This window comes from Triticum urartu, chromosome 5, assembly GCF_003073215.2.
Source record: "Triticum urartu cultivar G1812 chromosome 5, Tu2.1, whole genome shotgun sequence".
Taxonomy (NCBI): domain Eukaryota; kingdom Viridiplantae; phylum Streptophyta; class Magnoliopsida; order Poales; family Poaceae; genus Triticum; species Triticum urartu.
This window is the reverse complement of record NC_053026.1, coordinates 339,607,266-339,895,623: the sequence shown is the minus strand read 5'-3', so window position 1 is coordinate 339,895,623 and position 288,358 is coordinate 339,607,266. Positions and strand designations below refer to the sequence as shown.

General features: G+C 47.0%; 1 protein-coding gene across 1 annotated transcript; it reads left to right on the top strand.

The window, feature by feature from the left end:
* Positions 1–5,876: 5,876 nt before the first annotated feature.
* On the top strand, positions 5,877–6,553 carry LOC125555976 (CASP-like protein 1U2). Its single transcript, XM_048718779.1, has one exon. It carries the CDS (start codon positions 5,909–5,911, stop codon positions 6,416–6,418), a length of 510 nt encoding a protein of 169 aa, XP_048574736.1. The 5' UTR covers positions 5,877–5,908; the 3' UTR covers positions 6,419–6,553.
* The last annotated feature ends 281,805 nt before the right edge of the window (positions 6,554–288,358 follow it).

The following is a 288,358-nucleotide window of genomic DNA, read 5'->3' as shown; positions in this document are numbered from 1 at the left end:
CAAAATAGCATCAATATAATTAAAAAACGAATGAACAAGCACTCAGTAAGCAAGAATGATAACAAGGATGAAACATGCACCTCTACAGATCAGTTGAAAATTTAAAATCGCAGGAGAAAGGATTTAACGGCAGCCCAAATTTTAAGTGAAATTGTAGCCTAAGTCAGCGCGATCTACCGCAATCTCCTGTGATTTTGTACTGCATGAAAATCGCGAGCGATTGCGGCCAAATCGCAGGCAATTTAAAATTGCTCTCATGATTAATATAATATCATGCACTTGGAACTTGCAAACACTTAAAAACAAAGGAGAATCAAATCATGGTGTGGAACGATTTCTTTTGGTAGCGCAACAACAATTTTCACATAGCAGCAGCATTCGCACAGTACGTTGACCAGTTCTATGCTGGGTTGCTGGCACATCGTGGCTTCCAAAATGGACCCTACTTATGGCGACATACCATCGGAATATGAAAGTAGGGATCCATGTGCTTACTTTGCTTTCCATGTAGCTTCAAAATAATGTATTGCTTGTCGTAGATTTTTACTCGTTCTCATTGCGATTCTACTGGCAATTCCACGAGGCAAATCTATGCCTTCTTCTTTCATAGCAGTGAACTCTGAACCTGGACCTCAAAGAGAAGATAATTTCTCATCAAATTGTCCAGCACTGTAATGAGAAGAGAATGATCCATAAAGTAATAAAAAAACGAATCTGAATGTACCTCATAAAATGAAGGTGGCACCATGACTAATTATTTTTCAGCAAGTGACTTATCTCAGATCAATTCAAATAAACTGACAAAATTAACAGCAGCAAGCTGCCTTGGCATGCAGAAATAGAGAAGCATGTTGTTGGATCAACAATAAAACTACCTATGACAGCTAAATGGGTTACAGTAAAACGCACTGCTTGGCAGTTGTGGCCTGGTAGTATTATAGGAGTCCATCAGGAGGCCCCTAGAGACAAAGCATGTAAAGAACACCCAAGGATGCTTACTGCCCGTAAAGCACACAAAATCAGAGAAAACTAACTATGAAGACTGCGAGGAACTTAAGAATAAAATTCTCGCATAAAAATAAATTTGCTACTTTCTAAATACTATTGGAATCTTAGAATCAACATGCTGCTAAGAAAGAGCAGAATAGTACACAGAGAGACAGGGGACAAAAACAATAACTAAAACAGGGGATCAACATGATACTACTTGATCAGTATCAAACCAAGATGCGTAACCATGGTGCCTGGTGCTGAAATCAGATATACATACTAAATGTTCTGATATGCCAAAATAAATGCATTAGAATCTTTTTAATTATCCCAACTATTTTTCAGAGGTTGCTCTGCCGTTGCTAATTATGATGTTGTGCTATACTGCTACTTCATATAGAGGGAGATCAGGGAGGTGTTCTGATATGCCAAGATAAATGCATTAGAATCTTTTTAATTATCCCAACTATTTTTCAGAGGTTTCTCTGCCGTTGCTAATTACGATGTTGTGCTATAATGCTACTTCATATAGAGGGAGATCAGGGAGGAGAGCAGCAGCCTGCTGCTGCGATTTTGTTCAATTTGCTGCTTGATTACTACTACACATCTATACAGAGAACACACAGAACACACATAACAGAAGACTGCTGCTTGCTGCTTTCAAGGGGATACATACATCTGTTGTAGCCGTCGAGGGCGACATTGGACGGCTCGACAGATGTTTTGTTCCTCCGGCGAAATCGACGGCGACATTGTACGTTTCACGGAATTTTCGTCGGGATTTGATGGAGATTATGGTCCAAAGAGGCAACCCGATGGAGATTCCGGTCGAGAACCCTTCCTTCTTATAGCAGGCAAGTAAAATCCGGGCACCTCAGGTACTGCTTAACACAGTTGTGGTGAGTTGCAGATGCCATCAAGGAACGATAAATTCCAGTGCTAAATTCTGGCGCCAGGCCCATAGATGTATCACATTAATTCGTGGGTGTCAACTGATTCATAATCCCCCCATCATAGTATGAATTTGCTCTAATGCAAGCTTGACAAAAGATGCAAGATTAAGACATTGCAATGCAAGGTAAAGACGTCTCGGTCAATTCATAAGTTGGCCTCACCCCAAGCATCTGCTTCGACCAGGGAGACAGCTGATGTTGCACCATGGCCATGCTCTAAAACAGCCATGGAAAGATATAGAGGAATTTGCACCGTGGCCATGCTCTCGTCCCTTCTTCATCTTCAGGCCAGCGTCACCGTCTCGTTTCCTGTCCATCAGGCCGCCCCCCACAAGCTTCTTTTATCTCTCCTTTGTCACCTTCCCGACAGAAGCTAACCCACAGCCAGGTTCATCAGTGGGATTAGATGTGTGTATGACGACTCTGTCCAGCGCACACGTCGGCTCTGTCCATCGGAGTGTCGACACCATAGACCACCTCTAGCGAGCGACTTGTTTGCCTGTGACGCCTGACCTCTGCGCCAACACTCCCCCTTGGTCTCTCCGTCGATCAGATCTCTCGCCGCGGGAGCCAAGCGGATGGGTCCGACGGCGGGCCGAGTGCGCCGGGAAGGAGTGGCTGGTGGTGAAGCCGGTGGGGTTGAGGAAACCATTGTCGATGTGGAAGCAGCGGGGAGGAGTCCTGACGGCGCCATGGTAGCAGGGACGGGGGATCCATCACCGCAGCGTCGAGAGTTGCCGGCGGTGGAAGGCCGTCGTTGGGTCGCTGGTGGTGGAAGGCCGCGGGTGTGGGGGCGCTTGGGTGGGGGTAGGCGCGCCGACAGGGTAGGTGGTGGAGGAGAACGACGACGGTAGGCGGTGGCGGAGCGCGGCGGAGGGGGCCGGTCCGGCGGAGGGCGGCGACGGGGGGCGGCTGTGTGTGGCGACCGGGTCGGGCCGGCGGCGTGCGGCGAGGCGGGGTGGGAGGTGGCGGAGCGCTGGAGTGGGGAGATGGGATTGGGAGGCTCGGTCGTGCGGGCGGATGTGTTTTTTTCTTTTCTCTCGCCCGTAACTGTTCCGATTTGACTTATTAGGAGGACTGCGGGTTGAATATACAAAACAACAGGGTCGTTTTTGCAAAAAGGCCGGCGACGTACAACTTGAAGCAATAGCTGGTTTATTAGTATGTAGGAGTATATAGGTAGAGATTTCTCTATCGTGTCAACATAGAAAGTCTGAACGTGTTTTCTATGTATCTTCTTTTTTTTCTTTCTTTTTTCTTTTTTAGTATTTCGTGTGTGTGTGCGTGTGCGTGCGTGCGTGCGTGCGTGCGTGCGTGCGTGCGTGCGTGTGTGTGTGTGTGTGTGTGTGTGTGACTTTTTGTGTGCACGCACTCATGTGTGTGGGTGCGCGCATGTGCGTGTTGGGGGAGATGACAACATCGATATAAGATGCAACTTATTTTTGATGTGTTGAGAGACTATTAATCTCCAACATTGGTGTTTTGTTATTTGAACATGGAGTATAAGATGAATGTATACATGTAAATTATTTTTACTTAGTGTGCAAATTATCTTCGAGATGTTAGGTGAGCACCGATGCGACTAGTTAATTCTTTCTCAGAGAACTTCCTTTTTTATTCCGTTTTAGCTTTTGTTTCATTTCCTTTCTATTATTAACAAGTGCAATACCAATGCCAATCTTAAATGATTTTTTTGGAAAATTCTAATAATACATGCTTATTCTTGAATATTATAAAAGAGGTATTTCTATGTAAATGGTTTGCAAATTTACCATTATTTATCTTTGTTTGTTTCATTTTCTTTCTTTTTATAAAGGGTAATACCAATGCAACCAACTTATTTTTTCTTAGAAAACTTCATTATTTTGGGTTTCTTAAAGGGTAATACTAATGCCACTAATTCATTTCTTCTCAGGAACTTTATGCTTTTGCAAAAAATTCACTATTATATGTTTATCCTTGCATATTATAAAAGACACAATTTCTGTACAAATTGTGTAGAAATTTATCATTATTTGTTTAAATTTTTAATTACCTTTCTTCTTTGAGGGTAATAATAATGACACTAATTCATTTCAACTTGGACCTTTTTTGCGAAAATTCCACAATTACATGTTTACTCTTGCACATCATTCAAAAACACAAATTTTCTATAAATTCTGTGCAAATCGTGTCATTATTTATTTGAGGCTTTTATGCGACTTGTTCATTTTTGCTTAGAAAACTTTATTATTTTGATTTTGTTTGAGCTTTTATTCCATTTTCTTTCTTCTTTAAAGGTTATACCAATGTCACTAATTCATTCCTTCTTAGGTAACTTTTTTTTGCAAAAAATACACTATGATATGCTTATTCTTGCATATTATATAAAGAATAGTGAATTTAGTTCAAAATAATTCATTATTTGATTTAGTTTTTTTCCATTTTGTCTCTCCTTTACCATTAATACCAATGACACCAATTTATTTCATATTGGAAAAACTTCTTTTTGCAAAAATTCCACTATTACATGCTTATTCTTGGATAATGTAAAAAAGATGCAATTTCATTGTAAACTGTATGCAAATTTTGTCATTATTTGTTTTAGTTTTTCATTTTCCTTTCTTCTTAAACGGTAATACCAATGTAACCAATTCATTCTTCCTTAGAAAACTTATTTATTAAATTATTTATTTTTTATTTCATTTTCTTTTAGCCTTAAGGATAGTAGCAATGCCACAAATTCATTACTTCTTAGGAAATTTGTCTTTGCAAAAAAGTCCACTATTATATACTTATTTTTGCATATTATAAAAAACACAAATTCTAAGTAAATAATGTTTAATTTTATTACTATTTTGTTTCTTGTTGAAGGGTAATACTAGTGCCAATAATTTATTCTTTCTTAGAAAACTTCAATATTTTTATTTTGTTTATTTCTCTTTCTTCTTTATCGGTAATACCAATGCCAGGAATTCATTCCTTCTTTAGAGAACTTAATTTTTTAAAGAATTTCTCTATTATATCCTTATTCTTGCATATTGTAAACAATCATAATTTTTGTGTAAATTATGTGCAAATTTTGTCATAATTTTTTATTTTTTTCATTTCTTTCTTCTTAAAGGGTAATACCAATCCCGCTAATTCATTCTTACTTAGGAAACTTCATTGGTTTAAACTTCACTTGATAACCTTGGAGGTTGGAGAAGGCCTCTGCAATATCATTTGGATGGTTGCTTGCAAGGCGGCTCTTTATTGACAATTGTTAAGTTATACTTCGACATTCCTTCCAAGTACTTCTTTGAGGGTGGTAGCTTACAAGAAGTTGAAGGTAATCTCTACATACCAACCAAGTGCCAAGGCCTACTAGTAGGTTTCAGTAGACACAATAATGCACACACACTAGGGTCTCTTTATTTTTCTTGTGACGAAACTAACAAATACGGGGGCAAATGACGAAATATTTTTTTATAGGGCCCAAAAACACTATTTCTCTCAACTTCTGCCAGCCAAAACAGAGTTTCTTCACAAAAAATCCATGAACGGTGATCAGACCGAGACCGACACGCAGTAGAGTGCAAAAAGAAGGACCGACCTGCAGCTTGACTTGTCTCAGGCGTGCTATCTGACCAGCCCGACGCAGTTTCTTCGAACTGTCCGATCTCTTCCTTTTTGTTTGCTCTTGCAGATTTGTCTCCAGTCCCATGCACGCGCGTCCGTCCGTCCGAAAGATAAACAAGTGGCCGACGTGAAAGCAAGCAAAAAAGAAATGGAAGCAAATGGTGGATGCCAACAGGGACATGCACATTGCACGTCAACAGAGCATACTGCGAAGTTTAGCGAAGACCCAGGTCAATGCCGACGTGGACGCGCACGTCAACAGAGCGTGACGTGTCCGTGTGGAAGGATAGCATGCATAAATAGTTTCACCAAGCTATTGTAGACAGCATCGTAGCTAGGCAGCAGCAAAAATCGATCCATCGAACATGTCTGGGTGGTGGGAGAGGGACGAGCCCAACGGCTCCAAGGCGGTGAGCCTGCTGCTCCGCCTCTCCGCGCTCATCCTGGCGCTCGCGTCCGCGGTCATGATGGCCACGGCCGACAACTGCACCGTCGCCGGCGCGACGCCCACGGCCGTCAACTACCGGGACTACGGCGCCTTCGTGTACCTGGTGTGGGCCAACGTGGCCGCGGCGGTGCTGGAGGCCGCGGCCGTCTACCTGCAGCTCAGCGGCGCCGGCGACGACGACGGTGACGACAGGGGCAGCCAGGTCCCCGGGGTCGTGCTGGTCGTCGTCGACGTGCTGGCGCAGGCGCTGCTCTACTCGTCGACGGGCGCCGCGTACGGTTGTGGGAAGGTCGGCGTCGACGTCTGCGTGGCGTTCGGCCAGCAGGTGGGGCGGTCCAAGCTGCTGTCCTTTGGCGCCAGCATCTCCCTCGGCCTCGCCGCCGTCGTCAAGGACGTCTCGCTGCCGTTCAATGTCTGGCCCGGCTAGCTCGTCGGACTGAGATGCCAAAGACGGGCAGAGCACCGTGTACCGTGTGTTGGTGTGCGCGTGCATGGTACGTACAGAGGGAGTATATTGTAAGCATCGTCTACTTTTTTTCACTATTAAACAATTTTTTTACCACTGGGCTCAGCAATATCGCTGGCTACCAAGTCTAATACAAAAACTGGCATATCCTCCCCCCAAACAAGTGAGGATTCAGCTCCACCATACCCATGTCTCGCTAAAGCGTGAGCGACAGTGTTACAAGTGCGTTTAGTTTACAGTGCATAAAATCATGACTGTCGAAGGCCATTATGCATAAACTCTCGCTATAGCCTCCCTGATCAGGACACCAATAGCTGAAAAATCTGCATCCCCTTTCTTAAGTGCATGGACAAGTGTTTGGGAATCAGATTCCACTAACACCTGATGCACACCAATGTCTGAAGAACCTTCAATTGCTGCTAGACATGCCAAAGCTTCTGCATGAAGCGCATTCTTCACGTACTTTAGCTTTCCCGCCCCAGCAGCAATGGCGTTGCCCGTTTCAGTTCGCACCACAAAACCATAAGCTCCATTGATCACCTTGTTGCTCGTGAAACACCGCATCAAAATTTATCTTGAAGAAAATTCATATGGGCGCTTCCAGAACTGAACCGGCACACCAGCCGCGGAGTGCGATTCAATTACACCAGCATCCTGTACTGGTTGGCTATTGATCACGCGAACGCGACTTATTCCCCGAGGGTTTTCTTTCTTTTCGTAGAAGAAAAAGGGCCATCTAGCCGCTGCAAGGGTACCGTGCCGTCCTTTTTCGGTGGCTTCCCTCCGTTGATGACCTCTTGATGGCCGGCGATGAGGGGTCGGGGTTTCGGATCATTTGTGTGCGGACCTGTGTAGCTCTATATAGGTTTAGGGTGCTGGTAGTTTAGGTTTTGATAGTTTGGAGTCCACGATGACGACGGGGCATAGTAAATTAGTAGTAGTGACGTATATGATGTGATTCCAGATTACTGTAAAATTGGTTGTCGTGGTGGAAGCTTTGTATACCAAAGTGTGATGGTGGTTTACATTTTCGTGACCTACACTCTTTCAACTTGGTGCTGCTTGCAAAACAGTGTTGGAGATTGATTATAAATCCGGAGTCAATCTATGCTCGTATTCTGAAGGCGGAATATTACCCCAATACAGATTTGTTGCATGCTGGGCCAAAAGTTGGGTCTTCATTTACATGGCAGAGCCTGGTAGCAGGCTTGACTACATTTAAAAGAGGGCATATTTGGCGAATCGGGTCGGGAGAGAATGTGAGCATATGGAATGATCCATGGATTCCCTCCAGCCCGGACAGGAGAGTAATAACTCCTCGAGGACATATCTTAATCTCAAGGGTGGTAGAGCTAATTGATCCAGTTACCTCACAGTGGGATGAACAATTGATACAGGATATTTTTTATCATGTGGACGCAACTAGAATTCTGCAAATATCACTCCATTTCCAAGCCTTTGATGATTTCATTGCATGGCATCTGACAAAGCACGGGAGATTCACGGTTAAGAGTGCATATCATGAACAATGGTCGCATAAGTATAGAGGTCAATATCTTACAAATTCATTGTCAACTAGTAACATGCAAGCAGCGATTTGGAAGAAGCTATGGGAGCTTCAAGTGCCACGGTAAATTCAAATCTTCTGTTGGCGGGCATTGAGAGGAATCATCCCGTTGAAATCCATTCTCGCTAATAGACATATACCTGTCGATGGTGCATGCCCAGTGTGTCACAGGGGCGCTAAAGATTTGCATCATGTGCTGTTCCAATGCGACTTAGCAAAGAGCCTATGGGTCAGGCTGGGTCTATCAGGGCGTATTGACTTTGCTGTACAAGTAGACAGATCGGGGTCGGCAATTCTGGAATTTCTATTGCTGGAGTCAGACCAACCTTTGCTAATGATGCCAAACTTGAAGGAAAAGGAGGTGATTGCAACCGGATGCTGGTATCTCTCGTGGCTGCGTCGACGACACACTCATCATGATTTTGTTCCTCCTAACTTCAGGTGGCACATCTCTATTCTGGCAATAGTGAAAAACTATACAAATTCTGTGATGCAGAAAAGGACACTGGTGGAGCATAGGTGGAAGAGACCGGAGCCAAGGTTCATAAAACATAATGTTGATGCTTCATTCCATGCGGATGAGGGGGCAGGCTCTGTTGCAGGTGTGCTACGAGATGATAGAGGAAATTTCATTGCAGGGTTTTGTAAATTTATACCATTGGCAGCAGATGTTGTGACTATTGAAGCAATGGCATTGCGAGATGGATTATTTCTGGCGAACTCATTGGGTTTCAACGGAGTAGAAGCGGAGTCGGACTCGTTGAACGTCATCAATTGTTGTCGAGGACAAGATCAATGGTGGGATGCAGCTGCAACGGTCTTCGCCGAGTGCATAGATTTGTCTACGTCGATAGGAAATGTCATCTTCTCTCATTGTTTTCGTGAAGCAAATTCTGTTGCTCATGAGCTAGCAAAGTTTAGTTTTTGTAATAAATGTGATGACAGCTGGAATAACGAACCTCCTGAGTTCTTAGTTAGCCAACTGGTGAACGATGTAACTATTGTTTGAGTCTAATAAAGCTAGCCATGATGACCTCCCCCCCCCCCCCAAAAAAAAGATAGTTATTGCAATATAAATATCTAAAATGTTTACATTTATATCATGAATTTTTAGGGTAATATAAATATCTAAAAATGGTGGGTTTTGAGTAAGCTTTATCATCATTTTTAGTATTTATGGCGCAACAACCAATACAGAAACAAAATCTACACATTATAGTACTTCCTCCGTTTTAAAATAAGTGTCTTGGTTTTAGTTCACACGACACTTGTTGTTGATCTACTATGTTTCAAGTTTATACGTGGTGTTGTTTGAGATTAAAAATAGGGAGAGAAACGTTTACTAAGTGAAGACTAAGATTGTGTATTCCAGAAAAAGACTGAGAATGGAAGTGTCACACTAACTGCGCTCTCGATTCCTGTAGTTACATATCTATACCCCTATATAGTATGCGAATAACTTTGAAGGATGGTTGTCGAATAAAGCCAATCCGACGGTGCAGAGATGGCAAATCCGAGCACTACTGGCAGTTGGATATCATATACATTCTACCAGATTTTGCCACATGTACAATCTAGAAGACTCCATGGTTGAATTTAAGCAGAATGCACAAACCTCAAAACACAAGCACTTCTCCTTTGTTCAAGAATCTTCTGTATCATAATTGCCCAATTTTTTTCTAGATGAATCGTCATTATTATTATTTTACTTTATGCTTTACAACGCACAATTTCATGAATCTTAAAATAGATTAGCTTTTATATAAAAACTAATTGATTTTGAATGAGATGAACTATAATAATTAAACGAATATCAACATCATGCATATATGACTCAAAGCTTACATGCTATAATGTGGTACTTATTCATAATTTGGTTGCCAAATTTCATGTGTGCAATGCACGTGTACCTTACTAGTATTTTTATAATCAAATCTTAAATCCACAAATTTCAGACAAATCTAATTGTTCAAAAAGCTCAGAATCTTTGAACTGAGAATAGATATACTAAAACATGAACTGTACTAGCAAACCAGTCAACAAAAGTTGTGACGACACTTCAATATCTTCGCCAGAGCTATGTGAGCATGATTGGTTTGATGCCAAAAATTGGCATGCTAACTTTTAGCAAATGCCAAATATTGGCTAGTGCTTGGTTGGTTACCAATTTTACCTGCCAACCTCACAAGGAGTTGCCAATTTTTGGCAACTTTTAATATTGCCAATTGTTGGCTTATCAAGTATTGGCAATGGCAAATTTTGGCATCAAACCAATTAGCCTCTATGAGCATGATTGGTTTGATGCCAAAAATTGGCATGCCAATATTTAGCAAATGCCAAATATTGGCTAGTGCTTGGTTGGTTACCAATTTTTGGCAACTTTTAATATTGCCAATTGTTGGCTTATCAAGTATTGGCAATGCCAAATTTTGGCATCAAACCAATTAGCCTCTATATCACCCATTGCGAGGCAGAATTCCATCTCGCCTATGGCGGGTGCTCTACTGGGCCAGCCCTTTACTGCAGCACCAATTTTTCGGTTCCACTGTTTTGCACGTTTTCTTTGGTTTCCTTGCATTTTTTTGTTTCACTTTGTTTTCCATCGGTTCTCTTCCTTTTGTTTCCTTTTCCTTTTCATTTTTCCTCCGTTTTCTTTGTTTCTCCGCTTCTTCTTTCTTTATTTGGTTTTCACCAGATTTCTTTGGTTTCTCTTCTTTTTTTCGACACATGTCTACATTTTTCGCATGCATTGTATATTTTTCGTATACATCGGAAATACATTTTTATACATGCTTAACAATTTTAAAATATACTCTTTGATGTCTACGTTTTTCATACAAACTGTATATTTTTTGTATACTTCTGAAATATTTATATATACCTTAAAAAATTTAGATACGTGGTTAACATTGTTTCAAATAATATTTTCTGAAAATTCAGTATGTGTTAAACATTTTTGAAATACGCGTCGATTTTTTTACATTGGATAATTTTTTAAAGAAAAATCAAAAACATTTTGTTTGAAATGCATGAACATTTTTCTAAATGTTGCATGCATTTCTTTAATGGTATGACTTTTCTTTTAGAATTAAACGAACATTTTTTACATTGTATGACATTTTGAAAAACATTCAAATCATGAATTGTTTTTTGAAATCTCACATACATTTTTTGAATGGTATAAACATTTTTATGAAAGTTGAGCGAATAGTTTCTTAAAGTGCATTTACATTTTTTTAATGTGCAATGAATATTTTTTTAAAAAATTAACATTTTTATAATATAAGTATTTTTTTTATTTAAAATAAAATTTAAAAAACACACATGCGACTTCAGCATGGCCGGACTCGTGGTTAGTGAGCCGGCCTACTGCCGGTTCCCTTAAGCGACGTGGTCTACTGTCTCATATGAAGTGACACATAGACGCGCCCCAATATCTTTGCCAACAAGACAAATTGCCAGTCTTGGCAAGGCAGAAACACGAGCAAATTGTAGGCATATGGCCCAAGGAGTGGCATGAGGGTTGGGAAGCGCAAACGTTATTCCCTGCGTAACGCGACGAGGGTGAGCACTCGCAGGGTGGGAGGGGCCCACACTGGTGAAAATCAGTGGGGCGAGAGAGTTTGTTAGGCAGGTTAAGTAACTCTTCGTACCAGCTTTCGTATGTGTAGGATTATTGAATTTTGTGCCCCCCCCCCCCCCCATTTGTGGTTTTTTCCTTGTGTTTCTTTTTGCTGGGTTACGTTCTGCTTTTTCTTTTTGAGAAAAGCTTCTCTTCACCCGGCTGATTACAGCCTGTACGTCAACCGCTTGGGCTGCTTGACGCGTGTCCACATATCTTCGTTGCTCAACCTTATCCCCCCAGGCCTTCATCTCCAAGAAATCTCTCTCGGGAGCAAGCGCCACATACCTCTCTCCCTTCACTCCCTCCCTCGCAACTCCCATATAGCGCCGCCGGAGGACGCAGCCTATAGCCTCTGGCCGAGCTCCCATGGCGCTCCACCGCCGGCCCCTTTTTCCTTCCCTCCTCTCTCTCCTTACCCCTTTCTTTCTCTCCAAAAACAAGCTTCCATGGCATTCTCTCCTCGGGTGCTTTTCTGCAACAAGATCTATGTTGCAAAATATTTCTGCAACAAGTGCTATGTTGCGAAAATTTGTAAAAAAAGTTCTGCAACAAGACCTCTGTTGAAAAAAGAATTACAACAAGATCTCTGTTACAAAACTTTTCTATAATGACCACTGATTGCAAGGTTTTTTGTTTGTTTCTGCAACAAGCTTCTTGTTGCAGAGGGAGCGAGCGCAACACTACGTTTGTTGGAAAGGGGCCAACAACGAAGTATTTATTTTTTCTGCAACAGAGGTCTTGTTTCTGAAACATAGGCTTTGTTTCAAAGAAAAATGGTTCAGCGAGAGCGCAACATGGTTCGTGTTACAAAGCGCCGAGTGCAACACATGCCTTGTTGCAAAGATTGATGCACGCGCACGGAAAGAAGATCAGACGGTTGTCGAGCTCGGGATCCTACGGCTACCGAGGCGGCGGGTGTTTTCTAAACATCACCCGGACGACGCGTAGCAGGCCCCTTTCTTTTTTATTTTAAAATTCGTGTACATTTTAAAATCTTGTGGACAAAATTTGTGAACATCTTTTGATATTTGGGAGTCATTATTTATTTATTTTTATCTGGAACATTTCTAAATATTGAACATATTTAAAAAAATAAGATCCTTGAATGTTTTAAATTTTAGAATTTTCTTTTAGATTTTTGGGCTTCTTTTTAAATGTTAACATTTGTATGAATTTCATTAAAAATAAAAAAATAAAAAAGAAACAAACGGAAATAAGAATACATGCGCTTTGTGCCGCACTTGGGCTGCCTAAAGCGAGCACATGGAGGGTGTGCATGTTTGGTAGCTTCGCACCACCCTATGAGCAGATTAGGGGGTTTCCGGGCAAAGGGTCGGGCATGAAGGACGCTTAGTCTGCTAGTGCTTACGTATGTTTTGAGTTCTTCAAAAGCTAGCTTTAGAGTGGAGCCATTGTTCTGGTGAGGCATTGCACCATTCTTGAAGGATCTTTGCAGCTACATGTCCAATATGTCATTGACTTTCGTTGGATTTACTTTGAACCCTCTTTCACATCAAGGATGTAAAATTCCTCCATGAACTCCCAAGGCACACTTTGTTGATTTAAACTTCACTTGATACCCTTGGAGGTTGGAGAAGGTCTCTGCAATATCATTTGGATGGGTGCTTGCAAGGCGGTTCTTTATTGAAAATTGTCGAGTTATACTTTGACATTCCTTCCAAGTACTTATTTGCGGGTGGTACCTTACAAGAAATTGAAGGTACATAGCAACTAAGTGTCAAGGCCTACTAGTAGGTTTCAATAGACACAATAATGCACACACTAGGGTCTCTTTGATTAGAAAAATTATAGGATTTTTGGGGTGTTCGAATTCTTCCCCTAAGAATCCATTGCACTACATTTAATAGGAAATTTACTATCCACTCAACCTCTTGAAAATAATTCTTTATTTTTCTTGTGATGAAACTAACAAACCCGTTCTAATAAGCATGGCTTCCCAATCCCGTGTTTTACCTATTTATGCATTTTAAATCTTGAGAACCAAGAAGGACCTAAAGTCACTAATATATAACTACCATTTTGCAATCATTTGAGGACAATAGTATATATTGGCCTTAATATAAAAATTAATCACTTAATATGATGTAGAGTAGACCAGTAATCTGTACATCTCAACATTCATGTCCTGCATGGCACGTAAGAATTGCAATTTCACGGCGGCGAGCTCAAATTAGTTAACAATTGATAAGGAAGAGGCGGATGCGATGCAATATATGCAAGGAAAAAATGCTGGGGTATTGTGTCGGGGTTGAGGATTGTGTGCCATAGAGATACCCCTCACTTTCTTAGCCCCTCACAAACCTCCATCTGTGGTGACAATGAGAAAACTGTTGGGGAACGTAGTAATTTCAAAATATTCCTACGCACACGCAAGATTATGGTGATGCATAGCAACGAGAGGGGAGAGTCGTCCACCGTAGACCTCGTAGAAGAGTATGAAAACGCGTGTTGATGTAGTCGTACGTCTTCACGATCGACCGATCCTCCAGTACCGAACGTACGACACCTCCACGTTCAGCACACGTTCAGCTCGGACGTCCCGCCGACTCACGATCCAGTTAGGAGCTCGAGGAGAGTTTCGTCAGCACGATGAGCGTGGTGGTGACAATGTTGATGAAGCTACCGTCGGCAGGGCTTCGCTAGCACCGCTACAGTATGACCGAGGTGGATTATGGTTGGAGGGGGGGCACCGCACACGGCTGGAGAGATCAATGATCAACTTGTATCTAGAGTGCCCCCTGGCCCCGTTATAAAGGCAAGGGAGAGGCGGGCCGGCCAAGGAGAGAGAGCCAAGGGGGAGTCCTTACTCCCACCGGGAGTAGGACTCCTCCTTTCCTAGTAGGATTGAGAGGGGGAAGGAAGGGAGAGGAGGGAGAGGAAAGAGGGGGGCGGCCCCCCTTCCCTAAACCAATTCGTTTGGGCCTTGGGGGGCGTGCCCCACACTCCACTTGCTTCCCTCTATTTCCACTAAGGGCCCATGTAGGCCCATTAAAGCCCCCCCCCGGGGGGTTCCGGTAGACCCCGTTACTCCGGTATTTATCCGGTAACCCCCGGAACCCTTCCGGTGTCCGAATATAACCTTACAATATATCAATCTTTATGTATCGACCATTTAGAGACTCCTCGTCATGTGCTTGATCTCATTCGGGACTCCGAACTACCTTCGATACATCAAAACATATAAACTCATATTACCGATCGTCACAGAACTTTAAGCGGGCGGACCCTACGGGTTCCAGAACTATGTAGACATGACCGAGACACGTCTCCGGTCAATAACCAATAGCGGAACCTGGATGTTCATATTGGCTCCTATATATTCTATGAAGATCTTTATCGGTCAAACCGCATAAAAACACACGTTGTTCCCTTTGTCATCGGTATGTTACTTGCCCGAGATTCGATCGTTGGTATCTCAATACCTAGCTCAATCTTGTTACCGGCAAGTCTCTTTACTCGTTCCGTAATGCATCATCCTGCAACTAGCTCATTAGTCACATTGCTTGCAAGGCTTATAGTGATGTGCATTACCGAGAGGGCCCAGAGATACGTCTCTAACAATCGGAGTGACAAATTCTAATCTCGATCTATGCCAACCCAACAAGTACCATCAGAGACACCTGTAGAGCACCTTTATAATCACCCGATTATGTTGTGACATTTGATAGCACACAAAGTGTTCCTTGGTAATCGGGAGTTGCATAATCTCATAGTCATAGGAACATGTATAAGTCATGAAGAAAGCAATAGCAGTAAACTTAAATGATCAAGTGCTAAGCTAACGGAATGGGTCAAGTCAATCACATCATTCTCCTAATGATGTGATCCCGTTAATCAAATGACAACTCATGTCTATGGCTAGTAAACTCAACCATCTTTGATTAACGAGCTAGTCAAGTAGAGGCATACTAGTGACACAATGTTTGTCTATGTATTCACACATGTATTATGTTTCCGGTTAATACAATTTTAGCATGAATAATAAACATTTATCATGATATGAGGAAATAAATAATAACTTTATTATTGCCTCTAGGTAATATTTCCTTCAGTCTCCCACTTGCACTACAGTCAATAATCTAGATTACATAGTAATGATTCTAACACCCATGGAGTCTTGGTGTTGATCATGTTTTTCTCGTGGAAGAGGCTTAGTCAACGGGTCTGCAACATTCAGATCCATATATATCTTGCAAATCTCTATGTCTCCCACCTGGACTTGATCCTGGATGGAATTGAAGCATCTCTTGATGTGCTTGGTTCTCTTATGAAATATGGATTCCTTTGCCAAGGCAATTGCACCAGTATTGTCACAAAAGATTTTCATTGGTTCCGATGCACTAGGTATGACACCTAGATCGGATATGAACTCCTTCATCTAGACTCCTTCATTTGTTGCTTCTGAAGCAGCTATGTATTCTGCTTCACATGTAGATCCCGCCATGACGCTTTGTTTAGAACTGCACCAACTGACAGCTCCACCGTTCAATGTAAACACATATCTGGTTTGCGATTTAGAATCGTCTGGATCAGTGTCAAAGCTTGCATCGACGTAACCATTTACGACGAGCTCTGCTACCTCTTGAGCACTGCGTTGGTTTTCCCCGAAGAGGAAGGGATGATGCAGCAAAGTAGCGTAAGTATTTCCCTCAGTTTTTGAGAACCAAGGTATCAATCCAGTAGGAGGCTACGGCGAGTCCCTCCTACCTGCACAAAACAAATAAATCCTCGCAACCAACGCAAATAGGGGTTTTCAATCCCTATAAGGCCACTTACGAGAGTGAGATCTGATATATATGATAAATATAATTTTTTTGGTATTTTTGTGATAAAGATGCATAGTAAAATAAATGGCAAAGTAAAAGCAAAGCAATAATAAAATGATGGAGATTGATATGATGAGAAAGAGACCTGTGGGCCATAGGTTTCACTAGTGGCTTCTCTCAAGAGCATAAGTATTCTACGGTGGGTGAACAATTTACTATTGAGCAATTGACAGAATTGAGCATAGTTATGAGAATATCTAGGTATGATCATGTATATAGGCATCACGTCCGAGACAAGTAGACCGACTCCTGCCTGCATCTACTACTATTACTCCACTCATCGACCGCTATCCAGCATGCATCTAGAGTATTAAGTTAAAAACAGAGTAACGCCTTAAGCAAGATGACATGATGTAGAGGGATAGTTTCATGCAATATGATAAAAACCCCATCTTGTTATCCTCGATGGCAACAATACAATACGTGCCTTGCTTCCCCTTCTGTCACTGGGAAAGGACACCGCAAGATCGAACCCAAAGGTAAGAACTTCTCCCATGGCAAGAAAAACCAATCTAGTAGGCCAAACCAAACTGATAATTCGAAGAGACTTGCAAAGATAACCAATCATACATAAAAGAATTCAGAGAAGATTCAAATATTATTCATAGATAGACTTGATCATAAACCCACAATTCATCGGTCTCAACAAACACACCACAAAAAGAAGATTACATCAAATAGATCTCCACAAGAGAGGGGGCGAACATTGTATTGAGATCCAAAAAGAGAGAAGAAGCCATCTAGCTACTAACTATGGACCTGTAGGTCTGAAGTAAACTACTCACACTTCATCGGAGGGGCTTGGATGATGATGTAGAAGCCCTCCGTGATCGATGCCCCCTCCGGCGGAGCTCCGGAACAGGCCCCAAGATGGGATCTCGTGGATACAGAAAGTTGCGGTGGTGGAATTAGGTTTTTGGCTCCGTCCCCGATCGTTTGGGGGTATGTAGGTATATATAGGAGGAAGAAGTACGTCGGTGGAGCTTCGAGGGGCCCACGAGGCAAGGGGCGCGCCCTCCACCCTCGTGGCCACCTCGTGGCTTTCTTGACGGAGGGTCCAAGTCTACTGGATCTTATCTAATGAGAAAATCACGTTTCCGAAGGTTTCATTCCGTTTGGACTCCGTTTGATATTCTGTTTCTCCGAAACACTGAAATAGGCAAAAAACAGCAATTCTGGGCTGGGCCTCCGGTTAATAGGTTAGTCCCAAAAATAATATAAAAGTGGAAAGTAAAGCCCAATGTAGTCCAAAACAGTAGATAATATAGCATGGAGCAATCAAAAATTATAGATACGTTGGAGACGTATCACACACCATTTCGCTGTGGTGTTCCGGGTGGCATGAGTTGCGAAACTATTCCGCATTGTTTCAAATGTAGAAGAAACTCGTAACTCAAATATTCTCCCCCACGATCAGATCGTAGAAACTTTATTTTGTTGTTACGATGATTTTCCACTTCACTCTGAAATTCTTTGAACTTTTCAAATGTTTCAGACTTATGTTTTATTAAGTAGATATACCCATATCTGCTCAAATCATCTGTGAAGGTGAGAAAATAACGATACCCGCCGCGAGCCTCAATATTCATCGGACCACATACATCAGTATGTATGATCTCTAACAAATCTGTTGCTCACTCCATTGTTTTGGAGAACGGCGTTTTAGTCATCTTGTCCATGAGGCATGGTTCGCAAGTACCAAGTGATTCATAATCAAGTGATTCCAAAAGTCCATCAGTATGGAGTTTCTTCATGTGCTTTACACCAATATGACCCAAACGGCAGTGCCACAAATAAGTTGCACTATCATTATTAACTTTGCATCTTTTGGCTTCAATATTATGAATATGTGTATCACTACTGTCGAGATTTAATAAAAACAAACCACTCTTCGAGGGTGCATGACCATAAAAGATATTACTCATATAAATAGAACAACCATTATTCTCTGATTTAAATGAATAACCGTCTCGCATTAAACAAGATCCAGATATAATGTTCATGCTCAACGCTGGCACCAAATAATAATTATTCAGGTCTAAAACTAATCCCGAAGGTAGATGTAGAGGTAGCGTGTCGACCGCGGTCACATCAACTTTGGAACCATTTCCCACGCGCATTGTCACCTCGTCCTTAGCTAATCTTCGCTTAATCCATAGTCCCTGTTTCGAGTTGCAAATATTAGCAACAGAACCAGTATCAAATACCCAGGTGCTACTGCGAGCATTAGTAAGGTACACATCAATAACATGTATATCATATATACCTTTGTTCACCTTGCCATCCTTCTTATCCGACAAATACTTGGGGCAGTTCCGCTTCTAGTGACCAGTCTGTTTGCAGTAGAAGCACTCAGTCTCAGGCTTAGGTCCAGACTTAGGTTTTTTCTCCTGAGCAGCAACTTGTTTGCCGTTCTTCTTGAAGTTCCCCTTCTTCTTCCCTTGACCCTTTTTCTTGAAACTAGTGGTCTTATTGACCATAAACACTTGATGCTCCTTCTTGATTTATACCTCTGCATCCTTTAGCATTGCAAAGAGCTTGGGAATTGTCTTATCCATCCCTTACATATTATAGTTCATCAAGAAGATCTTGTAGCTTGGTGGAAGTGATTGAAGAATTCTATCAATGACACTATCATCCGGAAGATTAACTCCCAGTTGAATCAAGTGATTTCAGTACCCAGAAATTCTGAGTATATGTTCACTGACAGAACTATTCTCCTCCTTCTTGCAGCTGTAGAATATCTCTCAATCCGGGCATTTGTTTGAAATATTAACTTCAACTCCTGGAACATCTCATATGCTCCATGACGTTCAAAACGTCGTTAAAGTTCCGGTTCTAAGCCGTAAAGCATGGCACACTGAACTATCGAGTAGTCATCAACACGCGAGTGCCAGGCATTCACAATGTCTGCAGTTGCCGGCGCAGGTGGTACACCTAGCGGTGCTTCTAGGACGTAATTCTTCTATGCAGCAATGAGGATAATCCTCAAGTTACGGACCCAGTCCGTGTAATTGCTACCATCATCTTTCAACTTAGCTTTCTCTAGGAACGCATTAAAATTCAACGGAACTACAACACGGGCCATCTATCAACAACAACATAGACAAGCAAAATACTATCAGTGTAACACCCTCGATGCGACTATATCTCCCACGTGTCAAGGCACGACTTAGAGACATAATCGCATTGAAGGCATATGTCGCAAGTTAGGAAATCTTCACAACATCCCATGGAATAATAATAAAGGGGAGATAACATAGTTGGCTTACACTCGCCACGTCAATCAAGTACATAAATAACATTACATCATCCAAAGCACTCATGGCCCGACTACAGCGCCAAAATAAAAGAGAACCCAACATGCGACAACGGTCCCGTTCACCCCCAACTGGGCACCACTACTGATCATCGGGAAAGGAAACATAGTATTGTTGAGAGTCCTCGTCGAACTCCCACTTGAGCTCGTACTCGTCACCTGGAGCGAAATCACTTGGACCTGCATCTGGAGTTATAGTATCTGTGAGCCACAGGGACTCAACAATCTCGCACCCTCACGATCAAGACTATTTAAGCTTATAGGAAGGGTAAGGCAACATATATGTGGAGCTGCAGCAAGCGACTAGCATATGTGGTGGCTAACTTATACGCAAAAGAGAGCGAGAAGAGGAGGCAAAGCGCGAGCGAGAAACTAGAGGACAACCTGCGCAAACATTACTCCAACACCGTGTCCACTTCCCGGACTCCGCCGAGAAGAGGCCATCACGGTAACCCACTCAGTTGATTCATTTTAATTTAATTAAGGTTCAAGTTATCTACAACCGGACATTAAAAAATTCCCATCTGCCCATAACCGCGGGCACAGCTTTCGAAAGTTCAATCCCTGCAGGGGAGTCCCAACTTAGCCCATGACAAGCTCTCACGGTCAACGAAGGAATATACCTCCTCCCAAGACGTTCCGATCAGACTCGGTATCTCGGTAACTCAAGACACTTCGACAGGTTAAAACAAGACCAGCAACACCGCCCGAATGTGCCGACAAATCCCGATAGGAGCTACACATATCTCTTTCTCAGGGCACACTCAGATGAGCGCTCCATACAACTAAAATCAAACCTCGAGTTTCCCCGAGGGGGCGCTGCACAGGACTCTAGTTTGGACCAACACTCAGAGGAGCACTGGCCCGGGGGGGTTAAAATAAGATGACCCGCGGGCTTCGGAAACCCGAGGGAAAAAAGAGGCTAGGTGGAAAATGGTAAGACCAAGGTTGGGCATTGCTGGAAAAGCTTTAATCAAGGCGAACTATCAAGGGGTTCCCATTATAACCCAACCATGTAAGGAACACAAAATCCGGGAACATAACACCGATATGAGGGAAACTAGGGCGGCAAGAGTGGAACAAAACACTAGGCGAGAGGCCGAGCCTTCCACCCTTTACCCAGTATATAGATGCATTAAGACAACAAGATAATATAATGATATCCCAACAAGAAAATAAATGTTCCAATGAGGAACGGCCTCCAAACTTCACCTGCAACTAGCAACGCTATAAGAGAGGCTAAGCAAAGCGATAACATAGCCAATCAACGGTTTGCTAGGACAATGGTAGGTTAGAGGTTTGACATGGCAATTTGGGAGGCTTGCAAGAAAGTGGTAGGCATCGTAGCAATGGCATAGCAAAAGAGCGAGCAAACTAGCATAGCAAAGATAGTAGTGATTTCGAGGGTATGATCATCTTGCCTGCACAGCTGTCAGAGTTGACTGGATCCTCAAAAGCAAACTCAACGGGCTCCTCGTTAGCGAACTCGTCTCCCGGCTCTACCCAAACAAGACAAACAAGTAACAAGGATACAATCAACCACGTGCAAACTCAACCAACACGATGCAAAGATGATATGATATGCGGGATGCGATGCGGGATGCAAAAAAGCAAGATATGACAGGAAATGCATGAACCTGGCCTCAACATGGAATTCCAAGTGTGCCACTGGAAAGATGAGATGAAATCTCTTGAAAACGATATAAATAACGCCGGAATCGGAGTTACGGTTTGGAAATGGCAAGCGATTCAAAAATGACGCCGGTCTGCGATTTACAGCAAGTAGGCATCTAAATGCAATGGAATGAACATGCTACAGCACCCAAACATGACAACAAAATACATGGCAGGGATGCACACAAGATGCTTAACAAAAGTCTAGCACTGAGCTACGGCCAATTCATCCATTAACAGGTTCAAACAAGCATGGCAAAAACGCAAATGCAAAACAGATTTCAGACTTAGTGAAATTAACACTTGTCTGAAATTTCAGATCATATAGCCCTCTTCGGAGCAACAAAACAACATACTACAGGGCCTAAAAATGACAAAGAAAGACATGGCATGGAGCTACTCAACAAGCTTAACAAAAGTCCCTAAGTGACCTGGGGTCAAAAGGGATCACAAAATATACTAATAAGCACACGAACATAGCAAAAACATAATCAGTTTTCAGACTTAGTGAAAACTGAGACATGCTGAAATAAAACTCACGAAGGCATGTAAACGAGCTCGATGCACTCACCACGGTGCAATTCATGGCAAGGCAAGCATACATACATTAAGAAGGCACAAAATACAAGCTAGACATGGCAAGAACAATGGCATAGCATACACGGATCAACTACAATAACATCGGCAAAATCGCAAACAAGTTGACGATCTGCCCAGATTCACAACGAAGCAAAAGTAGAGCTCGATTGACTCAAGCTAGGGTGCTCCATAATTGCAAACAAAGGCACGGATGGATAGAGAACTACAAGGTTAACAAAACTCCCTTACTGATCATCCTCAAAAGAGGTACGGATCACTAGGAAACAACACGAACATATGGCATCATGAACTAAATAATCCCAGACTTAGTGAAAACTACTAAGTCCCTGAAAACAGATTTACCGGGTGCCTCACTTTGCAAGCTTGCACAAGTCACCACACACATCCTAAAAATGCATGGGTTGCACCTCTGGAAATATAACAAAATCCTTAACAAAACATATGAATGACTCATAGGCATAGCATGCACACAATAATCATGGCAAAAATGACAAAAGTCTAAGATGAACTAGCAGATCTGACAATTAACTCACGAAGCCTTCTTCTAACAGAATTTCGGGCATCAAGATGAGCTCAAATGAAAATGATGAAATGGAATGAAATGATGTACTGTCTGAGATGAACATTTTGATATACTCTATGTCCAAATCGGAGCTACGGATGCAAAGTTACGGGGCCTCGAACAGAAGCATATGGAGTAAAAAATCTAGGGACTTGGCAAAAAACTACCCAGATCTGGATCTAGGGTTTCGGATCACTGTAGCAACCGGGTCGGGGCGCGCCTCCCGAGGCGACTCCGGGAAGACGAGGACGGCGGCCGGCGGGGGCGACGTCCGGTGGCCGGGGCGGCGGCGCCGGGGGCCGCGGTGGCCGGAGCCGGGGCCGGCTGCGGGCCGGGCGACGCCGGCGAGCTCCGCGGCAGCTCGGGGCGGCGACGGCGGCTGCGGCGGCCCGGCGACGGCGGCCGTCGGGGCGGGCCGCGGCGGCGCGGCGCCGGAGTGGAGGGCGACGGCGGCGGGCAAAGGGCACGGGCGGCGAGGCGGCTTCGGGCCGGGGAGGGCCCGTGGCGGGCTTGCGGGCCTCGGGCGGCGGCGGTTCGCCGGGGTGCCACATGGCACGTGCTAAGAGGGCGGCGGGGCGGCGGACGTTGTCTGGCCTGGCGCGGACACGTCCGGCGGCGGCGGGATCTGTTTTTTTTCCTACGGTTTTGGAGAGGGAGAGAGATCCGAAAACGGGGGGGGCTATTTATAGGCATAAGTGGAGCTAGGAGAGTCCAAATGAGGTGCGGTTTTCGGCCACGCGATCGTGATCAAACGCTCGAGGACATGGAGCAGAGTTTGGTGGGTTTTGGGCCAAATTGGAGGGGTGTTGGGCTGCAACACACACGAGGCCTTTTCGGTCCCTCGGTTAACCGTTGGAGTACCAAACGAAGTCCAAATGGTACGAAACATGACAAGCGGTCTACCGGTAGTAAACCAAGGCCGCTTGGCAAGCCTCGGTCCAATCCGGAAATGTTTAATCCCCACACATGAAAGAAAGCTAGAAATGACCGCCGGAGGAGAACGAAGCGTCGGAATGCAAAACGGACAACGGAGAAAATGCTCGAATGCATGAGACGAACACGTATGCAAATGCAATGCACATGATAACATGATGTGAGATGCATGACAACGACAACAACACACGGAGACAAAGACCCGAACCCGAGAAAATAAATATAACTTAACGCCGAAAACGGCAAGAGTTGGAGTACAAATTGGGAAAGTTACATCCGGGGTGTTACTCTATCCCCGAAAATATCCAGGGGAGCCACGAAACCACTTTTCCAACGCCGCAACCTTCTGTACCCGTGAGATCCCATCTTGGGGCCTTTTCCGGTGATCTACCGGAGGGGGAATCAATCACGGAGGGCTTCTACATCAACACCATAGCCTCTCCGGTGATGTGTGAGTAGTTTACCGCAGACCTTCGGGTCCATAGTTATTAGCTAGATGGCTTCTTCTCTCTCTTTGGTTCTCAATACAAAGTTCTCCTCGATGTTCTTGGAGATCTATTCGATGTACTTTTTGCGGTGTTGTTGAGAGATCCGATGAATTGTGGGTTTATGATCAAGATTATCTATGAACAATATTTGATTCTTCTCTGAATTCTTATATGCATGATTTGTATCTTTGCAAGTCTCTTCGAATTATCAGTTTGGTTTGGCCTACTAGATTGATCTTTCTTGCAATGGGAGAAGTGCTTAGCTTTGGGTTCAATCTTGCGGTGCTCGATCCCAGTGACAGAAAGGGAAACGACGTATTGTATTGTTGCCATCGAGGATAAAAGATGGGGTTTATATCATATTGCTTGAGTTTATCCCTCTACATCATGTCATCTTGCCTAATGCGTTACTCTGTTCTTATGAACTTAATACTCTAGATGCATGCTGGATAGCGTGTCGATGTGTGGAGTAATAGTAGTAGATGCAGAATCGTTTTGGTCTATTTGACACGGACGTGATGCCTATTTCATGATCATGCCTAGATATCATCATAACTATGCTTTTCTATCAATTTGTCTTACGCAGTAATATGTCTATTTCCCACATTAATGATATGCTCATATCTTGAGGTAGAAGCCTCTAGTGAAACCTATGACTATTTGTGCACATTTTCGTTCGCTGTCTTACTGTTGATTATTATTATACCCACAAAGTAGTCTGACGATTATCACTGGTTATACTGACTAGGTTTTATGTAGTGGGTATATTTACGTGCTCTACATGCTATTCAGATTTATATATTCAAAATGGGAATTAGTACGTCTGACATTTATGATTGAAAATGTTTGTTTGTGAAGTGAATAATTATCTAGTTATGAGAGTAGGGAAATCCTCATGATGCGAAGGAGGATCTAGAAAGATGAGCATCATCTTTCAGAGAATCTGGTTGACTACTGTGCTTGAAAGGTTTCTGTGTTGTGATAGATGGATGGAAAGGGTGTGCTATGAAGAGGATGTTGTGCCATTGGCCTTCTGAAAGTAATGCGCAAAACTTGGAGGTAAAGATGCCTGCCGAGTCTGAAGAGATGATTTGAGGAGTGACTGGATCGTGACTACTCCAATGGGAGTATGTGTTAAGCAGTTCCGTGCCACACTCTAGACAGCTCTGGCGCGCGTGATCGAGTCTTTGATAGCTCACAAAGTGTTGTTTGAGTGCTGAGTTTATCGATTTGACTAACGTATATCCGCGATGACAAAGCACATCCTCGCATTCGAAACAGGTAGGGAGCCTCTGATCTTTGGAAACCTATCCCTGGTTGCCTTGTCAAGACAGGTTCCATCACTGCTTCACATTTCAAGGCCGAGGCCACAAAACATTTGAGTGCCCACTCGGCACACCATGATCGCCAACGACAACGGCACCTATGACTCGATGAGTGAGGAAGACATGGAAGCATTGAGCACGTGGCTATTGCACCGACGCGTGAATGAGTTAATATGACAAGTTTTATGGAAATGATTTGAGCCGGCTCTGTTGTCTCCAAGGTTTGACACTTCAACATGACAAGACGAAGACCAATGTTCACATTTCACACCTAAGGCGGGCATCAATGGACGTTCCGCGTAAGGTATCATGATGAGGAAGTGGCACAATTTGGAAGTGAAGAATATGTAAAGCTAATTGGTTAGGCTGAAGATCTTTGTTACAGTCAATGGCTTGGACTCTGGCCCCATTCATAGTGGAACACCATGCAAGTATCCTTAGATTGGAGCTACAAGCCTTGGAGTGTGATGTGGTTCCATGTTCGAAAAAAAAACCCCAAAAAAAAAAATTTTGCATTGTTGGACTACTTGGCAATTTGACGCGACGTATCCGCCAAATGGGTGACAATCACTATAAGCTTTAAGATGAAGGGAAAGGAGTACGTCTATGCCTATGTCGCCAACATCAAGTGATCGCTGACAAGCAAGCAACCTCATGGAGAGAATAGTGAGAGAGTGAGCCACCAAGAGAGTGAGCCACAAGCCAAAATTGAGTGCCTCCACGATGAGCGACAAGAAAAAACTTAGTGCTATTCTGCTACCAAAAGTGAGATGAGAGAAGTGTGTGAGAACCCATCAAGTGTTATGCACTATGTCCTATTGTGCAAGAGAACGGCAAGGACTAACACCTCTCACCATCTACCTTTAGTGTTGTCTATCTATTGTAGGAATTCAAGGACGTCTTTCCCGATGAGCTACCTCCAGGACTACTCTATCGAGGCATCGAACACCGAATCGACCTCATCCCCGACGCACCGTTACCGAACAAGGCCTACCACGTCAACCCCGAAGAAACCAAGGGAATACAAAGCAAGTACAACACCTCATTGACAATGGGCATGTACGTGAAAGCTTAAGTCCTTGTGCCATTCGGTTATTCTGTGCCTAAGAAAGATGGTAGTTTTCGCATGTGTTCCGATTGCCGACCCATAAATGCTATCACCGTTCGCTATAGGCATCCCATTCCACGCCTTGACGATATGCTAGATGAGCTTAGCGGAGCCACATTTTCTCTAAAATTGATCTTAAAAGTGGCTATTACCAAATTGCATTCAAGAAGGTGATGAATGGAAAACCGCTTTCAAAACCAAGTTTGGCTTGTATGAGTGGTTAGTTATTATGGGCTTATCCGAAGAAAGCACCGACACTTTCATGTGTGATGCATTACATTCTTCGCAAATACATTGGCATATTTGTTGTGGTCTACTTTTGATATACTTGTGTTTAGCAAATCTCTAAAGATCATGTCACTCATCTTAGGGCCGTTTTGCAAACTCTTAGAAATGAGCGTCTTTATGCTAATATGGAGAAATGCACATTTGGTGTTGACCAAGCTTGTTTTCTTGGGTTTTGTTGTTTCTTCTAAGGATGTTCATGTAGATGAAGCTAAAATCGATGCTATTAAAACTTGGCCACAACCAACTAACTTGCAACAAGTGCGTAGCTTCCTTGGCTTAGCCATATTTTATCGCCGCTTTGTGAAGGATTTTAGCACCATTGCATCACCTTTGCACGCATTGAGTAAGAAGAATACACCATTTGTTTGGGGACCATCCCAAGATACTGCATTTCACGAGCTTAAGAATTTTCTTACACATGCTTCATTGCATGCATTGCCCAATTTTGATAAAATTTTGAAGTGCATTGCGACGCTAGTCGTAATGTCATAGGAGGTGTGTTGATGCAAGAGAAGCACCGAATAGCATACTTTAGCGAGAAACTTTCTGGAGCGCAACTTAACTACCCCATCCATGACAAAGAATTATATGGTTTAGTGATAGTCTTGCATGTGTGGGAACATTATCTTCGCCCTCGTGAATTTGTCATCCATACAGATCATGAGACGCTTAAATACCTTAAAGTTCAAATGAAATTGAATACGCGACATGCCAAATTGAATGAGTTCATTGAGTCATTTCCTTATGTCATCAAGTACATCAAAGGTAAGGAAAATGTTGTGGCAGACACTCTTTCCCGCAAGTGCATGCTTGTAACTCAACTTGAATTGAATGTCATTGGATTTGAGCAAAACAAAGACTTGTATGCGCATGATACTACTTTTGCTATTCCTTATACCAAATGCTTCATGCATACATCTTGGGAGAGATATTATATCAAGGATGATTATCTAATGAGAGCTAACAAGCTTTGTATACCTGAGTCTTCTCTTCATTTGTTACTTTTGCAAGAGGCTCATGGAGGAGGACTTATGGGACACTTTGGACGCGACAAGACATTCGCAATGCTCTCCAAGAACTAATCTTGGCCCAACATGTTTCGTGACGTCTCCCACTACACCAACCGATGCTCTACATGTCGCAAAGCTAAGTCTAAAGCTCAATCCAGTGATCTCTATATGCCACTTCCTATTCCGCATCACCCATGGGAAGATATTAGTATAGACTTTGTGCTTGGTTTGCCTAGGACTAGAAATGGAAAAGATTCAGCATTTGTTGTTGTGGGCCATTTCTCTAAGATGGCACACTTTATTCCATGTAACAAGATAGACGATGCTTCACATGTTGCAAATCTCTTTTGTAGGGAAATCTTGCGTCTACATGGAGTGCCCAAGACTATTGTGTCGGACCGCGATGTCAAGTTCCTTAGCTACTTTTGGAAGACCCTATGTGCCAAGATCGGAATCAAGCCACTCTTCTCATCTGCATACCATCCACAAACCGACGGCCAAACGGAGGTCACGAACCGGAGGCTATCGACTCTCCTCCGTGTGTTGATCAAGAAGAACATCAAGGAGTGGGAGGAATGCTTACCTATTGCCGAGTACGCCTACAATCGATCAAGACATTCGACTACCGGTAAGTGTCCCTTCGAGGCCGTCTAAGGTTTCAATCCGTCGTCCCCATTTGACATTCTACCGCTACCTCTACAAGAGCGCATCAACATGGACGCGAGCGCATGAGCGAGCTATCTCAAGAAGGTGCATGACGATACAAGACAAGCACTCAAGCGCCAAGTACACCACCTCACGACCAAGCTCAACATCAACAAGCAACCCATGATATTCAACACTGGAGATCTTGTGTAGCTACACCTCGAGCCGATGGACCCTTCAATGTGATCACATGCTACAACAACAATGCATACAAGATCAACATACCTCACGACAAGTACAACATGAGCGATATCTTCAACGTCAAGGATCTCTCTCCCTACTATGGTGATGAGGTTTTCGATCCGAGGTCAGATCTTTACCAAGGTAAGGGGAGATGATGCGGAGCATCCTTCAGTCATCCCCATGGACCAACCTTCGCCCACTCAAGTGCCAAGTGGACCGATGACACGAGCACGTGCTAGAGCTATCGAGACCAAGGTGACATCTCTCCTTTGTGATATTCTATAGGACCCATGTGAGACATGGCTACTACCTAAAGCCGGAATGCTATGTGTGATTAGGTATGAAGACCACCCTCTAGGAGATGCTCTTGATGATGGACAAGTCCCCAAGTACATGGACAAAGGATCACGATGAGAGGAACCGGAGAAGGGCTATAGGCCCCGGACATCTGACCCCTAGAGATGTCAACCCCAACAGCAAGCTAGAAGCCAAGCTCCTAAAAGCCTAGGACATCCGATCCGACCTCGGAAATCTGGCTACAACCTATCTAGAGAGCAACTGGAACCGGTCAAAACCGGACCGGACATTGATACGTCTCCAACGTATCTATAATTTTTGATTGTTCCATGTTGTTATATTATCAATCTTGGATGTTTTATAATCATTTTATAGTCATTTTATATCATTTTTGGTACTAACCTATTGACATAGTGCCAAGTGCCAGTTGCTGTTTTTTCCATGTTTTTACGTCACAGAAAATCAATACCAAACGGAGTCCAAATGCCACGAAACTTTACAGAGATTTTTTATGGACCAGAAGGAACATAATGGGCCCTGGCTGCACCTGGGGGTGCTCCGACGAGAGCACAACCCACCAGGGCATGCCAAGAGGCCTAGGCGCGCCCTGGTGGGTTGTGCCCACCTCGGGTGCCCCCCGGACCGCCTCTTTGCTATATAAATACCCCAATATTCCCAAAACCCTAGGGGAGTCGACGAAATATTGATCCAGCCGCCGAAGAGTCCACAGCCACCAGATCTGTCAGGGATATACCCCGTGGTATGACCCGACTGGAGATATGACCCGGCTGGGACTTGGTATTTCATTGGTAAACCGCCCGAGGACTGATGACTCACTAATGACTCGGTCGAGCCTGGTGACCCATTGGTGAGCCGACAGATTGTAAGCCGGCGGACAGTTATAAGCCGACAGACAGTTATAACCCGATAGACGGTTATAACCTGGCAGACAGTTACAACCCGGCAGACAAAGTCGCCTGGGGTTAATAAGCCCGAGACGCTAAGAAGCCCAAGACGTTGAGAAGCCCATGGAGAGAAGCCCGTGATGAGAAGTCAGAATAGTTTAAGTCTTAATCCGACTAGGACTCTACATGTAACCTGCCCCTTCAACTTATATAAGGAGGGGCAGGGCGCCCCAAGAGGGTAAGGTTTTTCCTAGACATATCAATAGACAGGTCTCAATAGACAAGTCTTAGACAACATCAAAGTAGATGCTCTCAAGATAGAGGTAATGAAACCTCGCCCTTATAACCGAGATCGTCATCATCATCAATATGAATCAAGCATGATGTACGCTTTTACCTCCACCGCGAGGGGCCGAACCTGGGTAAAAACCTCGCGTCTCCTCTCCCGCTCAACCCCTCTCAAGCTACCACATAGATGCGTTGGCCTCGCAACTAAGTCCTCATACTAAGGACATCCGCCGTGACAAATCCACGACAGTTGGCGCCCATCGTGGGGCCTGTGCATGGTGGTGTTGAGTTCTTGGAGGGATCATTCACAGGGATCGAGAAGATGGTAAATTCCAGATGAAGAAAAACCGATTGGAAAGGATCTGCGTCAGCTTCGAGTTCATCGGTCCAGATTTTACAACCCGTGAGATTTAAGTCGGAGAAGTGTTAGGGTTACTGTCGATCTGTTGTCGCCATCATGCGATTTGTTCGGCCGTTTTCTATAACTACTGATTACAAAGAAAAAAAAGAGTGGAGGTCAACCCAAACACGACCCAGAAAGGATGGGGTCATGGGCGTGGACTCGGAGTCAACCGCCCCGGTTCATCTCCACCATGAGCCGCCCGTGCCTCACCGATTTTGCTCTTGCGTCGAGTCACCTCTGAGCGGCCGCCCTCGGGTACCTCCCCACGCTGGCGCCCCGTCTCTGCGGCCGGCCTCAGCTGCCGCTGTCGAGCCACCCCGGACTCCTCCGCCACCACGACCATCCTGCCGTCGCTCCTACGTGGCTGCCTTGCTCGGCCTCATGTTGTCACTCTGCCGAGAGCCACCGCACCAGGCTCCCGCATGCCATCGCGTTGTGCATCCGCCTGAGCCGCCTAATCCTTCCAAGGCACCTGCCTCAACTTGACGCCTTGCCGACGTATCTTCATTGTACAGCCACAATTCGCCGTTACCAAGTACATCGCATTGACATCACCGTGAGCCACCTTCGCTGTACGCCGCCTCCGAGTTGCTGCTTTGAGCCACTGCCCTCAACCACGCAGCTGATGAGCCGCCTCCAATGTTTTGGCTCCACCACTGTTAAACCGGCCGCTCTGCTGCAGCCTTGTCTCAACCACGTGTCTGCCCTGCATCTGAGTCGCCTGCCTACTGAGAGCCGCCATTGCCTCAGTCAGCCGCTGGCCTCCTTCGCCGACGTGGTTCTGTCGGCCACCCTCGCCCACCTTCGAGTGTTGTCTCGCTCCACGACGAGCCAGCCTCTGAGCCGCCCGGTCGCATCCGCCCTCGCTGCTAAACCACCGTCGTTTCAGGACCAAGGGCCGCTCTGGTGCATCCATGCCTTCTACTGCCACCTGTGCATGCTGGATCAGCCGCCTCTCGTGCCACATCACCTGTTTCAAGCCACCGCAGTCCTTCGTCAAGTCGCCAGCGTGCCTCTTCGTCAATTCCGGGTTGCTTTACTCATCCGCTGCGGTCCTCCGTTGAGTCGCCGGCACTGACCATCCGAGCCGCCGCGCCTCCACTACAAATCGCCACGACCACTGCCGTAGTTCATCTCGTCAGCATCACTTCCGATCTTCATTGACCTGCCACTGCATCAAGCCGCCACTGTCGGCTACTGCCGTCACCCCCGCGCGGCTGCCGTTGAGCCATCGCGGGCCCATCTCAACCGCTGTCACATAACTGGCCCTGAGCCGCCGAGTTCACCTTGAGTCACCGAGGCTGAATCGGCACAAACCGCCGAGGTCCACCATGGCATCCCCTCACCAGACTCCGCTGCCGCCACGGCCTTTATGAGCCGCCACTCACCTCTGCGTCACCGAGACTGCTCTCCTTGCTGGGGGCCTCAGCCGCCGCTGCATCAAGCCGCCACCGATGGCCCACTCGCCTCTGCTCTTTCGGCCGCGTCTGCTCCAAGTCGCTACTTCAACCTACGAGCTGCTCTGCCTACGAGTCGGCCTCACCCCTCCGCTGCTGCAATTCATCCATGGCCGGTGCGCTGTTTCTGCAGCAGCCCCGCTGGGTCACACTTCTGCCTCCGTGTGGTCCCTCTTCCAAGCTGCCTTGCTCCACCTCCGTCGGCCGCCTCATCACTGAGCCGACAACCGCTCGAGTCGCCTCGGTCTCCAGTTGAGCCATCTCTGATGTAGCTGCGCTTGCATCGCTGAGCCACCATAGTTGCGACCCACCTCCTTGCAAGTCGTCTTTGCCACTGGCCACGGTCGCGCCTCCACCGTCCGCCTCCGTCTTCATAGCCACATGCCCTGTCTCGTTTGACTTCCCGTTAAACTGCCTTTGTCGCGGCCTTACTGGTGAGTTGCCTAGATCGCCCCGCGAGCCCGCGGCCGGCTCAGCCCAGCCCCTCTCTAGTTGCTCCCGTGCACTCACCTGCCGGCTGTAAGAAATCAAGTGGCCAGGCACTGGACATACTACAAGAAGCATTAGTGCGAGATTTCCAGTATGGGTAAGCTGAAACATAACCCAGAGGATCCCTTCTGAGCCGCCCGATGTTGCGTTTTAAGCCGCCACCTCTGTCATCGTTGCCGCAACCCCACGGCTGATAATTCTTGATAAAACATATCAGGTGAAATCCATCCTGTCAAGTTTCTATTGATACATTTTTTTCTTCGAGAACAATTACTCTCGTTTGTGCAAATTCTTATGCAGAATTCATAATTGCAAAGGAGACCATCAAACTATGGCCCTTGCCTACATCAGATGGATCAATGGACAGGGTCATTTATAACCCGTCAAGATTCAACATATTTCTGCAATCCGCTGTTCAACTATATGCCGGTTCATATCACAGTCAAGTATGGAGAGTCTCAAGCCAACTCCTTGAGTAGTCTTAAGACTCAGGGGCTATGATGACATTACTCAGTAAATGTTGCCAGTTTGAGCAAATTCAACAAGCCCTGGTCATTGGAGGGAAGATAACCCGGTCCCGGAGGCTACTGCCATATTGATGAAAATTTAAAGGCCGTCAGAAAATTTCCGGCTTAAAATGAAGGGTTCCGGTTTAAAATCTGGCTCAAGAGAAATCTGTCTCTCACAAAGCTTTGAAGCTCTCAATATCTGGTTTAAAATTCCGGTTCAAAAAGAATCCATTTACCATAAGTTCGAGTTCTCAGGAAAAATTAAAGGTTGCCAAAGAGAACTTGCTGGCATGATGCGCGGTTCAAACACGGGTATCCTGCCTTATTGGCTTATCATATCATTGGTCACTTGGGGGCTTCCTACTCATTGAGCATAGCTATGACTACTCTCTTGATCCGGCTTGTACGCCATGATTACAAAATACTTGGGGGCTTCCTGCTCATTGAGCATAGCTGTGACTACCCTGTTGATCCGGCTTGAACACCGTTGTTATAACCTACTTGGAGGCTTGACGCCCGGATTAAAGGGACCAAAGAGAGTCTGCTGCACAACACAGCTCAAACATAGGTACCCGGCGAGCACATCTCAATATATATCCCTTGAAGGGCTCCCTGTTCACAAAACATAGCTTTAACAAACCCCTCTTGGTTTGAAACCCAAGGTGCATAGCACCAAACAATTTCAGTTGATCCTTCCTTATACGTCTGCCACTCCGCCCAGATAATCCTGGAATAACCTGCCGAACTCTTGACAATCAATCTTATTAAGACCTTGAACTTATCAAGGTTAAAATGGTGGTTGGTTATGTGAGGTCCGCTTACAAGGTTTGAAGATTCAGCTAGTGGCTGTGCAAGCCCATGAAAAGCACTTGGGTTTTAGGCCTGGCCGCCTATGAAAGCCTCATTTTCTGATTTTTATTTGATTTGAAGATTCTTTTTTGAGGTTTTCCTCTTGTGACATGAGGATACATGATTGGAAATTGATGACAGCTATCATGCCTTATGGTTCATATTGTGAACCTCTCTGGGGTATTATTTCACCCAACCTGGTTTTGGACATTAAGTCACCAGTGTATTTTGGATTGCACCATTGGAATCATGCGCTTATAAATCATTGGGTTGTTACCTTCACTGGGTATGGCAATGTAAGCCAACAATATAAATCAATCCTACAGGTATGTTTTCCTGGTTATATGAATATGCGAGGTTTGATAACCCGCCCTGGCTTTTAACTTTAAGTTGCCAGTATGTTTAGACTTAAATGGCCTTAATTCTAGTCTTTTCCATAATTTCATAAGACTATATTATGTTTGGCTTGTTACCCACCTTGGCTTTTGACGTTAAGTCGCCAAGGAATATGTTGTTTAAACTCTGTACAGGATTTGCAGAGCTATGACTTACATAAATGATTAAGTTCAAACCCATCATCAAAGATTGAAGTTGGTGTTCCAAAAGGGTTATCAATTATTGATTTTCACAAAGGCTATAAGCCGTCGGGTTACAAAAATCCCGGATTACAAGGATGTGCATTAAGTCACCATCGGCCAAGAGCCACTGAGTATTTAAACTCCGGATTTACTTATCAGCCGATAAGGTATTCAAATCTTTAAATAGCCAAAATCTTGAATATTGAATGATTGAGGTTTTCATACCGGATTATATTATTCAAATCTTGAATAGCCAACATGGTTGGATTTTTGTTATGGTTATCAATAACCAGTATTATGATTGAGGTTTTCAAAGTTGCTTCAGCGCAATGGCTATTATTTCTTTATCAATGGATATGGTTTATTCTGCAATGGAAGGAATAGTCCCGAGTCATTGCAGGCTTACGACCCGACACTTGGGGGCTACATTATTCAGATTGATATTACATCAAATACGCAAGTCCCATGTCACTGCCAGCATGCACCATGGAACTTGGGGGCTTATGCGAAGTCATTTTTAACTTGCTTTATTGAAGACTCGACCCATCAGATAAGTGATGAGCCGGCCCTTGGGGGCCACTAATTGCTCCTACCAAAAATTCAAAGTACACAAGCCTTAATCCATTATATTGAAGGGTCCATTGCTCAGTTGGTAGAGCACAAGGCTCTTAACCTTGTGAGTGGGTTCAAGTCCCATGATGGAGGCTTCATCATAATGTTATTTTTAATATATATAAAGTCCCTGCTCATTATTGAAGTTTTTATAAGCATAAGGCAATTAAAAGTCCCAGGTTGCTGCAAACATGACAACCCAACACTTGGGGGCTACATATGTGGAATATTCAGTTTTGACTAGTGATTGAGATGAACAACCTGGATTTCTTCAAGGTTGCAACATTTATATTGAAGCAAGTCTTAAGTTGTTACTACGCTCCCTTCTTAAGACTTGGGGGCTACAAGTGATATGCATATAAGGGAGGTACATTTTCAAGCTTGATGTTAGCAACAATTATGACCCAGTGCCATCAATACTTACAAACCGGCTCTTTTGGTAATCATAAATGGGCAAGATTTACATATTCAAGCTGGCTAAAAATCAGATGAGTATTTCAAAGGCCAGTATTTTTGTTAAGCATTGGGAGCTGAATCAAATGAATTATTCTTCACAATATTTTTTGTGAGAAGCTAATGTCAGCAAATTGATTATGAAGCTGGCCTATTGACCTGGATTTTCTAGAAGAAGGAAATGACAAGTACTTAAGGATGATCAGGTGCCGACTTACAAGAATATTTTAACCCGGAGCACAATCTATCAAATTTTTTCTTGTGTTTGTTTTACAGGATCAGTTTAATATGGATAAATCCAAATTAAACTGGGGGCTAATGTCGGGGATATACCCCGCGGTATGACCCAGCCGGAGATATGACCCGTTTGGGACTTGGTATTTCATTGGTAAACCGCCCGAGGACTGACGACTCACTGATGACCTGGCCGAGCCTGGTGACCCATTGGTGAGCCAGCAGATTGTAAGATGGTGGACAGTTATAACCTGGCAGACAGTTATAACCTGGCAGATAGAGACACCTGGGGTTAATAAGCCCGAGACGCTAAGAAGCCCAAGACATTAAGAAGCCCATGGAGAAAAGCCCGTGATGAGAAGTCAGAATAGTTTAAGTCTTAATCCGACTAGGACTCTACATGTAACCCGCCCCTTCAACTTATATAAGGAGGGGTGGGGCGCCCCAAGAGGGTAAGATTTTTCCTAGACGTATCAATAGACATGTCCCAGTAGACAACTCTTAGACAACATCAAAGTAGATGCTCTCGAGATAGAGGAAACGAAACCTTGCCCTTGTAACCATGATCGTCATCATCATCAATATGAATCAAGAAGGATGTAGGCTTTTACCTCCACCGTGAGTGGCAGAACCTAGGTAAAAACCTCGCGTCTCCCGTCCCACTCAACCCCTCTCAAGTTACCACATAGATGCGTTGGCCTCGCGACTAAGTCCTCATACTCAGGACATCTGCCGTGACAAATCCACGATAAGATCCAATCTGGACACCATCTCGTATGGGGTTCACCACCTCCATTGGTGCCTCTCTGATGATGTGTGAGTAGTTCTTTGTAGACCTTTGGGTCTGTAGTTGGTAGCTAGATGGCTTCCTCTCTCTCTCTCTCTCTTGATTCTCAATACAATGGCTTCTTGGAGATCCATATGATGTAACTCTTTTGCGGTGTGTTTGTTGGGATCCGATGAACTTTGAGTTTATGATCAGATCTATCTTTTTGTATCCATGAAAGTATTTGAGTTTCTTTGATCTCTTTTATGCTATAGCCTCGTATTTCTTCTTTGATATTTGGGTTTTGTTTGACCAACTTGATCTATTTATCTTGCAATGGGAAGAGGTGCTTTGTAGTGGGTTCGATCTTACGGTGCTTAATCCCAGTGGCAGAAGGGGAACCGACACGTATGTATCATTGCTACTAAGGATAAAATGATGGGGGTCTATCTCTACATAGATAGATCTTGTCTACATCATGTCACCGTTCTTATTGCATTACTCCGTTTCTCCATGAACTTAATACACTAGATGCATGCTGGAGAGCGGTCGATGTGTGGAGTGATACGTCTCCAACGCATCTATAATTTTTGATTGTTCCATGCTATTATATTATCTGTTTTGGATGTTAATGGGCTTTATTTTACACTTTTATATTATTTTTGGGACTAACCTACTAACCCAAGGCCTAGTGCAAATTGCTGTTTTTTGCCTATTTCAGTGTTTCATAGAAAAGGAATATCAAACGGAATCCAAACGGAATAAAACCTTTGGGAGAGTTAATTTTTGGGAAAAACGTGATCCTGGGGACTTGGAGTGGATGTCAAGCAACCAACGAGGAGGCCACGAGGCAGGGGACGCACCTACCCCCCTCGTGGGCCCCTCATGGCTCAACCGACCTACTTCTTCCTCCTATATATACTCATATACCCTGAAAACATCTAGGAGCACCGCAAAACCCTATTTCCTCTGTCGCAACCTTCTGGACCCAAGAGATCCCATCTTGGGGCCTTTTCCGGAGCTCCGCCGGAGGGGGCATCAATCACGGAGGGCCTCTACATCAACTCCATGGCCCCTCCGATGATGTGTGAGTAGTTTACTTCAGACCTTCGGGTCCATAGCTATTAGCTAGATGGCTTCTTCTCTCTCTTTGAATCCCAATACAAAGTTCTCCTCGGTCTTCTTGGAGATCTATTCGATGTAAGTCTTTTTGCAGTGTGTTTGTCGAGATCCGATGAATTGTGGGTTTATGATCTAGTCTATCTATTAACAATATTTGATTCTTCTCTGAAATCTTTTATGCATGATTGGTTATCTTTGCAAGTCTCTTCGAATTATCAGTTTGGTTTGGCCTACTAGATTGATCTTTCTTGCAATGGGAGAAGTGCTTAGCTTTGGGTTCAATCTTGCGGTACTCGATCCCAGTGGAAGAAAGGGAAATGACACATATTGTATTGTTGCCATCGAGGATAAAAAGATGAGGTTTATATCATATTGCTTGAATTTATCCCTCTACATCATGTCATCTTACCTAATGCGTTACTCTGTTCTTATGAACTTAATACTCTAGATGCATGCTGGATAGCGGTCGATGTGTGGAGTAATAGTAGTAGATGCAGGCAGGAGTCGGTCTACTTGTCACGGACGTGATTCCTATATACATGATCATGCCTAGATATTCTCATAATTATTCGCTTTTCTATCAATTGCTCAACAGTAATTTGTTCACCCATCATAATACTTATGCTATCTTGAGAGAAGCCACCAGTGAAACTATGGCCCCTGGGTCTATTCTCCTTTATATTAATCTATCGTCAACAAGCTATTTTCTATTACCGTTTATTTTGCAATCTTTATTTTCCAATCTATATCATAAAAATACCAACAATATTTATCTTATTATTATTATCTCTATCAGATCTCACTCTCGTAAGTGACCGTGAAGGGATTGACAACCCCTTTATCGCGTTGGTTGCGAGGTTCTTATTTGTTTGGTTAGGTATGAGGGACTTGCATGTAGTCTCCTATTGGATTGATACCTTGGTTCTCAAAAACTGAGGGAAATACTTACGCTACTTTGCTGCATCACCCTTTCCTCTTCTAGGGAAAACCAACGCAGTGCTCAAGAGGTAGCAAGAAATATTTCTGGCCCGTTGCCGGCGAGATCTACGCACAAGTCAAGACATACCAAGTACCCATCACAAACTCTTATCCGTCGCATTACATTATTTGCCATTTGCCTCTCCCCCACTTCACCCTTGATGTTTTATTCGCCCTCTTTTTCCATTCCCCTCTCTTTTTGTTTGCCTCTTTTCGCTTACTTCTTGTGTTGCCGCGTGTCGTTATGGCTAATTCTCCTATCGTTTAGTACTCCCGAGCATGAAGTTCTCAATTTTAAACAAAGGGAGGGAGAAAATTTAAAATATGCTTGGTATAGAATTTGCAATGCTCGGAATAGATCCTCTAGGAAGCTATCCACTTCCGTTCTTCTTTGCAATTTTTATGTAGGCATCACCCCTTGGAATAGATATATTCTTGATACCATTATCGGAGGGAATTTCTTGGGTAGCCATGCTTTTGATTCTTATAATGCTATGATAGATTTGTTTGGCCCACCACCTCTCTTGGTTAATGGAACTATTTTAACTTTGGAACATGTGATGCAAAGGCTTGAAATTATCGAAAATAAAGTTGCCTCTGTGGAGTTGATTGAAAATTTGGATAAAAAGATCCACCACCAAATCACTCAATATGGATCTAAGGTAGGAGCTACTCTGAATTTTTTTAAAGAAAAAGAACCTATAGTTAACGAAAGAATAGATCTAGATTCCACAAGAAATGGTAAACTTGAGGATATCATTACTAATTTAGGATCTGCCAAATTTATGTATGTTCCTAACAATAAGGGTGAAACTTCTAGTAAGGAAATTGCGGATCTCAAATCTATAAGTGTTTACCCCAACTTCTTTAATATCATTAAAGAACCTTTTGCTACAAATGAATTTCTTGATTTCTTTCCTAGGAGTTTGATAATTAATAAAAAAGGAGGAAACTCGCAATATTTATAAGTGTTCTATTGAAGAATTGCATACCAAAGATGATAATACCTAGATCTATCCTTGCTTTTATGCCTAGCTAGGGGCGTTAAACGATAGCGCTTGTTGGGAGGCAACCCAATTTTATTTTTGTTTCTTGCTTTTTGATTCTGTTTAGTAATAAATAATTCATCTAGACTCTGTTTAGATGTGGTTTTATGCTTTTAGTTAGTGTTTGTGCCAAGTAGAACCTTTGGGAAGACTTGGGGAAAGTCTTTGCGATCTTGCTGTAAAAAACAGAAACTTTAGCGCTCACGAGATTTGTTGCCATTTTTTACTGGAGAGTGCTGTTTAGTTAATTCCTTTTGCAGATGATTAATAGATAAACTCCTCACGTCCAGCAATGTATTTTAGCATTTTTGGGGTTCCAGAAGTATTCGAAACCTACAGATTACTACAGACTGTTTTGTTTTTGACAGATTCTGTTTCTCATGTGTTGTTTGCTTATTTTGATGAATCTATGGATAGTATTTGAGTGTATGAACCATAGAGAAATTGGAATACAGTAGGTTTAACACCAATATAAACAAATAATGAGTTAATTACAGTACCTTAAGTGGTGGTTTGTTTTCTTTTACTAATGGAGCTCATGAGATTTTCTGTTTAAGTTTTGTGTTGTGAAGTTTTCAAGTTTTGGGTAAAGATTTGATGGAACAAGGAGTGGCAAGAGCCTAAGCTTGGGGATGCCCAAGGCACCCCAAGGTAAAATTCAAGGACAACCAAAATCCTAAGCTTGGGGATGCCCCGGAAGGCATCCCCTCTTTCGTCTTCTTCTATCGGTAACTTTACTTGAGGCTATATTTTTATTCACCACATGATATGTGTTTTGCTTGGAGCGTCTTGTATGATTTGAGTCTTTGCTTTTTAGTTTACCACAATCATCCTTGCTGTACACACCTTTTGAGAGAGACACACATGAATTGAAATTTATTAGAATACTCTATGTGCTTCACTTATATCTTTTGAGCTAGATAATTTTGCTCTAGTGCTTTGCTTATATCTTTTAGATCACGGTGGTGCTTTTATTTTATAGAAATTATTGATCTCTCATGCTTCACTTATATTATTTTGGGAGCCCTTTAGAACAGCTCGGTAATTTTCTTTGGTTATGAAACTAGTCCTAATATGATAGGCATCCAAGATGGGTATAATCAAAACTTTCATAAAAAGTGCATTGAGTACTATGAGAAGTTTGATACTTGATAATTGTTTTGAGATATAAAGGTGGTAATATTAGAGTGTGCTAGTTGAGTAGTTGTGAATTTGAGAAATACTTGTGTTGAAGTTGGCAAGTCCCGTAGCATGCACGTATGGTGACCGTTGTGTAACAAGTTTGAAACATGAGGTGTTATTTGATTGTCTTCCTTATGAGTGGCAGTCGGGGACGAGCGATGGTCTTTTCCTACCAATCTATCCCCCTAGGAGCATGCGCGTAATGCTTGGTTTTTGATGACTTGTAGATTTTTGCAATAAGTATGTGAGTTCTCTATGACTAATGTTTAGTCCATGGATTATACGCACTCTCACCATTCCATCATTGCTAGCCTCTTCGGTACCGTGCATTGCCCTTTCTCACCTTGAGAGTTGGTGCAAACTTCGCCGGTGTATCCAAACCCCGTGATATCATACCCTCTATCACACATAAACCTCCTTATATCTTCCTCAAAACAGCCACCATAGCTACCTATTATGGCATTTCCATAGCCATTCCGAGATATATTGCCATGCAACTTTCCACCGTTCCATTCATCATGACACACATCATCATTGTCATATTGCCTTGCATGATCATGTAGTTGACATCGTATTTGTGGCAAAGCCACCGTTCATAATTTTTCATACATGTCACTCTTGATTCATCCTAGTACACCGCCGGAGGCATTCATATAGAGTCATACTTTGTTCTAGTATCGAGTTGTAATCATTGAGTTGTAAATAAATAGAAGTGTGATGATCATCATTAATAGAGAATTGTACCAAATAAAAAAATAAAAAATAAAGGCCAAAAAAAGAAGGCCCAAACAAAGAAAAAAAAGAAAGAAAAAAAGAAAAAGAAATAAAAAGGGGCAATGCTACTATCCTTTTTCCACACTTGTGCTTCAAAGTAGCACCATGATCTTTATGATAGAGAGTCTCTTGTTTTGTCACTGTCATATACTAGTGGGAATTTTTCATTATAGAACTTGGCTTGTATATTCCAACAATGGGCTTCCTCAAATGCCCTAGGTCTTCGTGAGCAAGCAAGTTGGATGCACACCCACTTAGCTTCTTTTGTTGAGCTTTCATACATTTATAGCTGTAGTCCATTGATTAGCCGCGTCGATGTGAGACTTTCTCCTTTTTTGTCTTCTCCACATAACCCCCATCATCATATTCTATTCCACCCATAGTGCTATATCCATGGCTCACGCTCATGTATTGCGTGAAAGTTGAAAAAAGTTTGAGATTACTAAAGTGTGAAACAATTGCTTGGCTTGTCATCAGGGTTGTGCATGATGAGAGCATTCTTGTGCGACGAAAATGGAGCATGACCAAACTATATGATTTTGTAGGGATGAACTTTCTTTTGCCATGTTATTTTGAGAAGACATAATTGCTTAGTTAGTATGCTTGAAGTATTATTATTTTTATGTCAATATTAAACTTTTGTATTGAATCTCTCGGATCTGAATATTCATGCCACAATAAAGAGAATTACATTGAGAATTATGCTAGGTAGCATTCCACATCAAAAATTCTGTTTTTATCATTAACCTACTCAAGGATCAGCAGGAATTAAGCTTGGGGATGCTTGATACGTCTCCGAAGTTTATATAATTTTTGATTGTTACATGCTATTATATTATCTGTTTTGGATGTTAATGGGCTTTATTTTACACTTTTATATTATTTTTGGGACTAACCTACTAACCCAAGGCCCAGTGCAAATTGATGTTTTTTGCCTATTTCAGTGTTTCGCAGAAAAGGAATATCAAACGGAATCCAAATGGAATAAAACCTTCGGGAGAGTTATTTTTGGAAGAAACATGATCCAGGGGACTTGGAGTGGACGTCAAGCAACCAACAAGGAGGCCACGAGGCAGGGTGACGCACCTACCCCCCTGGGCGAGCCCTCCCCCTCGTGGGCCCCTCGTGGCTCAACCGACCTACTTCTTCCTCCTATATATACTCATATTCCCTGAAAACATCCAGGAGCACAACGAAACCCTATTTCCACCGCCGCAACCTTGTGTACCCAACAGATCCCATCTTGGGGCCTTTTCCGGAGCTCCACCGGAGGGGGCATCGATCACGGAGGGCCTCTACATCAACTCCATGGCCCCTCCGATGATGTGTGAGCAGTTTACTTCAGACCTTCGGGTCCATAGCTATTAGCTAGATGGCTTCTCTCTCTTTGAATCTCAATACAAAATTCTCCTCGGTCTTCTTGGAGATCTATTCGAACTCTTTGCGATGTGTTTGTCGAGATCCAATGAATTGTGGGTTTATGATCAAGTCTATCTATGAACAATATTTGATTCTTCTCTGAAATCTTTTATGCATGATTGGTTATCTTTGCAAGTCTCTTCGAATTATCAGTTTGGTTTGGCCTACTAGATTGATCTGTCTTGCAATGTGAGAAGTGCTTAGCTTTGGGTTCAATCTTGCGGTGCTTGAGCCCAATGACAGAAAGGGAAACGACACATATTGTATTGTTGCCATTGAGGATAAAAAGATGGGGTTTATATCATATTGCTTGAGTTTATCCCTCTACATCATGTCATCTTACCTAATGCGTTACTCTGTTCTTATGAACTTAATACTCTAGATGCATGCTGGATAGCGGTCGATGTGTGGAGTAATAGTAGTAGATGCAGGAAGGAGTCGGTCTACTTGTCACGGACGTGATGCCTATATACATCATCATGCCTAGATATTCTCATAATTATTCGCTTTTATATCAATTGCTCGACAGTAATTTGTTCACCCACCGTAATACTTATGCTATCTTGAGAGAAGCCACTAGTGAAACCTATGGCCCCAGGGTCTATTCTCCTTTATATTAATCTACCGTCAACAAGCTATTTTCTATTACCGTTTATTTTGCAATCTTTATTTTCCAATCTATATCATAAAAATACCAAAAATATTTATCTTATTATTATTATCTCTATCAAATCTCACTCTCGTAAGTGACCATGAAGGGATTGACAACCCCTTTATCGCGTTGCTTGCGAGCTTCTTATTTGTTTGTGTATGTACGAGGGACTTGCATGTAGTGTCCTACTGGATTGATACCTCGTTCACAAAAATTGAGGGAAATACTTATGTTACTTTGTTGCATCACCCTTTCCTCTTCAAGGGAAAACCAACGCAGTGCTCAAGAGGTAGCATGGAGTAATAGTAGTAGATGAAGGCAGGAGTCGGTCTAACTAATCTTGGATCGTGATGCCTATGTAATTATTATTTCCTGGATATCGTCATGACTATTTGAAGTTCTATCAATTGCCCAACAGTAATTTGTTCACCCACCATTTGATATTTTTCTCGAGAGAAGCCACTAGTGAAACCTACGGCCCCCGCTCTCTTTCTCATATATTTGCCTTTGCGATCTACTTTTCCTTTGCATTTATTTTCAGATCTACTAAACCAAAAATTCTTTTCTGCACTTTATTTTATTTGTGATCTATTTATTCAATCTATTAGAACTTTCTCCGTCCACGCACCAATTTCTGGCACCGTTACCCGAAAGGGATTGAACAACCCCTTTAACACTCGGGTTGCGAGTATTTGTTATTTGTGTGCAGGGGGTTGTTTATGTTGTGTTGCTTGGTTCTCCTGCTGGTTCGATAACCTTGGTTTCATATCTGATGGAAATACCTACCGCCGTTGTGCTACATCATCCCATCCTCTTTGGGGAAATACCGATGTAGCTTCAAGCGACATTGAGGGAGTCCTGGATTAGGGGTCTCCGGACAGCCGGACTATATTCTTTGGCCAGACTGTTGGACTATGAAGATACAAGATTGAAGACTTCGTCCCATGTCCGAATGGGACTCTCCTTAGCGTGGAAGGCAAGCTAGGCAATACTGATATGTATATCTCCTCCTTTGTAACCGACCTTGTGTAACCCTAGCCCCCTCCGGTGTCTATATAAACTGGAGGGCTTTAGTCCGTAGGACAACATACAATCATACCATAGACTAGCTTCTAGGGTTTAGCCTCTCTGATCAAGAACAATCAAGCACGACGTAGGGTTTTACCTCCATCAAGAGGGCCCGAACCTGGGTAAAACATCGTGTCCCCTGCCTCCTGTTACCATCCGCCTTAGACGCACAGTTCGGGAACCCCTACCCGAGATCCGCCGGTTTTGACACCGTCATTGGTGCTTTCATTGAGAGTTCCAATGTGCCGTCGCCGTAAGGAAGGATGCCTCATCTTGTTGTTAAAAACAACATTACCGCCGGGGGAGCCCTGGCTGCCGGCCAAACTCTCCGGCTAGGCAGTTTCATCATGACCGCCCGTTCGGCTGCTGCACCGACGATGACTTCTCGGGTCATCGGAAACAGCCTCCACGTCGGCTCGGAATTCGCCAAGTAGATGGATCCAATGGAGCTCTCCTCCCTAACAAGTAGATGGATCCAATGGAGCTCTCCTCCCTAAACGAGCTCTTGGATCGCATCGCCGCCTTGGGAGTCCCTACGGACTATGATTGGATTGGGCTTAAACCCGATCAAAGGGAGATTAACTCTCCACCGGTCACCCATCATATTGTGGTGGTGGAGGAACAATGTGGCAATTCTTCCTCTATCTTGAGGACAAACTATGTCCGAATTCCTGAGCTCTCCGAGCCGGATACCCATTCACGGGAGGACATCACCCAAGCCCTGAACCTAGAGTGAGGCAGTGGGCCAGACTTATCGGGCAACATCCCGGAACCCGAACTTCCAAGATTGGGAAGTCCTCGGCCCCTGGGTCTCAGATCGGGTAAGGGTTCGGACTCAAATCCACCCACCCACCCAAACATAGACGATCTTTCCCACATCAGGCAAGAGCCCCAGGAAATAGTACATCATTATTGGGCCAGATTCCTCCTTGTGATGAACAAGGTTAAGGACTGTCGCGAGGAAGATGCAGTCTCATTTTTCTACAATAATTGCACGGACAAGGGAATCCCTAACGCCATAAGTCGCCGTGACATATCACGCTTCACCGACTTGGCGTCCATAGTACGAAGTACTGTGCGATTGAAAGTGCCTGGAAAACCGAAACGAAATTTTGGGATAATCCGGCTCCGAATATACACCCAGTCCGAAGTAAAAGGGTGCACTATCATAAGACACCCGAGTTAATTACAAAGAAGCAAAAACCCTCTACAGGGCACGGAACTGTATTAGAGGGATCTCTCAACGGACCCTGCAAAATTCATAGTACAACAGATACCATACCAACACACAGCCTTAGAGCATATTGGGTACTCTGGCAGGTGGCCAAAAGTGGTGAGGATCTTCTCATCCCAGATACCACAGAGCACCATCCCGGGGATAACAATACGGTATTAACAGTCTTTGAGACCTTCGCATCAAATAATAGGCGCAAGAGAACACTCCGCTGCCTTGCTGAAATCTGCCACGTGGCAGCAATAAATCCATGGAGTGACACGGCTATTACCTTCAATGCCAGTGACGAACCTAAATTCCGAACAGCCCGAGCACCAGCTGCACTGGTCCTTAGTCCAATCGTGGACGGCTTTAGACTCACCAAAGTACTCATGGACGGCGGCAGTGGATTAAACCTCATCTATGAGGAAACTCTTCAAAAAATGCAAATAGACTGGAACCGCATTGAGCGAAGCAGCACAACCTTCGGAGGAATCATCCCCAGTCGGGAAGCACGTTGTGCTGGGAAAATCACACTACATGTGGTATTCGGCAAGCAGGAGAACTATAGGTCCGAAGAAATTACATTCCAAGTGGCCCCGTTTAGTAGCGGATACCACGCCCTTTTAGGGCGGGAGGCGTTCACGATCTTCCAAGCAATACCCCATTACGGGTACATGAAGCTCAAAATGCCCGAGCCCAACGGAATCATCACTCTCGCTAGTGATCCGGACACAACACTCCGCGCCGAAAACAAAACAGCCGCATTGGCCCTCGAGGCATTATCCGAAGCCTTTGTGGCTGAGGAATTAACTGCGCTGCGCTCCATAATGGACAGGGACGACGTGATACTTGACAAGAGATCCAAGTCCACCTCTTTTAAACCAGCGGATGAAATAGTCAAATTCCAAGTCCACCCAATGGACCCTCAAAAACATCCTCCATCGGGGCATAGTTAAACCCCGCCGTGGACGCCGCACAACAAGAGTTCCTGTGCGAGAATTGGGACATATTCGCCTGGCATCCCTCAGATATGCCGGGAATCCCACGCAGGCTGGCCGAGCACAGCCTTAATATTCTGAAGGGATTCAAGCTGGTCAAGCAGACTCTTCGGCGTTTCTCTGAACCTAAGAGACAAGCTATGGGAGAGGAGCTAGCCAAGTTATTGGAGGCCGGATTCATTAGAGAAATAAAACACACGGACTGGCTAGCAAACCTGGTGATGGTACCGAAGAAGGACAAATCCTGGCGCCTATGTGTCGATTTCAAGGACATCAACAAGGCTTGCCCAAAGGATCCCTTCCCCCTCCCCCGCATCGATCAAATTATCGACGCTACCGCAGGACACGATTCATTGTGTTTCCTCGACACATACTCCGGCTACCACCAAATCAAGATGGCGGAGTCCGACCAAGCCGCAACGGCATTTATCACACCATACGACCCCTTCTGTTTCAACACAATGCCTTTTGGGCTCAAAAACGCCGGCGCAACATATCAGCGCATGATTCAGACATGTCTGGAGAAACAGATCGGCAAAATAGTAGAGGCATACATAGATGATGTGGTCGTCAAAACCAAACACGTCGACTCTCTAATAGACGACTTGAGGCTCACATTCGACAACCTCCGAACATACGACATCAAGCTCAATCCGGAAAAATGCGTTTTCGGTGTACCAGCCGGAAAGCTCCTAGGCCTCATTGTCTCCAATAGAGGAATTGAAGCAAATCCGGCCAAAATCTGAGCTCTGTCACAGTTTGCTATCCCAACGGACCTCAAACAAATCCAGAAATTAATCGGATGTGTGGTGGCTCTAAGCCGCTTTATCTCCCGCTTAGGAGAAAAGGCATTATCCCTTTATCGCCTTCTTCAGCGTACCGAACGATTCGAGTGGACGGACGCTGCCACAACTGGATTGGAAGAAATAAAAGCCATACTGGAAACCAACCCAATCCTGGCCGCGCCAAACATCGGCGAACCAACGCTGTTGTACATTGCGGCAACTCATCAGGTGGTAAGCGCAGTGCTCATCGTCGAACGAGAAACAGACGGACATAAATCCCCCCTTCAAAGGACGGTATATTATGTATCCACTATCCTCACTCCATGCAAATCACGGTACCCACATTATCAAAAGATAGCCTATGCGGTATTCATGGCATCCCGGAAGCTGCGACACTACTTTCAAGAGTGTTCAATTGCAGTAGCCTCGGAGGTGCCACTCAATGACATTATAAACAACCGCGATGGCATGGGCCGGATTGCCAAATGGGCCATTGAGCTCCTCCCGTTCGATATAACATACACACCCCGACGAGCCATTAAATCGCAAGTATTGGCCGACTTTGTCGCCGAATGGACGGAAGCCGAACTCCCTAAAGAGTACGGCGCATACTCCAATTGGATCATGCACTTCGACGGCTCCAAAATGCTGGCTAGTCTGGGGGCTGGCGTCGTCCTGACGTCCCCTACCGGAGATACAGTTCAATACATACTCCAGATATTGTATATAGACTCCAACAACGCAGCCGAATACAAAGCCCTATTACATGGTCTTCGGATGGCAGTTTCCATGGGCATTCAATGCCTAGAGGTGCGTGGGGATTCGAACCTCATAATATCCCAAATAAATGGAGATTTCGATGCCAAGGATCCGAAAATGGCGGCCTATTGCAACACCGTCCAAAAGATGTCAGCTCGGTTCGAGGGGCTCAAATTTCACCATGTGGCTCGGGAAAACAATCAGGTGGCGGATATCCTCACCCGCATCGGCACAAAACGCGATGCGGTCCCCCCCAACATCTTTTTGGAGAGGTTGTTTAAGCCATCCGTGGTATGGGAAGGGCATGCCGGTAACAATAGTCCAGACCCGGCCAAAATGCCCGATACCGCACACTCTGACATAATCGGAGGCTCTGCCACCGAAATAACACCTTCAGCCCACGTAATAATGACCATCATCGCCCCGTGGACAGAACCATTCCTGGCCTACCTAACTAGGCAGGAACTCCCCAAGGACCAAAATGAGGCACACTTCATAGTGCGGCAATCTAAAGCCTATAGGGTCCAGGAGGGAGAGCTTTATAAGAAAAGCACTACCGGAGTCCTTCAAAGGTGCATCTCCGAAGAGGAGGGGCGGAAGCTTTTGGCAGAAATTCACGCCGGACTCGGCGGCCACCATGCCACAGCCCGGGCCCTTGTAAGCAAGGCCTTCCGTACAGGTTTTTATTGGCCGATGGCCCGGGTAGATGCACAGGACTTGGTCCAACGCTGCGTCGGTTGCCAGCTTTTTGCAAACCAAAGCCACATGCCACCCACCGCCCTCCAAACAATCCCCATTACCTGGCCCTTCGCGGTCTGGGGGATTGACATGGTTGGACCCCTTAAAGGGGGAACCCACAAGAAAAAAAATACCTACTGGTCATGGTGGATAAATTCACCAAATGGATAGAAGCCAAACCTGTTAAAACGGCCGAATACGGACCGGTGATAGACTTCATATCCGGGGTTGTACACCATTATGGCGTCCCCCACAGCATCATCACTGACAATGGCACAAACTTCACGGCTGACGACATAAAACTCTGGTGTAGCAACATGGGCATCAAGCTTGATTATGCTTCTGTCTATCACCCACAAACTAATGGCCATGTTGAGCGAGCAAATGGTCTTATCATGAGCGGCATCAAACCCAGATTAGTGCGGTCCTTAATGGAATCTAACACGCACTGGGTAGAGGAGCTTGCCTCCGTACTCTGGGGGCCGCGGACCACGCCGAATCGTACTACCAGATACACACCCTTTTTTATGGTGTACGACGCAGAGGCGGTTCTACGCCTGCCGGAGAAGAAAAAGACCAAGCTCGAGCCCAAATGGGAAGGTCCCTTCATTATTGACCAAGTTCTGACCGGTGGAGCGTACCGTCTGCGGGATGCATCGAATAATCGACTTGAGCTGAACCCATGGAACGCAACCAGGCTTCGAAGATTCTATGCCTAGCGTCGGACTCTATGTTCGTCTCCTTCCTCTGTCCATTTTTGCACATACATTATCTGTTTTTTCTCTCTTTCTTTCTTTTATTCTTTCTCTAGGCCTTCAAGGGCCAACTTGTGCCTTGGTTGCACACTATTGACGCGCTAGCCGCGCTCATTATACCTGGGGGCTTCTTACACAGAAGCTTAATTATTTATCTAGGCTTCATGCCCCACACAGGCGTTATCCTTCCGCATGTAACTTTTCTTCGCCATTATATGCATCGATATGACTTAAGTTTTGGCCAAGCTGGGTTGCCTAGCTCTTGTATTTACGCCCTACGTTCCCGTTAATTCGGCTAGGGCATAAGGGGAGCACCTCTTCGATTGTTACTGCCGGGTCAGCCGGATGTGTACCTCAGACTGGGTGAAGCCGAAAGCTAGCGTTCTTAAGGGAATATTCGGTCGGTGAACAAAAGATGACTTTTTTATTTTTCCATATGTGCCCCCAGATGTTTTTGCCCGCGTCTCCTGTTGCAGTCCGGACATGCACTTTAGGGCATGCGTACCTAGGGAAAGGAACCCTTAACGGAACTATTCTCCCTGGAAGATGTTTCTAACTATCCATGTAATATAACATAACTAGTTGGGTACTTGTCTGTTCAAGCACTAATGACCCCTACGCCTGGTTTCCATGCATACCCCGGTTCTTATATAACTGAGCGGGTATTCGGATACACTCCGGACGATCGGGTCCCGAGGTTGAAGCGAAAAGGTCTTCCATGACAAATGATTTATAATCCGGCTAGAAGGCATTATACATGTCAATTTAATTACATAGTCATGTAGACTGACTAAATTCCTCTTCTATACCATCCAACAGGCTGTCTAGCCTACAATCCTGTTGGGAATACTTTGCGGCCAATTCTACTTGCCCATATACTAAGATAACGGAGATCTCTTTCCCATCGGGCCCCATAGGTCCGACCTCAGCCATGTGGTTTGGGTCAGCCTTGGTATACTGCTTCTTCACCATGGCCCAGGCTTCCCTGGCACCTTGACGGCAGGCCGATATCTTCCATAATCGGAAGCGCCACTGTGCTCCCTTGAGTTTCTCCGCAAGCTCTCCAATGCCCGCTGGCAGGGAGATGGATGGCCACAAGGCCTGGGCAATACTTTGCATCACCTGCCAAACTTGTTCGTGCAGTTGTGAGAGCTCGGGTAGAAGATCAACCGCAGACCCGGGCATCTCCTTCGCGGGACGACCCGTCAGCATACCTGCAGACATAACTCTGTCAGCCGGCTTCTTCGCCGTACTCTTTTAAATGGTTCGTTCAAGCACTTACTGAAAATGCCGCGTCGAAGCCGCTTATTCTCCTTCACGGAGTCCGCAAGCTGGGATCGAACATCTTTCAGTTCCACGCTCATCTTGGTATTGGCGTCTTGGAGCTTTTTTTCTCCAGCATGACCTTAGTCAGCACGCGCTCGCCAGCCTTTAGCTGTCGTATGACATGCTGGCCCGCCGGATTCTCTCCGGACTCATCTGCAATATCTATTGTTAGATCTGCAGCCATGCCGCATACTATATGGTACCCATCATTCTTTGAAACAAATGTTACCAGCTGGGGACTTTTCAGGTTCCTTCAATGCGGCAACGGCGGCCCGAAGTTGCGCTTTGCATTCCTCCAGCTCCTGTGACAGTTGAGTATTCTTCTCTATAAGAACCTGCACAATAAATGATCCTTAAATCAGTTGTGCCAACTGTTTCAAGTCTCAGGGGCTACTGATATATATATATATACTCATCAAATTTTCTTACCCGTACATCCTTTACATACTGGTCCGTGGCTCTGGCTACACCATTTTGAGCAGCACGAATGTATGCATCTCCTGAGTTGAATGCATCAAACGCCTCTCGGGAGAAACACGCGTCACAGAGTACGGTCCAGCGATGCCTGTGATTCATGGCGCTCTCCACTTCAGAATTCGTAGCGGATATCTTATCCGCATCCTCTGTAGAAGGAGCATCCGGTGTGTGCCTCGTGTTAGCTTCCGCCCTGTGTCCGGCCTGGAGCCCGACTGGTAGAGGCGTGATCGGCGACCTCTCCGGATATTGTCCGACGAGCATTCTTCCTTCTAGGAAACACGGGTGTTATTATGTTTTTAAAAGACGACAACCACAGAGTGAGGTGTTGCATCATACCTCTGCGCCGGCGTCTCCGTCCGGACCGCCTTGATGTCTACTACACAACCTTCTTCTTGTAGACGTTGTTGGGCTTCCAAGTGCAGAGGTTTGTAGGACAGTAGCAAATTTCCCTCAAGTGGATGACCTAAGGTTTATCAATCCGTAGGAGGCGTAGGATGAAGATGGTCTCTCTCAAGAAACCCTGCAACCAAATAACAAAGAGTCTCTTGTGTCCCCAACACACCCAATACAATGGTAAATTGTATAGGTGCACTAGTTCAGCGAAGAGATGGTGATACAAGTGGTATATGGATGGTAGATAAAGGTATTTGTAATCTGGAATAATAAAAACAGCAAGGTAGAAAGTGATAAAAGTGAGCATAAACGGTATTGCAATGATAGGAAATAGGGCCTAGGGTTCATACTTTCGCTAGTGTAAGTTCCCTCAACAATAATATCACAATTGGATCACATAACTATCCCTCAACATGCAACAAAAAGTCACTCCAAAGTCACTAATAGCGGAGAACGAACGAAGAGATTATGGTAGGGTACGAAACCACCTCAAAGTTATTCTTTCCAGTCAATCCGTTGGGCTATTCCTATAAGTGTCACAAAAAGCCCTAGAGTTCGTACTAGAATAACACCTTAAGACACAAATCAACCAAAACCCTAATGTCACCTAGATACTCCATTGTCACCTCAAGTATCCGTGGGTATCATTATACGATATGCATCACACAATCTCAGATTCATCTATTCAACCAACACAAAGGACCTCAAAGAGTGCCCCAAAGTTCTACCGGAGAATCGCGACGAAAACGTGTGCCAAGCCCTATGCATAGGTTCCCAAGGTCACGGAACCCGCAAGTTGATCACCAAAACATACATCAAGTGGATCATAGAATACCCCATTGTCACCATAGGTATCCCATGCAAGACATACATCAAGTGTTCTCAAATCTTTAAAGACTCAATCCGATAAGATAACTCCAAAGGGGAAACTCAATTCATTACAAGAGAGTAGAGGGGGAGAAGAAACATAAGATCCAACTATAATAGCAAAGCTCGCGATACATCAAGAACGTGCCAAATCAAGAACACGAGAGAGAGAGAGATCAAACACATAGCTACTGGTACATACCCTTAGCCCCGAGGGAGAACTACTCCCTCCTCGTCATGGAGAGCACCGGGATGATGAAGATGGCCACCAGAGAAGGATTCCCCCTCCGGCAGGGTGCCGGAACGGGTCTAGATTGGCTTTCGGTGGCTACGGAGGCTTCTGGCGGCGGAACTCCCGATCTAATCTCTGTTCTAGAAGTTTTAGGTTACGTAGGTATATATGGGTGCAGGAGGTACGTCGGTGGACCGAAGGGGGGGGGCCACGAGGCAGGGGGGCGCACCCCAGGGGGGTGGGCGCGCCCCTACCCTTGTGAGCTCCTCCTTCATCTTCTGACGTAGGGTCCAAGTCTATCCGGTAGGTTTCCTTCTGAGAATAACTTCTCCAGTTGATTTCATCCCGTTTCGACTCCGTTTGATATTCCTTTTCTTCGAAGCACTGAAATAGGCAAAAAACAGCAAATCTGGGCTGGGCCTCCACTTAATAGGTTAGTCCCGAAAGTAATATAAAAGTGGGTAATAAAGCCCAATATTGCCCAAAACAATAGATAATAAGCATGGAGCAATCAAAAATTATAGATACGTTGGAGACGTATTACGCCTTCCTTTTTAGCCTGTCCGGCTTTGAAACCCCTTGTTGGCGAGTCGCCGCGGGCTCGACATGGCATCCCGAGGGCCTTCCCTATAAAACACCGTTTGTATACGGTAGGTGAAGTGCATAAAAGGAAATCCTTTTCAAAGGTTGCGACTCCGGTCTCATTTACCTGCGAGGCTGGGAGTAGCCCAGGGTAGTCGGCTATAATGGCCACCAAGGCGTCATCACAGCTTAATTTATAGAATTGCCGGTCTATCAGCTCCACGAATATGTCCGGATCTTCTTCAAGTCCGGGACCGAGGGCCCGGTCAGGGTCCTCTGGTTGTGGAGATGGGCTGTTGACCTCCCTTATGGCTTTTCGCAGTTCCTGCCGCAAAATGGCAAGGTGAGTGCCTACGACAAAGAATGCAGGAAGAATGGGAGTAAGGAGATATAACTCACCCAGCTTGGAGGGTTGTACATGGAGAATCCATCCCGTGGCTTGATGCGGATGAACTCCTCTTCCTCTCCCTTGAACAACTCGGACAGAATTTTTGCTAAAGTAGCAGCATTGTTCAGACCCTTACGCCCGTAACGGGTGGCATCATCTTCCCCGTTAAAACACCACAGGGGGTGCCCTCGATATTGAAGTGGCTGCACTCCCTGCATTATGCATATTGACATAACCTCGATTACTGTCAATCCTGATTGGGCCAGCGCTTTAATCCGGTTCATCAGGTAAAGGACTTCTCCGTTATCTCCCCCCTGGGGGCTCCATGGGCGCCAGCTTCGGCGTTTCTTCAGAGGAGCATTGTTGAACTCAGGAAGACCCCGCCGAGCAGGGTCCGGAAGCGGGACGTCCTCCATATAAAACCATTCCGAAGGACAGTCCTCAGACGTCTTCTTCGGAGTACCGGACAGGTATCCGGTTTTGGCAATGTGCCATATTTCGGCTCGCCCACTTGATAAAGTGACCCCTCCTGTGTACGGGGGACGAGGCAAAATAACCTTTTCCACAGCTCGAAATGAGCCTCGCAGCCCATGAATAACTCGCAGAGGGCAACATAGCCGGCGATGTGTAATATGGAAGCAGGGGTGAAATTATGCAGTTGGAGGCCGTAAAACTCCAGGAGCCCGCGGAGGAACGGATGAATTGGAAATCCGAGTCCCCTTAATAAGTAAGGAACAAGGCATACCCGCTCCCTCGTAGAGGGGCTGGGGAAGCTCTCCGCTTGCTCCCCACTGTTGTAGGTGGCGAGCCCGGCTCAGACGGGAACCATATACGCTGGAGGAAGAAATCCCCTAGTCTGCAGTTCGACTAATCGACTGTGTGGGACAGAACACCTCTCCCAATCACCGGGCTTAGGGCTACGGGGGCGGGAGGAGGAGCTGCGGTTGTCGGCCATGATGGAGTGGATTTTTCCGAAGTGCGCTCCGATGGATTCTCGCTGGGGGAGGATGATATGGATTGGATCTAAGAATCCCCATCCCTTTAATAGACAATTTATTTATCTGGCTAGGGGGGCGAATGTAAAAACGCCCTAGCTCCTCGTATTCATTCGATGCATGGAAGATAGCCCTTATCAGGCACAGAAGCCAAGAGGTCCAACATTTATGGGGCCCGACACTGCTTAACAAACATTCGAAATTTGGAGAAGAACCCGCCTTGCAATGCCGAAGACAATACTGCACGCTGGACTCATCATCATTGAAGCCTGGTTCGGGGGCTACCGAGGGAGTCCTGGATTAGGGGGTCTCCGGACAGCCGGACTATATTCTTTGGCTGGACTGTTGGACTATGAAGATACAAGATTGAAGACTTCGTCCCGTGTCCGGATGGGACTCTCCTTGGCATGGAAGGCAAGCTAGGTGTCGGTGTCAAAACCGGCGGATCTCGGGTAGGGGGTCCTGAACTGTGCGTCTAAGGCGGATGGTAACAGGAGGCAGGGGACATGATGTTTTACCCAGGTTCGGGCCCTCTTGATGGAGGTAAAACCCTATGTCCTGCTTGATTAATATTGATGATATGGGTAGTACAAGAGTAGATCTACCACGAGATCAGAGAGGCTAAACCCTAGAAGCTAGCCTATGGTATGATTGTATGTTGTCCTACGGACTAAAACCCTCCGGTTTATATAGACACTGGAGAGGGTTAGGGTTACGCAAGGTCGGTTACAAAGGAGAAGATACACATATCCGTATTGCCTAGCTTGCCTTCCACGCCAAGTAGAGTCTCATCCGGACACGAGACGAAGTCTTCAATCTTGTATCTTCATAGTCCAACAGTCCGGCCAAAGGATATAGTCCGGCTGTCCGGAGAACCCCTAATCCAGGACTCCCTCAGTAGCCCCCGAACCAGGCTTCAATGACGATGAGTCTGGCGTGCAGTGTTGTATTCGACATTGCAAGGCGAGTTCTTCTCCGATCTTCAAGTGTTCGTAAGCAGTGTCCGGCTCCATAAATGTTGAACCTCTTGGCTTCTGTGCCCAATAAGGGCTATCTCCCATGCATCGAATGAATATGAGGCGCCAGGGCGTTTTTACATTCGCCCCCCTAGCCAGATAAATAAATTGTCTATTAAAGGGATGGGGATTCTTAGATCCGACCCATACCATCCTCCCCCAGCGAGAATCCATCAGAGCGCGTTTCGGAAAGATCCATTCCAGCATGGCCGACCTTCGCAGCTCCTCCTCCCGCCCCCGTAGCCCTAAGCCTGGTGATTGGGAGAGGTGTTCAGTCCCGCACAGTTGATTAGTCGAACTGCAGACTAAGGGATTTCTCCCTCCGGTGTATATGGTGCCCGTTCGAGCCGGGCTTGCCACCTACAATGGCGGGGAGCAAACGGAGAGCTTTCCCTGTCCCTCCATGGGGGAATGGGTCTGCCTTGTTCCATATCTACTGAGGGGACTCAGATTTCCAATTCATCCGTTCCTCCGCGGGCTCCTGGAGTTATACGGCCTCCAATTACACAATCTTACCCCTGCCTCCATTCTACACATCGCCGGCTATGTTGCTCTCTGCGAGTTGTTCCTGGGCTGCAAGGCTCACTTCGAGCTGTGGAAAAGGCTATTCTGCCTCGTCCCTCGCATACAGGGGAGATCACTTTATCAAGTGGGCAGAGCCGAAATATGGCGCATTGCCGATACCGGATACCCGTCCGGTACCCCGAAGGAGTCATCCGAAGACTGGCCTTCAGAATGGTTTTATATGGAGGACGTTCCCCTTCCGGACCCCGTTCGGCGGGGTCTTCCTGAGTTCGACAATGCTCCGCTGAAGAAGCACCGAAGTTGGCGCCCACGGAGCCCCCAGGCGGAAGACAACAGAGAAGTCCTCTATTTGATGAGCCGGATCAAAGCAATGGCTCAATCAGGATTGACAATGATGGAAGTTATGTCGATTTGCATAATGCGGGGAGTGCAACCACTTCAATACCGAGGTCACCCCTTGTGGTGTTATAACGGGGCGGATGACGCCACCTGCAGCGGGCGTAAGGGTCCGGACAATGCTACCGCTTTAGCGCAGATTCTGTCCAAATTGTTCAAGGGTGAGGAAGAGGAGTTCACCCGCATCAAGCCAGGAGACAGATTCTCCATGTACAATCCTCCAAGCTGGGTAAGTTATATCTCCCTGCTCCCATTTTTCCTGCACTCTTTGTCGTAAGTATTCACCTTGCCACTTTGTGGCAGGAACTGCGAAAAGTCATAAAGGAGGTCAGCAACCCTTCTCCAGAACTAGAGGACCCTGACCGGGCCCTCGACTCTGGACTTGAGGAAGATTCGGTTATATTTGTGGAGCTGATAAATCGGCAGTTCTATCAGTTAAGCTGCGATGATGCCATGGTGGCCATTATAGCTGACTATCCCGGACTGCTCCCTGCATCGCAAGTAAGGAAAACCAAAAATCCCAACTCCAAAACTAGGATCCCCTTTTAGGCACTTCACCAACCATACACACATGGCATCTTTTACACGGAAGGCATTCGGGACGCCCTGCCGAACCCGCAGCAACGCGCCAACAGGAGGCACCGAGGCCGGGTAGGCCAAAAAGGAAGGCGGTCAGGACGGAGACACCGGCACAAAGGTATAACAAACCCCGCTCCGTGGTTGTCGTCTTTCTCGAAATGTAATGACACCCGTGTTTCTTTAACAGAAAAAGCGCTCGCCGGAATATGTCCGGCGATGTTGCCAATCACGCTTCCACCAGTCGGGCGCCAGGACCGGACATGGAGGCAAAAGCCGATATGGGGCAAGCGCCGGATAATCCCCCTACAGAGGATGCTGATAGATTACCCACTACAAACTCAGAAGTGGAAAGCGCCAGGAATCATAGGCGTCGCCGGGCCGTACTCCGTGACGCTTGTTTCTCACCAGAGGCATTTGATGCCTTCAATTCTGGAGAGGCGTACCTCCGTGCCACTCAAGATGGTCTAGCCAGAGCCAAGAATCAGTATGTAAAGGATGTACGGGTGAGTGAATCTGACGATTTATATGTATCAGTAGCCCCTGAGACTTGAAACAGTTAGCAGAACTGATTTAAGGATCATCGTTATTGTGCAGGTTCTTACAGAGAAGAATACTAGGCTGTCCCAGGAGCTGGAGGAATGCAAGACCCAACTGCAGGCCGCTGTTGCCGCATTGCAGGAACACAAAAGGCCTCCCGCTGGTAACATTTTAAAGAGTGATGGTTACCATATAGTGTGCGGCGTGGCTGCAGATCTAACAATAGATTTTGCAGATGAATCCGGAGAAAATCCGGGGGACCAGCATGTTATGCGGTAGCTAGAGGCTGGCAAACGCGTGCTGACTGAGGTTAGGCGGGAGAAAAAAAATCTCCAAGATGCCAATATAAAGCTGAACGTGGAACTAAAAGACATTCGGGGCTAGCTTGCAGACTCCGAGAAGGAGAATAAGAGGCTTCAGCGCGGCATTTTCAGTAAGTGCTTGAACGAATCCTTTTAAAGGTATTCGGCGAAGAAGCCGACTAACATCGTTATGTCTATAGGTATGCTGACGGGTTGTCACAACCCTAGAGTTTGCTTGTAACTAGTGGCATTGCATCCATGCATCATGTTTAAATTCTTTTGAATCTTGAAATGGGGATGTTGAAACCCTATCACCACTTGAATCAAACTAGGTTCAACTAAAATTTGCATTCAACGAAACCAAAAATGATGCTTATTGATATTTGGTATTTTTGGCAAGGGCTTTGTTCCAAACCAAAAATAATGAACATTTTTTAAGGAATTATTTGGGCATTGAATTTAAATCAATATTGTATTTGGATTTGGGTTTATATTCTTAATATATGGAATATAATTTTAGATAACTCTGAAATAATTTATGTGCCACTAGATAATCCCATTGTGAAATATAAAAATATTCAGAGGAATGTTGTCACTGTTTTCAATTGTTTGTAGTTCAAAACAGTGGCAAAATGAATTAATAAAAGGAAATAGAACATAAATAAAATAGAGTAGAGAAACTTACCTGTAGCAGCAGCCCACCCGAGCCGCCCCAGCCCACCAGGGGCTCCTCCCTGTCGTCTTCCCCCCTTGCCAGGAGGACGAGCGCGTGGCTGGCGCGCGCGAGCACGCGTCCGTCCACCTCTTGCTTGCTTGCCGCTGCTGGAGTCTACCCCGAGCGCCATGTGCATCGCCCTGCCCTTCCCCTGGACCCTCTCACTCTCCCACGGCTCCCTCCCCCTTCTCTGCTCTCTCCTCGAACGCGCCCGTCACCGCCGACGTGCACCACCGTGGCCACCGCCTCCCCCTCGCCTCTCCGACATGCCAGAGGCTCCGCCTCGACCCCCTCTTTCTTCCACCCTGAGCCACGCCACCGCGGGAGCCCCACATCACCGCCACGAGTCGTCTTCGCCGAGCACGGCCGCCGGACTCCATCGACGGATTCGTCGCCTTCCGGTCGTCCCCGAGCCAGCTGAGCCTGTCGTCAGCCTCACCGTGAGCTCCCGGTCCTTTCTCCCTTAACCACATCGTCGTTTTCGTCCCGTAGCCACTGCCCCGCGAGTAACCGGAGCCGCCGTCCGCCATGGACGTTGAGCTACGCGCTCCCGAGCTTCGCTTGTTCTCCCTAGTGGCACAGACGTGCTCCTGGTGACCCCACGACGCCGTCTATGCCCTTGGTTGAGCTTCCCGTGCTCCTCCACGCCGCGGCCGTGCAAACCCGTAGCTGCGCCGCCGCCAAAGCTCGTCGCCGGCGAGATTCTGGCCACCCCGCGACCCCCTGTCTGGCTCATAGGATGCGCCCGAGCAAGGGCTTCTCCCCGATGCTTTCTTCATGACAAACTGCGGCCCCTAGCACTTTCCCGACACACGTCCGCCGCGGCAAATTGTCATCGGCGGCTGAACGCCGGCGGGCCGACGTGGCAACATCGTTAACTGCTAATGACGGGGCTAACTAACCCCCTCTCTCACTGACTACTGGGCCCCACACCCTTAACTAACACCAGTTTAATTTCTGTTTAGTTTTATTTAATCACAGTGGCCCCACGCGTCGGCGTTGACCTCGCTGACGTGGCCATTGACTGGCCCCACCTGTCTGTGACCTAGGCAGCACTTGGTCACTGACCAGTGGACCCCACTGGTCAGGTTTGACCCGGACCAGCCCCTGTTGACCTGCTGACATCAGCATGACCTGATGCTGACACAGTAATACATTTTCTGGATTTATTAATAATCAGGAAATTCCAGAAAATAGCTAAAACTTCAAAAAATCATAGAAAATAATCTATAACTCCAATGGAAATAATTTATATATGAAAAATGATCAGAAAAATCCAATCTATCCATCTGTACTGGTTTCATGCCTGTTAGAGCAACCTAACCTTGCTGTTTAGATGAAACATGATAATGCACTTATATGAGTTCATAGTTTAGGCTAGTATTTGAATCTTTGATTCAAATAAGCTCAAACCACCCTGGTTTAGTTGCATTAGCTCAAACACATCATATTGACATGTCATGATCATGCATCATGTTGTGCATTGCATTGATTGTATTTCTTTCTGTGTTTGCCAGTGATTGTTCCCCCTCGGTAGACGTATGTTTCGACGATGTGATCAATGACACCGATGAAGAGCTATATCATCTTCGGAAGTGCCAGGCAAGCAAAAACCCCTTGTTCATCCCGATACAATCCCACTCTCTCGCTACTGCTCTCTTTTACTGCATTAGGACAACAACGATTCAACTGTTACATGTTGCGGTAGTTGAACCCCTTTCCTTTGTATGACCTGTCATTCCACAGTAAATAGATGAAACCCTCAAGCATGAGTAGGAGTTGTTTGAGCCCTGATGTGCCTACTCATTCATGTTTGTTTGTCATGCCTGCTATTGCTTAGAGTCGTGTCAGGTCTGATTCATCGGGGATGAATTGGAAAGTTGTGAACATGTCCTACCGTGTGTGAGCTAAGTGTGTTGAACACGATTTGGTAAAGGTATCGATGAGAGGCCATGTAGGAGTACATGGTGGGTTATTTCATTAAGGCCGTCCTTAAGAACAGAGATCTGTATGTGTGATTTAAGAACCAGCTACTACCATGCATTGGGCCCGAAACCAATGGACCCTCTCGGCTTCTTAACCACTCTAGTCCTCTGTCCAGGAGTTGCAACTAGTTTCTGGTGTTTATAGGATGTGTTGGCGGCCGTGCGTAGCACTAACCCTAGGGGTGGGCTATGTTGCGGTAGATACACCATGGCCGGGCATGCCGGGCGCCCGTTTGGTGTCTCGGAACCCTGTACACATTGTTCGGGGCCGTATGTGGAAACGTCGGCCGGACTCCCTGCGGATGGAACCTGGATAGGTGATAAACCTGGCCTAGAGACTTGAGTGTTTAGGTAGGCCGTGGCCGACACCCTCGTTGGGCTTCCGCTGAAGGTTGCCGAGTACATGTCGTGTAAATGGCGGTAAGTGGTGAGAGCGTGTATGAAGAAGTACACCCCTGCAGGGTTAACATCATCTATTCGAATAGCCGCGTCCACGGTAAAGGACTACTTGGTTGCCTATACAGTTCATAGACAAGTGAAAGTGGATACTCTAAAATGCGCAAGATAAGCGTGAGTGCTATGGATGGCGTTCTCGTAGGGAGACGGAAGCGGATCCATAGTGGGGTATTGGTATGGTGAATATGTGGACTCGTGTGCGCCACCTGAAAAGAGTTGCTTGCAGTCGTAGTTCAGGTTAGCCACTGAGTCAAAGCTGGCTTGCTGTAGTTAAACTCCACCACCCCCCCTTTGTTGATACCGATGCATATGTAGTTAGTTCTGATGTAAGTCTTGCTGGGTACATTCGTACTCACGTTTGCTTAATTTATGTGTTGCAGAGAGACTTCAGTCTCGCTAGTAGTTCCATGTGGACTTCGGCATTTAGCTTGATACCTCAGCTACGATCTTGTGCCCTCGGCAGGATCTGGTAGATAGTCAGGCTTCTTAGCCTTTTCATTTCTAGATGTCTGTACTCAGACATGTTAAGCTTCCGCATGTTCTTTGATTTGTATGCTATGATTGTTGGGTCATGAGACCATGTTTGTAATGTCTCGCTCCTCGGAGCCTAATGAATAAATGCTTGAGTCGTAGAGTTATGTTGTGATGCCATGTTGTATTTACACATATCGAGCGTATTGTGTGTATGTTTGAAATGCTTGGTATGTGTGGGATCCAACAATCTAGTTGTTTATCCTTGGCAGCCTCTGTTATGGGGAATTGTAGTCTAGTGCTTCCATGAGCCATAGTAGTCCGCTACAGCCCGGTTCACCGGAGTCCTGCTAGCCCAGCACTACTGCTCAGGACACATGACTGGCCGGCATGTGTTTCACTTCGTTCCTGTGTCTGTCCCTTCGGGGAAATGTCACGCGGTCACATTCGGAGTCGTGCCTAGCCTGCTACAGCCCGGGTTCACGGAGTCCTGTTAGCCCAGTGCTACAGCCCGGATTCACACGCTGCTGACCAACATGCTCGATGTGATTCATGTATGCCTGTCCCCATAGGTTGGTGCCTCTTTGGGTTCACGACTAGCCATGTCGGCCCGGGTTCTCTGTCATATGGATGCTAGCGACACTATCATATACGTGAGCCAAAAGGCGCAAACGGTCCCGGGCCATGGTAAGGCGACACCCGTGGGAATACCGTGAGTGAGGCCGCAAAGTGATATAAGGTGTTATAGGCTAGATCGATGTGACTTGGAATCGGGGTCCTGACAGCTTTGGTATAGGAGCCTGATTGCCTGTAGGATTACCAAGCCAAACTGGTCGAAGTTGTATCTAGAAATGCTTTAGTTATGTAGGGGAATTGATTGTGGAAGGGAACGTAAGGCTCTTTTACTTCTTATACCCTATGCCTTCTGATCTGAGTCACCCTCTTCTTTTCTGCGGGGGTTAAGAACTAGGCTTCTCTTCTATCTCTCAGGATGACGTGTTGCTAAACAGTAGTTGCCTAGGATTGTTGAGTTCAAGCCTCAGTTCAGTTCCTACTACTTCCATATGTCATAGCTGGCCTCAGAACTTTGATATTGTGATGTTGAGTGGTTATGCCACCATTTTGCAGAATGTCTCAAATCATTTTGAGCATTTACAGCCGTTATGCTATCCGAGTCATCCTAGGTTTCCAAATAGTCTGATGCACTTGCAAATCTTTCCTCCATGTCCCCGTTGTATTTTTGGGCCAGATTAAGCACACTAAATCGGTGTGTTGAGGTACTCTGTTGCCTTGACGTGTATGTTGGAGTTATTATTATGACCCTAGGTGTTTCAGGGAGTCACCTAGTGATCTAGCCATGTTTTGTATCCCCAGTGTGTGATTCTGGCCATTATTCTCGAAAGCATCCCGTGATGCCATGTAGTGGTAGGTATTCTATTCATGGGTTCTTGAACCCAAGATTCACCCTACTTACCTCATGTTGTTAGAGTTTGATAGTTCCTTTAGGATATTAGTAACCTTTGCGATAGTCCTCGAGGTCCATGCTACAACGTTCTTCCAATACCATGCACCAATATGGCAGGAGTTCTCTTGAACCAAAATATCACAATCAGAGTACTCTTGAGGAGTTCTCCATTCTATATTGTGACTCTGCCAGTTCAACATTTCTGCATGGGTTATCCGGAAGAAATAACATGCTAATCCATGCATCCATAACTCAGAAAATTATATGTTCCTTGAGTTGTTCCTCTTCATTTGTATTTCGACCATCATCTATCAATTGATAGTCAGGAGTAATTGTGCATCCGTGTTTATCAATGCTTATTATTCTTGTGGTCCGTCAAGCCATTCTATTCCAGAATGACTAGGAGAAACAAGCTCCAGTACCTCATCCATTTCTAGGATTGGGTCAAAGCAGTTGTATTCCGCAGATCAAATGCAATCAAGCTTTTGATTCTGTTCTACCCTGAAGTATTACCCACTTTATGTCAAGAATATCGTGGGAATTGCACCATCTCTTATGAATTCTTGATGCAGTGATACTTCGCACCATCATCATTCATTCCTCGGTCCCATGTTGTCGCAACCGGAATGCCGGCAAGTGAACCATGATGTGTGAAATCAATACTCCTAGCAACCATGTTGCTTGGTAGTTAATGGACACTAATATCATTCTTAGCGTGTTGGTTATTGAAACACTATTCTAGGATTGATCGTGCTACCTAGTCCTTATTTCCGGTGCACTTTTCGATCAATGAGTTAGGATTATTCAACCCCTTGCTTATTTGATCATATCATCTTGCTCTGAAAAGCAAGATTGTTCTCGAGCTTAGTAACATATCGGTGGTTCGTGATGTTCCGAATATCTTCTCGGAAGTATTACCAGGTTGTCACCTGACCGCTATGTTGAGTTCGTGATCATGTTGGTTTTCCTCCAAACCACCCATTCTCCAAGAATCTGTGTTGGATACCCCTGAGCTAGTTGGTTAAACCAAACAACAACTTGGAGAGTTGGAAGACAAAAGCTTAATCCACTTAGTTCACTTTAAAGGGGATATCTTGCGTGTGTGTGTGTGTTGACGAGAGATGATATCTTCATCGATTGTTCCTCGTGATCAGCTGTTGAATCTATCGTCTTATCCAAACCTTGATTTGAGTGTGGGCTATCGTCAAATCAAGTTAGAACCAACGATATTCATAATGTTGTCTTACTCGTGGTTGTTCCTCGAGCATACACCATTACATCCTTTGGTTTGACCAATACTATCACATTGTTCACATAATGGTGGAATTCCAGTGATATTGAAAATTCCGATGAGTTGTTGTTGAGCCATCAGCAGCATCTTGTCTCCACCATGATTCATGTTAAACATGAAGCTAGTGTTGGAAACTTTGTAAACGATGCCTTCATGTTCCGTTCATGAAGCATATATTTGGATGAAAGTAGCGACTTACTCTAAGTTCACGTGCAATCGATGTAAGTTGCCGCCGTGGATTCGAGAAAGCTTGTTGTTGCTTCCTCTGGAATCATCCCAAGTCAGTCATGCATGTGCGAAGTATACATTGGTTTGTGAGATTAGCTACCTCCATTCCAAATGTATTTCCTAGCACGCCAAGCCACTAATTGACTTGTTCAAGGATAATAAGTTCTAAGTGCTAGTCCTGAAGGTACCAGATGGATTTGTACAGGATTTCGTTATCCTCGATGTTGGTTCCCAACCAGAACTCGGTAGTGTTTTATTATAAGACTACCATGTGGTCATGCTTGTCTTGGACAGTGTGTTCATAGGAGTGTAGCAGAACCAGCTCATGTTTTGGAGCTTGCTATCGTAGTTCTTCTCCCGAGAGTCTCGCAACGTTATCTCGTCGATTTCTGTTGCAACTTTTCTTTCCAGACATGTGAGTCTGAAGTATCCTGCTTCTAACCAGATCCGAATCTCAAGCAGATATGATGGTTGGAACATTCCCAACATTTGCATTTTGTTCCCAGCTTGCACCCCATTGTGTCAACTTTCCATGGGATGTCCTTCTCAGCATGCTGTCCAGGACCATCTTCAAAAGTGGTCCTGTCATGGGTCCCATCCATTTCCGATGATAAGCAAAAATCATCCATTGCGTTGTCTTCAACAAGGTAGTCCACATCATCCATTCTAGTCTGGGTATGCCATCCCTTCTTACTTCGCCAAACGATTGTTGTTATTGCCTTAGGATGGTATAGAGAGTTTCAATGATCGATGGATCAAAAGCAATTCTTTTGCCACTTAAGGGAGTAATTCTATGAGTCACCTCCTTTAAGGTGCCCCGTTATGGGATCATGGTAATTTTTTCCTCGCTACCAAAAACCCTCGTCAAATTGTTTCTCCATCCCTTTGGATGTATGTTTCGTGTCTTAGCTCGAGAGATGTTTCTATGTCTCATTCCGTGAGTTGATCTTGTGATCATTAGGATGATCCATCCATGTAGACATGTCTCGCTCTTTTGTCCTTGTGTTGGATGAAGATCTCGAAAGCAAAGATGTCAAGATCGACTTGAGTTATCAAATCAACCTCCTCGAGAAAGACATCTGGACCGTGAAGAATATGTTAGCTTGTGTCCCTCTGTCTTCTTACCTCACGACTAGAATCTCGGGACGAGATTCTTGTTTAGTGGGGGTGAGTTGTCACAGCCCTAGAGTTTGCTTGTAACTAGTGGCATTGCATCCATGCATCATGTTTAAATTCTTTTGAATCTTGAAATGGGAATGTTGAAACCCTAGCACCACTTGAATCAAACTAGGTTCAACTAAAATTTGCATTCAATGAAACCAAAAATGATCCTTATTGATATTTGGTATTTTTGGCAAGGGCTTTGTTCCAAACCAAAAATAATGAACATTTTTAAGGAATTATTTGGGCATTGAATTTAAATCAATATTGTATTTGGATTTGGGTTTATATTCTTAATATATGGAATATAATTTCAGATAACTCTGAAATAATTTATGTGCCACTGGATAATCCCATTGTGCAATATAAAAATATTCAGAGGAATGTTGTCACTGTTTTTAATTGTTTGGAGTTCAAAATAGTGGCAAAATGAATTAATAAAAGGAAACAGAACAGAAATAAAACAGAGCAGAGAAACTTACCGGTAGCAGGAGCCCACCCGAGCCGGCCCAGCCCACCAGGGGCTCCTCCCTGTCGTCTTCCCCCTTGCCAGGAGGACGAGCGCGTGGCCGGCGTGCGCGAGCACGCGTCCGGCCACCTCCTGCTTGCTTGCCGCTGCTGGAGTCTACCCCGAGCGCCACGTGCATCGCCCCGCCCTTCCCCTGGACTCTCTCACTCTTCCACGGCTCCCTCCCCCTTCTCTGCTCTCTCCCCGAACGCGCTCGTCGCCGCCGACGTGCACCACCGTTGCCACCGCCTCCCCGTCGCCTCTCCGACATGCCCAGAGGCTCCGCCTCGCCCCCTCTTTCTTCCACCCCGAGCCACGCCACTGCGGGAGCCCCACATCGCCGCCACGAGTCGTCTTCCCCGAGCACGGCCACCGGACTCCATCGACGGATTCATCGCCTTCCGGTCGTCCCCGAGCCAGCTGAGCCTGTCCTCAGCCTCACCGTGAGCTACCGGTCCTTTCCCCCTTAACCACGTCGTCGTTTTTGTCCCGTAGCCACTGCCCCGCGAGTAACTGGAGCTGCCGTCCGCCATGGACGTTGAGCCACGCGCTCCTGAGCTTCGCTTCCTCGCCCTAGTGGCATAGACATGCTCCTGGTGACCCCACGACGCCATCTATGCCCTTGGTTGAGCTCCCCGTGCTCCGCCACGCCGCGCCCGTGCAAACCCGTAGCTGCGCCGCCGCCAAAGCTCGTCGCCGGCGAGATTCCGGCCGCCCCCCGACCCCCTGTCTGGCCCATTGGATGCGCCCGAGCAAGGGCTTCTCCCAGATGCTTTCTGCATGAGAAACCACGGCCCCTAGCGCTTTTCTGACGCACGTTCGCCGCGGCAAATGGTCGCCGGTGGCTGAACGCTGGCGGGCCGACGTGGCAACATCGTTAACTGCTAATGACGGGGCTAACTAACCCCCTCTCTCACTGACTACTGGGCCCCACGCCCTTAACTAACACCAGTTTAATTTCTGTTTACTTTTATTTAATCACAGTGGCCCCACGCGTCGGCGTTGACCTCGCTGACGTGGCCATTGACTGGCCCCACCTGTCTGTGACCTAGGCAGCACTTGGTCACTGACCAGTGGACCCCACTAGTCAGGTTTGACCCGGACCAGCCCCTGTTGACCTGCTGACGTCAGCATGACCTGATGCTGACGCAGTAATACATTTTCTGGATTTATTAATAATCAAGAAATTCCAGAAAATAGCTAAAACTTCAAAAAATCATAGAAAATAATCTATAACTCCAATGGAAATAATTTATATATGAAAAATGATCAGAAAAATCCAATCTATCCATCTGTACTGGTTTCATGCATGTTAGAGCAACCTAACCTTGCTGTTTAGATGAAACATGATAATGCACTTATATGAGTTCATAGTTTAGGCTAGTATTTGAATCTTTGATTCAAATAAGCTCAAACCACCCTGGTTTAGTTGCATTAGCTCAAACACATCATATTGACATGTCATGATCATGCATCATGTTGTGCATTGCATTGATTGTATTTCTTTCTGTGTTTGCCGGTGATTGTTCCCCCTCGGTAGACGTATGTTTCGACGATGTGATCAATGACACCGATGAAGAGCTATATCATCTTCGGAAGTGCCAGGCAAGCAAAACCCCCTTGTTCATCCCGATACAATCCCACTCTCTCGCTCCTGCTCTCTTTTACTGCATTAGGACAACAACGATTCAACTATTACTTGTTGCGGTAGTTGAACCCCTTTCCTCTGCATGACCTGTCATTGCCACAGTAAATAGATGAAACCCACTAGCATGAGTAGGAGTTGTTTGAGCCCTGATGTGCCTACCCATTCATGTTTGTTTGTCATGCCTGCTATTGCTTAGAGTCGTGTCAGGTCTGATTCATCGGGGATGAATTGGAAAGTTGTGAACATGTCCTACCGTGTGTGAGCTAAGTGTGTTGAACACGATTTGGTAAAGGTATCGATGAGAGGCCATGTAGGAGTACATGGTGGGTTGTTTCATTGAGGCTGTCCTTAAGAACTGAGATCTGTATGTGTGATTTAAGAACCAGCTACTACCATGCATTGGGCCCGAAACCAATGGACCCTCTCGGCTTCTTAACCACTCTAGTCCTCTGTCTAGGAGTTGCAACTAGTTTCTGGTGTTTATAGGATGTGTTGGCGGCCGTGCGTAGTGCTGACCCTAGGGGTGGGCTATGTTGCGGTAGATACACCGTGGCCGGGCATGCCGGGCGCCCGTTTGGTGTCTCGGAACCCTGTACACATTGTTCGGGGCCGTATGTGGAAACCTTGGCCAGACTCCCTGCGGATGGAACCTGGATAGGTGATAAACCTGGACTAGAGACTTGAGTGTTTAGGTAGGCCGTGGCCGACACCCTCGTTGGGCTTCCGCTTGAAGGTTGCCGAGTACATGTCGTGTAAACGGCGATAAGTGGTCAGAGCGTGTATGAAGAAGTACACCCCTGCAGGGTTAACATCATCTATTCGAATAGCCGCGTCCGCGGTAAAGGACTACTTGGTTGCCTATACACTTCATAGACAAGTGAAAGTGGATACTCTATAATGCGCAAGATAAGCGTGAGTGCTATGGATGGCGTTCTCGTAGGGAGATGGAAGCGGATCCATAGTGGGGTATTGATATGGTGAATATGTGGACTCGTGTGCGCCACCTCAAAAGAGTTGCTTGCAGTCGTAGTTCAAGTTAGCCACTGAGTCAAAGCTGGCTTGCTGTAGTTAAACTCCACCACCCCCCTTTGTTGATACCGATGCATATGTAGTTAGTTCTGATGTAAGTCTTGCTGGGTACATTCGTACTCACGTTTGCTTATGTTTTGCAGAGAGACTTCAGTCTCGCTAGTAGTTCCACGTGGACTTTGGCGTTTAGCTTGATACCTCAGCTACAATCTTGTGCCCTTGGCAGGATTTGGTATATAGTCAGGCTTCTTAGCCTTTTTCATTTGTAGATGTCTATACTCAGACATGTTATGCTTCCGCATGTGCTTTGATTTGTATGCTATGATTGTTGGGTCATGAGACCCATGTTTGTAATATCTCGCTCATCGGAGTCTAATGAATAAATGCTTGAGTCGTAGAGTTATGTTGTGATGCCATGTTGTATTTACACATATCGAGCGTATTGTGTGTATGTTTGAAATGCTTGGTATGTGTGGGATCCGACAATCTAGTTGTTTATCCTTGGCAGCCTCTCTTATGGGGAAATGTAGTCTAGTTGTTCACCAGAGTCCTGCTAGCCCAGCACTACTGCTCATGACACTTGACTGGCCAGCATGTGTTTCACTTTGTTCCTGTGTCTGTCCCTTCGGGGAAATGTCACGCGGTGACATCCGGAGTCGTGCCTAGCCTGCTAGAGCCCGGGTTCCCGGAGTCCTGTTAGCCCAGTGCTACAACCCGGATTCACATGCTGCTGACCGACATGCTCGATGTGATTCATGTATGCCTGTCCCCATAGGTTGGTGCCACTTTCGGTTCACGACTAGCCATGCCGGCCCGGGTTCTCTGTCATATGGATGCTAGAGACACTATCATATACGTGAGCCAAAAGGCGCAAACAGTCCCGGGCCATGGTAAGGCGACACCCGTGGGAATACCGTGCATGAGGCCGCAAAGTGATATAATGTGTTACAGGCTAGATCGATGTGACTTGGAATCGGGGTCCTGACACGGGTCGTCCCGCGGAGGAAATGCCCGGGTCTACGGGTGATCTTCTGTCCGAGCTGTCACATCTGCACGAACAAGTTCGGCAGGTGATGCAGGGTGTTGCCCAGGCCTTGTGGTCGTTCGTCTCCCTGCCAGAGGGCGTTACAGAGCTTGCGGAGAAGCTCAAAGGAGCACGGCGGCGCTTCTGATTATGGAAGATATCAGCCTGCCGACAGGGTGCCAGAGAAGCCTGGGCCATGGTGAAGACACGGTATACCAAAGCAGACCCAAATCACATGGCCGAGGTCGGACCTGTGGGGCCCGATGGAAAAGAGATCCCCGTTAGCTTAGTTTATGGGCAAGTAGAATTAGCCGCAAAGTATTCCCAACAGGATTGTAAGCTAGACCGCCTGTTGGATGGTATAGAAGAAGAATTTAATCAGTCTGCATGACTATGTAATTAAAGTGACATGTATAATGCCTTCTACCCGGATTGTAGATCATTTGTCGTTGCGGACCTTTTCGCTTCAGCGTCCGGGCCCAATAGTCCGGAGTGTATCCGAATACCCGCTCAGTTATATAAAACCGGGGTATGCGTGGAGACCAGGCGTAGGGGTCATTAGTGCTTTATCAGACAAGTGCCCAACTAGTTACGTTATATTACATGGGTAGTAAGAAACATCTTCCAGGGAGAATAGTTCCGTTAAGGGTTCCTTTCCCTGGGTAAGCATGCCCTAAAGTGCATGTCCAGACTGCGATAGGAAACATAGGAAAAACATCTGGGGGCAGATATGAAAAATAAAAATCATCTTTTGTTCATCGACCGAATATTCCCTTAAGAACGCTAGCTTTCGGCTTCACCCAGTCTGAGGTACACATCCAGCTGACCCAGCAGTAACAATCACAGAGGTGCTCCCCTTATGCCCTAGCCGAATTAACGGGAACATAGGGCATAAATACAAGAGCCAGGCAACCCATCTTGGCCAAAACTTAAGTCATATTGATGCATATAATGGTGAAAAAAGGTACATGCAGAAGTATAACACATGTGTTGGGCATGAAGCCCGGATAAATAATTTAAGCTTCTGTGAAAGAAGCCCCCGGGTATGAAGAGTGCGGCTAGCACATCTGTAATGTGCAAGCGAGGCACAAGGTGACCCTTGAAGGCCTAGAGGAATAAGAAAAGAAAGAAAGAAAGGAAAACAAGACAAATAATGTATATGCGAAAAATGGACAAAGGGAGGGGACCAACATAGAGTCCGGTGCTAGGCGTAAAATCTTCGGAGCCTGGCCGCGTTCCATGGGTTCGGCTTGAGTCGACTAGTTGATGCATCCCGCAGTCGGTACGCTCCACCGGTCAGAACTTGGTCAATAATGAAGGGACCTTCCCATTTGGGCTCGAGCTTGTTCTTTTTCTTATCCGGCAGGCGTAGAACTAGTTCGCCAATGTTATAAGTTTTGGCCCGTACTTCTCTGCTTTGGTATCTGCGAGCCTGTTGCTGATAAAATGCGGAACAGGCTTTGGCTACGTCGCGCTCCTCCTCCAAGGTGTCCAGACTGTCCTGCCGATCGAGCTCGGCTTCTCTTTCTTCGTACACGCGCACTCTAGGTGAGTCATGAATTATGTCACAGGGCAAGACTGCCTCTACGCCGTACACCATAAAGAAGGGTGTATATCCGGTACTACGATTTGGCGTGGTCCGCAGCCCCCAGAGTACGGAGTCGAGCTCCTCTACCCAGTGCGTGTTAGACTCTGTTAAGGAACACACTAATCTGGGTTTAATGCCGCTCATTATAAGACCGTTTGCTCGCTCGACTTGACTGTTGGTTTGTGGGTGATAGACTGAAGCATAATCGAGCTTGATGCCCATTTTGCTGCACCAGAGTTTTACCTCGTCGGCTGTGAAGTTCGTGCCATTATCAGTGATGATGTTGTGGGGGACGCCATAACGGTGTACAACCCCAGATATGAAATCTATCACCGGTCCGGATTCGGTTGTTTTAACCGGTCTGGCCTCTATCCATTTGGTGAATTTATCCACCATGACCAATAAGTATTTTTTTCTTGTGGCTTCCCCCTTTAAGGGGTCCAACCATGTCAAGCCCCCAGACCGCAAAGGGCCATGTAATGGGGATTGTTTGGAGGGCGGTGGGTGGCATGTGGCTTTGATTTGCAAAGAGCTGGCAACCGGCGCAACGTTGGACCAAGTCCTGTGCATCTGCCCGGGCCGTTGGCCAATAGAATCCTGTATGGAAGGCCTTGCTTACAAGAGCCCGGGTTGCAGCGTGATGACCGCCGAGTCTGGCATTAATTTCTGCCAAAAGATTCCGCCCTTCCTCTTCGGAGATGCACCTTTGAAGGACTCCGGTAGTGCTTTTTTTGTACAATTCTCCCTCATGGACCCTGTAGGCCTTGGATCACCGCACTATGCAGCGTGCCTCATTTTGGTCCTCTGGAAGTTCCTGTCTAGTTAGGTAGGCTAGGAATGGTTCTGTCCACGGGGCAATAATGGCCATTATTTCATGGGCTGAAGGTGTTATTTCGGTGGTGGAGCCTCTGATTGTGTCAGAGAGTTCGGTATCAGGTATTTTGGCCGGGTCCAGACTGTTGTTACCGGTGTCCCCTTCCCATACTACGGATGGCTTGAACAGCCTTTCCAAAAATATGTTGGGGGGACCGCATCGCGTTTTGCGCTGATGCGGGCGAGGATATCCGCCGCCTGATTGTTTTCCCGAGCCACATGGTGAAATTCGAGCCCCTCGAACTGAGCTGACATTTTTAGGACGGCATTTCGATAGGCCGCCATTTTCGGATCCTTGGCGTCAAAGTCTCCGTTTATTTGGGATATTGCGAGGCTTGAATCCCCACGCACCTCCAGGCGTTAAATGCCCATGGAGACTGCCATCCGAAGACCATGCAACAGAGCTTCGTATTCGGCTGCATTGTTGGAGTCTGTATACAATATTTGCAGTACGTACCAAACGGTATCTCCGGTTGGGGACGTCAGGACGACGCCAGCCCCTAGACCGGCCAACATTTTAGAACCGTCGAAGTGCATGATCCAATTGGAGTATGCGCTATACTCTTTAGGGAGTTCGGCCTCCGTCCATTCGGCGACGAAGTCGGCGAATACTTGCGATCTAATGGCTCATCGAGGTTTGTATGTTACGTCGAATGGGAGGAGCTCAATGGCCCATTTGGCAATCCGGCCCGTAGCATCGCAGTTGTTTATAATATCATTAAGTGGCACTTCCGAGGCTACTATAATCGAACACTCTTGAAAGTAGTGTCGCAGTTTCTGCGATGCCATGAATATCGCATATGCTATATTTTGGTAATGCGGGTACCGTGATTTGCATGGAGTGAGGACAGTGGATACATAGTATACCGGCTTTTGAAGAGGGAATTTGTGTCCCTCCGCTGCTCGTTCGACAACGAGCACCGCGCTTACAACTTGATGAGTTGCCGCAATGTACAACAACATTGCTTCGCCGATGTTTGGCGCGGCCAAGATTGGGTTGGTTGCAAAAATGGCCTTTATTTCTTCCAATCCGGCTGTGGCCGCGTCCGTCCACTCGAAGTGTTCGGTGCACTGAAGGAGGTGATAAAGGGGTAAAGCCTTTTCTCCTAAGCGGGAGATAAAGCGGCTTAGAGCCGCCACGCATCCAGTTAACTTCTGGATTTGTTTGAGGTCTGTTGGGGTAGCCAACTGTGACAAAGCTCGGATTTGGCCGGATTAGCTTCAATACCTCTACTGGAGATAATGAATCCCCAGAGCTTTCCGGCTGGCACGCCAAAAACGCATTTTTCCGGATTGAGCTTGATGTCATATGTTCGGATGTTGTCGAATGTGAGCCTCAAGTCGTCTATCAAAGAGTCGATGTGTTTGGTTTTGACGACCACATCGTCTATGTATGCCTCTACTGTTTTGCCGATTTGTTTCTCCAGACATGTCTGAATCATGCGCTGATATGTTGCGTCGTCGTTTTTGACCCCAAAATGCATTGTGTTGAAACAAAATGGACCGTATGGTGTGATGAATGCCGGTGCGGCTTCGTCGGTGAGGGAGTCCTGGATTAGGGGGTCTCCGGACAGACGGACTATCTCCATTGGCCGGACTGTTAGACTATGAAGATACAAGATTGAAGACTTCGTCTCGTGTCCGGATGGGACTCTACTTAGCGTGGAAGGCAAGCTAGGAAATACGGATATGGATAGATCCTCCTTTGTAACCGACCTTGTGTAACCCTAACCCTCTCCGGTGTCTATATAAACCAAAGGGTTTTAGTCCGTAGGACAACAACCACAACATACAATCATACCATAGGCTAGCTTCTAGGGTTTAGCCTCTCTAATCTCGTGGTCGATCTACTCTTGTACTACCCATATCATCAATATCAATCAAGCAGGACGTAGGGTTTTACCTCCATCAAGAGGGCCCGAACCTGGGTAAAACATCGTGTCCCCTGCTTCCTGTTACCATCTGGCCTAGACGCACAGTTCGGGACCCCCTACCCGAGATCTGCTGGTTTTGACACCGACATTGGTGCTTTCATTGAGAGTTCCTCTGTGACGTCGCCCTTAGGCTTGATGGCTCCTACTATCATCGATAGTGATGCGATCCAGGGCGAGACTTTTCTCCCCGGACAGATCTTCATATTCGGCGGCTTTGCACTGCGGGCAAATTTGCTTGGCCATCTGGAGTAGATTGAAAGCTATGCCCCTGGCCGTCAGGTCAAATTTGGATGTTTGAACTACACGGCCGACATCCGCGGAGACTCGATCTTCGATGGATTCGAGCCACAGCCGGGCACGCCGCACTGTCACGATGGGTATGACCTAGCTCTACCAACGAATAGTACCCCAGAGGCCACGCCCGCATCAGCTTCGACCCATAGCTCGGAGCCAACTGCGCCAATCGAGGACGGGTGGCTAGACACTGCCTCAGGGGCTGCAGTGTCAACGGCGATCGAGCCGAACACCAGCCTAATCCTCTGCGAAGCCCGTGACTCCAAGGTGATGGACTCTTTTCTAGACTCCGAACCGTCCGCGCCCCTGCCAATCGAATCTGATTGGGCGCGGATCATAGAACTCACCGCCGCGGATATATTTCAGCACTCGCCCTTCGGCAACATTCTGAATTCACTAAGGTCTCTCTCTCTTTGTCAGGAGAGCCCTGGCTGGACTATGGCCAACAGGATTGGGATGCGGACGACGGAGAAATTCGATGCCCACCCACCACCCACTTCGTAGCCACTGTCGATGATTTAACCGACATGCTCGACTTCGACTTTGAAGACATCGACGGTATGGACGACGATGCGGGAGGTGAAGAGGAACCACCGCCCACAGGGCGCTGGACGTCCACCTCATCATATGACGTATACATGGTGGACACACCAAAACAAGACAACGACGAGGAACAGAAGGACGCAACGAAGGCTTGTCCCCTCGAGAAGCAGTCAAAGCGGCGGCGTAAGCGCCGCCCCAAATCCCGCCTCGGCAAATATAACGATCATACAGACCCAGCATTGGATCAGGGCGAACTACTGCCGGACCACGGCAATACGGAGAATCAAACCGAACAAACCAATTCTGTCAAAGATAATAGTCCGGACGACATAACGCCGGACAGGCACCCGGAGCAGCAGAATGCCCGTCAAAGGCTTGTTGCCACCGCGAGGAGTCTGAAAAAGTAGAAGCAAAGGCTCAAGGCTGCGCAGGACACACTCCAAATCAGATGGAGTAAAGTACTCAACACAGCAGCGAAGTACGACGGCAATCGCCCCACCAAGAGCTACCCAAAGCAAAAGTTGCTACCTGAATTCGATGAGGAGGCCTCAGACCCCCACAACCAAAAATTAAAACAACCATCTGGCCAGATAGACGACCTCACGACCAACATAAAGCGGCAAGCAACGCCGCACAAAAGCCAATACACGGTCTACGCAAGGGCTCGCATCAAAAGGAGGGCGAAACCAGATCCATCTATGGACCATGCAAGCGTGCTCCAGCATATGATGCAACACAACAAACATCTGAACAACGCGGTACACCCAGATATAGGGGTGCCGCACACCCCCTATGTTTCACCGATGAGGTGCCGGACCATGAATTTCCAGAGGGATTCAAACCCGTAAACATAGAGCATATGACGGAACAATAGACCCTGGGGTATGGATTGAGGACTATATCCTCCATATCCATATGGCTCGGGGAGATGATCTCCACGCCATTAAGTATTTACCCCTCAAACTCAAAGGGCCAGCTCGGCACTGGCTTAAGAGCCTCCCCGAAAGCTCCATTGGAAGCTGGGAAGAGCTCGAAGACGCCTTTTGGGCAAATTTTCAAGGGACTTATGTCCGACCTCCGAATGCGGATGATTTGAGTCATATAACTCAACAGCCCGGAGAGTCAGCCCAAAAGCTTTGGAACATGTTTCTTACTAAAAAGAACCAAATTGTCGACTATCCGGACGCCAAAGCCTTGGCAGCTTTTAAGCATAGCGTCCGTGACGAATGGCTTGCCAGACACCTAGGCCAAGAAAAGACGAGAACAATGGCAACATTAACAAGCCTCATGACCCGCTTTTGCACGGGTGAGGATAGCTGGCTAGCCAGATGCAGCACTAGCGACCCCAGTACATCCGAAGTTAGAGATGGAAACGGGAAATCATGGCGCAACAGCAATAAGAAACGCCGGAATAAAGAAGACAACATGAAGAGCACGGCAGTAAACGCCGGATTCAAAAGCTCTCGGCCAAGTTAGCAAAAGCCGCCCTCTAAAGGCGCCAGAGACGAACTGTCCAGCCTAAACAAAATTCTGGACCAAATATGTCGGATCCATAGCACCCCTGGTAAACCCGCTAATCATACCCACAGAGAATGTTGGGTCTTCAAGCAGTCCGGCAAGCTCAACGCTGTACACAAGGGGGAGGATACGCCAAGCGAAGACGAGGATGAGCCTCTCAAGCAAGACACTGGGGAACAAAAGAAATTTCCACCAGAAGTCAAAACAGTAAACGTGTTACACGTGATCAAGGGGAGAAACAAAACGGCACTCCCAGAAAAATATGCTCAAGGGCCTATCACCGCGGAGTCCTGCCACAGGTCGTCTCAACCGATCACTTTCGACCATCGTGATTACTCAGCAAGTATCCAGCATGCAGGATGGGCTGCCCTGGTATTAGACCCAATAATTGACAGATACCACTTCACACGAGTCCTGATGGACGGTGGCAGCAGTCTCAACCTGATATACCAGGATACAATCCGCAAAATGGGGATAGACCCAATGAAAATTTGCCATAGCAATACTACCTTTAAAGGAGTATCGCCAGGCCCAGGGGCTCATTGCACAGGCTCCCTGCTACTAAAGGTTATATTCGGCTTCCCTGATAACTTCCGTAGCAAACATTTAACCTTCCACATCGCTCCGTTCCAAAGTGGCTATCAAGCACTAATTGGACGCGAAGCTTTTGCTCGCCTTAATGCAATACCACATTACGCTTCCCTGACGCTCAAGATGCCCGGTCCACGCGGCATCATTACAGTGAACGTAAGTATTAAGCGATCCTTGCGCGCCAAAGGGAATGCGACTGCCTTGGCAGCCGCACACTAAAAACGGCCTCGCCAACTAAAGTATTTGATAGGTCGTCAAGACCACGGACGCGGTTAGACGAGTCCGGCGCTGCTATATGTAATTTATACCGGATTGATGGCCACACCCCTATTACAAATACAAGGGGCCCAACGCGCGCAGACAAGTGGCAATTTATACTCATTTCTAGTTATACATGGTTTCTTTAAAAACTATCTCTCTGCACGACAACTTTTTCACCTAAATTCCTCTCTTTTACAGATGACCATCGTGCTACACCTGTCCAGGACACGGCACAACAGAGACACAGGCGCAGGTGTGCAGCAGGGACCCGTTCCAAGGATTCTTTTTAGATTAAGACCCTGCATAAACCTTTTTTACTGTCTCTTGTTGATACACATCCACCGAATTCTCAGCACAGTTGAGAAGGATGCTGACGTCTTGGCATGTGGCCACGTCAGAATAATGCACGTACCTGGACACAAGGGGCTTCTTACAAAGGGCACTATTTAGGCCCGGTTTATACCATAAAGACCGAATACCATAGGGAGTGTTCGGCGTCGCGAGTTTGGCCTTATATGCATCAGCTCCGAATCATTGTCTTTGGTCAAATGTTGGGTTTGCCCGGCTCCTGTGTTTTGGTGCCTTACGTTCCGCTTTATCGGCTAAGGCAGCACCAGGAGAACTACTGCGATTGTGCCCTGGTTCATCCGGACGAGCACCTCAGTAGAGAAAGCCGAAAACTGACTGTCATGATATAGCATGAGACTGGTCAACCACTCGATGACCTATCGGAATGTTAGAATTCCTCCGACTTAACGAAGGGCCGTTTTCCGGCCAGGCATGTATGCACGCCGAGATCGGGAGAGTGCGGAGCCACCAGAGGCTATCTAGTAGCCCCACTGTCAAACTCCTATGGCTAAGTGAAAGTGTTAAAGCATTATAGTCTGGTTGCCTTGTTCGCTACGCTATCACCTCCTCAATAGGACCAAGACGTTGGGTTAAGTGTGAACACGCATTTTTCGTGAGCACCTCCGCATTATATGCATGGGGGTTGAAGCCGATGGCTGCAATCTTTCAGGTTATAAACATGTATACATAAACGGCCGCACTGATGCATCATACTACTTTCAGGCAAAAGTATAAACATAGCCTTATAAAATTTCATAAAAGCATTGTGTTTACAATGAGAATACATATCACTCAAACATAATATTCTTCGAGCACTCGTGAAAGTGCGTTATATCGACTAGAGGGGGGTGAATAGGAGATTTTTCTGAAAGTCTTCAAAACATGGAAGTTATGAAGACAAACAGTAGAGATATGCCCATCACTATGCAGCGGAAGTTAGATTACACTAGGTAAGCCATGGTCAAGTATTCAATAGAGTGAAATCACAATGACAAGTAGCTGCAGTGTAATAAGGATCAGGTAGGAAGAAGTTATGAAGCCAAACAAATCATACAGTTACGTTGTGAAGACAAAATATATAGCAAGCATGCAATGGCTTCACAATGAGTAACAGTAAGTAAAAGGAAGTGAAGATGAAACCAGTGACTCGTTGAAGACAATGATGTGTTGGACCAGTTCCAGTTGCTGTGACAACTGTACGTCTGGTTGGAGCGGCTAGGTATTTAAACCTTAGGACACACAGTCCCGGACACCCAGTCCTGAACACGCAGCTCAGGACACCAAGTCCTCACCGTATTCTCCTTGAGCTAAGGTCACATAGTCCTCCGCCCAATCACTCAGGTAAGTCTTCAAGGTAGACTCCCAAACCTTCACAGACTTCGTTCACTGGCAATCCACAATGTCTCTTGGATGCTCAGAACGCGACGCCTAACCGTCTGGAGGATGCACAGTCCTCAAGTGTAATAAGTCTTCAGATCACTCAGACAAGAAGACTTAAGTGATGCCCAATTTACTGGCTCTGGGTGGTTAGGGCTTTTCTCCTCGCTAGGAAATTTCTCTCAAAGGCTTCGAAGGTGGGTTGCTCTCAAACGACAAAAGCCGTGCACTGAAATCTGAGCAGCCAACCGTTTATGGTTGTAGGGGGTGGGCTATTTATAGCCACTTGGCAACCCGACCTGATTTGTCCGAAATGACCCTGGGTCACTAAGGAACTGACACGTGTTCCAACGGTCAGATTTCAAACTCTCACGGCAACTTTACTTGGGCTACAAGCAAAGCTGACTTGTCCGGCTCTGGACAAGATTCGCTCTCATTGTCTTCACTCGAAGACATAGGTTTTTGGTTTAGGCATCACTTCAGTCATTCTGACTGGTTCTCCTACCCCACTTAACAGTACGGTGGTTCCTATGACTCAACACAAAAGAAAAAGAACTACGAAAGATCTAAGTCTTCGAGCTCCATAGGCTTCATAACGTGTCTTCTTTTGTCATAGTCTTCAATGTGAATATCTTCATATACCACCTTTGACTTCAATGTCTTCATACATTTTTAGGGGTCATCTCTGGTAGTAAAACCGAATCAATGAGGGACTTCTACCTGTGTTATCCTGCAATTCTCACAAACACATTAGTCCTCAACTAGGTTTGTCGTCAATACTCCAAAACCAACTAGGGGTGGCACTAGATGCACTTACAATCTCCCCCTTTTTGGTGATTGATGACAAACTAGTTGAAGTTTTCAACGGGGAATATAGTCTGTGAAATTGTAAAGGATAAGGAATTGTCTTCATAAGTTGCAAGGGCTCCCCCTGAAGATGTGCATATAAGTTAATTTGCTTTTGGAATGCAAATGCACATGGCAGGTTGTACTTGTGGAGATCCACTTCAGCTTATGATGACAATCCACTATGCATGTGAAAGTATATGAAGATAATGACATGCATAATGGAAAATGGACGTCTGCAGAATGAGATAAGTGCGGAATTTATCGTCGCACATGCGGAATTTATCTTCGCAAAACAGGGTGGCAAACAAGTAGCAGACGACCATCTGGTTTAAGTGTTACAACTCATAAGAACCAAATGTAGCAAAAAACGAGAGTTGTAAGCACGAAGCAAAATATAAGGCACCCGCCCATATGAACCCGCTTGAAGACTATAGAGCTCTATGTTCTCCCAGGAGCAGAGGGTCGTTGGAGGTGTTTGGCGGTGCAGAAGAGCTTGGAGGTGCTGAAGCAGGTGGCGGTGATGTAGCATCGTCTTCTTCATCAATGATTCTGGCAGTGACTGTGGCAGCAGATGAAGAAAACTCAGAGTCTTCAAGTGATGGGTGCTTCGCATCACAGCCCTTCTAGGAGGTGTGGTGTCAAACTTGAATCGCTCAGTGAAGCCATCCTCTTCAAGTTCAGCTTCAGTACACATCATTGATAGCCCTTTCCATGTACGACGACAGGTTTCATGAGTGACGAAAGCATTCTTGGTGGCAAGATTTCGAAGATGATTAACATCCACCAAGAGGCTTTTCATCTGATGCTTTAGCCAGTCATGATGCCTATCTTGTTTTTGATGAAGGGCCACAAGAAGCTCTCGGTCATTGAGAACACGAGCGCGCTTCTTGGGTCTTGAAGCAGTTGCACTGTCAGTGGCTTTCGTTGAAGAAAGGGGTGGGGCACGAGTAGTGCCAGCCAAAGGATACACCCTGGAGATGGCTTCAACACCTTCATCGTTCTGAGTGAAGCTCTGGTGTTCTGCATTCTGAAGACTCAAAGGTTGCTTGGCAGGCTCAGGATATATAGCTTCAGCAGAGGTATCCACATCTGGCAAGAAGATCCGATGGTTGCGGGCTGAGGGCTGATATGAGATCGCAGAGTGAAGCTTGATCAGTCTCATTACCCAAGGAGCATAGAACTTCAAACCAAGTAAATCTGAGCCTGATGCAGCAAGTTGGCGTATGAAGAAGTCCTGTGCGTTGAAGCATTTGCCATGAAGGATACAAAATATCAGAGTCTTCATTGCACCCTCGATCTTGGCATTTGGAGAGTGCCCTTTGATAGGCCAGAGAGTCCGCCGGATAATGTGATAGATGGTTCTGGGCAGGTACTCAAAGTCTTCAACGAAGAACTCTGTTGGATAAGGAGCATCGGGGGGCAATGGCTTCATCATGGAGAGCATCTGACTCATATTCGGGTTCAGGCCTCTGGAATATGCTCTCAAGAGCTTCAGTGTGTAGTGGACAGCCTTCCTCGAAGAATTCGCCAGGAGTGGGCAGGCCGGTGAGCTCAATGATATCAAATGCATTGGCTTCGTGATGGACATTGCCGGTCATCCACTCCAGGGCCCAAGTCTTCGGATCTCTGTTGTATCCTTTGATGTGGAGGGTGGCATAGAATTGCAGCAGAAGCTCTTCATTCCAGTGCTCTTCATCAGTTACAAACTGCAGCAGACCCACTTGCTTGAAGCAATCCAACGCTTCCTCTAAACAGGGCAGACCAGCAATGGCTTCAACATCAAGGCGCTTGTGCGGGAAGATGCGACCTTGATTGTATAGGATGCATGAATAGTAGCTGTGCTGAGGATAGCTCCAGAACCTATCTGATGAAATCCTTTCCCTTGAATAGGGGTTCTTGGAGCTGTTGAAGAACGTATTATCTGCCTTGAAGCTATTGATGTTAAAGGAGCCAGGTGCTGATGCAGGACCTGGGAACCTCAGTAGCCTTGGGACTGGCTTCTGGACATGAGGCCTGTGCTCAACATGGTAATCAAATTGAGGACCTGCAGCAGACTCAGGAACAGAAGTGTCTGGATCAGCAGCTTCGCTGTCTTCTGAAGCTTTTGGTGGGGAGGGTTCCACATTGGCTTCAGTGTTGGTTGTGGCAGCCTTAATATTTTCAGCCGCCTCTTGACTAGCTGGAGGGTCAGACTCAGGCACGTTCTCCTGGAGAACTGCTTCGTGGTGTAGCGGGGAAGTAGGATCTTGTGGTACTTCTTCATTTTCTTCGGCTGATGCAGCCGGAATGTCTTCAGCATAGACTTGAGGCCTTGGACCTTTGCGAAGCCTGCGGAACGCAGACGACGCCTGTGGGGTTGGAGTGGGCTGGGCCTCAAAGTCTTCTTCCTCTTGAGGGCGATCCGCCCATGACGCATCTTGTGCAATTGGCGTCAGAGGACGACCAATGCTGATGAGTTCGCTGTGTTCATACTGAGGAAGAGCTGCATCATCTTGTACATTGTCCTGATGACCAATGTCTTCAACAGCGATGGGGTCGGCTGCTGGTATGTCTTCAGCTTCAGGAGCCTCTGTGGAAGCAGGCTCATGAACTGTCAGTTGTCGTTCTACGTCAGGATGGACGACAGAAAGGGGTTCAACCATCAAGGGATCTTTGGGAGCAGCCTGAGCTTTCTTGATCTTTCGCTTCTTCTGAGTGGGAGCAGAAGGAGAGGCTTCAGTATGTTTCCGCTTCCTAGCTTCAGCCTCTGCAGTTCACGTCTTCTTGAGCTCTGAAGCGGTTGACCGGCTCTTTGGCTTCGAGCCAGTCGTTGTAGTTGGGAAGACAATTGGAACTGCTTCTTGCCTTGGTGCCTCTGGTTCAGCCATAGCAGGCTTCTTCTTCTTCTTCGCGGCCATTCTGGGGTCGATGCCAGGACGCCCAAGTGCCTTGCGCTTCTCGGCCTCATTGTAGGCCTGCACACATCTGTCTGCCAGAGACTTCATTCGCTCCCGCGAACCTTGAGCTTCTGCACGCTTCTTCAGAAAGTTTTTCTTTAGTTCGTGCATCATGACCTTGAAGCTCTTCACTTCTTGCACGCTGAGCTTGGCCATATCCTTCTTGAACTGAGCCTTTTCATGATCAATTTTCTGCTTCAGTTCAACAATGCGCTAGGCAATTGCAAGTTTTGAAGCAATAGAGCCTTGGAAGGCGACGCTGAGGCCAACGGGCAGCTGCAGATCTTCGAAGCTGATGTTTGGTGTGGCAAACCATTCGTTGATGAAGTTGTGGATGATGGCGACATCAAAGAGAGGAAAATTGTTGAAGATTTCAGCTTCTTCTTTGCTCTTGATGAGCTGCTCGAGAGCGTCATCTCCAAGATCTTCATCACTCGACAGATCAATGGCTTCGCCGCGCAGGATGGCAGCAGCTGTGAGCTCTTTGCCGGTGTGTGGCTGAGGCATCTTGGCCTTCTGGGGCTTGGAGACGTGGGATACGTCTTCAGACTGCACACTGTCTTCAGGAGGTGCAGTTGCCAATGGCTTCGCCCTTGAGATTTTTGGTGAAGGGGCCGGCTTTGAAGCTTTTGGCTTCTTCGACTGCTTTGGCTTCGGTACAGCAGGAGCTTCATCAGACTCAGAGTCAGCTGGAGGGTCATTCACGGCAGTCCCTTGGACTAAGATGCGGGTGATGAGGCCCTCAAGGTTGGCATATGGACCGATGATATTGGGTTCTGCGTCGCGTGTGCCATCTGCCCTTGGTGCGAAGGGACAAGGGTTGAAGTCTAACCCCAACTTCTTCTTGTTCTGCTTCGCTGATTGTTGGGCAAACTAGAAGTTGCGCTTGAACAGATTGTCGTCACGACACCAGAGTAGTGACGACGGATGTGCATCATCAGGCTGTGGCCCACGAACCATGCATGGATAGAATCTTTGGGCAATAGCTTCATCTCTGGACCTGGGTACAAGGTTCTTGAATAAGATGTCTCCCCATGGTCTTTTGATGGCACTCTTCTCAGCATACTCTTGGGTTGTGAAGCGGTACTTGAACCATTGTTCTGCCCAATAGCGTCGAATCCATTGGATTCGGGTCTTGTGCTGACCATAATTCTCTTCAGGATCTGTTTTATACGTTTCTGCCAGTTCATCAGGCAGATCTTTGGATGTTCCTCCACGTCGTTGTCTGCCCCCCTTCCTTGCTGCTATTTCTGAAGCCATAAACTTTAACTTGAAAGGCTTCAAGACGTTCAAAGGCTTCAAAGGCTTTTTCTTGCTGGACCAACAGGAACTGGCTTCAGGAGAATTTATGTGATGCTATAAGAATTCTGCAAATGAATGCAGACTATGAGAACCAAAGGATTCTCCCACGGACATGTACCTGTGACAGCATTAAGGTGCGAGGGAAGGGGAAGAGGTCATATGCATTCTTAGAAGATTTTGAAGATAAATCATTTTAGAAGACATTGACCTCATCGTGCGAAGACATTCACTCATAGAAAGGAAGTTGGTTCCAGATTTGTACGAACCCACAGATGAGGAATCTAACTACCTCATGAAGCACAAGTGAATATACTAGGCATGTTATGAGATGCAGATTGAAAGATCTAACTTGTGTGAAGAGAAACTTCTTATGGTAGAAAGTGACAGAACCATGAGATCAACAGGGGCTGTAAAAAGAAGTTTTATTTACCACACTTGGAACTGCTAGACGGAGTGGGAGATGATGCCGAGCAGTTCAATCCTCCGTGCCCTAACTTGGCGACGGAAGACACCTACGGCGACGGCGGAGAGGATGATGTCCGCAATCGGCGTGAAGACGGCGTCGGAGAGGTTGCGGCAGCGAAGCGCTTCGTCGCCGGCATCGTCGAGAGCTAGCGGTGGCGCTAGGGTTCGTGCGAGGGTGGAAGAAGGAGATAATGACCGCGGTAAGTGTGAATTTATAGGCGCAGGGGCGGCACTGCGCTATTACTCAGGTGCCCCTGGTGATTCGCATCTAAGTAGTACGTGGCCATCATGCGGTATTTTGGGGGCAGTTTCACGTCCCACGCACGCCTGGATTGTCGGGTGGTCGTTCCTACTTCTCCGGATTTCATGTGGATAAATGAGCATTGAAAACGGTTTTAAAGGTTGTGTTTGTGTCTTTTACTGACAAGGATGCAGAGAAGACATTCGACAGTTTCAATAGAATGCATATGACTTGGAGAGATAGAGTTTGAGATAGAGAGCATAGAGAGATTAGGGTCCGATCACATTCACTTAGTTCAAAAGATTCAACCAAGAAGACATAGCTATAAGTGAATGCTGTAGAGGACAGAACACTAGTATATATATATCTATATAATCAACGTAGTGAAGATAATCATAAATATATGTTGAGTTCGAAGCCAAACCAAATGTGAGGACATTGCAAGGTAACGCCAAGAGTGAAACACTTCAAAATAGAACGTTTGGTGGTGGCGTTACCCACCGTATAGGAAGTATTAGACCCAGACACGGCGCACAATTATCGTGGCGCTCTGAAGTCAATTTCCACATTAATGTATTCACACTTAGAATGTATGTCTTCATTGATTGAAGATATACTTCACTTCGTGTGTTGCACATCTAAGTCATCAATCTGCATAAGGGTTAGGATGTGTGCCTGATCACAGGACATTTGAGGATTCCAGGATATTTAGCTCACACCGTAACTTGCAAAACCTCTTCTCATCCAAGGGCTTGGTGAAGATATCTGCCAGTTGCTCTTCAGTGTTGACGTGTATGATATCAATGTCTTCCTTCACAACATGATCTCTGAGAAAGTGATGATGAATTTCAATGTGCTTTGTCTTTGAATGCTGAATTGGGTTGTTGGCAATCTTGATGGCGCTTTTGTTGTCACAGTAAAGTGGCACTTGCTTCAGATGAATGCCATAGTCCTTGAGTGTTTGCTTCATCCACTGAAGCTGAGCGCAGCAAGATCCAGCAGCAATGTATTCAGATTCAGCAGTGGAGAGGGATACACAGTTCTGCTTCTTTGAAGACCAACATACAAGTGATCATCCCAGAAAGTGACATGTGCCTGATGTAGACTTGCGATCTACTTTGTCACCAGCATAATCAGCATCCGAGAATCCAACCAAATCAAACTCTGAGCCCTTTGGATACCATAATCCTAGAGTTGGGGTGTGAGCCAAATATCGAAGAATTTGCTTCACAGCTAAGTGATGCGACTCCTTTGGTGCCGCTTGAAATCGAGCACACATGCAAACACTAAGCATAATATCTGGCCTAGATGCACATAGATAAAGTAAAGAACCAATCATGGAGCGGTATACCTTTTGATCGAACTCTTTACCATTTTCGTCGGGACCCAGATGATGTTTGGCTGGCATTGGTGTTGTGAAGCCTTTGCAGTCCTGCATACCGAACTTCTTCAGGCAATCTTTGAGATACTTCTCTTGAGATATGAAGATGCCATTGCGTTGTTGTCATATTTGAAGACCAAGGAAGAACTTCAGCTCCCCCATCATAGACATCTGATATTGCTCTTGCATCATATAGCCAAACTCTTCACTGTACTTCTGATTGGTGCAGCCGAAGATAATGTCATCGACATATATTTGGCACACAAACAGTTCACCATCATATGTCTTCGTGAAAAGAGTGGGATCTAGGGAACCAGGTATGAAGCCTTTGCTCTTCAGGAAGTATTTGAGTGTGTCATACCAGGCCCTAGGGGCTTGTTTGAGGCCATACAGTGCCTTGTTGAGCTTGTATACCATGTCAGGATGTTTTGGATTTTCAAAGCCAGGCGGTTGTGCAACATACACTTCTTCTTCAATCTTGCCATTGAGAAAGGCACTCTTTACATCCATTTGATATAGAAGTATGTTATGATGATTTGCATAGGCCAGCAGTATGCGTATGGCTTCAAGCCTAGCCACAGGAGCAAATGTTTTATCGAAGTCAATGCCTTCCACTTGAGTATATCCTTGAGCAACGAGACGAGCTTTGTTTCTGACAACTTGACCATGCTCATCTTGCTTGTTGCGATATATCCATTTGGTGCCTATTATGTTGTGCTTCCCTGGATCAGGACGCTTAACTAGTTCCCATACATTATTCAGCTCAAACTGTTGAAGCTCTTCTTGCATAGCTTGAATCCATTCAGGTTCCATGAAGGCTTCTTCAACTTTCTTGGGTTCTGATATTGAGACGAATGCGAAGTGCCCATAGAAATTTGCTAGCTGAGTTGCCCTTGAACGAGTGAGTGGACCAGGTGCATTGATGCTGTCAATTATTCTGTCAATCTGCACTTCATTGGCAACACGAGGATGTACAGGGCGAAGACTTTGCTCTTGCTGATCTGTGTTGATGTTGGGAGGAATGTCTTCAGGCTGAGCATTGTCTTCATGTTGATCAGGTGCTGAGATGATAAGTTCTTCTTCAGGATGAGCTTCAGAAGGTGTAATCTCTCTAGTTCCCATTAGCTTGATTGATTCACTAGCAGGAATTTCATCTAGCACATTTGGCAGTTGCTCTCTTTGTGAACCATTTGTCTCATCGAACCACACATCCACGGTTTCAACCACTTTGTAATGAAAGAGATTGAAGACTCTGTAGGAGTGCGAATCCTTTCCATATCCAAGCATAAAACCCTCATGTGCTTTTGGTGCAAATTTTGAGGTGTGATGTGGGTCCTTGATCCAGCATCTTGCGCCAAATACTCTGAAGTAACTGACATTTGGCTTTTTGCCAGTAAGGAGCTCATAAGATGTTTTGTTCAGAAGCTTGTGAAGATAAACACGATTGATTGTATGGCATGCAGTGTCAATGGCTTCAGTCCAGAATTTTCTTGGAGTCTTGTATTCATCTAGCATCGTTCTGGCCATCTCAATGAGTGTTCTGTTCTTGCGTTCGACGACGCCGTTCTGCTGTGGCGTGTACGGAGCTGAGAATTCATGTGTGATGCCCAAGGTATCAAGATATGTATCAAGGCCAGTGTTCTTGAATTCAGTGCCATTGTCACTTCTGATGTGCTTTATCTTGGCGCCAAAGTTGTTCATAGCTCGATTGGCGAAGCGTCTGAAGACATCCTGCACTTCAGTCTTGTAAAGGATTATGTGCACCCAAGTATATCTAGAGTAATCATCAACAATGACAAAGCCATAGAGGCAAGCAGTAGTAGTAAAAGTTGAGTAGTGAGTGGGACCGAAAAGATCCATGTGAAGCAGTTCGAAGGGTCGAGTAGTGATCATGATTGTCTTCGAGGGATCTTTTGCCCTCGTCATCTTCCCTGCTTCACAGGCACCGCATAAGTTATCTTTCTTGAACTTGATGCCCTCGATGCCTATGACATGTTTCTTCTTCGCAAGGGTGTGGAGGTTCCTCATGCCAGCATGCCCAAACCTCTGATGCCAAAGCCAGCATTCTGAAGCTTTTGCAAGAAGACATACTGCAAGTTGTGGCCCTGCTGAGAAATCTACCACGTACAGATCATCTTTTTGATACCCTTCAAACACTAGAGACATGTCAGATTCCATTAGTACAAGGCAACGATATTTTCCAAACATTACGATCATGTTCAAATCGCAAAGCATTGAGACAGACATTAAGTTGAAGCCAAGGGATTCAACAAGCATGACTTTATCCATGTGTTGATCCTTTGAGATTGCAACTCTACCTAGACCCAATACCTTACTTTTACCAATGTCAGCAAATGTGATGTGGCTCTTGTCGGATGGACGTAAGGTTGAGTCCATAAGAAGGCTTCTTTTGCTAGTCATGTGATTTGTACACCCACTGTCAATAATCCATTCTGAAGACTTTGAAGACGCTGGTGTCGTACCCTACAGTGCAGTTAGGGGGATAGGCTTCACGAAGAGAATTGTGAAGCAAAAACATTTGACGAACCAGTGGGTTATGAAAACTTAGATCCAGATTAGGACTAATAGGGAGAGTAGCATGCGATTCAGGAACGAAGTACATAATGATGCCATTCGGGCATTTTATCTTGCGCCCTACAAGTTTTTTAAGGTCCCCAACAATAGCGTCAGAAGATTTTGGTTTTCTGCTGGAGACCTTTCCCTGCAAAAGAGAGTTAAGCCTTCTTAACCACCCACATCTTCAAGGGTGGCTTAGAAGCAATAAGTCTAAGTGCAGCATCTGAGAATTTTGGCTTTGAAGCCTTAGCAAACAGTCTTGCAGGTGGACAATAGTACTCATAAGAATAAGCAGAATAATTTTTGGTCATATGAACATGACGGTTTGATGAACCGCTCTCATATTCATATGCCCGAGTATGGTTTCCCTGCAAAACATTTGCGTTAGTGTGACTCAGGTGAGTCCTCTGTTTGTATGAAGCCTTTGGACCGTATGAAGCCTTTGGTCTGAGGTTTGTCTTCTTCAAGTGAGGTGTCATGAAGACATTCACAGGAAGATTTTCCAGACACTTTTTCGGAACCCAGATCTTCTTCATAGGCGGTCCATTCCTGCAGTTAGTACCAATGTACCTGGCAAACACTTCACCATTCTGATTCTTAAACAGTATGTAGTTTGCATCAAAGGATTCATCAATGATAATGGGGTTAGCACAAGTGAAGCCAGATAAATTGGATGGATCTGCTGAAGGTTCCTTTCCAGCAACCCACTTGGTTTTGGGGTACTGCTCAGGTTTCCAGTAAGAGCCATCTGCATTTATTTTCCTTACGAACCCAACACCCTCTTTCCTAGGGTTGCGGTTCAGAATCTGCTTCTTGAGGACATCACATAATGTCTGATGTCCTTTAAGACTTTTGTACATCCCTGTTTCAAGCAATGTCTTCAACCTAGCATTCTCATCAGCAATAGCAGTGGTATCCTCAGCAGAGGGGTTAGTTACCACATCAACAGTTGAAGATATTGCAACCACAGTAGCAATGGAACATTCAGCAACAAAAGTAGCACTATCATGCTCAATGCATTTAAGACATGGTGGTTCAAATCCTTCCTGAGCGGAACCGATCTGTTCGACGCGAAGTGACTCATTTTCCTTTTGAAGATCTTCATGAGCCGCTCTCAATTTCTCAAGTTCTTGCTTCCTTTGAAGATAATCATAGGAAAGCTTTTCATGAGTTGTTGAGAGAGTATCATGACGATCTTCAAGTTCCTGATACTTAACATGAAGATTTTTTATGTCTTCAATTAAGGATTCAGATCGAGTCATTTTAGCACCCAACAGATCATTGCTTCTGTCTAATAGTTTTTGAATATGTTCCATGGCTTTCTGTTGTTCAGTTGCAATTTTAGCAAGTGTTTTGTAACTGGGTTTTGAATCACAATCAGAGTCATCGTCACTAGATGTTTGATAGTGAGTAGTGCGTTTGTTTACCTTGGCACCGCGTGCCATGAAGCAGTAGGTAGGAGTGGAGTAGTCCTTGTCATTTGCATCGGTGTCGGTGATGAAGTCATTGTCTTCAGTGTTGAAGATGGACTTGGCGACGTATGCTGTAGCCAGACTTGCAATGCCAGAATCAGACTCCTCCTCAGATTCCACCTCTGCCTCCTCAGAAGCGGACTCCTCCTCTGAATCCATTTCCTTGCCAACAAACGCACGTGCCTTGCCAGATGAGCTCTTCTTGTGTGATGAAGACTTTGAGGAAGACTTGGAAGAAGACTTTGTGTATTTCTTCTTCTTCTTGTCGTCAGAGTCATATTCCTTGCTCTTCTTCTTCTTTCTGTTCTCATTGTCCCACTATGGACACTCAGAGATGAAGTGTCCAGTTTTCTTGCACTTGTGGCATGTTTTCTTCTTGTAGTCATGAGCAGAAGCTTCATCATTCCTTGAGCTTGATCGTGAAGACTTTCTGAAGCCTTTCTTCTTGGTGAATTTTTGGAACTTCTTCACAAGCATTGCAAGTTCCCTTCCAATGTCTTCAGGATCATCAGAACTGCTATCAGATTCTTCTTCAGATGAGGAAACAGCTTTTGCCTTCAAGGCACGAGTTCGCCCATAGTTTGGACCATAGATATCTCTTTTCTCAGAAAGCTGAAACTCATGTGTGTTGAGCCTCTCAAGTATGTCAGACAGATCGAGTGTCTTGAAATCAGGACGTTCTTGAATCATCAGGGCTAGGATGTCAAACGAACTATCAAGTGATCTCAGCAGTGTCTTGACGACTTCATGTTTGGTGATCTCAGTAGCGCCGAGAGCTTGAAGCTCATTTGTGATGTCAGTGAGTCGATCAAATGTGTGCTGGACATTCTCATTGTCATTTCTCTTGAAGCGGTTGAAGAGGTTGCGAAGAACACTGATTCTCTGATCTCTCTGGGTTGGGATGCCTTCATTGACCTTGGAGAGCCAGTCCCAGACCAGCTTGGATGTCTTCAAAGCACTCACACGGCCATACTGTCCTTTGGTCAGATGACCACAGATGATGTTCTTGGCAGTAGAGTCCAGTTGAACGAATTTCTTGACAGCAGCAGCAGTGACACCTTCTCCAGCCTTGGGAACGCCATTCTCGACGACATACCATAGGTCGACGTCAATGGTTTAAAGATGCATACGCATCTTATTCTTCCAGTAGGGATATTCAGTTCCATAGAAGACGGGGCACGCAGCGGAGACTTTAATTATCCCTGCAGTCGACATAGCTAAAACTCCAGGTGGTTAAACTGAATCACACAGAACAAGGGAGGACCTTGCTCTGATACCAATTGAAAGTGCGTTATATCGACTAGAGGGGGGGTGAATAGGTGATTTTTATGAAAGTCTTCAAAACGTGGAAGTTTTGAAGACAAACAGTAGAGATATGCCTATCACTATGCAGCAGAAGTTAGATTACACTAGGTAAGCCATGGTCAAGTATTCAATAGAGTGAAATCACAATGACAAGTAGCTGCAGTGTAATAAGGATCAGGTAGGAAGAAGTTATGAAGCCAAACAAATCATACAGTTACGTTGTGAAGACAAAATATATAGCAAGCATGCAATGGCTTCAGAATGAGTAACAGTAAGTAAAAGGAAGTGAAGATGAAACCAGTGACTCGTTGAAGACAATGATGTGTTGGACCAGTTCCAGTTGCTGTGACAACTGTACGTCTGGTTGGAGCGGCTAGGTATTTAAACCTTAGGACACACAGTCCCGGACACCCAGTCCTGAACACGCAGCTCAGGACACCAAGTCCTCACCGTATTCTCCTTGAGCTAAGGTCACATAGTCCTCGCCCAATCACTCAGGTAAGTCTTCAAGGTAGACTCCCAAACCTTCACAGACTTCGTTCACTGGCAATCCACAATGTCTCTTGGATGCTCAGAACGCGACGCCTAACCGTCTGGAGGATGCACATTCCTCAAGTGTAATAATTCAGATCACTCAGACAAGAAGACTTAAGTGATGCCCAATTTACTCTGGCTCTGGGTGGTTAGGGCTTTCTCCTCGCTAGGAATTTTTCTGTCAAAGGCTTTGAGGTGGGTTGCTCTCAAACACAAAAGCCCGTGCACTAAATCTGAAGCAGCCAACCGTTTATGGTTGTAGGGGGTGGGCTATTTATAGCCACTTGGCAACCCGACCTGATTTGTCCGAAATGACCCTGGGTCACTAAGGAACTGACATGTGTTCCAACGGTCAGATTTCAAATCCACACGGCAACTTTACTTGGGCTACAAGCAAAGCTGACTTGTCCGACTCTGGACAAGATTTGCTCTCATAGTCTTCACTCGAAGACATAGGTTTTTTGTTTAGGCATCACTTCAGTCATTCTGACTGGTTCTCTTGGACCCCACTTAATAGTACGGTGGTTCCTATGACTCAACACAAAAGATAAAGAACTACGAAAGATCTAAGTTCTTCGAGCTCCATAGGCTTCATAACGTGTCTTTCTTTTGTCATAGTCTTCAATGTGAATATCTTCATATACCACCTTTGACTTCAATGTCTTCATACATTTTTAGGGGTCATCTCTGGTAGTAAAACCGAATCAATGAGGGACTTCTACCTGTGTTATCCTGCAATTCTCACAAACACATTAGTCCCTCAACTAGGTTTGTTGTCAATACTCCAAAACCAACTAGGGGTGGCACTAGATGCACTTACAACGCCTCTATCAAACGAGCACCCTTGAGAACCCCCTCGAAATAGTGCTCGACAGCCACTCGGCCTATGGACGAACCCTGCGCTGCAACAGTGGTTGCGTCCATCTCCGCCCAGTATGCTTTAACACGGGCAAGGGCCATCCGTGAGCCTTCTATGCACGCCGACCTCTTCATCGCATTAATGCGCGGCACCGCACTAAGGAACCGCGGTACTAAACTGAAATAGTTGTTCGGCTTTGGCTTTTTCGGCCATAGCTGATCCACGACAGACCTCATGGCGAGTCCGGACAACCTATTTAGTTCGGCCCTTTCGGCTAGCTGATCAGTCAATGGAAGCGGACGCTCTGGAACGTTGAATTGCGACCAGAATAGCTTGTCCACTTCACGATCCATTTGACCTTGGAAGTATTTGGCTGCATCGGCAGCGCTTGCCGCCAAGTCAATATACGCATCTGCTGAACTCCACATCCGATCCAAAGGGGCATACCGTGGATCTCCGAACTTCCTCCATAGCATGAAGGGCTTCCCAGCCGCAATATCCCCGGCTTCTCGCAGCTCCTCCTTCTTCGCTCTCATAGCAGAGTGGGTGTCTTTGTCCGCCATCGTGGCCTTCTCAAGGTCCGTTGCCTTCGCTCGGTTTTCTTTTTCAAGGAGCCAGCAACAGTCGGCAGTGTCTTTTAATTCTACAGCCATCTTGGCCATCTTCTATTGGCTCTCGCAATGTGCGGCCTTCTCGGCTTTCAACTCTTCGGCCGCGTTCAAAGCAGCCGCATTACTAATCCTCGCTTGTTCCTTGGCTCAGGCAAGTTCTGCCCGCAAGGTTTCCACGGTGGCAGCTCCATCCGCAGTCACAATATATTAAATATACTGGCATCATGCTGCTCTTACTATGTGGCGTTCACCAGATAATAACACTTACCATGTGCCTCATCAAGCCTCTTGTTAACAAGCTCGATGTCGGCGTCTACCGCATCCAGTTGCCGTTTTAATTTGGCAAACTCACTAGTCCGGCTAGCCACCGGAGCTTCCACCACCTGCACATGCGGGCAGTCTGGTTATTGCCTGGGACTATGATCCTCTGTTCGCTGCCGTTCTCGATGACAACCAGAGTCTCAAGGGCTACTATCTACACAGGGCACACCTAACATGTGCGGTACTATCACATATTATCTCACGTACCTCAAAGCCTGTCTGTAGACTTATAAAGGCTTCATGTAATCCACTTTCGGCAGATGAAATTCTCTCCATCACCGTACCCATCAGCGTATGGTGTTCTTCTGAGATGGCCGCTCGCCCCACCAGCTCCCTCAGAACGTCCGACCGCATACCAGACGGTGCCGGACTCTTTTGTTTGCTCTCTTCGGTAGCCGGACGCTGGGGACTTCGGGGGTCTATGGGATTATCTTTTGGCCTCACCGTATCCGGAGAGGCCCTCCATGACGACACTTCGGGGTCGCCCGCTTCTTGAGCGGAGGAGTCCGGGGGAGGCGTTTCGCTCTCCATCATCTCTGGAAGAAGATCCACCGAAGACGAGCTCGGCTGAGAGGGGCTAAGGCACCCCCCGAGGCAGGACCTTCTGTGGGAGACTTCTTCTCCCGTTTGGAGGCCTCGGCTTCCGGATCCTCGGGAGCAGTCCTTTTCCTCCCCCGGTTATCCTCCTTCATGGAGACGCTCATTCCCTCGGTGGGAACTGGTAGCGATGGGGGCCCGCGTCCGCCCGTATTATCCCCCCCGTATCTTCCTTCGAGGGCTCCGGGCAAGGTGCAAGCTCGAGCATCTTTTCCAATACCGGATTTTCCAAACCCTCAGGGAGGGGGGCCAAACACCGAATCATCTTCGCCTTTGTTAGCCAGTCCTGGTCAAAGAGCAAACTCTCAGAAATAACTTCATGATGAATAAAAGACAGTGTGTTCGGCTAGAGGATTTCTTACTTGTTCGGCGGCGTGGTTACTGCTCAGGCCCACGTCCTCGGTAGTATCCGGACACTCTATTTGAGGTTCGAAGAATGACTTGTACATCTCCTCGTGCGTCAGGCCGAGGAAACTTTGAATGGCACGCGGTCCTTCTGGGTTGAAGTCCCACAAGCGAAGGGGCCAACGTCTGCAAGGCTGGACTTGACGAACCAGCATAACTTGTATTACAACGACCAAATTAAAATCTCCCTCGAAGAGATCTTGAATGTGGCTTTGCAGTATAGGCACGTCCTTGGCTGGACCCTAGCTCAGACCTCTGCTGATCCATGACATTAGTCGTGGTGGGGGGCCCGAGCGGAAAGCGGGGGCAGCCGCCCACTTGGCACTTCTGGGAGCCATGACGTAAAACCACTCCCGTTGCCATAATTTGGACACCTCTGGAAAGGAACCTTTCAGCCATGGAGCTCCTGCCATCTTGCCTATTGATGCACCTCCGCACGCTGCATGTTGCCCCTCGATCATCTTCGGCTTCACTTCAAAGTTCTTAAGCCACATGCCGAAGTGAGGGGTAATGCGGAGGAAGGCCTCATACACGACAATAAATGTCGAGATGTGGAGAAAGGAGTCCGGAGCTAGATCGTGGAAATCTAGCCCGTAATAGAACATCAAACCCCTGACGAAGGGATCCAGAGTGAGGCCTAGGCCTTGGAGGAAGTGGGAGACAAAAATGACGTTCTCGTTGGGTTCGGGAGTAGGGACGACCTGCCCTCGAGCAGGAAGCCGATGCGAAATCTCGGCGGTCAGGTATCTGGCCTCCCTCAACTTCTTGATGTCCTCTTCCGTCACGGAGGAGGGCATCCATCGGCCTTGAAGGCTGGATCCGGACATGATTGAAGATCCAGAGCACCTAACCTGGGCTTTGGGTGTTGGAAGTCGAGGCGGGGGAAGGGTTCGATTGAGCACGAGAGGGAAAAATCGAAAACCTTGTCCCTTTATAAAGAGGGTGAATATCAAGCATCCTCTCTGTAGCCGTTTAGGACTTGCCTATAATCTAGGAGTCCTAGACACAGTTGGGTTACCCACGATCGCATTAATGAGAATCCCGTAATTGGGGGAACACGATCTCTGCTTTGACAAGACGTGTCAAGAAACCGCCTCGCGTTATGTGTGGAGCTGGTTGAAGAAAAACAGTTCGAATAATCACCGGGCCATGACATAACGTCATGCTGCCAAAATAAGTCAGCAAATTGGATTTGCGAAAATATTATTCTCTCTACAGTGGTATGTGGAACTTATTTTGCAGGGTCGGACACTATCCTCATATTCAAATTCTTCTGTGATGTATTCGGAGAAGGAACCCGCCTTGCAATGCCGAAGACAATACTGCGCGCCGGACTCATCGTCATTGAAGCCTGGTTCAGGGGCTACTGAGGGAGTCCTGGATTAGGGGGTCTCCGGACAGCCGGGCTATCTCCATTGGCCGGACTGTTAGACTATGAAGATACAAGATTGAAGACTTCATCTCGTGTCCGGATGGGACTCTACTTAGCGTGGAAGGCAAGCTAGGAAATACGGATATGGATATCTCCTCCTTTGTAACCGACCTTGTGTAACCCTAACCCTCTCCGGTGTCAATATAAACCGAAGGGTTTTAGTCCGTAGGACAACAATCACAACATACAATCATACCATAGGCTAGCTTCTAGGGTTTAGCCTCTCTGATCTCGTGGTAGATCTACTCTTGTACTACCCATATCATCAATATCAATCAAGCATGACGTAGGGTTTTACCTCCATCAAGAGGGCCCGAACCTGGGTAAAACATCGTGTCCCCTGCCTCCTGTTACCATCCGGCCTAGACGCACAGTTCGGGACCCCCTACCCGAGATCTGCCGGTTTTGACACCGACAGTCGGACTCCGCCATCTTGATTTGGTGGTAACCGGAGTATGCGTCGAGGAAACACAATGACTCGTGTCCCGCGGTAACATAAATGATTTGATCGATGCGTGGGAGGGGGAAGGGATCCTTTGGGCAAGCTTTATTGAGGCCTTTGAAATCGACACAAAGGCGCCAGGATTTGTCCTTCTTTGGTACCATCACCAGGTTTGCTAGCTAGTCCAGATGTTTTATTTCTCTGATGAATCCGGCCTCCAATAACTTGGCTAGTTCTTCTCCCATCACCTGTCTCTTAGGTTCGGAGAAACACCGAAGAGCTTGCTTGACCGGCTTGAATCCCTTTAGGATATTGAGGCTATGCTCGGCCAGCCTGCGTGGGATTCCTGGCATGTCTGATGGATGCCAGGAGAATATGTCCCAATTCTCGCGCAGGAACTCTCATAGTGCGGCGTCCACAGCAGGGTTTAACTGTGCCCCGATGGAGGCTGTTTTTGTAGGGTCCGTTGGGTGGACTTGGAATTTGACTATTTCATCCGCTGGTTTAAAAGAGGTGGACTTGGATCTCTTGTCGAGTATCACATCGTCCCTGTCCACTGTGGAGCGTATTGTGGTTAATTCCTCGGCTGAGAGGGCTTCGGATAATGCCTCGAGGGCCAATGCGGCTGTTTTGTTTTCGACGCGGAGTGATGTGTCCGGATCACTGGCGAGAGTGATGATTCCGTTGGGCCCGGACATTTTAAGCTTCATGTACCCGTAATGGGGTACGGCTTGGAAGATTGTAAACACCTCCCGTCCTAAAAGAGCATGATAGCCACTGCTGAACGGGGCCACTTGGAATGTAATTTCTTCGAACCTGTAATTGTCCGGCGTGCCGAATACCACATCTAGTGTGATTTTCCCAGCACAGCGTGCTTCCTGACTGGGGATAATTCCTCTAAAGGTTGTGCTACTTTGCTCGATGCGGTTCTAGTCTATTTCCATCTTTTGAAGAGTTTCCTCATAGATGAGGTTTAGTCCGTTACCGCTGCCAATGAGTACTTTAGTGAGTCGAAAGCCGTCCACGATTGGACTAAGGACTAGTGCGGCTGGTGCTCGGGCTGTTCGGAATTTAGGTTCATCACTGGCATTGAAGGTAATAGCCGTGTCACTCCATGGATTTATTGCTGCTACATGGCAGATTTCGGCCATGCTGCGGAGTGTTCGCTTGCGCCTATTATTTGACGCAAAGGTCTCGAACACTGTTAACACCGTATTGTTATCCACGAGATGGTGCTCTGTGGTATTTGGGATAAGAAGATCCTCACCACTTTTGGCCACCTGCCAGAGTATCCAACATGCTCTAAGGCTGTGCGTTGGTATTATATCCGCTGTGCTATGAATTTTGCAGGGTCCATTGAGCCAGCCCTCTAGGACGGTTCCATGCCCTGTAGAGGGTTTTTGCTTTTTGGTAGTTGACCCGGGTGTATTGTGATAATGCACCCTTTTATTTCGGACTGGGTTTGTATTTAGGGCCGGATTATCCCAAAAGTTTGTTTCGGTTTTCCAGGCACTTTCCATCGCACAGTACTTTCGTACTATGGACGCCAAGTCGGCGAAGCGTGTTATCTCATGGCGATTTATGGCGTTAAGGATTCCCTTGTCCGTGCAATTATTGCAGAAAAATGAGATTGCGTCTTCCTCGCGACAGTCCTTAACCTTGTTCATCGCAAGGAGGAATCTGGCCCAATAGTGATGTACTGTTTCCTGGGGCTCTTGCCTGATGTGGGAAAGATCGTCTATGTTTGGGTGGGTGGGTGGATTTGAATCCGAACCCTTACCCGATCTGGGATCCAGGGGCCGAGGAGTTTCCAATTTTGGAAGTTCCGGTTCCGGGGTGTTACCCGATAATCCTGGTCTGCTGCCTGACTCTAAGTTCAGGGATTTGATGTTGTCCTCCCGCGAGCGGGCGTCCGGCTCGGAGAACTCAGGAATCCGGACATAGTTGGTCCTTAAGATAGAGGAAAGGTCGCCGCATTGTTCCTCCACCACTGCAATATGATGGGTGACCGGTGGAGAGTTAATCTCCCTTTGGTCGGGTTTAAGCCCAATCCGATCATAGTCCGTAGCGACTCCCAAGGCGGCGATGCGATCCAAGAGCTCGTTTAAGGAGGTGAGCTCCATTGGATCCATCTGTTCGGCGAGTGCCGATTTGACGTGGAGGATGTTTTCGATGACCCGAGAAGTCATCGTTGGCGCGGCAGCCGAACAGGCGGTCATGATGAACCCGCCTAGCCGGAGAGTTTGGCCGACCGCCAAAGCTCCCCCGACAGTAGTACCGTCTTTAAAGACGGGACGAGACATCCTTCCTTCTGGCGACGGCACAGAGGAACTCTCAATGAAAGCACCAATGTCGGTGTCAAAACCGGCGGATCTCGGGTAGGGGGTCCCGAACTGTGCGTCTAAGGCAGATGGTAACAGGAGGCAGGGGACACGATGTCTTACCCGGGTTCGGGCCCTCTTGATGGAGGTAAAACCCTACGTCCTGCTTGATTAATATTGATGATATGGGTAGTACAAGAGTAGATCTACCACGAGATCAGAGAGGTTAACCCTAGAAGCTAGACTATGGTATGATTGTATGTTGTCCTACGGACTAAAACCCTCTGCTTTATATAGACACCGGAGAGGGTTAGGGTTACACAAGGTCGGTTACAAAGGAGGAGATACACATATCCGTATTGCCTAGCTTGCCTTCCACGCCAAGTAGAGTCTCATCCGGACACGAGACGAAGTCTTCAATCTTGTATCTTCATAGTCCAACAGTCCGACCAAAGGATATAGTCCGGCTGTCCGGAGACCCCCTAATCTAGGACTCCCTTACTAGGCAATATGGATATGTATATCTCCTCCTTTGTAACCGACCTTGTGTAACCCTAGCCCCCTCCGGTGTCTATATAAACCGGAGGGCTTTAGTCCGTAGGATAGCATACAATCATACAATAGACTAGCTTCTAGGGTTCAGCCCCTCTGATCTCATGGTAGATCTACTCTTGTACTACTCATATTATCAAGAACAATCAAGCAGGACGTAGGGTTTTACCTCCATCAAGAGGGCCCGAACCTGGGTAAAACATTGTGTCCCTGCCTCCTGTTACCATCCGCCTTAGACGCACAGTTCGGGACCCCCTACCCGAGATCCGCCGGTTTTGACACCGACAGACATCAAAAGGAATTTCCGGGACCGTTGCTGGGGAGGATCTTCAACATATACTAGGTTCCTAATCACAAATCTCATCTCCTCGCAATTTACATTATTTTCCATTTGCCTCTCATTTTCCTCTCCCCCACTTCACAAAAATTTGCAGTTTTATTCGCCCCTCTTTTTCGTTCGCCGTTTTCTTGTCGGATCTATTTTGAGTGCAATCTTGTTGTGTAGTCATCATGACTCAAGAGAACACAAAGTTGTGTGATTTCTCAAATACCAACAACAATGATTTTATTGGCACTCTGCTTGCTCCTCCCGCCACTAGTGCGGAGTCTTGTGATATTAATACTGCTTTGTTGAATCTTGTTATGAAAGATCAATTTTCCGGTACTCCTAATGAGGATGCCGCGTCCCATCTTAATACCTTCATGGAATTATGCGATATGCAAAAGAAAAAGATGTGGACAATGATGTTTTGAAGATGAAATTATTTTTGTTCTCTTTGCGTGATTTCGCACAAATTTGGTTCTCTTCTTTGCCTCGCAATAGTATTGATTCTTGGAATAAGTGCAAAGATGCTTTTATCACTAAGTATTTTCCGCCCGCAAAAATTATTTCCATTAGAACCCAGATCATGAATTTCAAGCAACTTGAACATGAGCATGTTGCACAATCTTGGGAAAGGATGAAAATGATGCTAAGGAATTGCCCAACTCATGGGTTAAATCTTTGGATGATCATACAAAAAATTTATGTGGGATTGAATTTTGTTTCTCGTAATCTTTTAGATTCCGCCGCGGGTGGTGCTTCTATGGAAATTACTTTGGGTGAAGCCACCAAATAGCTTGATAATATCATGGAAAATTATTCACAATGGCATACCGAAAGAGCTCCTACTAGTAAAAAATTGAATTCAATTGAAGAAGTTTCTTCTTTGAATGAAAAAGTTGATGCTCTTATGAAAATGGTTGCTAGTAAAAGTGCTCGTATTGATTTTAATGATATGCCTTTGTCTACTTTGATTGGCAAACTAGTGATGCCATAGATGTGAATTTTATCTCTCGAAATAATTTCAACAACAATGCTTATAGAGGTAATTTTAATCCTAGGCCTTTTCCTAGTATTTCCTCTAATAATTATGGTAATTCCTATGGAAATCCTTCTTATAAAATAATAGGAACACCTCTGATCTTGAGAACAACATTAAAGAATTTATCAACACACAAAAAGTTTTCAACACTTCCTTAGAAGAAAAGTTGAGTCAGATTGATGATTTGTCTAGAAGTATTGATAGAATTGCTCATGATGTGGAAAATCTCAAAATGAAAATTTTTGTGCCTAAGGTTTATGAATCAATTAAAGCTCTTTATGTTTCTATGGATGAAAGTAAGAAAAGAACCGCTATGCTTAGAGCTAAAAGTGATTTTTAAGAAAAAGTGTTTTCTAGTGATTTCTTTCGCGAAAGTGATGATGATCTTAAAATGATTGGTGTTTCTTCTATTCATTCCTTGTTTAGTAAAGTTAAGATTGATGAAAAAGGGACTGGAGAAGAGTCAACGTTAGCTAGAAGGCGTCCTAATGATTCGGAGGGTGAAAATCTTGCTGAGAAAATTGATAAAAGTGGGTTTGAAGAGGTCAAAACTTAGGTAGTGATGTACCCACTCTTTTGGATTACAAAGACTTTAATTATGATAGTTGCTCTTTGATTGATTGTATTTCTTTGTTGCAATCCATGATAAATTCACCCCATGCTTATGAACAAAATAAAGCTTTTACTAAACATATTGTCGATGCTATGATGAAAGCTTTAGAAGGAAAGTTGGAATTAGAAGTTTCAATACCTAGAAAATTGAATGATGAGTGGGAACCTACTATCAAAGTCAAGATTAAAAATTATGAGTGATTTGCTTTGTGTGACTTAGGTGCTAGTGTTTCTACAATTCTGAAATCTTTATGTCATGTGCTTGGTCTTACTGATCTTGAAGAATGTTCTTTAAATTTTCTCTTGGTGGATTCTACTATTAAAAAGCCTAGGGGAAGAACTAATGATGTTCTTATTCTTGCAAATAGGAATTATGTGCCCATAGATTTTATCGTTATTGATATTGATTGCAATCCGTCTTGTCCAATTATTCTTGGTAGACCGTTTTTACGCATTATTGGTGGCGTGATTGATGTGAAAGAAGGAAATATTAAGTTCCAATTTCCTTTGAGGAAGGGTATGGAACACTTTCCTAGAACAAGAATTAGGTCACCATATGAATCTATCAAGAGGGCATCTTATGGATCTCGAACCAAAGATGACAAAACTTAGATCCTTGCTTTATGCGAAGCTAAAGGCGTAAAACTATAGCGCTTGTAGGGAGGCAACCCAATGAATAAAATTTAATTTTGCTTTTCTGCTTCTTGTTTTTGAGTTTTAGCACAATTATGCTACTTTTATGATTGTTTTTTTATGTTTAATTAGTGTTTGTGCCAAGTAAAGCCTTTAGGATCTTCTTGGGTGATAGTTGTTTGATCTTGCTGAAAAAAGACAAACTTTTGCACTCACGAAAATAATTCTCAATTTTTACCAGAGAGCGATAAAAATACCCATTCAAGTTGCAATAGATCAATATACAAATTGCTCAGGCCGTCCTAATTTTTCAGAATTTTTAAAGTTACAGAAGTATTCGAAATAGTCATATTGCTACAGACTATTCTGTTTTGACAGATTCTGTTTTCTTTGCGTTGTGTGCTTGTTTTGATGTCTCTATGGTTTTCTTTGATGAGTTTTTGCCATAGAAAAGTTGGAATATGGTAGATATAATGCAAGAACAAAATATGAATTGGTTTACTACAACACATATAGTAGTCATTTGTTTTCTTATACTAAAGGATCTCACGAAGACTTTTGTTGAGTCTTGTGTGATTTAAGTTTTCAAGTTTTGGGTTATCTTACGATGCATGAAGTAATAAGGAGTAAGAATAGCCTAAGCTTGGGGATGCCCCGACATCCCAAGCTATTATCCAAAAGAGACCAAGCAACTAAGCTTGGGGATGCCCCCGAGTGGCATCCCCTCTTTCTTCTAACGACCATCGGTATTTTACTCGAAGCTATATTTTTATTCGTCACATACTATGTGTTTTGCTTGGAGCGTCTTGTATGATATGTGTCTTTGCTTGTTTTATTTTGTGTTTTAAGTCTTGATTCCTTGCTAGAAACACCTATTTGAGAGAGCAAAAATTATGTCATGACTTGTTAGAATTGCTCTCTATGCTTCACTTAAATTTTTATGAGCTATGGACTTGCCCTAGTGCTTCACTTATATATTTTTGAGCACGGTGTGATTTAGTATTTTTGAAGAAATGCTCTCTTGCTTAACTTAGATTTGTTTGAGAGTTAGTAAAATTTTCAAGAAATTCTCTCTTACTTCACTTAAATTAATTTGAGAGAAAGAAAAATTATACTCATGATCTTCACTTATATTTGTTTGAGCTTGTCAAAAGCAACATATGAAAATTAGTCCCAAAGTGATAGATATTCAATAAGGATATAATAAAAACTTTCATGAAGATCATTGGACAAAATAAACTTGATTCTTAGTAATAGTTTTGAGATATGATGATGTGATATGTGAGTTATGTTGATGAGTAATTATGCTTTAGTAAGAATATTGGTGTTAAGGTTTGTGATTCCCTATGCAAGAACGAAAGTCAATAATTATGCAATGAAATTATATCCTACTTGTGGTGCATTATTTTGTGTTAATTATGCTTAATGATCGCTTATGAGATTATTCGTTTCTTGGTTGGTCGCTTCCCAATCTTTTGCTAGCCTTTGTTTTGCACTAAGTATGATCACTACTTGTGCATCCAAAAACCTTTAAACCAGTTTTGCCACATGAGTCCACTATATCTACCTATATGCGGTATTCTTTTGCCGTTCTAAGCAAATTTGTATGTGCCATCTCTAATTTTCGAAATAAACTTCTCTTTTGTGTGTTTGTTTCGCTCGCGGAGCGGTGAGGGGTGGCTAATATTTTCCATGCTAGATGTGTTATTCTCACGATGAGTGTTTATTCACTTATCATTGCACGAGAGTAAGGCAAAGGTATTAGGGATGCCCAGTCCCGAAATGAAAAATGAATTTACTTTATGTTGTCAAATAATAAATTCCTTGGAAAGTGTTGGTATGGAAGGCACCCGTGGATACGGTTAGCCATGGAAAGTGAAAGTATGGTGGAAAAAGGAATAAACTTTATTTTCCATTTGGGAACCGCCTATGATATATCTAGCATGGAAAGTGTTGGGAACTCTAAGTCGTTTTCATTGGTGGGAAGGACACACCTCCCAAAATGTTTTTATCTCTAAGATTTTCGCTTTGAGCTCTGGCACCTCTACAAATCCCTACTTCCCTTTGCGAAGGGCCTTTCTTTTACTTTATGCAATTTTTATTTTTGAATTTGAGTCTCCATCTTATCTTATAAAAGCACCAAATAGGAGGCAATATGATCGTACTTGAGTATTGGGTGTAGGTAATATGCGAGTGTGTTTCATGAATGGATCAATGGTTGAGCATGATGGGCTAGGGATAACTTATTTTAGCGTTGATATTTTGAAAGACATGGTTGCTTGTTGATATGCTTGAGTATTTAAATTATCATGTAAAAACTAGAGTATTGCTTTGAACAATATAAAAGTCCAAATGTCCATGCTATAAAGAAAATAATATGATATGACATGTTAGGCAGCATTCCACATCAAAAATTCTGTTTTTATCACTTCCTTACTCGAGGATGAGTAGGAGTTAAGCTTGGGGATGCTGATACGTCTCCAACGTATCTATAATTTTTGATTGTTACATGATGTTATATCATCAATCTTGGATGTTTTACAATCATTTTATAGTCATTTTATATCATTTTTTGGTACTAACCTATTGACATAGTGCCAAGTGCCAGTTGTTGTTTTTTCCATGTTTTTACATAACAGAAAATCAATACCAAACGAAGTCCAAATGCCATGAAACCTTACGGAGATTTTTATGGACTAGAAGGAACATAATGGGCCCTGGCTGTGCCTGGGGGGTGCTCCAAGGAGAGCACAACCCACTAGGGCGCGCCAGGAGGCCCAGGCAAGCCCTGGTGGGTTGTGCCCCCCGAACCGCCTCTTTGCTCTATAAATACCCCAATATTCCCAAAAACCTAGGGGAGTCGATGAAATATTGATCTAGCCGCCGCAGATTCCAGAACCACCAGATCCAATCTAGACACCATCTCGGATGGGGTTCACCACCTCCATTGGTGCCTCTCCGATGACGCGTGAGTAGTTCTTTGTAGACCTTCGAGTCCGTAGTTAGTAGCTAGATAGCTTCCTCTCTCTCTTGATTCTCAATACAATGGTCTCTTGGAGATCCATATGATGTAACTCTTTTGCGATGTGTTTGTTGGGATTCGATGAACTTTGAGTTTATGATCAGATCTATCTTTTTTGTATCCATGAAAGTATTTGAGTTTCTTTGATCCCTTTTATGCATGATTGCTTATAGCCTCGTATTTCTTCTCTGATATTTGGGTTTTGTTTGGCCAACTTGATCTATTTATCTTGCAATGGGAAGAGGTGCTTTGTAGTGGGTTTGATCTTACAGTGCTTGATCCCAGTGACAGAAGGGAATCGATAGGTATGTATCATTGCTACTCAGGATAAAATGATGGGGTCTATCTCTACATAGATAGATCTTGTCTACATCATGTCATCGTTCTTATTGCATTACTCCATTTCTCCATGAACTTAATACACTAGATGCATGCTGGATAGCGGTTGATGTATGGAGTAATAGTAGTAGATGCAGGCAGGAGTCGGTCTACTAATCTTGGACGTGATGCCTATGTAATGATCATTGCCTAGATATCGTCATGAGTATTTGAAGTTCTATCAATTGCCCAACAGTAATTTTTCACCCTCCGTTTTCTATTTTTCTCGAGAGAAGCCACTAGTGAAACCTACGGCCCCCGGGTCTCTTTCTCATATATTTGCCTTTGCGATCTACTTTTCCTTTGCATTTATTTTCAGATCTACTAAACCAAAAATACAAAAATTCTTTGCTCCACTTTATTTTATTTGCGATCTATTTATTCAATCTATTACAACTTTCTCCCATCCACGCACCAATTTCTGGCACCGTTACCCGAAAGGGATTGACAACCCCTTTAACACGTCGGGTTGCGAGTATTTGTTATTTGTGTGGAGGGGCTGTTTACGTTGTGTTTCTTGGTTCTCCTACTAGTTCGATAACCTTGGTTTCATATCTGAGGGAAATACCTACCGCCGCTATGCTGCATCATCCCTTCCTCTTTGGGGAAATCCCGATGTAGCTTCAAGCGACATGAGACATCCGACCTGACGCGAAGGCTCGGACATCCAGCGCCAGCCCGAAAATTTGGCCCCTCCTGCACAGAACGCAACCAAAGCCAGTCCCGAACATCTGGCCTCCTCTTCCTGGACATCCAGCCCGACGCCCAGACATCTGCCCCCTGCCTGCGTGTAGTGCATCTGGGTCAAGGCCCATGCACCCCTTGGCCCCCTAGACTATATATACTCCCCCTCTATCTACGTTTTAGGGTTAGCATTGTGATAGCTCATTTTGGAGACAGAGCTTTGCTCATCCACTTGTACCGCTACTCCATTGGAGACCAAGACCTCCTAGGATAAGACCCCCCTAGTGGATTCAAGACCCCCTTGTGGGAAGATCCTTTGTGGATTCAAAACCTCCTTCCTTCGAGGATCGAGAAGACCTAGTTCCTTTGTATCATCCCTTGTTGTCCTTGGATCTTTGTGACCTCTCTATGTATGTGGATCTAGCACATGTATGATTTGGATCTACTTGATTTGTGTGTTTTCCTCTTGTGTGTTCTTCGGGAATTCCCCCTCCAATTTGTGAAAGATGGGACCCTAGGGTCCCACCCTACATCAAGTTGGTTGTCAGATCGACCCTGGGCATGTTGTCGCAGTACACCAGAGTCGACTTGTTCACCCGAGCAAAGAGTTCGCCGAGTGATGTCTACTACACAACTTTATTCTTGTAGACTCTGTTGGGCCTCCAAGCACAGAGTTTTATAGGACAACAACAAATTTCCCTCAAGTGGATGACCTAAGGTTTATCAATCCATAGTAGGTGTAGGATGAAGATGGTTTCTCTCAAACAACCCAACAATCAAATACAAAGACTCTCTTGTGTCCTCAACACACCCAATATAGTTGTCAATTTTATAGGTGCACTAGTTCGGCGAAGAGATGGTGATGTGTAATATGGATGGTAGAAATAGTTTTTTATAATATAAACAATTAAAAACCACAAGGTAACAACACTACAAAAAAAGACACATCTGTGACATTATGGCCCGAACGAAAACTTTTTCTGTCATGGTTGTGACACTTCTATGACGATAAGTGTAACAAAAACACGTATCATCAAAGATGTGGTGGGCTCCTACTTCTATGACAAAAAATCATGACAGAAAATGGGCGTTTAGCCCTGGGCAAGCCGGGGACACACTTGCATGACATTCTTTGGGCCGTCCATGAGATAAAAAATCATGATAGAAGTGAGGGCGAGGAAATTTTTGCGGAGTTCCCGGTTACGGTGGGTGGTCGGGGCCGAGAGATGCACTATGGTTTGCGTGTTTCTCTTGTACGCGTAGGCGCGTGTGTGTGCGAGGCGTTGGCTGTAAGTGAACCCGAGGGAGAGGCGTTTTCTTACTGAACCCGAGCGATTGCACTAGCTACGTTACTGAACTGTAGCGATCAATCCCTTGGCTATTAACTGAACCCGAGCGATTCCTTCGCTACCGACTGAAGCCGAGCGATTCCTTCGCTGCTGCTGCTAACTAAACCCGAGCAATCGATCGCTATTGCTACTTACTGAAGTTGATCGAGCCCCCGTGCGAGACACAACCAACCGGTGTGTTGGGTTGCCTCTCAATGAACAGTGACAGTTGCTACCGCGCGCGTGATACGTAGAACGAGTCGAGATGTGGTGAGTCAAGCTAGTTGGTTTGCCGTGGATGAATATTTCCCGGTGGGGGTTGGATGAACATGACCCCATTGTAGTAGGCGGTTGCCGCAGGATGAACAGGACTCCGAGGAGGCCGCCGCACCCCAGCCGGTTGGGGGTGGATGAATAGGACCCCGTGGAGGTTGGATGAATAGTAGCCCATGGATGAATAGTAGGTGGATGCTGGAGGAAGTCAACGGTGGATGAATAGTTGCCCGTGGAGGCTTGAGCGAGGCAGTAGACGGTGGATCAACAGGACCCCATTTCGACCGTAGGCGCTCAAACAAAAGTTTGCTTCCTCTGTTTTGCGGTACGCCACACCCCTCCCGATCAACAGGAGGACCCTGTGTGGACCATAGGCGCTCGATCATAAGTCTGTTTCCTCTGTTTGGCGGTACGCCACACCCCTTCCGATCTAACAGGACCCCATTTCGATCGTAGGCACTCGAACAGAAGTTTGTTTCCTTCGTGTTACGGTATGCCAGACCCTTCCCGATGAACAGGACCCCGTTTCGACCGTACGTGGTCGAACAGAAGGCTGTTTCCTCTGTTCTGCGGTACACCAGACCTCGTTTCGGCTGTTTCGTCCAAGCCGGTTGGCTACCTATGAACAGGACGTATTCCGACCCAGTCGGTTGCCTCCCAATGAACACGACGATGTTTCCTCCGTTCCGACCCAGCCGGATGGCTACCGATGAACAGGAGGTAATCGATGTACATGTTCGAGACCCCTGCCTATATGTACGTACATAGCCATATTTACTTTCTTGCAACGTGGTTGTACATACATATAGACGGGACTGTGTGACATGCTACGTCGGCAGCTCTACTACGACACGTGCCGCTCCTTACTCAGACACGGTTCATCGTTGCAGAGAGACCAGTCAACCAATATGTACGTACACGTACGCGACTAGACAGACAACCCTACACACGGTTCGAACGGGTGGGTCCTAGCTGTCAGGGAGGATAAGGAGGCACTTCCTTGTGTGCGAAGATATAGCCGGTGGATCCCAGCTGTCAGGGGGTGTCGGTGTCAAAACCGGCGGATCTTGGGTAGGGGGTCCCGAACTGTGCGTCTAAGGTGGATGGTAACAGGAGGCAGGGGACATGATGTTTTACCCAGGTTCGGGCCCTCCTGATGGAGGTAGAACCCTACGTCCTGCTTGATTGTTCTTGATAATATGAGTAGTACAAGAGTAGATCTACCACGAGATCAGAGAGGCTAAACCCTAGAAGCTAGCCTATGGTATGATTGTATGTTGTCCTATGGACTTGAACCCTCTGGTTTATATAGACATCGGAGGAGGCTAGGGTTACACAAGGTCGGTTACAAAGGAGGAGATATCCATATCCGTATTGCCTAGCTTGCCTTCCATGCCAAGTAGAGTCCCATCCGGATACGGGACGAAGTCTTCAATATCTTATCTTCATAGTCCATCAGTCCGGCCAAAGGATATAGTCCGTTTGTCCGGAGACCCCCTAAACCAGGACTCCCTCAGTAGCCCCTGAACCAGGCTTCAATGACGATGAGTCCGGCGCGCAGTGTTGTCTTCGGCATTGCAAGGCGGGTTCCTCCTTCGAATACACCACGGAAGAGTTTGAATACAAGGATAGTGTCCGGCCCTGCAAAATAAGTTCCACATACCATCGTAGAGAGAATAATATTTCCACAAATCTAATCTGCTGACACGTTTTGGCAGCATGACATCATGCCACGGCCCAGTAATTATTTGAACCATTTTTCTTTAACCAGCCCCGCACATAACGCGAGGCGGTTTCTTAACACGTCTTGTCAAAACAGAGATCGTGTTCCCTTATCATGGGATTCTCATCAATACGAACGTGGGTAACCCAATCGTGCATGTTGGTATGACTCCTAGATCTTAGATAAGTCTCGAATGACCACGAGGAGGACGCCTGATATTCGTCCCCTTTATAAAGGGACAAGGCTTTTTCTTTTTTCCCTCCCGTGCTCAATCGAATCCTTCCCCCGCCTCGAGTTCTAACACCCAAAGCCCAGGTCAGGTGCTTCGGGCCTTCAATCATGTCCGAATCTAGCCTTCAAGGCCAGTGGATGCCTTCCTCCATCACGGAGGAGGACATCAAGAAGTTGAGGGAGGCCAGATATCCGACCGCCGAAATTTCGCATAGGTTGCCCGCCCGAGGGCAGGTCGTCCCTACTCTCGAACCCAACGAGAGCGTTGTGTTCGTCTCCCACTTCCTCCGAGGACTAGGCCTCGCTCTGGATCCCTTCATTAATGGTCTTATGTTCTATTACGGGCTGGATTTTCACGATCTGGCCCCGGATTCCCTTCTTCTCATCTCGTCATTTATTGTCGTTTGTGAGGCCTTCCTCCGCATTACCCCTCACTTCGGCCTGTGGCTCAAGACCTTCGATGTGAAGCCGAAGATGGTCGAGGGGCAGAACGCAGCGTGCGGAGGTGCTCTAATAAGCAAAATTCCTGATGCTCCATGGCTAAAGGGTTCCTTTCTAGATGTGTCCGGATTGTGGCTACGGGAGTGGTTTTATGTCACTACTCCCGGAAATGCCAAGTGGGTAGCTGCCCCCGCCTTTCGCTCGTGCCCTCCACCACAACTGATGTCATGGATCAGCAGGGGGCTGAGATGGGGTCCAACCAAGGACGTGCCAATACTACAGAGCCGTATCCGAGATCTCTTCGAGGGAGATTTTAGTCTGGTTATGGTAATGCAAGTTATGCTGGTTCGTCGAGTCCAGCCTAGCAAATGCCGGCCCCTCCGCATGTGGGAATTCAACACGGAAGGACCGCACACCATTCAGAATTTCCTCGGCATGACACACGAGGAGATGTACAAATTGTTCTTCGGACCCCAAATAGAGTGTCCAGACACTACCGAGGACGTGGGCCTGAGCTGCAACCGCCCCGCTGCCCAAGTAAGTAATCCCATGGCCGAACACATTGTCCTTTTATTTATCATGACATCATTCTGAAGAATCGCTCTTCGACCAGGACTGGATAACAAAGGCGAAGATGATCCGGTGTTCAGCCCCCCTTCCTGAAGGCTTGGGTAATCCGGTGCTGGAAAAGATGCTTGAGCCAGCACCTTGTCTAGTGCCCTCAAAGGAAGATGAAGGCGGGAATAAAGAGGGCGAAAGTGGGCCTCCATCGCTACCTATTCCAATCGAGGGAATGAGCGCCTCTGCGAGGGAGGATAACCAAGGGGAAGAATCTGACATTCTCTCTCCCCGGGGAAGGAAGAGGACTACCTCTGAATATCCGGTAACTAAGGTTTCCAAACGGGAGAAGAAGTCTCCGCCAGAGGGTCCTGCCTCGGAGGGTATTCTTGCCGCACAATGTTCGCGCAGGGATCAGCCCTCTACCGAGATGTAAGTAATCAAAAAGTATTTAATAGTGAGGATATCCTACCTTACTTCCGAAGATAATAACCGATGCTTATAAATTGTAGTCTGGACCGCAGCCCTTCTCGACAAAGTTCATCTTCGGGGGATCTTCTTCCGGAGATGATGGAGAGTGAAACGCCTCCCCCGGACTCCCCAGCTCAAGAAGCGGGTGACCTTGAAGTGTCGTCGCGAAGGGTATCTCCGGATCCAATATCGCCAGAGGATAACCCTTTGGCTGCCCATTGTCCCCAGTATCCAGCTCCTGAGGAGAGCGACAGCAAGGGTCTGTACTGTGTGCGGTCGGACGCGCTGAAGGATCTTCTAGGGAAAGCTGTCGTCTCGGAAGCGTATCGTATGCTAATGGGTACGGTAATTGAAAGGATTTCATCTGCCGAAAGCGGTTTGCATGAAGCTTTTATGAGTCTGCTGAAAGGCTTTGAGGTATGTAAAGTAATGTATGCCTTTAATAGTACCGCATACATTAGGTATGCCCATGCAGATAGTAGCCCTTGAGACTCTGGTTGTCGTCGAGAACGGCGGCAAACAGAGGATCATAGTCCCAGGTAATAACCAAACCACCTTTATGTGCAGGTGGTTGAAGCTCCGGTGGCTAGTCGGACTGATGGGTTTGCCAAACTAAAGCGGCAACGAGCTGCGACAGATGCTGACATCGTGCTTGTCAACAAGCGGCTTGGCGAGGCACAGGGTGAGTGATTTTTCTGGTGATCGTCACATAATAAGAGCAGCATGATGCCAGTATCTTTAATATGTTGTGACTGCAGATGGAGCTGCCACCGTGGAGACCCTTCGGGCAGAGCTTGCCCGAGCCAAGGAGCAAGCAAGGAATAGTGATGCGGCCGCTTTACGGGTGGCCGAAGAGTTAAGGGCCGAACAGGCCACTCATTGCGAGAGCAAAGAAAGAATAGCCAAGATGGCTGTAGATTTAAAAGATGTTGCTGACCGCTACCGGCTTTTTGAAGAAGAAAACCGGGCGAAGGCGACGGGCCTGGAAAAGGCCCGGGTGGCTGCCAAGGAATCCCGCTCCAAAATTAGAGCGACGAAGGAGGAGCTGTATCAAGCTGCGGATATTGTGTCTAGGAAGCCTTGTTGTTGCGGACTAAGTTCGGGGATCCGAAGTATGCACCTCTGGACCGGCTATGGAGTTCTGCGGACGCCTACGTGGATTTGGCTGCCAGTGCTGCTGACGCAACAGAGTACTTCAAGGATCGGAAAGATCATGTAGTGGAAAAATTGTTTTGGTCACAGTTTCATGCTCCAGCCCGTCCGCAGCTGTTGAATGAGCAAATGGCCGAGTGGGCTGAGCTCCATAGATTATCCGGACTTGCCATGGGGTCCGTTGTGGATCATCTGTGGCCTGGAGGGCCAAGGCCGAATAGCTACTTTAGCTTAGTGCAACAGTTCCTTGGTGCTGTGCCACGCATCGATGCTGTAAAGAGGTCGGCGTGCATAGAAGGCTCGCAGATGGCCCTTGCCCGTGTCAAAACATACTGGGCGGAGATGGATGCCACCACTGTTGCGGCACAGGGTTCAGCCATAGGCCGAGTGGCTGCCGAGCACTAGTTTGAAGAAGTTCTTGAAGGCGCTCGTTCGATAGAGGCTCAGTGCTCGAAGAATATTATGTTTGAGTGACATGTATTCCCATTGTAAAAACAATGTTTTATTGAGTTTATCAAGGACGTATTTATACTTTTGCCCGAAAGTACTATGATGCCTCCTGTGCGGCCATTTATGTATATATGTATATAACCTGAAAGATGGCAATCGTCGGCTTCAGCCCCCACGCATATAATGCGGGGGTGTTCACAGAAGATGCATGTTCACACTTGATCCAACGTCTTGGTCTTAAGGAGGTGATAGCGCGGCGAACTAGGCAATAGGACTATAATGCTTTAACACTTTCACTTAGCCAGAGGAGTTTGACAGTGGGGCTACTATATAGCCCCTGGTGGCTCCGCACTCATCCGAATTCGGGGTGCGTACATGCCTGACCGGGAAACGGCCCTTCGTTAAGGCGGAGGAATCCCGAAGATTCCGCTAGATCATCGAGTGGTTGACCAGTTTCACGCTATATCATGACAGTCAGTTTTCGGCTTTCTCTACTGAGGTGCTCGTCCGGATGAACCAGGGCACAATCGCAGTAGTTCTCCTGGTGCCGCCTTAGCCGATAGAGCGGAACGTAAGGCAGCAAAACACAGGATCCGGGAAAACCTAACATTTGACCAAAGACATGATTTGGAGCTGATGCATATAAGGCCAAACTCGCGACGCCGAACACTCCCTAAGGTATTCGGTCTTTATGGTGTAAACCGGGCTTAAGCAGTGCCCTTTGTAATAAGCCCCTAGTGTCCAGGTACGTGCAATATTCTAACATGGCCACATGCCAATACGTCAGCATCCTTCTCAATTGTACTGAGAATCCGGGGGATGTGTATCAACAAGAGATAGTAAAAAAGGTTTACACAGGGTCTTAATCTAAAAAGAATCCTTCGAACGGGTCCCTGCTTCACGTCTGCGCCTGTGTCTCTGTTGTGCCGTATCCTGGACGGGTGTAGCACGATGGTCATCTGTAAAAGAGAGGAACTTAGTTGAAAAGTGGTCATGCTAAAAGGTATATTATACTAAAGAAACCATGTACAGTTCAAGATGAGTAAAGTTGAGCCTAATTGTCACTTGTTTGCGCGCGTTGAGCCCCTTGTATTGTAATAGGGGTATAGCCATCAAACCTGTATTAATTACATATAGCTGCGCCGGACTCATCTAACCGCGTCAGTGGTCCTAACGACCTGTCAGATGCTTTAGTTGGTGAGGTCATTTAGTGTCCGGATGCCAAGGCAGCCGCACGGTCTTCCGCGCGCAAGGAGCGCTCAATATTTCCATTTACTGTAATGATGCTGCGTGGACTGGGCATCTTAAGCATGAGAGAAGCGTAATGCGGTATTGCGTTAAAGCGAGCGAAAGCTTCACGTCCGAGTAGTGCTTGATAGCCACTTTGGAACGGAGCGATGTGGAAGGTTAACTTTTCGCTGTGGAAGTTATCGGGAAAGCCAAATAAAACCTCTAGTAGTAGGGAGTGTTACTCCTTTAAAGGTAGTATCGCTATGGCTGATTCTTGTTGGGTCTATCCCCATTTTGCGGATTGTGTCCTGATATATCAGGTTTAAACTGCTGCCGCCGTCCATCAGGACTCGTGTGAAGTGGTATCCGTCAATTATTGGGTCTAATACCAAGGCAGCCCATCCTGCACGGCAGATACTTGCCGAGTAATCCTGATGGTCAAAGGTGACCGGTTGGGACGACCAGTGGCAGAACTCCGCGGTGATAGGCCCTGGGGCATGTGTCTCTAGGAGTGCCTCTTTGTTTCTCCCCTTCGTCACGTGTAACACGTTTAATGTTTTGACTTATGGTGGGAATTTCTTCTATTCCCCAGTGCTTTGCTTGCGAGGCTCGTCCTCGTCTTCGCTTGGTGTATCCTACCCCTTATGTTCGGTGTTGAGCTTGCCAGACTGCTTGAAGACCCAACATTCTCTATGGGTATGATTTGCAGGTTTATCGGGGTGATGTGGATCTGACATATTTTATCCAAAATCTTGTTTAGGCTTGATAGTTCGTCTCTGTTGCCTTTGGAGGGCAGATTTTGTTGACCTGGCCGAGAGCTTCTAAATCCGGCGTTTACCGCCGTGCTCTTTGGGCTGTCTTCTTTATTCTGGCGCTTGTTTTTGCTGCGTCATGGTTTCCCATTTTTGTCCCTTACTTTGGATGTACTTGGGCCGCTGGTGCTGCATCGGGCTAACCAGCTATCCTCGCCCGCGCAAAAGCGGGTCATGAGGCTTGTTAATGCTTCCATTGTTCTCGGCTTTCCTTGGCCGAGGTGTCTGGCAAGCCATTCGTCTCGAACGCTGTGCTTAAAAGCTGCTAAGGCTTTGGCGTCCGGGCAGTCGACTATTTGGTTCTTTTTAGTGAGGAACCTATTCCAAAGCTTTCGGGCTGACTCTCCGGGCTGTTGAGTTATATGACTCAAATCGTCTACATCCGGTGGTCGGACATAGGTCCCTTGAAAATTTGCCCGAAAAGCATCTTCGAGCTCTTCCCAGCTTCCAATGGAGTTTTCGGGGAGGCTTTTCAGCCAGTGCCGAGCTGGCCCTTTGAGCTTGAGGGGTAAGTACTTGATGGCGTGGAGATCGTCTCCTCGAGCCATATGGATATGGAGGATGTAGTCCTCAATCCAGACCCTAGGGTCTGTCGTTCCGTCGTATGCCTCTATGTTTACGGGTTTGAATCCCTCTGGAAATTCGTGGTCCAGCACCTCATCGGTGAAACATAGGGGGTGTGCGGCACCCCTGTATTTGGGTGTACCGTGGTGTTGGGATGTTTGTTGTGTTGCATTGCATGCTAGAGCGAGCTTGCGTGGCCCGTAGATGGATCTGATTGCGCCGTCCTTTTGATGCGAGCCCTCACGCGGATCGCGTACTGGCCTATGTGCGGCGCCGTTTGCCGCTCTATGTTGGCCACGAGGTCGTCTATCCGACCGGATGACCTTTTTTTTATTGCGGGGGATCTAAGGCCTCCTCATCGAATTCAGGTAGCAACTTTCGCTTCGGGTAGCTCTTGGTGTGACGACTACCGCCGTACTTCGCTTCAGTGTTGAGTACTTCACTCCATTTGATTCTGAGTGTGTCTTGTGCGGACCTGAGCCTTTGCTTCTGCTTTTTCAGACTCCTCGCAGTGGCAACAAGCCTTTTATGGGTATTCTGTTGCTCCAGGTGCCTGTCCGGTGTGATGTTATCCGGACTGTTGTTTTCGACGGAGTCGGGTTGTTTGGTTTGATTCTCCGTGTTGCCGTGGTCGTACGATGGTTCAATGCTGTGTTTGTCGTCCGCTGGCTCGCCTTGCTCTATCGCTGGGTTTATATGATCGATGCTTCTGCCGAGGCGGGATTTGGAGCGGCACTTACGCCGCCGCTTTGACTGCTTCTTGAGGGAACAACCCTTCGCTGCGTCCTTCCGTTCCTCGTCGTCGTTTTCTTTGGGTCTGTCCACTATGTATACATCATATGATGAAGTGGGCGTCCAGTGCCCTGTGAGCATTGGTTCCTATTTGTGTCCTGCATCGTCGTCCATACCGTCGATGTCTTCGGAGTTGAAGTCGAGCATGTCGGTCAAACCGTCGACAGTGGCTACTAAGTGGGTGGTGGGTGGGCAGCGAATTTCTTCATCATCCGCATCCCAATCCTGCCGAACATAGTTCGGCCAGGACTCTCCTGACAGGGAGAGAGACCATAATGAGTTCAACATGTTGCCGAAGGGCGAGTGCCGAAAGATATCTGCGGAGGTAAACTCCATGATCGTCTCCCAGTCTGATTCGATAGGCACGGGCACAGGCGGTTCGGAGTCCATGGCCGGAGAAGAATCCGGCAATTTGGCGTCACGACTCTTGTGAAGGGTAAGGTTGATATTCGGCTCAATCGCCACTGAGAATGCGGCCTCCGTGGCGGGGTTTATCCGCCCGTCCATGGATGGCGCAATTGGCTCCGAGTTGAGGGTCAGAGCGGTTGGTGGTGCGGTCTCCTGAACATTATCCGATGGTAGAGCTAAATCATGCTCATCGTGACCGTGCGGCACACTCGGCAGGGGCTCGAATCCGTCGAAGATCAAGTCTCCGCGGATGTTGGCCGTGTAGTTTAAGCTTCCAAACCTAACCTAGTGGCCAGGGGCATAACTCTCGATCTGCTCCAGATGGTCAAGCGAGTTGACCCGTAGTGCGAAGCCGCCGAATACAAAGATCTGTCCGGGGAGAAAAGTCTCACCCTGGACTGCATCGCTATCGATGATCGAAGGATCCATCAAGCCTAACAGTGACGACACAAAGGAACTCTCAATGAAAGCACCAATGTCGGTGTCAAAACCGGCGGATCCCGAGTAGGGGGTCCCGAATTGTGCATCCAAGGCGGATGGTAACAGGAGGGAGGGGACACGATGTTTTACCCAGGTTCGGGCCCTCTTGATGGAGGTAAAACCCTACGTCCTGCTTGATTGTTCTTGATAATATGAGTAGTACAAGAGTAGATCTACCCCGAGATCAGAGAGGCTAAACCCTAGAAGCTAGCCTATGGTATCATTGTATGTTGCCCTACGGACTAAAACCCTCCGGTTTATATAGACACCGGAGGAGGCTAGGGTTACACAAGGTCGGTTACAAAGGAGGAGATATCCATATCCGTATTGCCTAGCTTGCCTTCCACGCCAAGTAGAGTCCCATCCGGACACGGGACGAAGTCGTCAATCTCGTATCTTCATAGTCCATCAGTCCTGCCAAAGGATATAGTCCGACTGTCCGGAGACCCCCTAAACCAGGACTCCCTCAGGGGCGAAGAATCATTTTTCCCGTAATATGGACGCACTTCCTTGCGTGCGAAGATGTAGCTGGTGGGTCCTAGCTGTCAAGGGGGGAACATTTTTTCGCAAAATATAGAGGCCTTTCCGGTGGGTCCCTGTTGTCAGGTGGAGGAATCATTATTTTATGCATAGTAAGGAGGCACTTCCTTGCTGCGGCCATGGACCCAACTGTCAGCCTCTCCATGTACAATCCTCTTTCGATGGAAGTCATTCCTTGACCATGTTGACCAAGCTGCGCTGAGCGTACTAAGGTGATGGAGAACGGCGAGGCCTAGGAAGGGAATTACCCAGAGCCGGGGAAACCTCGGAAGTTGTTTCCCACGCGAACGGGAGCACGAGGGTTTACTCTTCGGATGTAGTGTGAGGCTGCCGTCGTCAGAGAATAACAGGAGATTTGTGTGAGTACAGGTATGGCCAGGCCAGTGATGGGAGTAGGGTGGGGCGGTGAGGCCTGCGTGGTAGCACAACCAGGCATGGGAGGCAGGAGCAGGCGGCACGGCCGATGCTGGTTTGGGCGGCTGGAGCAAGAAGGCCAGAGGTTGAATAAGCACGGCGGCCGTTGGATGGACATCGTACGGTCACTACAGCTAGAATCGTTTATATTGACTAAGTTGACAAAGCCCTACGTCCGCGTCAACTTAGTAGGCCCACAAGTCAGCCTCCAAATATGGTGGGTCCAAGCTAGTAGGGGGAGTATTCATTTTTTTGTGCGTAATAAGGAGGCACTTCCTTGCATACGAAGATATAGCTGGTGGGTTCGAGCTTTCACCGGGAGGAACTTTTTTTCACAAAATACAAAGGCCCTTCTGGTGGGTCCCCGCTGTCAGGTGGGGGAATCATTATTTTGAGCATAAAAGGAGGCACTTCCTTGCGAGCGGCCATGAACCCAGCTTCCAGCCTCTCCACGTACAGTCCTCTTCCGATGGATGTTGTTCGTTGACCACGTTGACCACACCTTCATTGACCAAGTAGAGTCCAATCCGGACATGGTGCAGTCTTTGGCCTTCACGTCTTCACAGCCCATCAGTCCGGCCCAAAGGATAATAGGTCGGACGCCCAAGGACCCCTTAGTCCAGGACTCCCTCAGTAGCCCCTGAACCTGGCTTCAATGACGAGGAGTCCGGCGCGAAGATTTGTCTTCAGCATTGCAAGGCGGGTTCCCTTCTTTCCGAACTTCAAGTTAGTCTTCGGATGCGATCATTGTATCCGGACCTATCACACACACCATATATAACCGCAGAGAGAATATATATTCTTACACGAGTCTTATCCGCTGACAGCTTTTACAACATGACATCATGTTTATCCGGTCATAATTTCGAACCGTTTTTCGTCTGCCGCTCCACGCTGCGAGACGCGGTTGTCATTGGCACGTCTTGTCGAAGCAGAGATCGTGCCCCCTTATTACGGGATTCTCATCAATACGGGCGTGGGTAACCCAACCGTGCCGTTTTGCACGGCTCTCGGGAACAGGCGAGTTCAAGGCGAGTGGGGAGGCGCTCGATATTTGCGGTCTTTATAAGGGGATAAGGACACTCTTCCTTTACCCACACCCTTCTTCATCTCCAGTCCTTCCGTCCTTGAGCTCTAGCACCCAAGCTTTCGGCTTTTCCTCGCTCGAGAAGACACTCCAATCATGTCTAGATTCGGAGCTGGAGGCAAGTGGATGACCTCCTCCGTTAAGGAGAAGAACATCACGGAGCTCCAGGAGGCCAGCTATCTAGCCAGGGAGATTGCTACCGATTCCCGAAAAAGAGCAGATCGTCCCTACCCCGGATCCCCATGAGAGGGTTGTGTTTCTCACACACTTCGTCCGTGGGCTGGGATTCCCTCTTCATCCATTTGTCCGTGGATTGATGTTTTACTATGGGTTGGATTTCCACGATCTGGCCCCCAACTTTATCCTCAATATCTCCGCATTCATAATTGTGTGTGAAGCCTTTCTCCGAATCCCACCTCACTTTGGCCTATGGCTGAAGACTTTTAATGTAAAGCCAAAGGTGGTGCGCGGCCAACAGGCCAAGTGCGGAGGTGCCATGGTGGGCAGGATGCCCAATACCACCTGGCTCAAAGGCTCCTTCGTAGAGACGGTGAAGGGATGGCAATTGGGGTGGTTCTATATCACCGAGCCGCGCGACGCCAACTGGGCGGTGGCTCCCAAATTCCAATCCAGAGTCCCGATGCGGCTTACCTCCTGGCAGGAGAAGGGCCTGACCTAGGGATCTCTGGAAGAGATGACGGGGCTCCAAACGTGCCTCCAGAATATGATAAACCTGAAGATCAAGCTCGTTGATGTGATCCAGGTCATGCTTGTACGCTGGATCCTTCCGTGTCAGCACCGGACCTGTTATTTGTGGGAGTTCAATCCGGCCGAGCACCAGACGTTGCTAAGGCTCTTTGGCACGACGCACGAAGATATCTGGAAGGTGCTTTTCAAGGGCAGCGAGACGCCGCACCCTTGACCAAAGAAGGCGGGCTCAACTTTAAGCATCATACCAATTCGGTAAGCCGCCAAGGTGTGGTCTTTAAGGATACACTTCGAGGATGGATACTAAGCCTTCTTGTCAATTTCTTTTTCAGGCCTGGGTCGATCTAGCAGGATGGATTAAAAGTCCGGCTTCGCTGCCCGAAGATGAAGAAACCCCACTTCTTAACAAGATGCTATTTCCGGCGCCTTACGACGTGCCGGAGAAGAAGGTCAAAACCACGGTCAAGGGGACCAGGCATGGGCTTCGCCGAAGGAGCACCTAGGTCATCTTGTCTGACGATGAGACAGACCCCTCAGCCGTCGCCGACGATGAGGAGGAGGGAGGCGACTCCCCTCCTGCGGGAGGAAGTGAGGAAAGGGAGGCCTCCACGAGTTTGGAGGCGGAGGCTCCCAAGAGGGGGAGAGGCTCTGTCGCGGATAACTCCGCGTGGGATGTTGACAGCAGTCCGGAGCGACCTTGTCGGACCAAGCCTCGGGCCGCCTCGTGAGTACCAGAATCAAAAACATTCGGCCTTCTCGGTTTGTAATATTGACGCATATTAAACCTTATCGTTGAAGTCCGGCATGTGACGGCTCCCCGCAATCCTCGACAGAGGATTCGCTGGACTCAAAGGAGATGGCTAGCATGTCTCCGCCACCTACTCATTCCATCTCACCCAAGGGTGACGATGAGGTGGCGTCCAAAAAGACGTTCCCAGGCCGGGGGGAGATTCCGGAGACCATCGGGGTGACGCCCCAGGATGACTCCTCGGCTACCGGACATACGGGGGAGAAAGTCCCCACAGGGACCGGTGACGGGGCCCGAGTTCCCTTCGGGCCTCAGCCGGATACCATTCCGGAGATCTACAAGGCTCCGGGGTCCAGCGAACGACATTCCCCCCAAGGAGGGAATGTGCCTGTTCCACCAGTGACCTCTGTCCAACCAGAGGCACCAGATAATCTGCTGGAGGCGCTACAAGGCGCCTCTATCATGGATGAGCATCGTGTTCTTATGGCCACGGTAATAGAGAAGGTTCGTTTTGTCAAAACCGGACTAACCGAAGCCTGCACCAGCCTTCTAACGAGCTTTGAGGTGAGTAATGTGATTGTAGGAAGAATATCTCCGTATAGACAGTAGCCCCTGATGCTCTGTTTGGTGTTCGGGAGGAAAAGCCAAATAGAGGATTGAGAATAAATATCGCAGGAGTCTAACATGAGTTATCTATGTGAATAAGCAGGTATCGCTGTAGGCTGCCACTGCTCATGCTGCGGAAGTTTCCAGACTGAAGCGGAAACTGGAGCGGGCCGAGGAGGAGCTCGGCCTCGTGAAAAAGCAGCTGGAAGATAGACAAGGTATGCAGTAACCTATGGGTATATTTCAAAAAAATGAGCAGTCCAGCCGGACTAAAGTTTCATAAACTTTATTAGTGGCCATGACCGAGGAGGCGACACTTAAGAAGGTGTTAGCCGAGGCCGAGGACAAAGCGGCCACGGAACGCGCCGCGTGCGAGAAGCACGAGGCCCAGGTTGCCGAGGCGCAACAACAGCTCCAGGGTGTGATCGAGAGATTTGAGTCCTTGGAGCGCGATTGTAAGGTGCAGGAGTCTGAACTGGCGAAGGCCCGCCGGAGCGCACAGGATACACAAGCCGAAGCCCAAGACGCTCTCCAGGAGATTCAGGCGGCTAAGAAGATTACGGCGGGTAAATCTTTCGCCCTACATAGCGAGTGTGTGTAAGGAACATTCCTTGTACTTATCCGGATTCAGGTTTTCCAGGGGCGTTTAAGGATCTTCTGCGCAATATATCAGATGCTGCTGAGTATTACAAAGACGAAAAAGGAATGTCTTCGGAGAAGCTATTCTGGTCCCAGTATCTTGGATCTGAACATCCGTTGCCCTTCATTGACCAACTGAAGCAGTTGGTCGAGCTGCACAAGTCGGCGGAGCTAGCCATGAAGGACCTGATAGTCCGGCTATGTCCTACCAAGCCTGTACCTAGCAGCTATTTCAGACTTGTAAAGCGGCTTGTTAACGCCTATCCGCGGCTTGAAACCGTGAAGCGGTCGGTCTGCATCGAAGGTGCACGGGTGGCCTTTGCCCGCGTCAAGACGCATTAGGCAAAGCTGGATGCCAAGAAGCTGATGACGGAGGGACCGCTGAAGGGAAAGGAGCATCGTCGACCCGAGCTATATTTTGACAGTGTCTTGGAGGGGTCCCGCCTTGTGGCGGAACAATGTTCGAAGGATATCATTTTCCCATGAGAACATTTGTATTATACTGTCCTGTAATATGGAGCAGTGATGTTATGTATTATAATGCTTATGATTTACATTTTACCTCTTGTGCGGCCGTTTATGAAATCTGAGGGTTGACCAGTTGTCGGCTTCTGCCCCCACATAGATAGTATGGGGGTTTTCGGGATAAATCTAAACACTCTTTACTCCACATTCTGGTCCTTAAAGGAGGTGTTTAGCATGACGAACAAGGCAATCAGACTATGCGGCCTTTACCGCCCTCACTTAGCCATAGGAGTTTGACAATTAAAAAGTTTGGCAAAGCCCCTGGTATTCGAAAGGCCAAACTAGGGGCGCTATACACGCCTAATCATAGGGACCGATTCTTCGCGCGAAGCGGAAAAAATCTCTAACGATTTGGAACCTCTCAAACAGCTGACCGGCTCTCACCGCATCATGACAGTCAGTTTTCGGCTTTCTCTACTGAGGTGCTCGTCCAGAAGAACCGGGACACAATCGCAGTAGTTCTCCCTTTGCTACCCTATCCGATATAGCGGAACATAAGGTAATAAGCACAGGAGCCGGGCAACCCAACTATTGACCAAAGACATGACTCGGAGCCGATGCATATAATGCTATAAGTTCGGGGTGCCGAACTATACTATAAAAGTGTTCGGACTTTTTACTGCCGTAGTGTTGGGTGTAATGAAGCCCCTGGCGCAGTAATACGTACCATGGTGTACGTGTGCAACAAGTAATATGTACAAAGGTGAGAAAACAGGAAAATTAGGTAATAAGCTGACGCCACCATTCATTCACCATTGTGATGTAATTGGCATGTCGAGGCGTACTTTGTGCAAATAATGCGATAAGCAAGTAAAGCTATTTATCATGCCGTAACCAAGGGCGGGCTGCGTGAGGGTATGTAAAACAAGTATGGAGATCGTTTATAGAGACCACCTGGGGGTTCCTTTGTATGCCAGAGCTCCTTGCCTCCTTGGTGTGTTCTGCAAACGATTCGTCCACATAGACCTCGAAAAGAGAAAAAAACCCGTAATAAAAAGCAAAAGTAAAGGCGAGTGAATCCCAGTGTCGGTCGAGCCGCACAGTGGATTGCGGACGAGTTATACCTTCGGCGATTCCCATGGTTTTTGAGTGCGTAGTTTATGTACGCGCGGTATTAGTGCCATTGCCTCATTGGGGCTGGGATGGAGGTCATATTGCTAATTTGTCTCTTGTCGAGCCGAGCTGTCCTGATGCAGTGTGGTCCGGACCCTCTTGATGACGTCCAGGGGCTCGGCAGCCGGATTATAGTGCTTCTTGAGAAGGCCTCTTTGTACCTCTGCTGCTAGGGCGGCAGTGTGCTCCTCTATACGGAGGGAGCGTTCTGTGTTTCCATTTACTGTAATGATGCCACATGGGTGGGCATCTTTAGCTTGAGATAAGCGTAATGTGGTACCGCATTTAGCGAATGCGGTTCGTCCGAGCAGGGCATGATAGCCGCTGCGAAATGGGACGATATCGAAGATTAGTTCTTCGCTTCCGAAGTTATCTGGGGTACCGAAGACCACCTCCAGCGTGATCAGCCTGTAGAACAGGCCTCTATGCCTGGTATGACTCCTTTAAAGGTAGTTATCGTGGGTTTGATTCGTGAGGGATTAATGCCCATCTTGCATACTGTATCCTGATAGAGCAGGTTGAGGCTGCTACCACCGTCCATTAGGACTCATGTCATGTGAAATCCGTCGATGATTGGGCCGAGTACCAATGCGGCCGAACCTCCATGAAGGATGCTAGTTGGATGATCACGACGATCAAAGGTGATCATGACTGACGACCATGGGTTGAATTTTGGGGCGACTGGCTCTACCGCGTAAACGTCCCTGAGTGCGCACTTGCGCTCCCTTTTGGGGATGTGTGTGGCGTATATCATGTTCACCGTTTTGACTTGAGGCCGGAATTTCTTCTGCCCCCAGTGTTCGGCTGCTGGGGCTCCTCGTCTTCGTCCTCGCTCTGTGATTCCCCTTCCTTGTTTGCACTATTTATCTTGCTGGCTTGCTTAAAGACCCGGCAATCTCTGTTAGTATGGTTGGCCGTTTTGTCTGGGGTGCCATGTATCTGGCACGGATGGCCGAGTATGCGGTCCAAGCTGGATGGTTCTCTGCCGTTCCTTTTATAGGGCTTCTTTCGCTGGCCAGACTTGGAGCCACTGAATCCGTCATGAATGGTAGTGTCATTGTGTTATCGCCATTGCTTCGGTGTTTGTGTCTGTTACACCGGAGCTTGCCGGTGCTGTTTTTGGCCTCGGAGGGGCCTGTTTCGTTGGCTGTGTTGGTACTGCAAGCCAACCAACTATCCTCTCCCGCACAAAAGCGGGTCTTAAGTGCCGTGAGGGATGCCATGGATCTCGGCATTTCCTGGCCGAGGTGGCAGGCGAGCCATTTGTCCCGGATGCTATGCTTAAAGGCCGCTAGGGCTTCAGCGTCCGGACAGTCGACGATCTGGTTCTTTTTGGTTAGGAACCTAGTCCAGAATTTTCTGGCTGATTCTCCAGATTGTTGAACTATGTGGCTTAAGTCATCGGCATCGGGTGGCCGGACATATGTACCTTGGAAGTTGTCGAGGAAGGCCTCTTCCAAGTCTTCCCAGCTGCCGATGGAGTCCTCAAGCAGACTATTTAGCCAGTGTCGAGCTGGTCCTTTGAGATTTAACGGGAGGTATTTGATGGCATGGAGGTCATCTCCTCGGGCCATATGTATGTGAAGAATGAAATCTTCGATCCATACTGCGGGGTCGGTTGTTTCGTTGTATGATTCAATATTGATAGGCTTGAACCCTTCGGGGAATTGATGATCCAGCACCTCGTCTATGAAGCAGAGAGGGTGTGCGGCGCCTCCATAGCGGGCCGTGTCTCGACGTATCTCCAATGACGTCCGTCTATGATTATCGGTCCGGGTGTGATTAAGTTTGTCACGTCCGAATAGGTAGCTGTCATCCCGAGTATGGGAACGTCCTTGCGATCCGTATATAGATCTGGTGTGTCCTTCTCTATTGTCCAATTTCTGCCGAAGATCGTATGTATGGTCCCGAGCTGGCCTGTCCCTATTTTTGCGAGGCGGTTGGGCAGGCTACTGTTCGGTCTGAGTTGCCGTTTTATCCCGACCGCGGGGTGCTCGGTCCGCATTGTGTGAACGAGGTATGGGATCTGTTGCCTCATCATCGAACTAAGGTAGCAGTCTGCGTTTTGGGTACCTCTTGGCTGGGCGCTTGAGGCCGTATTCCTCAGCTATCAGGACATCAGTCCATCTGTCGACGAGAAGGTCTTGTTCAGCTTGAAGCTGCTGTTGTTTCTTTTTTAGGATTTTTGCAGTGGCTATGAGCTGAAGCTTAAAGCGCTCCTACTCAATAGGATCCTCAGGCACGATGAAGTCTTCGTTGCCAAGGCTTGCCTCCTCCTTGGAGGGTGGATGGTAACTATCATCCTCCGGGTCATCTTCTATGGCCTGTTCGTCAGGGTTGTTTTTCCTGCTGTTTCTGTTCGGATGTAGCCCCGACAGGGCCTTCATTGTTTTCGACATCGCCCGGAGTACTATTTTCTCCGGTGCCAGTGTTGCCGTCCTTTGAGCGGCGGAGCTTAGAGCAGTGTTTGGGCCGCCGACGCTTGGGCTGTGTCTCAGAGGTTTTATTCGTGTCTGGCTCTTCTTTGCCGTCGCCTGATCCTTTAGGTGTATCAACCATGTACACGTCGTATGAAGAGGTGGCCGTCCAACGTCCAGTGAATGGCGGGTCTTGGCCATGCTCCTCATCGACATCGTCGTCCATACCGTCGATGTCTTCAGAGCCATAGTCCATCACGTCGGTTAAATCATCGATGGTGGCTATGAAGTGGGTGGCGGGTGGGGAGCAAAATTCCCAATCATCCGTCTCTAGTTCGAACCAGACATAGTTCGGCTGTGAGTCCTTCTCCATGGACAAATTCTTTAAATATTTTAGCACGTCGCCCCAAGGTGAGTGCTGGAAAACGTCAGCGATGCTGAACTCAAAGATCGATAACCGATCTAGCTTGGTGTCCGCAGGCGTGCACAGTCTGGAACTTATAGTCGGAGACAAGTCCGGAGTTCCGTCAAGGCGAACATTGCAGGGCGTCGAGTCCACGTGTGGCTCCAACGCCGCGGACTCTGAGGCCTCGGATGGCTCAATTTGCTTCGGCTCTAAGGTCGTTGCAGCCGCAAGAACCATCTCCTGGGTGTGATCCGATGACGGATTTAAGTCACGTTCATCGAGGTGAGGGGGAGCGATCGCCGCGGGCTCAAATCCCTCGAAGATCGAGTCTCAACATATATCCGTGACATAGTTAAAGCTTCTGAATCCGACCTGATGGCTAGGGGCATAGCTGTCGATCTGCTCCAGATGGCCGAGCGAGTTGGCCCGTAGTACGAAGCCGCCGAATACGAAGATCTGTCCGCGGAGGAAGATTCCTCCCTAGACAGCGTCATTATTGACGATTGAAGGGGCCATCGAACCTTTTGTCGACGGCACAGTGGAACTCTCAATGAAAGCACCAATGTCGGTGTCAAAACCGGCAGATCTCAGGTAGGGGGTCCCGAACTGTGCGTGTTGGATCGATGGTAATAGGAGACGGGGGACACAATGTTTACCCAGGTTCGGGCCCTCTCTATGGAGGTAAAACCTACGTCCTGCTTGATTGATATTGATGAATATGAGTGTTACAAGAGTGGATCTACCACAAGATCGTAATGGCTAAACCCTAGAAGTCTAGCCTATGTGGGTATGGTAATGAGTATATGTGATATCCTTTCCGGACTATGCCCTTCGGTTTATACAGACACCAAGGGGATCTAGGGTTTACACAGAGTCGGTTACATAAGAAGGAATCTTCGGTCGCCAAGCTTGCCTTCCACGCAAGTAGAGTCCAATCCGGACATGATGCAGTCTTCGTCCTTCACGTCTTCACAGCCCATCACTCCGGCCCAAAGGATAATAGGCCGGACACCCGAGGACCCCTTAGTCCAGGACTCCCTCAAGGCCTAGGAAGGGAACGAAACGGAGCCGGGGAAGACTCGGCAGTTGTTTCCCACGTGGAGGGGAGTACAAGGGTTTACTGGTTTGTCTGCCGTCGCTGAAGAATAACAACAGGTGTGGGTGAGTAGAGGGATGGCCAAGCCAGCAATGGGAGTAGGGTGGGGTGGTGAGGCCTACATAGTAGCATAGTCGGCCACGGGAGGCGGGAACAGGCAGTCCCGCCGACGCTGGTTTGGGTGGCTGGAGCAGGAAGAGCAGAGATTGAAGAAGCACAACGGCCGTTGGATGAACATCCAATAGTCACTTCTCTCGTGTGTTGACTAAGTTGACACGGCCATGCATGCACGTCAACCTTTTTTAAGGAAAGCGTACGCGTCAACCTAGTAGGCCCACAAGTCAGCCTCAAATATGTGGAAAACAACACACAACCCATCTACCATTATTGCTAATAAATTTACAGTCCATTGGATAATTCTTAAGGATATTTTTGAAGCCCATATTCTTTTTGTTACCATTACATCCCAAATTCTGGCCACGGTTAAAAAATTCAATGAAATTTTGATATTTCGGTGCGGTCCGAACTGTTTTTAATCCCGAAATTTCGAATCGCACGTCCAAACTAATTTTGAAAAAATTATATCAATTTAAAATCCAACATAATTTTCCCAGCAAAAAATATTAAATTCGAAATTTCGAAATCTTAAAAATGATATTTGAAACTAATTGCCGGTTTGATGTGTTTTTAAAAATTACATCCCATTTCTTACTACTTCATTTTCTAGGCAAGCGAATACATCGCTCTCGTCTTGAAAGATTTGCAACCCAGCAGGGCTGAGAAAGTAAGTAGGCCTCCGTTGGGTATTTCTTTAAAAAAAGTAGAACTAGGCTAGCCATTTTTAGAAAAAAACACATCTGGGCACATCATGTGGTAAACATAAAATAAAACCCTGGGCTAGACGGGCCATAGCCCCCATACAACCCCTTTGTTACCCTGGTCCATCTCTAAAACTAGTAAATAACAACTGTGCGTCCTGCTGGGTCCCTGGTGTCAGCCGCTCATTGTGTAATTCTCTCGTTTATTGACTACGTCGACAATGGCGTCGGACCCAGATGTCGAACCATTAGGAGGAACCATTTTTTGGCATGTAGTAACGAGGCACTTCCTTGCATACTGCCAAGACCCTGGTGGGTCCCTACTATCATCCTCTCCATGTACAGCCATCTCCTTATTTCTCTCGGTTGTTGACCACGTTGACAACGCCAGACGGTGGCGCACCGCGCACGGTGAGCGAACCAAGGCGGAGGATGACAGTGAGGCCTCGGACGGGAACAAATAGGAGCCGTGGAAGATGCGATAGTCTAGTCGCAGGTGGAGGGGAGTACAAGGGTTGACTGGTTCAGCTGCGGGTGCGGGTTGGGGCTAACATCACCGGAGAGTAACAGGACGTGTGGGGGAATAGAGGGATGGACTGGCCAACATTTGAGGGTACAGTAGGGTGGCGGAGGCGCAACCTGCCGTGGGAGGCGGGAGCAGGCGGGACCGACGACGTGGTTTGATTTGGGTGGCTGGAGGAAGAAGACAAGAGATAGAAGAAATACGATAGATGTTGGATGTCAATCCAACGACTGGTAGGCAGAATCGTTTGTTGACTAAGTCGACACCACCTTGGATAGGCTTTTTCCTCGTGGGTCCCAAATGTCAGAATCCAAATCAGTCACGGCCATGCAACCTTTATTATGAAGAATTACAGCCTATTTGGTGTGCTAGCTCAAAATAAGTTTGTGGGTGCTGGCGGGCGCTAAGCACTTGGGTTCTGTAACACACAATGAGCTCAAGCAGCTGACGAGAGTGATGTTATTTACCTTGGTTGGGATTTGTTAAAATATTTCTCTCTTAATTAAGGAAATGGCAAGCCATTTGCCTTGTTTCAAAGAAAATATGTCAGTCACATCCGAGTTGAAAAGAGCAACCACATCTAACTCAAGCTTACAAATGGTACAAAATCACAAGGATTAATTGTTCATCAGGTTTAGACAAAACCAAGATTGAACATGGCAATAACATCTAACCCGACCACTACTTTTGGCAGTCACAAACAAATGGATCGGTCTGATCCATAAAATCAACATCCTGCGCCAACAAGTTTACTGGCATATGATGAAAAGTTGTTGTAAATAGAAGCCGTGCACGTTCAGTTCAACATATCCATTAGTGAGAAATTTCTTGTTGAAAAACATAAGCCTCATGGACCATAGTAACCTCGCATTCAACAGGAAGAATGTGACGAAGTTTCTGTTTGCCTGATGGGATGCATAACCTTCCATCGTTGTTGTCCTCAAACAAATGTCATGAGAACTGAGAAAATCCTGCTGCTTATTACACCACCGATTGGTTATATGTATTTCTCCATATGTTAGTGCCTACGTAGATATGAAGATTGAAAACAGCTAAGGTCTAAAAAAAGAGTGTGTTGATAGAGCGACAGCTGAATGGTAATTCTAGTACAATATAGATGGACTTTCAATGTGCATGAAATAATCACTTGTATATACAAATTCTCCACACATGGAAAGCATCGCAAAAAGCCAATAATTGTGTTCAGATCAATAGTAAACATTCCGATATATATAAGATCTTGACAGAATCCAGCACCATTGATAGGCTATCCATGGATGAACTCCTCACTGAGCATATAACATAATATTAGTATCCGAAGTGTACTCCAAGACGATATAAAACTTTATCGCACAAATGAAAAATGCAGCTTATGATTACAGAAGTGTAGATGCTATATAGTAGCTGAATAAGTGTGGAGCCAAACACCGTGTCGTGATGTTTAAACAAATCACGAATTACACCCAAGGTCTCAAGTTTAGGCGTATAGACGATGGTTATTTGCGAAGGTTTATAACAATAATCATGGAGCAACCTTTGAAGTGAAGGGGCATCTTCGGTGATGAGCTGCTATCCTTCAAAACTAATTCCAATGCTTTTAAGGTGAGGCGACTTTATTTGGAAACAATGGATACGGATTTCTAATCCAAAAACATGTAGCAAGTGCTCTAGGGCAGGGCAACCAGAGTGGATGATGTTGTGTAGTGAGGCCTCCGAAATATCAACCACCACAAGTGAATTTTTTTTAGTAGTGGGAGTTGAATCATTTGTACCATATTGTTTGGTAGATGACATCGGGCTATGGTGAGGGTGTGGAGAGAGGAGGAAAACCACGAGATGGACAATAGTGGTGTGGGAAGAAATACATGGTGTTTGGTTCGCGTATGTATTTTTCATAGTAATGGTAGAACTCAAGATGCTGGAGTTTTTCGAATTCAGTGGATGTCAGCCAGGCGTCCACCGTGCAGGGTATGGACAGTAGGTCACATGTCAGGATGCAGAGGCATTGAACGAAGCCCTGGTGGGAGGAGATGATGGCTCCGAGGAGTTCAAATTCAAGAACAACAGATATCTGATGATAGTCGAGATTGAGAGGCGCGGTGTGCCAGAGAGTGCACCACCGAGATGCGAGGACTTGTGTGCGGCAGCCATCCTTGGTGGGGAGAAGGGAGATGATCTCCCCAAGGACGGTGTCTGGGAGATCGCTGATGCGGTCCACCAGAGATTCTATGGGTTCCTTAGATCTGGATGCGGGGGGGGGGGGGATCGCCGCTTCTCCCCACGCTGTCGGGTGCTGGATCTATAACCTGCGTCGGTGCTAGCGGTAGCCTTATCTTCTTGGTGCTAGGGCCATCCAACTCCATTTTCCTTACGGGCGTCGTGTCGAGCTCACGGGTTTCAGCAGAGTAGCGAGAGACGAGCCTAGTGGTTGTGCAAGTGGGGAAGAAGGAGGGTTGGGGTTTTCTATAGGAGCGAGGAAGAAGGGGGCACAGGGAATTGGGGGGCGACAGAAGAGGGAGAGTTTAGTGAGCTGCATTAAGTGGAGGCGAGGAGCAATCCGCTCAGATTGTACGTAAACAAATTCATGCAAACATGGATGGATTTCATTACATTTACATCAAATAAGCAGTGCTGGTCCGGGGCTAAAGGTAGAATTAATATACCTAATCTAAACAGCTGCCAGCCGATCTCTTTGTCTTCCTCATGTCCAGCTGCCGGATCACTGCACTGCCGACAGCCCCGGAGATATATGCTTGAGAGCAAAGGGCGGTTCGTTTCCCTACCGCTCATCAGAGTGGAACCCCCAACTGATGCTTCAGCCAGAGGGGAAGAGGGTATCTCTTTGGAGCCCATGCGGGGTCGATGATGGTCTATGCTAAAGAAGAATCATGTAAGACATCGGATGTTTACGTTGGCGTCGCCTCGACAGTGGCGTTCATGGGATACAAGCGACGGCGGCCTCCCGTTTTCTACTTCTCCTTGATGATGGTTGCGGGCACAAACGTGCTGGCTGTAACCTCGCCGACATCCACACAACTGGTTTCTTTCTCTGCCCGCACGGCGCGGCTACGCGCGCGTCGGCGGCAGACAGCATGGTCGCACGCACTAGAGGTGCGGTACGACGCGACATCGTCGATGGCAGCTATGATCCATGCCGCCGTGCCGGTGTGGAGCAATTCGCCACACCTCCTCGAGCTGGATTGGAGCCGCCAGTTCCGGAACCCCACGCTGGCTCAGGGTGGCAACTGGCTCAGTCGGGCTAGGCGAGGGAGGTGGAGCAGCGAGCTACCTCGGTCATGACCGCCGGGCTCTGTGGGCCACCTAGCCGACTTTTATGCCTAAGAACTGCTCTTCCTGGTCGTTAGATGCCCATCGAAAGAGTGGAGAATATGGTGGAGGAATGGCGAGCTTGGTCGGCGTCCCGCTCCGGAATGGAAGTGTGGCCGGTGTAGGTTTCTCAGATTCCACGTGGGTTTAATGTAGGCATTTGAATGCGGCGAGGAGGCTTGTTCAGCTGGGCGTGCAGCAGGCGGCACCCTCGGCCAGTGCACCGCTTCAATGGCCAGACGCAGTGAGAGATTGCGTCCGCCCTGTGCCGCCTTGACCGTGGACCTTAGTACACTGGCGTTTGATTCATAGGATTGAATCCTATAGGAATTTTTACTAGTATGAAATCATGTGTGCTATTACTACATTTCATTGGAAATCTAGAATCCGCTCCAACTTTTTTTTCACTTCCTTTGTTTCTCCTGTGGCATCAAACACTCAGTGCTAATCATATGGGATTCAAGTGGACATGCCACTCGAATCCCTTATTTTTCCTATTCCCGCGTTTTAAGAACCCTTGTAGTATGAATCAAAGAAAAGAAACGGAGGGAATACTTGCTCTAAATGATGTGCCACCACAATAGATCTAGCAGCCGGCTATACTAGTGAGTAGGTGACCATGCACTTGGCTCTTCGCCTCTTCCGGAAGTCGAACAATCATGATGTTACTACAGTACTATACACTTCTGCAATCTGACACCAAATGAACTGTTGCACGTCCACCGCCTATATAACTGCACTATTGTAAAGCAAGCTTCTCCTCGTTCTGCGAGTTTACGGGACACATCAAAGTAGTGTGGTCTCCAAAAAGGGCCGACCATGTCCATGGCTACCATCCCGTGCTCCGTCATTGAGTGCATGCATGATTCACGTTCCATTGAATAAAATATGTTGCTTTGTAGGATCGAAAGTATGTCTAGAGGGGGGGGTGATTAAACTACTTGACAAAATAAAAATCTAGCCTTTTCCCAATTTTAAGTCTTGGTAGATTTTAGCAACTTAGCAATAGTCAAGTAAACAACCTACACATGCAAGTCTAAGAGTATAGCAACGGAATGTAAAACAATTGCATATGAAGGTAAAGGGAGGAGTTTGGAGGGAGCAAACGTACTGTAGACACGGAGATTTTTGGCATGGTTCCGATAGGTGTTGCTATCGTACATCCACATTGATGGAGACTTCAACCCATGAAGGGTAACGGTTGCGCGAGTCCATGGAGGGCTCCACCCACGAAGGATCCACGAAGAAGCAACCTTGTCTATCCCACCATGGCCATCACCCACGAAGGACTTGCCTCACTAGGGTAGATCTTCACGAAGTAGGCGATCTCCTTGCCTGTACAAACTCCTTGGTTCAACTCCACAATCTTCACGGAGGCTCCCAAGTGACACCTAGCCAATCTAGGAGACACCACTCTCCAAAAGGTAATAGATGGTGTGTTGATGATGAACTCCTTGCTCTTGTGCTTCAAATGATAGTCTCCCCAACACTCAGCTCTCTCTCATAGGATTGGATTTGGTGGAAAGAGGGTTTGAGTGGAAAGCAACTTGGGGACGGCTAGAGATCAAGATTTATGTGGTTTATCATAGTTTTCATAACTAGAGTTGTCAACAAGTAAATCATCATCACCTAGCAAATCATCTTCATTACTATTGAAATCAACATACTCGGGGTGTGATACCTTTGGGCCTTTAGCCATGAAGCATCTTCCAATTCCTTCATTTAGTGAGTCAAATATGTCGTAGGAGTTTGTTGACACAAGCGCCAGACCGACAACACCTTCATCTTGAGTGTATTCGGAGTCGGAGTAGTAACTTCTTTCGGAGTGATTGTCGGAGTCGGAGCCGGATACCCATTCACCAACATGAGCTTGATGTCTTCGTTTTGTGTAGCTCCTAGATGATTTGTCCTTTCTTTCTGAATCCTTGCTTCTCCGTGATGTTCTTCGTTCATAACGGTCATCTCTACTCCTTCTCGCTCTATGTGGTGATTCTTCTCTTCTACTTCTTCTTTTGGGAGAATCTTCTCTCCTTTTGTAGGGAGCCGTACACTCATTGGAGTAGTGTCCGGGTCTTCCACAATTGTAGCAATTACGTTCATGACTTGAAGATATTTTGTCATTGTAGGACCTTGACTTGGACCTTATTTCCTTGCTTCTACTCTTGTAGAACTTGTTAAAGTTCTTCGCCATTAGGCTCAATTCTTCATTGAAGGTTTGTTTCTCACTTGATGATGTGGGAGCATCACATGAGGCTTTGTAAGCACCACTTGACTTGTTGTGGAGCTCTTCCTTATCCTTAAGTGACATCTCATGAGCAACAATTCTTCCAATGACTTCCGTTGGCTTGAGATCTTTGTAATTGGGCATCATTTGGATCAATGTGCACACGGTATCATATTTTCCATCCAAGGCTCTTAGGATCTTCTTGATGATGAATCTCTAGGTCATCTCTTTACTTCCTAAGCCGATAATCTCATTTGTGATGAGAGCAAGCCTAGACTACATTTCAGCGACACCTTCACCATCCTTCATTTTGAACTTGTCAAGTTGACTTTGAAGCACATCCAATTTGGATTCCTTGACGGAGTTGGTACCTTCGTGCATATGAATAAAAGTATCCCAAATTTCCTTTGCATTCTCAAGACGGCTGATTTTGTTGAATTCTTCGGGGCACAATCCGTTGAAGAGAATATCACAACCTTGAGCATTGTATTGCAAACTCTTTAACTCTTCCGCGGTAGCTTTACGGTTCGGTTCTCTCCCATCAAAGAATTCACCTTGCAAGCCAATACATACAATAGGCCAAACAGCGGGGTTATGTCCAAGAATATGCATTTTCATCTTATGCTTCCAACTAGCAAAATTGGTACCATCAAAGTAAGGACCTCTGCGGTGGTAATTTCCCTCGCTAGACGCCGTACTCTCCTAGGTTGTGAAACCAAGGCTATGATCACCAAAAGTTATGGAAATCAAAGCAAATGGAGACCAAAGCTCTGATACTACTTGTAGGATCGAAAGTATGTCTAGACGGGGGGGGGGGTGATTAGACTACATGACAAAATAAAAATCTAGCCTTTTCCCAATTTTAAGTCTTGGCAGATTTTAGCAACTTAGCAATAGTCAAGTAAACAACCTACACATGCAAGTCTAAGAGTATAGCAGTGGAATGTAAAACAATTGCATATGAAGGTAAAGGGAGGAGTTTGGAGGGAGCAAACGCAATGTAGACACAGAGATTTTCGACGTAGTTCCAATAGGTGGTGCTATCGTACATCCACGTTGAGGGAGACTTCAACCCACGAAGGGTAATGGTTGCGCGAGTCCACGGAGGGTCCCACCCATGAAGGGTCCACAAAGAAGCAACCTTGTCTATCCCACCATGGCCATGGCCCACGAAGGACTTGCCTCACTAGGGTAGATCTTCATGAAGTAGGCGATCTCCTTGCCCGTACAAACTCCTTGGTTCAACTCCAAAATCTTGACGGAGGCTCCCAAGTGACACCTAGCCAATCTAGGAGACACCACTCTCCAAAAGGTAATAGATGGTGTGTTGATGATGAACTCCTTGCTCTTGTGCTTCAAATGATAGTCTCCCAAACACTCAGCTCTCTCTCATAGGATTGGATTTGGTGGAAAGAGGGTTTGTGTGGAAAGCAACTTGGGGAAGGGTGGAGATCAAGATTTATGTGGTTGGAATGGAATATCTTGACCTGAACACAAGTGTAGGTGGTTCTCTCTCAAAAAATATATGTTGGAAGTGTAGGCATCTTCTGATGGCTCTCTCCATGAATGAAGAGTGGGTAGTAGGGTATATATAGCCTCCACACAAAATCTAACCGTTACACATAAATCACCGAGCTTGGTGGGACCGAATAGTGAAACTCGGTCAGGCCGATTTAGTTCAAAATGTGAACGTTAGGATTTTCGGTGGGACCGACATGTCAACTCTGTGGGACCGCTTCCATTAGGGTTAGGGCATAACGTAATCTCGGTGAGACCGATTACACAAACTCGGTGGGACTGATTTTGGTAATAGGAAAACATAGAGTTGGTCAGGCAAACTCAGTGGGACCGATTCGCTCATCTCGGTTAGACCGAAACGTTGCAAAGGGGAAACAGAGAGTTTGCATTGCAATCTTGGTGGGACCGATTGCTCACCTCGGTTGGACTGAAACGTTACGAAGGGAAACATAGAGGTTGCAATCCCATCTCGGTGAGACCGAGATCCCTATCAGTGAGACCGAAATGACTAGGGTTTGTGGCAGTGGCTATGTCAAGTGAACTCGGTGGCGTCTTGTAGGAAAATTCGGTGGGGCCGAGTTTGACTTTTGGTTTGGGACATATGTGGATATGAGAAAGTAGTTGAGGGTTTTGGAGCATATCACTAAGCATTTTGAGCAAGTAACTCATTAAGAAACACCTCACCCCCTTTTTATAGTATTGGCTTTTCCTATGGACTCAATGTGATCTTGGATCACTAAAAGTAAAATGTAGCGTCCTGAGCTTGAGCCAACATGTGTTCTTAGTATTTTGAGGGGTCCACTTTCTAATCCATGCCATGCCAAAAACATTGGGCTTTCCTGAAATATTTATCTTGAAATAGCATTAGCTCAATGGGCTATATGTTGTTAGGAATTACCAAAACCACCCAGGGATAGTTGCACTTTCAATCTCCCCCTTTTTTGGTAATTGATGACAACATATAGATCAAAGCTTCGACAGATGATAATAAGATTGTAAAACATCGTCGCTTTGAGAAGTATGTGATAAGCAAGAGCTCCCCCTAAATTTGTGCATTATTTAAAATTTGCTTCTGAATGCAAATGCATAATTGATTAGGATCATGGGTTACTCTTCCATGTCACATACATCTTGGTGGAGCGCTCAAAATGATAGAAATTAAAAGCATGCACTCATCACCAAGCAAGTGAATGATCATATATGGATATAAAAGATAGTATCATCTAAACAAGCATTAAGGTAGAAAATGATCAATCACATGATCACACAAGTATCTCACACAAGTACATAAAGTATCTCACACAATAAAAAGTTCAACCAAAGGCAAAGACACAAAACACTCTCTCGAAGCCTATGATCTATACATATTTCTCCCCCTATGGCAACAAGTTACCAAAAAGTTCAAATATGCATAGTGCTATGCATCTCTCAGGCTTGGTCTTCGTGAGGTGGTGTAGAGAGACCTCCAAGGACGAAGGCATCTGTTGATGTAGTTGGAGCTGGTGGAGTGGCTGCTCGAGGTGGCACTGGAGCTGTAGCTGCTGGTGGTGATGCTGTAGCTCTACAATTTGTCACTGGCACGGCAGCAGACCTCTGAATCCTTGGCACTTGCTGAAATGCATCTGTGGTTGCCTTGCCTCTCTTCTCTTCTGCTTCCTCCTGAAGCTGCTCAACTGTTGTTTGAATCTCAGTTACCTTCAGATCAAGATCATAAAATTCAGTCTCTATGATCCTCTCCAAGCTCTCCTGGTTTTGAGTCAGGGTGGCCAAGCCCTTCTCGATCCTCGGTGTAGACTGGATCAGATATGCAAGTTGATCTTGCTTGCTCTTCAGGAAAACCTGAGATGCCTCTTCAACACTTGGCATCTTGGCAGCTTTCTCAGCCTTTGGATTGGCTCTTTTCTCCTGTGCTTGAACTGATGATGGTTCCTCCTCATTCATCACAACAATATTATCTTCAAAATCAGGATAAAGGGGTAGATGCTCCTTATCCAGCAGATATGTTCCTGTGCCCATCTTGGAGTTGATGAGCTCCTGAATGTGTGGAGCATACCGACAGCTTTTCTTCTGGTTAGTAGTAGTCCTCTTGATTGTCTCTAAAATCAGACTCATGACCGTGAACTTCTGAGGGACATCAAAAAGCTGTAGCAGATTCATAGAGTGCCCTCTGATCATCTTGTGATCTCCTGACTTGGGTAGCAGAGTGCGCCTTAGGATCCAGTTGATAGTAGGCAGACCAGACAACAAGAAATGTACAGATCCAAGCTTGTGAGTCTCCAAAGCTTTATCTGCGATCTCCTTGTACATGTTAGCCATAGTGTTGTGGTCCTTCTTCTTCTTGGCATACACACCCACGTCATCTTCATGTTCTTCTGGGGCATTTATCAATTTTTTCCCATTCTTCAACTGTGGACTGGTACCTAGTACCTTCTGACGTCCAAATGGTCTTCCCTTCTGGGTAAAAGTGAGTAGTGGAGTAAAACTGCATGATCAGATCATCATTCCATTTTGTGAGCTTCTGTCCAACAAACTCATCTACTCCACATGCTTTGAAGCTGTCATAAACTCCTGGGAAGTGATCTTCATTCTCCTGGCTGAATTCCCAATCAACCCATCTCATGTCACAGACAATGGGCTTCTTGTCAAGCAAAATAGTTCCATAAAAGTCTTGTTGTTCCTTTGTATGAAACCGGAAGAAACTGCAGTCCTCCTCCTCACAGCATAGGGATTAGACTGTCTCCACAATCTCAGCCTTGAATCTTTCCTGATGTGCATGTTCTCAGCGACTGGATGAGCATCATTGTGGTATGGAATCTTGGGCTTCAATTTTCTAAAAATACGAGACTCATCTTCTTCTTCTTCAGCCTGAGGCACCGGGGCCTTGTTCTTTTCTTCAGCAGGTATACTTCTGGTGTTCCTCTTGGGCTTACTGGGCTTTTGTGCTAGAGCTTTGGGAGCTGTCTTGGGCTTTGATGGAGCATCCCCAGACTTTATAGCATCTCCCAGAAGCTTCTGAGCTTTGGGTGCTGGTGCAGCATCCTCTTCCTCTTCCTCTTCTTCAGAGGGATCTCTCATCATGGAGGTCTTGCCAATGACTCTAACAATGGTCTTCTTGATCCTCTCCTTCCTTTTATTGCCTTCTCCACCTTCTTTGGGTTCAAGAGTGAACTCCATTGTCTCTTGAGTAGAGGCTCTGGCCTTAGACATAGGAATTCTATTTGCTGGAACCTTCTTATTCATTCCTGGCTTAACTGTAGCAGCTGTGGCATACTCCTTTTTCAGCACCTTCTTCTTGGAGCTTACTTCCTCCTCAGTGGCAACATAATCCTCATCCTCAGATTCTGAGGTTCTCTTCTTCCTAGATCTGGTGGCTGCCTTTGGCAAGTTGCTGGGAGTGCTCCTACTACCATCATCATAAGTGCTCAAGGGATCTGAACCCTCACTCAGTTGCACATGTTCCTCAGACCTGTTCTGACTGTCACTCTGATCAGACATCTCTACAAACTCACTGACAACAGACCCTGTGAATAGATGTAGATGAGATAGAGTGGATGAGCATCACAAAGTGCAGAGGTTTTGCAAAACATATGACTTAAAAACTTAGTTTTAGTTCTCCACAGAAAGCATTTCGGAGCTACCGATTTGTAAACTCGGTGATACCGAAGCAGCTTTTGGAACCTAAACTAGTGAATTCGGTCAGACCTAGTCACAGTTCGGTGGCACCGAGACTGCTAGGGTTTCAAAGTGAATCAAACTCAGTCACACCGATTTGCAGTCTTTGGTCAGACCAAAATTTGCAAGTGCTATGGCCTAACCCAAATCGGTGAGACCGATTTCTACAACTCGGTCGGCCCGAGATGAGTTCAGCGGAGACCTAACCCTAAATTTTCAAATCAAACCTAACCTAAAGGATGTTTTCAGTGGATAGAGTGTTTGCATACGTGGTAAGGATCATGGCAAAATAATGTGCTACGAATCAGAGGTGAAATAATAGCACAAGGGTCGAACCCATACCCTAGTTCGGCGGGAGTTCACTACGGCGACAACGGCCGAGCAGATTTCCGTTGACGGTGATGGAAACCAGCGGTGGGAGGTCACTGGCGGCGAGGAGACGATTCGGAGACTTGAGGAGGCAAATCAGGACACAGGCGCGGGCTAAGGAGTTTGAAGAAATTTCCAAAATCTCACCTGTGGGTATATATCCCGACCCTGTCGGTGTGACTGAGTGGAACAACTCGGTGGCACCAAGATGCAGAATCGCAAGCGGTTACTGCAACTCGGTGTGACCGAAAAGTTCAAATCGGTTGCACCAAGATTGAAAACCTAGATCAACTTAGTGATCTCGGTGTGACCGGAATGGATGACTCGGTCATACCTAAATGCACAAAGAGGTTTTGGAAGTTTAAGTCTATGACGAATCGGGGACTCCGAGTGCTCCTCACACAGAGTGGTTCGAATCTGACTTGATCAAACTTTGTGATGTAGCATGAATAGAGTTTGAGATGATAAAAGCATAGATAGCTAGAGGAAGTCCTTAGGCATTCTTGTCCATCCTTTTTGCAAAAGAGAAAAAGCCAAGCAATCGAGGCAACAAATGGATGTCCTCGAATGAGTAAAATATGCAACCACATGCTCACACAATAAGATGGCAAATGAAATATGTGGCAAAGAATGCACAATCATTCTAGCATCTATCAAGCAATTTGGCGATGACTAGGTCATCTGTATATGAGTATATTGACAGAGGAGTCAAATGAGAACATTTGGTCATAGGTCATACTCATCGTTTAAGAATAAGTGGGGTTACCACTTTTACATAATGCATTGTTGTGTTCACATCGTTGGAGTTGCTTTAGCTCAATTGATTAGAGTAAAGCTCCCTCTAGATGTGATATCCCCCCTAGGAGGGATGAACTAACCTTGGGTTTTGTCAATGATGACTTCATGTAGGTGTTGAAGATGTAGGTGCTCAAAGTTGATGTAGATCATTCGTAGCAATCCTTTGGAGTGAGTTACACTTTCAATACCTACATGGGTTAGTCCCACAAGGAACAAACAAGGTGATCCATAGACATAGAGTGATATTCACATGAGATGATGTCCATGAGTGCATTAGGTTACCTTGTCCCTTGTCTTACCAACAAGAGGGTTTGTGACTCCTTGAACTAGTGCAAGATATGGAAGTTGTTTGCACTTGTCCTGGCCAAAATGATATGAGTGAAGTTTGTTGGCGGAGTCACCCTCAAGAACTCTCTAGTTCTTCTTCTTTGGGATCCACACCATCTTGATGGGAATCCTTGGACTTGTAGTCATACTTTATGAAGTAGAACTTGATGTAGTCTTGGGAACCCACTTGACCAATGACTTAGGGGCTTCTTCAAATGCATCAATCTCCTCTTGAAGCTTGTCCTTGCCCTTTAGCTTCTGGTCTTGTGGTGGAAGATCATCTTGAGCTTGTGTTCCTTGGAAAGAAGTAGGATCATACTTCTCTTTTTGAGGAACAAACTTCGTCTTGGGGTATTGATCTTCTTCCCACTCAACTCCATTGGCATTGAACTTTTGTTCAAAACCAACACCTTGATTCTTCCGGTGTATTCCTTGCTTGCGTACAATTTCCTCAAATTGCTTGTTTCCGGCATGACTCTTGTAAACACCTTTCTCTATAATTCACTTCAATAAGCTATTTTCTTGCTCAAGTGTAACTTGGCTAAGATAATTGTCGGTGTTCTGGGAACGGGGGTCCCCAGACCTGCCTGCCTGCGGCCCACGGCGTGGCTGAGCCAGCAGGCCGTATGACCCATCTTCGTCAACAAGGCACCCAAGACCCTCGTGAGGGTCCAAGCCTCGTGAGGCAGACGACGCAAGACCTCCACTGGAGCGGCCTGGTCAGGCAGGCTCACGAGGAGCAAAGATATCAAGGCGGGGCGAACCTCACGAGACTCTCATGACATGAGCCATGATGCACAACACCAGGCGGGCGCCAAGCGGGGCCAACGTGCGTAGCATCCTCATTTCCTCTTTGGTGCTAAGGAGGCAAGCACAGGCGAGGAGTACCGAGGCCCCATGCAAAGGTTGCCATTTCGGTGCAATGAGACCAAGACCAAAAGGACGGCAAGACGGAGGTCATCGTGGAGCCCAAGACGGCGTCACCACCCGAGCCTTTCACAGGCGAAGACCGCTTTTGTCACTATAGCTTGTACTAGCTGCCCCCCCTTCAAATTAGCCGCCATTGTTGGCTCCCTTCCCGCTCAATATTTGGGAAGAGGACCAGGGCCTCTATAAAATAGGACTAGCCACCACCATAGTAGGGGTATCTCATCTTAGCTTGAGAGAATCTACACACCACAAGTTCATACGCACAAGAACACCTCAACCTCGGGAGGCTGTTCTTCCCCTTGTATTGTTCATCATGAGACCAAGAGGCAATCCACCACCACCACACTTGAGTAGGGCATTACACCACAACGGTGGCCCGAACCAGTATAAACCCCGTGTCTTTCTGTGTTGTGAGTTTGTCGAGTTCATCCGCAAGATCTTAGCGAGCTAGAGCGTCAATGGGTAGGAGGGAAAGACTTCGCGCGCACCCCAGTGTTCGAACCTTAAGGGTTAGCCAGAACCCCATATCCGACATTTGGTGCGCCAGGTAGGGGTGCGCCATAGCTTCCCTTCCATCAGTTCGTCGCTCCGTCGCTCTGTCGTCTCCATGGCGGATGCTCGCCATGCTCGAGCTGAGCGTCGGGCTTCCCTCGCCGCCCGCGTCGCTCAGACAGCTCCCGTTGGCGGGCCGCCTCGTCGTTCTCCGTCTCCCGCCGCCAACGCTGCCACCGGCCCGGCGGGGAACGAGCAGCATGCGTCCTCGCTGCATCCTTCAGTGCGGCAGGACGGCCGCGCCGCTACTCCATCACTCACCCCTGCTGGTTCTTCGTCTCACGCGCACCGTGCTCCCATGGAGGCACGGGCTGCGCTCATCGCGGCAAATGAGCTCCTGTGTTACTGCCCCGTCGACGACCTCTATCAGGAGTGGCTTGACCGCGTCGCCGAGCTCGTTCCTGCCGCAGGGGGCTCTCCGATGTCGTCCCACTCTCTGCCTCCCCCTCAACCAGCCGCGGGCGACGGGGCTCATGTCATGCCTCGACCGCCTCGACCCCAAGACGGTGCCTTGGCACCAAGGCGCGCGCCTCCGCGGCATGATCCACCTTGCCCGGCGCCCGCGCGTGAAGAAAGAAGCTGCCAAGAAATCCCGCGGCCGCGAGAAGCTGCACCGGCTCCCCGCACCACCTCGTCAGGACCGCGTGCCGCCTGCAGTGGCGCAGCGCGGACCTCGCCAAGACGAAGCTCTGCCTCAGAAGCGGGCCCCGGCGACCATGGCTGCCTGCCGTGCCTTCACCCCCGAACTGCGTAGCGTCGCCTGGCTGGGCAAGTTCAAGCCAGACCTACCTCCTCGATACGACGACACCGCCGACCCCGCGGAGTTCCTGCAGCTCTATGAGTTGAGCATTGAAGTGACCAACGGCGACGAAAAAGTCATGGCGAACTGGTTTCCCATGGCTCTCAAGGATGGGGCCCGCTCCTGGCTCCTGAACCTGCAGCACGGCTCGATCTCCTCCTGGGACGAGATGCGCGACCGCTTCGTCGCCAACTTCTAGGGCACTCGCGATTGCCCACCGGCCGCGGGCGATCTACGCAGCATCAAGCAACAGCCAGGAGAGACCCTCCAGAAGTACATCTAGTGCTTCAACAACACCCGCCTCAAGATCCCCAAGGTCATAGACGAGGCCATCATCTCCGCGTTTTCCAACGGCGTCCGCGACGTCAAGATGAAGGAAGAGCTTGCTATCCACGAGGAGCTCTGCACATCTCAGGAGCTGTTCAACCTGGCGACCAAGTGCGCAAGAGCTGAGGAGGGGAGCCTCTCTCTCCTTGAGCTGCCAGCTACAGGAGTGAAGGAGAAGAAGGCCAAGGCCAAGGACGTGAAGCGCAAAGAGGCAGTAGTGCTTGCAGCGGAGCCCAACACCAAGCGAGGCAGAGATTAGCCCGAGTCGTCCAAGAACGGACGACCGTTCTGCGCCTTCCACAACCTGAACACCCACAACAGCAGCGACTGCCAAGAGCTCAGAGCCATACGGGAAGGACACTACGGTCGACGCCCCGAGCGCAACGACCGGGGCTATGGCGGCGGAGGAGGACGCGGAGGCGGACGCTAGGAAGACCATGGCCCTCGCCAGGAGTGGCGCGACCAGCCTCGTGAGGACCGCTGGCAGGACCAACCTCGCGAGGGTGCCTGGAGGGACCCGCCTCGTGAGGATCGCCCCCAGGGCAATGCCGGTCTTCCCCCGTTGCCGCCACCGAGAAGGAACGACGACCACCACTAGGACGAGGGGGATGGGGGCTTCGAGGAGCCGCGTGCGATCGCTTACATCTTGGGCGGTGCTCAGGCCCCAGCCTCTCAGCGCATCTTCAAACAATTCGCTCGCGAGGTGAACGCGGTGCTCCCCAAGCTCGAGGCCACGCGCCCGCTCAGCTGGTCCCAATGCGCCATCACCTTCGACTCGGCAGACCAGCTCAAGTGCGTAGCCACCGCTGGCGCACTCCCTATGCTGTGCTCCCCTGTCATCAGCAATGTGCAAGTCACCAAGACTCTCATCGACGGCGGCGCAGGGCTCAACGTCCTATCCGTCGACACGTTCGACAACCTCCAAGTACCCTATGAGCAGCTCCAGCCAACCAAGCCTTTCTCACGAGTGACTGACGGTTCCACCACACTGATAGGGCAAGTCCACATGCCTGTCACCTTCGGGGCGCGCAAGAACTACACCACCCAGCTCATCAACTTCGACATCACGCACATCTGCCTGTCGTACAATGCCATCCTCGGGTATCCAGCCCTGGCCAAGTTCATGGCAGTCACTAATCACGGCTACAACGTTCTCAAGATGCCAGGAAGCAGGGGAGTCATCATGGTCCCATGTGAAGAAAGGGATGCGGTGTGCTCCCTTGAGCGTGCCTTCCAAGCCACAGCAATCGACAACCCTGACAGCAGAAGTGAAGGCCCTTCGGAGACCATCCCCAAGAAGAAGCTGCCGCGCCGCACAGGACCCCAAGAAGATGGCGTCGCATCAGGAGCCTCGTCAGGATCAGCGCCTGCTCCAGGGGCGCCTCCCTCCACCGCATAGGAAAGTGCGCCCGGTGCCCTCCTCAGGCAGGACTTGGGGGCTCTCTCCTGGAGAGCCTCAGACCTTGCCAACCTCATGAGGGAGGTGCTTGGGCACCACTTGGAAGCGTGCTTCACGGCACACTTTCCTCAGGAGAGCACAGGGCAAGGAGTGCCCACCACCTAGGAGTTCATCACCAAGACCACCCAGGAACTACAAGAAGCAAGAGCCATGTGCGGCCACAGCCGCTCACAAGGCGCAACCCCCCATCCAGGTGAGGATGCCGGGCTGCGTGTCTGCATCGATGTCCCAGGGCTCAACAGGGCCACATCTCAGGAACGCTTCTGGCCATCACGTGCGGGCCGCTGTGAGGGTCCGCCACACAGCTACGTTCGCATGCCCTTCGTCCTGCCGAGCGTGGCGTCGGCCTATCAACGCAACGTGCAACAAGTCCTGGCAGCTCAGGAGGCCAGGTTCCACGCTGTTCTGGAGGAAGTGGGGACGGTCTTCAGGAAACCTCCTGAGCCCCCAGAGCCTCCCGAGGCTCAGGGTCCCGGTGGCTCATGAGGGGCCATTCCTTCAATTTGTGGCTTCAGCTGCACCAACTCTACTTCGTCTACAGAACTAGGTGACATCTTCCAAGTTCATTTAAGCTGGGAGCGCCCCTCGGGCTGCATTATTCCCAGGCCACACGGGTCCGTCCCTGTGGCATGTATCCCTTTTGCTTAAGTCTTTAGCTTACCTTGCTGGGGGCGCCCCTCGGGCTGCATCATCCCCAAGCCGCTCGGGCCGGACCCGGTGGCATGTATCTTCCTGCATTTACCTAAGTTGATCTGCTCTCCCTGCTTAACCTGCCTACGGTTATCACCTGCTCGATCATCGCCTCCCACGGGGCCTCCTCGCAGGCACGGCGCTGGTGCATGGGCCCGTCCCTGCCATGTTGACAAATCTAAGCGGTGAGCTTTGGCTCGCAGCACACCCCGCGCACGTCACCTCACCAGGCCCTCAGTGCCTTCACTTCCTCTGGACCAACCAGTGGCAGGCAGGTGGCAGTAACCGCAAACCATGTTTCTTCTTGTGCCTGTCCACAAGGACCCTGCGGGAAGGATAGCAGGCGGCACCGCGAGTCTCCTTTTCTCTCGTGCGATTCGCTGGCGCATTAAAAGGGGGGCTCATGAGCATCGTGACTCAGGAGCTCTTACTAGCTCTCCAGCCCTCACCCCTGGCCTTGACCACGGCATCACGACCTGGCATACCAGTGGCGGCTGAGCTCACTCGAGGGCTGGGACCTGAGGACGTAGAGCACGAAGAAGAGCTCGGGAGAAGGAAAACTCGTATGGACCGGCCTAGCTATGTCGCATAAGTTGGCGCGCAGCTCTAGCGCAACATCAGGAATCACCGCAAAGTCAGCAAGATAAGTCTCGCCTTTGGATCAGCTAAATATTTGGGCCTAGTAGTTGCTCACACCATGCGTGCAACCCCGTTGCGGCCAAGTCATCTTCCTTTCTTTCCTTACCATGGCCGCTTGGGCGCTAAGGGGGACCTCCTGAGCATCGTGCCCCAGGGGCTCTTACTGGACCTCGGGCCGCGCACCTCCTGGCCTTGACCACGGCATCGCGACCTAGCATACCAGCAACGGTTGTAGCTCCCTTGGGACCGGGACCCGTCAGCGTAGAGCAACAAGCTATCGCGAGGAAAGAAAGGGGGGACCGAGCCTTAACGGGACGCGCGTTCATCAAATCTTCATAACAAGGAAGATAAGTATAAAGGCATTGCAGATCCTTACATGACCCCATGAGGTGATTCATGATTCTTCGCAGGAAACAAAAGCTGATGCTAAGGGGAATCCTATCTACATCCTTCCATGGCGGACACCATCATCAACAGTGGTGTAACGCCCCGAGACAGATGTGCCAGGTGTCTTCCAGTTATTCGCCGACGTTGCCATGTCTTTGCTTGCGTGTCATGCATCTCATATCATGTCATCATGTGTTTTTCATTTGCGTACATGTTTGTCTCATGCATCCGAGCATTTTCCCCGTTGTCCGTTTTGCAATCCGGCGCTCCTATGTCACCCGGTGTCCCTTTCTACCTCTTTTTCATGTGCAGGTGTTAAACGTTTTCGGATTGGACCGAGACTTGTCATGCGGCCTTGATTTACTACCGGTAGACCGCCTGTCAAGTTTCGTGCCATTTGGACTTCGTTTGATACTCCAACGGTTAACCGAGGGACCGAAAAGGCCTCGTGTGTGTTGCAGCCCAACACCCCTTCCAAAGTGGCCCAAAACCCACCTAATACCTCTCCATCATCTCGGTCATTCGATCACGACCGTGTGGCCCAAAACCGCACCTCATTTGGACTCTCCTAGCTCCCTCTACCTCTATAAATAGATCACCCCCGAAATTCTCACGCAAAACCCTAGCCCCCTCTCTCCCCTCACCCTCCGGACATTTTTCCCGCCGACGGACGTGTCCGCCCGCGATGTCCGCCGCCACGTGTCGGGCTGGCATTCGCCCCGCCCGGTGCCCACATCGCCGCACCGCCCGAGGCCCGCGAGCCTGTGTCCGGCCCCCGCAGCCCGCTTCCCTAGCGCCGCCCGCCCGCGCCTCTCTTCGCCCGCGCCGGCGAACTCCTAGCTCCGGCCGCCGCCCGCCATCGCCACCGGCGAGCGCGCCCGCCGCCCGGACTCGTGTCGTCCCCTCGTCCTCCGCCGGCCGCCTTCGTCGTTGCTTCGCCGGAGCTCGCCGCCAGGACCCTCGCGCCTCCCCAAGCCTCGTCCTCCACCGGATCGAGTGGATCCCGGCCTCCCTCGACCTCCCATGCCTCGCCGGACTTCCTCCGCTCTCGCCAGAGCCCTCCAGCGCCGCCGCGCCATGGCAGCCGCCCGCCGGCGCCTCGGTTTCGCCGCCGCTGCCCTGCATCAGTTCGCCGGCGCCGTCGCCTCCGCCACTCTTCGCCACCTCGGCGTCCGCATTACGCCGACCTGCGCCTCCACGCCTCTCGCCGGCGCCACCCCACCGTCACCTCACTGAAGATGCCCCTTGCCAGATCTGGGCAAGGTGGACCAGATCCACCCATTCATCCATCCAAACGCGCATCTCCCGATCCGGATCTCGCCATCCCGCTCCGTCCGGTCCCGTTGACTTTCTCGGAGAGGTTTAATTTTCGACTAAGTCCCAGTTATTTAATGCATTTTTCACCGCATCATAACTCATCATCCATGGCACCGTTTTGTGCGTGTAGAATATCAAAATGTTCATCTCAATGAGTACATCATTTCATCTCATTGCATCATTTTCATTTGAGCTCATCTTGATGCCTGAAATGTCGTTGGAAGAGGGCTATGTGAGTAATTTGCCAGATATGTTTCATCAAATAGATATTTGTCATTTTTGCCATGTTTAATGTGTGCATGATATGATCCCGAGCTCTACATGTGTTTTGTTATATGCCATGCCATCTTTAAAGAGGTGCTTGCCGTGTATTTTTGTGGTGTTTGTGGTGACTAGCACAAGCTTGCAAAGTAGCGTAATCGGTAATGCTGATTTCAGGGACTTAGAATTCGTCCTTGTCCTGTTTTTGTTATTATGCTATATGTTCATGTTGTTTCCTAGTGATCCATGACTCTTTTGAGGATGATCAGTAAGGATGTATTGTTAACATTGTGGTGCTCTATCCATACATGTCTTTGTTTGCATTTATGGAGCAACCTAGCTTGAGTCAATCGAGCTCTACTTTTACTATATCATGAATCCTGGCAGATTGTTGACATGTTTAGTGATTTTGCCGAGGATGTTGCTATTGATCCGTGCATGCTATGTTGTTGTTCTTGCCATGTATTCTTGATGGGTGTATGCTTAGTTTGTCATGCCATGCTCTATAGTGAGTGCATCGAGCTCGTAAACATGCCTACTCGTTAACTGTTTTGCATGCTCCAGTTTTTCACTAAGTCTGTATCTGTTAATGTTTTTGCCATGTTCACATGCTTGCAATTGTATTTTCTGGACCCTTTTGGCTCAAGGTCACTAAGGGACTTTTGTTAAGTGCTTTGAGTATCTTCATGCCATGCCTTGCTTTGCCATGATATGTTCCTGTAGCATGTAGATTTCATGCTCTAAAGTGTGCTTCCTGATGATAAATCCCAGACTTGTGTTAATTTCACTAAGTCTGAAACCTGTTATCATTTGCACTTATGCCATGCTTGTTTGAGCCCGTTAATGGATGAATTAGCTGTAGCTCAGTGTTAATATTTTGTCAAGAATCATGAGTGAATACCTGCCATGTATTTTATTGTCATGTTTGAGTGCTGTAGCATATTTATCTTGATGCATTTAGTTGGTCAATTGTTGTTTATCGCAGACCGGTGCCATATTTGTTTTGCTTGCCATTTCCAAACCGTGCATCCGATTCCGGTGATCTTTATGTCGATTTCAACCGAAATCAACTCACCTTTCCAGTGGCACTCTTGGATTTCCAAGTTGAGGCCAGGTTTAATCATTCCTTTCCAAATCTTGCATATGCATCACATACCGCATCCTTCATATCATGACATGTTCATGTGTTGGCTGTTTACTATGTTGTGTGCTTCTTTCCGGTGTTGCTTCTTAGGGTTGGTTCCAATAATGTCGCGTTTGTGAGGACCCATTCGACCTACATCCGTTTGTCTTCTTCATGGACTCGTTCTTCTTCCTTGCAGGATTTCAGGCAAGATGACCATACCCTCGAAATCACTTCTATCTTTGCTTGCTAGTTGCTCGCTCTTTTGCTATGCCTATGCTGCGATACCTACCACTTGCTTATCATGACTCCCATATTGTTAATCCAAGCCTCTAACCCACCTTATCCTAGCAAACCGTTGTTTGGCTATGTTACCGCTTTGCTCAGCCCCTCTTATAGCGTTGTTAGTTGTAGGTGAAGATTGAAGTTTGTTCCTTGTTGGAACATGTTTACTTGTTGGGATATCACATTATATCTCGTATTTAATTTAATGCATCTATATACTTGGTAAAGGGTGGAAGGCTCGGCCTTATGCCTAGTGTTTTGTTCCACTCTTGCCACCCTAGTTTCCGTCATATCGGTGTTATGTTCCCGGATTTTGCGTTCCTTACGTGGTTGGGTTATAATGGGAACCCCGTGATAGTTCACTTTGAATAAAACTCCTCCAGCAAGGCCCAACCTTGGTTTTACCATTCGCCACCTAGCCTTTTCTTTTCCCTTGGGAGTCACGCTCTTGAGGGTCATCATTATTTTAACCCCCGGGCCAGTGCTCCTCCGAGTGTTGGTCCAAACTAGAGCCCTGTGCAGCGCCCCCTCGGGTAAACTCGAGGTTTGGTTTTAGTTGTATAGAGAGCTCATCTGAGTGTGCCCTCAGAACAAGATATGTGCAGCTCCGATCGGGATTTGTCAGCACATTCGGCCGGTGTTGCTGGTCTTGTTTTACCATTGTCGAAATGTCTTGTAACCGGGATTCCGAGTCTGATCGGGTCTTCCCGCTAGAAGGAATATCCTTCATTGACCATGAGAGCTTGTGATGGGCTAAGTTGGGACACCCCTGCAGGGATTTGAACTTTCGAAAGCCGTGCCCGCGGTTATTGGAAGATGGGAATTTGTTAATGTCCGGTTGTAGAAAACCTGAAGTTGATCTTAATTAAAATACATCAACCACGTGTGTAACCGTGATGGTCTCTTTCCGGCGGAGTCCAGAAAGTGAACACGGTATTGGAGTTATGTTTGACGTAGGTTGTTCTAGGATCACTTCTTGATCATAGTTTCTCGAACGTGCTTTGCCTTCTCTTGTCGCTCTCTTTTGCGTATATGTTAGACACCAAATATGCTAGTCACTTGCTGCAGCTCCACCTCATACCTTTTACCATTCCTATAAGCTTAAATAGTCTTGATCGCGAGGGTGTGAAATTGCTGAGTCCCCGTGACTCACAGATACTTCCAAAACCAGTTTGCAGGTGCCGTTGAACCATGTAGATGACGCAACCAAGCTCAAGGAGGAGCTCGATGAAGATCTTGTCATTTATGTTGTTTCGTTTCTAGTTGATCAGTAGTGGAGCCCAGTTGGGGTCGATCGGGGATCTGTGTAGCTTTTGGGGTAGTCTTCTTTTATTTTGGCTCCGTAGTCGGGCCTTGTTTGTATCTGGTTGATGTAATGCTTTATTCATGTAATTGTGTGAAGTGGCGATTATAAGCCAACTATGTATCTCTTTCCCTTATGTATTACATGGGTTGTGTGAAGATTACCTCACTTGTGACATTGGTTTCAATGCGGTTATGCCTCTAAGTCATGCTTCGACACGTGGGAGATATAGCCGCATCGAGGGCGTTACAAGTTGGTAATCAGAGCCTTCCTCAACCTTAGGAGCCCCCTGCTTGATCGAATAGCTGGCATTGTTGAGTCTAGAAAAATGTTTTGAGTCATTTAGGTTTATATATATCGGAGAGTTAGGAATTCTTTTTACTCCCCAGTCCCTTCGTCGCTCTGGTGAGGCATCCTGACGTAGAGTTTTGACTCTTCTCTTCTCAAATTTCACTAAGAAAATTTTTTAGGATCACGCGGGCATCTTGGAATCGTTCCGATGGTTTTGTGACGAGAACATTGTTCTTGGTGCCTCCTATCATTTAGGGGTTGTGGCAGTGTCCCGGGGAGTTGAGCTCCGAGGTGTTGTCGTCACAATTTTATCGTTGCAGTTCTGGAATACCTGAGATTAGTTTCGCCGACATCGAAAATCTTTTTTATGCAGTTGTTGGTGAGATAACCTCGACGCCACCCAGTACTGGGGCGGGAGTTCAGGAGTATTTCCATAACTCGTATAACAGATGCTTTTCGAAGGTTGAGGTAGACGATTTCCGAAGGTTTCTTGGTTATGTGTTGAAGGATGGATACAGCTGGATGTAGGATTTGCTAGTTTTGGGTGAGATATTATGCTTCCCCTGTCTCCCCAACACCTGATTGCATAACTGGGAAAATTTCTGGAGTTTATAAGTGGGAATTCAAGTAGCTCCTAGGATTTCTTTCCGACAGATGTATGATACGAAATTGGGTTTGGACGTCTAGTGGTCCACCTATCCACGGTTGGTTTTACAGTGGTCTCGTTGTGTCTTAAAGAGTCCTTGGCTATGCCGACTCAGGGACGCTTCGTATGTCATGTGCACTGCCTTGTACATGATGGTGTTGTACGATCGAGCCTGTGTAGGCCCCACCACGAAAACTTCGGACGAAATCTCTATCATATGTTTGTTCCGGCTTATTCTGCAAGCCAATCCTTTGTTTTGTTTTGAGTTGTGGTATTCGAGTTGCTTCAATGTCAAGTGTTGATTCCATACGTTCCCCAAATGGTGTTCTCATACTCCGATGTGAATACCAACCCTTCTCCATCATCGAGTTCGTCATGTAAATCCTTTTCACCGGTGTGTTTCTCTTCTAGTGGATCCGATCACTTCAACATTCGCAACATCAATTATCAGTTCTTCTCAACGTTGTTTGCTTCATCCGTTCCAAGTTGTCTTTGTTTTCCCCCCCCCCCCCCCCCTTCTTCTTCGAGGACTCAGATTTCTTATTCAAGTATCCTTTTATTGATGGGAAGCTTCTCCATTCCTTTTTCGTCAATGTCTTATCCGATGATTTCTCATGAAGATTCTTACGGAGCCTCAAGTTCATCATTTTTTTCATTCTTTTCATCTCCGGTGGTTTTCAAATCAAGCTTTCAGTGTTGATCTCATATCCCTTTTTCCTCGTTTCAAATACCTTCTCATGCCGGTGCACCTCTTAATCATCCACTTCTTGCTATTCTTTTGTTCTGGAGTTCTCAAGATATTTCGAAGATTCATGTTTCTACTCTGCTTTCATTCAAGATCTTTCGAGGATGTTATCTCATTCAAGCCATTTAAATCAACCGGCGCAATCTATATTTTAAATCATCAACGGTGTTTCTTTTGAGTGGGCCCTAACCCACAGGTCTTTTTCCAGGATCTTACCTGACTCTTCTATTTTCCCGGAGCTACCATCAAATTCTTTTCGAAGTTTGACGTAAGAATGAATTGTCATCAGTCAAATGTCTTTCTCCAAGATCTTTCATTTATTTTCATCGTTGGTTCAACCTTTAAAATCGTCATTCCGAAGTATCTCAACAATTCATGGTGGTGTTTCTCGTCGTAATTCTCAGATTCTGAAGACCGAAGAAGAATTTTTCTTTCAATCTTGCTTCATTCTCTTCAAGATTCGTGGTTCTAGTTCAAGGCCATCCTCTCATAATTGTTTTGATTGTGAGAATTCCTTTCACCTATTTGGAGTCCATCAATTTAGGTTTATTCATTCTCAGCTTTCAGTTATCATTCTTCAATCTTACCGGTGCTTCGTTCAAGTGATCTCTAATCGGCTCGTGATCTCTTCGCTCTCATGTATATAAATCCTCTCAAGCATCCTCGTTCATTTTATAATTCTTCCCGGTGTTTTCCTTATCTTCTCTTCGTTCATTTTCAATTCTTACGGTGGTTCGTTCAAGATTTTTTCTTCTTTCTTATCATATCAACTCATTCGTTCTTTCCTAATTCTACCGGTGGTTCGTCGAAGACCTTCTTAAGTTTGTGCTATATCTATCTTAATCCTTTCTACGAGAATAAGCAATATGCCAAATCCGTTCATTGTCATCAATTTAATTGGTGAAGGATAAGCATAACATAATTCTTATTCTTGTTCATCCAAGTGATTAATTCCTTATTCCGGAGGTTCATCAAAATTCTTGATCTCATTTGTTCATCTTTCTTTTCCTAGAGTTCCAAGCTCTCTCATTATTATTTTTTCGTCACGGAGATCCATCTAAATCATTTCAAGGTTTCACTTTGTGTTCTCAACTTCTTTTTCATCCGTCTTCATCATCCTTTTTTTGTACCGGAGTTCTTCATGGAGACTCTACATGATGGTTCTTAAAGGATTTAATTCCTTCTCGAAGTGTTCATCAAGTTTCTTTTCAGAGGAGTTCAAGCATTCTTCATCTTGCTATCCGGAGTGCAATTCTTTCTTCCGTATCATTTGAGGTGGTGTGATGTCATTCTTGATAATTGAGTTCATGTTTTATGATTCACATGTTATTAAGAATGAGATATTTTAAATCCATCAATCTCATCATTGGAGTTATCTTGGGTTATATTTCACCTAAATCCTTCCCTAAGGATTGTTGCTAATTGTGGTGCTTATAAATGATCCAAGTTCTTCATTTATCCTCCCGATGAGATAGCTTCTCGTCTCCTTGTTCTTATCAATCCAATTCTTTTTTTCCATGAGTGGCAGGTTGTCACCTCATAATTTTAGATGTATTCCATAAGACCATATCAAGTTTATTCTTTTCGTTGTTGGTGTTCCAACAACTCCGTTCGACCCTTCTCCTAAGGATACCTTGTCAAACTCTTTTGTGGCAGAAGTTGGCTTTTCTTCTCCATTCTTTTATTTCAATGATCTATATTCTATTTCTCTCTTCCGGAGGCATTGCGACGTTGTTCTTTTCACCCATCATCTCGTTTTGTCAAAGATCATATTCTTTTCATGCCTATCCATTTAACCGGAGAGTTGTGCCCTCGGCTCAAGTTCTTTTCATCTTATCAAGCCTTGCATCCCTTCTCAACCGGAGTGCTGCCCAAAATTGTTCTTCCTTGTTCCTCTTTGCTAACGGAGTGCTTTCAACTTCATTTATCTCCATTGTATTCTTTTCTCGATATGGATTAACCTTTTTAAGGTTCTTTGGTTTCACTTGTTTGTCAAAGGAGCAACTTAGTTTTACCTCTTCTCTTTCTTTTCCGTTGTTCCTCCAGTGCCATTCTCGATCTCGGGACGAGATCCTCTCGTAGTGGTGGAGTGTTGTAACACCCCGAGACCGATGTGCCAGGTGTCTTCCAGTTATTCTCCGACGTTGCCATGTCTTTTCTTGCATGTCATGCATCTCATATCATGTCATCATGTGTTTTTCATTTGCATACATGTTCGTCTCATGCATCCGAGCATTTTCCCCGTTGTCCGTTTTGCAATCCGGCGCTCCTATGTCACCCAGTGTCCCTTTCTACCTATTTTTCATGTGCGGGTGTTAAACGTTTTAGGATTGGACCAAGACTTGTCATGCGGCCTTGATTTACTACCGGTAGACCGCCTGTTAAGTTTCGTGCCATTTGGACTTCGTTTGATACTCCAACGGTTAACCGAGGGACCGAAAAGGCCTCGTGTGTGTTGCAGCCCAACACCCCCTCCAAAGTGGCCCAAAACCCACCTAAGACCTCTCCATCGTCTCGGTCGTTCGATCACGATCGCGTGGCCACAAACCGCACCACATTTGGACTCTCCTAGCTCCCTCTACCTCTATAAATAGATCACCCCCGAAATTCTCACGCAAAACCCTAGCCCCCTCTCTCCCCTCACCTGCCGGACATTTTTCCCGCCGACGGACGTGTCCGCCCGCGACGTCCGCCGCCACGTGTCGGGCTGGCATTCGCCCCGCCCGGTGCCCACATCACCACGCCGCCCGAGGCCCGCGAGCCCGTGTCCGGCCCCCGCGGCCCGCTTCCCTCGCGCTGCCCGTCCGCGCCTCTCTTCGCTGGCGCCGGCGAGCTCCTACCTCCGGCCGCCGCCCGCCATCGCCGCCGGCGAGCGCGCCCGCCGCCCGGACTCGCGCCGTCCCCTCATGCTCCGCCGGCCACCTTCGTCTTTGCTTCGCCGGAGCTCGCCACCAGGACCCTCGCGCCTCCCCAAGCCTCGTCCTCCACCGGATCGAGTGGATCCCGGCCTCCCTCGACCTCCCATGCCTCGCCGGACTTCCTCTGCTCTCGCCGGAGCCCTCCAGCGCCGCCGCGCCATGGCAGCCGCCCGTCGGCGCCTCGGTTTTGCCACCGCCTCCCTGCATCAGTTCACCGGCGCCGTCGCCTCCTCCGCTCTTTGCCGCCTCGGCGTCCGCACTACGCTGGCCTGCGACTCCACGCCTCTCGCCGGCGTTGCCCAGCCGTCACCTCGCCGGAGACGCCCCTCACCGGATCTGGGCAAGGTGGACCAGATCCACCCATTCATCCATCCAAACACGCATCTCCCGATCCGGATCTTGCCATCCCGCTCCATCCGGTCCCATTGACTTTCTCGGAGAGGTTTAATTTTCGACTAAGTCCCAGTTATTTTATGCATTTTCACCGCATCATAACTCATCATCCATGGCTCCGTTTTGCGCATGTAGCATATCAATATGTTCGTCTCAACGAGTACATCATTTCATCTCACTGCATCATTTTCATTTGAGCTCATCTTGATGTCCGAAATGTCATTGGAAGAGGGCTATGTGAGTAATTTGGTAGATCTGTTTCATCAAATAGATATTTGTCATTTTTGCCATGTTTAATGTGTGCATGATATGATCCTGAGCTCTACATGTGTTTTGTTATATGCCATGCCATCTTTACAGATGTGCTTGCCATGTATTTTTGTGGTGTTTGTGGTGACTAGCACAAGCTTTCAAAGTAGCGTAATCGGTAATGCTGATTTCAGGGACTTAGAATTTCACTAAGTCCTTGTCCTGTTTTTGTTATTATGCCATATGTTCATGTTGTTTCCTAGTGATCCGTGCCTCTTTTGAGGATGATCAGTAAGGGTGTATTGTTAACATTGTGGTGCTCTATCCATCCATGTCTTTGTTTGCATTTATGGAGCACCCTAGCTTGAGTCAGTCGAGCTCTACTTTTACTATATCGTGAATCCTGACAGATTGTTGACATGTTTAGTGATTTTGCCGAGGATGTTGCTATTGATCCGTGCATGCTATGTTATTATTCTTGCCATGTCTAGCTTCTATGCCATGTATTCTTGATGGGTGTATGCTTAGTTTGTCATGCCATGCTCTATAGTGAGTGCATCGAGCTCGTAAACATGCCTACTCGTTAACTGTTTTGCGTGCTCCAGTTTTTCACTAAGTCAGTATCTGCAACTGTATTTTCTGAACCCTTTTGGCTCAAGGTCACTAAGGGACTTTTGTTAAGTGCTCTGAGTAGCTTCATGCGGTGCCTTGCTTTGCCATGATATGTTCCTGTAGCATGTAGTTTTCATGCTCTAAAGTGTGCTTCCTGATGATAAATCCCAGACTTGTGTTAATTTCAGTAAGTCTGAAACCTGTTATCATTTGCACTTTTGCCATGCTTGTTTGAGCCTGTTAATGGATGAATTAGCCGTAGCTCAGTGTTCATCTTTTGTCAAGCTTCATGAGTGGATCCCTGCCATGTATTTTGTTGTCATGTTTGAGTGCTGTAGCATATTTATCTTGATGCATTTAGTTGGTCACTTGATGTTTATCGCAGACCGGTGCCATATTTGTTTTGCTTGCCATTTCCAAACCGTGCATCCGATTCCGGTGATCTTTATATTGATTTCAACCGAAATCACCTCACCTTTCCAGTGGCACTCTTGGATTTCCAATTTGAGGCCAGGTTCAATCATTCCTTTCCAAATCTTGTATATGCATCACATACCGCATCCCGCATATCATGACATGTTCATGTGTTGGCTGTTTACTATGTTGTGTGCTTCTTTCCGGTGTTGCTTCTTCGGGTTGGTTCCGATAATGTCGCATTTGTGAGGACCCGTTCGACCTACGTCCGTTTGTCTTCTTCATGGACTCGTTCTTCTTCCTTGCAGGATTTCAGGCAAGATGACCATACCCTCGAAATCACTTCTATCTTTGCTTGCTAGTTGCTCGCTCTTTTGCTATGCCTATGCTGCGATACCTACCACTTGCTTATCATGCCTCCCATATTGTTAAGCCAAGCCTCTAACCCACCTTGTCCTAGCAAACCGTTTTTTGGCTATGTTACCGCTTTGCTCAGCCCCTCTTATAGCGTTGTTAGTTGCAGGTGAAGATTGAAGTTTGTTCCTTGTTGGAACATGGAGATGTTGTTCCTTGTTGGAACATGTTTACTTGTTGGGATATCACATTATATCTCGTATTTAATTTAATGCATCTATATACTTGGTAAAGGGTGGAAGGCTCAGCCTTATGCCTGGTGTTTTGTTCCACTCTTGCCGCCCTAGTTTCCGTCATATCGGTGTTATGTTCCCGGATTTTGCATTCCTTACGTGGTTGGGTTATAATTGGAACCCCTTGATAGTTCGCTTTGAATAAAACTCCTCTAGCAAGGCCCAACCTTGGTTTTACCATTCGCCACCTAGCCTTTTCTTTTCCCTTGGGAGTCGCGCTCTTGAGGGTCATCATTATTTTACCCCCCCCCCCCGGGGCCAGTGCTCCTCTGAGTGTTGGTCCAAACTAGAGCCCTGTGCAGCGCCCCCTCGGGGAAACTCGAGGTTTGGTTTTAGTTGTATAGAGAGCTCATCTGAGTGTGCCCTGAGAACGAGATATGTGCAGCTCCTATCGGGATTTGTCGGCACATTCAGGTGGTGTTGCTGGTCTTGTTTTACCATTGTCGAAATGTCTTGTAACCGGGATTCCGAGTCTGATCGGGTCTTCCCGCTAGAAGGAATATCCTTCATTGACCGGGAGAGCTTGTGATGGGCTAAGTTGGGACACCCCTGTAGGGATTTGAACTTTCGAAAGCCATGCCCGCGGTTATGGGCAAATGGGAATTTGTTAACGTCCGGTTGTAGAAAACCTGAAGTTGATCTTAATTAAAATACATCAACCATGTGTGTAACCGTGATGGTCTCTTTCCGGCGGAGTCCAGAAAGTGAACACGGTGTTGGAGTTATGTTTGACATAGGTTGTTTTAGGATCACTTCTTGATCATAGTTTCTCGAACGTGCTTTGCCTTCTCTTCTCGCTCTCTTTTGTGTATATGTTAGACACCAAATATGTTGGTCGCTTGCTACAGCTCCACCTCATACCATTTACCCTTCCTATAAGCTTAAATAGTCTTGATCGTGAGGGTGTGAAATTGCTGAGTCCCCGTGACTCACAGATACTTCCAAAACCAGTTTCCAGGTGCCATTGAACCGTGCAGATGACGCAACCAAGCTCAAGGAGGAGCTCTATGAAGATCTTGTCCTTTATGTTGTTTTGTTTCCAGTTGATCAGTAGTGGAGCCCAATTGGGGTCGATCGGGGATCTGTGTAGCTTTTGGGGTAGTCTTCTTTTATTTTGGCTCCGTAGTCGGGCCTTGTTTGTATTTGGTTGATGTAATGCTTTATTCATGTAATTGTGTGAAGTGGCGATTGTAAGCCAACTATGTATCTCTTTCCCTTATGTATTACATGGGTTGTGTGAAGATTACCTCACTTGTGACATTGCTTTCAATGCAGTTATGCCTCTAAGTCGTGCTTCGACACGTGGGAGATATAGCCGCATCGAGGGTGTTACAAGTGGGCCACGGGAGGCCAGCGCCAACTCCATCCAGATCAGCGGCGGCGGCCGGATGCCACAACCCTGCTCCGAGCGCAGCGAGAACTTGGGGGCACGTAGCTGTCTTCACTCGTCTCCAGAGTCTCATAGAGCTCAGGAGAGCTGCTGGACTCCCAAGGGATGCTGCTGCTAGAGTGGTCGCGAGCGGAGCGCACATCAGCCTCGCGCTCCTCTCCGGAGCAGCACTCCAGGCGGCGGCCCTCGATGTTGAAAACCTTGAAGAAGAGCGTGGAGGCGCTGTCGTACTCGAAGTGCATCGTGAGGGCGCCCCTCGCACGACAGACCCGTGCGACCTCGCCCCAGCCGCGCGTCATGAAGATCTTGCCGGTGGGGACCGCTTCGATCTCCGCTCCGGTTGCCGGAGCACTACAGTCAGCATGCTGCAGCCAGAGCTCGAGCGGCCCCCTCGGCGGCATCACCTCAGAGAAGAACCGCGGGAAGCGGATCCAGGAGCTTGGTGGCATCGGCGCCCTCAACACCAACTCGCGCGAAGAGTCAGCGGTGTGGACCCTAGGGGAAACGGCACGCGATGTCGCGGCGCAGCAACCCCGGACGTGGCGTGGGCGGCTCTGCTCGTCGCTCCTACCTCCCGAGTCCGCAGCTCGGGCATACAAGGGTAGAGGGTACCCAGATGGAGGCCGCTCGCACTAAGGCCCCGTCACCACTTGCATCGCCGCTTCTTCACGGTGATGAATCGACCTCTTCTTCGGCGGAAGTGGCCCTCGATCGTCACGGGGAGCTTTCCCTTTCCCTTCGGCGGAGAACCTTCTGATGGGCGCCATTGTTGTCAGCGCCATAAGCAATGGAGCAGAGAAGCGGGCAAGCGAGGAAGAGATGGGCAACGGGGGCTCCGCCCCTCCCTCATTTATAGCAAGAGAAGGCCAACTGGCGTCTCCCACGATCGCAGGTAATGATGGTTTTCCTTACATGTCACAGGGACTTGTCAAGTCGTGCAATTGCCAAGGCAACACGGGGAAGCGGAGACGCCCACGTCCAATCAACCGCCACGCGTCAACCGAGGCCGCAGGCTTTTGGGGCCCGCGGTGCTCCGAACTTGACCCTTGGCTTCGCCGCGAAGCCAAGCCCGCGCGCACCTTTGGCCCGGGGGCTACTATCGCCATTCTGGGAACAGGGGTCCCCAGACCTACCTGCCTGCGGCCCACGGCGTGGCTGAGCCAGCAGGCCGTACGACCCATCTTCATCAACAAGGCACCCAAGACCCTCGCGAGGGTCCAAGCCTTGCGAGGCGGACGACGCAAGACCTCCTCTGGAGCGGCCTGGTCAGGCAGGCTCATGAGGAGCGGAGATATCAAGGCGGGGCGAACCTCACAAGACTCTCGTGACGTGAGCCATGACGCACAACACCAGGCGGGCGCCAGTGCACGCAGCGTCCTCATTTCCTCTTTGGTGCTAAGGAGGCAAGCACAGGCGAGGAGTACCGAGGCACCAGACAAAGGTTTCCATTTCGATGCAAGAGACCAAGACCATAAGGACGGCAAGACGGAGGTCATTGTGGAGCCCAAGACGGCATCACCACCAGAGCCTTTCACAGGCGAAGACCGCTTTTGTCAGGATAGCTTGTACTAGCTGTCCCCCTTCAAATTAGCATGCCATTGTTGGCTCCCTTCCCGCTCAATATTTGGGAAGAGGACCAGGGCCTCTATAAATAGGACTAGCCACCACCATAGTAGGGGCATCTCATCTTAGCTTGAGGGAATCTACACACCACAAGTTCATACACACAAGAACACCTCAACCTCGGGAGGCTGTTCTTCCCCTTGTATTGTTCATCATCAGCCCAAGAGGCAATTCACCACCACCACACTGGAGTAGGGTATTACACCACAACGGTGGCCCAAACCAGTATAAACCCCGTGTCTTTCTGTGTTGTGAGTTCGTCGAGTTCGTTCGCAAGATCTTAGCAAGCTAGAGCGTCGATCGGTAGGAGGGAAAGACTTCGCGCGCACCCCAGTGTTTGAACCTTAAGGGTTATCCGGAACTCCACATCCGACAAGAATCATTAATGGAATCAAGAGAACTACTAGAAGAAACAACATTGGTTTTAGCATGATTATTGTTACTACTAGAAGAAGAATCTTTCTTGTTCTTGTTGCTAGATTTAACTTGTGGCATGTAAGTAGAGAACAGTAAATGCTTGGCAATGTAAGAAGAACTTTTCTTGCGAAGATCATCATTGATTGCCTTTAAGAACTCATGCTCTTGCTCAAGGTTGAGCTTTTCAAAGTGTAGCTTCTCATGAGTCTTTAAAAGTTCTGTATGATCTTCCAAGGTAGTTTCATGAGCTAACTTAAGAGTGTTTAGTTCTTTAGTTAGACGCTCAATCTCCTTATTATCATTGTCATTCGTTTTATCTTGATTAGCATGATTAATAGCAAGTTCATCATAGTTTTCATAACTAGAGTTGTCAACAAGTAAATCATCATCACCTAGCAAATCATCTTCATCACTATTGAAATCAACATACTCGGGGTGTGATACCTTTGGGCCTTTAGCCATGAAGCATCTTCCAATTCCTTCATTTGGTGAGTCAAATATGTCGTAGGAGTTTGTTGACACAAGTGCTAGGCCGGCAACACCTTCATATTGAGTGTATTCGGAGTCGGAGTGGTAACTTCTTTCAGAGTGATTGTCGGAGTCGGAGCCGGAGACCCATTCACCAACATGAGCTTGATGTCTTCGTTTTGTGTAGCTCCTTGATGATTTGTACTTTCTTTCTGAATCCTTGCTTCTCTGTAATGTTCTTTGTTCATAACGGTCATCTCTACTCCTTCTCTCTCTAGGTAGTGATTCTTCTCTTCTACTTCTTCTTTTGGGATAATCTTCTCTTCTTATGTAGGGAGCTGTACACTCATTGGAGTAGTGTTCGGGTCTTCCACAATTGTAGCACTTACGTTCACGACTTGAAGATCTTTTTTCATTGTAGGACCTTGACTTGGAACTTCTTTCCTTGCTTCTACTCTTGTAGAACTTGTTAAAGTTCTTCACCATTAGGCTCAATTCTTTATTGAAGGTTTGTTTTTCACTTGATGATGTGGGAGCATCACATGAGGCTTTGTAAGCACCACTTGACTTGTTGTGGAGCTCTTCCTTATCCTTAAGTGACATCTCATGAGCAACAATTCTTCCAATGACTTTCATTGGCTTGAGATCTTTGTAATTGGGCATCATTTGGATCAATGTGCAGACGGTATCATATTTTCCATCCAAGGCTCTTAGGATCTTCTTGATGATGAATCTGTCGGTCATCTCTTCACTTCCTAAGACGGCAATCTCATTTGTGATGAGAGCAAGCCTAGAGTACATTTTAGCGACACCTTCACCATCCTTCATTTTGAAATTGTCAAGTTGACTTTGAAGCACATCCAATTTGGATTCCTGGACAGAGTCGGTACCTTTGTGCATATCAATCCAAGTATCCCATATTTCCTTTGCATTCTCAAGACAGCTGATTTTGTTGAATTCTTCGGGGCACAATCCGTTGAAGAGAATATGACAAGCTTGAGCATTGTATTGCAACATCTTAAACTCTTCCGCGGTAGCTTCATGGTTCGGTTCTCTCCCATCAAAGAATTCACCTTCCAAGCCAATACTCACAATAGCCTAAACGGCGAGGTTATGTCCAAGAATATGCATTTTCATCTTATGCTTCCAACTAGCAAAATTGGTACCATCAAAGTAAGGACCTCTACGGTGGTAATTTCCCTCGCTAGACGCCATACTCTCCTAGGTTGTGAAAGCAAGGCTATGATCACCAAAATCTATGGAAATCAAAGCAAATGGAGACCAAATCTCTAATACCACTTGTAGGATCGAAAGTATGTCTAGAGGGGGGGAGTGATTAGACTACTTGACAAAATAAAAATCTAGCCTTTTCCCAATTTTAAGTCTTGGTTGACTTTAGCAACTTAGCAATAGTCAAGTAAACAACCTACACATGCAAGTCTAAGAGTATAGAAGCAGAATGTAAAACAATTGCATATGAAGGTAAAGGGAGGAGTTTGGAGGGAGAAAACTCAATGTAGACATGGAGATTTTCGGCGTGGTTCCGATAGGTGGTTCTATCGTACAGCCACGTTGGTGGAGACTTCAACCCACGAAGGGTAACGGTTGCGTGAGTCCATAGAGGGCTCCACCCACTAAGGGTCCACAAAGAAGCAACCTTGTCTATCCCACCATGGCCATCGCCCAGGAAGGACTTGCCTCACTAGGGGAGATCTTCACGAAGTAGGCGATCTCCTTGCCCGTACAAACTCATTGGTTCAACTCCACAATCTTGACGGAGGCTCCCAAGTGACACCTAGCCAATCTAGGAGACACCACTCTCCAAAAGGTAATAGATGGTGTGTTGATGATGAACTCCTTGCTCTTGTGCTTAAAATTATAGTCTCCCCAACACTCAGCTCTCTCTCGTAGGATTGGATTTGGTGGAAAGAGGGTTTGAGTGGAAAGCAACTTGGGGAAGGCTAGAGATCAAGATTTATGTGGTTGGAATGGAATATCTTGACCTCAACACAAGTGTAGGTGGTTCTCTCTCAGAAAATATATGTTGGAAGTGTAGGCATGTTCTGATGGCTCTCTCCATGAATGAAGAGTGGGTTGTGGGATATATATAGCCTCCACACAAAACCTAACCATTACACACAAATCACCGAACTCGATGGGACCGAATCATGAAACTCGGTCAGATTGATTTAGTTCAAAATGTGAACCTTAGGATTTTCGGTGGGACCGATTCCATTAGGGTTAGTGCATAATGTAATCTCGGTGAGACAGATTACACAAACTCAGTGGGACCGATTTTGGTAATAGACAAACCTAGAGTTGGTCATGCAAACTCAGTGGGACCGATTCTCTCATCTCGGTTAGACCGAAACGTTACAAAGGGGAAACAAAGAGTTTGCATTGCAATCTCGGTGGGACCGATCGCTCATCTCGGTTGGACCGAAATGTTACGAAGGGAAACAAAGAGGTTGCAATCCCATCTCGGTGAGACCAAAATGACTAGGGTTTGTGGCAGTGGCTATGTCAAGTGAACTCGGTGGCGCCGGGTAGGAAAATTCGGTGGGGCCGAGTTTGACTTTTGGTTTGGGACATATGTGGATATGAGAAAGTAGTTGAGGGTTTTGGAGCATATAAGTAAGCATTTTGAGCAAGTAACTCATTAAGCAACACCTCATCCCCTTTTAATAGTATTGGCTTTTCCTATGGACTCAATGCAATCTTGGATCACGAAAAGCAAAATGTAGAGTCTTGAGCTTGAGCCAACATGTGTTCTTAGTATTTTGAGGGGTCCACTTTCTAATCCATGCCATGCCAAACATTGAGCTTTCCTGAAATATTTATCTTGAAATAGCATTAGCTCAATGGGCTATGTGTTGTTAGGAATTACCAAAACCACCCAGGGATAGTTGCACTTTCAATCTCCCCCTTTTTGGTAATTGCTACCTCTTGAGCACTGTGTTGGTTTTTCCTTGAAGAGGAAAGGGTGGGGCAGTAAAGCAGCATAAGTATTTCCCTCAGTTTTTGAGAACCAAGGTATCAATCCAGTAGGAGACCACGCTCAAGTCACCTCATACCTAAACAAACAAATAAGAACCTCGCAACCAACGCGATAAAGGGGTTGTCAATCCCTTCACGGCCACTTGCAAGAGTGAGATATGATAGATATGATAATAATAAGATAAATATTTTTGGTATTTTTATGATATAGATTGAAAGTAAAAGATAGCAAAATAAAGTAGATTGGAAACTTGTATGATGGAAAATAGACCCGGGGGCCAGAGGTTTCACTAGTGGCTTCTCTCAAGATAGCATAAGTATTACGATGGGTAAAAAAATTACTTCGAGCAATTGATAGAAAAGCGAATAATTATGAGAATATCTAGGCATGATCATGTATATAGGCATCACGTCCGAGACAACTAGACCGAAATGATTCTACATCTACTACTATTACTCCACACATCGACCGCTATCTAGCATGCATCTAGAGTATTAAGTTCATGAGAACGGAGTAACGCCTTAAGCAAGATGACATGATGTAGAGGGATAAACTCATGCAATATGATATAAACCCCATCTTGTTATCCTCGATGGCAACAGTACAATACGTGTCATTTCCCTTTTTGTCACTGGGATCGAGCACCGTAAGATTGAACCCAAAGCTAAGCACTTCTCCCATTGCAAGAAAGATCAATCTAATAGGCCAAACCAAACTAATAATTCGAAGAGACTTGCAAAGATAAACCAATCATGCATAAAAGAATTTAGAGAAGATTCAAATATTGTTCATAGATAGACTTGATCATAAACCCACAATTCATCGGATCTCGACAAACACACCGCAAAAAGAGTTACATCGAATAGATCTCCAAGAGAATCGAGGAGAACTTTGTATTAAGATCCAAAGAGAGAGAAAAAGCCATCTAGCTACTAGCTATGGACCCGTAGGTCTGAAGTAAACTACTCACACATCATCGGAGAGGCCATGGAGTTGATGTAGAGGCCCTCCGTGATCAATGCCCCCTCCGGCGGAGCTCCGAAAAAGGCCCCAAGATGGGATCTCTTGGGTACAGAAGGTTGCGGCGGTGGAAATAGGGTTTCGTGGTGCTCCTAGATGTTTGCGGGGTATGTGGATATATATAGGAGGAAGAAGTAGGTTGATGGAGCAACGAGGGGCCCACGAGGGTGGAGTGGGCGCGCCCTCCTGCCTCGTGGCCGCCTCGTTGATTGCTTGACGTCCACTCCACGTCCCCTGGATCACGTTTGTTCCAAAAATCACGTTCCCGAAGGTTTCATTCCGTTTGGACTATGTTTGATATTCCTTTTCTACGAAACACTGAAATAGGCAAAAAAACAGCAATTTGGGCTGAGCCTCCGGTTAATAGGTTAGTCCCAAAAATAATATAAAAGTGTAAACTAAAGCCCATTAACATCCAAAACACATAATATAAATAGCATCTAACAATAAAAAATTATAGATACGTTGGAGACGTATCAGTAATTGATGACAACATATAGATCAAAGCTTTGACAGATGATAATAAGATTGAAAAACATTGTCGATTTGAGAAGTATGTGATAAGCAAGAGCTCCCCCTAAATTTGTGCATTATTTAAAATTTGCTTTTGAATGCAAATGCACAATCGATTAGGATCATGGGTTACTCTTCCATGTCACATACATCTTGGTGGAGCGCTCAAAATGATAGAAATTAAAAGCATACACTCATCACCAAGCAAGTGAATGATCATATATGGATATAAAAGATAGTATCATCTAAACAAGCATTAAGGTAGCAGATGATCAATCACATGATCACCAAGTATCTCACACAAGGACATAAAGTATCTCACACAATAAAAAGTTCAACCAAAGGCAAAGACGCAAAACACTCTCTTGAAGCCTATGATCTATACATATTTCTCCCCCTTTGGCAACAAGTTACCAAAAGGTTCAAATATGCATAGTGATATGCGTCTCTCAGGCTTGGTCTTCGGGAGGTGGTGTAGAGAGACCTCCAAGGACGAAGGCATCTGTTGATGTAGTTGGAGCTGGTGGAGTGGCTGCTCGAGGTGGCACTGGAGCTATAGCTGCTGGTGCTGATGCTGTAGCTCTATAATTTGTCACTGGCATGACAACAGACCTCTGACTCCTTGGCACTTGCTGAAATGCATCTGTGGTTGCCTTGCCTCTCTTCTCTTCTACTTCCTCCTGAAGCTGCTCAACTGCTGTTTGAATCTCAGTTACCTTCAGATCAAGAACATAAAATTCGGTCTCTATGATCCTCTCCAAGCTCTCCTGGTTTTGAGTCAGGGTGGCCAAGCCCTTCTCAATCCTTAGTGTAGACTGGATCAGATATGCAAGTTGATCTTGCTTGCTCTTCAGGAAACCCTGAGATGCCTCTTCAACACTTGGCATCTTGCCAGCTTTCTCAGCCTTTGCTTTGGCTCTTTTCTCCCGTGCTAGAACCGATGACGGTTCCTCCTCATTCATCACAACCGTATTATCTTCAAAATCAGGATAAAGGGTTAGATGCTCCTTATCCAACAGATATGTTCCTGTGCCCATCTTGGAGTTAATGAGCCCCTGAATGTGTGGAGCATACCCACAACTTCTCTTCTGCTCAGCAGCAGTCCTCTTGATTGTCTCCACAATCAGACTCATGACCTTGAACTTCTGAGGGACATCAAAAAGCTGTAGTAGGTTGATAGAGTGCCCTCTGATCATCTTGTGATCTCCTGACCTGGGTAGCAGAGTGCGCCTTAGGATCCAGTTGATAGTAGGCAGACCAGACAACAAGAAATGTACAGATCCAAGCTTGTGAGTGTCCAAAGCTTTATCTGGGATCTCCTTGTACATGTTAGCCATAGTGTTGTGGTCCTTCTTCTTCTTGGCATACACACCCAAGTCATCTTCATGTTCTTCTAGGGCATTTATCAATTTTTCCCATTCTTCCACTGTGGACTGGTACCTAGTTCCTTCTGACATCCAAATGATCTTCCCATCTGGGTAAAAGTGAGTAGTGGAGTAAAACTGCATGATCAGATCATCATTCCATTTTGTGAGCTTCTGTCCAACAAACTCATCTACTCCACATGCTTTGAAGCTGTCATAAACTCCTGGGAAGTGATCTTCATTCTCTTGGATGAATTCCCAATCAACCCTTCTCATGTCACAGACAATGGACTTCTTGTCAAGCAAAATAGTTCCATAAAAGTCTTGTTGTTCCTTTGTATGAAACGTGAAGAAACTGCAGTCCTCCTCCTCACAGCATAGGGATCAGACTATCTCCACAATCTCAGTCCTGAAACTTTCCTGATGTGCATGTTCTCAGCGACTGGATGAGCATCATTGTGGTATGGAATCTTGGGCTTCAATTTTCTCAAAATACGAGACTCATCATCTTCTTCTTCAGCCTGAGGCATTGGGGCCTTGTTCTTTTCTTCAGTAGGTATACTTCTGGTGTTCCTCTTGGGCTTACTGGGCTTTTGAGCTGGAGCTTTGGGAGCTGTCTTGGGCTTTGATGGAGCAGCCCCTGACTTTATAGCATCTCCCAGAAGCTTCTGAGCTTTGGGTGCTGGTGCAGCATCCTCTTCCTCTTCCTCTTCTTTAGAGAGATCTCTCATCATGGAGGGCTTGCCAATGACTCTAGCAATGGTCTTCTTGACCCTCTCCTTCATTTTATTGCTCCACCTTCTTTGGGTTCAAGAGTGGACTCCATTGTCTCTTGAGTAGAGGCTCTGGCCATAGACATAAAAATTCTCTTTGCTGGAGCCTTCTTATTCATTCCTGGCTTAACTGTAGCAGCTGTGCCATACTCCTTTTTCAGCACATTCTTCTTGGAGCTTACTTCCTCCTAAGTGGCAACATAATCCTCATCCTTAGATTCTGAGGTTCTCTTCTTCCTAGATCTGGTGGCTGCCTTTGGCAAGTTGCTGGGAGTGCTCCTGCTACCATCACCAGAAGTGCTCAAGGGATCTGAACCCTCACTCAGTTGCACATGTTCCTCATACCTGTTCTGACTGTCACTCTGATCCAACATCTCTGCAAACTCACTGACAGCAGACCCTGTGAATAGATATAGATGAGATAGAGTGGATGAGCATCACAAAGTGCAGAGGTTTTGCAAAACAGATGACTTAAAAACTTAGTTTTAGTTCTCCATAGAAAGCATTTAGGAGCTACCGATTTTTAAACTCGGTGATACCGAAGCAGCTTTTGGAACCTAAACTAGTGAACTCGGTCAGACCTAGTCACAGTTCAGTGGCACCGAGACTTCTAGGGTTTCACAGAGAATCGAACTCGGTCACACCGATTTGCAGTCTTCGGTCAGACCGAAAATTGCAAGTGCTATGGTCTTAGCCAAATCGGTGAGACCGATTTCTACAACTTGGTCGGTCCGAGATGAGTTCGGCGGAGACCTAACCCTAAATTTTCAAATCAAATCTAACCTAAATGATGTTTTCAGTGGATAGAGTGTTTGCATACATGGTAAGGATCATGGCAAAATAATGTGCTATGAATCATAGGTGAAACAATAGCACAAGGGTCGAACCCATACCCTAGTTCGGCGGGAGTTGCTATGTCGACAATGGCAGAGCAGATTTTCGTTGATGGCGATGGAAACCAGCGGCAGGAGGTCGCTGGCAGCGAGGAGACGATCCGGAGACCTGAGGAGGCAAAGCAGGACACACGCGCGGGCTGAGGAGTTTGAAGAAATTTCCAAAATCTCACACGTGGGTATATATATCTCGACCCTGTCGGTGTGACTGAGTGGAACAACTCGGTGGCACCGAGATGCAGAATCGCAAGCGGTTACTGCAACTCGGTGTGACCGAAAAGTTCAAATCGGTTGCACCGAGATTGAAAACCTAGATCAACATAGTGATCTCGGTGTGACCGGAATGGATGACTCGGTCATACCTAAATGCACAAAGAGGTTTTTGGAAGTTTAAGTCTATGGCGAATCGGGGACTCCGAGTGCTCCTCACACAGAGTGGTTCGAATCTGACTTGATCAAACTTTGTGATGTAGAATGAATAGAGTTTGAGATGAGAAAAACATAGATAGCTAGAGGAAGTCCTTAGGCATTCTTGTCCATCCATTTGGCAAAAGAGAAAAAGCCAAACAATCGAGGCAACAAATGGATGTCCTCGAATGAGTAAAATATGCAACCAACATGCTCACACAATAAGATGGCAAATGAAATATGTGGCAAAGCATGCACAATCACTCTAGCATCTATCAAGCAATTTGGCGATGACTAGGTCATCTATATATGAGTATATTAACAGAGGAGTCAAATGAGAACATTTGATCGTAGGTCATACTCATCATTTAAGCACAAGTGGGGTTACCACTTTTACATAATGCATTGTTGTGTTCACATCATTAGAGTTGCTTTAGCTCAATTGATTAGAGTAAAGCTCCCACTAGATGTGATATCCCCCCTAGGAGGGATGAACTAACCTTGGGTTTTGTCAATGATGACTTCATGTAGGTGTTGAATATGTAGGTGCTCAAAGTTGATGTAGATCATTCGGAGCAATCCTTTGGAGTGAGTTACACTTTCAATACCTACACGGGTTAGTCCCACAAGGAACAAACAAGCATATCCATAGACATAGAGTGATATTCACATGATATGATGTCCATGAATGCATTAGGTTACCTTGTCCCTTGTCTTACCAACAAGAGGGTTTGTGACTCCTTGAACTAGTGCAAGATATGGAAGTTGTTTGCACTTGTCCTTGCCAAAATAATATGAGTGAAGTTTGTTGGCGGAGTCACCCTCAAGAACTCTCTAGTTCTTCTTCTTCGGGATCCACACCATCTTGATGAGAATCCTTGGAGTTGTAGTCATACTTGATGAAGTAGAACTTGATGTAGTCTTGGGAACCCACTTGACAAATGCCTTAGGGACTTCTTCAAATGCATCAATCTCCTCTTGAAACTTGTCCTTGCCCTTTAGCTTCTGGTCTTGTGGTGGAAGATCATCTTGAGCTTGTGTTCCTTGGAAAGAAGTAGGATCATACTTCTCTTGTTGAGGAACAAACTTCGTCTTGGGGTATTGATCTTTTTCCCACTCAACTCCATTGGCATTGAACTTTCGTTCAAAACCAACACCTTGATTCTTCCGGTGTCTTCCTTGCTTGCGTACAATTTCCTCAAATTGCTTACTTCTGGCAAGACTCTTGTAAACACCTTTCTCTACAATTCACTTCAATAAGCTATTTTCTTGCTCAAGTGTAACTTGGCTTAGAGAATCATTAGTGGAATCAAGAGAACTACTAGAAGAAACAACATTGGTTTTAGCATGATTATTGTTACTACTAGAAGAAGAATCTTTCTTGTTCTTGTTTCTAGATTTAACTTGTGGCATGTAAGTAGACAATTGTAAACGCTTGGCAATGTAAGAAGAACTTTTCTTGCGAATATCATCATTGATTGCCTTTAAGAACTCATGCTCTTGCTCAAGGTTGAGATTTTCAAATCGTAGCTTCTCATGAGTCTTTAAAAGTTTTGTATGATCTTCCAAGGTAGTTTCATGAGCTAACTTAAGAGTGTTTAGTTCTTTAGTTAGACGCTCAATCTCCTTCTTATCATTGTCATTCGTTTTATCTTGATTAGCATTATTAATAGCAAGTTCATCATAGTTTTCATAACTAGAGTTGTCAACAAGTAAATCATCATCACCTAGCAAATCATCTTCATCACTATTGAAATCAACATACCCGGGGTGTGATACCTTTGGGCCTTTAGCCATGAAGCATCTTCCAACTCCTTCATTTGGTGAGTCAGATATGTCGTAGGAGTTTGTTGACACAAGTGCTAGACCGGCAACACCTTCATCTTGAGTGTATTCGGAGTTGGAGTGGTAACTTCTTTCGGAGTGATTGTTGGAGTCGGAGCCGGATACCCATTCACCAACATGAGCTTGATGTCTTCATTTTGTGTAGCTCATTGATGATTTGTCCTTTCTTTTCGAATCCTTGCTTCTCTGTGATGTTCTTCGTTCATAAGGGTCATCTCTACTCCTTCTCTCTCTAGGTGGTGATTCTTCTCTTCTACTTCTTCTTTTGCAATAATCTTCTCTTCTTTTGTAGGGAGCCGTACACTCATTGGAGTAGTGTCCGGGTCTTCCAAAATTGTAGCAATTACGTTCACGACTTGAAGTTCTTTTGTCATTGTAGGAACTTGACTTGGAACTTCTTTCCTTGCTTCTACTCTTGTAGAACTTGTTAAAGTTCTTCACCATTAGGCTCAATTCTTCATTGAAGGTTTGTTTGTCACTTGATGATGTGGGAGCATCACATGAGGCTTTGTAAGCACCACTTGACTTGTTGTGGAGCTCTTCCTTATCCTTAAGTGACATCTCATGAGCAACAATTCTTCCAATGACTTTCGTTGGCTTGAGATCTTTGTAATTGGGCATCATTTGGATCAATGTGCACACGGTATCATATTTTCCATCCAAGGCTCTTAGGATCTTCTTGTTGATGAATTTTTCGGTCATCTCTTCACTTCCTAAGCCGGCAATCTCATTTGTGATGAGACCAAGCCTAGAGTACATTTCAGCGACACCTTCACCATCCTTCATTTTGAACTTGTCAAGTTGACTTTGAAGCACATCCAATTTGGATTCCTTGACAGAGTCGGTACCTTCGTGCATATCATTCAAAGTATCCCAAATTTCTTTTCCATTCTCAAGAGGGCTGATTTTCTTGAATTCTTAGGGGCACAATCCGTTGAAGAGAATATCACAAGCTTGAACATTGTATTGCAACAACTTCAACTCTTCCGCGGTAGCTTCACAGTTCGGTTCTCTCCCATCAAAAAATTCACCTTGCAAGCCAATACACACAATAGCCCAAACGGCGGGGTTATGTCCGAGAATATGCATTTTCATCTTATGCTTCCAACTAGCAAAATTGGTACCATCAAAGTAAGGACCTCTATGGTGGTAATTTCCCTCGCTAGACACCATACTCTCCTAGGTTGTGAAACCAAGGCTATGATCACCAAAAGCTATGGAAATCAAAGCAAATGGAGACCAAAGCTCCGATACCACTTGTAGGATCGAAAGTATGTCTAGAGGGGGGTGATTAGACTACTTGACAAAATAAAAATTTAGCCTTTTCCCAATTTTAAGTCTTGGCAGATTTTAGCAACTTAGCAATAGCCAAGTAAACAACCTATACATGCAAGTCTAAGAGTATAGCAGCGGAATGTAAAACAATTGCATATGAAGGTAAAGGGAGGAGTTTGGAGGGAGCAAATGCAATGTATACACGGAGATTTTTGGCGTGGTTCTGATAGGTGGTGCTCTCGTACGTCCATGTTGATGGAGACTTCCACCCATGAAGGGTAACGGTTGCGCGAGTCCACAAAGGGCTCCACCCACGAAGGGTCCATGAAGAAGCAACCTTGTCTATCCCACCATGGCCATCGCCCACGAAGGACTTGCCTCACTAGGGTAGATCTTCACAAAGTAGGCGATCTCCTTTTCCATACAAACTCCTTGGCTCAACTCCACAATCTTGACGGAGGCTCCCAAGTGACACCTAGCCAATCTAGGATACACCACTCTCCAAAGGTAATAGATGGTGTGTTGATGATGAACTCCTTGCTCTTGTGCTTCAAATGATAGTCTCCCCAACACTCAGCTCTCTCTCATAGGATTGGATTTGGTGGAAAGAGGGTTTGAGTGGAAAGCAACTTTGGGAAGGCTAGATATCAAGATTTATGTTGTTGGAATGGAATATCTTGACCTCAACACAAGTGTAGGTGGTTCTCTCTCAGAAAATATATGTTGGAAGTGTAGGCATGTTCTGATGCTCTCTCCACGAATGAAGAGTGGGTGGTGGGGTATATATAGCCTCCACACAAAATCTAACCGTTACACACAAATCACCGAACTCGGTGGGACTGGATCATGAAACTTGGTCAGACCGATTTAGTTCAAAATGTGAACTTTAGGATTTTCGGTGGGACCAACATGTGAACTCGGTGGGACCGCTTCCATTAGGGTTAGGGCATAACGTAATCTCGGTGAGACCGATTACACAAACTTGGTGGGACCGATTTTGATAATAGGCAAACGGAGAGTTGGTCAGGCAAACTCGGTGGGACCGATTCGCTCATCTCGGTTAGACCGAAACGTTACAAACGGGAAACAGAGAGTTTGCATTGCAATCTCGGTGGGACCCATCGCTCATCTCAGTTGGACCGAAACATTATGAAGGGAAACAGAGAGGTTGCAATCCCATCTCGGTGAGACCGAGATCCCTATCGGTGAGACCGAAATGACTAGGGTTTGTGGGAGTGGCTATGTCAAGTGAACTCGGTGGCGCCAGGTAGGAAAATTTGGTGGGGCCGAGTTTGACTTTTGGTTTGGGACATATGTGGATATGAGAAAGCAGTTGAGGGTTTTGGAGCATATCACTAAGCATTTTGAGCAAGTAACTCATTAAGCAACACCTCATCCCCTTTTAATAGTATTGACTTTTCCTATGGACTCAATGTGATCTTGGATCACTAAAGTAAAATGTAGAGTCTTGAGCTTGAGCCAACATGTGTTCTTAGTATTTTGTGGGGTCCACTTTCTAATCCATGCCATGCCAAACACTGAGCTTTCCTAAAATATTTATCTTGAAATAGCATTAGCTCAATGGGCTATATGTTGTTAGGAATTACCAAAACCACCTAGGGATAGTTGCACTTTCATGCTTACATGCCATCGAAGAGAATAACTTAATTTGTAAATAACGCGGCACCGCATCATGGTCGAACTTTGATTCATTCACGTGTTCCCGACCCTCCACTAAGTGAAAAACTACTACACTCGCCAAATTATCACGTGAGCTGCCTCTTCATATAGAAATGAGATCACCGTGTACCCACATGTGAGTGTTAGGGAAAGAGTTAAAGAGTACATGTGCCAGTGCATGCACCTCTTCTCTTCGTGCACGTACTCCTTTCTTTAGGGTGATTCGTGCATGTACTCCACCTACGTTCATGACCATTGGTGAGTCTCTCCTACTACTAGTACTTCATTTTCTTGCATGACACGTGGACCTAGATGCTGGATGTCCCACATGTCGGCAAAACAAAGACGAATGCTTTTCGATGACTGAGAAGGAGCAAGGAACCTCGCGGTGGAGCGTCTAGACTCTTAATATTTTATATTCAGTGATATAAAATCAACCCAATCTTCTCCACATGTAGTAGACCGGAAGAGCCCGAAACACGACATCCCAATGTAGTTACATCATACATGGCCCACCTCATGCTATCGCCATATTTCTTGGCCTCCGTGCAACACCTAGCTCTAGTAATTAGCCCCTAAAAAAGCTCTAGTAATCCACCAGCCCGTATTGCTTCTCTCTCCTCATCTTTGTCAAAGTGCAGCGGGCTGGCGATTTTGCTGTCTATTGAGGTCGGTTTACTCACACTCCCTCCCACATGATAAGAGCATTCTAAAAAATACTCTAGTGATATGCCAAGAGGAAGCCATTTGACCGACGGACCAAACGAGAAGGCGTTCTTGGTCATTGTACTCCTCACGCATGCATGCATTGCGATATGGGATACTAGTAACGCTCACCATCTAGTAGTTCAATGGTTGGTTTTGGTTTTTGAATTGAGTCCCATACACTTGATGTTGTGCTGCTACCATCCAATATTCGTGTGTGTGGTGGTTTCTAGAATTAAAAAAGAGGTGCTTACTATGGGAAAGGTGAAGTGATGGTTGCTTCTCCGAGCAACTTACTCTAGGAATATTGGGGTACGAGCGGATTCAACGAAGAGTGAAATGATGGTTGCTTCGTTCGAGCAACTTACTATAGTAGTAAAACTGGGGCTCTGTGATTTTACTACTCACTAGTCATTATTACTGCGGCGCAACGACCGGAGTGAAATCTCCCTTACAGTTGTGCTTGCAATATTGCTGCATGGCAGGTGGACTCGGATGTAGGATGTCCCACATGTCGGCAAAATGTAGTTGAATGGTTTCTGGCTTTGCTATCAAGGTTTCATGATTTGTTTATGTTATATGTACACATATTTTTCCAGCATAATGAAATTGTATTGTAATGCTATGAATGTTTCAACTTTGGTTCCCGCAAAAAAGGTTTCAACTTTGGATTCATGTGTCCTCTTGCCTCAGGGTTGCTTGTTACAACATTCCATCAAATACAAATGAACCCACCATGGCTACTAATGCACGTCAATGATTCGCAAATCAGAGCCAATATTTGCATCACAACTGAAGACAAAGTTGTGAGGGTGTACAAGTAAAGAAAAATATAAAATTGATTGATGCTATCCGTAGGCATGGTCACATTTCCTGGGCACAATGTTCATTGGTTGGTAGCTAGTTTCATGCAACTCTATAGACACGAAAGAGGTGTGTGGAGGACATCACAATCCGATCGTTCTGTGCAGTTCCACTAAACTCGAGCTGATCACTCATGTCTGCAAAGATATTGAACAAGTGTGATTACAATACTAGTGGCAGTAGATGATGAAACAACAGTCATCCAGATCCGAAAAAGCAATTGATGGTGCTTTATCTATAAAGCGGGGTGAAAGGCTATTTAGAGAGATGATAAAACATACACACACAAATAGGAGCCGATCACCTTTGCAATATCTCTTAAGACTAGATACTTGTTGTAGTATTTTAAAAAACTACTTGTTGGAGAAGACTGGCCTCGGAGTTGGATGAGGAGGATAGAGCAAAACCAATCTCCCTTTGTGTAGTACCACTGAAATGTAGAAACATTGCCCGTTTGACATATTAGTAGAGCTACACAAAACACTCTTAAGAAAAAAGCGATTTGTGTAGTTCACCAAAAGGTCGCAATAGCAACGAGGTGAAATGGATAGCCCTATTTGCAAAAATAGGTAGAAAGGAAACAATTACTGGCCAATAACAGTTGAAGACACATACGTCGACAAAAAATAAGCATATTCCTTGTCCTACGGGAAGATAGCAACATGGTTGTTAATGCGGCTTGAAACTGTGTCAGTATTTCCCCAAAGAGGAAGGGATGATGCAGTACAACTATAGTAGGTATTTCACTCAGTTATCAAACCAAGGTTATCAATCTAGTAGGAGAACCAAGCAACACTATGTAAACAGTACTTGCACACCAACCTAACGCGTAAGAGGGGTTGTCAATCCATCCACGGTAAAAAGATAGACTAAATTGTATGAGATTGGATAAATAGATCTAGCAAGAACACAAAATAAAACAAGTAAAGAAAAAGTGCAGCAAGGTATTTTTGGGTTTTTGGAAATATAGATCTGAAAACAATATGATAAAAGATAGACCCGGGGGCCGTATATTTCATTAGTGGCTTCTGTCGAGAAAATAGCATACGGTGGGTAAAAAAATTATGGTTGGGCAATTGATAGAAGAACAAATAATTATGATGATATCCAAGGCAATGATCATGTATATAGGCATCAGATCCAAGATTAGTAGACCGACTCCTGCCTGCATCTACTACTATTACTCCACACATCGAACGCTATCAAGCATCCATCTAGTGTATTAAGTTCATGGAGAAACGGAGTAATGCAATAAGAACAATGTCATGATGTAGACAAAATCTATTCATGTAGGAATAGACCCCATCTTTTTATCCTTAATAGCAACAATACATACGTGCCTCGCTACCCCTTCTGTCACTGGGTGAGGACACCGCAAGATCGAACACATCACAAAGCACCTCTTCCCATTGCAAGAAAATTCGATCTAGTCGGCCTAACTAAACCAAAGATTCGGAGAATAAATATGAGGCTATAAATAATCATTCATATAAGATATAAAAGAAAACTCAAATAATATTCATGGATATAGATTTGATCATAAACTCAAACTTCATCAGATCCCAACAAACACACCTCAAAAAGTCATTACATCAAATAGATCTCCAGGAAAAATTAGGAGAACATTGCATTGAGAATCAAAAAGAGAGAAGAAGCCATCTAGCTACTGCCTACAGACCCGTAGTTCTATGGTAAACTACTCACGCATCATCGGAGCAGCACCAATGAGGATGATGAACCCCTCCGTGACCGTGTTCCCCTCCGGCAGAGTGCCGGAATAGGGCTCTTGATTGGATCTCGTGGTTCTGGAACTTGCGGCGGCTGGAATTGTGTTTCATCGACTCCCCTATGGTTTCTGGAATATTTGTCTATTTATAGAGCTCAGAGGCGATGGAGGAGACCCCCATGGGCCCCACAACCCATCAGGGCATGCCAGGGGCCTCTGGTGCGCCCTGGTGTCTTGTGGGCCCCACGGGCCTCCCCTTTGTTGAATCCTTGGCTCCCTACTTGTCTTCTGGTCCAAAAAAATCTCCAAAAAGTTTCTCTATGTTTGAACTCCATTTGGTACTGATATTCTCTTAAGTAAAGAACAAACAAAAAACAACAACTAGCACTATGTCAATAGGTTAGTCCCATAAAATGATATTAAGTTGCTATAAAGTGATTGTAAAACATCCAAGAATGATAATATAACAACATGGAACAATAAAAAATTATATATACGTTGGAGACGTATCAGCATTCCCAAGCTTAATTCCCGCTCATCCTCGATTAGGTAAATGATCAAAACAGATTTTTTTGATGTTGAATGCTGCCTAACATGTTCATCAGATATTCTTTTCTTTTGTAGCATAGTAATTTGGACTTTTAGATGGTTCAAAGCAATAGTCTATATTTCACATGAATACTTCAATACTCAAGCATATCAACAAGCAACCATGTCCTTCAAAATATCAACGCTAAAGAAAGCTATCCTTAGCCCGTCATGCTCAATCATTGATCCATTCATGAAACACACTCGAATATTAGCTACATCCAATGCACAAGTATGATTATAGTGCTCCCTAGTTGGTCCTTTATAAAAGAAGATGGAGAATCAAATAAAAATAAAAATTTCATAAAGTAAATAGATAGGCCCTTCGCAGAGGGAAGCAAAGATTTGTAGAGGCCCTAGAGCTCAAAGAAAAAAATTGAGAGATAATTTTTTTAGAGGCATGCTTTTCCTGTCAACAAAAACAACCAAGTAGTTCCCAATACTTTCCATGCTAGATATATCATGGGCGGTTCCCAAACATAAAATAAAGTTTATTCCTTTTTCCACCGTTCTTTCACAATCCATGCCTAGCCGTATCCACAGGTGCCTTCCATACCAACACTTCCCAAGAAATTTATTATTTGACAACATAAAGTAAATTTATTTTTCATTTCAGGACTGGGTATACCTATTACCGTCGTACACTCATGCAATGAAAAATGAATAAACACTCATCTTCAGAATAACACATCTAACATGGAAAAATATTGGCCACCCCCTGCCGCTTCATGAGCGGTACGGGCACACAAAAAGGAAATTCAATTTGAAAATTAGAGTTGTAACATACAAATTTACTTAGAACAACACAAAAATACCGCATATAGGTAGGTATGATGGACTCGTATGGCAAAATTGGGTTTAAGGATTTTGGATGCACAAGTAGTATTCCCACTTAGTGCAAATGGAGGCTAGCAAGTAGATTGAGAAGCATTCAACCAAGAAACGAAAATTCTCATAAATGAGCATTAAGCATAACTAACACCTAATAATGCACCACAAGTAAGATGTATTGACATTTGTGCTTGCATAGGGAATCACAAACCTTAACACCAATATTCTTACTTAAGCATAATTACTCACCAACATGACTCACATATTACTATCATCATATCTCAAAACTGTTACAAAGAATCAAGTTTATTTTGTCCAATGATCTTCATGAAAGTTTTTATTATATCCCTCTTGAATATCTATCACTTTGAGACTTGCTTCATATATTGCCATTGCTTTTGACAAGCTCCAACAAATTTAAGTGAAGAACATGAGCATAAAAATTTTCATCTCTCAAAAAATATAAGTGAAGCATGAGAGAATTTCTTCAAAAATTTACTAACTCTCAAATAAATCTAAGTGAAGCATGAGATTATTTCTTCAAAAAAATTCACACCGTTCTCAAAAAGGTATAAGTGAAGCACTAGAGCAGTTCCATAGCTCAAAAAATTTAAGTGAAGCACATAGAGCAATTCTAACAAATCATAACATAATTTTGGCTCTCTAAAATAGGTGTTTCTAGCAAGTCTAATTGTCACAAACTAAAAAGAAAACAAGCAAAGACTCATATAATACAAGATGCTCCAAGCAAAACTCATGATATGTGACGAATAAAAATATAGCTCTAAGTAAAATTACCGTGGTTGTTGGAAGAAAGAGGGGATGCCTTCTGGGGCATCCCCAAGCTTAGTTGCTTGGTTCTCCTTGAATATTAACTTGGGGTGCCATCGGCATCCCCAATCTTAGCCTCTTTTTACTCCTTAGTCCTTCATCCATCATGATCTCACCCAAAACGTGAAAACTTCAATCACACAAAACTTAACAAAACCTTCGTGAGATCCGTTAGTATAATAAAGCAAATCACCACTCTCAGTACTGTTGCAAAGCCAATTATATTTATTATTGCATTATACCTATTGTATTCTAACTTTACCATGGTTTATACCCCAATCTATAGATTCATCAAAATAAGGACACAATGCAATGAAAACAGAATCTGTCAAAAATAGAACAATATGTAGTAATATGGACTTTATCCATACTTCTGTAACTCCAAAAATTCTGAAAAATAGGAAAACATCAGCAATTTGCATATCGATCTTTTGTATAAAATTTAGAATTTTATCACGCTTCTGTGCTTTTTAACAATTCTACTACTAGGCGCAAAAGTTTCTGTTATTCAACAAGATCAAATCAACTATCACCCAACATGATCCCAAAGGCTTTACTTGGCACAAACACTAATTAAAACATAAAAACACAATCATAAAAGTAGCATAATAATGCAACCACTCAAGAACATAAAGAAAAAAGCAAAAATAAATTTTATTCATTGGGTTGCCTCCCAACAAGCGCTACCGTTTTATGCCCCTAGCTCGACATAATGCATAGATTCAAGTATTGTCATCTTTGGTTTTTGCCCCATAGGTTTCCCTCATTATTGATTCATATCATGCCTTAATTATTGTTCTAGGGAAGTGTTCCATACCATTTCTTAGTGGAAATTGAAATTTAATATTCCCTTCTTTCATATCAATCATGGCACCTATAGTTCATAAAAACGGTCTACCAAGTATGATGGGGCAAGACGGATTGCAATCAATATCAAGAACAATAAAATATATGGGCACATAGTTCCTATCTGCAAGAATAAGAACATCATTAATTCTTCCCAAAGGCTTTTTAATTGTAGAATCCAAATATATGGGCACATAGTTCCTATCTGCAAGAATAACAACATCATTAATTCTTCCCAAAGGCTTTTTAATTGTAGAATCCGCCAACTGCAAATTAAGAGAGCATTCTTCAATATTGGTAAGACCAAGCACATCACATAGAGATTTTTGAAGTGTGGAAACACTAGCACCCAAATCACACAAAGCAAAGCACTCATAATTTTTAATCTTGACTTTAATGGTAGGTTCCCATTCATCATATAATTTTCTAGGAATTTAAATCTCTAATTCCAAATTTTCTTCTAAAGCTTTCATCATCGCTTCTACGACATGTTTAGTAAAAGCTTTATTTTGTTCATAGGCATTGGGTGAATTTATCATGGATTGCAACAAAGAAATACATTCAATCAGAGAGCAACCATCATAATTAAAGTCATTGTAATACAAAAGAGTGGGGCACATCACTAGTTAAAGTTTTGACGTCTCCAAACCCACTTTTATCAAATTTTTCAACAAGATTTTCACCCTCTGAATTATGAGGACACCCTCTATCAAAAGTTGACTCTTCTTCAGTCGTATTTTCATCAAGTTTAATATTACTATACAAGGAATTAATATAAGAAACACTAATCATTTTAAGATCTTCATCATTGTTATGAAAGCAATCGGTAGAAAACACTATTTCTAAAAATTCTCTTTTAGCTCTAAGCATAGAGGTTCTTTTCTTACTTTCATCCATTGAAACATATAAAGTTTTAATTGATTCATTGACATCAACCTTAGGTGAATTTTTTTAATCTTGAGGTTTTCTACATCATGGGAAACTATATCAATGCTTCTAGACATGTCATCAATCTTATTCAACTTTTCCTCTATCACATATTGAAAGAAAATTGAGCATCGATAAATTCTTTAATATTACTATCAAGATCAGAGGGTTCCTATTATTATTGTAAGAATAATTACCATAGGAATTGCCATAATTAGTAGAGGAATTTCTAGGAAAAGGCCTAGGATTAAAATTACCTCTGTAAGCATTGTTATTAAAATTGTTTCGCAAGACAAAACTCACATCTACGGCATCACTATTTTTCTCAATCAAAGTAGCCAAATGCACATCATTAGGATCAATAGGAGCATTTTTACTAGCAACCAATTTCATAAGAGCGTCAACTTTTTCAGTCAAAGTACTAATTTCTTCAACCGAATTAACCTTTTTACTAGTAGGTGCTTTTTTGGTATGCCATTGTGAATAATTTTCCATAATATTATCTAGCAATATAGTAGCTTCACCCAAAGTAATCTCCATAATAGTACCACTCACGGTAGAATCCAAAATATTACTAGCAACAAAATTCAATCCCGCATAAAAAATTTGTAAGATCATCCAAATATTTAAACCATGAGTAGGACAATTTCTTAGCATCAATTCCATTCTTTCCCAAGATTGTGCAACATGCTCATGCTCAAGTTGCTTAAAATTCATGACCTGAGTTCTAAGGGAAATAATTTTTGCGGGCGGAAAATACTTAGTAATGAAAGCATCTTTGCACTTATCCCAAGAACCGATACTATTACGAGGCAAAGAAGAAAACCAAATTTGTGCACGATCCCTCAGAGAGAAAGAAAAAAAATAATTTCATGATATCATTGTCCACACCTTTTTTGTTTTTCATATCACACAACTCTATGAATGTGTTTAGATGGGATGCAGCATCCTCATTAGGAGTACCGGAAAATTGCCCTTTCATAACAAGATTCAACAAAGCAACATTTATCACAAGATTCCGCACTAGTGGCGGGAGGAGCAATCGGAGTGCTAATAAAATCATTATTATTAGTATTGAAAAAATCGCACAATTTGGTATTTTGTTGAGATGTCGTGACTACGCAAACAAGAGATCCGATGAGAAAAAGGCGAACGAAAAAGGAGGCTAATAAAACAACAAATTTTTGTGAAGTGGGGGAGACAAAAGAAGAGGCAAATGGAAAATAATGTGAATTGCAAGGAGATGAGATTTGTGATTAGGAACCTGATAGATGTTGATGATATCTCCCTAGCAACGGCGCCATAAATTCCTTTTGATGCGGCTTGAAACTGTGTCGGTATATCCCCAAAGAGGAAGGGATGATGTAGTACAAATACGGTAGGTATTTCCCTCAGTTATGAAACCAATGTTATCAATCCAGTAGGAGAACCAAGCAACATTATGTAAATGGTACCTACACACAAAGAACAAATACTTGCAACCCCATGCATATGAGGGGTTGTCAATCCCTCCACGGTAAAAAGATAGATTAAATTGTATGAGTTTTGATAAATAGATCTAGCAAGAACACAAAATAAAACAATTAAAGAAAAAGTGCAGCAAGGTATTTTTGGGTTTTTGGAAGTATATATCAGAAAACAATATGATAAAAGATAGACCCAAGGGCCTTATATTTCACTAGTGGCTTCTCTCGAGAAAATAGCATACGGTGGGTAAACAAATTATGGCTGGGCAATTGATAGAAGAACAAATAATTATGATGATATCCAAGGCAATGATCATGCATATATGCATCACGTCCAAGATTAGTAGACCGACTCCTGCTTGCATCTACTACTATTACTCCACACATCGACCGCTATCCAGCATGCATCTAGTATATTAAGTTCATGGAGAAACAGAGTAATGCAATAAGAACGATGTCATGATGTAGACAAGATCTATTCATGTAGGAATAGACCCCATCTTTTTATCCTTAATACCAACAATACATACGTGCCTCGCTACCCCTTCTGTCACTGGGTGAGGATACCGCAAGATCGAACACATCACAAATCACCTCTTCCCATTGCAAGAAAAATCGATCTAGTCGTCCTAACTAAACCAAAGATTCGGAGAAGAAATACGAGGCTATAAATAATCATGCATATAAGAGATCAAAGAAAACTCAAATAATACTCATGGATATAGATCTGATCATAAACTCAAACTTCATCGGATCCCAACAAACACACCACAAAAATTCATTACATCAAATAGATATCCAAGAAAAATGAGGTGAACATTGTATTGAGAATCAAAAAGAGAGAAGAAGCCATCTAGCTACTGCCTACAGACTCGTAGGTCTATGGTGAACTACTCACGCATCATCGGAGGAGCAGCAATGAGGATGATGAACCCCTTTGTGATCATGTTCCCCTCCGGCGGAGTGCCGGAATAGGGCTCTAGATTGGATCTCATGGTTCTGGAACTTGCCGCGGCTGGAATTGTGTTTCGTCGACTCCCTTAGGGTTTCTGGAATATTTGGGTATTTATAGAGCCGAGAGGCAGTGGAGGAGACCCCCGTGGGCCCCACCACCCATCAAGGCATGCCAGGGGCCTTTGGCATGCCTTGGTGTCTTGTGGGCCCCACCGGCCTCCCCTCTGGTGCTTTCTTTGCTCCTGAGGGAGTCCTGGATTAGGGGGGGTCCTCGGGTGTCTGGTCTATTCGATATGGGACGGACTGATGGGCCGTGAAGACAAAGCAGAAGATTATCCCCCGTGTCCGGGTAGGACTCCTATGTGCATGGACGACAAGTTTGGTGTCCGGGTGTACTATTTTCTTCCTCTACAAACCGACTCTGTACAACCCTAGGCCCCTCAAGTGTGTATATAAAACGGAGGGTTAGGTCCGTAGGAAGGGGGAAGATTCATAGGCTGGACAGCTAGGGTTTAGCCATTATGATCTCGAGGTAGATCAACTCTTGTAACCCTTATACACACACGAATATAATCAAGCAGGACGTAGGGTTTTACCTCCTTTAAAGGGCTCGAACCTGGGTAAACATCGTGTCCCTGCCGTCCCTTGTTACCATCGATCCTCAGACACATAACTTGGGACCCCCTATCCGAGATCCGCCGGTTTTGACACCGACATTGGTGCTTTCATTGAGAGTTCCATTGTGTTGTAGACAGAAGAATCGATGGCTCGTCTTGTCATCGACAACGACTGAGGGAGTCCTGGATTAGGGGGTCTCCGGATAGCCGGACTATATCCTTTGGCCGGACTGTTGGACTATGAAGATACGAGATTGAAGACTTCGTCTCGTGTCCGGATGGGACTCTACTTGGCGTGGAAGGCAAGCTAGGCAATACGGATATGCATATCTCCTCCTTTGTAACCGACCTGGTGTAACCCTAGCCTCCTCCGGTGTCTATATAAACTGGAGGGTTTTAGTCCGTAGGACAACATACAATCATACCATAGGCTAGCTTCTAGGGTTTAGCCTCTCTGATCTTGTGGTAGATCACCTCTTGTACTACTCATATTATCAAGAATAATCAACCAGGACGTAGGGTTTTACCTCCATCAAGAGGGCCCGAACCTGGGTAAAACATCATGTCCCCTGCCTCCTGTTACCATCCGCCTTAGACGCACAGTTCGGGACCCCCTACCCGAGATCCACTAGTTTTGACACTGACATTGGTGCTTTCATTGAGAGTTCCACTGTGTCGTCGCCGTAAGGAAGGATGCCTCGTCTCGTTGTTAAAAACAACATTACTGCTGGGGGAGCCCTGGCTGTCGGCCAAACTCTCTAGCTAGGCAGTTTCATCATGACCACCCGTTCGGCTGCTGCACCGACGATGACTTCTCGGGTCATCGAAAACAGCCTCCACGTCGGCTCGGAATTCGCTGAACAGATGGATCCAATGGATCTCTCCTCCCTAAACGAGCTCTTGGATCGCATCGCCGCCTTGGGAGTCGCTACGAACTATGATCGGATTGGGCTTAAACCCGATCGAAGGGAGATTAATTCTCCACCCGGTCACCCATCATATCACGGTGGTGGAGGAACAATGCGGCGATCCTTCCTCTATCTTGAGGACTAACTATGTCCAGATTCCTGAGCTCTCCGAGCCGGATACCTGTTTACGAGAGGACATCACCCAAGCCCTAAACCTAGAGTCAGGCAGCGGGCCAGACTTATCGGGCAACACTCCGAAATCCGAACTTCCAAGATTGGAAACTCCTCGGCCCCTGGATCTCAGATCGGGTAAGGGTTCGGACTCAAATCCACCCACCCACCTAGACATAGACGATCTTTCCCACATCAGGCAAGAGCCCCAGGAAACAGTACATCATTATTGGGCCAGGTTCCTCCTTGTGATGAACAAGGTTAAGGACTGTCGCGAGGAAGACGCAGTCTCATTTTTCTGCAATAATTGCACGGACAAGGGAATCCTTAAAGCCATAAGTCGCCGTGACATATCACGCTTTGCTGACTTGGCGTCCATTGTACAAAAGTACTGTGCGACGGAAAGCGCCTGGAAAACCGAAATGAAATTTTGGGATAATCCGGCTCCGAATATGCACCCAGTCCGAAGCAAAAGGGTGCACTATCATAATACACCCAAGTTAATGACAAAGAAGCAAAAACCCCTCTACAGGGCATGGAACCGTATTGGAGGGATGGCTCAATGGACCCTGCAAAATTCATAGCACAGCGGATACCATACCAACACACAGCCTTAGAGCATGTTGGGTACTCCGGCAGGTGGCCAAAAGTGGTGAGGATCTTCTCATCCCAGATACCACAGAGCACCATCCCGGGGATAAAAATACGGTATTAACAGTGTTCGAGACCTTCGCATCAAATAATAGGCGCAAGCGAACACTCCGCAGCCTTGCCGAAATCTGCCATGTGGCAGCAGTAAATCCATGGAGTGACACGGCTATTACCTTCAATGCCAGTGATGAACCCAAAATCTGAACAGCCCGAGCACCGGCCGCACTAGTCCTCAGTCCAATTGTGGACGGCTTTCGACTCACCAAAGTACTCATGGACGGAGGTAGTGGATTAAACCTTATCTATGAGGAAGCTCTTCAAAAAATGGAAATAGACTAGAGCCGCATTGAGCGAAGCAGCACAACCTTCAGAGGAATCATCCCCAGTCGGGAAGCACGCTGTGCTAGGAAAATCACACTAGATGTGGTATTCGGCACGCCGGAGAACTATAGGTCTGAAGAAATTACATTCGAAGTGGCCCCGTTCAGTAGCAGATACCACGCCCTTTTAGGGCGGGAGGCGTTCACGATCTTCCAAGCGATACCCCATTACGGGTACATGAAGCTCAAAATGCCCGGGCCCAACGGAATCATCACTCTCGCTAGTGATCCGGACACAGCACTCCGCGCCGAAAACAAAACAGCCGCATTGGCCCTCGAGGCATTATCCGAAGCCTTCGTGGCCGAGGAATTAACTGCGCTGCGCTCCACAGTGGACAGGGACGACATGATACTTGACAAGAGATCCAAGTCCACCTCTTTTAAACCAGTGGACGAAATAGTCAAATTCCAAGTCCACCCAATGGACTCTGCAAAAACAGCCTCCATCGGGGCACAGTTAAACCCTGCCGTGGACGCCGCACTATGAGAGTTCCTGCGTGAGAATTGGGACATATTCGCCTGGCATCCCTCAGATATGCCGAGAATCCCATGCAGGATGGCCGAGCACAGCCTTAATATTCTAAAGGGATTCAAGCCGGTCAAGCAGACTCTTTGGCGTTTCTCTGAACCTCAGAGACAAGCTATGGGAGAGGAACTAGCCAAGTTATTGGAGGCCGGATTCATTAGAGAAATAAAACACCCGGACTGGCTAGCAAACCTGGTGATGGTGCCAAAGAAGGACAAATCCTGGCGCCTATGTGTCGACTTCAAGGACCTCAACAAGGCTTGCCTAAAGGATCCCTTCCCCCTCCCCCGCATCGATCAAATTATCGACGCTACCGCAGGACATGATTCATTGTGTTTCCTCGACACATACTCCGGCTACCACCAAATCAAGATGGCATAGTCCGACCAAGCCGCAACGGCATTTATCACACCATACGGCCCCTTCTGTTTCAACACAATGCCTTTTGGGCTCAAAAACGCCAGTGCAACATATCAGCGCATGATTCAGACATGTCTAGAGAAACAGATCGGCAAAATAGTAGAGGCATACGTAGATGATGTGGTCGTCAAAACCAAACACGTCGACTCCCTAATAGACGACTTAAGGCTCACATTCGACAACCTCCGAACATACGACATCAAGCTCAATCCAGAAAAATGAGTCTTCGGCGTACCAGCCGGAAAGCTCCTGGGCTTCATTGTCTCCAGTAGATGAATTGAAGCAAATCCGGCCAAAATCTGAGCTCTGTCACAGTTAGCTATCCCAACGGACCTCAAAAAAATCCAGAAATTAACCGGATGTGTGGCGGCTCTAAGCCGCTTTATCTCCCTCTTAGGAGAAAAGGCATTACCCCTTTATCGCCTCCTTCGACGCACCGAACACTTCGAGTGGACGGACGCTGCCACAGCCGGATTGGAAGAAATAAAAGCCATACTGGCAACCAACCCAATCCTGGCCGTGCCAAACATCAGCGAACCAATGTTTTTGTACATTGCGGCAACTCATCAGGTGGTAAGCGCAGTGCTCGTCGTCGAACGAGAAACGGACGGACATAAATTCCCCGTTCAAAGGCCGGTATATTATGTATCCACTGTCCTCACTCCATGCAAATCACGGTACCCACATTATGAAAAGATAGCCTATGCAGTATTCATGGCATCCCGGAAGCTGTGATACGTCTCCGTCGTATCTACTTTTCCAAACACTTTTGCCCTTGTTTTGGACTCTAACTTGTATGATTTGAATGGAACTAACCCGACTGACGCTGTTTTCAGCAGAATTGCCATGATGTTGTTTTATGTGTAGAAAACAAATATTCTCGGAATGACCTGAAACTCCATGGAACATCTTAGAAAAAACAATAAAAAATCCTCGCCAAAGATGAAGACCAGGGGGCCCACACCCTTCTCACGAGGGTGGGGGGCGCCCCCCTCCCTAGGGCGCGCCCCCTACCTCGTGGGCCCCCTGGAGACCCTCCGACGCCAACTCCAACTCTATATATTTGCTTTCGGAGAGAAAAAACCAGAGAGAAGAAATCATCACGTTTTACGATACGGAGCCGCTGCCAAGCCCTAAAACCTCTCGGGAGGGCTGATCTGGAGTCCATTCGGGGATCTGGAGAGGGGGATTCATCATCATCGTCATCGTCATCTTCAACCATCCTCCATCACCAATTTCATGATGCTCACTGCCGTGCGTGAGTAATTCCATCATAGGCTTGCTGGACGGTGATGGGTTGGATGAGATTTATCATGTAATCGAGTTAGTTTTGTTAGGGTTTGATCCCTAGTATCCATTATGTTCTGAGATTGATGTTGCTATGACTTTGCTATGCTTAATGCTTGTCACTAGGGCCCGAGTACCATGATTTCAGATCTGAACCTATTATGTTTTCATGAATATATGTGAGTTCTTGATCCTATCTAGCAAGTCTATAGTCACCTACTATGTGTTATGATCCGGCAACCCCGAAGTGACAATAATCGGGACCACTCCCGGTGATGACCGCGGTTTGAGGAGTTCATGTATTCACTATGTGCTAATGTTTTGTTCCGGTTCTCTATTAAAAGGAGGCCTTAATATCCCTAAGTTTCCAATAGGACCCCGCTGCCACGGGAGGGTAGGATAAAAGATGTCATGCAAGTTCTTTTCCATAAGCACGTATGACTATATACGGAATACATGCCAACATTACATTGATGAATTGGAGCTAGTTCTGTGTCACCCTATGTTATGACTGTTACATGATGAACCGCATCCGGCATAATTATCCATCACTGATCCGGTGCCTACGAGTTTTCCATATACTGGTTTACGCTTATTTACTTTCCCGCTGCTACTGTTACAATCACTACAAAATACCAAAAACATTACTTTTGCTGTCTTTACTTTTGTTGCCGCTACCACCACTATCATATTACTTTGCTACTAAACACTTTGCTGCAGATACTAAGTTTCCAGGTGTGGTTGAATTGACAACTCAGCTGCTAATACTTGAGAATATTCTTTGGCTCCCCTTGTGTCGAATCAATAAATTTGGGTTGAATACTCTACCCTCGAAAGCTGTTGCGATCCCCTATACTTGTGGGTTATCAAGACTAATTTCTGGCGCCATTGCCGGGGAGCATAGCTCTATTCCTTGAGTCACTTGGGATTTATATCTGCCTATCATTATGAAGAACTTGAGAGATCTAAAAACTAAGATCTATCCCTCAACTACGAGGGGAGGTAAGGAACTGCCATCTACCTCTGCACTTGATTCACCTTCTATTATGAGTAAGTTTGCGACACCTACACCTGCCTCTGATATTCGTTTTGATATGTCGCATGTTATTGATGATGCCACTTCTGCTATGCATGATACTTATGATGAAACTGCTTCTATGTCTAATACTATTGTGCCCATTGGTGAATTTCTTGATGAACAAATTGCTAGGGCTAGAGAAAAAGAAATTATTGAATCTGAATACGATGATGATAGTGATGATGAAAATATGCCTGTTATTCCTGAGGGATATCTTTTTGATAGGGAATCTTCTGCCGCTATTTTTGCTTGCAAAGATAGATATGAGCTTAAGAGGTTATTAATTAAATGGAACAAAGAATCACTTAGAGATAAAATGAGACCCGACCCTGCTTTTGCTACTTCACCTATATGTGTTCCTGATAAGGATTATGAATTCTCTGTTGATCCTGATATAATTACTTTGGTTGAATCTGATCCGTTTTATGGCTATGAATCTAAAACTGTTGTGGCACATCTTACTAAGTTAAATGATATAGCTGCCCTGTTCACTAATGACGAGAGATCACGTTACCTCTATTTACTCAAAATATTTCCGTTCTCATTAAAGGGTGATGCTAAGATATGGTTTAATTCTCTTGATCCTGGTTGTGTGCGTAGTCCCCAGGATATGATTTATTACTTCTCTGCTAAATATTTCCCTGCTCATAAGAAACAAGCTGCTTTGAGAGAAATATACAACTTTGTGCAAATTAAAGAAGAGAGTCTCCCGCAAGCTTGGGGGAGGCTTCTCAACTTACTTAATGCTTTGCCTGATCATCCTCTTAAGAAACCTGAAGTACTTGATATCTTTTATAATGGACTAACCAATGCTTCCAGAGATTACCTGGATAGTTGTGCTGGTTCTCTTTTCAGGGAAAGAACACCTGGATAGTTGGGCACCTCCTGAGCCACCTCCTGAGCCAGCTCCTGAGCCAGCTCCTGCTCCAATTACTGAGCCTATTCTTAAACCAACTCTGAATAAGAGAGGTGTTCTATTTCTCAGTCCCGAAGATATGCAAGAGGCAAAGAAATCTATGAAAGAGAAAGGTATTAAAGCTGAAGACGTTAAGAATTTACCTCCTATTGAAGAAATACATGGTCTTAATTCACCGCCTCTTGAAGAAACTTATGATCTCAATTACTTATTTGTTGAAGAACCTCCTGACCCTGATATCCCGACACAGGTAGTAAAGGTAAATTCTCTCTATAGATATGATAAAGCTGAAGTTCCTCCTACTAAAATTGCTAGTCATTGCTTCGATGAGTTTGATAACTTTATGTATAAGCAAGACGACTTCAATGCTTATTTTGGTAGACAATTAAAAGAAAATGCTTATATGATTAGACGCTTGGGTGACTATATGGCTGATATTAAAGGTGAACTTAAACTTGTTAGCAAACATGCTTCTATGGTTACCACACAAGTAGACCAAGTACTTAAAGCTCAAAAAGAAGTGCTTGATGAAATGAATAGTAAGAAAAATGATTATGTTGTTAGAGTGGCTACTAGAACTGGTAGAATGACTCAGGAACCTTTGTATCCTAAAGTCCACCCTAAGAGAATCGAGCAAGATTCCCAGAGAAATAATATTGATGTTCCTAGTTATTCTAAAAAGAAGAAGAAGAAGAAAAAAAGATAGAGCTGTGCAAACTTCTAGTGAACCTATTGCTGAACCACCTGATAATCCAAATGATATATCTATGTCTGATGCTAAAACACAATCTGGTAATGAACATGAACCTAATGAAAATTTTAATAATGATGTTCATGATGATGCTCAACCTAGTAATGAAAATGATGTAGAAATTGAACCTGCTGTTGATCTTGATAACCCACAATCAAAGATTCAACGTTATGATAAGAAAGACTTTGTTGCTAGGAAACATGGTAAAGAAAGGGAACCTTGGGTTCAGAAACCCATGCCTTTTCCTCCAAAACCATCCAAGAAAAAGGATGATGAGGATTTTGAGCGCTTTGCTGAAATGATTAGGCCTATCTTTTTGCGTATGGGATTAACTGATGTGCTCAAAACAAATCCTTATGCTAAATATATGAAGGATATCATTACTAATAAAAGAAAGATAGCGGAAGCTGAGATTTCCACCATGCTTGCTCATTATACTTTTAAGGGTGGAATACCAAAGAAACTTGGAGATCCCGGAGTACCTACTATACCTTGCTCCATTAAAAGAAATTATATTAAAACTGCTTTATGTGATCTTGGCGCCGGTGTTAGTGTTATGCCTCTCTCTTTATATCATAGACTTGACTTGAATAAGCTAACACCTACCGAAATATCTTTGCAAATAGCTGATAAATCAACTGCTATACATGTCGGTATTTGTGAGGATGTGCCTGTTGTGGTTGCAAACGTTACTATTTTAACGGACTTTGTTATTCTTGATATTCCCGAGGATGATAGTATGTCTATTATTCTTGGAAGACCTTTTCTTAATACTGCAGGGGCTGTTATTGATTGCAACAAAGGCAATGTCACTCTTCATGTTAATGGTAATGAGCATACGGTACACTTTCCGAGGAAACAACCTCAAGTTCATAGTATCAACTCCATTGGAAAATTTTCATCGATTATATTTGGAGGTTTTGAATTTCCTCTTCGTACTGTCAAGAAGAAATATGATATACTTGTTATAGGGGATGTGCATATCCCCGTTGAGGTAACTTAGTGTTATTCGAAATTTCTCCGGTTTCATGATTATCGGAATGAGTTTGTTAACAAGACTTGATCAACCTTGTTAGTGGATTCTTTTTGATGAGCATGAGATGGATGAAACTAGAAGCACAACCTTCTGTACCCTCTCTATACTTTCTGTTATTTAGTAGAAATAAAGTAAAAATAGTTTTTTTTGTCTGTTATCTGATTATCCGTGCAATATAAAAATATCCTGAAAATAAAAGTCCTCAGAATGACATGCCAATTTAATATGATTTTTTCGGGAATATTTGAGGATTTACTGTGCAAAAATTACCGCGGGAGGAGCTACCACCTGGCCACGAGGGTGGTGGGAGCCCCCCCTATAGGGCGCGCCCCATTGCCTCGTGGGCCCATGGTGGCCCTCCTCCACTTATCCCAGCACCCATCTTCTTCCTCTGTCTCACACAAACCCGAAAAACCAACTCAAGCACAAGTTCCAGCCACTTTTGCTGTGATTTTCGATCTCCTTGCTCAAAGCACCTCTCACAAAACTGCTTGGGGAGATTGTTCCTTGGTATGTGACTCCTCCATTGGTCCAATTAGTTTTTTTTCTAGTGCTTTATTCATTGCAAATTTGTGCTGCATAGGTCACCATGTTCTTGAGCTTGCATGTCAAATTTATATGGTTCCAAGTAGTTCTAATGCTTGATATAGGCTCTAGGCACTTGTAGGAGTAGTTGCTATCAGTTTTATTGAAGTTGGTTTACTTTTGTTTGAAGTTACTAAAAATTTCAGAATTTTTCAGAATATAATGAGGAGATTCTTGAGGGGCTCATCGAGCCAAAGCTCGAAGGAAAAGGCACCCAAGCGTAAGTATAATCTGCCTCGCACCGCGGAGATTCGGGCATGTGAATGGCCTTCTGATGATTTCTTGAGAGTAGCCGGTATCTATGAAGATTTTCATGAATTGGCTCACAATGCAGGCCTCACCGCTTTCCTCCATGACCAATGCGATCAGAATCTCTTACTCACAAATACCTTTGTGCAAAACTTTCAATTTCATTCTAGGAACTCACCACCCATGGTGGAATTTCATTTATATGATGAGCATAAGGAGATGTCACTTTATGATTTCTGTCGGATTTATTTAGTCCCTTTTGAGGGCAAGACAGAAGAACCACATCATGATGATGTGGAGGGATTTATTAATAATATCACTGTAGGAGAAACCAGGAATGTTTCCGATGCACGAATCACTAGCATACATTTTCCTGTTTTACGTTACTTTGCATTATTTGCTAGTCGTTGTTTAAAACTGTGGAAACCTTAGTATCCCTGATTTAATTATTGTACTCCAAGGTTTATACAGTGATAACACTTTTAGTATGGGCGGTATTATTGCTAGACGGTTAAATATGAACTGTACTAAGGGCCCCATCTTTGGAGGCATTTATGCTACACGCCTAGTCGCACATTTTAACATACCTATTAGGCATGCTGAGGAGGAAGAAAAGGTGCTGCCCCATGTTTATCTAGATCATAAAAGTATGGTGGCACATGATTTTATTGTTAAGAATAGGGCAGGAGAGCTTAAATATCAACTGTTCTTTAATAAACATCATCCTGAACTATTACCTTGCCTGCCCCTTCTTTGTTTGATTTGACTGTAGGCACGTACCTTGTTCCGTTGACGGCTATTCACGCCTACCGGAACCCTGCACCAGCCGAGGAGCCAGAACCAGAACCACAATTTGATCCTTCACGACAGTCTAACTATCAGTGGGATCCGGAGATGATTGCCAGCCAGTGGCAATCGGAGCCTTCTTCTTCCTCATCACAATACGACCCCAACAACTATTATTATGGATATCCGCGAGGCCAGCCGTGGCCATAGACCAACTTAGGCCAAAAGCCTAAGCTTGGGGGAGTATGTATTTCTCACCGACATTACATTTATGTTCACACACACTCATTGCCAGATGTCGGTGCTCATACTTTTTCATTGTATCATCCATGCTAGTTTATTTTCTTTTTCCTGCTTTCTTCTTGTATGTTTGTTAAACCTTAAGAAAAACAAAAAAATGGTAGTAGTAGTTTATTTTTCTGCTGTAGTTGTAGTAATTAAAAAGAAAACCCAAAAATATTTCCCATTCTTCTTTTGCTTGTTGGGAGCTTTCCCGTGTAAATAGTTTTATTCCTTTTCTTTTCTTTGGGGGTCAGTAGGAGAAGACCATAATTAAATTGTTGAAGTGGCTCTTATATGCATCATTGTTGATTTAACCCAGAGCCCATATTGCCTTGTCTTCTCCTGTTTATTGAATGCTCGCAGATTCCAGCTTAGTCCAATGCACGTACACTCTTATTATTATTCACACCGTTCGGTCGTGCAAGTGAAAGGCAATTATGATGATATATGATGGACTGACTGAGATGAGAAAAGCTGGTATGAACTCGACCTCTTTTGTTTTTGTAAATATGATGAGTCCCTCATTCTTGATTCAGCTTATTATGAATAAACATGTTTGCAATGACAATTAGAGATCGTAGTTGCTTGTGCCATGCTTGATTAGCTATGAGTTATAATGATTTACCTTGTGTGCCAACATGCTATTGAGATGATTATGATGTGGTATGATGGGGTGGTATCCTCCTTTGAATGATTTAAGTGACTTGACTTGGCACATGTTCACGCATGTAGTTGAAACAAATCAACATAGCCTTCACAATATTTATGTTCATGGTGGATTATATCCTACTTATGGTTGCATCCAATGTCTATTAATTTTAATGCATGTACATGGCTGTTGTCGCTCTCTAGTTGGTCGCTTCCCAGTCTTTTGCTAGCCTTCACTTGTACTAAGCGGGAATACTGCTTGTGCATCCAATCCCTTAAACCCCAAAGTTATTCCAGATGAGTCCACTATACCTTCCTATATGAGGTATCTACCTGCCGTTCCAAGTAAATTTGTATGTGCCAAACTCTAAACCTTCAAATAAACATTCTATTTTGTATGCTCGAATAGCTCATGTATCAACCAAGGTTGTCCTTATCTTCCGTGTTAGGCGGGTTATTCTCAAGAGGAGTGGACTCCGCTCCTTACTCACGAGAAAATGGCTGGTCACCGGGATGCCCAGTCCCATGCTTTATGCAAACTAAATCAAAATTAATTGCAAACAAAACTCCCCTTGGGACCTGATGTATGTTGGAGGCACTCGTTGTTTCGAGCAAGCCATGGATTGATGTTTGTTGGTGGAGGGGGAGTATAAACTTTACCATTCTGTTTGGGAAACGCCTATAATGTGTGTAGCATGGAAGATATCACCATCTCTCGGTTGTTATGTTGACAATGAAAGTATACCGCTCAAAATTCAATTTATCTCTATTGCAAATCCGAGCTCTGGCATGTCTACAAATCCCTGCTTCCTACTGCGAAGGGCCTATCCATTTACTTTTATGTTGAGTCATCACCCTCTTATTAAAAAGCACTAGCTGGAGAGCACAACTGTCATTTGCATTCATCACTATTAATTTATGTTGGGTATGACTATGATTGGATCTCTTTTACCATGAATTACAATGTCTAGTTAGTCCTTGATATTTAAAGGTGCTCTGCATTTATGTTTTGCGGTCTCAGAAAGGGATAGCGAGATACCATTTTGTTATATCATATTATGATTGTTTTGAGAAAGTGTTGTCATCCGAGATTTATTATTATGGCTTGCTAGTTGATTATGCTATTGATATGAGTAATTATGAGACCTGAGAATTATTGCAAATGTGGTTAGTTATGATCTATGCTGAAAACTTGAATGTTGGCTTGACATAGTTACAACAACAAGAGCAAACAGAGTTTGTAAAAGTTTTTCTTTCTTTCTTTTCATTTTGTCAACTGAATTGCTTGAGGACAAGCAAGGGTTTAAGCTTGAGGGAGTTGATACGTCTTTGTCATATCTACTTTTCCAAACACTTTTGCCCTTGTTTTGGACTCTAACTTGTATGATTTGAATGGAACTAACCCGGACTGACGTTGTTTTCAGCAGAATTGCCATGATGTTGTTTTATGTGCAGAAAACAAATATTCTCGGAATGACCTGAAACTCCACGGAACATCTTAGAAAAAACAATAAAAAATCCTCGCCAAAGATGAAGACCAGGGGGCCCACACCCTTCTCACGAGGGTCGGGGGCGCCCCCCTAGGGCGCGCCCCCTACCTCGTGGGCCCCCTGGAGACCCTCCGACGCCAACTCCAACTCTATATATTTGCTTTCGGAGAGAAAAAACTAGAGAGAAGAAATTATCACGTTTTACGATACAGAGCCACTGCCAAGCCCTAAAACCTCTCGGGAGGGCTGATCTAGAGTCCGTTCGGGGCTCCGAAGAGGGGGATTCGTCGCCGTCGTCATCATCAACCATCCTCCATCACCAATTTCATGATGCTCACCGCCGTGCATGAGTAATTCCATCGTAGGCTTGCTGGACGGTGATGGGTTGGATGAGATTTATCATGTAATCGAGTTAGTTTTGTTAGGGTTTGATCCCTAGTATCCATTATGTTCTGAGATTGATGTTTCTATGACTTTGCTATGCTTAATGCTTGTCACTAGGGCCCGAGTGCCATGATTTCAGATCTGAACCTATTATGTTTTCATGAATATATGTGAGTTCTTGATCCTATCTTGCAAGTCTATAGTCACCTACTATGTGTTATGATCCGGCAACCCCGAAGTGACAATAATCGGGACCACTCCCGGTGATGACCGTGGTTTGAGGAGTTCATGTATTCACTATGTGCTAATGCTTTGTTCCGATTATCTATTAAATGGAGGCCTTAATATCCCTAAGTTTCCAATAGGACCCCGCTGCCACGGGAGGGTAGGAAAAAATATGTCATGCAAGTTCTTTTCCATAAGCACGTATGACTATATACGGAATACATGCCAACATTACATTGATGAATTGGAGCTAGTTCTGTGTCACCCTATGTTATGACTGTTACATGATGAACCACATCCAGCATAATTATCCATCACTGATCCGGTGCCTACGAGTTTTCCATATACTGGTTTATGCTTATTTACTTTCCCGCTGCTACTATTACAATCACTACAAAATACCAAAAACATTACTTTTGCTGTCTTTACTTTTGTTGCCGCTACCACCGCTATCATATTACTTTGCTACTAAACACTTTGCTGCAGATACTAAGTTTCCAGGTGTGGTTGAATTGACAACTCAGCTACTAATACTTGAGAATATTCTTTGGCTCCCCTTGTGTCGAATCAATAAATTTGGGTTGAATACTCTACCCTCGAAAGCTGTTGCGATCCCCTATACTTGTGGGTTATCAAGCTGCGACACTACTTTCAAGAGTGTTCAATTACAATAGCCTCGGAGGTGCCACTCAATGACATTATAAACAACCGCGACGCCACGGGCCGGATTGCCAAATGGGCCATTGAGCTCCTCCCGTTCGACATAACATACACACCCCGGCGATCCATTAAATCGCAAGTATTGGACGACTTTGTCGCCGAATGGATGGAAGCCGAACTAACTAAAGAGTACGACGCATACTCCAATTGGATCATGCACTTTGACGGCTCCAAAATGCTGGCTGGTCTAGGGTCTGGCGTCGTCCTGACGTCCCCTACCGGAGATACAGTTCAATACGTACTCCAGATATTGTACACAGACTCCAACAACGCAGCCGAATACGAAGCCCTGTTACATGGTCTTTGGATGGCAGTTTCCATGGGCATTCAACGCCTGGATGTGCGGGGGGATTCGAACCTCGCAATATCCCAAATAAATGGAGACTTCGATGCCAAGGATCCGAAAATGGTGGCCTATCGCAACGCCGTCCAAAAGATGTCAGCTCGGTTCGAGGGGCTCGAATTTCACCATGTGGCTCGGGAAAACAATCAGGCAGCGGATATCCTCACCTGCATCAGCGCAAAACGCGATGCGGTCCCCCCAACATCTTTTTGGAGAGGTTGTTTAAGCCATCCGTGGTATGGGAAGGGGACACCGGTAACAATAGTCCGGACACGGCCAAAATGCCCGATACCGAACACTCTGACATAATCGGAGGCTCTGCCACCGAAATAACACCTTCAGCCCACGTAATAATGGCCATCATCGCCCTGTGGACAGAACCATTCCTGGCCTACCTAACTAGGCAGGAACTCCCTAAGGACCAAAATGAGGCACGCTGCATAATGCGGCAATCTAAAGCCTACAGGGTCCACGAGGGAGAGCTTTATAAGAAAAGCACTACCGGAGTCCTTCAAAACTGCATCTCCGAAGAGGAGGGGCAAAAGCTTTTGGCAGAAATTCATGCCGGACTCGGCGGCCACCACGCCGCAGCCCGGGCCCTTGTAAGCAAGGCCTTCCGTACAAGTTTTTATTGGCCAATGTCCCGGGTAGACGCACAGGACTTGATCCAATGCTGCATCGCTTGCCAGCCTTTTGCAAACCAAAGCCACATGCCACCCACTGCCCTCCAAACAATCCCCATTACCTGGCCCTTCGCGGTCTGGGGGCTTGACATGGTTGGACCCCTTAAAGGGGGAACCCACAAGAGAAAATACCTACTGGTCATGGTGGATAAATTCACCAAATGGATAGAAGCCAAACCTGTTAAAATGGCCAAATCCGGACCGATGATAGACTTCATATCCGGGGTTGTACACCGTTATGGCGTCCCCCACAGCATCATCACTGACAATGGCACGAACTTCACGGCTGACGAGGTAAAACTCTGGTGTAGCAACATGGGCATCAAGCTCGATTATGCTTCTGTCTATCACCCACAAACTAACGGCCAAGTTGAGTGAGCAAATGGTCTTATCATGAGCGGCATCAAACCCAGATTAGTGCGGTCCTTAAAGGAATCTAACACGCACTGGGTAGAGGAGCTTGACTCCGTACTGTGGGGGCTGCGGACCATGCCGAATCGTACTACCGGTTACACACCCTTTTTTATGGTGTACGGCGCAGAGGCGGTTCTGCCCTGCGACATAATTCATAACTCACCTCGAGTGCGCATGTACGAAGAAAGAGAAGCCGAGCTCGATCGGGAGGACAGTCTGGACGCCCTGGAGGAGGAGCGCGGCGTGGCAAAAGCCCGTTCCGCATTCTATCAGCAGCAGGCTCGAACATATCAAAGCAGAGAAGTACGGGCCAAAACTTATAACGTTGGCGAGCTAGTTCTACGCCTGCTGGAGAAGAAAAAGACCAAGCTCGAGCCCAAATGCGAAGGTCCCTTCATTATTGACCAAGTTCTGGCTGGTGGAGCATACCGTCTGGGGGATGCGTCGAATAATCGGCTTGAGCCGAACCCATGGAACGCAGCCAGGCTCCGAAGATTCTACGCCTAGCGCCGGACTCTATGTTCGTCTCCTTCCTCTATCCATTTTTTGCACATACATTATCTGTTTTTTTCTCTTTCTTTCTTTTATTCTTTCTCAAGGCCTTCAAGGGCCAACTTGTGCCTTGCTTCCACACTATTGACGCGCTAACCGTGCTCATTATACCTAGGGGCTTCTTACACAGAAGCTTAATTATTTATCTGGGCTTCATGCCCCGCACATGTGTTATTCTTCCGCATGTACCTTTTCTTCGCCATTATATGCATCGATATGACTTAAGTTTTGGCCAAGCTGGGTTGCCTGGCTCTTGTATTTATGCCCTACGTTCCCGTTAATTCGGCTAGGGCATAAGGGGAGCACCTCTGCGATTGTTACTACTGGATCAGCCGGATGTGTACCTCAGACTGGGTGAAGCTGAAAGCTAGCATTCTTAAGGGAATATTCGATCGGTGAACAAAAGATGACTTTTTTATTTTCCAAATGTGCCCCCAGATGTTTTTGCCTGCGTCTCCTGTCGCAGTCCGGACATGCACTTTAGGGCATGCGTACCCAGGGAAAGGAACCCTTAACGGAACTATTCTCCCTGGAAGATGTTTCTTACTATCGATGTAATATAACATAACTAGTTGGGTACTTGTCTGTTCAAGCACTAATGACCCCTACGCCTGGTTTCCACGCATACCCCGGTTCTTATATAACTGAGCGGGTATTCGGATACACTCCGGACTATCGGGTCCCGAGGTTGAAGCGAAAAGGTCTGCCATGACAAATGATTTATAATCCGGCTAGAAGGCATTATACATGTCACTTTAATTACATAGTCATGTAGACTGACTAAATTCCTCTTCTATACCATCCAACAGACTGTCTAGCCTACAATCCTATTGGGAATACTTTGCGGCTAATTCTACTTGCCCATATACTAAGCTAACGGGGATCTCTTTCCCATCGGGCCCCATAGGTCCGACCTCGGCCATGTGGTTTGGGTCAGCCTTGGTATACCGCGTCTTCACCATGGCCCAAGCTTCCCTGGCACCTTGACGGCAGGCCGATATCTTCCATAATCAGAAGCGCCACCGTGCTCCCTCGAGCTTCTCCGCAAGCTCTCCAATGCCTGCTGGCAGGGAGATGGATGGCCATAAGGCCTGGGCAATACTTTGCATCACCTGCCGAACTTGTTCGTGCAGTTGTGAGAGCTCGGGTAGAAGATCACCTGCAGACCCGGGCATCTCCTCCGCGGGACGACCCGTCAGCATACCTGCAGATATAACTCTGTCAGCTGGCTTCTTCGTCGTACTCTTTAAGGGTTCGTTCAAGCACTTACTGAAAATGTCGCGTCGAAGCCGCTTATTCTCCTTCTTGGAGTCCGCAAACTGGGCTCGAACATCTTTCAGTTCCACGCTCATCTTGGTATTGGCGTCTTGGAGATTGTTTTTCTCCCGCCTGACCTCAATCAGCACACGTTCGCCAGCCTTTAGCTGTCGTATGACATGCTGATCCTCCGGATTCATCTGCAACATCTATTGTTAGATCTACAGCCACGCCGCACGCTATATGGTATCCATCATTCTTTGAAACAAATGTTACCAGTTGGGGACTTTTTAGGTTCCTTCAATGCGGCAACGGCGGCCTGAAGTTGGGTCTTGCATTCCTCCAGCTCCTGTGACAGTCGGGTATTCTTCTCTGTAAGAACCTGCATAATAGATGATCCTTAAATCAGTTCTGCTAACTGTTTCAAGTCTCAGGGGCTACTAATACACATAATCGTCAGATTCGCTTACCCGTACATCCCTTACATACTGGTCCGTTGCTCTGGCTAGACCATTTTGAGTAGCACGGAGGTACGCGTCTCCAGAATTGAAGGCATCAAATGCCTCTGGTGAGAAGCAAGCGTCACGGAGTATGGCCCGACGACGCCTATGATTCATGGCGCTCTCCACTTCTGAATTTATAGCGGATAGTCTATTCGCATCCTCTCTAGGAGGAATATCCGGCGTCCGCCCCATGTCGGCTTCCGCCTCTATATCCGATCCTGGAGCCCGATTGGTGGAAGCATGATCGGCATCCTCACCGGACATATTCCGACGAGCGTTTTTTCTGTTAAAGAAATATGGACGTCATTACATTTTGAGAAAGACGACAACCACAGAGCAGGGTTTTTGTCATACCTCTGCGCCGGCATCTCCGTCCTGACCGCCTTCCTTTTTGGCCTGCCCGGCCTCGGTGCCTCTTGTTGGCGAGTTGCTGCGGGTTCGGCACGGCGTCCAGAATGCCTTCCCTATAAAACACCATATGTATATGGTAGGTGAAGTGTCTAAAAGGGGATCCTAGTCTTTGGAGTTGGGATTTTTTGGTTTTTCTTACGTGCGGCGCAGGAAGCAGTCCAGGATAGTCGGCCGTAATGGCCACCATGGTGTCATCACAGCTTAATTGATAGAATTGCCGGTCTATCAGCTCCATGAATATGTCTGGGTCTTCTTCAAGTCCGGGACCGAGGACCCGGTCAGTGTCCTCTGGTTGTGGAGATGGGCTGTTGACCTCCCTTATGGCTTTTTGCAGTTCTTGCCGCAAAATGGCGAGGTGAGTGCCTAAGATAAAGAATGCGGGAAGAATGGGAGTAAGGAGATATAACTCACCCATCTTGGAGGGTTGTACATGGAGAATCCATCTCGTGGCTTGATGCGGATGAACTCCTCTTCCTCTCCCTTGAACAACTCGGACAGAATTTTTGCTAAAGCAGCAGCATTGTTCGGACCCTTACGCCCGTAACGGGTGGCATCATCTTCCCCGTTAAAACACCACAGGGGGTGCCCTCGATATTTAAGTGGCTGCACTCCCCGCATTATGCATATTGACATAACCTCAATTACTGTCAATCCTGATTGGGCCAGCGCTTTAATCCGGTTCATCAGGTAAAGGACTTCTCCGTTATCTTCCTCCTGGGGGCTCTATGGGCGCCAGCTTCGGCGTTTCTTCAGAGGAGCATTGTTGAAATCAGAAGATCCCGCCGAACAGGGTCCGGAAGGGGGACGTCCTCCATATAAAACCATTCTGAAGGCCAGTCCAAGGAGAAATGGCGCAGACGTGCAACAGGGCATCATTGGGATTCTTAAACCATTTCGTTTAGGCTCTATGTAAACCTTTCCCTTGTATAAACTTTTGGCATGTAAAATGACCTTGATGTTTTTGGCATTATCTGTAACAACACGACTCGGCGTATTAATTAGGGTATAAAGGAAATAGTTGATCACCACTTTCATTGGTAGCCATTTTATTTTATATTATCATCTGTGTTCCCTCCATACCTCAGACTACCACACGTGCCTTAGTCCGGCCTTAACACCGGGGGCTGTATTTGGCCCTGCACATTTCAAGTCCGAACACCTATAGGGAACTCTCCCGCATCCCTATCGGCGTCTTGGGAACAGGGGTCCCCAGACTTGCCTGCCTACGGCCCACGGCGTGGCTCTACCAACGGCCCTATATGGCCCATCTTCACCAGCAAACACTCAAGACCCTCACGAGGGGCCAAGCCTCGTGAGGCGGATGACGCAAGCCCTCCTCGGGGGCGGACTCACTAGGCTAGCTCACAAGGGGTGAAGAGATCAAGGCAAGGGGAACCTCGTGAGGTTCTTGTGATGCAAGCTATGATGACCAAGGCCAGGAGGGCGCCAGCGCGCAGTGTCCTCGTTTCCTCTTTGGTGCTAAAGAGGCAAGCGCAGGCGTGGAGTGTCCGTGTCAAAACCGGCGGATCTCGGGTAAGGGGTCCCGAACTGTGCGTCTAGGATCAATGGTAACAGGAGACGGGGGAGACAATGTTTACCCAGGTTTGGGCCCTCTCTACGGAGGTAATACCCTACTTCCTGCTTGATTGATCTTGATGAATATGAGTGTTACAAGAGTTGATCTACCTCGAGATCATATGTTGTGGTTTAAACCCTACAAGTATGATGAGTAATGTCATGATCTATCGACTAGCCTAGCCTCGGTTTATATAATGTACCGGAGGCCTAGGATAACAAGAGTCCTAGCCGAATACGTTGGTGGAGAGGAGTCCTTGTCTTGATCACCAATTCTTGTGGAATCTTCCTCGTATATGTCTTCGGCTGTCCGAACTGGCCCATGAGTAAACGACCATGGGGGTCCTCGGCCTAATCCAACTGATTGAGAGACGATGTAGTGAGTATCCCCTAGTCCAGGACACCGTCAGTAGCCCCCTGAACCGGTCTTCAAGTTGGGGACGCTCCTCGGTTCTTCTGAACTGTTCTTCGTTTTTGGTCATCGGTCTTGAAAACTGGTTCAACAAATCTTCCCGTCTTCTATCTTGAGGATTACCGAGCTAAATCTAAAGACTCACATGTCGGGTATCTGAGGATCCCTTTAAGTCTTCGGCCTTTATCAATGCCTTGTTATTTTTATGCCACACATCGGGTTTGAAGTTGTTCCCAGGCGGCAGAGTCCTCTTGCATCTGAGCTCCAACGTCGGACTGCATTCGAGGTATCTTTTGCAGCCGAGCACCAACGTCGGACTGCTTTCGAGCTCCAACGCCGGAATGTATCCGAGATCCAATGTCGGACTATGTCCAAGCTCAAACGCCGGACTGTATCCGAGCTCCAACGTCGGACTATATCCGAGGTGTCATAAATCACCTTGGTTAAAAAAGTTGAAGGAGTTTTGTTGGGGGTTTGGTGCGACATATGCCAACGGATGGCTTATCATGGTGGGGGCGAGTAGGACGTCGCCGGTGCCTGGAAACGGGATGAGGCGAAGACATGCACGCCGGCGAATCTTACCCAACTTCGGGGCTCTCCGGGGAGATAATACCCCTACTGCTGCTCTGCGGGGTCTCCGCATGATCACTATGGCCAAGTGTTTTACACGGTTGCTCCTTGAGCTATTTCTGGTGGTAGAAGAGGGCAAGGCTAGCTCTCTCCATCTATCTGGTATGGTCTCGAACTACTGGGATCCAACCCTTTGCATGGGTGCCCTAGGGGGTTTATATAGGCCTACCTCCCAGGGGTACAATGGTAATTCGACTGGGCGCGGGCCCAGCCGTCAGTGCCTCCGACCTCCGACTTCTTCGCCGACTGCTGGGTCCTGCCGACTGGTGGGCCCCGCCGACAGGCCGCGTCCGCCGCTGGCGGGTCTTGCCGGCCGCTGATTACTGTAGCCGTGCTTCTGATGACGCAGGCTTGGTCATGGGGTCGTGGCAACAGCCCCGCCGCCTGGCGGGCGATCACTGTGGCCACTCCCCATCTCATCTTGATTAATGGCGCGTGGGCCCGGAGGAGGGCTCGGCCGACTCCCCCGGGCCGACTCCCGACGGGTCCGACTGGTGGTTCTCCCGCCGTCTCCCGAGGTCTCGCTGACTAGTGGGCCCCGCTGCCTCCAGGCCGTATAGACAAGCCGTCGTGGGCGCAGGACTTGGTACTGTGGTGTTGATGTCAGGGCCGTCCGGGCAACAGTGCCACGCCGCACAGAGACCTTCCCGGGTACGGCGTGCTGTGGCCATGCCTGCCCTTAGTAAGGGGCGGGGAGTGGGCTTCACTGTAGCCACGCCCCTGCCCCGTCCCCTTCGATGAGGTCATGGTTTGTTGGAGTCGCCGGCCGACTCCCCAAAGCCGGCTTCTCTAGAAGTCGTCCCTGGGACTCGGCCGTGAGCGGGCAGTTGGCCGCCCTGCCGTCGACTCCTCAGGAGGGGCTCTTCATCCCGGGGTCTTGAGGGGCGCAGCCTGCCCCGATGTCTTGAAAGGTTATGGGACTCGGCTTGTCCTACCCATGGCCCATTACTCCGACAGTAGTCCCCAAAGCTGGTGAGGTGCCGTGGACGATCGGCTGAGAAGCCTCAGCAGTTTCTCTATCTGGGTGCTCAACATAGGGTCTTGATTGACTTCTGCCAGGATGACTAGAAGGAATCGGTCTTGCTCAACTCGGATTCACTTGATTCCGGCTCGCTCAGCATCTCGAACGCCTCGGCGAGATTTAAGCGGAGTGCTAGCTAAGCCTCCAGGCTGCCGCCCGTTCTTGGCCTCTTACACGAGGGCACATGGGTAGGCCGTCCTGCCAGCCCACGCACGCGACGAGACAGGCCCACAGGCGGGGCCCGCCACTACCGCGCCTCGGCGCCAGAGCGGATCCGCTGTGGCCCTGGTGGACGGTTGGGATTCCCGTGGAGTTACTGCGCGCAGTAACTTTACGTGGATTGTGGGGGTCGTGGGGTTGTGGGCGCAGTAAATCCCCAGTCCGCCCCCTCGGCTTCGCAGCCCACGGGGCTATAAGTAGGGTGAAGAGGGGGGCACGCGCGCCCCTCCTTGCCACTACCCCTCGCTCTCTTCCTCCTTGCTTCTCCTCGCTCTCCTCCTTCCTCTCTCCGCCACACGCCCAAGCTCCGGCGAACACCGCAGTGACAGCTCGCGATGAGTTCTTCCTCTGCCGCCGCACCTCCCCCAGTGCGTTCCGGCACCTGGGACGGTTCTGAAGTTCATGAAGACCACATTGAGTTCCTCCGCTGGACCCGTCGGCTTCCCGGCGAGGATCGCGTGCAGGTGCGTCTTGTGCTGGAGGGGGAGATTTCCCCCGCCCGCAGGAGAGCGAGCAGGTCATCTTCCGCTCGCACTGCCTGCGCGGGCTGGGGCTGCCGGCGAGCAGCTTTTTCCGGTCTTTCTTGGAGTTCTACGGCCTCCAGCCGCACCACCTCACCCCCAACACAGTGGTGCTGCTGTCCGCCTTCGTGTCCTTGTGCGAAGGCTTCCTCGGAGTCCTCCCCACCCTCGAGCTCTGGGGGGAGTTCTTCTTCTCCAAGCTCGGCACCCAGGCCACGGGCGTGCCGGCTCAATGCGGCGCCTTCATCGCCGTGCGAAGGTTAGGAGCCGACAACCACTTCCCCTCCATCTCGCTGATAAAGTCGGTGAAGATGTGGCAGAGATCGTACTTCTACGTCAGGAACGTCGCCATGAGGGGCGACTGGGTCAACCTGCCGGCTTTCGAAGCCGGCCTGCCGGCTGGGAGACTGCCCAACTGGTCGTACCGGGCCAGGTCGCTGACGCCTGCAGGGGCCGGTGCCATCACGCGACTCTGAGTGCTGACGCAGTCGGAGGGTTTGACTGGTCCAGACCTGCTGGCCGCCTTCGTTTCGCGCCGAGTTCTCCCACTCCAAGGCCGCCCTCACATGATATGCCAGATGAGTGGGCACCGCGACCCGAGTCGGATCTGCACCAAGGACATGCCTGACGAAGAGGTGGCCCTCATGGTGAACTACCTCTCGGACAGCAGGCTCCCGGAGGACTGGAGATTCGGCAAGGAGCCGTACTCCCGCGCCAACCCCTCGCCCGTGGTGAGTCGCCTTTCTTTTCTTTCTTTAGATTGTCTTCTTCTTGCCGGGTTTTGTTTTGACCAGTCGGCTTTGGTTAGAATCCCCTTCTTCACCCACCAGCCGACACCTCGGGGCCGGCCCGTGAGTTCGTCGCCGACCGGGTGGAGAGCGACGTCGACAACCCTGATCTAGGGGCGGCGACTCTAGAAGACGACGCCGAGGGAGGAGGAGGGAGAGCAGGCGACTTCAGGCCCTCGGCTACCTTCGCCGACTGGCCTGAAGACAACGCCGAGGGAGAAGTCGCCCCTCGCCATCGGCCAGGAGCCAGCCAGCCTGGCGCGGGCTCTTCTGCCATGCCGGGCGCTCCAGGCGGCGGGAAGAAGCGCAGGGCCACCCCGACTTTGTTCGGCAGTCGGCCGAAGAAGCCCAAGGGCTCGGCTGTGGCGACCCGGCGGGACGAGGCAGCGGCGAAGGCCATCCGCTTCCGTAAGGAAGTGAAGAAGCCTCCATTGGTCTCCGCGTAAGTATTCTGTCTTCAAAGATTTATTCTTTCTTCGTGATTTGTCTGAGTCTCTACTTGCCCCTCTTTCTTCAGGGCTCCCCTCTCTCTTGAGCGGGTCGCCTCCGCCTCCGTCATGGGGTCAGCGGAGACATCCGCCACCACTCGGCGGATTGACCCCGCTGCTGACCTCCGGGAGGCGACGGAGCGGAATGCGCAGGAGAGGCGCAACGAAGAACAGGCCCTCCGCCTGGAGAAGGTGGAGGCCGAAGGACGGAGGCCTCCGCTAAGAAAAAACTAGCGGAGGCCGAAGCCGCTACCGCCGTGAAGCAGCAGGCTGAGGAAGCCGTACGCCGCCAGTCGGCCATGCTCGGCACGCCGCTGGACTCTGCGCCGCCGCCTCCGGAGTTCATGGGGCCAACTGGAGAAGCCGGCGGGAGAACCTCGTCGAGGAGAGGGAAGGCGGCGACCCCTCTACTCCCGACGCAAATGTTCTGCCGCCACCTCCGCTGCCGTCTGAAGGCGCGCAAGGCGAGCAGCCAGCGGACCCTTCGGGGCCGCCGACCGAAGACGAGGCCGTGGCGAGGCTACTCTTCCAAGTCGGCTCGCCAACGCGTCGTCGTCTGGAGAAGGCGACTTCGGCACCCTGCCCCCTGGAAGCCGGCACCGCCAGCTCGGCGGCCCCATACGCCGAAGCGACAAGCGCCGCACCTGTTGGGTGGGTGCGAGGAGGTGGCACAGGGCCGCTGAACCGGGCGCTCCTGGACGTCCAGGCGAAGCTCCGTGCTGAGGGCGATGCTCTCCAGAGTTGCACCAAGCCGTTCCTAGCGTCGCGGGCAGGCGTCTGGGTATGTTTTTTTCCTTTGGTCTTTGTTTTCTTGCTCCTCTCTGTGGGGGCGCGCCAGTGCACCCACTGGGTGTAGTCCCCGAGTTTCGGGCTGGCTGCTGAGCAGGCGGCCCGGAACTCCAATTGATGAACTTCTGGGTACTAACTTTGTCTGACATGCTTGTCGCAGGATTACCACAACCTCCGCGTCACTGCCTTCAACCATAACGTTGAAGAGCTGGGCAAGCGGACCGCCGACTTGGCGGAGAGCCGGAGTAAGTCCCCCTTTTTTTTACGGGGGCGCGCTAGCGCACCCGCGGGCTGTAGTCCCCGAGATTCGGGCCGGCTGCTGAGCAGCCGGGCCGGATCTCCTCGGCGACCTACTTTATTGACGACTATTGTCTTTATTCCTTTCCTTCAGGAGCCAATGCTGCTCTTCAACAACAGCTGAGCGAAGCCAACTCCGCCCTGTGCGCCAAAGGGGAGGAGCACAGCAAGCTCGCCACAGAGCGCGATCTGCTAGCCACTCAGTTGGCAGAGCAGAAGGAGCTGCTTGTGAAGTCGCAGAGGGATGCGGAGGAGACGGAAACCGCCCTCTTGGCCGAGTTCGCGAGCGAGCGCTCCTCCTGGTCTAACAAGGAGGCGCTGCTGTCCTCCAGCTTCCATGAGATTGAAGACACCGTTGATGGTGAGTCTCTTTATTTTCTTTCTTTGAGCTGCCGACTTAGATCGTGCCGACTCCTGGTTTTTGACTTGCTTCTTCGTTTCTTCGTGTCTGTGCAGACTTCTTCCCCGGGCAGTCGCAGGCCGTCATCCAAGCCATCGAGGCTGACCGTGAAGGTCGGAGGGCGGAGGGCGCAGAGATCGCCGCCGATGCCCCCCGAACTCTTGACGAGCACATCCTGAGCATCGAGGCTCGCCTCTGGCCGGCTCACCGGATGCTGCGCCGGCTCCAGCGCGTCGGTGCCCAGGCGATTGCCGCCCTTTGGCCGGATATGCAGGCTCCGCGCACCCCCAGCCTGACGGCCAACTGGCTGGAGGTCGTGGTTGGTCGTCTTGAGGCCTGGAAGGGCTCTTCGGCCCGGGCTGGAGCGCGCCGGGCCTTGGAGTTCGTCAAGGCATGGTACCCAGGGCTGGATCTAGACCGGTTGGCCACGCTTCGGTCGGAGGCGCAGCCAGAGCTGGCGGCTGCGGAAGATGCCCTCGTCAAACGTGCTGTGGTGATCCCCGAGTACACCGACACCAGCATCTTCGTCCCCGAGCGGTCTGAAGACGGCGAGGAGGTACCGCCGGAGTGGTTTGGGATGAACCCAGACTACGGCGAAGACTCGGCGGAGGTGATTGGCTCCAGTGTCGAGGAGGAGGATGAGGCGGAGGATGGGGGCGAGGCGGAGGCACCAGAAGGTGGAGCAGACGGCCAGCCTCAGCCCGACTGCGCCTCCAGCAACGAGCCGCGTGCGACCGAGTCGACTGCCGCCGGAGGTGATCAAGCCGAGACTAGCCAGCCGGCTGCCCCGACGCCTGACGCTGGCGCCTCTTCTGACCCTCTGAATCCGTCTGCTGCCTCCTGAGCTACCGCTGTATCTTTTATTTTATCTGCTTCAGTAGTCTTTGAAGAACTTGTTAATTCGCACAATTCCACCCGCGGGGTGTATTTTGAACCTCTACTCGACAATTCGGCCAAGGGCCTATGTTATGTAAATATATATATCTATCCTTTCTTGCTCATTGTTCTTTTGGCTTTTTTCCTTTGCCGCTTTCTCTTAGTTGCCTGCCTTGTCAATCGGACAGCCGCTCTGCGGACTGTTGCTGGATCAAGTGCTAGGCTACTTTGGGAAAGGAAGTACTTAGCCGATTTCAAGATTTTTTTTTGAGCAAGTTGGATAGGAGTCGGCAGTTTGACTATCCGAGAGTCGGTTTGCGAGAAAGGCTGGAGGCCATCTTGAGCTATGTTTTATGCTTTGAGTCCTTGGCCATTTTTCATGCGAGTGCCCATTCTACCTTACTGCTGCCCACCGTACAGTCGCTCTGCGAGCTGCGGCTTCTGACAGGAGACGGTTTAGGCGTTTACACACTACTTATCCGACTGCAGGAAGCATTTCATAGTGCAAGGCGGCAAGTCCCCGGGTCGACTTGTCGAGCCCGGTGCGAAACGGCATGACGAAGAGTAACATACTTGTAGGCATAATTTTTATCATATAGACAAAAGAGGGCAGTCCCCGAGCTCGTCTCGGGGGCCCGAAGTCTTGGTACTTTAATACAAAAGGTAGCATGGTACATACTGCATCAACTGTAAAATCTTCGGAGGAGATTTGCATTCCATGGCCGCTCTGTCTCCTTGCCGGAGTTGTCCCTCTTGCGTGCTCGGGGCTTCTGAGCGTCGATCAGGTAGTAGGAATCGTTGCCCAGTACTTTGCTGATGATGAACGGGCCTTCCCAAGGCGCCGACAGCTTGTGCTGGCCGGCTGTTCGCTGGATCAGCCAGAGCACAAGGTCGCCTTCTTGGAAAGATCTTGGCATGACCTTCCTGTTGTGGTATCGGCGCAGGCTCTGCTGGTAGATGCTGGACCGGCTGAGTGCCAACAGCCGGCCCTCTTCCAGCAGATCGACGCCGTCTTGTCGTGCTTCTTCTACTTCCTCCTTAGTGTACATGGTGACTCATGGGGAGTCAAACTCTATGTCTGTTGGGATGACGGCTTCGGCACCGTAGACGAGGAAGAAGGGCGTGAAGCCGGTTGTCTTGTTTGGAGTCATGCGCAGACTCCAGAGGACGGCTGGCAACTCGTCAAGCCAGCAGCCAGCCGAGCGCTCCAGAGGCTCGATCAACCGAGGCTTGATGCCGGACAGGATGAGGCCGTTTGCTCGCTCCACTTGGCCGTTTGACTGTGGATGGGCGACGGACGCTAGGTCCAGTCGGATGCCCTGTGTTGCGCAGAAACGGGCCAAGGCGCCTTTGGCAAAATTTGTGCCGTTGTCAGTGATGATGCTGTGTGGTATGCCGTACCGAATTGTGATATCGATGATGAAGGTCACGGCAGTCGGACCGTTCAGTTTCTTAATTGGCTTTGCTTCCACCCACTTGGTGAACTTGTCCACTGCGACAAGTAGGTGAGTTAAACCACCTCGTGTTGTCTTGAATGGTCCCACCATGTCTAAACCCCAAACTGCGAAAGTCCAGGCAATGGGGATGGTCTTGAGCGCAGAAGCCGGCTGGTGCGGCTTGGAGCTGAACTTCTCGCACCCTTTGCATTTTTGGACCAACTCCTTGGCCTCTTCCAAGGCAGTCAGCCAGAAGAAACCGTGCCGAAAGGCTTTGGCGACGAGTGCTCTTGAAGCCGCATGGTGGCCGCATTCGCCTTGATGGATGTCTTTGAGAATCGCCTGGCCTTGCTCTGGCTCTATGCAGCACTGGTAGACACCAGTGATGCTGCGCCTGACCAGCTCTCTGTTGAGTATGGTATAGGCTTCCGCCCGGCGTTGTACTTGCCGAGCTGAGGTCTCATCAGTTGGTAGCTCTTTGTTTACCAGGAATTTGAGGATGGGCTGGGCCCATGAGGGTGCTGCTATTTCTTCGACTACCAGAACTGCGACTTGGACGAGGGCGGCTGGGCTGGGAGGCGGCGGGTTGGAGTCAACAGCCGCTTGCTGGGTTGATGAAGTCCCCAGGCCGACTGGCGCGGTCCTTGGGCCGAGTTCTGGAATCTTCGAGTCCGCCACCGCAGTCCCCGGGCCAGGCTCGACTGTGGTGGCTTTGGAGTCATCCGCCAAAGTCCCCGTTCCGTCTGCCGGAGCTCTGGAGTCGGATCCGCCGTCTTCGGGAGGAGACGGCAAAAAAATGGAGTCTGATTTTGGTGAAGGCTTGACAGACGGCTTGAGGAGGCGTTGAAGGGCGACGCCAGATGGTATCGCTTGGCGGGTAGAGCCGATTCATGCCAAGGCGTCTGCTTGGTCGTTGTCGTTTCTTGGCACATGGAGGAACTCGCACCCTTCGAAATACCCGCTGAGTTGTTGCACGAGGAAACGGTAGCTCGCCATGTTTGCGTCTTTCGCGTCCCAGTCGCCATATGACTGTTGGACCACTAAGTCCGAGTCGCCATAACACAAGATCCGGCGGATGCCAAGTTCTTTGGCAAGCCGGAGCCCATGAATGAGCGCCTCGTACTCGGCAACGTTGTTGGAGGCGGAAAAATGGATTTGTAGTGCATATTTGAGCTTATCTCCTTTAGGAGAGGTGAGGACGACGCCGGCTCCCAAGCCGGTGCGCATCTTGGAGCCGTCGAAGTGCATTCGCCAATGGGTGAAGTCAGGCGCTGGAGGCAGGTACTGGGTCTCGGCCCAGTCGACGAGGAAGTCGGCCAGCGCTTGTGATTTGACAGCGGTGCGGGGCTGGTAGTAGATGGTGTAAGGAGCCAGCTCTATGGCCCACTTGGCCACTCGACCAGAGGAATCTCGGCTACCGATGATCTCGGCAAGTGGGGCTGTGCAGACCACTGTGATTGGATGCTCTTGAAAGTAAGGCTTCAATTTCTTGGCAGCAAAGTGTATGCCATAGCACATCTTCTGGTAGTGGGGGTAGTTCTGCTTGGAGGTCGACAGTACCTCGCTCAGGTAATATACTGGTCTCTGGACAGGCAGCGCCTTGCCTTCCTCCTTGCGCTCCACTACCATGACTGTGCTGACTACTCGGCTGGTGGCGGCGATGTACAGGAGCATAGGTTCCTTGGGAGTCGGAGCCACCAGGACGGGTGGAGTAGTCAGCATCTTCTTCAACTGGTGAAAAGCTTCGTCCGCCTTATGGTTCCACTCGAAAAAATTGGTCTTCTTCATGAGTTGGTATAAGGGGAGAGCTTTCTCGCCCAGCCGACTGATGAATCGGCTGATGGACGCTAAGCAGCCGGTGAACTTCTGCACATCCAGCAGTCGGCTGGGTACCTCCATTCTCTTGATGGCCTTGATTTTTACTGGGTTGCATTCTATGCCGCGTTCAGAGACCAGGAAACCTAGCAGCTGGCCGGCTGGTACTCCGAAGACACACTTCTCGGGGTTGAGCTTGATCTAGAACCAGCGTAGGTTCTCAAAGGTCTCCTTGAGGTCTTCCAACAGTGTTCCACGCTTTTCCGTCTTCACCACCACGTCATCCACGTAGACGTGGGCGTTCCTGCCGAGCTGCTTGAGGAGGCACTTCTGCATGCAACGCTGAAAGGTGGCGCCGGCATTCCTTAAGCCGAACGTCATGGTGAGGTAGCAGAATGCTCCAAACGGCGTGATGAAGGCGGTCTTCAATCTGTCAGCCGGGTTCAGCTTGATCTGGTGATATCCTGAGTATGCATCCAAGAAACTCAACAGCTCGCATCCGGCTGTGGAGTCTATCACCTGATCGATTCTTGGTAGAGCAAATGGGTCCTTGGGGCAGGCCTTGTTGACGCTCGTGTAGTCAATACACATTCGCCACTACTTCTTCTTCTTTAGTACCAGGACCGGATTTGCCAGCCACTCCAGAAAGAAAACTTCCATAATGAAGCCGGCTGCTAGGAGTCGGGCTATCTCTTCTCCGACAACTCTTCTCTTCTCTTCTGATAAGCGGCGTAGGGGCTGCCTGACCGGCTTTACATCAGATCGGACATGTAACTTGTGCTCGGCGAAATCCGTCGGTACACCTGGCATGTCTTTGCGGGACCATGCGAAGATTTCCCGATTCTCACGGAGGAGATCGACGAGCTCGCCTTCCTATTTGCTGTCGAGGTTCGCACCTATGACAGCGTACCTCTCTGGGTGCTCCGGATCCAAGGGTATCTTCTTTGTCTCTTTGGCCGGCTTGAACGAACCTTCGGCTTCCGACTCCTTTGGGTCGGGAAATATCTCCGGCTGCTTGCCGGCCATCGCCACAACTCGTTCAAGGAGTCGCTTCTCGGCTGCGATCACCAGGGACTCGACCAGCCGACTGCTCTCGGCCGCATAAGCGGATGACTTCCGGTAGTCGCCGGCCACAGTCAGAATTCCCCTGGAACTGGGCATCTTCATCTTGAGGTAGGCGTAGTGGGGGACCGCCATGAACTTGGCCAAGGCGGGTCGGCCAAGTAGCGCATGGTATGGGCTCTCAAGGTCCACCACCTCAAACCAAACAGACTCTCTTCGGAAGTGATCTTTGTCCCCAAAGAGGACGTCCATCAGGATCTTGCCGATTGGTGAGCAGGAAAGCCCAGGAACAATGCTGTGGAACACAGTCCGGCTGTTCTGAAGCCGTCTTTGCTTGATTCCTAACTTCTCCATGGTGTCCTTGTACAGGATATTGATGCTGCTGCCCCCGTCTAGAAGAACTCACGAGAAACACGTGGCCCGTTTGTCCGTAGCAAAGGTGGCGTCCAGGACCAAGGCGTAGGAGCCCGGACTCGGCATCACTTCTGGGTGGTCAGCCCTGCTCCAGCTGATGGGCTTCTCAGACCAGTGCATGAACTCTGGCGTCTCTGAGGCTACTGTGTTCACCTCTTGTCGCTGCAGCCGCCTGCTGCGTCGATCATCAGCCACACTGGTGAACACCACATAGGCTCCATGCTCTTCAGGGTATTCGTCTTGTACTGCGCCGACTGGCCTGACTACCGGCTGCTGGGGCGGAGGCGGAGGCGGCTGCCCAGCAGGCGGGTGTGGCAGGAGGCCGTCTCCCTTGGCAATCCTGGAGAGCCAGTGGCACTCCCGGGTGGTGTGATTCGACGGCTTCGCGCCGCTGTGGAACTTGCAAGGTCCATCCAAGGTCTGCTCATAGGAGAAGGCCGGCAACCAGTTTGGCTTGCCGCCTTTCTGTCGCTTGGGCGGAGGCTGCTCTTCTGGCTGCTGGGCTTCAAAGGTCGTGACCTGCCGGCTGCCAGAAGCCGGCTACGGGGCCTTGCGCTTGTTGTCGCCCTGCTGTTGTCGCCAGCCGACGTCTGCCGCCGGAGTTCTTGGAGCCTGAGGAGCTACTTTGCCAGTCGTGCTGATTTGAATTTCCGCCTTCATGGTGGAGTCCGCCGTGGCGTACTTGTCCGCTATGATCAGCAGCTCGTCGAGGGTTTCTGGCTCGTCGTAGAGGAGCTTGTGCTTGAGGAGGGTGCCTTCTCGGCACCCGGCTGTGAAGTACTCGATGGCCTGCACCTCGTGCACGCCCTCGCAGGAGTTCCGGAGCTCAGCCCAACGCGTGAGGTAGTCGCGAGTCGACTCGTCAGGACCTTGCGCGCACAAGGAGGGCTGACGAGGCTTGGGAGGATGCTTGTATGTGCTGGTGAAGTTGCGGACGAACGCTTCAATGAAGTCGACCCAGCTGTTGATGCTGCGGGGCTTTAGGCTATTCAGCCATGTCCGGGCCGTGCCCTGGAGCATGAGCGGAACATACTTTACGGCGACACGCTTGTTGCCATTTGCTATGCTGACAGCCATGGAGTAGTCGACTAGCCAGTCTTCCGGCTTCACGGAGCCGGTATACTTGGGCGTGTCTCTTGGGAGCGTGAACCCTCTGGGAAAGGGCTCGTCCCAAATGCGGGGCCCGAAACAAGGCGGACCCAACTCGTCTTCTTCTTCCAGCGCCAGGGACCGGTGAAGTCGGTCGATCCGGTGGCGGGCGTCATTCTCTCCAACTCCCTCTCGGCGGCCAAGGCAGTCACTGAGAGTCGGATGGTCAACAGGCGGCGGGGAGACTCGCCTCTCCTTGCGGGGAGGGGGAGGCGGACAGTCGTCCCGTCGTTCCACTTCTCTCGGGCGGCCATCTTGGTCGCGCTCTATGGTCATGCGAGTCCGACTGTGGCTAACAGCCGGCACCTTGTCCTTTCTTCCTCGGGCGCCGCCAGTCGGCGTCCGAGACATCGCGCCTTGATCTCAGTGCGGGTCGTCGTTTGGCCGCTGCGGCGCCTCCGTGCGGCAGCCGGCCTCGTTCTGCGCGGCGGCTGCGTCGAGGAGCCGCTGGACTCGCTCCATCATGAGGCGGCGTTCTTCGCCCTCGAAATTGTCCAGCTCATCCGCCGCTTCCTGGGGGGCTCGGATGTTCTCCGCTGGTGTAGCATACACGGGGCGGCTAGCCCCAAACAGGCCGGCGATGGCTACGCCGCGCTGCTGGACCGCGCCAAGGCGGCTGGGCCCTGCCGGGGCCGGCGAGCCACCAACAGCGCGATCCATCTCCCGTTGGTAAGCTTCTGACAAGCGTCTCATGCTAGCCATATTCTTCGCGCCTTCAACGAGCTGAAGGCAGCACGCTTCTAACGTCTCTGCATCAGCATCTTCCGAAATGGGCACAGTCAGGTCTTGCAGCGCCGCACCGAGTGAGTCGGGTGCTCCTCCGCCAGGGAACTCGTCATGACTGATGACTAGCACCTCAGTGACGGTGCTTCCGTCGCTCTCTGCGTGGGGGAGAGGTTCGTCGTAGACCACCACGTTGGTGGGGAACGCGTCGATCGACGCGGTGTCGGAGTCGACCGGCATCGGGTCGGTGGAGCCTACGGACTCCAAGTCTACGGCAGGCTCGCCGGAAATGTGGAGTTGATTGAGGAGGCCCGCGAGGAGGTTCTCGGGGCCACCCGCGCCTGCATCAGACACAGGTTCGTCGGAGAGGCGGACCTCGCCGACAAGTTCGGCCAAGGAGCTGGCTGCGCAGGCGATCTCAATGCCGCGTAGCGCGTCGATGCAAACTTCGCCTAGCGTGCCTGGCTGGCTGCGCTCGCCAGGGAGGAAAAGGGTTCTCGTCCAGAACAGATCTCCGGACGGCGGTGCACCAGGCCCCACGGTGGGCGCCAAATGTCGGGGGTTTGGTGCCACATATGCCAATGGATGGCTTATCATGGTGGGGGCGAGAAGGACGTCGCCGGTGCCTGGAAACGGGATGAGGCGAAGAGATGCATGCCGGCGAATCTTACCCAGCTTCGCAGCTCTCCGGGGAGATAATACCCCTACTGCTGCTCTACGGGGTCTCCGCATGATCACTATGGCCAAGTGTTTTACATGGTTGCTCCTTGAGCTGTTTCTGGTGGTAGAAGAGGGCAAGGCTAGCTCTCTCCTTCTATCTGGTATGGTCTCGAACTACTGGGATCCAACCCCTTGCATGGGTGCCCTGGGGGGTTTATATAGGCCTACCCCCCAGGGGTACAATGGTAATTCGACTGGGCACGGGCCCAGCCATCAGTGCCTCCGACCTCCGACTTCTCCGCCGACTGCTGGGGCCCGCCGACTGGGGGGCCCCGCCGACTGGTCTGGTACGGAGCCAACAGGCCACGTCCGCCGCGGGCGGGTCTTGCCGGCCACTGATTACTGTAGCCGTGCTTCTGATGATGCAGGCTTGGTCATGGGGTCGTGGCAACAGCCCCACCGCCTGGCAGGCGATCCCTGTGGCCAGTCCCCATCTCATCTTGATTAATGGCGCGTGGGCCCCGGAGGAGGGCTCGGCCGACTCCCCCGTGCCGACTCCCGACGGGTCCGATTGGTGGTTCTCCCGCCGTCTCCCGAGGTCTCGCTGACTGGTGGGCCCCGCTGCCTCCAGGCCATACAGACAAGCCGTCATGGGTGCAGGACTTGGTACTGTGGTGCTGATGTCAGGGCCGGCCGGGCAACAGTGCCACGCCGCACGGAGATCTTCCCGGGTACGGCGTGCTGTGGCCATGCCTGCCCTTGGTAAGGGGCGGGGAGTGGGCTTCACTGTAGCCACGCCCCTGCCCCGTCCCCTTCGATGAGGTCATGGTTTGTTGGAGTCGCCGGCCGAGTCCCCAAAGCCGGCTTCTCTGGAATTTGTCCCTGGGACTCGGCCATGAGCGGGCAGTCGGTCGCCCTGCCGTCGACTCCTCAGGAGGCGGCTCCTCGCCCCGGGGTCTTGAGGGGCGCAGCCTGCCCCGTTGTCTTGAAAGGTTATGGGACTCGGCTTGGCCTACCCGTGGCCCATTACTCTGACAAGTTTAGCCGAGCTTAATGCCGGAAATGTCCTCTATGGAGCCAGCCGCTTACGCCTGAGCTTTATGCCGAACTGCTTCCAAGGTGGTGCACCACCCCGACTGTGGACCGATTTTTTGTCAATATTTTTTATTGGTGCAATTTATTCTCTGCCGAGATATATAGCCAGTAGCCCTCAAGGTGTGTATCGGTCTAAAACCCGAGATGCACCTGAAGGATGACGTAAGACCGCTGATCCCAGTAGCCGTTGAGACTCAGGTTGATTTGCAAAATCGGCCTGAGGATCAAGTCCTAGCTCGGAAGAATACTTCGGGACACAAAAAGCGGTGTGCTCAATCCTCGAGACTTAGGTTGGGTGCGGCCGACCAACCTGAGGATCATAATCTCCTCGGAAACTGTATTGCACTCAAAATTTTCTGCATTGGATAGGCAATGCAGTAGCCCCGAGACACTAGCCGGGTGGCAACACCAGATCAGGGGATCGATGTGCCCCTTTAATATTTGTAAATAATAAGCCCGAAGCCCAGTAGCCCCCGAGCCTTAATGCGGGCACGGGTGGCCGAATTAAGGATCGATATCCATAGTAAAATCACAAATTATGTGTAATGACTCTATGTATCCAAGTACTTTACGTCATTAATGCTCGGATCCGCATTGTACAAAACTTTGTTGACCGACCATCGGCTTCCACCTCCTCGGCCAGTAGCCGAGGAGTGTTTGTCCTACTTTATAAAGCCTTTATGAGGGCAAAGATTTACGACAAATAAGGCAATCTGGCCATATGGTTTTATAAACAAAGGTACGCGGAGAGATATGTTATATTACTGTTTAACATAAGAAATGTCTTCCAAAGAAAATAGTCCCGCTATCGGTTCCTTTCTTTGGGTTGTCATGCTAAGCATGATCATGAAACCACGGCTCTAATGTAAGAGCAAAGTATTGAGGATTAGTTTGGGAGGCCATTTACTAGCCCCTGATAGTGTTCGGTGATAGTCGAGGTCAAGCCGTAAACACTTCGGCCAATGTTATGAATGGCCCGTCATTTAACACAGTCATCGGATCGCTGACCAGTTTACACTTATTGTGACAGTCAGTTTTCGGCTTTCTCCACTGAGGTGCTTAACCATGTGAGCTGGAAGCACAATCGCAGTGGTTCTCCATTTGCACACCTAGCCGAACAAAGCGGAACGTAGGATGCAAGCGCATGAGCCGGGCAACCCAAGTATTGACCGAAGACACAAATCGAAACCGATGCATATTTAGCAATATCCGAGAATGTTTTTGCCGAATCTCCAAAGGTGTCCGGTGTTGCGCTGCGAGACTTGTGCTGAAAACACACAAATAGTTTGAAAGTGCCATAAGCTTGGAAAACCAAAAAAACGTCATTAAAAACATAACGTCCGAACAAGATCAAGTGTTCGGTGCCAATCCGAAAATTGGAAAAAATAAAAAATTGTGCTTCTGTCGTGCTTTAACATGACACACCCGGTCTCAAGACTTCACGCGGGTCAGCCTACGGCTTCAAGCTCATTATCCCAAAGGCGGAGTACTTGTCCGAGGTCAGTTTAGCAAACTATACTCGAGCGGCTTTTTAGAGAGAAGACAGACTATCCGGCTATTGACCATACACTCGAGTCGAAAAAGGAGCGGTAGCAAAAGACTTTGCAATGACTAAGAAGAAAACACATTTACTAAAAAACAGCTCATATAAATTTTAAGAGCACCAAGTGACTTGGGTAAAAGAATTTTATGTATAATGATAGTATGTACCGATGTACTTATATCATATATGTGTTCACCCGAACTTTAAATGCGTCTTAACCGACCATCGGCTTCTCCCTCTTCGGCCCAGGGCTGAAAAGTGTTATGTACTCCACCTGTCGAGAATATCGACGATGTTTCCGATAACCAGGCAATCAGGCCATAAGGCTGTAACAGACAAAGCGCGCTCAGGGAACCTATGCTATATTACTGACGAAGTGTAAGAAGCATCTTCGAAGAAAATAGTACCTCCACCGATACCTTTCTTCGGTTGCTCATTGTTACTATGAGACTTGTGCAATAGATTTTTTGTACTCATGAGTTCCGTTGTGTGCCGACCATTATTGAAAACAATAAGAGCACTAGCTTTCGGCTTCACCCAGTCTGAGGTACTAACTCGGATGACCCGGTAGTAACAATCGCAGAGGTGCTCCCTTTACGGCCTAGCCGAACAATCAGGAACGTAGGGGTAAGCACAGGAGCTAGGCAACCCAGCTTGCAAAACACTTAAGACAATATGGTGCATATTGTGGCGTAATACACGAACAAGGAATGAAGCCGTACAAGTATAATCATATGCAAGAGGAAAGTCTTCATAAAGGAAGCCCCTAAATAAACAGGGTATTCGAATTTGCTTGCAACAAACAAGGTTTTGACAAAGAAAGTTTTTTGCAAATGACTTTTTGTCAAAAAAGCATAATGCTTGGTCGAACCGAACGAAATTTAAAACTAAAGGTTTTTTAATCATGGAAGCAACTTAGCTAGTTAATGTGCTCAGTGTCAATGCATGGCCCGAGCTTACGGTGGAACAAGGTCCCAGCCCCCAAGCCGGTCCCAAGGTGGCGGAGCGAAGAGCTCGGCACTCCAAAGTGGCGACATAGCACGGCCAATGCAGGCCGACATTGTGACACCGAAGTCCCCGGCGTGGCTTAATGAAGTAATAACAAAGCCCTCGGTCCAGCCGAGGTGACGTGGTACGTCGGTACGCCGAGGTGAAAGCTTTGCCCGACCCGGATCCTTTACCTGTGCACAGAAAATGGTGCAAGCCGGAGATAATAGGAATAATAATAATAAAAAGTTGTTGCATAATTAATAATTTATGCAAAGTGACTAATAAAAGAAATATGGCCCGTGTGCCGAACACTCGATGAGGTAGAGCTCTCTCAGTGATGACGAAGTCCCCGAGGCAATTGAACATGTCGGTATGGCGATTCAGCCAACAAGGTGATCACGCGAGCCGATTGGGACAACGACGTCGGCTTGCCAAAGTGAGCGTGTGACGCAGTCGAAGTCGATCACCTACACACATAAAATAGTGCGATCCAAAAAGGATAATTGCTTTTTGCAAAAAATATTTATTGAAAGAGATGTGGCCTGGCGCCGAAGTAATGTCGATGTAGGGCATCAGCGTGACGCGGTGAAGGCATGGCCAAGCCTGAATTCACATACCGGTCTGAGTTCCGGATGCGGCATTCGCCGAACTGTATACGAAAACTGACCGAACCACTACGCGACCGTTGTTAATGCGGCCACCATTTGATAGACCTGTGTACAGATGATGAAACAAACCAGAGTAATAATTCCTTGGGAAAAATAAACCCAAGCAAGAAAAAATACTAGGATTAATAGCACCTAGTTTATCTGTTGTAGCAATCTGAAGAAAGGTTACTCCCAAAATTGGGACTCGATCCGCACACCCATTGCCTGATGGGCGATAAAGCGACGGCATGGCGATGCTGGCAGAGGTGGGCTCACCGAGGCAAAGCCCCCGGTCCAGCTAACGTGACGAAGCTGGGCGGCTGGTGACGCCGAAGTCACCGGAGTATGTTGATGAAGAAACAACAAAGTCCCCGGTCTAGCCGAGATGATGGAGCGGGTCAGTAAGGAGACGTTGCAACTGCCATGTCAGCCGAGGTGTTGAAGCAGTTCGGCGTGATGGACATCAGCTTAAAAAAGCAACAGTGCGGCCATGCCGACGCTGGTCATAACTTGTGACGCGGTCAATGCCGAATTGATGAAGTGACCGAGGGGAGATGTCGGTGCGCCTGACCCATGCAATCCGCGGGGCGATGGTGTTGGTAATGATTTATCGTTCGCGATGCCGAACTCTTGTTCGGCTTGCCGAGCTGATGATCCGATAGGGTTAGGCTCGGCTCGATGAAGCGACGATCTGTCTAGCGCAGGTCGGCGGACATGGAGCAATCACTACAAAAAAAATACACTTCCGTGATGATACATGTTTGTCACAGTAGGTCATGTTTTTTGTCATGCATGTACATCCATGACAAATTTATGACAGAATCAAGATAGTCATACCTGTGCTGTCGTAGAAGTGTTCCATGACATTACCACAATTATCATCACGGAAGTGTCCACTTCCATGATGATAAATCGCGCGTCACAGAAGTGCTTTCGTCAAGGGTGACCGACACGTGGCATCCACCATAACGGAACGTCGTTAAGCTATCGGGTCGGGTTTTGGATCCGATAACCCGTTAACAGCCCCGACCAATGGGGATTTTCCACGTGTAAAATCATCATTGGCTGGAGAAAACACATGTCGGCTCATCGTTGTGACAGATGTCATCCACTCATTGGACAGAAGGCGCCTATGATACGTCGACACGTGGCACGGCCCAACAGAGGCCCATTCCTGTGAAAAGGCCGGCCCGTTTGACTTGGTCAAAAGGTGGCGGGCTGGCCCATGGAAAGCCTGTTAACAATCTGTTCGCATATAGCCCATTTACAGCCCGCTAACCCAAGGCCCGTTACGCCCTATCTGAATTAGGCCCAGTAGCGTCATGTGGGCCATCCAATATGATTCCAGCCCGTTTTCACTTCTGGCCCATGTATGGCCCATGGCGTCTTTCGGCCCATATGAGGCCCTATGTGACTCTTGGCCTATTAACGGCCCGTGGTGAAACTGGCCCATAATGAACAGTGGATCACTTTACACCCATTAACGGCCCGTGGTGAAACTGGCCCGTAATGAACAGTGTATCACTTTATACCCATTAACGGCCCGTTATTCCATTGGGCCGTTTCTAGCCCATGTTATCTTTCGGCCTTCTCGGAGCCCATTTATTCTTGGGCTCATTTCCAGCATTCATTTACTTACGGCCCATTACTGTCATTTTCTGCTTGTGGGCCAAATTCAGCCTGTGGTTACAGTCGGCCCGTTTGTGGTCCGTTAATACGTTGGGCCATTTTCATAGCGTCATCAAATACGGCCTATTAACGATGGCCCGTTATGGTCGGCCCATGAACGGACGATTCCAACTCTAGCCCATTTACGGCCATAATGCGGCCTGTTATTGGCCCATGTTTGGCCAATCGATCACACGACCCGTATAAGGCCCATTGATGATACGGCCCGTAGAAGGCCCATTGTTTCTACGACCCATAGAAGGCCAACTGTTTCTATGGCCCATAGAAGGCCCACTGTTTCTACGGCCCGTACGAGGCCCAGTGTCCATACTGCACTGACTACAAGCAAGCAAATAAACAAGACAACAAGGAAATAAATAAGCAAGCAACTTATGCTAGGCTATCACGGTTATTACACATATTACATCCATTGGGCATCAAAGTTCGCCACTAGTGCAAATATAGGGAACAAAGCAGCATATAAACGCCGCAGCAAAACAGGTCCAGAACTGAAACCACTTCAGAAGAGTTCAAGAAACAATATCCTGGGTACCCATAATGCCGGCAAGATGCTTAGCAAGCTTATTAACTTTCTCTTGTTTGGCGCTTAAATCCTCCAGCGCTTGCTGTTGCACAAGAAAGTATGCATCTGAATTCTGCAGGGACTTCCTCAGTCCTTTAGCTTCTTGCCGCAGCACAGCTGACTGATGCCTTTCAGCTTGTAGCTGAGACTAAAGAAGTCGAAGTGATTTAGGCAGCGAGTTCGAAGAGCTTGTGCCAGCGGTACTGGCCAGTAACTCGAACACTACATGTAACGCCCTTGATGCGGCTATATCTCCTACGTGTCGAAGCATGACATAGAGGCATAACCGCATTGAAAGCAATGTCTCAAGTAAGGTAATATTCACAACAACCCATGTAAATAAATAGAAGGGGTAAAGATACATAGTTGGCTTACACTCACCACGTCACACAAATACATGAATAACATTACATTCATCCAAAACACTCATGGTCCGATTATGGTACCAAAATAAAGATCAACCACCACATGCGACACGGTCCCCGATCGCCCCAACTGGGCACCACTACTGATCATCTGGGAAAGACACATAGTAACAACGAGAGTCTTCATCGAACTCCCACTTGAGCTCAAGCGCATCGTCTGGAACGGTATCATCGGTCCCTGCATCTGGTTTGGAAGTAATCTGTGAGTCACGGGGACTCAGCAATCTCACACCCTAGCGATCAAGTCTATTTATGCTTGTAGGTAAGGCAAGGTATGATGTGGAGTTGCAGCAAGCGACTAGCACATATGGTGGCTAACCTATTCGCAAAAGAGAGCAAGAAGAGAAGGCAAAAGCACGGTCGAACAACTATGATCAAGAAGTGACCCTAGAACAACCTACGTCAAGCATTACTCCAACACCGTGTTCACTTCCCGGACTCCGCCGAGAAGAGACCATCACGGTTACACACGCGGTTGGTGCATTTTAAATTAAGTTAAGTTTCATGTAATCTACAACTGGACATTAACAAATTCCCATCTGCCCATAACCATGGGCACGACTTTCGAAAGTTCAAATCCCTGCAGGGAAGTCCCAACTTAGCCCATCACAAGCTCTCACGTTCAACGAAGGATATTCCTTCTCCCAAGACAATCCGATCAGACTCGGCATCCCGGTTACAAGACATCCTCGACAATGGTAAAACAAGTCCAGCAACACCGCCCGAATGTGCCGACAAATCCCGATAGGAGCTGCACATATCTCATTCTCAGGGCACACTCAGATAGGTCAAGCTACGAGTAAAACCAACCCTCGAGTTTCCCCGAGGTGGCCCCGCAGGCTGCCCAGTTCGGACCAACACTCAGAGGAGCACTGGCCCAGGGGGGTTTAAATAAAGATGACCCTTGGGCTCCGGAAACCCAAGGGAAAAAGAGGCTAGGTGGCAAATGGTAAAACCAAGGTTGGGCATTGCTGGAGGAGTTTTATTCAAGGCAAACTGTCAAGGGGTTCCCATTATAACTCAACCGTGTAAGGAACGCAAAATCCGGGAACATAACACTGATATGACGGAAACTAGGGCGGGAAGAGTGGAACAAAACACTAGGCAAAAGGCCGAGCCTTCCACCCTTTACCAAGTATATAGATGCATTAAGATAAACAAGATAATAAGGTGATATCCCAACAATAAACAATGTTCCAACAAGGAATGATCTCCAATCTTCACCTAAAACTAGCAACGCTATAAGAGGGGCTGAGCAAAGCGGTAACATAGCCAAACAACGGTTTGCTAGGACATGGTGGGTTAGAGATTTGACATGGCAATTTGGGAGGCATGATAAGAAAGTGGTAGGTATCGTAGCATAGGCATAGCAAAAGAGCGAGCATGTAGCAAGCAAAGATAGAAGTGATTTCGAGGGTATGGTCATCTTGCCTGCAAAGTTGTCAGAGTTTACTTGATCCTTGTAAGCGAACTCAATGGTCTCCTCATTCACGAACTCATCTCCCAGCTCTACCCAAACAAGAACAACAAGCAAACGGAACACAATCAACCACGTGCAATGCTCAATCAACATGATGCAAACATGGTATGATATGCGGGATGCGATATGGGATGCATATGCATGATTTACAAAGGAATGATTGAACCTGGTCTCAACTTGGAAATCCAAGAGTGTCACTGGAAAGGTGAGGTGATTTCGGTTGAAATCGATATAAAGATCACCGGAATCGGATGGACGGTTTGAAAATGGGAAGCAAAACAAATATGGCACCGGTCTGCGATAAACAGCAAGTGACCAACTAAATGCATCAAGATAAATATGCTACAGCACTCAAACATAACAACAGAATACATGGCAGGGATCCACTCATGAATCTTGACAAAACATGAACACTGAGCTACGACTAATTCATCCATTAACAGGTTCAAACAAGAATGGAAAAAGTGCAAATGACAACAAGTTTTAGACTGAGTGAAATTAACACAAGTCTGGAATTTATCATCAGGAAGCACACTTTAGAGCATGAAAACTACATGCTACAGGAACTTATCATGGCAAAGCAAGGCATGGCATGAAGCTACTCAAAGCACTTAACAAAAGTCCCTTGGTGACCTTGAGCCAAAAGGGATCAGAAAATACAATTGCAAGCATGTGAACATGGCAAAAACATAAACAGATTCAGACTTAGTGAAAAACTGGAGCATGCAAAACAGTTAACGAGTAGGCAAGTTTACGAGCTCGATGCACTCACTACAGAGCATGGCATGAAAAACTAAGCATACACTCATCAAGAAGACATGGCATAGAAGCTAGACATGGCAAGAGCAACATCATAGCATGCACGGATCAATAGCAACATCCTCGGCAAAATCGCTAAACATGTCAACAATCTGTCAGGATCATTTTATAGCAAAAGTAGAGCTCGATTGACTCAAGCTAGGGTGCTCCATAAATGCAAACGAAGACATGGATGCATAGAGAACCACAATTTTAACAAAACATCCTTACTGATCATCCTCAAAAGAGGCACGGATCACTAGGAAATAACATGAACATATGACATAACAACAAAAATAGAACAAGGACTGTGTGAAATTCTAAGTCCCTGAAATCAGCATCAATAATTACGCTACTTCGCAAGCTTGTGCTAGTCGCCACAAATATCACAAAAATACATGGCAAGCACCTCTGTAAAGATGGCATGGCATATAGCACAACACATGTAGAGCTCAGGATCATAGCATGCACACATTAATCATGGCAAAAATGACAAAATGCCATTTGCTGAAATAGATCTGACAAATTCATCACATAGCCCTCTTCCAACAGAATTTTGGGCATCAAGATGAGCTCAAATGAAAATGATGCAATGAGATGAAATGATCTACTCGTTGAGACGAACATTTTGATATGCTACACGCACGAATCAGTGCTACGGATGAAAAGTTATGGCATGTCAAAGTATGCAAAAAGTTATCGGGGATTAGGGTTAGGGTCAACCGATCCAGATCTGGAGTTCATCTGCATGCGAACCGAGGCACTCCGGCGAGCTTGAACCGGCTCCGGCGAGCTTGTAGAAAACGGCGAGGAGGCAAGGGAGAGGCGGATCCGGCCTCTCCCGACCGGATCTGGAGGCGGGCTGCGAGGGACGAGGCGGCGGTGGCCGGAGAGCGGCTTCGGCGAGGCGGTGTGGTGGCCATGGGCGAGCTCGCCGGGGCAGGCTCGCGGCGGCCGGGGTTGAAGCAGGCGGCGGCGCGAGGCAAAGGCGGCGGAGTCGGGCGCGGGGCGCGGCCCGGCTGCGCGGCGACGAGGGCCCGGCTCGGGCCGAGCGGGCCGGCGGCGGAGACGAGAGCGGCGCGACACATGGCGAGCCCTCAGTGGCGCGGGGCGGCGTCCTGCGCGAAAATGGACATGTCTGGCGCGCTGCGGGGAAAATGGCTAGGGTTAGGGGGGAAGAGACCCGGGATTTCGAGAGGGTGACCTTTATATAGAGGTAGAGGTAGCTAGGAAGCTCCAAATGAGGTGCGGTTTGCGGCCACGCAAATCGTGATCGAACACTCTAGCTGATAGGAGAGGTTTAGGTGGGTTTTGGGCCAAATTGGAAGGGTGTTGGGCTGCAACACACACGAGGCCTTTTTGGTCCCTCGGGTAACTGGTGGAGTATCAAATGAAGTCCAAATGGTGCGAAACTTGACAGGCGGTCTAATGGTAGTAAACCAAGGCCGCATGGCAAGTCTCGGTCCAATCCGGAAATGTTTAACCCCCACTCACGAAAAGAGGTAGAAAGGGGCACCGGGTGACATAGGAGCACTGGAATGCAAAATGGACAACGGGGAAAATGCTCGGATGCATGAGACGAACACGTATGCGAATGCAATGCACATGATGACATGATATGAGATGCATGACAACGAGGAAATAAAATAACTTAATGCCGGAAACGGCAAGAGTTGGAGTATGGATAAGGTAAATTACATCCGGGGTGTTACAACACTCCACCACTACGAAAGGATCTCGTCCCGAGATCTAGGACTGGAAAAACTCCGGGTACTCAGAACGGAGGTGATCCTCGTGTTCCCAGGTGGCTTCACGGTCGGAATGGTGTGACCACTTGACTTTGAGGAATTTGATTGACTTGTTGCGAGTCTTGCGCTCAGTTTCTTCAAGAATAGCAACTGGGTGCTCACGATAAAAAGGTCTTCTTGGAGATCAATGTCTTTGAAGTTGACGGTGCGGTCAGGGGTCTTGAAGCACTTGCGGAGCTGAGAGACATGGAACACGTCGTGCACGTTTGCAAAGTTGGAGGGAAGCTCGAGCTGATAGGCGAGATCACCTCTCTTACTGACGATCTTGAAAGGACCCACGTATCTAGGGGCAAGCTTCCCTTTGATACCGAAGCGACGAGTACCTTTCATTGGAGCGACGCGGAGGTAAACATGGTCTCCGATCTCGAAAGCCAAATCACGATGCTTACTATCATAGTAGCTCTTCTAGCGCGATTGCGCTGCTTTGAGGTTATCACGAATGACTTTGCACATCTCCTCTGCCTCTATGATCAAGTCATTTCCAAGAAGTTGACGTTCACCAGTCTCTAACCAGTTAAGAGGAGTACGGCACTTCCTGCCATAGAGAATTTCAAATGGGGCCTTGCCCGAACTCGCTTGGAAGCTGTTGTTGTAGGAGAACTCGGCATATGGAAGACAATCTTCCTACTTCATACCGAAAGAGATAACGCAAGCCCTGAGCATATCTTCAAGAATCTGATTGACACGCTCGACTTGGCCGCTAGTTTGGTGATGAAAAGCTGTGCTGAAACGGATGTTGGTGCCCATGGCCTTCTTAAAAGAATCCCAAAACTTCGAGGTGAAGATGCTGCCACGATCTGAGGAGATCAATTGCGGAATACCGTGCAGAGAGACAATCCGAGAGGTATAAAGCTCTGCCAATTGAGCTGCAGTGATAGACTCTTTGATAGGAAGGAAATGAGCCACTTTAGTGAGTTTGTCGATGACAACGAATATAGCATCATTGCCGCGCTTGGACTTTGGAAATCCCGTCACGAAGTCCATCTCAATGTGGTCAAACTTCCATTCTGGAATGGAAAGAGGTTGGAGGAGACCAGCTGGTCGTTGGTGTTCTGCCTTCACTCTTCTGCAGACATCACATTCATTCACGAACTGAGCAATCTCACGCTTCATTTGAGTCCACCAATATGCCTGCTTGAGGTCATGGTACATTTTTGTACTTCCAGGGTGGATATAGAGGAGTGAATTGTGAGCCTCGTTCATAATGACTTTACGAAGGTCACCTTTAGGCACAACAATGCGATCCTCCAAGAATAGAGTATCCTTGTCATCAAGGCGATAGCACTTGTACTTGGATTGACTCTTGGCAATCCCAATCTTCACCTTCTTCACCGTAGCATCAAGAAATTGAGCCTCGCGAATCTGATCTTCCAAAGTAGGAGAGACTTGAAGGTTGGCGAGGAAACCTTGAGGAACAACTTGCAGATTGAGTTTGCGGAAAGCTTCACAAAGCTCGGGTTGGTAAGGCTTGAGAATCAAACTGTTGCAGTAAGCCTTCCTGCTCAATGCGTCAGCAATTACATTGGCCTTGCCTGGAGTATATTCGATACTTGGATTATACTCTTAAATCATTTCGACCCAACGAGTCTGCCTGAGGTTGTGATTAGGCTGAGTGAAGATGTACTTGAGACTCTTGTGGTCAGTGAAGATGTCCACTTTTCTTCCCAATAAGAGATGTCTCCAAGTCAAAAGAGCGTGCACAACTGCCGCCAACTCGAGGTCGTGAGTGGGGTAGTTCTTTTCGTTGGGCTTCAACTGGCGAGAAGTATAAGCCACAACTTTCTTCTCTTGCATCAATACTGCACCAAGACCTTGAAGAGAGGCATCACAGAAGACCTCGAACGGTTTGGATTCATCAAGAGGAGTCAAAACTGGAGCAGTGACTAATTTCTCTTTTTCAGGGTGTTGAAAGCGATGTCACATTCAGGAGACCAAACGTACTTTGCGTGATTCTAGAGAAGGTTTGAAAGAGGCTTCGCGATCTTTGAAAAGTTCTCAACGAACCTTCGACAATAGCTTGCGAGACCGAGGAAGCTATGGAGTTGCTTTACATTCTGAGGTGGTTCCCAATTCACAATTGCAGACACCTTCTCAGGATTCACCGCTATGCCCTTGGCAGAAATGATATGCCCAAGGTAGAGAACCTCATCGAGCCAAAACTCGCAGTTTGAGAACTTGGCATAGAACTGATGTTCTCTGAGCTTATCCAGCACCAAACGAAGTGCTTGGCATGATCCTCCTTGTTCTTGGAAAAGACCAAAATGTCATCGAGGTAGACCAAGACAAAGTCATTGGTGTAGGGGTTGAAGATGATGTTCATCATGCGAGAGAAAGTCGGAGGAGCGTTGACGAGGCCAAAAGACATGAAAGTGTATTCATATGAACCATAGCTTGTTCTGAATGCCGTCTTGGGGATATCTTGCTCACGAATTCGAATCTGGTGATAGCCCATACGGAGATCAATCTTGGAGAATACTTGAGAACCTTTGAGTTGTTCAAACAACTCGTTGATGTTGGCAAGTGGGTACTTGTTCTTTATAGTCTTCTTGTTCAATGGACGGTAGTCAACACAGAGTCGGTTCGTTCCATCCTTCTTCTTCACAAAAAGAACTCCACAACCCCATGGAGAAGAACTAGGTCGGATGAGACCCATTCGCTCTTGAATATCGAGTTGCTTCTTCATCTCCTTCAACTCTTCAGGTCCAAGCTTGTAAGGACGTTTGAAAACAGGTTCCGTGCCAGGCTCAAGATCGATGACGAATTCAACTGGCCAGTGCGGAGGCATTCCTGGAAGCTCCTCTGGAAAGATGTCTTGATATTCACAAACGACTAGAATTTGAGAGATGGCATCCAACTCACCCTTCTCATTGAGGGAAAACAGACGAATGGTATCATCCCTTGCGTCAAAGACAATTACATCCTCAGACGAATGAGTCAATTGAATCTGCCTGGCAGCATAATCAAGCTGAGCCTTGTGCTTAGAAAGCCAATCCATTCCAAGAATAAGATCAATATCCGAGTTACCAAGGACCATTGGAGAAGAAAGAAACTTGTAATCGCCCAAGGTGATAGTAACATCTCGAACCTCCAAACTTGCACTCAAACGTTTGCCAGGAGAAACGATATCCATTTGTTTACCCAAATGAGAAGAAACGAATTCATTCTTGGCAAAAAAAATGGCTTTGACATGAAACAATGCGATGCACCAGTATCAAAAAGTACTTTTGCAGGAACATCGTTAACAGGAAGGTTACCCATGATGACATCTGACGAGTCCTCTGCCTGAGCTGCATTCATCAAGTTGACCTTGGCGTTCTTGGGGTTATGCTTGACCACAGCTGTACTTGCCGATCTCACAGGAGGAGGAGGAGGGAGACGCCTCTGATTGAAGCATTTGTTGGCATAGTGACCCTTCTGTTGGCACTTGTTGAATGTGACCTCCGAGAGCGGACGATGATACGGAGCACTTGATCTTGGAGCTTGAGACGAAGTCTTGTTCTGAAAGCCAGGGTTGGGTGGGTGGGAAGATCCACTGCCACCTTTGCTCTTCTGCTGATAAGGCTGACGGAACGGAGGAGGAAGAAGCCAAGACTTTTGCTGCTTAGCCACTTGAGTTGAGGAAGAAGGAGTTGCATCTCTGACTCGCTTCTTGGAAGCATCGCACTTCAGTTGAGCAGTCTCTTGCTTCATTGCCATGTTGTAAAACTCATCGTACTTCTTGGGCTCAAAGAGGACGAGAGCTAGCTGGAGTTCTTCTCTGAGACCACCCCTGAACTGGTATATCATGCTCTTCTCGTCAGGGACGTCTTGCTTAGCAAAATGGGCGAGCTTCTGAAACATGATGTTGTACTGGTAAACAGGCATAGTGCGTTGCTTCAGGTTGCGGAATTCCTCACGCTTGCTTTCAACCACACTCTGAGGAATATGATGAGCTTTGAAGTCTTGACGGAATTCATCCCAGGTAATCACACGGCCTCCTCTGGAATCCTTGTACTGCTGAAACCATTCTGCAGCTTGGTCTTTGAGTTGGAAGGAGGCAAACTTGACAAAGTCCTCAGGCCTGACATTACTGCACTCGAAATGATTGCATATGTCCACGAGCCAATCATCAACATCTGTTGCCTCAACACAATTGCTGAAGGTCTTTGGCTGGTTAGCAAGGAACTGGTTGGGTGTAGCAAACTGATTCTGATTGTTGCCATGACCCTGGTTCCCTTGGTTGCGCTCTTGAAGAAGTTGCATGATCAGTTGCGTGTTTGCATTGGTAGCGGCCATCACAGCTTGCCATGCCTCCGGAGGTGGAGGTGGTGGTGGCGGATCAGGATTCGGAGTCGTGCGCGTTGGAGGAGCCATCCTGAAGAGGTTGACATCCATTAGCATCTTGACAGACAAATATTGAAGCTGAATCAAACGGGTTGAAATTGCAACATAAAGTCTTCACATCCGAACAAAATGAACGAATGCATTCCAATAGAAATGGTCACATTTCCATAAATTGAGAATCCACTTAGAATTGAGGAAGAAGAATAAAACCAACAAGGTACGAACAAGAACGAATACTTGGTGAGGATTACCCAATCCCAAACCAAATATCCGCGGAAGAAGAACTAGAGCTACAAGAATTCCCACCTATGAAACTCCCGAACCTTTCCGGTTATGCAATCAGGTGTTGGGGATACAGGGGAAGCATAATATCTCACCCAAATCTAGCAAATCCTACATCCAGTTGTATCCATCCTTCAACACATAACCGAGAAACCTTCGGAAATCATTTACCTCAACCTTCGAAAAGCATCCGTTATACAAGTTATGGCAATACTCCCGAACTCCCGCCCCAGTACTGGGTGGCGTCGAGGTTATCTCACCAACAACTGCATAAAAGAGATTTTCGATGTCGGCGAAACTCAGGTATTCCAGAATCTCAACGATAAAATTGTGACGACAACATCTCGGAGCTCAACTCCCCGGGACACTGCCACAACCCCTAAATGACAGGAGGCACCAAGAACAATGTTCTCGTCACAAAACCATCGGAATGATTCCAAGATACCCGTGTGATCCTAAATTTTTTTAGTGAAATTTGAGAAGAGAAGAGTCAAAACTCTACGTCAGGATGCCTCACCAGAGCGATGAAGGGACTGGGGAGTAAAAAGAATTCCTAAACTCTCTGATATATAATTCCTAAATTACTCAAAACATTTTTCTAGACTCAACAACACCGGCGATTCGATCAAGCAGGGGGGCTCCTAAGGTCGGGGAAGGCTCTGATACCAACTTGTAACGCCCTCGATGCGGCTATATCTCCTACGTGTCGAAGCACGACTTAGAGGCATAACCGCATTGAAAGCAATGTTGCAAGTAAGGTAGTCTTCACAACAACCCATGTAAATAAATAGAAGGGGTAAAGATACATAGTTGGCTTACACTCGCCACGTCACACAAATACATGAATAACATTACATTCATCCAATACACTCATGGTCCGACTACGGTACCAAAATAAAGATCAACCCCCACATGCGACACGGTCCCCAATCGCCCCAACTGGGCACCACTACTGATCATCTGGGAAAGACACATAGTAACAACGAGAGTCTTCATCGAACTCCCACTTGAGCTCAAGCGCATCGTCTGGAACAGTATCATCGGTCCCTGCATCTGGTTTGGAAGTAATCTGTGAGTCAGGGGACTCAGCAATCTCACACCCTCGCGATCAAGACTATTTAAGCTCATAGGTAAGGCAAGGTATGATGTGGAGCTACAGCAAGCGACTAGCACATATGGTGGCTAACCTATTCGCAAAAGAGAGCGAGAAGAGAAGGCAAAAGCACGGTCGAACAACTATGATCAAGAAGTGATCCTAGAACAACCTACGTCAAGCATTACTCCAACACCGTGTTCACTTCCCGGACTCCACCGAGAAGAGACCATCACGGTTACACACGCGGTTGGTGTATTTTAAATTAAGTTAAGTTTCATGTAATCTACAACCGGACATTAACAAATTCCCATCTGCCCATAACCGCGGGCACGGCTTTCGAAAGTTCAAATCCCTGCAGGGGAGTCCCAACTTAGCCCATCACAAGCTCTCACGGTCAACAAAGGATATTCCTTCTCCCAAGACAATCCGATCAGACTCGGCATCCCGGTTACAAGACATCCTCGACAATGGTAAAACAAGTCCAGCAACACCGCCCGAATGTGCCGACAAATCCCGATAGGAGCTGCACATATCTCGTTCTCAGGGCACACTCAGATAGGTCAAGCTACGAGTAAAACCAACCCTCAAGTTTCCCCGAGGTGGCCCCGCAGGATGCCCAGTTCGGACCAACACTCAAAGGAGCACTGGCCCAGGGGGGTTTAAATAAAGATGACCCTTGGGCTCCTGAAACCCAAGGGAAAAAGAAGCTAGGTGGAAAATGGTAAAACCAAGGTTGGGCATTGCTGGAGGAGTTTTATTCAAGGCGAACTGTCAAGGGGTTCCCATTATAACTCAACCGTGTAAGGAACGCAAAATCCGGGAACATAACACTGATATGACGGAAACTAGGGCGGGAAGAGTGGAACAAAACACTAGGCAAAAGGCCGAGCCTTCCACCCTTTACCAAGTATATAGATGCATTAAGATAAACAAGATAATAAGGTGATATCCCAACAATAAACAATGTTCCAACAAGGAATGATCTCCAATCTTCACCTACAATTAGCAACGCTATAAGAGGGCCTGAGCAAAGCGGTAACATAGCCAAACAACGGTTTGCTAGGACATGGTGGGTTAGAGGTTTGACATGGCAATTTGGGAGGCATGATAAGCAAGTGGTAGGTATCGTAGCATAGGCATAGCAAAAGAGCGAGCATCTAGCAAGCAAAGATAGAAGTGATTTCGAGGGTATGGTCATCTTGCCTGCAAAGTTGTCAGAGTTTACTTGATCCTCGTAAGCGAACTCAATGGTCTCCTCGTTCATGAACTCATCTCCCAGCTCTACCCAACTAAGAACAACAAGCAAACGGAACACAATCAACCACGTGCAATGCTCAATCAACATGATGCAAACATGGTATGATATGCGGGATGCGATATGGGATGCATATGCATGATTCACAAAGGGATGATTGAACCTGGCCTCAACTTGGAAATCCAAGAGTGCCACTAGAAAGGTGAGGTGATTTCGGTTGAAATTGATATAAAGATAACCGGAATCGGATGCACGGTTTGAAAATGGCAAGCAAAACAAATATGGCACCGGTCTGCGATAAACAGCAAGTGACCAACTAAATGCATCAAGATAAATATGCTACAGCACTCAAACATAACAACAGAATACATGGCAGGGATCCACTCATGAATCTTGACAAAACATGAACACTGAGCTACGACTAATTCCTCCATTAACAGGTTCAAACAAGAATGGCAAAAGTGCAAATGACAACAAGTTTTAGACTGAGTGAAATTAACACAAGTTTTATCATCAGGAAGCACACTTTAGAGCATGAAAACTACATGCTACATGAACTTATCATGGCAAAGCAAGGCATGGCATGAAGCTACTCAAAGCACTTAACAAAAGTCCCTTAGTGACCTTGAGCCAAAAGGGATCAGAAAATACAATTGCAAGCATGTGAACATGGCAAAAACATAAACAGATTCAGACTTAGTGAAAAACTGGAGCATGCAAAACAGTTAACGAGTAGGCAAGTTTATGAGCTCGATGCACTCACTACAGAGCATGGCATGAAAAACTAAGCATACACTCATCAAGAAGACATGGCATAGAAGCTAGACATGGCAAGAGCAACATCATAGCATGCACGGATCAATAGCAACATCCTCGGCAAAATCGCTAAACATGTCAACAATCTGTCAGGATCATTTTATAGCAAAAGTAGAGCTCGATTGACTCAAGCTAGGGTGCTCCATAAATGCAAACGAAGACATGGATGCATAGAGAACCACAATTTTAACAAAACATCCTTACTGATCATCCTCAAAAGAGGCACGGATCACTAGGAAATAACATGAACATATGACATAACAACAAAAATAGAACAAGGACTGTGTGAAATTCTAAGTCCCAGAAATCAGCATCAATGATTACGCTACTTCGCAAGCTTGTGATAGTCGCCACAAATATCACAAAAATACATGGCAAGCACCTCTGTAAAGATGGCATGGCATATAGCACAACACATGTAGAGCTCAGGATCATAGCATGCACACATTAATCATGGCAAAAATGACAAAATGCCATTTGCTGAAATAGATCTGACAAATTCATCACATAGCCCTCTTCCAACAGCATTTCGGGCATCAAGATGAGCTCAAATGAAAATGATGCAATGAGATGAAATGATCTACTCGTCGGGACGAACATTTTGATATGCTACACGCACGAATCGGTGCTACGGATGCAAAGTTATGGCATGTCAAAGTATGCAAAAAGTTATCGAGGATTAGGGTTAGGGTCAACCGATCCAGATCTGGAGTTCGTCTGCACGCAAACCGAGTCGCTCCGGCGAGCTTGAACCGGCTCCGGCGAGCTTGAAGAAAACGGCGAGGAGGCGAGGGAGAGGCGGATCCGGCCTCTCCCGACCGGATCTGGAGGCGGGCTGCGAGGGACGAGGCGGCGGTGGCCGGAGAGCGGCTCCGCTGAGGCGGCGCGGTGGTGCGGCGGCCTCGGGCGAGCTCGCCGGCGCAGGCTCGCGGCGGCCGGGGTTGAAGCAGGCGGCGGCGCGAGGCAAAGGCGGTGGAGACAACGGCGGTGGCGGCGGTGTCGGGCGCGGGGCGCGGCCTCGGCTGCGCGGCGAGGAGGGCCCGGCTTGGGCCGAGCGAGCCGGCGGCGGAGACGAGAGCGGCGTGACACATGGCGAGCCCTCAGTGGCACGGGGCGGTGTCCGGCGCGAAAACGACATGTCTGGCGCGCTGCGGGGAAAATGGCTAGGGTTAGGGGGGAAGAGACCCGGGATTTCGAGAGGTTGACCTTTATATAGAGGTAGAGGTAGCTAGGAAGCTCCAAATGAGGTGCGGTTTGCGGCCACGCGATCATGATCGAACGTTCTAGCTGATGGGAGAGGTTTAGATGGGTTTTGGGCCAAATTGGAAGGGTGTTGGGCTGCAACACACACTAGGCCTTTTCGGTCCCTCGGGTAACCGTTGGAGTATCAAACGAAGTCCAAATGGCGCGAAACTTGACAGGCGGTCTAACGGTAGTAAACCAAGGCCGCATGGCAAGTCTCGGTCCAATCCGGAAATGTTTAACCCCCACTCACGAAAAGAGGTAGAAAGGGGCACCCGGTGACATAGGAGCGCCGGAATGCAAAACGGACAACGGGGAAAATGCTCGGATGCATGAGACGAACACGTATGCGAATGCAATGCACATGATGACATTATATGAGATGCATGACAAAGACAACAACACATGGAGACAAAAACCCGACAACGAGGAAATAAAATAACTTAGTGCCGGAAACGACAAGAGTTGGAGTATAGATAAGGTAAATTACCTCCAGGGTGTTACACTACATCAACGCTGGACTGTGGGGTTTTCTCACTGTCTACAAGATCGTTTTTATCACCTTTCTTGGAGACCAACAGGGTTGTCTCACTATCTTGAACCTTATCTGCATTACTTTCTCTACCATTGCATAGTGGGGTGCTCTTCTCCAATATTATGTTTGCATACTACAAGAGAAACAAGCAGACACATCACAGGTTTAGCTTGTAGTATACGAAACTCATTTTGGTAAACCGGTTTAGTAGTAAGGTGGACAGGATAACAGCATGAAACAAACATATATCTATGTACTATGGTCACTGTATTGGCCATATCATTCTAGTTTATGTTCCCTAATCAAGATAGAGACACATTTCAACTCATATATTTTTAAGACACAGCAGCATAGATAGAATATAAGTGTGAGAAACTACACAGCATTGGCAGCACTTGTAATGTGCATCACATGAGAACATGACTGTTTATACAACTTAAACTAAAATCAACATAGAGCAAGAAGTTAGAACAGCAATCCAGTTAAAGAAATAGGTTTAAAACATACTTGTTGCACCATTGGAGTTTCAGTTGGATCCTTCAAATTCGAAAGTAGTTGGTATGAGTAAATACAGTGATGCAACAGCAAAGGAGTATGGACCATAGCTACGGAATCTGACCTGAGAACAGTTGCTCTTCTGCTTTAAATGTGGAGTTTGGGTTAGCTGTGCTGGTCTTCGTGCTTTGGGCACTGCAGTAGCTTTACAAACTGCTCATGTGGGGGTACTCTGTGGTGGACATGGTGCTTTGTCAACTATAAGTGGGTTACTATCCGCTGGGGTTGCGGTTAGATGAGTTGTAGCTGGTTCTCTGCCCAACGGTGTAAGCGTGCAATCTGGAAGAGTCTCAATTATGTGTGGTGGGGTTAGTTTGTGGGCCAGTACAACCATGGTTCTATCTGCATCGATGGGTAGCACTGTCTTTTGTGAAGAACGGGTTTTTGCTCCCTTAGATACTGCCATCACCCCCTCCAATTCAAATGGCTGATAAACAAGAAAAGAAATTGAACGTACAGACATTGTATGATAGGCAGATGTGGTAATTCACATATATGATGTCTAACTAAACAGGATAGCATGACACACTTGCAGATATATGATGGATAACTTAACAGGATATAATGGCATAATTCAACATATGATGAGTACCTAAACAGGATGACATGACAAAACTATATGATGTCTTTCTAAAATAGGTTGGGATGAAATAATTCACATACATGTTGTCTAAGTATACAGGATGGCATGATATAATTGACATAATTGATTCATATACTAAGCAGCTAGCACTCGCATGTATGATCTCTAAACTAAGCAGATAGAATTCAGTATTGTGCATATGATGTCTAAACTAAGCAATGCAAGACACCATATGCATCATATGAGAAATATAAACATTGCAACTTAGAGCATAAACCTCAGGTGGGATATAGGACTGGTCATCCGTCTCTGAATCCTCCTCTGAGGAGCTCCCTGTAACCATCGAGATATATGCTTCAACAGGTACCATTGCCTGCTCTGAAGAACTTGTTTTCACTCCAGATTTTTCCATAACCAGCTCAAATGGCTGATACACATGAAGAGTAGTTCAATATACACAGATTGTCAACAAATGGAAAACATAATGAAAAAAGATGGCATGAGATAATTCACATATATGATGCATGGCTCCATGGCGGTGCATAATTCACATATATGATAACTGGCTGAAAAACATGGCATTGCATAATTCACATATCTTATATAGAAAGAAAACAGGAGGCATTCACACAAATCATGTCTAATCTAAGCAGATGGCATGGCAATGCAAGACACCATATGCATGATATGAGCAATATAACCCAGCCAAGTTAGAGCATGCACCTCGGGGGGGGGGGATACGACTGGTCATCTCTCTCTGAATCCTCCTCTAAGGAGCTATCTGTAACCAGCAAGAAATCTGCATCGACAGGTAGCACTGACTGCTCAGAAGACCTTGTTTTCACTCCAGATTTTCCCATGACCGACTCTAATGGCTGATGCACAGGAAGAGTAGATGAATGTATAAACATCGTTGACAAATGGAATACATTATGGAAAAAAATATGGCACGATACAATTCACATATACGATGACTGGCTAAACAGGATGGCATTGCATGATTCACATATATGATGCCTGGCTAAAGAAGATGGCATTGCATAATTCCCATATACTCCCTCCGTTCCTAAATATTTGTCTTTTTAGAGATTTCAAATGGACTACCACATATGGATGTATATAGACATATTTTAGAGTGTAGATTCACTCATTTTGTTCCGTATGTTGTCACTTGTTGAAATCTCTAAAAAGACAAATATTTAGGAATGGTGGGAGTATGATATAGAAACCAAACAGGTGGCATTCACACAAAGCAAATCTAAACTAAGCTGATGACATATAAGATGTATAATGTAAACAATGCAAGGCGCCATATGCATGATATGACCAACATCAGCATGCCAGGTTAGAGCAAACACCTCAGGTGGTAAACAGGCGTGGTCGGCTCCTTCCGAATCTCCATCTGAACAGTTATCTTCCTCTGGAATACAATCTGGAAATGCAGGAGGGGGGGCACTTCGCCCACCATGGAGCGGCGTCTGCATGACATTATATTCGCACGCAACGGTCTTCTCTTTTCTCTACATCTTCAGTAGGATTGTGTACAATATCTGACATGCATAATAAAAAAATAGTTAGATTTTGTAAGGCCTAAGGGGTGCATGCAAAAATCAAGACTGATGGTAGCAAATTAGTGGATGGATCCAAAACTAATGATAGCAGGTAGATTATAGCTTCAGTTTAAAAAGATAGACAATGGATCATCTATTGTTTGTTGCCCACCCAACATGAACCACAAGACCCCAGATGAACCAGATAGTAGACAGATACTATTCGTTGCTGGCTCGATATGAGACCCATGGGCAATTCCAAACTCAAGATTGAACGATAAAGTAGCAGGTAATAATAACCGATGTATAACGTAAGCAAACACGAAAGACTGCGACCTCTCTTCCGGAACTGTGTAGTCCTCAGGTTCATATGCTCAGTCGATGATGGTCATGCAGTTGGCGTGGCTGCCGGCAACGGGGAAGATGATCTGAGGCAGTGAAAGGAAGTCTACAGGGGGGATCTCTGCTGCAGTGAACGCTTTTGTCGATGGTGCACCTCAAGTGGAGTGGATGACGACACGGCAGGAGCAGGACATAACACAGATAGTTTTCTTAGACGCCTATCTGAAAATGAAGTAAATCTGTAAGGGCTCCTTAGAATTGGAGGATTCTATAAACGCAGGGACAGGAAAAACACAGGAATAGGATAGGAATGCACGTGCAAAACAGAGCATTTGGAAACATAGGATTTCAGTCAACCTGGGTGTTTGGCTCACATGAATTGGAAGAATAGAGGAATGGAGAAACAAAGTGATGTGATGAGTGTACAACCTCTTTGGCATAGCCTTGTGGACCTCAACATCATTGGGTTGGACATGGAGGATGGTGATGATGCTGGTGTGACTGTCGGAGGCGGGGAAGAAGATCCCAGACCTCTGGGAATGGCGCCGAGGGTACTGCTCCGCTGTGATGGACGGTTCCGTCATTGGAGCAGCTCCGCTAAGGTGTACGGCGACGAGGCTGAAGCATGACAAGACAGACAACGTTAATCTGAAGTGGGACCCTAATATCATCTGCAATAGACGATGTAAAATACATCACCAAAAAGTGCTAGATGTAAAACGCATCAGCCGCTCCGACAGATGCTGTAAGTACTGTTCACTCTGAACTTAACTGAAGAAAATGAATTTCACAGTCGAAACTGAATTTTACTATCGAAACTGATTGAACTAGTAATAGAGCATTACAATAGATGTTTAGGGCGTTCGAGCACTAGTAGCAGAGAAGCAGTGATATAAATCAGCAGAAGCTCGAGCAGGGAACGCACTAGCAGAGAGCAAGTCGTGCAGTAGCACCGCGAGTGAGTGCTAAAGCAACAACTCCTGTAACTGCCGGAGGTCGTGCAGCAGCAGCAGTGCAAGCGAGAGAAAGAGCAGAGCATCAGCACGAACGAAACCAGGAGCAGTGCAGCAGCGTGACCCACAGCAAGAACAGAGCCGCAGCGTGAGTGAGAGCCGGAGCAGCTTGTAAGTGCATCTAGTGCCACCCCTAGTTGGTTTTGGAGTATTGACGACAAACCTAGTTGAGGGACTAATGTGTTTGTGAGAATTGCAAGATAACACAGGTAGAAGTCCCTCATTGATTCGGTTTTCCTACCAGAGATGACCCCTAAAAATGTATGAAGACATTGAAGTCAGAGGTGGTATGTGAAGACATTCACATTGAAGACTATGATAAGAAAAGACATCGCGTGAAGACTATGGAGCGCGAAGACTTAGCAGTTTCGTAGTTCTATGTTTTTCTTTGTTGAGTCATAGGAACCGCCGTACTGTTAAGTGGGGTCCAAGAGAACTAGTCAGAATGACTGAAGTGATGCTTAACCAAAATCCTATGTCTTCGAGTGAAGACTATGAGAGCAAATCTTGTCCAGAGTTGGATAAGTCAGCTTTGCTTGTAGTCCAAGTAAAGTTGCCGTGTGTGTTTGAGATCTGACCGTTGGAACACGTGTCAGTTCCTTAGTGACCAAGGGTCATTCCGGACAAACCAGGTCGGGTTGCCCAGTGGCTATAAATAGCCCACCCCCTACAACCATAAATGGTTGGCTGCTCAGAGTTAGTGCACGACTTTTGTCGTTTGAGAGCAACCCACCTCGAAGCCTTTGAGAGAGAATTCCTTGCAAGGATAAAGCCCTAAACACCCAGAGTCAAAGAGTGTTAGGCATCACTTAAGTCTTCCTTTCTGTGTGATCTGAAGACTTATTACACTTGAGGACTGTGAATCCTCCAGCCGGTTAGGCGTCGCGTTCTGAGCATCCAAGAGTCATTGTGGATCGCCGGTGAACAAAGTCTGTGAAGGTTTGGAAGTCTACCTTGAAGACTTACCAGAGTGATTGGCCGAGGTCTGTGTGACCTTAGCTCAAGGGGAATACGGTGAGGACTGAGTGTCCTAAGCTGCGTATTCGGGACTGGGTGTCCGGGACTGTGTCTCCTCAGGTTTAAATACCTAGCCGCCCTAACCAGACATACAACTGTCACCACAGTTGGAACTGGTCTACCAAACCTTTGTCTTCACCAAGCTCACTGGTTCTATCCTTCCCATCTCTTTATTTACAGTTCGTCCTTGTGAAGTCATTGCCTATTTGCCTTGTCCATTTGTCTTCACTATGTGACTGTTTGTTCAGATTGGTTTCATATTATCTTCCATCCTGATCCGTACTACCTAGCTGTTGTTAGTCTTTGTGCTTTCACTTCATTGAATTCTTGACTATGGCTTGTCTAGGGTAGTCTACCTTCCGCTGCATGGTTATAGGTTCATTTCTATCATTTGTCGTCAAAACTCCCATGTTTTGAAGACTTTCATAAAAATCGCCTATTCACCCCCCGCCCCTCTAGTCGATATAACGCACTTTCAATTGGTATCAGAGCGAGGTACTCCCTTGTTCTGTGTGATTTTGGTTTAACCGCCTAGAGTTTTAGTTATGTCGACCACAGGAATGAAGACGGTGTCATGCCCCATCTTTCATGGTCACGAGTATCCCAAGTGGAAGGCCATGATGAAGAAGCGCCTCATGGCGATGAACAGCGAGCTGTGGACCATCACTGAGATTGGTCTGACCGATCTGTGCAAGATGGCAGAAGCTGATGACATTCGCAAGTACACTCTTCTCAACCTCACGGCGAAGGACGTCATCTGCTCCTGTCTGTCTCAAAATCAGTTCAGGAATATCATGCATCTCGATCATGCGAATCTTATCCGGGACCGTCTCTCTGAGGTCTATGAAGGTCATCGAACTCGTCATGATCCTTGGTTTAAGGACTTTAAGGAATCTCTCAAAGTGATGACGTTCGAACCAGAATCATCATCTTCTGCATCATGCCTTATGGCAAAAGATGCTAAGGTAACTGAATGCTATCTATCTGAATCCAATGATGATGAATCTGGTGATGAATTTGGACCCAGCTATGCAAAACATGCTTCCCTTGCCACTAAACAACAGAAAGCTATGGAACATATTCAAAAATTGTTAGACAAAAGCGATGACCTGTTGGACGCTGAAATGACTCGATCTCAGTCCTTAATTGAAGACATAAAAAATCTTCATGTTAAGTATGAGGAACTTGAAAGTCGTCATGAGACGCTCTCAACAACTCATGAAAAGCTTTCCTATGATTATCTTCAAAGGAAGCAAGATCTTGAGAAATTGAGAGCGGCTCATGAAGATCTTCAAAAGGAAAACGAGTCACTTCGCGCCAAACAGATCTGTTCTGCTCAGGAAGGATTTGAACCACCATGTCTTAAATGCATTGAGCGTGATAACACTACTTCTGTTGCTGAATGTTCTACTGCTGCTACTGTTGCAATATCTTCAACTGCTGATGTGGTAACTAACCCCTCTGCTGAGGATGCCATTGCTATTGGTGATGAGAATGCTAGGTTGAAGACATTGCTTGAAACAGGGATGTTCAAAAGTCTCAAAGGGCATCAGACACTATGTGATGTCCTAAAAAGGTAGATCCTGAACCGAAACCCTAGGAAAGAGGGTGTTGGATTCAAAAGGAAAATGAATGCTGATGGCTCTTACTGGAAACCTGAGCAGTACCCCAAAACCACATGGGTTGCTGCAAAGGAACCTTCAGCGGATCCATCCACCCTATCTGGCTTCACTTGTGCTAATCCCATTGTTACTGATGAATCCTTTGATGCAAACTATAAACTGTTTAAAAATCAGAATGGTGAAGTGTTTGCCAGGTATATTGGTACTAACTGCAGGAATGGGCCGCCTATGAAGAAAGTCTCGGTGCCGAAAAGATGTTTGGAGAATCTTCCTGTGAATGTCGTCATGACACCACACATGAAGAAGACAAACCCCAGACCACAGGCTTCATACGGTCCAAAGGCTTCATACAGACAGAGGACTCACCTGGGTCGCACTAACGCAAATGTTTTGCAGGGAAACCTTACTCAGGCCTATGAATATGAGCGCGTTTCATCAAACCGCCATGTTCATAAGACCAAGAACTACTCTGCTTATTCTTATGAGTACTATTGTCCACTTGCAAGACTTTTTGCTAGGGCTCCAAAGCCAAAGTTCTCAGATGCTGCACTTAGACTCATTGCTTCGAAGCCACCCTTGAAGATGTGGGTGGCTAAGAAAGCTTAACTCTCTTTTACAGGGAAAGGGCTCCAGCCGAAAACCAAAATCGTCTGAAGCTATTACTGGGGACCTTAAACATCTTGGTACGACACCAGCTCTTTCAGAATGGATTATTGATAGTGGGTGTACTAATCACATTGTAAGTGCATCTAGTGCCACCCCTAGTTGGTTTTGGAGTACTAACGACAAACCTAGTTGAGGGACTAATGTGTTTGTGAGAATTGCAGGATAACACAGGTAGAAGTCCCTCATTGATTCGGTTTTCCTACCAGAGATGACCCCTAAAAATGTATGAAGACATTGAAGTCAAAGGTGGTATGTGAAGACATTCACATTGAAGACTATGACGAGAAAAGACATCGCGTGAAGACTATGGAGCGCGAAGACTTAGCAGTTTCGTTGTTCTGTGTTTTTCTTTGTTGAGTCATAGGAACCACCGTACTATTAAGTGGGGTCCAAGAAAACCAGTCAGAATGACTAAAGTGATGCTTAACCAAAATCCTATGTCTTCGAGTGAAGACTATGAGAGCAAATCTTGTCCAGAGTTGGATAAGTCAGCTTTGCTTATATCCCAAGTAAAGTTGCCGTGTGTGTTTGAAATCTGATCGTTGGAACACGTGTTAGTTCCGTAGTGACCCAGGGTCATTTCGGACAAATCAGGTCGGGTTGCCTAGTGGCTATAAATAGCCCACCCCCTACAACCATAAATGGGGGGCTGCTCAGAGTTAGAGTACGGCTTTTGTCGTTTGAGAGCAACCCACCTCGAAGCCTTTGAGAGAGAATTCCCTGCGAGGATAAAGCCCTAAACACCCAGAGCCAAAGAGTGTTAGGCATCACTTAAGTCTTCCTGTCTGTGTGATCTGAAGACTTATTACACTTGAGGACTGTGAATCCTCCAGCCGGTTAGGCGTCGCGTTCTGAGCATCCAAGGGTCATTGTGGATCGCCGGTGAATGAAGTCTATGAAGGTTTGGAAGTCTACCTTGAAGACTTACCAGAGTGATTGGGCGAGGACTGGGTGTCCTTAGCTCAAGGGGAATAAGGTAAAGACGAGGTCTTCTGAGTTGAATCTCAGCCTCCCCAACCAGACGTACAGTTGTCACAGCAACTGGAACTGGTCCAACAAATCATTGTCTTCAACGAGTCACTGGTTTCATCCTTCCCTTCCCATTTCTTACTGTTGGTCCTTGTGAAGTCATTGTATGATTGAATTATCCTTTGTCTTCACTGAGTGCCTACCTGTTCTGTTCGGCTTCACAATATCTTCCTACCTGATCTTACTGCCTAGCTGCTATTAGTCATTATGCTTTCACTTCATTGAATACTTGACTAAGGTTTGCCTAGTGTAGTCTACCTTCCGCTGCATGGTAATAGGTTTATTTCTATCGTTTGTCTTCGAAACTTCCATGTTTTGAAGACTTTCATAAAAATCGCCTATTCACCCCCCCTCTAGTCGATCACTAGCACTTTCAATTGGTATCAGAGCAAGGTACTCCCTTGTTCTGTGTGATTCGGTTTAACCACCTGGAGTTTTAGCTATGTCGACTGCAGGGATATTTAAGGTCTCCGCTGCTTGCCCCGTCTTCGATGGAACTGAATATCCCTACTGGAAGAATAAGATGCGCATGCATCTTGAAGCCATTGATGTCGACCTATGGTATGTCGTCAAGAATGGCGTTCCCAAGGCTGGTGAAGGTGTCACCGCTGCTGATGTCAAGAAGTTCGTTCAACTGGACACCACTGCCAAGAACATCATCTGTGGTCATCTGACCAAAGGACAATATGGCCGCGTGAGTGCTTTGGAAACATCTAAGCTAGTCTGGGACTGGCTCTCCAAGGTCAATGAAGGGGTCTCAACCCAGAGAGATCAGAGAACCAGTGTCCTTCACAACCTCTTCAACCGCTTCAAGAGAAATGACAATGAGAACGTCCAGCTCACGTTTGATCGACTCACTCACATCACTAATGAGCTTCAAGCTCTCGGCGCCACTGAGATCACCAAGCATGAGGTTGTCAAGACACTCCTGAGATCACTCGACAGCTCGTTTGACACCCTAGCCCTGATGATTCAAGAACGTCCTGATTTCAAGACACTCGATCCGTCTGACATACTTGAGAGGCTCAACACACATGAGTTTCAGCTTTCTGAGAAAAGAGACATCTACAGTCCCAACTATGGGCGAACTCGTGCCTTGAAGGCAAAAGTTGTCTCCTCATCTGAAGAAGAATCTGACAGCAGTTCTGATGATCTTGAAGATATTGGAAAGGAGCTTGCTATGCTTGTGAAGAAGTTCCAAAAATTCACCAAGAAGAAAGGCTTCAGAAAGTCTTCTCGATCAAGCTCAAGAAATGATGAAGCTTCTGCTCATGACTACAAGAAGAGAACATGCCACAAGTGCAAGAAACCTGGCCACTACATCTCTGAGTGTTCGCAGTGGGACAATGAGAACAAGAAGAAGAAGAAGAGCAAGGAATATGACTCTGACGACAAGAAGAAGAAGAAATACTCAAAGTCTTCTTCCAAGTATTCCTCAAAGTCTTCATCACACAAGAAGAGCTCATCTGGCAAGGCACGTGCGTTTGTTGGCAAGGAAATGGATTCAGAGGAGGAGTCCGCTTCTGAGGAGGCGGAGGTGGAGTCTGAGGAGTCCGATTCTGGCGTTGCGAGTCTGGCTACAACATACGTTGCCATGTCCATCTTCAACATTGAAGACAATGACTTCATCTCCGACACCGATGCAAATGACAAGGACTACTCCGCTCCTACCTACTGCTTCATGGCACGCGGTGCCAAGGTAAACACACGCACTGCTCACTATCCAACTTCTAGTGAAGATGACTCTGATTGTGGTTCCAAACCCAGCTACAAAACACTTGCTAAAATTGCAACTGAACAACAGAAAGCCATGGAACATATTCAAAAACTGTTAGTCAAAAGCGATGATCTGTTAGACGCTGAAATGACTCGATCTCAGTCCTTAATTGAAGACATAAAAAATCTTCACATTAAGTATGAGGAACTTGAAAGTCGTCATGAAACGCTCTCAACAACTCATGAAAAGCTTTCCTATGATTATCTTCAAAGGAAGCAAGATCTTGAGATATTGAGAGAAGCTCATGAAGATCTTCAAAAGGAAAATGAGTCACTTCGCGCCAAACAGATCAGTTCTGCCCAGGAAGGATTTGAACCACCATGTCTTAAATGCATTGAGCGTGACAACGCTACTTCTGTTGCTGAGTGTTCTATTGCTGCTACTATTGCAATATCTTCAACTATTGATGTGGTAACTAACCCCTCTGCTGAGGATACCACTGCTATTGCTGATGAGAATGCTAGGTTGAAGACATTGCTTGAAACAGGAATGTACAAAAGTCTCAAAGGGCATCAGACACTATGTGATGTCCTCAAAAGGCAGATCCTGAACCAAAACCCTAGGAAAGAGGGTTTTGGGTTCAAAAGGAAAATGAATGCTGATGGCTCTTACTGGAAACCTGAGCAGTACCCCAAAACCACATGGGTTGCTGCAAAGGAACCTTCAGCGGATCCATCCACCCTATCTGGCTTCACTTGTGCTAATCCCATTGTTATTGATGAATCCTTTGATGCAAACTATAAACTGTTTAAGAATCAGAATGGTGAGGTGTTTGCCAGGTATGTTGGTACTAACTGCAGGAATGGACCGCCTAGGAAGAAGATCTGGGTGCCGAAAAGGTGTTTGGAGAATCTTCATGTGAATGTCGTCATGACACCACAGGTGAAGAAGACAAACCCCAGACCAGAGGCTTCATACGGTCCAAAGGCTTCATACAGACAGAGGACTCACCTCAGTCGCACTAACGCAAATGTTTTGCAGGGATACCATACTGAGGCCTGTGAATATGAGCGTGTTTCATCAAACTGCCATGTTCATAAGACCAAGAACTATTCTGCTTATTCTTGTGAGTACTATTGTCCACCTGCAAGACTTTTTGCTAGGGCTCTAAAGCCAAAGTTCTCAGATGCTGCACTTAGACTCATTGCTTCGAAGCCACCCTTGAAGATGTGGGTGGCTAAGAAAGCTTAACTCTCTTTTACAGGGAAAGGGCTCCAGCCGAAAACCAAAATCGTCTAACGCTATTGCTGGGGACCTTAAACATCTTGTAGGGCGCAAGATCAAATGCCCAAATGGCCTTATTATGTACTTTGTTCCTGAATCGCTTGCTACTCGCCCTATCAGTCCAAATCTCGATCTAAGCTTTCATAATCCATTGGTTCATCAAATATTTTTGCTTCACAATTCTCTTCGTGAAGCCTATCCCCCTAACTGCACTGTAGGGTACGACACCAGCTGCTTCAGAATGGATTATTGATAGTGGGTGTACCAATCACATGACTGGCAAGCGAAGCCTTCTTATGGACTCAACACTACGTCCATCTGACAAAAGTCATATCACATTTGCTAACACTGGTAAAAGCAAGGTATTGGGTCTAGGTAGAGTTGCAATCTCAAAGGATCAACACATGGATAAAGTCATGCTTGTTGAATCCCTTGGTTTCAACTTAATGTCTGTTTCAATGCATTGCGATTTAAACATGATTGTGATGTTTGGAAAATATCGTTGCCTTGTACTAATGGAATCTAACAAGTCTCTAGTGTTTGAAGGGTATCAGAAAGATGATTTGTACATGGTAGATTTCTCAGCAGGACCACAACTTGTAGTATGTCTTCTAGCAAAAGCTTCTGAATGCTGGCTCTGGCATCGGAGGCTAGGACATGCTGGCATGAGGAACCTCCACACCCTTGCAAGGAAGAAGCATGTCATAGGCATCGAGGGCGTCGAGTTCAAGAAGGATCACTTATGCGGTGCCTGTGAAGCAGGGAAGATGACGAGGGCCAAGCATCCCTCGAAGACAATCATGACAACGACTCAACCTTTCGAACTGCTCCACATGGATCTTTTCGGTCCCACTCATTACTCAACTCTTACTACTACTGCTTGTCTCTATGGCTTTGTCATTGTTGATGATTATTCAAGATATACTTGGGTGCATATAATCCTCTACAAGACTGAAGTGCAGGATGTCTTCAGACGCTTCGCCAATCGAGCCATGAACAACTGTGGCGTCAAGATCAAGCACATCAGAAGTGACAATGGCACTGAATTCAAGAACACTGGTCTAGACACTTATCTTGATACTTTGGGCATTACACATGAATTCTCAGCTCCGTACACACCACAGCAGAATGGCGTCGTGGAACGCAAGAACAGAACACTTATTGAGATGGCCCGGATGATGCTTGATGAATACAAGACTCCAAGAAAGTTCTGGCCTGAGACCATTGATACTGCATGCCATATCATCAACCGTGTTTATCTTCACAAGCTTCTCAACAAGACATCCTATGAGCTCCTTACTAGCAAGAAGCCAAATGTCAGTTACTTCAGAGTATTTGGTGCCAGGTGCTGGATCAAGGATCCACATCACACTTCAAAATTTGCACCAAAAAGCTCATGAAGGTTTTATGCTTGGATATGGAAAGGATTCACACTCCTACAGAGTCTTCAACCTCTTTCATTATAAAGTGGTTGAAACAGTGGATGTGCGGTTCGATGAGACTAACGGCTCACAAAGAGAGAACCTACCAAATGTGCTAGATGAAGTTCCATCCAGTGAATCAATCAAACTTCTGGGAACTGGAGAAAGCATACCTTCTGAAGCTCAGCCTGAAGAGGAACTTATCATCTCCGCACCTGATCGACCTGAAGACAATGATCAAACTGAAGACAATGCTCATCCTGAAGACAATCCTTCTAACGATGACAATGATCAATGAGAGCAAAATCTTTGTCCTGTACATCCGCGTGTTGCAAATGAAGTACAGATTGAGAAGATAATTGATAGCATCAATGCACCAGGTCCACTCACTCGTTCAAGGGCAACACAGCTAGCAAATTTCTGTGGGCACTTCACATTCGTCTCAATATCTGAACCCAAGAAATTTGAAGAAGCCTTCGTGGAACCTGAATGGATTCAAGCTATGCAAGACGAGCTTCAACAGTTTGAGCTGAATGATGTATGGGAACTGGTTAAGCGTCCTGATCCCCGCAAGCACAATATAATAGGCACCAAATGGATATATCGAAACAAGCAAGATGAGCATGGTCAAGTTGTCAGAAACAAAGCCCGTCTCGTTGCTCAAGGATACACTCAAGTTGAAGGGATTGACTTCGATGAAACCTTTGCTCCTGTGGCCAGACTTGAAGCCATACGCATACTGCTGGCCTATGCAAATCATCATAATATTCTTCTGTATCAAATGGATGTGAAGAGCGCTTTTCTCAATGTCAATATTGAAGAAGAAGTGTATGTTGCACAACCGCCTGGCTTTGAAGATCCAAAACATCCTGACATGGTGTACAAGCTCAACAAGGCACTGTATGGCCTCAAACAAGCCCCTCGGGCTTGGTATGGCACACTCAAAGACTTCCTGAAGAGCAAAGGCTTCAAACCTGGTTCCCTCGACCCCACTCTCTTCACGAAGACATATTATGGTGAACTGTTTGTGTGCCAAATATATGTGGATGATATTATCTTCGGATGCACCAATCAAAAATACACTGAAGAGTTTGGATATATGATGCAAGAGCAACATCAGATGTCCATGATGGGTGAGCTAAAGTTCTTCCTTGGTCTTCAAATACGTCAGCAACGCAACGGCATCTTCATATCTCAATAGAAGTACCTCAAAGATTGTCTGAAGGATTTTGGGATGCAAGACTGCAAAGGCTTCACGACTCCAATGCCAGCCAAACATCATCTGGGTCCCGACGACAATGGTAAAGAGTTCGATCAAAAGGTATACCGCTCCATGATTGGTTCTTTACTTTATCTATGTGCATCTAGGCCAGATATTATGCTTAGTGTTTGCATGTGTGCTCGATTCCAAGCGGCACCAAAGGAATCACATCACTTAGTTGTGAAGCGAATTCTTCGATATTTGGCTCACACCCCAACACTAGGATTATGGTATCCAAAGGGCTCAGAATTTGATCTGGTTGGATTCTCGGATGCTGATTATGCTGGTGACAAGGTGAGTCGCAAGTCTACATCAGGCACATGTTATTTTCTAGGACGATCACTTGTATGTTGGTCTTCAAAGAAGCAGAACTGTGTATCTCTCTCCACTGCTGAATCTGAATACATTGCTGCTGGCTCTTGCTGCGCTCAGCTTCTGTGGATGAAGCAAATACTCAAAGATTATGGCATTCATCTGAAGCAAGTGCCACTCTACTACGACAACGAAAGTGCCATCAAGATTGCCAACAACCCAGTTCAGCACTCGAAGAAAAAGCACATTGAAATTCGTCATCACTTTCTCAGAGATCATGTTGTGAAGGAAGACATTGATATCATACACGTCAACACTGAAGAGCAATTGGCAGATATCTTCACCAAGCCCTTGGATGAGAAGAGGTTTTGCAACTTACGGTGTGAGCTAAATATCTTGGAATCCTCAAATGTCCTGTGATCAGGCACACATCCTAACACTTATGCTTATTGATGACTTAGATGTGCAACACATGAAGTAAAGTATATCTTCAATCGATGAAGACTTACATTCTGAGTGTGAATACATTAATGTGGAATTTGACTTCGGAGCGCCACGATAATTGTGCGTCGTGTCTGAGTCTAATATTTCCTATACGGTGGGTAACGCCACCACCAAATTTTTCTGTTTGAAGTGTTTCGCTCATGGCGTTACGTTTGGTATGTCCTCACATTTGGTTTGGCTTCAATCTCAACTTGCCTTCATGATTATCTTCACTATGTTGATTTGATTGTCTGTCTAATCTATCTATATATATACTAGTGTTCTGTCCTCTACAGCATTCACTTATAGCTATGTCTTCTTGTTGAATCTTTTGAACTAAGTGAATGTGATCAGACCCTAACCTCTCTATGCTTTCTATCTCAAACTCTATCTCTCCAAATCATATGCATTCTATTGAAACTGTCGAATATCTTCTCTGCATCCTTGTCAGCAGAAGATACAGAGACAAACATTAAGTCTGTTTTCAATGCTAATTCCTTCACCTGAAACACGGAGAAGTGGGAACGACCACCCGACAATCCAAGCGTACGTGGGAACGTGGGACAACTCCAAGTATGTTGCATGTTTGCCACGTGTTCCTCAGATGTGAACCGCCAGGGGCACCTGCGTAATTGAGCTGTGCCGCACACTTCCTTATAAATACATGTCCCATGCGGTCAAGAAAACCTTCTTCCACCTCTCCACCTCGTCAAACCCTAGCGCCCCCGCTAGCTCTCGACGACGCCGGCGACGAAGCGCTTAGCTGCCACGACTTCTCCGATGCCGTCCTCACGCTGGCCGCGGACATCGTCTTCTCCGCTGTCGCAGTAGGTGTTCTCCGTCGCCAAGATAGGGCACGGTGGATTGAACTACTCAGTCTCCTACTCTTCCCATCTAGCAGTTCTTCGCGTGGTAAATATAACTCTATTTTTACCATCTTTTTGATCCTCAAAGATCCATCTTGTTTGCCAAAATAAGTTTCTGCCTATACAATGTTAGATCTATCATGTCTGCATCTCATACTGCCTAGAATATTCACTTAAGCTTCATATCTAGTTAGATTCCTCACTTGTACTTATTCGCGGATTCGTACAAATCTGGAACCAACTCTCAACATATAAGTGAATGTCTTCGCACGATGAGGTCAATGTCTCCTAAACTGATTTATCTTCAAAATCTTCTGAGAATGCATATGACCTCTTCCCCTTCCCTCGCATCTCTAATGCTGTCACAGGTACATGTCCGTGGGAGAATCCCTTGGTTCTCATAGTCTGCATTCGTTTGCAGAATTCTTACAGCATCACATTAACTCTCCCGAAGCCAGTTCCTGTTTGTCCAGCAAGCGAAAGCCTTTGAAAGTGTTAAAGCCATTCAGTTTGAAGTTCATGGCTGCAGAGAAATCAGTAAGGAAGGGTGGCAGACAGCGTCGTGGGGGAACGTCAAGAGATTTGCCTGATGACCTCTCAGAGCTTTACAAGACAGATCCTGAAGAGGATTACAATCAGCGCAAGATCCGAATCCAATGGATTCGAAGATATTGGGCAGAACAATGGTTCAAGTACAGATTTGTGACCCAGGAATATGCTGAGAAAAATGCCATCAAATGACCATGGGGAGACATCCTATACAGAAATCTTCAACCCAGGTCTAGAGATGAAGCCATTGAACAAGGCTTCTATCCCTGCATGGTCCATGGACCATAGCCTGCGGATGCACACCCATCATCATTGCTATGGTGTCGTGACGACAATCTGTTCAAGCGCAACTTCCAGTTTGCCAAGAATTCGGCCAAGCAAAACAAGAAGTCATGGGGACTTGACTTCAACCCTGGCCCTTCTGCTCCTCGTGCCGATGGCACCCGCAAAGCTGAACCCAATCTTGTTGGGCCCTTCTACAACCTGGAAGGTCTCATCACTCATATCAAGGTTCAAGGGACAACCGTGGATGAGCCTGCAGATGACGCTGAATCTGATGAAGCGCCTGCATCGCCGAAGCCAAAGAAATTGAAGAAGCCTAAAGCTTCAAAACCTGCCTCAGCACCAAAAATCTCATGAGCAAAGCCACTGGCTACTGCACCTCCTGAAGATAGTGTGCAGTCTGAAGATTTGTCACGCATCTCCAAGCCCTCGAAAGTAAACATGCCTTTGCAACACACCAGCCAAGAACTGACTGCTACTGCTATTCTGCGCAACGACGCCATTGATCTGTCCAGCGATGAAGATCTTGCAGATGACGCTCTTGAGCAACTGATCAAGAGCAAAGAAGAAGCAGAAATCTTCAATGATTTGCCTCTCTTTGATGTGGCAATCATCCATAACTTCATTGATGAGTGGTTTGACACGCCCAACCTCAGCTTTGAAGATTTGCAACTTCCAATTGGCCTTAGTGTCGCCTTCACTGGCGCCATTGCTTCTAAGCTAACTCTAGCTCAGCGCATCATTGAACTGAAGCAAAAGATAGACTATGAGAAAGCTCAGTTCAAGAAGCACATGGCCAAGCTCAGCGTGCAAGATGTCAAAAACTTCCAGATCATGCTACACGAGCTCAAGGAAGCCTTTCTCAAGAAGCGTGAAGAAGCTAAAGGCTCTCGTGAGCGCATGAAGAGCCTGGCAGACACGTGTGTGCAAGCCTACAATGAGGCTGAGAAGTGCAAGGCTCTTGGTCATCCTGGCATCGATCCCAGGATGGCTCCAAAGAAGAAGAAGAAGCCAGCTGTGGCCGAACCCGAAGAACCAAGGCAGGAAGCACATCCCATTGTCTTCCCAGCCAGCATGACTGCCTCGAAGCCAAAGGTCAGGTCAACCGCTTCAGAACTGAAGAAGACGAGGAGTGCTGAGGCTGAAGCCAGAAAGAGGAAACATCCTAAAGCCTCTGATGCTGCTCCCTCCATGAAGAAGCACAAAACCAAGAAGGATCGGGCTGCTCCCACAGAGCCCTTAGTTGTTGAACCTATCTCAATGGTTTGCCCTGCATCTGCACACCAAGAGCGCCAACTGATTGTCCATGAGCCTGCTTCCACAGAGGCTCATGAAGCTGAAGACATTCCAGCAGTTGATCCCACCGCTGCTGAAGACATTGGTCATCATGACAATGTTGAAGATGATGTAGTTCTTCCTCAGATCGAGCACAACTTGGTATCATCGCCTGTTCTCACGAACAGCGAACTCATCAGCATTGGTCGTCCTCTAACGCCAATTGCTCAGGATGCATCATGGGCTGATCACCCACAACAACAAGAAACTCCGAGTGCTCAACAACAACAAGTCACACCACCCCGGCGAGAAGAGGAAGATGACTTTGAGGCCCAGCAAACTCCATCTCCAAAGGCGTCGCCAGCGTTGCGCAGGCTTCGCAAAGGACCAAGGCCTCAAGTCCCTCTATCGAGCGTTCCAGAAGGAGCAGTGCACCACCAATCTGTTGCACGTCAAGTGTTTCCAGATGCCACTCCTACTGTGACTGAATCCGAAGCCAAACTGGCTGAAGATGTTCCGGTTGCATTAGCCGATGAAGAAGAAGCCCCAAGAGTTGCTACACCCCCGTCTCACCAAGATGTTGTTCTCAAGGAGAACGTGACCGACCCTCCAGCTTCTGAAGTAGAGGTTGAGATTCCTGAGGCTACCACCACCAACACCAATGAAGCCAATGACGTAGTCATGGCTGAAGCAAATGTGGAGCCTGCACCTGAAGTCAATGTGGCCCCTGAAGCCCATGAAGACAATGCCAATGCCCCTGTTCCCTCTCCAAGACCTCACACAATGGAGCTGGCATTTGATCGTGGTCAGCAAGTTACGGTTCGATGGCCCATTCTGACTCCTCCGCCTGCTGCTGGTCCACAATTTGAGTACCATGTCGAGCACATGCCTCAAGTGCAAAAGCCCAAGCCAAGACTTCCACGTTTCCGAAGCACTGCCACTTCACCTAGGGTCTTCAATGCGAATGGCTTCGTGGCACATAATACCTTCTTCAACAGCTCCAAGAACCCTTATCCCAAACCGCGCATTTCTTCAGATCGGTTCTGGAGCTATCAGCGGCACAGCTACTATTCATGTGTCCTATACAATCAAGGGCGCATATTTCCACATATGCGCCTCGACTCTGCAGCTATGGCTGGTCTGCCCTGCCTTGAAGAAGCATTGGACTATTTCAGAGATGCTGGTCTGCTGCAGTTCATCACCGACAAGGAGCACTGGAATGAAGAACTATTGCTTCAATTCTATGCCACTCTTCATATTCAAGGCTACAACAGGGATCCAAAGACTTGGGTCCTTGAGTGGATGACAGGCAAGGTCCATCATGAAGCTAAAGCTCTTGACATCATTGAGCTCACAGGCCTGCACACTCCTGGTGAATACTATGAATCAGGTTGTCAACAACATCAAGATTCCTTGGAAAGCATCTTTCAGAAGCCAGAACCCAACATGAGTCAAATGCTGAGCATGATGAAGCCTTTGCCTCCAGATGCTGAATATCCTAAGGAATTCTTTGTTGAAGACCAAGAGTACCTGCCTCGCACCATCTACCACATCATCAGGAAGACTCTATGGCCTGTGAAAGGACACTCATCTGCAGCAAAGCTTGAAGGAGAAATGAAGACTTTGGTTTTCTATATCTTCAATGGCATCAGCTTCAATGCTCAAGACTTCTTCATCAAACAGTTGGCTGCGTCTGGCTCCAACACCTTTGGGTTGAAATTCTATGCTCCATGGGTCATGCGTCTGATCAAGCATCACTCAGCCTTCAACTATCAGCCGTCTACGCGCAATCATCTTATATTCTTGCCCGAGGTTGATCTGTCAGTTGAAGCCATTTACCCAGAGCCTGCTAAGGATCCCATTTATCTTCATAATGCTGATCACCAAAGCTTCACCTAGACCATTGAAGGAATTCCAGCAGTGTCTCGTGTTTATCCCCTTGCTGGAAACACACGTGCCCCGCGTGCTCAAACTGACACCACTGGTAGCACTATTGCGCAAAGGCCTCAAAGACGATCTCGTGTCCTCAATGACCGAGAACTTCTCGTCCTGCTGCATCAGAAACAGGATAAGCATCATGACTGGCTTAAGCGTCAGATGCAAAGCCTCTTGGTGGATGTCAACCGCATTCTCAATCTTGCCACCAAGAATGCCTTTGTTGCCCATGAAACCTGTCGGACATGGAAACGGCTGACGCTTATGTGTTCTGAAGATGATCTTCAAGAGGATGGCTTCTCTGAACGCTTCAAGTTTGACTCCACACCTCCAAGAAGGACTGTGCTGAGATGAACTCCGTCTCTTGAAGACTCTGAGTTCTCTTCCTCCGTGGCATCGGTGAATGCCAGAGTGATCGATGACGAAGATGATGCTACTTCACCGCCCCCTACTTCTGCACGCATCGACACTGCCCCGAGTTCGTCTGCACCGCCTAACAACACCGATGACCTTGCTGCCTCACCTACTCCTCATGGGAACGAGTAGATGCTCTATGTCTTCAAACCTTTTTGGTCCTTACTGACAAAAGGGGGAGAAGCATATGAGTTTGATAGTCTTCAAGTGCGTCCATATGCGTGCTTGCTTTATATTTTGCCTAGTGTTTACAACTCTCGTTTTGATACATTTGGTTCTTTGAGTTGTAACACTTAAAACTCGATGGTCGTCTGCTACTTATTTGCTATTCTGCGATGCGATGATAAATTCCGCATGTGCGACGATAAATTCCGCACTTAGATCATTTTGCAGACGTCCATTTTTCATTATGCATGTCAATATCTTCACATATTTTTTTTGCATGATGAATTGTCATCACAAGTTGAAGAGGATCTCCACAAGTACAACCTGCCATGTGCATTTGCATTCCAAAATCAAATTACTTATATGCACATCTTCAGGGGGAGCCCTTGCAACTTATGAAGACAATCCCCTATCCTTTACAATTTCACATATTATATTCCCCGTTGAAAACTTCAACTAGTTTGTCATCAATCACCAAAAAGGGGGAGATTGTAAGTGCATCTAGTGCCACCCCTAGTTAGTTTTGGAGTATTGACGACAAACCTAGTTGAGGGACTAATGTGTTTGTGAGAATTGCAGGATAACACAGGTAGAAGTCCCTCATTGATTCGGTTTTCCTACCAGAGATGACCCCTAAAAATGTCTGAAGACATTGAAGTCAGAGGTGGTATGTGAAGACATTCACATTGAAGACTATGATAAGAGAAGACATCGCGTGAAGATTATGGAGCGCGACGACTTAGCAGTTTCGTCATTCTGTGTTTTTCTTTGTTGAGTCATAGGAACCACCGTACTGTTAAGTGGGGTCCAAGAGAACCAGTCAGAATGACTGAAGTGATGCTTAACCAAAATCCTATGTCTTCGACTGAAGACTATGAGAGCAAATCTTGTCCAGAGTTGGATAAGTCAGCTTTGCTTGTAGTCCAAGTAAAGTTGCCGTGTGTGTTTGAAATCTGACCGTTGGAATACGTGTCAGTTCCTTAGTGACCAAGGGTCATTTCGGACAAACCAGGTCGGGTTGCCCAGTGGCTATAAATAGCCCACCCCCTACAACCATAAACGGTTGGCTGCTCAGAGTTAGTGCACGACTTTTGTCATTTGAGAGCAACCCACCTCGAAGCCTTTGAGAGAGAATTCCTTGCGAGGATAAAGCCCTAAACACCCAGAGTCAAAGAGTGTTAGGCATCACTTAAGTCTTCCTTTCTGTGTGATCTGAAGACTTATTACACTTGAGGACTGTGAATCCTCCAGCCGGTTAGGCGTCGCGTTCTGAGCATCCAAGAGTCATTGTGGATCGCCGGTGAACAAAGTCTGTGAAGGTTTGGAAGTCTACCTTGAAGAATTATCAGAGTGATTGGGCGAGGTCTGTGTGACCTTAGCTCAAGGGGAATATGGTGAGGACTGAGTGTCCTGAGCTGCATGTTCGGGACTGGGTGTCCGGGACTGTGTCTCCTCAGGTTTAAATACCTAGCCGCCCTAACCAGACATACAACTGTCACCGCAGTTGGAACTGGTCTACCAAACCTTTGTCTTCACCAAGCTCACTGGTTCTATCCTTCCCATCTCTTTATTTATAGTTGGTCCTTGTGAAGTCATTGCCTATTTGCCTTGTCCATTTGTCTTCACTGTGTGACTGTTTGTTCAGATTGGTTTCATATTATCTTCCATCCTGATCTGTACTGTCTAGCTGCTGTTAGTCTTTGTGCTTTCACTTCATTGAATACTTGACTATGGCTTGTCTAGGGTAGTCTACCTTCCGCTGCATGGTTATAGGTTCATTTCTATCGTTTGTCTTCAAAACTCCCATGTTTTTAAGACTTACATAAAAAATCGCCTATTCACGCCCCCTCTAGTCAATATAACGCACTTTCACAGCTGCAGCTAGTGTTGTTGTGTAAGTCGCCGCCGAGGAAGCAACGACATGGGGGAGAGACGTCGTGGATGATGTGGCCGGCGACGGCACCATCGATGGAGACACGCCATGTCTGCTCGGTATCGAGCACCGGCAGCCCCGTGAGATCGAATAAAAGATAACATGCAGCGGTGAGTGCAGAACCTCCTTGGTGGCGCTGAGTTGGCCTCGGCTTCATCGGAGGAATTGGTGAGGGTGTTGCGGTTCCGGTGGGGCAGGTCAAGACGATGCTGTGGGGATTGAGGTGGCGCGATAGACGAGGCAAACGTCGAGGCAGCTCCTTGGAGGTGGAGGACGGGGCGGCTGATCCGGCGGGACGAGGAGATCAACAACGGATCCTCATCCAGTGCGGTGGATGAGGGACGGCGAGCTATTGCGGTGGACGACGTAGTTGGGGAAGAGTCTCCGGCTGGGCGGCGGTCGGGAGGCAGATGGAGGAGCATGGGGTTTCGCGGGTTTTGGCAGCCTCAGTGTATGAATGGGGGGCGAAGGGGGAGGGGGAGCCAAGCTTAGGGACGCGCTTGCCCGAAATGTATGGTAAGTTACCAGCGTACCCCCACCGGTTTTGACACCGCGACGTGGAGCTTCATTTCCGGCTGAGGGGTAGAAGGGGGATTTCGCGTGGCTGGGCTGCGGGAGCGATTTCGGATGAGGAGGGAGTTCTCGCGCATGTCCAAATTTCGGGATAACAAGGCGCGGCGCGGGTTGAAGAAGCGGGAGTTTCAAAGCAGGTGAGACAAAAGATACTCGAGCTTGAAAATTTCGGGATAACAAGGTGCAGATTCCTTGTTCGGCAGAACAAACTTAACGTGTAAAAAAAAATTCATACAAGACACAAAAGAGTCATGTCCCCTTTTACTATATTGCTATAGATGCCATTGAAAAAACTACAAGAAAAATGTAAAAAAAATCGGGAGAACAAGATTACCCTGCACAGTACAAAATCGATTCGCACTTCCCTGAACAACAACAAAAAACAAATCAATTCCCACCAAAGAAAGAGTAATGTCCCTTTTTATATGATTACAGATGCCATGATCTTGAATTTCAAATTTTGAATCCACGTTATGTTGAATTCGAATATATCGTTAGGTGACCTTACGGTTTATAATTGATGTAGTCGTATATTTTGATCTTCCATCATATATGAACATTTTACTCCACCATGTGAACATATATATTGTCGTCAACCATATGGACTAAATTTGAATCAATTTTCCTTATTTGAATACGATTGTTGTCAAGTTATACAATAATTTAAATATTATCTTGATAACAAAAAACATACATATAGCAGAAATCATATTTCACTATGAACTACATGTACCATACGCTCTCCAATTCAAATATTTGTATCCATTTTATGTTGAATTCAAATCATAGTACATTATTTGTCTAGGTAGCGAGATGTTTGGGATAATCTAAACCCTGTTTTCATACATATAATTTTTGGCTGAATTGGGACAAGTTTTGGTATAAGCCTCTTGCAAAACCGGAGATTCTCTCAACAAGCCTCGTGGTTCCGAGAGGGAACGTGTCACCTTTGTGTGCAAAATGATATATGTTGCCTCCCCCTGATTTTATTTACAGAGGCTACATAGAACTATATGAGTGCCCTGTTAAATTTTGGAATTATTTCGGGTTCATTTGGCCTTTTTATACATTAATTGAGTTTTTGGACTTTTAATGTGCATAATCTAAATATGAACTGCACGCACATGCTCCGGTGCACCAAAGTGGGTTGAAAAATCACATGTGTGTCCTTGGTTGAATTTCTAGGTCCCATGGAAGAAATGAGAATGAAATTCAAACATCTAGGCGTCATGACTCGGCCAAGAACATCGAGAAACTTTGATTTTAAATTCATGTAAATCCAAAACTCGCCTGGAAATCATGAAACTTGGCATGGTGTCATGTCATGGCACTAACATGTTGTGGTAAAAAAATTGGGCCGATTTGGAAGCTCGTGGTTCTAAGAGGGAACGTGCCACCTTTGAGTGTGAAACGATATACGCTCCCCCCCCTTGAGTTTCTTAACAAAGGCAACATAGAACTACATTAGTGCCCTGTTAAATTTTGGAATTATTCCGGGTTCGTTTGTCGTTTTTTATACATTAATTGAGTTTCTGGTCATTTAATGTGCATAAGTCAAATTTGAACTACAAGCACATGCTCTCGTGCACCAAAGTTGGTTGAAAAATCACATTTGTGTCCTCGGGTGAATTTGTAGGTCCCATGCAAGAAATGAGAATAAAATTAAAACATCTGGGCATCGTGGCTCGGCCGAGAACATTGAGAAACTTGGTTTTAAAATTCTTGTAAATCCGAAACACGTCTGAAAATCATGAAACTTGGCATGGATGTCATGTCATGGTACTACCATGTTGTGGTAAAAAAAATTGGCCGAATAGGAACACATTTTGGTATAAGATTTTGCAAACCGAAGCTTCTCTCAAGAAGGCTCGTGGTTCTGAGAGGGAACGTGCCACCTTTGAGTGTGAAACGATATACGTTGTCCCCCTTGAGTTTATTTACAAAGGCAACATAAAACTACATGAGTGCCCTGTTAAATTTTGGAATTATTCTGGCTTCGTTTGGCCTTATTTACACATTAATTGAGTTTTTGGTCATTTAATGTGCATAATTCAAATTTGAACTACAAGCACATGCTCCCGTGCACCAAAGTTGGTTGAAAAATCACATTTGTGTCCTCGGGTGAATTTCTACTCCCTCCTTCCATCTATATAGGCCCTAATGCATTTTTCGAGGCTAACTTTGACCAAACGTTAGAGCAATAATATATGACATGCAACTTACAGAAAGCATACCTTCAATTTTGTATCTCAAAGGAGCTTCCAATAATATAATTTTCATAGTATACATATCATGTGCTATTAATCTTGTCAATAGTCAAAGGCTGTCTTGAAAAACACATTAGGCCCTATATAGATGGAAGGAGGGAGTAGGTCCCATGCAAAAAATGAGAATAAAATTCAAACATCTGGGCATTGTGGCTCGGTCGAGAACATTGAGAAACTTCGTTTTAAAATGATGAAACTTGGCATGGTGTCATGTCATGGTAGTACCATGCCGTGGTAAAAAAATTGGCCGAATAGGAACAAATTTTGGTATAAGCTTCTTGCAAATCGGAGCTTCTCTCAAGAAGGCTCGTGGTTCTGGGAGGGAACGTGTCACCTTTGTGTGCATAATTCAAATTTGAAATACAAGCACATGTTCCAGTGCACCAAAGTTGGATGAAAAATCACATGTGTGTCCTCGGGTAAATTTCTAGGTTCCATGCAAGAAATGGGAATGAAATTCAAAATTCTGGGCGTCATGGCTGGGTTGGAAACATTGAGAAACTTAGTTTTTTAAATCCTGTAAATCCAAAACACGCATGAAAATAATGAAACTTGGCTTGGTGCCATGACATGGCACCAACATGCTATGGTAAATTTGCAGTCCGATTTGCAAAGGCGCACACATTCACAATCAACAAAGTCATTTCAGAACAAGTGCTGTCACGTTACAATCAGAAACACAAGTATTATTGAAACCGTGGACGTTCTACTTACTAGTACCATTTACGTGCCGCCACGCGTCCCCATTTTTTATTAGCTAGGAGGCGTCGTGCAGGGTAGCTATTTGAGTACGAGAGGCATGCGATCAGACCCCTGCGCGTGCTTATCGGGAGGAGAGCCCTTTGACCTCCATCTGCCATCCAGCTCTCTCCCAAGGTCTCCATTAATGGCGTCCGAGCCTCTGTTTAATGGCATGGCTATGTCTCACTCGACTGAGATTTAAGAGAGAAAAAAGAAAATCTGAAAGCACAGATCTTGATGTAAGATCCGACGGACCTATATAGCATCTACTGCGACTTATAGCAAGACTGATAAATATATAAGGACGATTAATTTTTCTTTTTTGATCAAAGAAGGGCTTGCCCCTTCTGATTTTCATTACTGAAAACCACCACAATTCACAAGAAGTTCAGCACAACTCCAACCTAACACGAAGGACTAAAAGCTACCAGATTGAAATCGCAACATCCCAAGAGGCCAACAAAGGCCAAACATCCGTGCTAGAACCCAACATTTCACAACCGACGACATAATCCACATCCTAAACCGATTATTACATCAAAAGAAACCAGGAAACTAGTCTCCGCGGTGAGCGGCGATGAGCTTTTTCGTGTACTCAAGACGCTGCTTGAGAACATCCACGGATTCCTCCACCAGCCTTTGGCACTCATTGCGGCGCATGTCATTCTCGTCCAAAAGTTTCTTGACAATGACGCCGGTCCTCTTCAACAAGGCACTGGTCTCCTCCTGCTGGTCTACACTTCAGACGATCTTCTCCCTCAGCAGGTTGCGCTCGGCCCGGAGCCTCTCATTGCCCTCCCTTAGTTGCCGGATGACGCTGGTAGCCTATTCAAATGAGGCTATCATGTCGTCCTGCAACCTCGCCGAGCCGGAGATCTGATCCATCTGGCTATGGACGATCGCATGCATGCGCTTGTAACAGTCGTCGCCTGCCCGCGAGAAATTTCCCAGGGCGCCGCGGCACGGCGGGACATCTCTGCTGCATTCGTGGCGCGGCGGGACATTTCTGCGGCTTCCGCGGTGCGACCGGACCAGTCTGCTGCATCGACGGCGCGGCGGGACCTCCGTGCTGCTTCAGCGGCGCGGCAGGACCTCTGTGCTGCTACTTCCACGCGGCGGTACATGTCGGCTGCTCTCGCAGCGAGGCGGGACATCTCTTGTGCTTCCACTTCCATGCTCGCCTCTCCCTGGTGGCAATCTCTCGACCCAGAACTCACGCTGGCCATGGCAGACGCAAGGGAAGGATGCTGAATGACTTTGTTTTTGTGGATGAGGAGTTGAGGAGGAATGAGCAGTCATCTTGGCATACTAGTATTTATAACCGAGTACTAATACTCTCCTAAGTGGGAAACCATTTAGGTTGTGATCGGTGTGAACAGGTTTGCAATTCAATATAGCGTGGAGTAATTTGGAATGCGACGAGATGCAAGCTCAAAATTTATTGATGGTTCTAGTTTCGAAGTACGGCACTATTCCTGGATGGAGTACTTCTTTTTCTACTCCCTCGTTTTATAGGGCTTATCTCAAAATTTTAGTTTTTCCATTTTATAAGGCTCAATTTGGTTGTTCCCCAACACATGTTAAAATTCCAAGGTGCATTAAATCATCGCATGCAAGTATTAAGAGAAAATTGACCAATGCATGTACTTTATGCATGCATGCATTGCAATTAATGCATTGATAAACATGATTTTTTGAGAAAAAAATAGCCGCGTGGCGAGCTCTAGGCTAGTCTTTTTTTCAGACGCATTAAACCTATCTCTCGGGACTTCTCGCACGCACCATCGTGCCACCCACAAAAACTTGTACTCTGAGTTTAGTAGTACGTTATACAGGAAGAGAAGAGGTGAACGCACGCACTCGTCCTCTCACACACATGTCTATTTTTTCTCGAAAAGGAGGATGATGACCCCCGGCATCTGCATCTGGGAGTCACACACGCAAAATATTGAAATATATCAAGTGCAGTGCTTTGATGTGTCGCGTCAACTCGTACATCAACGAGAAGTTTGATTATCCTCTCCCTCGCGGACTTAACTGCACCTGCCTTTGGCTGTATGATAGGTTGGCCACACACCTGTCGGGCCCACCTGTCATGCACGCAAAGGCAGGAGCGTCCCTCCCTCGCCCATGAGCGTGCTGGCTGGCAAGACTAGGATAAGCTTTCGCTACACGCTCTCCCTCCCGCACGTGGTGGACATGCAGCAGTTCAATCGGTGTCAGATGGCCAGAAGCGTATTGTAGTACTCCTCCAGTGTAGTAGTATTCCATCATTGTTCGACTTCCCAAAGAGGCGAAGAGCCAAGCACAGCTCGCATGCTCGTGTGGCAGTTTCATGTGTAGAGTAGTCTAGGATAGCGTGTACCATGCCTGTAAACTTAAAATCATTGGGGTCGGCTCCATGCTATGTGGCCGTCTCGAAGTTTTAAAAAATATATTAAAATAGTCTTCTGGCCCTACCCGAAAACTGCCGCGCGTACTGCCCGGGAAAAGCCCCGCCCTCAACTTTTAACTATGCGAAAATAGTTCAAGCTTGTTCATTCTATATAAATACAGTACTCACTGTATGTTTATTCACCCGTGGGGTTATTCAATGAATGGAGGGCAGGGAGCACAAGTGAACAATACTGTAGTACTACTAGTAGTAGTAAGTAGGAGTCGTACAGTAGTCACCTTAAATAGAGAGTTTCTTTTCTTTAATGCCACGTACACAAATTGAAACGCTTGTTGTGGAGAGAAAAAAGATAATCACTCCACTATATATGGACGCAGGGGCCTGAGCGCTTGCTTTACTAGGGTTGCTCTCTTCATTCTCTCATCCTCTCCAGATATAAACTAGACAGCGGTAGCGACATTTTCTCTCTGCTCACCGCTGGTCATAGCTCCGGCCGGATCCCTTCGGCCGGTGTGTGTAGAGGACTAAAAGGTACATCGTTCACGCGGTCATCGCCGCCGAGGGAGGAAACCCACAGCTGCCGGAGGGGCCCGATCCTCTGCCCGTGCCGTTCTCTCCGACACATGGTCGGCTAGGGAGGTCCTCCAACTCTTCTTCCACCCTGCCGTATTGTCCGCAGATCCGACCTGCCGCCGCCGAGATCCCGGCGACCCTCAGGTATAAATTCTTCGAAAGCAGCCTTGCTCTACTGCCCCAGCTCCCCATGTGTCTGCATGTGCATCTTTTTCTACTCCCATCAGCTCTTCCAAAGCCACCTAAATTTTTAGTATTATTAGAGGTAAAGCTACTTCATGCATTCGAATCTAGGGCTTTGTTCAAACAACGAAGAAAGGGGGGAAAGTTGTAGCATGAATCTAGGACTTGATTCAAAGAGGAAATAATATGGTGAAAGTAGTAGAGACCGGATACCCAACCGGTCTCTTGGTTGAAAAGGGAAATGATGGGAAAACGCAGTACAAACTGGATAAGGAACTGATCTATTATTGGTTGAAAAAAGGATAGAAAGTGGCGGCTGGTGGACAAGTCAACAGAGCATGTCCAGGATTAGATTTGCTGCCATCACATAGTAAAAGGTATCCAGGATTAGATTTGCTGCCCTCACATAGTAAAAGGTCTCAGGATTAGATTTGCTGCCCTCACATAGTAAAAGGTCTCCGGGATTAGATTTGCTGCCCTCACATAGTAAAAGGTCTCCATGATTAGATTTGATGCCCTTACATAGTACAAGGTCTCCAGGATTAGATTTGCTTCCCTCACATAGTACAATGGCACTCCTGCTGTTTTCCCCAGTATGATAAGTAAGTTGCTCCTTTACGCTGCTGAGTGTCCTGGTGTCCCCACGGTCCCATGCCCTTAAACCAACTCTTTAGATGCTGTTGATTTACTATGTCTAGTAAACAAGCAATGCCACCATTAAAGTAATCCCATATTTGAGGAATCTCATTGTTGATCGTAATGCTTCTGCTAACATGAAGCATTCCTGGCGTTTTAAAATTTCTACTGTCCTTGTGTGATTGCCATGAACATAACTAAGATGCTTCTTTTCATTTTGTATATGTTTCGTATATTCTTATTGACCAGCAACTGTTTACTTTCTATATTTTTGTGCAGATAGGGATATCCATTTCACCTTGTTGCAATTGTGACCTTTTGGTGAACTGCACAAAACACTTTTTTTGGAATGAGTGTCTTGTGCAGTTCAACTAAAATGTCACGTGGGCAACATCTCTCAATTTTGGTGGAACTGCACAAAATGGTGATTGGAGTTTCCAAGATCTCCGTCAAGTTCTACTGGTAATCTCGTGCAACATTTTATTAGCCTTTGCAAGATGGAGCCGTCACTGTCACCACAATGCACTTTATTTTAGTGGAACTGCACAAAAGGATAAGAAAATTATAGTTGCACCTTACATGAGCCGGACAGCTAACCTTAATGTTCCTCAATTTTAATGCAACTACTAAAGAAGAACCTGCCATCTCAGAAGAGCAAGTACTTCTTGCTAGCTGAATGATGCAATCTTTGCTTCATTTCTGGTGAACTGCATAAAAAGGCGCATGAATTGAATCATGGAAGTCCAGGCAGACCTCATCCAAGTAGAGCTGGAGGTTGAGTTCAAGGATGCCGCTATTAAAGCGAAATCATGCTCTCCCGTCTCCTTGTTTGTGTTGTGCAAACATGCTGTGCAAACAGGGATACTCAACTACAGATGTTGTGACGGTCAAGAGCATTCGCCAAGTTCTTCGATTGTATGACATGGCTAGCCAAGATGGATTTAATCTCGATATTCACTTTATCAAAAGGCTCTAATGGGTTGGTTCTGAATCTTGCAAGCTGGGAATCAGTGAGATTTGTAGGCATCTTTGTTGTACTTATTATTTGAATCTTATTTGTTAGTTCTGAATCTTGCAAGCTGGGAATCAATGAGATGTGTAGGCATCTTTGTTGTGCTTATTATTTGGATCTTATTTGTTGGTTTTGAATCTTGCAAGCTGGGAATCAATGAGATGTGTAGGCATCTTTGTTGTACTTATTATTTGGATCTTATTTGTTGGTTCTGAATCTTCCAAGCTGGGAAACATGGCATGATGATGCAGAGGACAACAAACATAACAAACAGTTCAAACTTGGTAGTATTATCTTTGTGAAAGTGCGATAAATGTGTTGATCGTGTGCCTCCTGAGAATAATAATTCTAATTGTTGTGCATGTTGATCATGTGGCACTAATAGAACAAGCGAATGCATTGCTTGTTTAAGTATAAATTTCTATTAAAGCTAATTAAATTTAAGTAAAGTGACCATGAACTCTTGTTATTACAATACCAATACAGACCCGCTCGTGAACCGATGTGTGGTCGAGAGTGCATCTTCTGCCGGGCGTGCAGCGGACGAGGGAGGGGTAGTAACTGTTGTCACCTCTACACACTCAGCTTACTATTGAATCCAGTTCCCCAGGAGCTGAAAAACGAACTGCTGCCGCCGCCTACACACTCGTTCACTCGAAGAGACTCCAATGGCGATCCGAGGGGTGAGCCTGCTGGATATGGACTTCAGCAAGGAGTTCCCCTTTGAGTTCGCCGTTCAGTCCTATGGCTGCACCAAGTTGAATGTGATGTACACCAACGATACGGACTCGGTGAAGCTCTGCCTCGCCTCAGTCCTATGGCTGCACCAGGTTCTGAAGCATTCGCCCGTTTCATCGGCAGCGCCGACTGCACCTTCGCTACGGTGGAGAGAAGGAAGAACGCGACGATTCGGCCATCTGGTGCAACAAGCATGTCGACATCTAGAAGCAATACAAGATCATCAGCAATGGGCAGGAGAAGGACTCCGTGGTTGACCTCACTGAGACCATCATCGACCCCTCATACGCCAACATGAAAGAGGACGACCTGAACACATGGGAGGTACCTCTGAATCTAGCCTACATAACCTACGCGGCCAAGGACGCATACGCATGCTACGACATGTACAGGCAGATCTTGGACATGAGGGCGGGTCTGCTTCCCGCAACCGACGAGTAAACAGACAGCCGCAGCATCATGATCAAGCGTGCCAGGAAGGTCTAGATGTTCTACTTTATCTGTTTATAAGCACCTTTATCATCTGAGTGTTTCATGCATTAGCCTATGTGTCGTAATTATCTGTTTTCTCCGAAATATTTCTTTTAAGAACCCATTAACCTGATTGCTTTTTTAGTGGCTATTTGCTTATGTATGTAAACTAGTTCACTTGTCCGGAAAAAAACTAGTTCACTCGGCTGCCGTGCTTTGAATCTCCTTCCTCCCAACATATTCCCCTCCTCAGGTGGACCCAGCAGGTCTCTGAATTTTCTCCCACTTCCTTCTTCGATGTAAATTGAGTTTTCTCCCAGTACTTTCCCCGTCTAGCCCAACATGATATTTTCACCTAGCCCAGCAAGTCTGCGGATTTCGAGAAAAATGCAAATGGGATTTAAACGGGCTGCATAGATGCTACATCATTGTTTCACCCAGCCCACCAAATGGACTAAGAAAACAAATGGACTGATAGCTGGGTCCACGGCCACAGCCCGGTTTTTTTGTGATTTGCCAAGTAGGTCACTTTGTCAGGCCTGTTGGGTTGCAAATCTTTCAAGATGAGGAGAGCTTCATTCGGCTGGCCAAGAAAATGGCCTATTAGTAATGAGAAATGGGTTGTACATTTTTAAAACACATCAAACCGGCAATTAGTTTCAAATATCTTTTTTTATTTCAAGATTTTAAATTACATTAATTTTTATGCGTGGAGAATTTGTTGGATTTTATATTGATATACATTTATTTTTAAAATCAGTTTGAATGTGAGTCGAAATTTCGGATTAGAAACAGTTCGGACCGCATCGAAATATGAAAAATTTCATATATTTTTTAACCGTGTCCACAATATGGGTTGTAATGCTAACAAAAAGAATATGGGCTCCAAAAAAACCTTAAGAATTAGCAAATCGGTTGTAAATTATTAGAAATAATGGCAGATGGGTTGTATGTTGTTTTCCACAGATTTGAGGCTTTCCTAAAAAAAGGTTGACGCACAAGCAGTGACTGTTGGATGGCCATCCAACGGCCGTCGTGCTTCTTCAATCTCTGCTCTTCCTGCTCCAGCCGCTCAAATAAGCGCCAGCAGGACTGCCTGCTCCCTCCTCCCCGCGACCGGCTCTGCTGCCGCGTAGGCCTCACCACCCCACCGTACTCCCATCGCTGGCCTAGCCATCCCTCTACTCACCCACACATGTTGTTATTCTCCAGCGACGGCAGATGAACCAGTAAACCCTCGTACAGTCGTACTCCTCTCCGTGTGGGAAACAACTGCCGAGTCTTCCCTGCCTCCGTGTCGTTCCCTTCCTAGGCCTCGCCGTCGTCCACCGCCCTGGTGCTCTCGACGCGGCCTGGTCAACATGGTCAACGACCGACATGCATCTGAAGTGGACTGTATGTGGAAAGGCCGACAGCTGGGTCCACGACCGCACGCAAGTAAATGCCTCCTTATTACGCGCAAAATAATGATTCCTCCACCTGACATCAGGGACCCACCGAAAGGGCATCTGTATTTCGCGAAAAAAACATTACCCCCGCTAACAGCTCGAACCCACCAGCTATATCTTCACACGCAAGGAAGTGCCTCCTTATTACGCACAAAAAAATGAATACTCTCCCTGTTAGCTGGGACCCAGTATAGTGGCAGGCTGACTTGTGGGCCTACTAAGTTAACGGGGACGGAGGGCTTTGTCAACTTAGTCAATATGCACGATTCTAGCTCCAGTGACCATACGATGTCCATCCAACGGCCGTAGTGCTTCTTCAACCTCTGGTCTTCTTGCTCCAGCCGCCCAAACCAGTGCCGGTCGTGCCTCGTGCTCCTGCCTCCCGTGGCCGGCTGCGATGCGGCGGAGGCCTCACCGCCCCCTACTACTCCCACCGCTGGCCAGGCCATCCCTCTACTCACCCACACCACCTGTTATTCTGTGGCGACGGCAGCCTCACACCGCAGCGAACCAGTGAACCCTCGTACTCCTCTACGCGTGGGAATCCACTGTCGCGTCCTCCCCGGCTCCGCGTCGTCCCCTTCCTAGGCCTCGCCGTCGTCCACCGCCCTGGTACCTCGGCGCGGCGTGGTCAACGTGGTCAAGGAACGGCTTCCATCGGACGTGGACTGTACGTGGAGAGGCTGACAGCTGGGTCCACAGCCACAGCAAGGAAGTGCCTCCTTATTATGTGCGAAATAATTATTCCTCCACCTAACAGCGGGGACCCACCGGATGGGCCACCGTATTTCACAAAAAAAAACGTTTTCCCCTGACTGCTGGGACCCACCAGCTACATCTTTGCACGCAAGGAAGTGCGTCCGGGCAAAAAAACGATTCGCCCCCCTGACTGCTGGGACCCACCAGCTGCATCTTCGCAGGCAAGGAAGTGCCTGACAGTCGGGACCCACCTGGTCAAAGCGTACGTAGCATTGTCATTCTGGTCGCGAACGTGTACGTACATATATACTGGTCGATGTAGAGGCGTACACGTGTCGTAGTAGAGGCGCGTACGTGTCATAGTAGAGGCGCGCACGTAGCATGTACACGTACGTACAGCGGCCAGGGTGCAAGAAAGAAAATACGGCCATGTACGTACATACGGGCAGGGTCTCGAACGCCTACTCGCGCATACGTATGGCCAGGGCTCGTGTACATGGCTGGGTCGGAACGGAGAAACAGTGTCGTCGGCGTGTTCATGGGGAGGCAACGGAATGCGTCGTGTTCATGGGGAGGCAACGGAATGCGTCGTGTTCATTGGGAGGCAACGGAACGCGTGGGAGCCAACCGGCTGGGTCGGAACGGAATGCGTGGTCGTGTTCATCGGGAGGGCTTGGACAGAACAGGCGATGGAAACGAGGCCTGGCGTACCGCACAACGGAGGAAACGGACCTCCTACATTAGGAACAGGGTCCTGTTGATCGGGAGGGGTCTGGCGTACCGCAAAACGGAGGAAATAGACCTCCTACGGTCGAAACGGGGGTCCTGTTGATCGGGAGGGGTGTGGCGTACCGCAAAACGGACGAAACGGACTTGTGTTGGAGCGCTACGGTCGAAACGGGGGTCTTGTTCATCGGAAAGGGTGTGGCGTACCGCAAAACAGGACTCCACGGGATACTGTTCATCTCCACCGTCGACATCCTCCAGCCTCCACGGGCTACCATCGACCTCCTCCCGCCTCCACGGGCTCCTGTTCATCTAGCCTCCACCGCGCGCTACTCCACTGGCTACTGTTCAGCCACCCCTCCACCGTCTACTGTTCATCCAGCCCTCCACACCACGGGGTCCTGTTCAACCACCCCTCCACGGGCACCCCTCCACCGTCTACTATTTATCCAGCCCTTCACACCACGGGGTCCTGTTCAACCACCCCTCCACGGGCACCCCTCCACCATCTACTGTTCATCCTGCCCTCCACCACACGACGGGGTCCTGTTCATCTAGAGGCAACGCCACCGCTCACTGTTCATCCCACCCCCCCCCCCCCGCAACGCTCACTGTTCATCCAGAGGCAGCATCGATCAGCTTCAGTTAGCAGCAGTAGCGAAGGAATCACTCGATCGGGTTCAGTTAACAGTCATCGATCGATCGCTCGGGTTCAGTAACGCGTAGCCTACAGTGCAATCGCTCGGGTTTAGTTAGATCCCAATGCCTTGCTCGGGTTCAGTTAGAGCCAACACCTCGCACACACGCGCGTACGTGTACGAGAGAAACGCGCATCGCTCGGCCCCCGACCTCCCACCGTAACCGGGAACTCCCCAAAATTTTCCTCTCCCTCGCTTCTACCACGGTTTTTTCTGTCATGGACGGCCCAAAGAATGTCATGTGGCTGCGTCTCCGGCCCGCCCAAGACAAAAAGCCCATTTTCTGTCATGATTTTTTGTCATAGAAGTAGGACCCCACCACATCTATGATTATACCGGGTTTTGTCACAATTATCGTCATAGAAGTGTCATATGTATGACAGAAAAAAAATTCATTCGGCCCAAAATGTCACGGATGTGTCTTTTTTTGTAGTGAATGTTACCGGACTGGTGTGACACCAGCGCGATGGTAAAGAATGCCTTAAAGAAGGCTTAAAATTTTATGGGCACGTGTTAAAAACAATGCACAATACCATAAAAGAAATTTCATTTAAAAAGGTTGTCCAATATCACGTTCATAAAGAAACATGAATTCTGGTCGGATCCGTATTCGCGCAGAAAACAGATCCGAAAAGTGATGCACTAATCAGAAGGTTCCCGGAGTTTGGACGGTCGGATCAAGCTGAAATTTTGAGGGGTGGTAGATATAGTAATTCCGCAGCCGATCAACGGTTCGATCTTCCATAGAATCTCCGAGCTAGGTGCGGCAGACCACGCCCTAAACTTGTCCAAATTCCCGTCCAGATTTGACAAGGCTTCGGTATATCGTAGATTGCTGGAGATTCCTCCATCGGAACTCGACCAAATTTTGCATGGTCGTTGTAGATTGAATTCCGCACAATTCCACCAAAGGAATCGTCAAAGCGATGCTCGAGGATGTGGTGGCAGCGGATACAAGTTCGCTGTTCGAAAAAACAACACGGTCGCCCGAGGGCAATGTTGACGTTGAGCCCCCGAGCTCCATGGATGATTCCTCCATGATCTTGATAGAGATCAAAGTTGATGTTGATGAAGTCCACCATCCGAACATGATGATCGGAGATGGAGCGCGGTCCTTGATCGAGCCAAGGTGACCAGTCAAGCCGGCGACGAAAATGCCGGCATCGCAGTTGATCTGTGGGCGAGCCATTGATCCTTTGCCGATCACACAATGGAACTCTCAATGAAAGTACCAATGTCGGTGTCAAAACTGGCAGATCTCGGGTAGGGGGTCCCGAACTATGCGTCTAGGATCGATGGTAACAGGAGACGGGGGACACAATGTTTACCCAGGTCCGGGCCCTCTCTACGGAGGTAATACCCTACTTCCTGTTTGACTGATCTTGATGAATATGAGTGTTACAAGAGTTGATCTACCTCGAGATCATATGTTGTGTTCTAAAACCTACAGGTATGATGAGTAATGTCATGATCTATCGACTAGCCTGGCCTCGGTTTATATAATGTACCGGAGGCCTAGGATAACAAGAGTCCTAGACGAATACGTTGGTGGAGAGGAGTCCTTGTCTTGATCACCAAGTCTTGTGAAATCTTCCTCGTATATGTCTTCGGCTGTCCGAACTGGCCCATGAATAACGGCCATGGGGTCCTCGGCCCAACCAACTGATCGGGAGACGATGTAGTGAGTACCCCCTAGTCCAGCACACCGTCACGGAGTCCCGAGGCATCAAGCAAAGGTTTCCATATCGGTGCAACGAGACCAAGACCAGCAGGACGTCAGGACGGAGGTCACTGTGGAGCCCAGGACGACGTCACCACCAGAGCCTTTGGCAGGCAAAGACCATCTTTTGTTAGGATAGCTTGCACTAGTTGTCCCCCTTCAAACTGGCTGTTGTGGGATCCCTTCCCGCCTAATATTTGGGAAGAGGACCCGGGCCTCTATAAATAGGACTAGCCACCACCGTAGGGAGGCAGATCATCCTGGACTGGATCCATTTCACCAAGGCCACCAGACAAACTCACCAAGCACAAGAACGCCTCTCCTCAGGAGGCTGTTCTTCCCTTGTAACTGGTCATCCTCAGCCCTAGAGGCAATCCACCACACCACACCGGAGTAGGGTATTACACCACATCGGTGGCTTGAACCAGTATAAATCTTCTGTCCCTTTGTTCTGTGGGTTCGACGCGCTAAGCCTTGAGATTGCGGTGAGGGCGAGGGCTAGAGGGGGAGAGATATTCGTGCGCACCCCGGTGTTCGAACCTCAAGGGTTTTTGCCGGAACCCGAAATCCGACATTTGGCACACCAGGTAGGGGTGCGCTGAAGCTTTCCTTCTGCTGATCCGCGTCCCATCGCTCCATCACATCCATGTCGGACGCATGTGGAGCCCGCGTCTAGCGTCGGGCCGCCCTCACTGCCCGTGTCGCTCAGACAACCCCTGTCGGTGGGCCCCCTCGTCGTTATCCATCTCCTGTTGCCAACACCGCTACCAGCCCGACAGCAAACGAGTAGCAAGCGTCCTTATTGCACCCCTCTGTGCGGCGGGACGGCCGCACCGCCACCCCGTCGTTGACTCCGGCAGGCTCATCATCTCACGCTCGCCGCGCACCCACAGACGCGCAGGCTATGCTGCTCATGGCACGCGAGCTCCTGCGTTACCGCCCGGTCGACGACCTCTACGTGGACTGGTTGGACCGCATCGCCGAGCTCGTCAGCGCCGCTGGAGCCTCTCCTGCACCATCCCTCTCGCTGCCGCCCACCTCTAGCTGCGGGCGACGTAGCTCACGGAGCGCCTCCACCTCCTCCACATCAAGACAACACCCTCGCACTGAGACGCGTAGCTCACGGAGCGCCTCCGCTTCCTCCACGTCAAGATGGCGTCCTCGCCCCAAGACGTGTGGTCCCGCGGCGTGATCCACCGCGTCGTGTGCCCACACACGAAGAAGGGAGCTGCCAAGAGGTTCCCTGGCCACAAGAAAACGCTCCAGCACTCTTGGTGCCACGACAAGACCGTGTGCCGCCTGTGGCGGCGATGCGCGGACATCAAGGGCATGCTCCGCTCCTGCAGAGGGCCCCAGTGGCCACCGCAGGCTGCCGCGCCCTCGTTCTCGAGCTGCCTGCCTCCTTGCTACGACGACAGCCCCAATCCCACAGAGTTCCTGTAGCTCTACGAGCTGAGCATCGAGGTGGCCAACGACGACAAAAAGGTCATGGCAAACTGGTTTCCCATGGCTCTCAAGGATGGTGCTCGCTCGTGGCTCCTGAACCTGCCTCCAGGCTCGATCTCCTCCTGGGTGAGATGCGCGACCGCTTCATTGCCAACTTCCAGGGCACTCGCGACCACCCTTCGGTCGCGGGTGACCTATGCCGCATCAAGCAATAGCCGGGAGAGACCCTGCAGAAGTACATCCAATGCTTCAACAGCGTGCGTCTCAAGATCCCGAAGGTGACGGATGAGGCCATCATCTCAGCGTTTTCTGATGGCATCCATGACATCAAGATGAAGGAGGAGCTCGCCATCCACGAGGAGCTATGCACGACTCTGGAGCTGTTCAACAGAGTGACCAAGTGTGCAAGAGCTGAGGAGGGGCGTCTCTCCCTCCTCAAGCTCCCTGCTACAGACCCGGAGGAGAAGAAGGCCAAGGTCAAGGACGTGAAGCGCAAGGGAGTGGCCGTACTTGTGGCAGAGCCAGACACCAAGCGCGGCCGGGACCTTCCCGAGTCGTCCAAGGGCAGCTGTACGTTCTGCGCCTTCCACAACATGCGCGGCCACAACACCAACGATTGTCAAAAGCTCAGGGCCATTCGAGATGGACGCTTTGGTCGACGCACCGAGCACAACGACCGGGGTTACGGCCGAGGAGGAGGACGGGGTGGAGGACGTTGGGACGACCGCGGCCCCCGCCAGGAGTGGCGTGACCAGCCTCACGAGGACCGCTGGCAGGACCAGTCTCGTGAGGGCACCTGGAGGGACCAGCCTCGCGAGGATCATCCTCAGGGAAATCCTGGTCTACCTCCGCTGCCGCCACCACCAAGGAGGAACGACGACCACCAACAGGACGAAGGGGCTAGGGGCTTCCAGGAGCCGCGCGCCATTGCTTGCATATTGGGTGGTTCTCCGGCCTTGGCTTCCCGACGCAACTTCAAGCAGTTCTCTCACGAGGTGAATGCAGCCCTCCCCAAGCTCGAGGCCACGCGCCCGCTCAGATGGTCCAAGTACGCCATCACCTTCAGCTCGGCGGACCAGCTCAAATGTGTGGCGATCGCCGGTGTCCTCCTGATGCTTTGTTCACCCATCATCAGCAATGTCCAAGTCACCAAGACCCTCATTGACGGCGGCGCAGGACTCAGTGTCTTGTCCGTCAAGACGTTCGACAGCCTTCAAGTGCCATACAATCAGCTTCAGCCCACCAAGCCTTTCTCAGGAGTGACCGAAGGCTCCACCACCCCGATAGGGCAAGTTCGTCTCCCTGTCACCTTTGGTCAGCGAGATAACTACCACACCGAGCTCGTCGACTTCGATGTCGCCCACATCTGTCTGTTGTACAATGCCATCCTCAGGTACCCAGCGTTAGCCAAATTCATGGCGGTGACCCACCATGGCTACAACGTCCTCAAGATGCCGGGAAGCGGCGAAATCATCACAGCCCCAGCGAAGAAAGAGATGCGGTGTGCTCCCTCGAGCGCGCCTTCCAAGCTGCAGCAATCTAAGACCCTGACAGCACGGGTGTGCAGTACCCTCCTGAGGCCAACCCCAAGAAGAAGAAGCAGCTACTATGCACAGGGCCTCAGGGGAGTGACGCCTCTAGCGGTGCCACCTCAGGATCGGCGCCAGCACCTGGGGAGCCTCCCTCCCTCGCATAGGAAGGTGTGCTTGGCACCCTCCTCGGGCAGGGCTCGGGGGCTCTCTTCTGGAGGGCCTCCGACCTGGCCAACATCACGAGGGAGGCTCTCGGGCACCACATGGAGGCGTGCTTCACGGCACGTATCCCTCAAGAGGGCACCGGGCAAGGAGTGCCCAGCGCTCGGGAGTTCATCGTCAAGGCCACTCATGAGCTTCAGGAAGCAAGGGCAATACGCGGCGACCGCCGCGCACCTGGTGCAGCTCCCCACCCATGCAAGGGTGGCGAGCTACGCGTCTGCTTCGACATCCCAAGGCTCAACAGGGTCGCATCTCAGGAGCATTTCTGGCCTTTGCGTGCTGGCCGGTGTGAGGGTCCACCTCACAACTACGTGTGCATGTCGTTCGGCCTGCCGAGCATGGCAGCCGCCTTCCAGCACAATCTACGGAGCATCCTGGCGACCTAGGAAGCCAGGCATCACGCGGTCCTGGCAGAGACGCAGATGGTCCTCAGGAGGCCACCTGAGCCCCCAGAGCCTCCCGAGGCTCATGGTCTCGACGGCTCGTGAGGAGCGGCTTCTGCGGCGCACACCTTCAGCTACCTCAACGCACATTCGACAACAAAACCAGGTGATATTTTCGAAGTTCATTCAGCTAGGAGCGCCCCTCGGGCTGCAATATTCCCAGGTCGCATGGGCCTGTCCCTGCGGCATGTATCCTCTTGCATCTTTAGTTTACCCTACTGGGGGTGCCCTTCGGGCTGCATCTTCCCCAGGCCGCTCGGGTCCGACCCAGTGGCATGTATCGTTCTTGCATTTACCTAAGCTAGCTTTCTCTCCATGCATGAGTTATCTATGGTCATTACCTGCTTGATTGTCACCCACCTAGGGAGCCGCGCTGAAAGTGCAACTATCCCTAGGTGGTTTTGGTAATTCATAACAACATATAGCTCATTGAGCTAATGCTATTCCAAGATGACTATTTCAGGAAAGCTCAATGATTGGCATGGCATGGATGTGAAAGTGGAACCCTCAAAATGCTAAGAACAAAGGATTGGCTCAAGCTCAAAGGCTCAAGACTCTTCATTTTATATTTTAGTGATCCAAGATCACATTGAGTCTTTAGGAAAAGCCAATACTATCAAGGAGGGATGAGGTGTTGCTTAATGAGCCTCTTGCTTCATGTGCTTAGTGATATGCTCCAAAACCCTCAACTACTTTCCCATATCCACATATGACCTAAACCCTAAGCCAAACTCGGTCCTACCGATTCTTTCTATCCGGCGCCACCGAGTTTCACTTGTCATAAGCCACTGCCAAACCCTAGAAATTCGGTTCTACCGATAGGGATCTCGGTCTCACCGAGGTGGGATTGCAAACTCTCTGTTTCCCTTTCGTAACTTTTCGGTCTCACCGACAGAGCGAATCGGTCCCACCGAGATTGCAATGTAAATTCAGTGTTTCCTTTTTGTAACTTCGGTCTCACCGAAAGAGCAAATCGGTCCCACTGAGTTTGCCTGACCAACTCTCTGGTTAGCTAATTACCAAAATCGGTCTCACCGAGTTTGTGTAATCGGTCTCACCGAGATTACGTTATGCCCAAACCCTAACCATATCGGTCCTACCGAGTTGCATGTCGGTCCCACCGAAAATATCTAACGGTCACTAGGTTTACCTTTTCGGTTCGACCGAGTTTGTTGATTCGGTCCCACCGAGATTGGAGTACTGTGTGTAACGGTTGGATTTTGTGTGGAGGCTATAAATACTCCTCCACCTCCTCTTCATTCGGAGAGAGAGCCATCAGAACACATACACAATTCCAACTCATATGTTCTGAGAGAGAACCACCTACTCATGTGTTGAGACCAAGATATTCCATTCCTACCATATGAATCTTGATCTCTAGCCTTCCCCAAGTTGCTTTCCATTCAAACCTTCTTTCCACCAGATCCAAATCCTATGAGAGAGAGTTGAGTGTTGGGGAGACTATCATTTGAAGCACAAGAGCAAGGAGTTCATTACCTACACACCATTTGTTACTTCTTGGAGAGTGGTGTCTCCTAGATTGGCTAGGTGTCACTTGGGAGCCTCCGACAAGATTGTGGAGTTGAACCAAGGAGTTTGTAAGGGCAAGGAGATCGCCTACTTCATGAAGATCTACCGCTAGTGAGGCAAGTCCTTCGTGGGCGATGGCCATGGTGGGATAGACAAGGTTGCTTCTTCGTGGACCCTTCGTGGGTGGTTGCTTCTTCGTGGACCCTTCGTGGGTGGAGCCCTCTGTGGACTCGCGCAACCATTACCCTTTGTGGGTGGAGCCCTCCGTGGACTCGCGCAACCGTTACCCTTCGTGGGTTGAAGTCTCCATCAACGTGGATGTAGGATAGCACCACCTATCCGAACCACGGGAAAAACATCCGTGTCTCCAATTGCGTTTGAATTCTCCAAACCCTTCCCTTTACATTCTTGCAAGTTGCATGCTTTACTTTCCGCTGCCAATATACTCTTTGCATGCTTGCTTGAATTGTGTGATGATTGCTTGACTTGTCCTACAATAGCTAAAATCTGCCAAGAACTAAAATTGGGAAAAGGTTAAGTTTTTATTTGGTCAAGTTGTCTAATCACCCCCCCTCTAGACATACTTTCGATCCTACACGCGCGCCGATCATCTTTCTTCAAGATCCTTTGCATAAGAAGGCTAGGCATGACGTCTGTGCTCGGGTCCGTCCCTATAGCATCGATAAATCCAACGATTGAGCTCTGTCTGGCGGGCCGGCCCTGTTCACGTGACCTCCTAGGATCGTTGGTGTTTGGCCTTATCGTGGGATAGCCTCAGGAGATTCGTTTCGGCGCAGGTTGTCTAACCATCTCGCAGGACCATCGCAGTCAACAAGAACCAAGACCAGGCGCAACCCTCCTTGAGGTAGGGCCTCGTGAGTCCTGCGTTGGCTCACGAGTGCCCAAACACACCTTGTCTAGCCCTGTCGTGCAAGCCACGTGTCAGGGCGGGGCTGTACATGCCCCGAGGGCTCCACCCAGAGGGAGCCCTCACCCACACACCAGTGGAAGCACCATGCGCGCTGGCAGTCGACACTGTCGAGGAGTGGCTATGCCCATGCAAGTGTGGAAGCACTATGCTCCACGCTGGTGATAAACAACTGAGGGCAGCCTCGCGGCCGTATCTACCTCAGGGAGCCTCTGAGCAAAGTGTCTGGCCTCATCGCAACACCACCCCTCGGGAGAGTCGCGCGAGGGGGCTGGGCATGGGGGCGACGCTCAGGTCACGCCCAAGCGTACGCCACCCTGCCAGGTCCCTCAGACCTGGTCGTCGCGCGCCCTCCCAAGCGGAGCCAAGGTATGAAGGTCGTTTGAACATCAAGGGAGACAAGGTTGCTTCTTCGTGGGTGGTTGCTTCTTCATGGACCCTTTGTGGACTCGCGCAACCATTACCCTTTGTGGGTGGAGCCCTCCGTGGACTCGCGCAACCGTTACCCTTCGTGGGTTGAAGTCTCCATCAACGTGGATGTAGGATAGCACCACTTATCCGAACCACGGGAAAAACATCCGTGTCTCCAATTGCGTTTGAATTCTCCAAACCCTTCCCTTTACATTCTTGCAAGTTGCATGCTTTACTTTCCGCTGCCAATATACTCTTTGCATGCTTGCTTGAATTGTGTGATGATTGCTTGACTTGTCCTACAATAGCTAAAATCTGCCAAGAACTAAAATTGGGAAAAGGTTAAGTTTTATTTGGTCAATTAGTCTAATCACCCCCCCCCCCTCTAGACATACTTTCGATCCTACAAGTGGTATCAGAGCTTTGTTCTCCATTTGCTTTGATCTCCATAGCTTTTGGTGGTCATAGCCTTGGTTTCACAACCTAGGAGAGTATGGCGTCTAGCGAGGGAAATTATCACCGTAGAGGTCCTTACTTTGATGGTACTAATTTTGCTAGTTGGAAGCATAAAATGAAAATGCATATTCTTGGACATAACCCCGCCGTTTGGGCTATTGTGTGTGTTGGTTTGCAAGGTGACTTCTTTGATGGGAAAGAACCAAACCGTGAAGCTACCGCGGATGAGTTGAAGATGTTGCAATACAATGCTCAAGCTTGTGATATTCTCTTCAACGGATTGTGCCCCGAAGAATTCAACAAAATCAGCCGTCTTGAGAATGCAAAGGAAATTTGGGACACTTTGATTGATATGCACGAAGGTACCGACTCCGTCAAGGAATCCAAGTTGGATGTGCTTCAAAGTCAACTTGACAAGTTCAAAATGAAGGATGGTGAAGGTGTCGCTGAAATGTACTCTAGGCTTGCTGTCATCACAAATGAGATTGCCGGCTTAGGAAGTGAAGAGATGACCGATAGATTCATCATCAAGAATATTCTAAGAGCCTTGGATGGAAAATATGATACCGTGTGCACATTGATCCAAATGATGCCCAATTACAAAGATCTCAAGCCAATGGAGGTGATTGGAAGAATTGTTGCTCATGAGATGCCACTTAAGGATAAAGAGGAACTTCACAACAAATCAAGTGGTGCCTACAAAGCCTCATGTGAAGCCCCTACATCATCAAGTGAGAAACAAAACTTCAATGAAGAACTGAGCTTAATGGTGAAGAACTTCAACAAGTTCTACAAGAGTAGAAGCAAAGATAGAAGCTTCAAGTCAAGGTCCTACAATGACAAAAGATCTTCTAGTCGAGAGCGAAACTGCTACAGTTGTGGAAGACCCGGACACTATTCCAATGAGTGTACGGCTCCCTACAAGATAAGAGAAGATTCTCCAAAAAGAAGAAGCAAAGAATCACCACCAAGAGAGAGAAGGAGTAGAGATGATCGTTATGAACGAAGATACTCACGGAGAAGCAAGGATTCGGAAAGGAAGGAAAAATCATCAAGGAGCTACACAAAACGAAGACATCAAGCTCATGTTGGTGAATGGGTATCCGGCTCCGACTCCGGCAGCCACTCCGAGAGAAGTTATCACTCTGACTCCGAAGATACTCAAGATGAAGGTGTTGCCGGTCTAGCACTTGTGTCAACCAACTCCTACGACATATTTGACTCACCAAATGAAGGAATTGGAAGATGCTTCATGGCCAAAGGTCCTAAGGTAACACACCCCGAGTATGTTGATTTCAATAGTGATGAAGATGACTTGTTAGGTGATGATTTGCTTGTTGACAACTCTAGTGATGAATACTATGATGAAACGTCAATTAATCATGCTAATCAAGATAAAACGAATGACAATGATAAGGAGAAGATTGAGGCTCTAACTAAAGAACTAAACACTCTTAAGTTAGCTCATGAAACTATCTTCGAAGATCATCGAGAACTTTTAAGAGCTCATGAGAAATTACGCTTTGAAAAGCTCAATCTTGAGCAAGAGCATGAGTTCTTAAAAGCAATCAATGATGATCTCCGCAAGAAAAGTTCTTCTTACATTGCCAAGCGTTTACTCTTATCCACTTACATGCCTCAAGTCAAGTCTAGTAACAAGAACAAGAAAGATTCTTCCTCTAGCAGTAACAATGATCATGCTAAATCCAATATTGTTGCTTATAGTAGTTCTCTCGATTCCACTAATGATTCTCTTAGCCAAGTTACACTTGAGCAAGAAAATAGCTTATTGAAGGGAATTATAGAGAAAGGAGTGTACAAAAGCCTTGGCGGGAGTAAGCAATTCGAGGAAATTGTGCGCAAGCAAGGAATGCACCAGAAGAATCAAGGTGTTGGTTTTGAACGAAAGTTCAATGCCAATGGAGTTGAGTGGGAAGAAGATCAATACCCCAAGACAAAGTTTGTTCCTCAACAAGAGAAGTATGATACTTCTTTCAAGGGACACAAGCTCAAGATGATCTTCCACCACAAGACTACAAGCAAAAAGGCAAGGACAAGCTTCAAGAGGAAGTTGATGCATTTGAAGAAGCTCCTAAGACCTTAGTCAAGTGGATTCCCAAGACTACTTCAAGTTCCACTTCATCAAGTACGACTACAACTCCAAGGATTCCCATCAAGATGGTGTGGATCCAAAAGAAGAAGAACTAGAGAGTTCTTGAGGGTGACTCCGCCAACACACCTCACTCTTATCATTTTGGCAAGAACAAGTGCAATCAACTTCCACGTCTTGCACTAGTTCAAGGAGTCACAAACCCTCTTGTTGGTAAGACAAGGGACAAGGTAACCTAAAAGTTTTCATGGACATCATCTTGTGTGTGCATTACTCTATGTCTATGGATATCCTTGTTTGTTCCTTGTGGGACTAACCCATGTAGGTATTGAAAGTGCAATTCACTCAAATGGATAGCTCCAAGTGATCTACATCAACATTGAGCATCCACATCTTCAACATCTACATGAAGTCATCATCGACAAAACCCGAGGTTAGTTTATCCCTCTAAGGGGGGATATCACATCTAGGGGGAGCTTTACTCTAAGACTTGAGCTAAAGCAACTCTAAAGATGTGAACACAACAATGCTTTATGTAAAAGTGGTAACCCCACTTGAGCTTAAACGATGAGTATGACCTATGATCAAGTGTTCTCACTTGACTCCTAAGTCAATATACTCATATATATATGACCTTGTCATCGCAAATTGCTTGATAGATGCTAGAATTGGTTGTGCATGCCTTGTCACATATTTCATTTGCCATCTTATTGTGTGAGCATGCTAGTTGCATATTTTACTCATTCGAGGACATCCACTTGTTGTTTTGATTGTTTGGTTTTATTTCCTTTTGCCAAGTGGATGGACAAGAATGCCTAAGAACCTCCTCTAGCTATCTATGCTTTTCTCGTATCAAACTCTATTCATGCTACATCACAAAATTTGATCAAGTCAGATTCGAACCACTCTGTGTGAGGAGCGCTCGGAGTCCCCGATTCGTCATAGACTTAAACTTCCAAAACCTCTTTATGATTCTCGGTCTGACCGATACCCTACTTTCGGTCCTACCGAGATCATTAAGTTGATCTAGGTTTTCGATCTCGGTGCAACCGATTTGAACCTTTCGGTCACACCGAGTTGCAATAACTGTCTACAGTTTTGCATCTCGGTGCCACCGAGTTGTTCCACTCGGTCACACCGACAGGGTCGGGCTATATATAGTCACGGGAAAAATTTGGAAATTTCTCTGAACCCCTTCGCCTGCGCGATAACCTGCTCTGCCAACGTGGTCTCCGGATCGTCTTCTCGCCGCCAGCCGCCTCCAGTCGCTGGTCTCCGTCGCCGTCAACGGGAATTCTACCCCGCCGTTGCCGCCGTAGCGAGTCTCCGCCGAACTAGGGTATGGACTCGATCTTTGTGCTATTCCCCAATCCGATTCCTAGCACATTGTGATCATATTGATTCTAGCCACGTTTGATAAACTTCTATCCAGTCAATGAACTCGTAGATTAGGTTTGATTCGAAAATTCTAGGTTTAGGTTTCCGCCGAAACCATCTCGGACCCACCGAGTTGAAAAACTCGGTCCCACCGATTTGGCTTATGCCATTGCACAAGTGAGACTCGGTCTGACCGAGAATTACTTATCGGTGTGACCGATTTTGGAACTTTGTGAAACCCTAGCAGTCTCGGTGCCACCGAACTGTGACTCGGTCCAACCGAGTTCACTAGTTTAGGTTCCAAAACTGCTTCGGTATCACCGAGTTTGAAAATCGGTAGATCCGAGATGATTTCAGTGGGAAACTAAAACTAAGTTTTTGAGTCATTCTTTTGCAAAAATCTCTGCATTTTGTGATGCTCATCTATTCTACCTCATCTATAAACTGTTCACAGGGTCAGCAGTCAGCTTGTTCATCATGTCAGACTAGAGTGATAGCCAGAACATGTCAGAAGAGCAACTGCAGATGAGTGAGGGCACTAGTCCCTCAAGTTCTTCAGATGATGGCAGCAGAAGTACTCCTAGCAATCTGCCAAAAGCTGCCACCAGAAAGAGGAAGAAGAGAACCTCAGAATCAGAGGATGAGGATTATGTGGCAGAAGAGGAAGCAACTTCAAAGAGAGTAGTGCTTGAGAAGGAACATGGCTCAGCTCAAGGCACAAAGCCAGGGATGAAAATCAAAAGGCCAGCAGGCAGGCAGCCTATGTCAAAGGCCAGAGCTTCAACTGAGAAACCCACTCCCATAGAGCCAGTTGCTGCTGAAGGCAAGAAAAGGAAGGAAAGGGTCAAGAAGACCGTAGCCAAAGTGCTTGGAAAGGCTTCCATCATGGAAGATGAGGATGAAGAAGAAGAGGTTGCTGCACCAGCACCTAAGGCACCCAAGCTGATGGGTGATGCCATAAGATCAGGGTCAACTGCTTCTAAGGCCAAGCCAGCTCCAAAGCCAAAGCCAAAGAGGAATACAAGGAGCATACCTGCAGCTGAAAAGAACAAGGCCCAGTGCCTGACATTGCTGAAGAAGAAGAAGGTCAAGTGCTCAGAAAGCTCAAGCCCAAGATCCCAGACCATAGTGATGCTCATCCTGTGGCTGAGGACATGAAGCTCAGGAGAGATTCAGGGCTCAGGAAGTGGAGAG

Bases quoted from the DNA above. Each gene is read 5' to 3' on its own strand.
- LOC125555976 (XM_048718779.1), top strand. From the start codon at position 5,909: ATGTCTGGGTGGTGGGAGAGGGACGAGCCCAACGGCTCCAAGGCGGTG.